The sequence below is a fragment of the Excalfactoria chinensis genome, chromosome 3, assembly GCF_039878825.1.
Source record: "Excalfactoria chinensis isolate bCotChi1 chromosome 3, bCotChi1.hap2, whole genome shotgun sequence".
Lineage (NCBI taxonomy): Eukaryota > Metazoa > Chordata > Aves > Galliformes > Phasianidae > Excalfactoria > Excalfactoria chinensis.
Window position 1 is genome coordinate 88,530,552 of NC_092827.1, and position 246,628 is coordinate 88,777,179.

A 246,628-nucleotide genomic window follows, 5' to 3' on the forward strand; every position below is an offset into this window, starting at 1 on the left:
TGCCACAGAGAAGAAATGACCCAGCCCACCCTGGAATTATTTTAGTAAGTTTTTATTGAGTACACGTATAAAAGCTGTTCAATAATCCACTCATAGAATATGTCACATTCATAATAAAGGGTGCAGGTTATACGTATATAACAGTGCGTGATTGTCATGGTTGGGATAGAGATAGTTTTCTTTGTAGAGGCTCATATGTTGTTGTGTTTTGGATATATGATGGAAATAGTGGTGATAACACATTGATGTTTTGCTGTCGCTGAGCAGTGCTTGCATGGAGCCAAGGACATTTCATTGCCTCTTATTGCCCAACCTGTGAGGGGCAGCACCAGGACAGTTGATCCAGACTGGCCCCAGGGATGTCCCAGTGCTGTGTGGCATCATGCTTGGCAAGAAGAGCTGAGGTAAAGGGGGAAGGAGGGGATGCTCAGAGTGTATTTGTCTTCCCATTAAATCATTATGTGTGATGAGCCCTTCTTTCCTGGCAGTGGCTGAACATCTGCCAGCCAATGGGAAGTAGTGAATGAATTCCTTGTTTGGCTTTGCTTGCACATACAGCTGTTGCTCTACTCAGTGACCTGTCTCCATCTCTCTCAGCCCATGAGTACTCACATTTCTACCTTTCTGATTCTTTCCCCCATCCCATGTGCTGAGGCTGAGCAAGCAGCTGCACAATGTTGAGCTGCAGTTGTTGTTAAACCACAACAATGGATCAGAATTTTATTAAAATGACCCTGAATATCCTCCTGTAGATGCATACCTAAGAAAAGAAAGGTAAGACAGTGATAGAAGAAAGAGCATACCAGACATTTATCACTCAAGAAAACTATTTCAATAGAATCAGAAAAAAAAGAGAAAAGATCTTAATTGGTCAGGGCACAGGATGTACCAAGAACAACCCACAGGACACACAAGTTATCCATATATTCCACCCACAGAATGTGACAGCTTCCTGGCAGCCACTCATGGCTATGGAGGTAGTTTCTTGTTTGGTTTTCAGGCTTGCTTCAGATCCAAAGGGGATACCCGTTCCTCTCAGCTGAGAAAATGACCAACTGAAACAGCAGCAAATGAAGCAGCCCAATGACTGTGGCTTCACCACCAAGCAGAAGGGTTGAAAAAGGGAAAGGAATGAATGAAGTTAAAAGGTTGCATGTTGCAGCTGAGAACGTGAGCCTAGATGAGTAGGAAACAAATGAAATCTATATAGTACCATTTTAAAACATAAAGGTGTAAGGCATCTCCACACAGTACAATGGTCTCTTTTTGAAAAGAATAAAAAAGATATATATAAAAAAAAGGCATCCTCCTGTCACTGAAAACAGAGACCTGGAATATGCAGCACTCTGAAAATCAACTGTAAGTTGTTTGAAGCTGAGCATCCAAAATGTGAGGCATTTGTGATTCATTTAATTCTTCTGAAAATAAATGCCCACTGTCCATACAGTAACTGCACTTTCTTAGCTCTCAGATTGTTTCCAAGATTAGTAGGATTTAAAACAAAACAGTTGTCTCTCTACCTGCTTTTTCAGGGAAGGATGAAGCAGATCTGTTTTGTCCTCCCATAGCACAGCTAAAATAGAATGTACTATAGAATGAGAAAGCCAGCAAGCCATCAACTGTCAGTGTGAAACTGTCGCTATAGTTTGCAGCTCTGTACCACTGACATCCCTTTGCACTTTTTTTTCCTTCAGAATTTGGGAAGCAAGGTTATCTAAAAACCAGTCTATATCTTGATAATCTTCAGGCCAACGCAGATATTGACTCCTTTGTAAAAAAACTCGAATTGGTTTGTGTTTCATCAGTTGATATTGAGAAAGTGACCCAACTACTACCATAATGAGAACCTCTTTCAAATCACTGAAGTACCTGCTCTGGGCAAAATTAAAGGCTTCTACACACCACCCATCTTTGAGAAACTGCCTGGTCACAACACAGATTGTTTTCCTGCTCTTCCAAATAGCATCACGAATGTTGTTGATATGTTCTTCTCCAGGCAAGAAATCTCGTTCCTCAAAGCACAAGGTAAATCTGTTTTTATCAAAATATTGTGAATCCAGGTGCTTCAGCAAAGAGTTCTGGACCCATTTGAAATCATTTTTGCTGTAGCACAAGTATGCATCATACATGTATTCACTTCTATCTGCTGCTGGTGGATGGCTTCCTAACAAAGTTTTGGTGATGGTTTTATAGCAGACAAAACAAATCCCCCGACAGCGAGTAAAAATAATGACTGACATCTGAAACATCAGAAGGGTGACAGTGATGAAAGTGAATACTGAGAACCTGAGTGTCTGCTGGAGTTCATCTTCATCGCAATCATCATATGTCAGAAGTGACAATGGTACACCTGCTAATGCAGGTGGGTATACACAGTACCTGTCAGACTCCGAGCCAGCTAGGGTTACATTGGTTTCATTTAGCCACACTAGTAGGCTTTTTAAAGCACAGTCGCAGACATACTTGTTATGTGTTATATCCAGTATACTCAAAGTCATAAAGACTTCAGGCTCAGGGGAAAAAAGCTGGTTTCCAGACAAGTTTAGGTTTATTAGGCTTTGTGGAAAAACCCCGAGAGAGAGGTGAGACAAAAGGTTGGAAGCTAGGTTAAGTCCTTTTAGAGATGTCAGACCATTAAAAATCTCCTGTGGAAGAGTACTGAGGTAGTTGTTGTTCAGGTGTAGAACCTGAAGTTTAGACAGTGTCCTGAATACATCCAAACACAAACCTCTCTCCCACACAAGCTGTAACATGTTTTCTCCTAGATCCATATAAATCAACTGGCTATTTTCTATAGCGTTAGCATGTTTCACACAGTAAGAGAAACGATTCTGTTTTAAGAGGAGATACTGCACATCCGGAACTTGGAAAAGAATATACAGGTCACCCAGATTTGCGAGCCAATTTCTCTCTAATTCAATATATGTTGCTGCTATTGCCGTGTGAGCTACAGTCATCAGCTTATTGTCACCTAAAAAGGCAGAAGTCAGATGTGGAAAGGAAGGGAGAGTTTTAATGGCATTGTCTTGGAGATCAATTATTTTCAGATTTACTAAGTTACTGAAAGATTTTTGATCAATCATCCCAATATGATTCTGATGTAAGTCAATATGCGTTATACTGTGTAGCCCCTCAAAAGTATAATCGTACAACTCACCTAAAAGGTTACTCGAGAGATTGAGAATTTTTAGGTTTTCCAAGCCAAAAAATGCTTGCTTTTGGATTTGATTTACCTTGTTTCTGAAAAGGTTTAGGAATTCCAGATTACGAAGGCTTTCAAAGATTAAAGAATTGAGAGAGAAAATGAATCCACGGGAAATATCAAGCAAACGAAGATCACTTCTTGCTAGCCCTGTAAATGTGTCATTATCTGGATTTTTTAAGTTATTAAAGCCAAATCCGGAGCCAATTGTATGAGAGCGAAATGACAAATACTTGATTTGAGTCCCCTTAATAGCTGTGCAAAAATACTGGACTTCCTCTGTGCTCCAGCCATTCTCACTAACGTCCAGTAAGTCAAATGTAATATTTCTGAAAGGATTTGGGCACTTGGCCCAGACCTTTTTATCTGTCTTATACAAAGCGTTAGAACTGAGGCTAAAGAATGAAAAGTGTTTTCCTTGGAAGCTGGTAAGATTACTTTCACACAGGTTGGATACATTGTTGAATTTCAGGTCCACAGATTTCAAGATGGTTAGATTGTAAAATAAGGGGTGTGGGTGAAGTTTTGTGATTTGGTTTCCTGAAAGGTTCAATTCTTCCAATGAGCTCAAATCTTGAAAGTAACGCTCTTCCAGGATGGAATCTCCGAGGCTGTTGTGAAACAGACGGAGTATGGTCAAGCGTCGCAAACCCACAAAAGAATCAAGATCCAGCAGAAGAATGTTATTGTACCCCAGGTCCAAGACACGAAGGTTTGGCAGGTTCCTGAAAGCTTCTTTTCCTATGTAAAGAGGAAAGACTTTCTGTGTTCCAATTTCCAACAAGAACAAATTCTCCAGCAGTGGAAACGAAGTTGCAGTCACCCGTCTGATATAGTTGAAAGTTAGAAAAAGCTTTGCAGTGTCCTTTGGCACAAGTGGAACATTTGTGAGGTTGCAGGAATTATACATGGCAACTTGGTCTTCTGAATAGCAGCTCCTAGATGCGCATATATCTCCTGCTAGTGATATTCCAAAGACAATTATTAGCCGTTGGTGTAACATCATGAATCTGCATGAAAGAAAATAAAATATTACGATTAATTCCACTATGGATTGTCTGTGCAATAAGTTGTATAGCAGCTTTTTAACTGTTGTACAACAAATGACTACTGTCATGCTAAAAATGACATGAAGATAAATCCCAGATCATTTTCTCTGAAGCCTATGAGGTATCATCTGATTGTCTGATTGATTGATTGATTGCTCAAAATATGGGTCCTGAAGTGTCACAAGCTCCTAAGACAGGAAAAGTAACCCCACTGCAAAACGTCTTAAGATCAGCACCAAAACTCTACTAGTCAAGCATGATAATCTTGGTCTAGCTATTTAATCTGCATTGTGGAATGGACTACTCTGGTGTATTAGCTTAATTCCTTAATTGGTTATCCAAATAACTTTAAGCAGTACGGATTACCAAAGCATAAGTGCAGTCACTGAGTCATCACAGCAGGACAGGCCAGTACTGCTCTCTTCCTCAGCTCTCTCCTTGTGCTGGCAACAATGCTACTCAGAATTCAGGTTGTTGTAGCTCAGTAGTGCCTAGCAGCCATGACTGGTTAGAAGAAAGACTTGACTGTGACTCTAAGATTAGCCCCACAATGTGAAACTGTTCTTGAAAGAGTAGTAAAAACATTTTAATATGGGCAGCGCTAATACTATCAGTGAAGGAAAATAGGAACATGGTAGCCTGAAACTGCTGCAGGATACAAAAAAAGAAAGCTACATTTGCTGAACTGTAAATTGCTAAGCTATACAAAATGGTACATAGCATAATTTATGTATCTCATTGATTAATCCATTTATTAATTTATTCCTACTCTGGATTTTCCATGCATTATGCCATCTGTCTGCCTGTCTCTCTCTCAGGCAAAAACCTCTCCAAAACAAGGCAAGCCTTTTTTACTGAGCATAATGTAGAGTAGAGCAAATTATTAGCAAAGAGTAGTTGTTTCTGTACTGTAGGTAGAAAAAACAACATCACTGCAGTTAATTAAGATTGCAGCCATCTGTCTCCCCTTTTTAAACAACCTTCATTGAAATGATTTACCGACTGTGTAAGGCTTTTGGTGACCCCCAGCACAGTCTGCTTAAAAACTGCTAAGTGTAAATCCTGGTGGAACCAAACAGCTCTGATGGCCACCAAACAGCTATGAGGTACACCTGTTTCAGAGAGGAAAAAGAATTGGGCTTTAAGCTGGTAATTAAAAAGAGGTAAATCCCATTAATTGTTAGGATTTATGCACACAGTATTCTAAGTAGCAAACTGTATAACACTGTAAGTCTTCCTCATTACAACAAAATGTTGTAGGCTGTTTTAAAAAAGGACACAACTATTCTAATTGCTCAAATGCTACTGCTGGTTTTCAGAATCTGGAGATCCAGAGCTCTGCATGTTCTGTTTTGTTTCATTTTGCTGCATTGATATGAGAAGGAATAAGAGGTAAAGGGAATGGGAGAAGTAGTAAATAATGGGAAAAACACAGCAAATGCTTTTTGGGTCTTGGGAAATTGGCACTCATAGCCTGAGGCAAGTGTTGGGTCAGCTGTGCGAGCACAGGTGAGAGTAATGTAGCTGTGCTCCCGGAAGGGGTGGAGCTCGACTCCACCTCCTCTGGACCTCATTTAAGGGCTGACCACCACTAAAGCAGCATCTCTTGGAGATTGCTGCCTGGTGGAGATTGCCTCAACATTTCCCAGTGAAGGCATCCATATGGGTGAGTTTTTCCTTATAAATTACCTTCTGAATATCTGTTACCATCTTTGTTACCATCTTTGTATCATTCCACCTTACAGAGTCAAAATTTCTAATCAGGGTTTACTTAGCAATATAAATGACTTCTACAATGCAAGATAAATATTCAGTCTAGATCTAAAAGCAGCAAACAAATGCATACGGAGTGTGTGTATTACAGCTTTGGTCTCAGGCTCCCCAGGAAGTATTCATGTGGATCTCTGGAACAAGTTACAGCTGCTTTGAGTAGCCTGGAACTGATCTCTGTGATTGTACTGTGGCACAAAAGAAAAAGGGAAGGGAACTTAAAGTGTACCTGAGAGTGGAAGCTACAGTGGTGCCTGTCCAGCTCAGCTCTGTACAACTTATGACATCCATGTATGCTGTCAAGGAGCAGGGCCTGAACTACAGCTGAAGAGAGGGACTGAGACTGTGACCTTTGTAATATATATGAGCTAGAAAGAAGGTAGCTGTCCCATGGATAGCCACAAAGAAATTGTCATTCCCCTTTCCATGCCCCCAGCAAAAATGCACTGCAGTGTGCATAGGTAAATAATGAGTTAGGTATCCTGTTTTAGCTGATGGCTGAGAACGTTCACTTACTTGCTTTTAAGAAGAGTGATGCAAAAGGGAAACTTCAGTTTCAGAAGTGGGTTTGAGTGGCAGTCATAAACATGCTTACTTTCCTCAACGCTCTCTTCTGCTTCTGCCACATAACCCCTGGGTCAGATATAAACCACCATATCAGTTCACCTGATGTGTACTAGCTGCCACAGGCACCACAAAAGCTCCCAAGGGAAAGAGAAGAAAAATATAAGTTCAAACAACATCAACGTGTATTTCTTGCCTATAAAATTAATGCACAGAGGCCAGCCCTCTTCTTTCCCTTCCATACCCAAAAGAGACAAATTGTTCTTTTTGATTTTTCATCCATAAGGAGCTGGGTTTGTATAAAAAAATTACACCGATTTAACATAAAATTAATCTGCACACTGATTTCACCATCACTCTACAGTTTTGCTTGCGAATGTCTACAAAATACAATACAATGTCTACTTAATCCAAGTCCTGTCTGCACATATCCAGAGCCAGGCTGACTGAACAGAGACTGTTTTATACTCCTTTAACCACAACTACAGAGTTTGCAACAGGTTCTGTGCGTAAGTTTCTAGACAGACTGGAGCCGTACCTCTGCTTTCTGACAAATTCTAAGATTTGATTTGATTCTCTGGTTTCAAATCCAATCATCAGGAGATGTTTCTGGGTAGATAATCATATCATTTCAAATGTTACAGTTCTGATTTTTAGATACAATACATCCTTTCTAACTTCTGTCCCTCTCCTGTTTACATTGGAGCTGTTATACAGTGAACTGAGGGTCGTGCCCAGATAGAACTTCTGAATTCCACTTGAATTATTTGTAGTCTTAAGTAGGATTTTTTTCCTGACACGCAGTGCTTCTCTCTCCATGACATTCAGTGTTACTGACAAAAGTTGCAGGACATCAGCCTCCAAACTTTGGAAAACGAGTCATCCAAGTGGAAGGAGACACTGAAAGAACTGGGAAAGAGTTTACTACAGCTTTCCAGTCTTGCAGAATGAAGGAAATACTGACTGAATGCAACATTATGCCAAAGAAGCATTTATGGACAACATGAAGAAGACAGGCACATCAGGTGCTAATTCTGTACTCAGTACTCAGCTCTGACATTGAAGCTAAACTAGCTTTTTTAATTCAACAAAACAAAATTAAGCAACCGTTATTGTAATTCCAGGAGTTTATCATCTTCCAGAAGAGCCCTCCCAGCTCTTGCATTGTTTGCACAGTAGCCAAGCTACAGTAGGAAAGATATAACACTGTTACTGCTATATACTATTACCTGACATAGATACGTGCTTATAGCCTTGTGGTTAAAGCCGCGTCTTTAGTAGATACAGCCACATCCTGATGCTGTAGAGAACACTGAGACATTTTTACTTCTTGGAGAAAGTGCAGATCAAGGAAAGTAGCCTTATCTAAAATGTTACATGTTTTTCTTCACTCGTGGTGCCACTTATGGACATCTGTCTAAGGGACTGATTATTCGCACTGACTGAAGGGCTACCTGTATTTGATGTTTGGTGAAATTTCTTAGGGAAAAAAACCCAAAGACCTTCAAAAAGCACCCTCTTTCTTTTAATCTAATAGTAAGCCAGATGACAAGGAGTTTGTTTATGACATGTATCTAGGCCATAGCAGAGATCTTAAAGTAAGATCACAGACAGTAAGACCAGCCACATAAAGGGCAGTGAGAATATGCTATTGTGAGAATACTTATATGCTGTTGTCCTATTAGATCAAATCTACTTACTGAAACAAAAATAAGGCTCCATGCTTTTTCCCTGGCTCTAAGCCATCATAATATATGCACTTGGGCTTGTAAAAAGCTGTGCAATGTAAACAAGCTGTCCATGTGGGGCCCCACTGGCCAATTACAGTCTAAATTAAAAAGAAAAAAAATCAGATGATTAATGAATGTGCCCTTCTAACTTCCTCAGCCTCTCCCTTAAGCTGCTAGGATGCTTAATCCAAAAACAACATTTTCCAACTTAAAATCAGAAAGCATGCTATACGGCAGGTGAGTGGTGAGGCAGTTCCTTTCACAGATGGGAGACCTAAAGCAAGAAGGTGTTACGTGACCTTATGGAGTGTAAGTGCCATAAAAAAACAACCACTGGTTTGGGTAATGAGAAGCTAAATATTGGATGTAATTATCTAGTTCCTGTTCATCACTTAGATTCATTTTTATATGCCCTAAGATTGTATGATGAGATGCCGGCATGCATACTTCAAAGACCACAATTCCTCTACTCTTCAGTTATTGCAGCTTTTGTAAAACAATGTGGTCTCCAGAAGGACAGGGAAACAAATCTGATTCTATAGACAAAAAGTAGGATGGTGCTGCTCGGGAGGGAGAGACTCAAAGCAGGGTCAGGCACAGAGAAAGTGCTGTAGCTCCAGACTCCAGCTCCTGACACTGCTTTGAGCATCTCCCTCCCAAGCAGCACCAGCCTGCTTTTCTGTGCAGGGCTGGTGACCCCACTTGGTCCATCTGCCAGCCCCAGGCTGCTCTCTCTGATAAGGAATGATGAAGGCTGAGGGAGACTCAACTAGGCTTGAGAAGGGAACTAGCAAGGTTTCTGATACTCTTCCAAGTCATGAGGAAAGGAACTTCTCAAGGCTTCCTTCAGGACAGCAGAGATTTTTTCCAACTCACTGCTGTGATTGTTTCCCAGTGTGAACAGCTACTCAAAGCCACATAAAACCATCCACACTCTGGTGTTCTTGCTGAATCCGTGTTGGCTTCTTTTTCTTTGAAAATTAATATGTGATCCCTACCTGGTCTAGACTAGAAGACGCTCTGGGGAAGACAAGTAGCTATTGGTTTGGACTGCGTTTTTCACAAAGTGAATTTAGCCCAGGGACAAAAGGGTCTTTTTCTTTTTCTGGTGCTCTCACATTAATTAGAAGCAGCCAGGTTTAGCACTCTCACCTGAGAAAGATCAAAGAGATCATAAGAAGTAACTATCAAGAATGACAGCTAGGTTGGAGGTTGCTTTTTTTTTCCACTTAGGAGAGGCCAGCACTCAGAGATTTGACAGAAAACCCTAAGGAAGGAGTAGAGAAAGGCAATCAGAGTGCAACTGCGAGGGCCACAGGCAGAATTTGGTACAGCCTTGCCTACGAAGCTAATCTTTTAATAAAGCTAAGCAGCACTGTCGTGCCAGTGAACTGGTGGTCAGGCAGAAAGCAGCAGTAAGAGCTGGTAGCTGAAGTCAGTAAATATTACTCAATATCTGGCTGGAATGGAAGTGATGTGGTGGTCCCTCCATCATGCTTGCAACCCGGTCTGAGCAAAGTACTTATTAAGGAATTATTAAAAGTGCACAAGGACAGGTGCTAGTAACAGACAACAAAGAAATGTTTGCCTTTGCAAGCATGTTTTCTGCACAAATATATTTAAAAACTATTGAAACATAATAAGCTGCAACTTAATTGAAGTTAGAAACCCGCTTCACTCTTTCCTTCAGACAATGAAACAGTACTTTCCCAATTTCTTTGCAGTAGGACTAGAAAAAAATTAAGTTAGTTGTAACTTGCCATTGGAGGTGGAAAAGTGTGAGAACTGGATCTGTAAGTATAGTTGAAAGAGGCCTGTGCTTAAAAGCCGTTGTGTACAGGGGATGTAGCTAGTGAAGAAGGCATAAAAGCACTTGGCTTGCCTGAAACAGTCACTGCATGAAGTAGCTGGTGAGCCTCCTGTAAAATGCAGTGCCAAACCCTCCTGTGTCAACAAATACCCACTAAGTGCTGAAACACTGGTTACTTTGGACTCACTGAGCTTCAAGAAGTTGTTGCACAATAACAGGGCTTCAGAAAGAAGCTGAAGATTGGCAAAAAGCTTGTCACTAATTAGGAGGAAGACAATGTCTTATCTGCCCTCCCGCATAAAGTTGAGCTGGATGAACACTCCCACGACCTGGGTGGGTGCTCCTTGCAGTAAGTCATAGAATTACAGGTGTACTGCAATGACAGATCGATGCACTTTGAAACAAAGCAGCACTCGCTACTGCATTTGGGTATTGTCTGAGCTAGAAGTATGCTTACATCCAAACAGTTGTGTTACATAGCCAGATTTAGATGCAGGCTGCTTGGCCTTGGCAGACCAAAGGCATTGCTGGGCATACACAAAACGTTGCATATTTGAACAGTTGAGTGTGACAAAAACAGAGCAGAGAATTCCTCTGATAACCAGGCAGGTGAAGCAGGGCCTCATCGAGTCCTGCCTTGGATGCCTATGTACCTCTTAGGAATTTCATGCCTTAAGTCTGCCAGCACCTCACTGTTTTTTCTGAGGAGAAATATTTCCTCATATGCAACCTGAAGCTCCCCTGGTAGCTTTGTCAGCCCTGGGGGTGGGGGTGAGGTGAGCTGCTGAATAACATACTGCTTTATGAACAGGTGAAGTGCAACTCAGGTGACAAAATCTCCCGCAGGGTGGATACCAACTAACGGCTCAGAGGGGGAAGGCTGAGGTGGAAGGAGCAGCTCGGCACTTGGACAACCACGGACTGCAAAGGACCTCCAGAAGGCCATCTGCCGGGCAGCGGGTCAGACTGCCGGGAAGCAGAAGGTGAAGGACCGCGTGTGCACCCAGCACCAGCCCTTCCTCCTCACATCGCTGCAGAATGAAGCCCACCATCGCACCCAGAGAAGCAGAGCGTAAGGGTAAGCGCTCAGCTCACTGCCCGCAGCACGGGACACGCAGATAGTATTTGACTGCGTCGCCACGGGACGCCCAGCCCTCGTTTTTTCCCCGTCCCTCGCGCTGCTCGGCCCCCCCGCACTCACCTCCCCCGGCCGGCCAGCAGAGCCCCCTGCGGAGACAGCGGGCCGGAAAGGGGCCGCACCTCCCGGGAACGCCCGTCGCCGGCTCCCCTCTCTCCTTCCCCGCACACGCGGCGGGGGGCTGCGTGGGGTTACGCCGGCTGCGGCTGGAAGGCGATCGCGGGGCGGAACGGGTCGCTGCGGGCACGCGGCACCAGTTAGGAGATGCCTCCAGAGGGCGGCCGTCCCGCTGCGTGGGCTGGGCTGTGATGGAACACCTGTAGAAGGCAGGTACCGCAGCAGTTAAATTGGCTTTAAAGTGCTAAACGTGCACTTCTATAAGGGCACGTAGTGACAGGACAAGGGGAAATGGCTTTAAACTGGAAGACGGCAGATTTAAACTAAATATCAGGAATATATTCTTCACTGCGAGGGTGGTGAGGCTGGCACAGGTTGCCCAGAGGCTGTGGATGCCCCTCCCTGGAGGCGTTCAAGGCCAGGCTGGATGGGGCTGTGAGCAGCCTGGTCTATAGGGGTTATATATAGCCTATAGCAGGGGTTGGAACGAGGTGGTCTTAAAGGTCCTTCTAACGCAAACTGCTCTGTGATCCTTGTCACTACTCACCCTGGCCAGGGCTGCACTGCCCTCTCAGTAAAGAATTTCTTCCTAACTTCTAACCTCAACCTCCCCTCTATTAGTTCAAAGCTATTCCCTCTGTCCTCTCACTATCAGGCCATGTAAAAAGACGATTCCTCTTCTGCTTGTATGCTCTCTTTAAGGCTGCAATGAGGTCACCCCAGAGCCCTCTCTTCTCCAGTGAATAAGACTCACTCCTTCAGCCTGTCTTCACAGGAGTACTCCAGCCCTCTGAGCACCTTTGTAGTCTTTTCTGGACCTGTTCCAAAAGCTCCACATCTTTCTTGAGCTGGGGGCCCAAGAAACTGAGGCTGAATGGCAATTCTGTATCTGGACTGATCTATTTACCTGGTACAGTGATTCTTGAAGAAGAATACAGTATCCAGGAATGAAAATGGGTTAATAAAAAATGAGGACAAAGTAATTTTTATTTAAAGATTTTACACTAATTGAATTATTTTGTATTTAAAGACATCTCCTGGAAAAGATGTTTGTAAAATAGCTTTTGCATTGGCTGGTTAACTTCTTAGCACACTGATGCTTGGCCATATCCACAGCTATGAGCTGGGGATTCAGTTCCATTGCACAGGAGTTTCCTAAAATGCTAGATCTACAAGGTATGCTGTGTTAACAAAAGCATCACTAATCTGGACAGCTGGAGGTGCAAAGCAAAGTGAGGGTCATGTCCTGAGAGTCACACATTAAGTGAGTCTGGACTCTGCTGTACAGCTCTAAAACTCTTTCGGAGCCAGCTGCCTAAGACAGCCATTACACATAACTTCCAGCAGTTGTAGCACTCCAATCCTGCTCCTCCAGATCACTCCTTCCAGAGCCTCTTTTCTCATACTAGGATCTGACCTCCACTTCTGTCCCTGACATCCTACCAGACCATGAGGAGATCTCATTGGGAAGTTCTCTATTTCCAGCTGATGCTCTTCTGCTTTATATGGAATTGAAGGTGCCTGTCCTCGTGCTAATCTGGCTTTTGTACTGTGAGTTACTGATATTTTTGTCACTTCTCTATTAGGTACTTATAAGTAGCAGTACATACAAGTATTTTAACGGTATCAATGCAACTCTTTGGTTGCCTGTAATCCGCTTGTGATAAATCAGGAGGGAGATTGCAAGACATTGAGGCACTGAAGGAATAGTTCCAGAGCCACAGAAAACAGTACTTGTATAGCTAGAGATTAATTGTGCTAAGTTTGGAATACTGCATTTAGATGGAACACAGGGTATTAGATAAAGCCAAATAAAACAGCCAAGGAAAAGTGCTACAAAATTCTGTCAGATCACTTGGGTTATTAAAATTGTCTGTTCTGTGCAAATTTGCAGCTTGAGGAAACTTGTGATACTTAAGCCTAGGTAATATAATACTAATTTTCTGCTTGGTCCTGCTTTTCTCTTTTGTAATAGAAGAGATGGAACTGGATATCTGAAGTTCTGAATATATTCAGTAGTGATTTCAGCTGTAATAAACTGGAGAAGACAGTAAGGATGTAGCAAGTCTCATGTTCACCCAGCCTGCCACCCCTTTGCAGGTGGTGACAGTAAAATTCATCAACAGAATTTAGACCGCACAGAAGCTCATCTCAGGGTGATGCAGTGTTCACTGCTGCTTGTTAATCACACCATTACAGGAATGGCTTTTGTGCAAGTTCATGCCAAGTTCTGTTTGGAAGTCCAAACTAGAACTTTTTTAGTTGGGTGCATTGCATTTGATTTCCCTAAACTATGCTTACACGTTATTACTACAAGTGAAATCTTGGTTCTGAATTAAATCCTTTCTTTTCAATTATTAAAACCCTCTGAGTTTAAAATACGTAATTCACAGGGCTCTATCAAAGATGCTGACACATTCAGCTCCTGAAAGAAATGAAACAGCTCCATGGTCTGTTTAGCAGCCTGTTTCTTTCTCATACTCCCCCTGACATACACACATCACATTTTCCACAGCACTGTGCTGACATCTTTAAATGCCTTCTTGCACAGAGGAAGCAATGTAATTCCAAGTGATGCAGAGCGTGTTGTGTTTTGATTACAAAATGAACACCTACGCAACCATCTCAGGTTGTTCTGTTGTTTGCAAGAAACGATGGAAATTCAAACAAAAGCTGTCTACCTGCACTGTACCTGCAAAGAAGAGACGTGCTCCCAGCTCCCCTTTGCATTATGCAGGTCACATACATGTGGTGAGTGAGATATCCAGCAAGCAGCTTCACCTGCAGGTGCCACTGCCTGCAGTTCTACTGAGCTTCAGTCAGGCACTGCTAAACTCTGACTGGGATCCCAGTCACCATATGGGGTTAGGAAAAAAGGAGAAGGAAAGGTATTTTCTCTACTATGCACATCAAAACACCAAAACTTACAAGTAATCACTCACAGAATTTTACCATGTCCTCAATTTTTTGCAGCCTCTTGAACTTAAACACTGATACATTTAAAATTAAGGATATTAGTGATTTCAAGAACACATCTTATATGAAAGTTCAGTTCTAAAAGGCCAATATGAGTGTTAGCAGTTTTTGCAACGGTCATTTGTTTCATGTTTTGGTAAGGACTTCATCAGGTTAATAGGGTGTTTACTGCCACAGTTTATTAGCAGCTATGATGTCTTCTATACTTGTGCTTGTAAGACTTTCAGTGCATACCACTCTGTTTTCAACGCGCTCATAAAATATATTAATAATCTACAATCTTTATAAGCCCCCTTAAAATGCAACGGGGATATAATCTTTACTGAAATAAGATCCAAGCACATGCTCTGCCTTCTATTTAATGGAGTGGATTTAATACTAGAAAAATGTGCTTCCAGCTAAAGCACAGGCCCTTGCGTGTGCTGCTTGTGCAAACGATGTTTGCCAGCTGTAAAGAACTTGAGCTCTGAAATTCTAAGCCACAGAAGGTTATCTATGGCAAATGACTCATGCTTTCTAAATTAAGGCCTATAACTGCGCTCTGGTGATTAATGCATTAAATTACTGATTTCTTGTATGTAAGTGCCTTACCAAATGTATTTCTTATTGTGCCTCTGGGCTCTCCTATAATGTACAATAAGCAGGTGAAATACATGATCATTGCTCCCAGTTTTCCGCTAAAGCAGGTTTCTACCCACAGAAGATCAATACTGTAATGAAGTCATTATTTCTGGAGATATGCATTTTCATGTCTTGCATAGCTAATGAGATTAGGTCTCTTTACCTTGAGTCTCAGATAGAATTAACATGTTAAATATCAAGAATTATTTGGTGTTTGTTTTTTTTTTCCCCCACCTGGATTTCACAACAAACAGACAAATCTGGGATCTTAATAAACGTCCTGCTTTATAAACTAAAAGTCAAGCTGTGGGCTGTTGAGTGGAGAATTCTGTCTTAGAAAGGTTTTATCAAAGCAGTGAACATAAGTATGTCCACAGAATGGATAGAATAAGACAAGATACATCTCTGCATGTTGAAAGCTAATTATTTTTCCTTTGTGCATATAGAAGGATCTAAAATGAGCTTCTACAAGTGACATTGTTCTGCTGCAGGTAGCATCAATCTTGAGCTAGATGTGTGTCAGTGAGCTCTATTCTTACTGAGCTTGAAGGCTTTAGAGAGGCAGCTTCTGCACTCATGTCTTTATAGCCTTGGCTACTACCGAGTTCAATCAGAAATAGGATTATGTTCATATGAGCAAAGGAAAGAAAGATCAGCAAAGTTTAATCAGTTTATGAAAGCACTCTATCTGGTCTTGACGTTAGAATAACTCAACATACTATGCTTTAGCTTAAAAATTCCCATATTACCATTTTAACACTTGCTTTAAAATGGAAGATGATTATCAGACTGAAGTTTCATCTGTTGAAATTAGTGTGGTCAGATCAGATCAGCTTACCGTACTTTGAATTCTGAAAAATAAGGCAAAAAATACACCAAAGGACAGTGTTTTAGGCACAACTCTGTACAATTTAGGTACAGAGGTAGGTTGTAAGCGACAAATGTGCTCCCATACTTAAAGATGCAGGGTCTAGCCTTCAGACTGTCTTAATTCCACACCTGTATGGGGCACAGTCCAGTTTTGCTGGACAAGACAGACAGAGCTGCAACTTCCTTCCCCTCACCGCCATGCAGAGCAGACCTTCATTCAGTCAATGCCAACCAGTCAAGCATTATTCTGTTCCCCCTTTTCCTCCTATTCAGACCTGAGCTGAAAACTGAACTGTAGCATACTGGTCTGCGCTGGCTCCTGTGTTGCTGAATTATCCAGCATTTGTATGTGAATGTGCACATGTGCGTGTCTGCACAAACTCAGGTCTCTACCCATGGAAACACCTCAGGAATCACACAGCAGTATCAGGTATGACAGCTGCTAAAGAGAGAGAGAAACCCAAGAAGTAATTCCTGCAGCGTTAACAAAAAGGAGACATGAAGGTAAAACAAAATCCACCGGTAACACCAAAAGAAATGTCCCGTGAAATTGAAAATTGAGCATGCTGACAATATGCCAAGTTTCTGCGTGCAACTGGGATTCAAAAGTCAGCACCTCCAAGACAGCCTTGCGCCTCCTCTTGCATTCAAGATATCTGTCACTTAACAGCAGCATACTCAATGGGGATGCCTTGTTGCTTCATTCTGACCACTTCTCCAAATGTGAAAATGACAGCTGAATTGCAACATGTCATTTTTTTTGCCATTCAAAAACACAGAGGTCAAGGAAAGCAAAAGAAAAAGCACAGGAAATTACTTTTTGCACATCCAGGGACATTATTCTTTTCAGGATCTCCAAAGTGCTTTATTAGCAAAGCATATCATACCCTAGAGAAAAGGTCCAAAACATTTGTTTTACATGGAACGATGTCTGCAAGCATCAGAATCATCATCTGAAGTTTTGGTACTAGCCCACGTTTCTGCCAAGAATCAAGAGCAAGCCATCTACCCAGATTCAAGAAGAAAGATGGATTCCTGTGTGTTCAAGAATAAAACCTGGCCGCATACACATTTGCACATGACCTTTCAGCATTTCACTTCACCTGGCAAACCTTGAGTGTGGCAAGGCAAGCAATGCTTCTGCAACTGCTTGCCTTTACATCATTTCCCTGGCTGGGTGAGAACCCCAATAGACATGCAGCTTGTAGAACCATAGAATAGAATTACAATCATTAAAGATGGAAAAGACTAAGATCACTAGTCCAACAGTCAGCCCACCCCCACCATGCTCACTGCCCATGTTCCTCAGTGCTACATCTCCACAGCCCTTGAAACCCTCCAGGGACAGTGACTGCCACAGTGTCACCCATTCTGCCCTGCAGAGCAACCTGCCACCACTCAGCCTGTTGTCCTACAGCAGGTGATGTCCTTGTCTTGGGGCCTTTGCAGCCCTGTTTCCCCTCATTCCTCCTCACACACGGCCCATTCTGACCAAGCTGCTTTCATCCTGACAGCAGGTTGTTGTCCAGGAGTTATCTGGAGGAAGAGCTTAGAGCTTAGCTCAGTAGATGTCCCATTGCTTCTGACTTCATGTGCACCTGAGAGTCCCATCTGTCTGATAGGAAGTGTTTTTCACATTTGTACGACCTCTTCTTGGATTTTCCTATCATCTGCTTTGATGTGACAGCAGTTTCTGCTCATTTTGTGCTATCGGCAAAAGCCCAAATATACTGCTCTTATCTACACCTGTTCCCACCGTGGAAAGTGCTGCCTAAGGAAACGAGAGAGACTGCAGAGGCTATGACTCACTGCTTGTGAAGTAACCATCACTTCAGAAATCACAAAATGGCATGCTTGCTGTTCTAAGCAACCACGAAGGTTGCTGTTTTGTTTTTTGTTTTTTTTTCCTTTACTTTTATATTTGAGACGATTATGTGTTTTATACTTGCAGTACTGTTGGATTTCCAGCTGGCTTGCCTGCAGTGTTATCACGCTGTGTGGGTCTGTGCAAGGCCAGGCTGAGTGAGGAGAGGCAGCTGATGGAAAAGTGGAGAGAATGGGGAGCAAGAAGGGCTTGGTTGTTATCTCACTGTTACCTCACACCTCACCCATTGCTTTTAAACCTGATAAAGATGATTGAAACTTACCCGGTTTGGGTTCTCTGCACTGATGGAGCTGTATTATGGGTCAAGGCCCAGTATAGATGTGCAGAAAATTACAGCCTACAATTCTCCATAACCACACTGATGGAGAAGTCTCAAGTAGAGTATTTCCCATTTACCACAGATTTGTGTTCTTTGCATTTCCAACTCTCTTCTTGGACTCACAGTTGTGTTTGGCATCTCTATCTACATCTAAATCTATCCACATTTGGAATTTTAAATCTGTCACTCTGCTTGGCAGCAGCTCCCCCATACATTTTCAGCATATACTCACTGTTCTCCACAGACTTGTTCTTCATTTCTTTCTCCAACTAAAGCCTTAGCTCATCCTCCTTTTAAAGTACAGAACACTCTTCACTCTGCAAAACAGAAAAACACCAAATACCAAGGGTCTTCCAGCTTCTTTCAGTTTCTGTTATCACACACAACTCTCTGAGCAATGCCCTGGGGTGCATGCCTTTCTCATTCAGTAATCAAATCTTTTCTGCTATGTTTAAATATATACTTACATGGCTGAGGCTGCTTCTCTCCAGCAAAAGTACAGGGGCAATGCCCCTCATGCTAGAAACCAACACAAAGCCTGTGAGTATGAAATCCCGTTTTAAAACCAGGTTTGGAAGGCAGAAAATCTTTTCAAGACAACCTGTCCGTGTTAATGGATGGGTGTCATTTCCTCCCTTGTTAGCTATTCTAGAGCAGGCAGATCTTTGATTTACATCTGCTGTCTCCTAGTGACATAAAATATGGTTTGATGACACAGTCTAAATGAAGAAACTGAAGGTCAAAGAACAATTCATCACTTTCTCACTCATGACGTCACACAAAGATATTAGGTATATTTGGGATAATTTGACATCTGAAGATGAAGACAACGCTTTGCTGTACATAAAAGGTGCCTCAGAGGGTAGTGGCTTTGTTTTCATTGAAATCAGCTGGAGCCTCAGCGTCCTGCATGGTGTAATGAAACCGTCCTTTCCCAGTGAGCAGCTGTCAGTGCCTGGAGCTGCTGAAGACCATTGATGACATGTTGAAGACTATTGCATAGCACCACACTGTGAAGGTTTACATGAATGCAGAATAGCCTCAGTTCAGCTAACTGGAGATGCAGCACCAGAGGGGTGGCCTTAGGCTGAGCACTTTGCAATTCTTCCCCCACTTATTCCATAAAATAGAGAACATAATCATAGAATCATAGAACGGCTCTGGTTGGAAGGGACCTTACAGATCATCCAGCCCTAACCCACCCCGATGTGCAGGGCTGTCCCCCACCAGCTTGGGCTGCCCAGGGCCCCATTCAACTTGGCCTTGGGCACTCACAGCTTCTCTGGGCAGCTGTGCCAGGGCCTTACCGCCCTCTGAGTAAAGAATTTCCTTCTAACATCTAATCTAAATCTCTCCTCTATTGGCTTAAAGCCAGTCTGCCTTGCCTTATCACTATCAGACCGCATAAAAAGTCAGTCCCCAGTCTTGCTTGTAAGCTCCCTTCAAGCACTGGAAGGCTGCAATGAGCTCTCCCCAGAGCCTTCTCTTCTGGTTGAACAAGCTCGCTCCTTCAGCTTTTATCACCTAAATCTTTTAGTAGCCATGTCTAGCTCCAATAAGATGTATTTATGACCGGTCAGCACAGCACCATAAGCTCAACTAAAACACTGGGCATTTTACAACTGCCACAACGTCCTGTTAGTGTCTGGCTTCAATACTGTTGGAGCTGTACTGGAGCTACACACACTCTGCAGTGTGAATGCATACATAAGCAAACCTGGTGTGGTGGTTGTACAAAACACCAGGGGCATCTGGCTGTGGCACTGGGCAAACCAACCTGTTTGCTGCAGCACTCCAGCAAAAGCCAATTATACCAAACTTCAGTAACATTTATATCAGTGACAGACTGCAGACATTTATATTCTTCATCAATGAACAGTCTCAGCTAAGCTAAATTGTTCTGCAAAGCTTTATAGTAAGTAATTAACCCTGAATTATCAACAACAGGCAGCTATGGTAATAGTTACAAAAGAGAGAACAACTGGTTGTGCAGTCATTAGCTCTAGAGCACCAAATGAGGCAGGCAAACAGCATGGGCTGTGGTGGAATTAATAGGAGGAATGGCAGCAGCAAGTGCCAGCTCCTGCAGGGAGGGACAGTGGTGGGGGACTGAGGTAGCTGCTGAAAGACTCTTGCTTCGGCAACAGCAGCCTGTACACAGCAGTGGATAGATGGGAGTCAGATGCTGATGGTAATAAGACATTTCAGCATTAAAAATAAATCTAGTCTAATTAGGTATTTAAGAAAAAAAAAAAGAAAAAAAGAAAAAAAGAAAAAAAGACATGAACCTGACAGCTCAGCAACTGGCAGCTGTTTAGTTCTAGCAATGATCCCGAGGATAACAAATCCATACTGGAGCACCAGGAAGCGGGCAGATGAAGTGCCCTGCTGTGCACCCTGCGCTCCCTGAACTGGGCCAGCAGTGTCTGTTTTCTGAAGCTATGGGCTCACCAGTCTTGGAAAAAAGGGTATTTTTAACACTTCTAACACTGAACCCCCCTAAAATATTAGCTAATTCTTTGGGAGCCTTTGGCTGTATGCTTGTGGAGGAGCATTCACCTGCACTTGTGAATACAGGGCCAATGAAAGTGAGCTCACAAGCTCAGTACCTCAGCAGACAGATCAATCATGCACGTAGTGATGCGGGCTTCCCTCAGCATCCCTCTCTAACGACTTCCATGCACCATTTGTCAGCAGAGCGAGGAGCTCTGTGTCCCTTCTTGTCCTCTCTGCTGAGAGTGTAAATGAGGAAGGCGAATATGAGCAACCTCTTTGGAGGGATCGGATGTTGCCTGCTGGGTACTGTGCCGCAATTAAGCAACTTGTTTCACATCCCAGCATGTCTGAGACAGCAGGGTGAAACAGGAGCAATGCTAGCTAGAAATAGAGAAGGACAGTCACAAGAAGTGCAGAGGGGAAACAGAAAGCAAACAGTAAAATGAAAAACACTGACCCAAAACAAAAGAGCATATCATGCATGGGGAGCAGAGCAGTATTTTGCAAGCGGAAGCTTGCAGAAGAGGCTGCTGACCCCTCCAGACAAGGAAGCGTGTCTTTCCTCTCTACTGCTTGACTCTGTTTTGAACCAGTTACATTAACCAAACAGCTCCCTCTGCTCCTCCTGGAGCACATGAGGAACTTGTTCACATACTGCCCTAGACTTTATTAAAATGTAAGCGGCCTTTCTTCCTCCTCCAAATTTCTGGTTGGGATTTGTCTATTGTTTTTCTTTTTTGTGGCTGCACATCCTGATGTGGGACAGTGACAGCAAAGCAGGGCCTCACCCTGCCACAGTGCAACCCCCACCAGAACCACATCGAAGGGATGAGAAATACCCTTGACAAGGGGACAAGCTGCTGGGTTTGGGGAAGATGTTCACTTACTTTCTAGCTCCTTCTGCTCTCAAAAATCACTGCAAGCCCAAGGACAGGAGCTGGAGATGTGCATCTTTCATCCTTGCTGCTCCTCATCTGACAGCCAATATGCTAAGCTGTGCCAACAGCTGCAGCACGGCACAGACTGGAACAAGCAGCTTTTGTGGCATAGGAAGGAAGTTTTGCATAAACATGACAATGGTTTCTGCACTACAGCACCTGAGCCGTTGTTTTCCCTTGAACTCAATAGGTGTCTTCAGATAATTGCCAAGAGAGGATTTACTTCACCTAATGCACAGGGAGTATTAGAGGGGCTGCATTCATTTGGCTGCCTGAGATAGATCCAAAACCCAGAAAATCCCATATTTGGATTTGTCACAGAACAAAGTTCTGAAATCAATGTCACTGTAATGCAATAGGGCTTAATGCACAGGATTTCACTGGAGTTCAGCACAAGCTACATGAAAAGCTTCTTTTGGTGGAACAGAGAATATTTCTGGCTTTGATAAATCATGACTGGTTTGCCCAGCACCATCAGTTTGATATGCAGTCAGCCCCTGTTTATTTGAAATCTGTCACAACAGAGCTTTATGGCAAACTCCCAGACCATTTCCTCCTGCCTGTAACCATTCCTAAGGCTGGAAGGTTTCTCCTAATATCTAACCTCAATTTCTGCTGCAGCTAAGCCTATTATTTTTGTCCTATTTATGTGGATGCTTCCCTTCTACTTTGCAAAGTATGCTTCTTACAGAAAACCAAATTTCTCTGTCCCCTCTGGTCATCTGTTGTTTACACTCAGCACTATGTGATCTCTAACGTGACCTGTGAGTGCAGGCTTCTCCAATAGTTGTTGATTCTCTCTGCTTGGCTCCCCTCCAGCCACTTCACATTTTCCTAGAAGAGGGGAAAAAAACTGCTCAACATTTGACACAGCGCTCTCACTGAGGCCTGACTAGCGCTGAGTGGAGCTGAAGGAACCCTTCATGCATTTTAAAACTTACTGTTCTGCGTAAACATCCTCACATTGACATTTAACATTTTCACAACAGCCAGGTCCTGTTGAGTCATGCTCAGGTTGTGATTCACTCCCTGCCGAGCTGCTGCTAGACCTTGGATACCCACCCTCCCCCCAGTGCTCTGCAGGTCAAGCCCTTGTTTGTAAGCTGATGTTGCAGGCTGGTGCGTTGCTCACTTTTTCCTCCTCCTCATTTTTTTTTAGAAACAGCATGCCAAAGCTAGTTCTTGTTTCTCTTTTCCTGGAGTTCTCAGTATGCACCCCCTCCTCCCTCTGCTGACAGCACACGGGTTCTCTGTCTTCACTAACATGCTGCTTCTCCCCTCACCAACAAAGGTTTACCCAGGTTTGTTCTTTATTCACATACAGACAGCTCAAGTGAAAACAGCTCAAGATCTGCATGAGATGCACTCCTCCCATCTGGCTTTGCATGCACGGGGAACATACTGTCATGATCTCTGCAGCTCTCCAATCCCTAAGGGCCCCCAAAGCATCCACGTTCCAGAAGCTCTGGCTCGGAGCTCAGAGTGACTTGAGTTCTCTGGCCAGGGCTGGGGGCAGCCCTCATCCCTAGGAACCAGCTCACAAGCTGGGGTGTGGGTGCAGATACAGGGGTCAGCAAAGCTCTTCCTGACAATTCCAGCCCAAAGCAAAAGAAAAGCAGAAACAGTCCTCTGTTCTTCCCTGAATATTCAAGCATGCAAAACCTCTAAACGCAAATCATGCAAGTATTTTCCCCATAATACCCTTTGAGGAAGCCCTGTAAGCAAAGACTAAAAACCTCTTTTCCACCTTTGCAAGTTATATTTAGTACATAACTATCAAAGGATTGTCAAGCAATATCAGTACATCAGCATTTTCTGGTGGAGGTGCAATTCTGCACTTTTTAAAATAACAATGGTCTAATAAGCCATAAACTTAAATTTATTGAGCTACTCTGTCTGACCTCCTTAGCTGAATGACTGCAATACAATGCACACAGCAGTGTCAGTCTGTAGAGCCCTAAGTATCATCCAGAAGCTTTTACAACAGAAATTAATGAAGTCCAAAAATTTCATAAGGAATGAGATTTTGCAAACTGTTAAAAGACCTGCTAAGACAGATTGCATGACATTTTGCAAAGCACAATTAGTAAGTTCAATACTTCTCAATGACATTACAAAACAAAAATCACTTAGCTGACCATAGGCTTGCCAGGTACTCCAAAGCTGGTCTTACAGCACTCTTAGGTTGTTTGCTGATGTGACAATGAGGAACTTCAGCTGACAGTGCAAATACTTCTGGAAAGCATGAGACCTAAAAAGAAAGGAGGTGGCAAAGAAAGTACCAGTATCCGATAGATATGGTGGTAATACTGAAAATTTCACCTGAAAAAAAAATTTGCAAATCTTATGAAGCAAGAATAGAAGATAAATGCAATATCATAGAATCATCTATGTTAGAAAAGGCCTTCAAGATCATCAAGTCCATCCACCAATCTGACCACGTCCTTAGATGCCACAGCCACATGCCTCTTAAATACCTCCAATGATGGGGATTCCACCACTGCCTGGGGCAGCCTGACTCAATGCTTGACCATCCTCTCTGCGGAGAAATTTTCCCCAGTATGCAATCTAAGCTCTCCTGATGTTGAGGCCATTTTCTCCCATTCTGTCGCTTTTCACCTGAGAAAAATGTCTGACACCCACCTCACAGCAGTCTCCTTTCAGGCAGCTGTAGAGAGCAATGTCTTCCCACAACCTCCTCTGCTTCAGATGTAATAAACCCAGTTCCCTCACCTGCTCCTCATATGTTTTATTTTCTAGTCCCTTCACCAGCTTCACTGCCCTACACTGCAAACACACAAATAACCCTATATCCTCCTTGTATTGGGGGGCCCAAAGATGAACATAGCATTCAAGATGTGGTCACACTAGGACTGAATACAGGGGGATGATTACCTCCCAGCTCCTGCTGGCCACACCTTTTCTAATAAAGCTTGGGTGTAACCCCATGGGCTTTCATGGCCACCTAGACACACTGTTGGCTTATGTTGAGCCTGCTGCCAACCAGCACCTTTTCTACCAGGCAACTTTCCTCAAGCGTGTGTCAAATGCAGCACCCAGCACGTACCTTTGTTAAATGCCATACATCTGTGTGTGGCCTCTCTATCCAGATTCCTCTTCAGAACCTTCCTGCCCTTAAGCAAACAGTCCCACCAAACTTGGTCTCACTTGTGAACTTCCCCTCATCCAGATCACTAAACCAGATCTAGTACTGAGTCTTGGGGAGTGCCACTGGTGACTACAAGCAGACCGATTTCCATTCACAACGACCCTTTGAGCCCAGCCAGCCAGTCACTTCTTCATCCAGCAATCTGTATACCTGTCCAAGCCACAAGCCACAGTTTCTCCAGGAGAACACTATGGGATGGTGTCAAATGCTTTACTAAAATCCAGGGAGATAACATCCATAGCCTTTCTTTCATCTATGAAGTGGGTTATCTTGTCAGAGAAAGAGATCAGGTTTGTCAGGCAGGACCTGCCTTTCATAACCCCATGCTGGCTGCTTCTGATCACTTGACTGTCCCAATTGCATGGTGTGATGACATTTCGGATCATCTGCTCCATGACATTCCCTAGTACTGAGGTCAGACTGAGCAGAAATACAAGTTCACTAACCTCCAACCAACTGGGGTCCTCCGTAGTTAGCCAGGTCTGCTGGTAAATGGCAGAAAGTGGTTTGGTGAGCATTTCACCAGCTCCTTCGGTACCAATGAATGAATCCCATGCAGCCCCACAGACTTATGAATGTTCAAATAATGTAGTAGGTCAGTTTCCTACTCCACTTCATCCTTACTGCTAAAGACTGAGGCAAAAAAGGCATTAAGTATCTCAGCCTTATCCATACCTATCATGACTGCATTTCTTCTCATACCCAATAAAGGATGGTGTATGGGAAATTGGTAATCACAGCCTGAACATCTGATTAATCAGTGGAGACAAGTGTCTAGTCAGCTGTGGGAGCACAGGTGAGAGTAATCTAGCTGTGCTCCCAGAAAGGGTGGAGCTTGACTCCACCTCCTCTAGACCTCATTTAAAGGCTGACCACCACTAAGGCAGCATCTCTTGGACATTGCTCCCTGGTGGAGATTGCCTCAGCATTTCCCAGCAAAGGTATCTATATTGGTGAGTTTTTCCTTATAAATAACCTAAATCTGGTGGCTTTTTTTTGGGGGGGGGGCTCGGCTCTGTTAGTTTCTTACTGGCATATAGCTTTGCTGACAGGGTGCTTATAAACACTTTCTTGAATGTTAGCTTCAAGTCTATCATACTGCTGTCCCAACTCATCAGTGGGGTCAGTAAATGCTGCCACAGTGCAAAGAAATCATTAAATAATCACAAAAAAAACCACACGAGAGCAACTTGTAGTGACCCTCTACTTAGAACAAGATATCATAGGTTTACTTCAAATATCAAATCAGAACTTGGTCTCATTTTTTCCCTTTGCTTTGGATAAGCCCACGGTGGCAATCTCCACCATTAACATATGGTGAGTTCTTCCTTAAAACACTGCCAGTTTAACATATGTTTCATTTGCGCAATACCATAAATAAAGTGGGAAATTTGCTTGGCTTTCAAGAAGCACATGAAGCAGCCAGGATTTTTTCCTTACAAATAACAAATGGCCTGTGATACCACAAGGCTGAACTATTCCTACAGAGCACAATGCTCTGGTGTAGCATGCAGAAGAGAGGAAAGCCAACAATAACAGGTGTAGATAGGCTGTGGCATTGCTGCACCCATTTCATGTGCTCTGCCTAAATAAAACCACTCTGTCCAATTGGAGCTAGATAATGGATATAAAATGCTATAGTGTGGGGTTTCTCCTGTCATCCCACCTTTCAGGTGGAAGCTGGTGAAAGAAGGAAGGAAGGGAAAAAAAGGCCAACTAGACACAGTCCAATAAGTCAAAAGAACTGAAACTGAACTTTATTTTTTTTAAAGTATTCTACAATAATGGCTCAGAATACTACCGCAGCGCACAGGGACAAGGCAGTGCTCTGGGCTATGACTGTAGATTACTCTAATGCATGTATTTATCAAAGCTTAAGGAAGGTTGAAACGTGGCTGTTCAACATTTCTTAAGCAAATATTTCATTATTTTAATGCTTTCTAGGTCTTATGATAGCAGGGCTTATCAAACGCAATGTAGTCACAGAAGTCTTGCATAAATACAAATATTGATACTTTACCTTGAATATTGTATATTATATAAATTCTGCCTAATCTTTAAAAAAAATCTCCAGGTCATTATGTGATCTGGAGTCTTTCCTTTTCTTTCTCTGTAAGAGTTTTTAAATATATATATATTTATATATATATTTATATATATTTGCTATCATACATCAAAGTACATATGAATCCCATCGTTTCTGTTGTATTTTCTGCAGACAGGGCATGAAACAAAATAACCAAACCATAAATTTTCTGAGTAGCACAGGAAAGTCAAAGAGGATCTTTCCTCTTTTGCGTGTGTGTTTCAGGACTAGGGGTTTTGTTGTTCATAAACTAGAGGTCCACAGATCATTTAAAGCAGTCTTTATAAGCAAATTTACATACTTCGACATGCTTTTGTGAGGCAGTTAGTATCAAAATCCGACAGTATTTCTACAGAACCATATGACTTTCTGCGATGCAGATATACATTTCGTTTCTAAAAAGCCACAGTTCTTTTTCTACATCTGCTCTCATCAAATCCCCAGGATTCATTCATAAAATTGCCGTTCCGAGTGCTGATGCTGTTATCTCCACTGTGGATTAAGATGCACACACAATCTGGTGACATCATCATGTGGAAGATTGGTAAGTACCCTCCCCAGATCCACAGATAGTCTTTTCTATCTCTGAGCGCTCAGGATTCATGTCAACCAACAGTGCAATGTGATGATGACATGTCTCCATGCAGGCTAAGGGTCTTCTTCCATCAGAGGAATCTCTAGAGGAAAAAGAGAAATGGTATTGATTACTGACTGGGACTTCCCTTTAGATATTTTCAGAGTAGTGTTATTAGCAATTCAGAAAAAATAGAAATGCAAAAATCTGAACAATACATAAAGAGTCTCCAATTCTATGCCTTATATGAAAATCACAGAATCAAATAATTGAGTTAGAGGGGATCCTTAAGGGTCATCTGGCCCAACTCCCTTGCAATGAACTGGGACACCTACAGCTTGATCAGGTTGCTCAGAATAACCTACTTAGACAATCCATGTTTCCTAAAACAAGTTAGGCCCACCAAACCTAAGTGCAAACATCCTTTCTACTACATTTAACACAGAATCGGCACTCAGAGTAGGCAGAGCCTTACTGGCATCATCATCATTCCTCCCACCTCCTTCCAGCTGTCCTCTCCCACTTGTGATGCCATTAAAAGTCAGCCCCAACCTTATGGTGCAGGAGACTTCTTCCAACCCAGTCTTCACCCACACTTCTTTAAATGTCTCTAAGGAAAGCTAATAGTTTCTTTATTAAGCTGAGAAGGCTCTGTTAGAACTAACTGAAATTGTATCAATGCATGCACATGATTTAAATGCAGACAATAATACATAATGATCTCCCTTCTAATACAGGGTTCTCTCCTGCATGTTCTTATACTGTGACTCCCATGTACATACAGTATATGTAAAGTCTCTCATGCCTTGGACTGAAAAGTTTGTTATGCATGCAGATACCATGAGCTTGTCAGCAAACTAACTGCTAACTCTGACTGGGTATGAAATACATGGTGAAAGTAAAAGCAGGTCAGCCGGCTTTATTGTTGCCCTGTCTGTACAAGCAAATGTCTAAGGACTCATGTATGGCACCCATGTGTGACTCACCATCTGTAATATCAATCCGTGGGCTTGTGGACACAGCCTCCTCAACAGTGCTCCGGGATGCATCAGTTCGATCTGAGCCGGCAAGCGCTGCTGCTTGGCATGCTGGGGGTGAGTACAAGCTTTGGAGCAGTTCAGAGGAGCCTGATTGACTCTCACAGCTCTCAAATTCACTTGGCAGCATGTCTGTAATCCTGGGGCCAGGATAAGCAGGAGGACTTTGATCTTCTGTCTGCAAAATATGCCCCTGGTCCACTGTGGCTGAATATCCAGGTGCCAGAGCATTCAGGCTGCTGCTTACAGCTTCATCGTAGGAAGGCAGCATGACAGGAACACCGTCCACTACCACGAAGTCGGGGTCACCCACAGAGCCCTCCTGGTTGCCTCTAAGTCAAACACAGGAAAATAATCACAAAGAGCCAGGGGGTTCATAGAATCGTTTGAGTTGGAAGGGACCCTTAAACACCATCTAGTCAAACTCCCTGCAGCAAACAGGAACATCTGCAGATAGATCAGGTGCCCAGAGCCCCATCCAACCTGATCTTGGATGTCTCCAGGGATGTTGCACCCACCACCTCTGCAAGACTGCAAAGTTCATTTTCCTGCATTGGCCTGGGGACATATTCAGTAAAATACAGCTTTTTACCTCTCTCCTCTGTATGTGGTAGAATAAAGACAAAAGAAAGAGAAGGAGTCACTCAGTCAAAGCCCCATAGCAAACTGAGCACAGTCTGAAATCTCAGAATACATCACCAGCTCTGCCTAGATGTTAGCACACCTGTCTTTGTTTTTCCACCTACCTGACTCTTTATGAGTGCTGTGACAAATGCTCTCTGACAAATGCTGATAGTATTTTATGCAAGTAAAGGAAGATGCAGGAGATGTTTATGAGGGGAAAGCAAACTTTAAGTTTGTTCACAGGAAAAAAGACCCACAAAAAAACCCACCCATTTTTCATAAAATTTACGTTGCTAAATCTACAGAACCTAAAGATTTAAGTCCCTCAGCACCCAAAATTGAGTATTTAAAACTATTTTTGTTGGTGGTGGTTGGACGGTCAACTATTTTTACACACAGAATCAGGAATTCTCAGTAGTTAGCAGAGCTGTAATTGCACCCAAAATGAATCTGGCCAACTTTGCCTTCTAGCTGAGCTTCAGAAAGTTCTACCATTCTAGGGGTGCCAGTCACTGCAGGTAGACCGGAGTGTGGAAATGGAATCAAAGGCCTCAATCTTAATAAAACAATAAAATAGAATAGTAATAAAATAACATAATAAAATAATTTAAGAAAACAGTGCAAACCTCGGAAGGAAATGTGTCTTAAATTTGGTCTGGAACATTCTGGCTAAAATGACCAGTAGAAGTACTAATAATACGCTGGTAGCAGTAAATGCCACTATTTTCCATGTAGTCAGTAGAGTCTCCTGTGTATTTGGCCAGGTTTGTTCTGCAACAAAAAGACAACAATAACCACAGTTGCTAATTTATATTAATTCAACAGTACTCAGAAAGGCCAGTTAGGATGAGAGATTTCTTATATGTGTGTTTTATATGTATATACATGAATCAAATTTACACCCATTAATCTAATTCCAGACACCAAAACAGCCTTAACAGCAAGCTGTCACTGACGCCAGACTTTGCTTTTTCCCCTTGATGTTATTATTATGCATGCAATCATAAATTTAGCTTATCTATGTGTTAAAATATCAATATTCAAAAATACATTTGAAAAGCTAAATATTGAAATGGTTTAGAACCACTCAGGAAATAAAATACGCTTCATTTAATGGCATCTTAAATCAACGACTGTCACTTAAGCATGTAATAATGAGTTTCACCAGACATTACCAACCTCCTGATTTGCTCAGAAAGAGGTGGGCTACTGGAGGACAGAGGCTGCTCCCTTACCTGTTTTGACACAGTAGACTTGGTAGGAGGGGAACCACTCTCCATACTGGCAGGTAATGTATTTGTAGTCATTGGTGAGGGTGTAGCCGGGGTCACAGTAGAACTCTACCACTGTCCCATGGTTGTAGCGCTCGCAAGGCCGTGGGTGGCAGATGTAGTCTCCATGGCTGACCATTGGAGGTAGAGGGCAAACTTGGGCAAAACAGAGAGAAAAGGAGAAAGAAGTTAACCACAGCAACTGACCAGTTTGCCTCAGAATCCCCTCCAGGCTCCCTGCCCTGCGGGTGGGTACATCTGTGTGGCACCAGTGGATGAATGCACACAGCTCCTACTTTTGGCTTACACTTACACCAGAAAGCTCTGCTGTCTGTTTGCTTAAAGACATGAAAGATGGCATTGGTGAAGCCCTCCAGCTTCTGGGTGAGGGGAGGAAGGGAGAAAAGAACATGCATGACTGTAGAATGGTTACATGGGGATGAAGGGGGACAGTCAGAATAAAGACAGTCTCTTTCCTTATGAAGCATCTCAAATTCAGCTGTAAGATCTTATTTTGTTTTTTTTCAGTTTTTTTATTTTTATTTCCATTAGCACAGTTGGCTGATTGCATGCGCTAATTAAATTCTGAAATATTCAGTTTTATGAAGAAATTTGCTATCAGCAGTGCTGGAAGAGATGCTTGGCACAGGACGCTGCTTAAGCAATTACAGTTGTGCCACTGTAATTTTGTCTCACTGGGCTAAGACCACACCAGTGCTATTTGTGTTTTGTTATCTCTGAGCAGCCCCAGTGATTCCAGCGGGATTGCTGCTGGGGTGAGGCACTGAACAGAACAGAGGCTGAGACTGTGTTAATTAAGTACAGTGGTGCACATGAGGTTATGTAAATAAGACCGAATTACAACATAAACACGTGAACTTTTATTGTAGATCCCGACAAAAGAAGAAATGCCCCCTCACATTGCTGGGAAATTAATAATTCAACAGAGCTGAACGAGCAGTCCTTAGGTTGCAGCAGCTATAAAGCAGACTGCAGGCAGTGCTTTTATAAGAGAGGAAACTTATTTACTGAACAAGTATTTGTTGATTATTATTTTCTTAAGTATTGCTCCTAACACAAAGGAAGATAGGTGTAATGATGTCTAAAATGGCCACACGCTGATCGGAGAGGGCTTAATTCAGCTAACTGGATTGTTTTATTTCCCTTCAGAGGCAGTAAGGAGTGGGATCAGGGCCCCATCTACGGGCTGCCCACCCCTCCGTCTTGTGCATCCCCCCCACAGCCCAGCCCTACTGCATTGATTTAAAGAATGAAAATTCCATCTCTCTGAAGAAGAATCTTCCCAGAAATTACAATGCAGCTGCTTCTCTCCACGAGCCTTGTTACATGAATAATGTATTTCATAAAAAAATACACAAGATATTAAATGAATCTTCAAGAGATGCTGATTACAATGTGCAGCAGTGTCTGTTCCCCATCCCTTGGAGACACGGTTTTGTTTGCATTTTCACTGGCAAGGCTCAGTAATAACTCAAAATCAGAGCAAGTAATTCACATAAAAATTCATATTCTCCATACTCTGCATACTTTCCAAAGTCTCTAGGTCCATGAGAAATAGGAAGGGTTTACTGAGAGGTCAACTCAAGATTGAAAACAATTTTCTTAAGAATAGGGCAAAGGTGTAAGTCTGAAATAGCAGTAAAAGCACCTTTGTCCATATCAATGATCATTCCTCTATTACAAAGAAAACAATCATTGGAAGCAACAGTTTTGGCCTACCGTGAGGAAACCTCATATATTTTTATTATACACATTTATAGCATGAGAACAAAGACAGTAACTTAAACTTCTTTGCAAATGAGTTTTGGTAAACTGTGACGGGCGGCAGGAGACGTGTGGATGCACACATCCCTCCAAGCTACAGGGAAAGTAGAGCATGTCTTATCACAGGGGGCAACTGCTCTGATAAACAAATTCCTGCTCTCCAGCCATGCACCTGCTGCCTTTTGCGACACACCAAACCCCAAACTTTCTAATGTCATTAAGGGCCAAAGCAGCCTTCAGAATTAAAATGAATGAATAAATAAATAAATAAACGATGGCCTCAGTGCTGGTCTCCCAGCTCAGGAATGACATATTTTCCAATCAGATTAAAAAACATGCATTGTGGGTACAGCCCATATGCGGAGCTGTCAGTTTGTTTACAAATGGAGATGTGCTTTAGAAAATCTGAGGATAAGAGCATTGCTCTTAGCGTAGGATATGTTCCCTGTGCTAAAACCGGGTGCCACCCCTCCCACTGACACCCTCTCCATTTCAAGGGAAACGATCATGTACTGATGCTGCCCAAAAACGTCTGTAAACATTTCTGTAAAGTGCTGTACTATGTTCGTTGTGAGTTGGAGTAAGGCTTTAAATGGCTGTACATCCCAACAGCTCTTGCATTAAACACTTACAACAGTGGGTTCAATGGAATGGGTTTCAAAATATCATAGCATAGAAGTTTGGAAAGACAACTAAGATCATCTAGTCCAACTAATGAAGGATTAAAGCTCAGTGGAAGCAAGGCTTTCTTCTAACAGCTGGGATGTCAGAATCTGGGTTTTGGAGTCACAGGAGTTCTCCCTCATCACCTCCTATGAATGTTATGTTCATCAACTTTAAGGAACCCTCCAACAGTTGCATGGGCAAACTGGCCCCCACATGCATTTGCGATCAGGTTGATTAATAATCAGTGTGAACTAAAACTCAGGTGGCAAACTTCAGCTCACTGAAGTTTTCTAGGAAAGTTAAAATTCTTGGAACCTCAGTGATCATTCCGTGGCTTATTTGGTAATTACAGGCCATGGACTTCAGGCAAATGCATCAAATACATTTTCTGGGCACTGGATCCAGGATTTCTGGATGAGTCTTTATATAGCAGTTGGCCACAGGCTGTAAGGGGACTCACAGAGACTCTACAGCAGTATTCTCAGTCAAAACGTGAAATCATTAAATAAAAAGAATGAACAGATGTGTTCATATCACAAATAAATCCCCTCTGGTAAGCTCAACACTGCTGATACTCAGGGAAGCTATAGGGAGGAATTCCTGACTGGATCTGACAGCCAACCTCTCCTGTTCTGAGGAGCAGTTGGACCTAAGGGCTCTCCAGCTATGGGCTTTCTGCTCTGACCAGTTTTACTGAAAGATTAGTACTCTGATGAAGAACTTAAAATATGGCCTTGCATTCCAAGCAGAGTCACATATTGCCTTGGAGAAGGGGCTCTCCTTCAGGCTTATAGGAGATAGTTATTAACAAAAGACAAGTGCTGATGTCCTGGAAGCAGAGGGAATATCTGTGGTGTCCTCTGCAAGGGACAGCCCAGTACAAGGCAAGGGTGACTCTGCTCCCCAACCAATCCCAGTGGGCACTTGTTCATCAGAACAATGAATGGAGTCCTCCTCATTTTTTCTACTCGCTATGGTCAAGGAGCTTTTTAAGCTCTGCTCAGAGGATGCTGCAGTAAATCTGCACTGCTGACACTAGGACTGCTGGAGAGAGAAAGCGTTTGGCATTAGCACAGTCTCAATTAACACTGTTGGCACAGAATAAAGGTGTCACATCACTTTTTCAAAGCCAGTGGTAGAGAGATGACAATGAAGCTGCAGATACATAAAGTGCTCAAAATCTATTTTTAGTCAGTTGGTTCACTGGCACTCTGGTTAGTAGTTTAGTTTTTGCTCAGAGTAAGCATGATGTAAATTATTCAAGTTTTGCCTAGTTTTTGTACAGGAGCCAAACAACAAATGCAACGACGTCTTGAAATACTGGCCACTGAAGTGCTATGAAGAAGCCTGTTTTCCAGCTTTGATATTTTTTGTAGTAGGGATTTTTCTCCTCCAGCCTTTCATGCATCATACTGGTTCCTCTGTTAGCTAGGTTAACAGAAAAACCCAGTGTAAGGCCAGCTGTTTTCTGCTTCACAGAGGAATGGACAGTGCTGGTGACACTTGCACCATATCAAAAATAAAGCTTCTGAATGCACCACGATTCCTTTCTTATTATGTAAAGACTTAAAAAAGATTAAGATGAAACTTCATGAAAGGAAGACACTCGGGAGCCCTCACTCATCACTGCTACCCTCCTGCCTTGCTTTCTTCAGCTCTGTGCCTGGCTGCCTTGTACACAGTTGAAGTAGATGTATCCCACCCACTGCAGTGCACAGAGCATCCTCAGCTCCTCACACTTGTTAAGCAAGAACAGGATACTCAGTAACTGTTCACTCAGAACACAAATTCTTACTTCCCTGGAAAGCACACTGGGTGACCTATATATATTTCTCCCAGGCTATCTGCCTTCCAGCCCTCTCATCCCCCCATGCAGCCACAAGGCCAGCTGACAGTCCTATGGTTGGCCACCAGATGGGAGAATGTGAGAGAGCAGTTGGAAGATGCAATTGCTTTTCACTGAATTGCATTTTCATGTCAGAACTGCTAAAATCCATAATTCAGTTCCAGCATATTGAATATGTATAATCAGTTCCATCTCAATCACTGTTTACAGCAGAAGAAAGCCACCGTGTGCATCCCAGAGACCCAGTTTCCCCTCTAAGCCTAGTAAGGGTCCTTTTCTCTATAATATCTTTGAATAAGCACATCCTTGTGTGTGTCCAGTTTGATTTATTTTTATTTTTTCTATACAGTAACATAGCAAATGAAAGCTGTTTGTTTCATACTCAACCAAGAAGCCTTTCTCATAACTTTCTCACTTAGTTTCAACCCCCTGCCATATGTAGGGCTGCCAACCAGCAGATCAGGCTGCCCAGAGCCACCTCCAGCCTGGCCTTGAATGCCTCCAGGGATGGGGCATCCACAACCTCCTTGGGCAACCTGTTTCAGTGCTGAAGTTGCCAGCAAATCTATTTATTTATTCTACAGCAAGAATTATTCAAAATACCTTGTTCTCTAGTCTCCGAGTAGTTAACCTTCACAGTGCTACCCACATTATTTTCCACTGAAAAGTCAGTTAAGCAACTCCTCCTTGACCATTCAGAAAGTCAATGGCAGTTGTACACTGGATCTTGTGACTCCAAGCTGCTTGCTCTCACCCTTAAACAACAACTTGGTATTCACTAAAACGGCAAGGGAAATCTTTCAATGTGAGCACAGTGAGAAGCACTTTTCACCTTCCACAAAGCGTGAAATGAATTGAATAATCAAGTTTTTAATGAAAACTTACTTCTCTGGTCTAGCTCTGACCAATACCATCTTGCTGAAAATCACTATCATTGATACCAGCTGGTTGAGCCTAAGTTAGACCTTATAAAACTGGTTTCAAGATAGTTTTAATGGTAGTTTAACTGATTCCCAAAAGCAAACAGTAGGTGATTTACAACCACATATTGTACACAGAGCTTCCTTGCCTTTTGGAGTTAAATATTATGGAGTCCATTTTGCAGTTCCAGTCAGCCAAACTCCTACAACAAGTATCAGACCAACTCCACAGTCACCCTCAACAATCCTTCCATCCACAGCACACAGCCAGTGAAACACTGATCTTGCTGCCAAAACATTCAGTTTCAAACGCATTTCACAACATATGAGCAGAAACATACTTAGAGGAAGCTTTCGTCTATAAATTATATGTTTAAAAGTGCAGTTTTTATTTAAACTACAAAAATTGATTATGAGTTTGCGCCAATGGAGAGTTTAGGGTTCTTTTAGCAAGATGCCCACAATTATCTTCAAGGAAATATTTATACTAATTACTCACAGAGGACTGTTTGCACCATCACAGTCTCATTTACAGCAGATCAATTTTGCTTTCTTCATCACTCAGTTCTAGTTTTGCTTCTCCCCATTCTCAAGACAGCTGACTTTATGACCACTAATGGTCTTTTTAAGACACTGAGATGCAGAAACTGAATACTTGTCCTCATTTCTGAATGTGGAGCCAACTGCTAGCAAGAATTTTTCTATAGAATTGATGCCTTTATGGCATCTGATTGCCTGAGTTCCAGCTGCTGTCAGGTACTGTGCTCCAGTGACCTGCTGTTAACAGCTGCTCCCAAAAAGAAACAGAGATAAATACTGAAGATGGATTCCTGTTAAAGAAATCATCAAACAGAAAAACTTCTCTTGGGTAGGAGAAAGATCACTCCAGGAAGACTTTTCTTCCCAGTTAAGTGACAATTTCTATGAGCAATGGATATAATAAACTACACCCATTATTTATTGACTTGTGATTGGGATGCTTATGGGTTGATTGCATTCGTTTAGATTAGCTGGGGACTGCAAAGACATAGCAGGGTTGTTATGTTATTATAACCCTCTTTAATTGCTATCCCTCTTTGTTGTTAAGAAATAATCCCTTGAGACTGCTTGGTGTTTCCTATACCTGTCAGTAGGACCTGATGGAGGAAAGGAATGCTAAATCCAGCTGCACCTGTAGGATAAGATAGCTCTACTCCAGGGCCTAGCTGAAGGCTGAGGAAATCAAAACGTACCTTCCAGGAAAAGGAAAAACACAAAGACCCATCCCCTTACTGTGATACTATGGGGGAAGAAAATAGTAGTGATAGGGGAAACTGGAGTTGATAATACCTCAAAGCCTGCCTACAAAACTAGGAAGAAGTGAAAAGAGTACCAGTTTCTGTTATTTATGTGTAGTTACCAAGTGCATACCCATGCTGTTTGGTGAAATTATCTCTATCTAAATGTCAGTTCTTATCTCTGAAAGTGAACAAACCCACACAGCAGGTAGACCTTCCACTGTATAGAATCTGTATCTACACTTCTCATCAATTGTGGAAAATGTCCTGTGACTGCACTGGGTAGCCAAATTTAATGAACCTGTCCATAATGCACAGAGAAATTTGATTCCAAGCTAGACAATGTAGTGTTCTTTTCCCTTCTGAGGAGTCCTGCCAGATTTAAGTTAAAGATTAATACTATAAAACAGCCTGTGGGGAGAAATTTTGTCTGCTTTCCCCCACCTAATCCTCAGCATATTTAAAGCACTGTGGATAAAATACTACATGCATCTGCCAGCTAACATGGAACCACAGGACAAAAATTATGGCTCTATAAAAGAGTTTGGATGTCTGGCTGATTCAGAAAATGCTAAGGAGTTTCTGAAAGGTACACAGGTGACAGAGCAGGTGTAAAACAATGATTTACTTTGACAATCCCATGCATCAGGCAGAAACAGAAGACATAAAAGAAACAGATAACAGGTTGTTCTGTTTCTTTCTTGAAAAACTATGAACAGTGCAGAATGTATCTACTTCAATCACAGCACAGATCAAAGAAGATTTCTGCAATGCAAAAGAAGTGCAGTCACTTCGAAATTAATCATATTTACCATCTTCAAACAATGTATTCAGCTTGGAGACAGTTCCCTAAATTCTCTGTCTCTTCATCCCACCCCCAGTGAGAGCTGTAAAATGTCCACCTCTGTCTATCATCCTGTCCTGTAATGTGCTCTGGTTTTCTTTCTACTTTACTCTAAAATATACCTGCTGCAATTGAATGATCTGAGGATTATTAAGCAGTACATCCGCAGAACAATATGATTTGTCTGCTGAGTATTTTGTGTCAATGTGCTCTCTCTGAATTCAATTCTTCACACCTCTCCAGCTGTGGATAAAGGTCTACAGTTGAAAGGCAGAATCCTTTAAGAGCACAAAAATTCAGACATTCCAAGTCATCTTTGAGCAGCTCAGTAACATGTTCAGCCTCCACATTCGTACAGAGCGGCCAGACACATGCACTGCTTCTACAGCTTTGGGTGATGAACAGGTAACTACTATCTATGGTTCAGAAACCCTTAGTATTATTGAAGTACCTTTTTCCTTTATTTAAGAAAACTTTCCTTGTAACTTTATCATATCTGCTTCCTGTAACTCAAACATCCCAAGTGTGGAAGACTACCAGCCTTTTTTTGTCCTTTAGTTAGTGGATGAAAGTAGTCACCAACAAAAAGGTGCTCCCCAAGTAAAGGAGCTTACGGATGTTGTCTGCTGCTGCTACTTGAGCACTTACTGTTGATTGTCAACTCTGAGAAGTATTTCTCTAGGCACTGAGTACATTCTGAAACTCCACTGCAGTCACTGCAGCTAAAAACAAGGATATTACGTGCCTTATGTTAATATTAACTCAGTTAACTTGGATAACCTGTTTTGCAATATTTACCTTATTCTCCTTCCTGGCTGCATGCTCAACAGTTGTAAGCGTACAACAGGATCAGAGTATATATGAATTTTATTTCTTAGTACTGCAGAGTCTAATAGAATAGTTCAGTTGGAAGGGACCTTCAATGACCATCAAGTTCACCTGCCTAATATTGTCAGGGCTAATCAAAATTTAAAGCACATTACCAAGGGCAATGCCCAAATGCCTCTTGAACATTAACAGGCAAGGGGCATCAACTACTGCAAGAGGAAGCCTCTTGAGTATACCCCAGGGCAATCTTCTCCATAACTTTTCCAAGCACTGAGGTTAGACAGACAAGTCTGTAGTTGCCTGGGCCTCCTCTTAAGCCCTTTTTGTAGACATGTACAGTGCCAGCAAGCAACCAGTCAGCAGGAACCTCTCCAACCTCCCACCAATTTGGTAGGTAGTCAAAAGCTGTCCAGCTATAATGTCTGCCTATCCAGCACTCCAGGATGAATTCCATCAGGCCACACGGACTTAGGAAAGTTGAATTGATACCATAGTATTTCACAACTTGCTCATATTGCTGCCCTCTGCTCCCCCTACAGGATTTTTATGTCTGAGATCTGCTGCATCAACATTATGAACCCTGAGAGCACACATCAGTTTGTCATGTTGGAATTTATCTAAAGCCTTCTCAAAGTCAACGAAGAAACACAGAGATAAATCCTTTTGTGCTAATGTATAATATCTCAGGCTTAGGGTTGCTTACTTTATTCTGACTCTTGAATGTAAACTGATTACAGACAGACTTTTCATTTTTTCCCTCCCCAGTGTATTGCTGTATGTTCCATCGAGAACTGGAAACATTTTAAGGATAAAGCATATCAAATGTACAGCTCAGTCTTGATTATGGTATTTGGCATCAGTAATTGTTACGTAAGAATGAAGATTTTGAAGCTTTCTTTCAAAGTATCCTGTGTGTAATTGGTTAGGGACTTTAAGCTACTGTTTTGAAGTATTAAGTGGCTATGGAATTTCACCTGCAATAACACTTTCCTCCACTGCTCTCTCATGATTTTTTTCTGCCTAGATTCAATGTCACAAACATCAGATCCTCTCTGTTAGGGTTCTGTCTCACTGTATTATCCTCAGTCTTCATGAGAAGTATCATTCAAAAACTATCCTGTATTGTTGCCTGTTTTCCCAGAACATTTATTATATATCTGTAGCACGCTTCATCAGTTACAATTCTTATATGACCAACTCCCTCTTGTTCTCCAGCAATTTCCTAATGCTCTATGTAGATTGTTGTGGGCTTTTTTTTTGCTTCACTTCTGACTTCGCTGGGCAGTTTTCTAAATTCCTTCCATCTCCCATCTCACTCAGTTTCCATTAATTTCTGTAACCAGCAGTTGCATGGTGTTATGACTCTTCACCCCCACTCATAACAAAGTGGTTTTATGTACCAGTTTTTGAAATTCCTCCAGTTTTCCTCTCTTCTATTCATTTGATCCTCCCTTTGAAGTCTGTTACTCAGGTTTGTTACATTTTCAGTCAAACCTACCTACAAGAACTTCTAATACTTTGTTTTACATACTAAAGCTTAACCTCAGCTCAAGAATCTGTCAGTTCTAGCTGCAGAATTAGCTTCAGAACTGTTTTGATATCTCAGTGTATCTGATTTCTGGTTTTTATGCTCAGTTGGGCTGATGCCAGGCATTCCAGACAATGGAATCACATTGGCTGTTTGCTATCTCAATCAACTTGGTTTCCCTCATAGTCTTAAATATAAAGCCAGGATTACTCGATTACACTATGCATACACTGCTTTATATTCCGACACCAGAATTACAAGCAAATTCCCCCTGCTTTCCTTTCCTTGCCTGATTCCCCCCTCATACTCTGCAAGAGCTTTCTTTTACATCTTGTTGGAAGTCTTCCAAAGGGAATAAGATTAAAATGTAGAGTCCAGATGGCAAGGTGTGTAATCATATGCAGATCATGTTCTCCCAGTACTAATGGCTAGACTTCTTTTTTTTTTTTTTTTTTTTTTAATTTCTCCATATCCTTTGTAATATCCTTATTCACCTCACAAACATTTTATATTTCTATTTAGCAGTTGGCCATCCACTTCTTTTCCCAGAGTTTCCTTACATTTTCAAGTGTTTGCTCTCCTCCAGCATTTTGGGAAACCATCTCATTTTACAGGATATTTTTGTACCACATATGGTAAAATCTTCAATTTATGCTTTCTTTTCCCCCATCTTTTGCATAATTGATTTTACAGAAGGCAATTGCTAACTCGCATTAATTTCTGCAGATGGATAATTAACCCCAAACTGGTAATTTAAAAAATAAATCATATTAATAACGAAATTAACAATTTTCTTTGATTTTCATATATCTATGGTACTGTCTATGAAGTTTCAGTTCAAAAGAAGTTTAACAAACTTCTGCACAGTTATGGAGTTTCACTACAGAAGAAAAAAGGGCATAAAGAAAGTTAAAGGTGCAAATCAAGGAATAAAAGAAGAAAATTCAGTGTTAAGATGCTTCAACTTACCCTTTAAATGACTGTAACAATTTCAAACACTGCCAAAATAACACAATTTCCTCTAGCACCATTCTCTCATATAGCTGAACCATTTTAACTGAAGCCTCTCAAATGATTCAGCTCCAGGCAGACACTCGAAAATCAATGTGAATGTTTTAAATTTGGCAAAGTTACAAGCATTTAAGAAGAGGATCTCATAACAGTAAATACTTGGCAATCTGTGCTAGCGGCATCCTCATTTGCCTGAGCTGTAACAACTTCCCCAATCAGAACTAGCAGCTGCTTATGAGAAGCCACTGCACACCACTGCAGTACTAACTGCACATCAGTACCACATAAAACAATCCTCACACAGAAAATTTCTTTTTTTCCTAACAGGAAAATGTCCTGAGCATAAAAAAGCCTCTCACAAGAGCTTGTGAAAGCTCTGCTCCTGCCACATTGCAAACAAGACAGGGCTGAGCATCAGGAAGCATGAAAGAAAGAGATGGATTACACAAGCTGATTGTTCCTTCCCACATTCAGTTACTGTGACTCTATACCTGAAGTGCATAAATGCTATCAGATCACAGTGTACACCCAAAGCTCCAAACCTGCACATGTATCTGCTTTAGTGATATGGCTACTCCATACAATGCTGAAAGTGAGCCAAGTGATGCCTGGCAGAACTACATAGTTAAGTGATTCTGCAGACCCTTTGACCAGAATCAGTCTGGCCTAAAAAAGAGGTAAAATCTCACAGGATTGACAGGTAGCATTTGTGAGATTGCACATGGATTTATAACATTCTTTCTGTAAAGGTTTCCAGAATATACAATGAAATGAAGAAAAAATTCTGCTACCAAAATGGTGTACTATAGCTTCATTACAACCATTTGCTTTTAATCACTGCCATATTGAATTACTGAATGTGAAATATTATTGGGATAAATTTGGAATTGGAATTAATTTGTTATTTGCAGATTTCCTTAGTGACAAATACTTATAGGTGACATTATACATAACGCATAAAAGGAATACTGAGGAATGAGCTTGACCTTGGTATGTAAGTTGAGGAATAAAAAATATGCAGGGAGGCAGTTTAGTTCACTAGAGTGGTAGACTGCAGTGAGAGTTCTGTGGTATGGCACCCCTCTCACAAATCACTTCAGCAAACACTTCCCAGTGAGAGCATCTAACATTGATTTAGTCTGTTCTTGTTGGAGTTGATGTTGAAATTTACGGCATACCAACTGACCTGTTCCTACAGCAGGGCTCCCAGGTGGAGCTGTCCGTGGTGATGGAAAGGACACTGGCATGGCTTCCTCTGTTTCATACACTGGGGTATCTATATTTTAATGCTCTTATCTTCCTAACAGAATAATTGTCATTATTGTTATCAGTTCTGTTTCTTTTTTTAGGACTAACGGCGCCCTCTTAATTTTTATTTTTAGTTATTTATTTTCTGTGAAGCAACAACAAGCAAACCTCCCAAAAGGTATCACCTAGATCTAGTCTGCAATTAATTTTTTATGGTGTGCTAAATCAAAATAAAAACAAAACAAGCAAACAAACACCAAAAATGACAAAACTCTACAAAAGACTCACGTCATCCCAAAACTGCAAAGGCATTTCAAGTTCTGGAAAATGATCATTTCATTACTTTGGTGAATTACGTCACTTTGTTGATGCTGTTGGCAAATTTTTGCACTCCCAGGATGTTTAGTGCTTAGCTCTCTGACACAAGCATCATTCATACATTCCTACAACTGCTTTAAATGAAATTCTAAATATAGATATCCACACTGAAACAGCAAAAATGTACTCCTTTTAGAGTATGTATTTCAATTCTGATAACTTCCTGGGATGCTTTTTATTTAGGATGCAATACGAAGATGGCAGAAAGTGGTCCGCAAGGTTTTGATCACATATCAATTATTCCATTCAGTGTCTTTGCTTTAAACGTATGGGATGCAAAAAGAAATAACCTAAAATATCCTCCATTCCAGCACTGCAGCTGCAGCCACAGACTATTCTTTTTGGCTGGGTAATATCCATCATGTTCTGACCACAGTTTTTAGGTTACTAATCAACAAAGCCATTCACTTTGGTTGCAGATCCTTCCCTAAATATAACTACTATGAGAAACAACCAGTTCTGAAGCGTGCAGCAACACATAGCACTGAATAATGCTGGCAGCTGACACAGACCTATCTAAGAGTCTGCATGGAGCACTTTTTGTTTAACATGGAAATGTGTCCATACCTATAGAAACAATGACCATTTGTATGTGAATGTGAACTCCAAAATTTCTTTCATATTTTCGTCAGAAAAACTGCAAAGATTTACATTTTCAAGGCAAAGCAATCATGCCTGTTAAGAACTTTCCCTCTTGCACTAAGGACAACAGAGAGAAGCCATAAACTGGAGAACCCCAGCAGCTGACTGCAATGAACTGGAGCTGGCTGCATGCAACATAAACTGGGTACATTCAGCATGGCCTTCAGGAACATTGCACAGAGTAGAACTGCAGATATAGCCTGGGTTAAAATCATATTGAACATGCTGATTTTTGCAAAATTAAAAGCAAGATAAACAAACAATAAGACATTTACCTTCCACATCAAGGCACCTAGGTGGACTATCTGACCAGATAAGGTTATACATGCACTCAAGGAACTCTGCCCCTTCTAGTTTATATCCAGGAAAGCATTGATAATACACCACTGTTCCTACTGAGAAGGAGGACTCGAACTCAGATATGTTAATGTAACTATGAGGAAGAACCAATGGCCTCAGGCAACCTGCAAATTAAGAAGAAGGAGGTATCTTTTATTAGAAGGTGCTTATCTTAGTCATTTTAACACACCCAAATAAGAATTCCTAGATTGAAGAGTGTAATATTTTTCACCTTCTCTACCATGAATGGCTGGACTGCATGTTCTCCCTCAGATACACGTGCCACGTTATTCTTTTTGAAACTCTTCTATTGTTTAACCCCCATGCTTTGTTAGTATGGGATTCAGTCTCTCCAAGGAAGGTTTACTGAAAATCGCAGTATTTTGTTGCACAAATATTGACTGCTTTAGCAGATGGCAATCCCTTTCTGAGGTAGAATATTCAATAAATAAAGACTGTCATTCATATAAACCATGAGTTTTATTTCTCCTCTTAAAACAGTTGGGTATACCTTAAATACTCAAACTGCTCTTGTGCACACAACTTCAAAAGATATGCAGACAGAATTAATGATTTCATGGTTCTAAACCAAGAAAGCCTAAGGGGATGTCATTTCCTTGGAGCAATCACATGATAAACACTGAGAGAGGGCTCAGATCAGACTATCAAAGGTTTAAAATACCTGTTATCAACAGAAACGTTAAATGTAGTCAGTATCTCTATTCTACCTCTAGAATTACTCTCAAGGGATTTGTGACATGGGTGGTACTCAGCTGTGACAGTTAAGTGGTCACCAGCTGTGTTTGGTGCAGCTAAGAAGAGGAAACAGCAGTGAAACGAATAGATGGAATGACTTTCTGACAGGTTATTCACATATATTCAAGGCTTGCTTAGAGGTGGTATTTAGAGAAGATATTGTACTAGAGAAAAAAATACAGAAAAAATAAAGGCCTCGTGGCATTAGAAATGACCCACTGGATAATAATTGTGTTGGTTTTTAAATTTGCAATGATATTAAGGAAAGATGATTACTGATCAGGGAATGATAAATATTGCAAGGTTAGGAGACAAGCAGGAGTTTCACTATGGCAACCCAGAAATGGGTCTCTTGCCACTACAAGGAATTTATGAAGGATATTCACAAAGGTTCACATAATGTTAAGCCTGACGGAGAAACCAGAACCAGACTGAGAACATCTCTTATAAGGTGGTAGTAGCTGGGCATCCACAGCAGTGCTATCTATAAAGGAAAAGTCTCCACAGTACTTGAAGTAATTATTTCCTTCCAATGGCCACTTGAGGAAGAGGGATGAAAACAAGTGCAAGCAAAGCTTGAAAGCTTTTTCCAGCATAATTTACTACCAAAGCAATGACTTCAACAGCTGTTTTACTAGTGGGTTATCTCCCTGCACAAATAAACCATAGGCATCTTATCTCCTATGTACTGCTTGTACCCCAATCACACCTGCCCCTCACGTTAACTGCTCCTGCAAACCAGGCAGCCTACAGAGCAGGATAACATGAGCAGCCTCCAATGGGACAGAAAGGAGGAGTGCTGCCTGCCCAAGCAAGACCAAGCTTGCACTATACTGGGGAAGATTTCACTTTTCTGACTCAGCACTTTAATGCCCACAAAGATCTTCGCAGTGCAGGATCAAGATTTAGTGGAATCTGTAAAAATTCTAAGGGTTTGTGAAAATCCCCAGTCTCCAAACACATCCAGCTGCCTGGAAACTTCCTTTTGACATTTTTTGCCAAGTAATTCACATCATTCCAGATCAGTAATTATCATGACTATTGCATGTCAAAAATAGTCTGAGGCTTGATTTTTCTCTGTTCTACAATCCTTTCCCATTGCTCTGTCAGAAAAAAGAAAGACATCTCAGCATCACGAGTCTCCTGCCTGTGATAACCAAACAGCCACATAAATGTAATCATCAGGCTCCCCACTGCAAGTACTTGAGGGCCTTTGACAGTATTAGTGCCTAATAAGGCCAAATAAATAATAATTCTGGAGTTAAATCTGTAACAGGATTATAGAAATTAGCAAAATATAGAAGATACTGGAATCTGAGCTATCTATTCTGTAACTGTCTGGCAGTTCCCGCACTTTGCCCTCATGCAATTAACTACATAACTTTACTGCCTCTAAAAGTAAAGGCCATGCTAATTAAACACTGAGTATTGAGTAGCAGCAATTGATTGCTATTCATTGTATAAATACAGCAACTGAAGAAACAACCCAGGGGCTACTTCTACTTTCCCATTTAATGCTGGCTGTCACAAAATTTCCACATGGATCTTCAGTAAACACAGCATCTTCAAATCCACCTTGTAAGAGTTCACCTCACCCACCTGCACGTTCTAACGTCCTGTTTTTTTAATCTCTCTCTTAGGGATGGTAAATCGGCATGGGTTAAGCCACTCTTCTCAGCACAGACAGATAAAATCTTTTCATAGTCCTCAGCAGGCCAAGCTTAAATTGTTTAAAAAACAGCAGTGCTAGCATGCATATCAGAAAGGTGAAATACTAACAGACTGAGAGTTAGCTCTCATTAAATATAGCTGGCTTACCCCCAATCACTTCTCACAGTTGAAGCAAAGCTGGGTTCCCAAACTACTAATACTACAAGTTCTACAACCAATGGTTTGACTGGCCAAAATACAATCCTGAGTTTTCAGTCAATACCAATCAGTTTAATGGACTGTGAACCCAACTATTGATTCTGCTGAAAACTCAGAGATGAATAGGTTCCAGGATCTTCTCTCCTCTACCTGTGCCCACTGCACATGGCAAACAAAGGTAAATTACAGTGAGAAGCTTACATCTCTCCATAAATTGGCGCAAAAACATCACCTGCCCATCAAATCTTTTGCTGATATTCTGGTTTAACCTTGACTTCTTCTAAAAATGTGATGCATCTCTGTAAGATCATAAACTATCAAATAAAAAATAATTAGTAATTCAAGTATGGATGTGCTCAGAAACCAGCATCCTCTTTCCTGCAGCAAGCAGTGGGGTGGAGAAACCCAAGTATCTTAGAAGAAGAGCTACTCAAATACTTTACAGTGGGACTGAAGAGACCACTGTCACCCTTACAACTCCAGGAAGAAATACTGGCAAGCTATGACAAGGTACATGAACTATAAAACAGGATGTTCTGGTGTACTAAACCTTGACAAATGGGCAGATTATCCCAAGTTCCATCGTCTTGACAAATTGAAACCATGTTGTCTAAGTCAGGGTAACGGATCTGGAATCCTTCATGACAGCTGATTATTAACTTATCTCCAGTTCTGTAAGTCTTGTTATGAATCTCTGCATCTTCAACATGTGGAACAAGGCAATCTGTGACTTCATAAAGAAAAAAATTGACTTAATTAAAAATAACACTGCTAGCTATTCAATAATCAAGCTCTTAAGCAAAAATTATCAGTTAATATAAGCGCTCTGCTTAAATCATTTGGATAAAATGCATTTCAGCAAATATATACTTTCCCTAGTCAACCAACAGTTACAGAGTGTATAGTGTGGTACTAGAACCTGATGTGTTAAAGTAATGGATCATTCCCCAAGACGTTTTTAAACAAACACAATTAAGATAGTTTAGGAAGTCTCCTTTTAATTCTCTCCTTCCATTCATCAAGTGCAAATTACACCACACACTGAGACTACACGACAGTCCACGCGACGGCAGACTCTTTGACAGCACCAAGGACAAGATGAAAGAGGAGATAAAAATACAGATATGAACAAGGAACAAGGGGAAACTGCAGTGTTAGTAGAGAGACAGAATGAAAATCAGGTTACAGCTACAAGGGCTTACCCAGCTCCATTCCACAGAGTTCATTTTGAGAATGTATTCACGTTAATCTCATTGATTCTGTTTTAAATCAGGCCATTTTATGTGCCTGAATTCATATGCCTTTAGAGGCTGTGAGATTTTAAGCAACTAAGCACCATCTCAGGTGCTTGTAAAGACTCTCAAGAAGTGGACTGGCTACAAACCTCCAGTGATATACAGGCATGGGTTCTCTTAACTGTCTGAGATGCATGTATCAGGTGCTACAATCAATTCATGGTATACTCTGGTGCCAAAAACACCAAAATATAAAATAATACCCCGGTGACTCAAAGATGAAAGATGCTGTGGACAATAGAAGGAAAGGGGGAGGCAAAGTTAAAAACATTTCACTAATGCTGAACGATTAAGAGAGATGCCAAGAGGATATGAAGGAATAGCCCAGGTTATTCAAAGTTCATCCTCCACATGAATGCAAAGGGAGACTAAACAGAAGAGAGGAAAATATCACATACTGGGAAAATATAATCAAAATTATCTGGTTTTCTGCCAGCAGTCAATCCACGACACAGATGGGGATATAAATTTCCAGGCATCAAAACCCACAAAGTGGCAAGCAAATAAAAATATTGCAAGCCTGTTTTATACTGTTTTTTCAAATATTTCTACCACAAGAGGTAATCACCTTCATTTAGGAATGTGGTATTTACTAACAAGAAGTTTCAGAAGTCCTTTGAGACTTGCATAAAAATGAAAGTTTCTGCCATTTTCAGCAGCAATTCTTGCTGAAGAGGTGGAGGAAACTCCAAGTTTGTCCTTAGCAGGTTACAGCAAGAGTGTACAGAGTAAAGCAAAAACATGCTTCCTTGTTAAGAAACACAACTTTAAGCAAGATAAACTGCAGTTTAGCATAGCACATGCAAACTACTAAGAGCAAACACATTTCATGATGTCTTCATAGAATCACAGAATCATTCATGTCAGGAAGGCCACCTAGTCCAATGACCAGCCCATCCCCACTATGCCCACTAACCATGTCTCTCAGTGCCACATCTCCCCATTTCATAAACACCTCCAGGTAAAATTTCATTTACTTATGCAAAGTAGGTCATTATTACTCTGAGACTCAACCATCACATTTCACTAATATGAAGTGGATGAGTGCTGTTTCCCCATTTAAAATATATTACCCAGTGTACCTTTACTTTAAAGAAATGATTTTTAAATTACATGGTACATAGCTATACTTCAGTACTGAGCCTGGACATATTAGTCCAGAATTTCCCCATTTGTCTGGTTGCTTTATAAGGTACTCATTTAGAAATGTCTAAGTCTGGGACAATCACAGAATCATAGGGGTTGGAAGGGAAGAGATCACTGAGTCCACCCCCTCTGCCAAAGCAGGTTCTCTACACCAGATCGCACAGGTAGGCGTCCAGGCGGGTCTTGAATATCTCCAGAGAAGGAGACTCCACCACCTCTCTGGGCAGTCTGTTCCAGTGCTCCGTCACCCTCACTGTAAAGAAGTTCTTACGCACATTCGTGTGAAACTTCCTATGATCCAGTTTCTGTCCATTTCCCCTTGTCCTGTCTCTACACACTGCTGAAAAGAGCCTGGCCTCACCACTTTGCTCCCCACACCTCAGGTATTTATAGACCTGGATCAAATCCCCTCTCAGTCTTCTTTTCTCAAGGCTAAACAGACCCAGTTCACTTAGCCTTTCTTCACAGGGGAGATGCTCCAGGCCCTTCACCATCTTTGTGGCCCTCCGCTGGACACTTTCCAAGAGATCACTGTCTTTTTTGTACTGGGGAGCCCAGAACTGAACACAGCACACAGAAATCTACAAGATGCACTAGACTAAGAATGCAGGCATCCCCCTTCCAAGACTGAACATTCTTCACTCTTATAGGCAAGTTAATCAGTGGAGCAGACAGCAGAGGCTGCCCCATAAGAAACACCTGATGCAAACCTCATCTGCTGTCATGCAGAGGCTGCCCCTGGCACTTCCATGGCTGGGATAGGATGGATGACAATACTGCTCTGCAACCCTGCAGGAGGAGGGCTGAGATAGATAACAGAAGATAATGTCAATGAGCAGCTCACTCTCTTGGCACAACAGCTTTCTATTGCTACACAAATAAAAAAGACTTATATATGTGCTGCAGTAACATATGAGATTTCACTTCCAAAGCGGGGGAAATTGATTCTGTAACAATGATCTATAATAGTGACTTCATTCTCATTATTCCAAATAACAGCTATAGATCGAACCACTTTAATCAGATAGATGCTGGTGGAGAACACTGCAAAGTTGCTCACTGTACCATTATATGCTCACTAGATCCTGGCTGGCTTGGATAACAGCCCCATTACAAGCCCCAGCTAAGGAGGGGACTTTTATATGACAACAGTCACACACTTTTTCCTGATGCCTGGTGAGCAAATGGTTTCCTGCTGGCTGAGTTTGTATTGGTTAGCACTAGCCAGGAATAAACTGCAGACACCCTCTCTCCACAAACAACTGGATTAGCTAGCACAAACTCTGCTAGGAAAAGCTGAGAAGTAGTGACTGAATTTTAAGATGTCCCATCCTAGAAAATAAACTGCTTAATTTCAAATACTTTCCTACAAATCCATGGAAGCCACTAAACCATTTAATGGTGTACAAAGCCTTTAACCAGCATCAAACAGTAATGGCTATGACTTACATTTTTCTCTGCCATTTTTAAACAATCTGCTTATATGGAATGTGTGAATATTAAAATGGGTCATCCCAGTGCATGCCCTAGTTAGGAACACATTCCCTTTCTTCCAGAGGTACAAAGGCAGTGGTCCTTGTGCAAGTGGGGGAAGCTGGTAGGCTCCACAGTAACATCATCCTGGCCTACTCTTGATGAAGATACACATTAGGAGTCCTTGGCTTCAGCAAACCGTACCCTCACAAGTCAAAGGAGGATATCTTCTAGAGTGTAAGATTTGTTAAACTCAATAGTCCAAGCGCTTTAGTTTGTATGCAAACAATACAGTGGAACATTGAATCATAGAATGATAGAATTGTTTGGGCTGGAAAAGACCTTTAAGCTCCTCCTGTTCCAATCCCTTGCCATGGGCAAGGCTGCTACCTACCAGCTCAGGCTGCCCAGGGCCCCATTTAGCCTGGCCTCAAGCATCACTCAGAGTTGTTCCTTCCAGCCCACAAGGAAGCAGGGCCACCCTCTCTCCTTACAGCAGCACCTACAGCTTTAAGGCAACTCAACATGAGGGCTACGGAAACAGTCACAAAGAACACACCATGTGAGGGAACAACTCATCTGCATACTATCCTCTTAAAAACAAAGATCTAAGATCCAAATTCTCTTTCAGTAGTATTGAATCTATACTAATGTGCTAGTAGAATCATTCTGAAGACGGAAAACATGAGATTTCAGTGCATATCAAAGGCCTTCTCCTTGCTGCCTTTGCTTGTGTTCCAACAATGCCTAGTAGCTTTTCCCAAGACTAGCAACCATCATACCAAACACAGGCTACATGCATGATGGGGTGTGTGTGACCAGGCTTAAGAATTAAACTGTGTGCGAGAGTATTAAAAGATGGAGATTAAAAACAAAAAAGTCTCTGGTCATCTCACAGATCCAGGGACAAAGTCTAAGAGAAATGAGCGCTAAACATCATACAAGGAAATTGTGACCAAACTGCTCAGGCCCATTACATTTACTGCCTGTTTATCATCCCTGCCACTGGGAGAACGAGGCACTGAGCACTTCTCAAAGACATCTGCCTGCAGGAGCACTGGGAGAGCAGGGCTGAGAACCAGCTTAGTTGTTATCCCCACACAGACTGTAAATTTAGATTCAATCTCATAGGAAAGAAGCAGCATTTGTTACAAGTAGGGCAACAGTCTCAGCAGCCACATTATCACAGTGGGAGAAGATTAGATTAAAGTGTGAACAACACGACATATTGCTCTTAAACAGTAAATACAAAATTCCTACCTTAGAGCTTTGGCATTTATGTGCATAACTGTATTAGAATTGATGGAAGTTACACTCAAAACAGGCCATAGATCAACATGAGAGCATAACTCTAAACAAGCTGATTCTTGACAGTGCATTTACTGGCGCCTAGTCATGCAACTTTATTCTTGCACTGACACTTAAAAATCACCTGCCACTTCACAAAAAATGACAGAGTTATAAAACCCAATTAACTGGGTGAAGAGTGTTCTTAAGATTGCTTACATTCTGAAACAAGTTCCCTTTCTTCTTTTTGTAAATACCATTCACTTCTGATTCGAGGTTATTCTAGCAAGCATAAAGACAATAGCACTTCATAGCATATAGGTATAAAATCATATGCAACTGCTCTTAGCTGAATCCAAACTCTTGAAATTAGCTTAAAAATCAACTGCAAGTTACTGAATGTTTTTACTGTTTGAGCTCAGATGGCAGTGTCTGACCTTTACAAGTACTGTATGGCAACATAGGCATGGAGAGTATACCCCAGTAGCCGTGGCAATCAGCCTCTGCCTTAACCAGGTGATTGTCATATAAAGCTTGTTTCACCCTGTGATAGGTTAACAAATGTTAAAACATTAACTTCCTACTTCAGCAACAGTCCTTACAAATTTCAAACTTCTCACACGCTGTTATAGAATTTCTGCAATGAAGACTTCTACCTATGTCATAGATAAATCATAGGTAAATCACAGAATGGCCTAGGTTGGAAGGACCCTAAATCCCCCAGAAGCCCCATCCTCAGCTGTGGGCAGGGCTGCCCCCCGCTCAGGCTGCCCAGGGTCCCATCCAACCTGGCCTGGAGCACCTCCAGGAATGGGGCACCACAGCTTCTCTGGGCAGCCTGCTCCCACAAACACTGTTTAAACCCCTCCTTGACTGCTCTGCTCCTGTGCTCCCTACCTCCCCATCGTGCTCCTTTCTCATGATTCTAGTCCTGGTACACTCAAGAACCACATTGAAAAGCACTTTAATAAGTGGGTCGGTCCCATGATTGCCAATGAACCTTTGTTAAGCATTTCTTCTGTTTCTTCTGAATCAATGGTTATATTATGTATTATGCATTGGAAAGAAGAATTTTTTCTTTTTTTTTTTTTTCTTTTTTTTTTTTTTTTTGAGCTAAATCCTAGAATTGTTTTAACAATACCTGAGGGAAGCACCATTAATCAGGAAAGTACTTATGCTTGCCTCACTAAATCCTATATCAGGGTCCTACTCTTCAGTCTAAACAATCAAAAGTATTTTTCTGTATGCTTAATTTTCAGAATAGAACTTTAAGAGGACTAATCACATAATTACAGCTACGCTCAAGTTTAAGTGCTTTGCTTGATCAGAGCAGTGGCTTGCAACCGTTTTAAATTGTTCTGTGCTGAAAAGTAATGATTATCTCCTAAGCGCCTGTTGTCACATCATCCATCACGTTCTTATCTTCCAATTTCTTTTTTTTTTTTTAATAAAAGAACACTTGGAGGAAATTTTTATCACAGTGATATTACCGGCAGCTCTGCCATTGAAGACATTGTGATCTGAAACTTTTTTCACAGATTTCCATAGACTTGGACTGTTGGGGCTGGGAAGAGGTGCCATTATAGCACTTCATATTCAATAATACAGGTCAATGCTTATTTTAATAATGTGGATGATACAGGTGCTATTTCAATATTACTATTATGGTAACTCCATCACTATTTTTTTGTGGTCTGTACAAAGATCATACCATGTGACACAGTGCTGAACACCAGTATCTAAACACATCAGTGCCTTGATACTCCTCTCCTTTCAACAGCCTGATTGTATCGGTAGCTAAATGGTTTGAGGATATAATTCTCAACAGGGATGCATATTATTAGTGAGGCTGATAACTCAAGTGCATGTTTTGGTCACATACTGCACTTATTATGACAGCTCCAACTAATTCCATGACTTGTGCCAGGGTTCCATCCTATCTACATATGTATTTGAGGACTAGGTATCAAAGCTCCTCAGCAAGCACCACCTGATAAAATGACCATCACTCCCTTTCCTCCTATCAAGTTGACTTTTCTCAGCTACGACCTACAAATTTCTTCGAACTTGCATATAATTTCCATACTGAAAATCAAGTAAAATCTGTTCAGTTCTGTGGGTAGGGCAATTTAACCACAAGATGTGTTTACACTGCACAGTCAGCTCCCTCTTGATATCAGTAGTCATAGTTGTCATTTGGACTTCCTCCTATAATTTACAACTAAACTCTAGGGGTATAGAGTCTGTACTCCAATCTGTTTGTCTATATGTTAAACCTCATCTAAAAGTAGAACCAAGTCTTCACTTGGTGTCACAATCTCTGCATTGATGATCTATCCTAGAAGAGTTTGGATGGGCCATATTTCTGCTAAATTTTTCAGAAGTTCCCAGTATAATTCCTGCTAAGACAAGCACACTGTAGCTCCACAAAGCTACTGAAGAGCTGTTCTGCCTTAAAGATAGGCTGACCTGCATGTCCCATTTCTGTTTCCATCTGCAGCCACTCCAGTTAGGATCTGTGATGTTCAGTCACTCTCAAGTTCATTTTCCTATAATCACCCTCAAAACAGACAGCACATTCCTATACAATTTATGAGCTGGTGTTACTAGCCTGACTGCCTTTACATTCTAAATGCTAATTGTAATCTCACTGCATACCAAGAGAGAGCTCAAGACTATGTCCTTCATGGCTCTGTTTCCTGTGGTATATTTTACCGAGACCTCTCCTTGGCCAATTGGACAACTACCTGAGAGACCGTGGATGACTTGCCAATTATTTGTGGCTACTCTCCCAGATACTTACTGCATCACACTGACATAGACCACAGTACAAGACTGTACCATTCACGTATATCCCTGAGACTGGTTCTCCTAGGCCTTGCTGTCATGGTCCATGCCTTCACGTGCCCCTGTCCTGCAGTGGGGTTCTTGTACTTACCAATCTATCACCATAAAGCACCCACAGTTTTTATTCATGCTGAGTGGTTCTGGATTCCAGATAAGAAGTGACTACATTTGAATAAAGGCCATCCATTTATCTTAGATTTAATGACAGAAGGCCTCCTGAAATAGTATTTATCTTCTGCCACTTTGGAACAGGAGGCAATTGCTGATGTCTTCAGTGGAGAAGACACAACACTAAAATATGCACACCTGATTTAACTAAAACTTTTCATGTCTGTCAATTTTAATAGCTCTGTTGACCAAAACAATTCAACATAAAGAACAATTTATAGCTTTAATATACATAGCAAAATAACTACCTCAGACTGCTTGTAGGTATTTTTGGCCAAAATTTATATTTATGATATTCATATTAATCCTGCTTCTAAAAATTCCTGGAAGAAGAGAGTAATTTAATGCCCTAATTAGTTAAAGCCAAAAGCAAATTCAAAAACGCACTACAATAAAAATAAGTTGTTTTATGCATAATAGTCTGACTTATCTCAAAGTAAACTTCTACAGTGACTTCAAATTTTTGCATTTCATGCATATTTGATTTTCTTACTTGAACGATGCACATGTCATAAAATACAATTGTTTAATAGTCCTGATTAGCAGGAACTCTGGCAATGGAAGTTAATTATATTTTCCTAGTAAGATATTACAGAAAGAAGTATTAAATAGGCAGTTTTAACAAATAGCTATAAACAGTCTACTGATAACAGAGATTGTTTTCTTCTTTCTCTCTGCATCAATTTGTAACTGAGTAAGATATTACTTCTTTTTTCTTCAGAATCATTTATGTCCCTTTCAACACATAGGCACACACACAGAACCTCTCACAGTACAAACTTAACAGAGGAATGGTGATCATGGATGGGAAACTCCGGTATGTATCAACTAAGATCCAATAGAATGGACTCCAGCTTGTTGTAGTTTGTGCTGAGACACAAGGACAAGGTACACATACAAATGAGAAGCACTAACACTGGTGAACTGCTTTAAGAAAATTGACTTACCTTCTTGTAGGCACACAGGTTTATCACTTGGTTTCCAGCTAAGGGAGCCATTAAAGTGTCTCACACAAAGTTTTTTTGAAGTACCATTAAGCCTGTATCCTTCTTGGCAATGAAACCGGACTACCACGCTTTCAAAGAAAACACCTGCACTGGGTGTCTTGTATCCATGTTCAGGAGCTCCAGGATCCGCACAAGCATGGAGGTCATCAAACCCTATGCCAGACAAAGATACAATCAAATTGTGTTCATTCAGTCCTCATGCAGCTATAATCACACCTTGTCTAGGCTTCCCCATTGGTTAATCTCCATACATGCCTTACATTTTCCATTAATGTTCATTATCAATCATATATGGGTACTGGGTGCTCCAGACTAGGGAGAGGACCAGCCTCCAACCACAGAACAAATACATGGCAGACAGAAGTATTTCTGTCTGGTTAACTACATATAGTTAACTATGGAAGAAGCAAGAGCAGGAACATTCCTCAACAGCTGACCTATACAAAAATTAAGCACTGACTCAATCTACCTGTGGGGATAGCACAGTAATGTATCTGTAATTACTCCTGGGGACTATTGGGTTCTAGAGGCCTTGCACAGTTACTGGAAAGAATAATAATATGCCAGAAGCAGAGTGGAAGAGGGAATAAAGAAAAGGGCACGAAGTCTAACTACATCACACTTTTAAAAAGAAGATAAGCTGCCAGGTACAGCGAGATTCTGAGTTGTGCAGGACATCCACCAAAGGAATAAAAGACACTCTAATGCTGGAGATGTGTGTTTTCCCTATGAATCTGGCTTGGTGGCCCTAGTAAACTCTTAAAACACTTTTATGAGAGTGTTGTATTACAGCATTCATGGCAGAAGGGATTTTGTGGAGCCATTTATATCCATAAAACTAACTGTAAAATAACAAACAAAAAGCCAACAGATGCAATCATTAAATGTGCCTGTTTATCACTTAATCAAACCTATTTGAACATCATTTGCATAAAGTGAGGGTTTTTTTGGTTTTTTTTTGTTGGTTTTTTTTTTTTACTGCAAACTAGCAATGGTTTAGCACAGTACTGAACAAGTACTGCATACAGAAAGAGCAAAAGAATTTTGCAGGAGAAACAGCAGGGGGGCAATTAATGCTGGTGGGAGAGGTGCTTGGAAAACTCATAAATCATCACATTCTGTCTGTAAAGTTCTGATTTTAAAATAATAGCACTGGAAAGCCTCAGCTTCCTTTGTCATAAGCACAAAGGGTCTCTGTCGTACAGTCAGGGAGAATTAAGGTGTTACAGTAGAAGACTTTTCAAAACAGATCTGTTTCCCAAACCACTGAAAGGCTCAAAAGAGCCACCAGAAGGTCTGGCACTTTCCTGATTCCATCCCATGGGTCAAGGTCACTGTACTGAACTTTCCCAGCAGGCTACCATTTCCAGAAGGCAAACTGAAAGCAGGATGACCAGAGCCCAGCATAAATGCCACATCCACATAGCCACCCACGACCTCCAGCCTCTGCAGTGCTCACATACCAATGGCACTTCAATTAAGGAGATGCCATGGCATTCCCGCTCTTTGCGCTGCTGAGCCAACACAAGAGGAGCAGAGAACCATGGAATAGCTTGGGTTGGAGAGGATCCTAAAACCCACCCAGCCCCAGCCCCTAGCTGTGGGCAGGGCTGCCCTGGGCCCCATCCAACTTGGCCTGGAGTGTCTCCGGGAATGGGGCACCACAGGTTCTCTAGGCAGTGCCAGGGCCTCATCACCCTTTTATTAAGGAATTTCTTCAGCATCTGTTCTTATCCAGTTCTACTCATCCAACCAGCAAAGAGATCAGTCAGCACAATAGCCAAGTGGAAAAGATTTCTGAACTTCACATCTATTCATCTACCACATGGCTCAAAATCTCCAGTGCAAATCATCTAAGCTTCTATAATTTGGTAACATGATGAGCAAGGAGAAACACAGTCATTATGTTCATGGGATTACATACTGTAGACAGTGCTTAATAACAGAGGAGGGCTGTCCATTTTTACTGGAAATTAAAGAGAAGCCTCTTATTCTTTATACACCAAACTTACAGCATTCAATAAAGTTAGCAATGATCTTGATTAATTTTCAATTAAGTGAAATGATAATATGACATTGTTGCACTCAGAAAGATTAGCACAGTGAAAAGGCAATACAGAAGTAGAATGGCAAAAGAGCAAACAGGAAAGGAATTCTCACCTGTCTCCAAGGATCCAGGCTTGTGGGGAAGGAAGATATCTCCAACCAGAGATCCTTCTCCAGTGGCAGTCAGCCCTTAAATGGGGTCTCAGAGAGGTGCAGCCAGGCTCCACCCCTTCTGGTCACACAGTTGAATTGCCTTCACCTGTGCTCCCAGGGCTGACCCACCCCTTTCCATAGGTGATCAATCAATGGTTCAGGCCATGACTCAACAGTTCCCATACAGACATATAGTTCAATTTTGTTACTTTGGACACCTTCAAGATTGTAGTTTGGCAAAGAATATTATAACCTGCCTTGAAATACACACATTTTCTTACAAACTGCATCAAAGTACACAAACTACTGACTGTTAAGCCTCAGAAAAAAGGGAAGGGGGAGGGACAGGAGGGAAGGGAAGAGAGAATGGCGCTGGGGTCACATACAACTTACAGGGTATAAAAACGAGTCAAGCCCATTCCTTCGTTTTCATTATGTCAAATATGCAAAGTTAGAGATAGTGGGATTGTCAGCACAAAACTCAACACAGAAAGCAAGAACATTTTTCTCCCCAGTCCAGCTCAATTCAGTGACCCTACTGTCAGGTTTCTGGTGGCCTTTAACAAGCAAAGATTTTCATTCATTTTGCAGTAAGTTGAACTTGAGCAGTCTGTGAGCAGAAAATGCAACACCCAAAGGGAACTCTTGGAGAGGAACTGAAATATGGAAAGAAAAAGTAATTTCTGTACCCCTAGTTTCTACAAACCCAGCAGTGAGCTCATTCAGCCAATGAATGAGATATGACACATGGAGTCAGCACAGGATCACTGCTTTCATGCAGTATTTCCACTGCTTGTTCCTGGAGAGAGGAAGAAACTTCAAGAAATAGCCTCATACGCTGACTGTACGTGCAATATGGCACGCTAAGTATTTTGACAGCTTATTTAGCTGAGAGTTAAGTCTCAGTCTTTTCCACTTTAGGTTTGAAGCTTCTGGTACAATGTTCAAGAACAGCAATGCTAGAACATTCCTGAGAGCTGTGGTGTTCCAGTTGACCTTAATGACATCAGAACTGGACCCTTTACATGACAATAATTTCTATATAGTATAACCTTAATAAGATCAATCCTACGCTGTCAAAAATGAGTGAACACATATCTTATAAAATACAGCTTGATACAGTAAGTATTTTTGTCTTGTCATCTTTGGTTTCTTTCTGTTATCAAAGCTACGTTTCTACAAGCAGCTACTCAAAATTGTGATACAGTATTTTTTTTAACGGAAGGAGCAATATCATGTCATGGACTGGACATCTTTTGCTTTGGTCATTTTAGAACCTGAATAAATCAGACAAAAAGTGTTTTCAGCCAGAGACGTACGATAAATCTTGTGAAAGAACCATAAAAATCTCATAAATGGGAAAGCCATGGTTACAGAAGAAAAGTGTTATCTAGCAGGAAAGAGTATATCAAATAAGTTTTAAAATAAGTTAGAATGACAATGAATTCTATTTCTTTACAAACCCTTCAATGAGTCACTGGGGATGAAAAGAATGAAATTTTGCTTTGTCTCCTATACTGTTTTCATGGTTAGAAAAAGTGAAAAAAGGGATTATCAGTGTCTGCTAGTAAAAACTACGCAGAACACCTATCAATTAAAACAATCAATTTTCATAGTATCTTCAACAGCAAAAATTTAGTAAGGCCAGCAGCCATCTTCATAATCAGCACTGTGTTGCCAGCACAAGTTTTATGGGATGATATTGTATGGCATTAAATCCCTTAGTTAGACTAATCTAACTAGAAGAGTTTCTGTATCATGGCACCTTTAAGAAATTCTGCTTAAAATACAGCAAGCAATAACACTTTCTGATGAGGCTCAGGATGCAAATTCATCATTACCAGTACATGCAGCTGGTACAGAATGTACTTCGGATGTGGTATTTATTGTATTTTTACTGCTGGACCATCACGAGGCCATCAGAAAGTAACAATTATTTTAACCTGGATAGAGTGGAGGTATTTTATATGGGTTTTTAATTTACCATGAGTACTTGGTGTTGTTGGTCAGATAAAAATTACAGCAAATGAATCAGAAGACTGAAAAATAAGCAGTGCTTTCCTTGGGGTGTAAAATAGTTACAGTCCATCCAAATGGAAAGTATTACTGGAATCCTGCACTGTATGTTCTCTCACATACAACCGTTCATCTTGTCTCTGGATGAAATGCCTGAAATATCAGAAGGCTGTTATCTGAAAAATGCCAGAAGTTCCCAAATCCTGTTCAGTTCTGAATTGAAGTAACAGCTCCTCACACTACTGGATAGGCTGCTCAATCTGCAAATTCATACAGTGCGCTCTCAACATCAGCTTGGAGTCTCAATAAAATATTCCGATCAGAGGTTCAACATGAGGATCTCCATTAACAGACTATTCCTTTGGAAAACAGACTTTAATGAAGTCTGTAAACTGGCAAATTGCTCACTGACAAATATAGCCATTCCCATTCCCGGTGCCAGGGTAATACAGACACACTTCACCACATTTGTATGTCTGTGAGCAGTTTGCTCTGTCTGAAGTGAGCTGCAAAGACAGCCACACTCCACTGCTAGAAGAGTGCTCCCAGCAGAAGTCAAGTGGACAGAAAGGCAAGGGGTAAATTATGCATCTGCAGTCACATGTAGCCACAGCTGAATTTCAGATATGCCTGAAATAAAGCAGGTGAAAGAATCCTTCCATTTATCTGAATTTCCCAGAATCTTTTTCTCACTTTCCACCTTTGTCTTCCTCATTTCCCTCTCCCCTCATCGCCACATCTTACTGCATCCTGTAAATTCATGCTGCTGCTGAGGTGATTTCCAATCGAGATTTGATGCATTCCTGTGCCTCCAAAGCTGCTGTACGGCAATTCACTGACAAACTGCTGATGCTGTTACCTCAGAAACAGCCGCACTTGCACTTGAGAGACATCACTCTCATTTCAGTCTGTTACATACGCACAGTGAAGGAAGAGTGATATAAAATGTGTAATAATATTAAAGATACGGCCTGCTTTCTGTATTTGTCTTCAGCTGTGACGGTATGACGGAGACAGGCTTCTCATGCACCAACACCTGGACCTGGGCTCCCTCCATCACCAAATTCTATTTCAGAGGCAGCAGGGGGATTCTGAGGCTTTGCAGACTGTGTCAGGACCAGGCTGCCTACATGCACATTTTGTAAGGAGCCTGCAAACACGGCAGAAGCGGGTTATCTTAGGCCAGCTCACAGTAAAAAGCCTTATTAGGACTAAGGCAGAAAGGCCACAAGTGCAAAAGCACTGAGGGCTTCCTCGTCTCATACAAAGGAAAAGTCATTTTCATCCCTTTAACAGTTTCTGCCTGTTTCTGTGAGAGCCACACAGGCACAGCGTTTTGTGCCTTTGGCTGTTTATGCTTCCTTGTGGATGGTGACGTTAATTGAGCTATCCACATACCACTGTAACAAGGAAAGGAAGGACGTGCTCAGAGTAGCATCTAGCCTTGCAAGTGAAATGAAATTATAAACCTGTAATTTCATTAGTGAAATGCCTGCTAAAATCTAAACTCTCTTTAATCCCTTAAGGGTCACTAATGCTTAAGCTTCCCTCAGGCTTCAGCTGCCTCAGAGAACCTGCCCTGTTTAAGATGTGAATCACAGCCTCACTGACTGTCCTTGCAGAAAGCTCCCAACCTCAGCATAGTTAGATATCCCTTCTCACTTGGCTGAGCCTTATCCAGGGCAGCACAACAAGCTGCTGGAAGAGAGGAAGATGTTCAAATTACCGAGGAGAAACAGAACAGCAAATAAGAGTTCTGGGGGTGGGTACTGGGCATAAGCCACAAGTTTTACCTATACAATCAAGAAAATCATTAGGCTCCATTCTTCCTCGAATAAAGCAGGAGTGTGACCAGAAAAATAAGCAAGTCACTGTGTAATACACTTCACGGGCACCAAAACATCTGTGTGCAACAACAACAGAGAATGTGCAAGCTGTGCAAACAGCAACAAGTTCCAAGAGAGGCAACCCACCACCAAAAAGGCTGCCTCACGCACAGTGACCCACTATTCTTATTATTCCACTTAATGTCATCTCCTCCTCCAACCCTGTGTTCTTCAACCAGTTTCAAACTGATTTGCCACCTAACCCTTGCACCCTCTAAGATCAGAGGAGGTCCCGGTGCTCCCACATGTACCTCACCCAAGGAGCTTTGCACATCATGCTGGTGTCTGTGCCTCCACTTGGTAATGCTTGCTTTGTTTCAAGACGACACAGTGGATCTTTCCTCCTAATGAGGATGGCAGCCCACAGCCACCCTTGCACAGTCCTATTACAGAAACAGCTGAGAAGGACCAGCAGCTCAGAGATGCTCCCAAGAGCCATGGTCAACCTCAAAATCCCTTCTCAGGCATGACATGTCCTTGGGCACTCCTGTGCTAAATCAAAATGACATATCCCTGGAAAGCCTCACAACTGCTGCTCCCCAGACAGAAGGCATGGGAAATCGAAGGCAAGGAGACAGAGCCAGGACAAACCAGGGTTTGAAAGGTTTTCCAACAGTCACACAAGAGCTGCTTCTGGTCAGGACACCCACCGTAGGAAAGGGGAAGGATTTGCATCCAAATATGTCAGGCTCAAGCCATTGCATCAATGACAGCAGATGACATAACAGCATCTTTATTTCAGGGGCCATGCCTCCAATTAGGCACTCCAATTACACTTCAGAACTCAGCACACCACAGCTGGTGCCTACCAGTATAGGACAGCAGGGAACAAGCTTACTTTTCTATTGATGGAGATGATGACAATTTATAGTTTTGTATGTGAAACCTGGTACAGGATCTGTTCCTTTGTTACTTGCACATGAAGCTAATACACATGGGGAAAAAAAAAACAAAACAACAACACTTAAAATTGCTGGAAAAGGAAGATGTAGAATAAAATTAGCAGAGCACTTTAGTAAACCTGAAAGAAACACTAAAAATGTGTTAGTTTCTTCTTGAAAATGAGTTTCTTCTTATTAATACCTTAAACAGCATAGGCCTGCCCCTTTAATCATATCTACTCCTTAAAATTAATACAGCTATGTTATCTTTGTAAATAAGAATTTCATTTATAATGCAGGAAGCACATGTTGATTCCAGCCCTTTGTAGTCTCACAACTCTGGCTGCATAATTTATGAATCTATACGAAATGTCACATGCAACTCCATGATCTTCTAAACCTAGCATCACTTAAATAAAACAGAATAAAGCAGAAATTAAATCAGCCCATGGGTCTACTGACAGAGCCGAGCTCTTCCCACCATAGTTTATTTTGGTTACAGAGAGTTATCACTGCTCTCCTGGTGTGTGTCAGGGTGAATAAAAGCCAGCTTATCACAGAAGGAATACCACAGCATCCTATACTTTTATACCAGCATTTAGCTCTGGAAGAATTTAGAATGGTGGCACGTGCATGCTCAAGCCCAACCTGAGGCTTGTGCCGCTCAAGCATTAAGCAGAAATAAGTGAAAATCTGAAACCAGGGCCTGCTTAACTTTCTGCAGATATAAAGTAAATTATCTTCTTCTTTTCCATTCATACAGTTACTTCAGTTTAATGATTGCTTCTATTCAAGCTGCAGTCTCTAGCAGGACTTCAAAAAGGATGAAACTGGATTTTTCTTTTCTATGCTATGAAAAAGAACCAGGTGAAAATGAGCGACTCCTGCCAGTTCAGTTCCTTTGTGTTTTTTTCTTTTCTTTTTACTGATAATACTTCAGGTTTCTAACTGGATTTTAAATACAGAATTTGCTTACATAAACTTATTTTTGTGCATGTTTACCACATAGATTAATCTTAACTCCTTCAAAGTGGTTCTTCTTCCAAATGCTATTTCCACACTTTTTATCCGAATTCTGAACATCTCTGAATCGTGGCTTCAGACAAATACACTTTGAAGTGGATGATGAGTTTTCTAAACAACCTGATTAAAAATCAATCAATCAAAAAAAATCTTTTACCATAATAAAACCAAGGATGCGGTAAATGCACTTTAAGTCCTACCTCTCCTTCAACAAACAAGCAGATCCCTAACACATCCTCCCATTCAGCTTAAGGAACTATAATAAAGGTAACACTTGCCAACACACGTTTGTTTCCTAGTGACCCAGAAGAACCACCATAAGGAATTAAATAAGTAAAAATTAAACATATGACACATGAACATATTGCTCAGTCCAAGATTTCCTTTTTACTGATTTAAATGTATAGGCGAGCTCATTATTTTGATTTAAATCAACCAACCCCACTTGTATTTTGTTCCTCACACATAACGCTTTATATATTATGAGTCTAACGATTTCATTAGAGTTGCAATATTGTCAATGTGGGAATCCAGCCTTAGGTCACTGAACAGGATTAATAACAGCACAGAAAGCTACTAATAAAAAGTGCCAAATAAAATAAAGCTATGCTCCCATAATTTTAAGAATGTTATTGGCCAGAGGTATTTATCAGTATCTAGGCTTTGTTGTTTATCAGTTCCCTATGTTTCATACTCTGGGAAAAATTAATTACCTTTACCAAGAGTTGGTTTAAACATTTTTAGTCTAGACGTGCATCGCCTTAGGAAATACAGCAAAACAAACAAACAAACAAACCCAGCAACATAACAAATGAATCATGAGTTACTACAGTAATATTTCTCCTAGGCCAACAGCATTTAACATTATTCATCATTGCAAATCTGAAGTAATGAAATGTCACCTACAACATCCAGTAGAGAACCATGAATCTGGGGGCTGATATTTACTCCCTAATCAGTTACAGAATTCCCTACATAGTGTCATATGTTTACTGCACGCAGTAGGTAATTCAACATTTTTTTGCACTTCAGCTGTGTAATAGAAATTGATTTTATACTTTCCCCCTAAGAATAGACAGAATTGCATATAGAGACAATCAGGATTAATATGTGAATATTATAATTATTGTCACTTTTTAATAAAGTGCACAGTAGAGAAAACTGGGAGACATGGGATTTTAAAAGCTGGTACATACTCAATGCACGAGAGCAGGCAGACAATAACTCCAGCTTTTGCACTTGATTCCTTATCATAAGTACTCTGATGCTTCTGTGTACTCTGACAGCTCTTACGCCTTACAGTGTTTTATTCTGCATGCACCTATCCATGAAACTGTGACCTTTCCTCTTAGATGTGAACTGCATCACAGTCATCCATTCCTTATTTGCATTTTCCTCTTCTTTTGAATGTGCCCTGTTTGAGAAATATCTGGAAGACTACAACACTGCAGAGCTCATCTGCTTGGCTTCTGACAAGGGCTGAACAATGAACCACTAAACAGGCAAGAAGTGGATGCATTGCTTGCTAGCTAATTATTTGGTAAGCCGTGGTTTTGCTGGCCCACTACATATCTTACAAGCGAGGACTGCCATGTTCCCTTCCAACTTTGTTCCAGATCACACAATAAAACACTTCTACTCAAATAGGCTTTCTACTCAGATAATATCCATGGGGAAAAAATACACTGACAGATTTTGGCCACAGTATGGACTCGAGGAGAACTTCTGATTTGTATGCTGGAAAGTGACTTTATGCGCCTATGTTTTGCTAGTACTGCCAGCATTAGGCACTGGTTTTAGTCTGTTGTTTGCCTTCACAAGAATAATAGCAAGATTGCTTGTTATTTTGACAGAACAAGACAAAACCACCAAATTGTATAGAAACAAAGAAGCACAGGTAATGAAGCATTGTCATCATAGTGAAACAGCTGTTACTTATAATTATTCATTTTAAATGCCCTGTCCTGTGAGTTATTCTGTCCATAGTGCAAAGACTGGAAAAAAATCAGAGGCAGGCAGATGATGCAGAAGCATATTTATTCCTTCCCTTCTCACTCAGAATCATATTCACTTCAATTCCTCAGTAAAGCGGAAAAACAACTCTAAAATTTGTTCCAGATACTGTTTAAACAGCTGGTTGGTAATGGGACTATAGCAGCAGGTATGAAAATCCCCCTATGTGCATGATCATACGGCAAATGCACATACGGGTACTCCTCCCTCATCCCAGTTGAGTGTTTCCACTCCTTTGCTGGTACCAGTGGGCTGAACTGGCTGGAAACGAGCCCTGCAAGATAAGTTGACTTTTCTCATTCTGCTGGCCATCTGAGCACTGTCAGCACGTTGACAATGGCAAAAGTGAAAACATGCAGTAAGGACCAAAGAACAGGTAGTACTTTTCTGGGACATTCTCTGCTTAGATCATTCCAGGACAATCAACAAAACTGTACCTTCATGACGTGAGTTTGCATATTGATATAATAAAGGTTATAGTTAATAGAATCATAGAATTATTAAGGTTAAAAAAGACCACTAGGATTACCATGTTGAACCACTCACCAATCCTCACCGTACTCACTAACTACACCCCTCTGCCACATCTCCATAGTTCTTGAACACTTCCAGGGATGGAGACTCCACCACGTCCATAGGCAGCCTGTGTCACTGCATTACCAGTCCTTCTGCGAATAAATGTTTCCTAACATCCTACCTGAACTTCTGCTGGTGCAGCTTAAGGCTGTTCCCTCTCATCCTGTCGCTGATACCTAGGAGAAGAGGCCAACCCCAACCTCACCACAACCTCCTTTCAGGTAGTTATAAAGAGAGATAAGGTCTGCCCTGAGACCCCTCTTCTTCAGACTGAATCAGCCCATTTCCCTCAGCTGCTCACCATAATACCTGTACTCTAGACTCTTCACACCTTTGCTGCCTTTCTTTGTAAACACAGTTATTAGTAATAAATACATAACTGCAATTAGTAATAATTATTCAACTTTATTAATTATTATTATTCTGAACAGTTCCCTAGATCCCTCTTTTCCACGTACAATTTTCCAGGCCTTCTCCACAGGGGGCCTTCTAAATTGTTTCAATGACAAACGTCAAAGGCACATTCTCAATATTTGTGGCAAGGTTTTTAAGATGAAAATCTTACAAATCTTCAGTGTGTAAAGAACCCTCTGGTCCAATATTTCCCCTTTCAACACAATCTGCTTCCTCTCTTGCCATTTTCTTATCAGTTGTGCAGTTCTCCTATTAATCCAAATCTTCACATAGAGTTTCCCTGGTGGCAGTTTACTAAAGTCAAAACAGACACTATCTGCTGCATTTTCCCCGCCTGAGAAACCAGCTGTCGCCTCAGGAGATTAACAGATTAATCTGACACAACCTTTCTTTAGCACATCTATGCTTTATTTCATTCTTAATGTACCTGCAAGACTTTTAATTTCTTTAATTTCTAAAACATGGTGAATTGTTCAGCTGGAGAGAACCAAGTTCTCTTTTCACAATCTCCCAGATTACAGAGATTTCCAATTTTGTTTTCTTCTGTGGGTAATACAGATACTATCTTAGGGCACTGCTGGAAGTCCCCCACTTTCAGCTATGCATATGACAACAAACTCATGCAGAACAGGAGGAAGCTGAGGACAGAAGAGAAACTGGAGGAGGAACAGCAGGAGTGACTCGGTAAAGGCACAGTGATAAGATGCAGTGACATACAAAAATATGCTTGCCTGGAAACCAGCTGGCAGCTGTTTGCATGGTGATACCACTAAGAGAGAAGAGAGAAGGAGATGCAACAAGAAGGAACAGTCTTAGAAGGGCTCCCAATAGGCTAAACAGGGAGCTGGAGAGGAACAGGAAGGTAAAGAACCCTCGGCCACAGACAGCGGAGCAAAGAGGAAGAGCAGCACACTGAGACAAGGTCTTCAATGCCAAGAAGAAACTGATGGAGTCAGAACAATTTTGGAGTCTGTTAATGCACCAGGAGAGCCTCTCAAGAGTTAACAGCCCATTCTTTCAGAACAGAAAAACCTGATGTTTCCTTCTGTTGTTCTGTCTTGTTTTGTTTATTTGTTTGTTTTTCTGCTGACACCTCCAAAAACTACAGTGTACTCTGCATTGACAACAGTGAAGTTGAGGCTGTCAGATGAAATCTAATGCCCTTTATATAATATACACAATCTGCTGGCAGGCACTTGAAAGATTGGGACTTACAGCATTCCTGTGAACGCATATTAGGTAATGCTGAGATATCTGTTGCTCAAAATATTTACATAAAAGCCATATACTGGTTAAATTTAAAGAATACAGGCATATGCTCTTCAGCAAGTAATCACATCCCTCCCAATCATGAAAACAGATACTCATCATTTTCAAGGACTACAGGAAGAGGAAGCTGTTACTTAATATTTTATGGTGCTATAAATTGACTAGCTGGGAGCTAGGAAAGATCTGGAACTAGCAAAGAGATTGTTCTTTCTTCTTATTCAAGGTATAAGAGTTTTAACCACACATACAATGAATTTAGTTAGAAATTATATTCCTTATTAGATATTAATTTGAGGATTTCTGAAGTTACTCTTTCCCCTGACGATTAAATGGCTCTTTGCAGAGCAACAGCTGCAGCAAACCTAGTCAAAATAACAAGCATGCAGTACACAGATCCATCCATACATGCTCTGCTAGAAACAGGCAGCATACTCAGATTCATAAGCATGCCAGTCCCCTAGGATGTCATAATTGTGTTTGTTCTTTTAATAACTTTAGGCTCCAGTGATCAGAATAAAAACTCTAAGATGAAGTTAATGCTTCATCCTTAGTTCACCCCACTACCCTGAATTATGTAGTAAGTGGCCTTAAATGCAGGAGTCCGGCTCCCTCCTTAAACCACTGACTTCAGCTACACACATGATGGGTTGCTTGATTGTATTCAGGAATTTTCTTTTCAAAGCTTACATTGTTCTTACAAAGTATTTGGCTCAGTCATTTCCTTTTATAATGCCACAGATTTTCAAGTCTGCCTTCCAGTGTCAGATGAATTGCAGTCTTTACTAATACAAGCAACATACCAAGATTCTGGACTTGCATAAACAGTTATTTGGACATTTATGTTCTTCCTACTTATTACATGTACATATCTCTAACCTTTTTCCGCAGCCCAAAATACAGAGTTAGTTAAGCAGCTTATTAAGTAGGCATGGTCTTTCAGTATCTATTTTGGCAACAGCACGTCAATACTGATCTTGTGATAATAAATCATTTCTTACTCCTCTTATCAGCCTTCAAATCACTGTATAACCAAGACAGGCATGTATATTACCGATTTACATGAGGGGCACTCAGTAAAACAGAGTCAGGTCAAAAACAGAACAGGCTAATAGTGTGGTGGTGAATAGAAAGCCTAGTTTCCATTCAGCCAGTACCCTGTCCGACACGGTGACCATATTAAGGCTAAATGAGCAGAACTTGCCTACAAGTACTGTTACCTTCATTTTCTGGTCACCTTTGTAAATATATATATATATATATATATATATATATATATATATATATTTCTATCTGACGCTATTGTGAGCCTTATTTGAGAGTAGATGTGAACTGCTTTAGGAAGTTAATATTAATTTTAATATAATTTGTTCAGGTCTTATTGGGTTAGGCAAGCCTTGCTCGATTCTGTACAATATCCATGGATATTTTTTGCCTTCAATAATTCAGAACAGAATAATTCATTTTAAAACTCTCAACTTATCTGTTGACGAAGCACACTGATGCAGTCCCAATACCAGTTTCTTGACCATTCCCTGCTGCCTTCCAAAATTCTCCCTTAAAATCTCCATTCTTTCTTGCCATTCTACTTACTTAGTAGGACTCAACCACCACAAACTGGCATTCAGTGTATGGTATCATAATTGACTTTCCGGAGCTGCTAACACCTCCACCCTTAAGACAAACCTTACCAGGACCCTGAAGGCATTGGTAGACCTTAAAGGTGCTGACTGGCCTCACCTGGGACACCTGCCTATACCCTCTGCCCATGAACCAGGAGATCCAAATGTCTCAGCCCTGGACACCCAGACCATCCTTGGGCTACACTATTAGGTGTGCCTGTCTCTGGCCTCATCTTCCTGGGCCCTATGTCATAACCCCATCTCCTACAGCCTTGACTGGGTGCCTTGGGTTGCATCTGGGTGGTTGATAAGCACCAGCACCCAGCTCTGCCCCCTGGACCCAGGGGGACTCTTTGGGACTGTATTGGTAAATAAATGGTTATGGTGGGGTCACCCGCAGCTCCTGGCTCATCTTCAGTGGAAAGCCACACTCCCTCTGCTTCCTACCACTAGCCAAGACACACGTGTCCTCAGTTCCCTTCACTGCTTTCCCTTCCTTTTTCTGTGCAAAGCCCAAGTTCCTCATCCTGTCCTCCCTATTCCCAGTTCTTTCTGTGCCCTTTCTTCTGCATTCTCCCCAGGATATGCTTTAAGCTGCTTTGTTTTTCCTTAGGCTTGAATTTATCTTTTTACTCCACCTCCCCACACGTCACACTGTCTTTTAAAACCCCTCTCAAAGCCCCACTTACATCATTTATTCTTTCCGGGTGCCAGACCCAGCTGCTTTCCCTTTCAGGGTTTTTATCTATGAGGCCTTTGAGTTTAGGTTGTAAAATCCAAAGACAAGAAAACATCTTTCCACACTTGGTGGTCTCTTACATCATCTGCCCTATCTGTGGCCTGAAAATTTTCAGCTTTTAATTAATTTTCTGCATTTTGTCACAGACACTTTCTGGAATTTCTTCACTTGCTATTAATTTTCCATGAATACACTGCTGTACCTACAAACAGAGAGGCTGCCATTGATCTGATCTGCCTTACTGTCAAGATTAGAAATACCTGTTCCTGGTATGAAAAGTACCACCTCTGGTGCTGATTTCTGACTCAAGCCATTTCACAGCCCACATGCTGCTCACCAAAGGCACATCAATCACTACACGTCAGGCAGAACTGACCTCCACAACCACCTACAGTAGTTAGCAGCTCCCACACTGAGATGGTGCTGCATGGTGTGAATTGTACACCTTGACCTAATGCTCTTTGCCACACACACGGCATGCCTGCCCTCCATGCATTTAGACCTACTGTTCTCTTAAAACACAGCATCTCATGTGCTGTCAGCATCATGTGGAAACTTGCTGCTGGACAAAATTATATGGAGGTGTTACATCACACTGTCTGCTTAAGACTAAGATTAAAAGAAAAATTAAAGGATAGCCCAGATATTCCTCAACTACAAGGACATGGACAACTGCAATCTACTATCCTTTGTTAAAATGGCCGGGGGAGCAACCTGAATGCTTTGCTGTGTTAGGATTAGGCCTGACTGTGAGCACAACCTGTGTGCTGCTCAGAAAGGAGCTGTGGGTATATCCTGCACACCATGTGCACATATTCACACACACAAATATGTACTCTAGGCTTTAGCTTTAATGTACATACACCAAGATGGGATGAATGCATCATATATTTGGAGCTCATTTAAACAGTAATCAGGCAAACTCAGTCTAACAGGCAAAAATCCCATCTCGTTACAGTTACTTTTAAAACATGGCACGCTCAAATGAGGAAGGAAATTGTTTTAGTGGGATTTATAACAGTAATGAAGAGTTACATCCTTTTTGTAATGACATTGTGTGATACATTTTCTCTTCTGGGAGTCAGCTTCTGAAGTATTTTAATCTGTCTCACCATTCAGCAAAACTGTGAAATCCTCATGAGTATCAGGCCTGTACATAACTCAGGTAATAGCCTTCGATTACCTCTCCATTTTGGTTTTATATACATAGTAGATACAAGACTTGTTGAAACTCATACCAAGCAGCGGACCATCAAAAGAGATTTTTCCCTAATTCACAACTGTGTTGTTTGGGGACAGATGAGGGTGGAGGGGGAAATCATAGAATTACCAAGGTTGGAAAAGACTTCAAAGATCATCTAGTCCAACCATCCACCTACCGCCAATATTGTCCACTAACAATGTCCCTCAGTGCCATATCCCCACGGTTCAAATATCTCTGGGGACAGTGACTCCATAACCTCCCTGGGCAGCTTGTGCTACTGCATCACCTCTCTTTCTGAGAAGAGATTTCTCCTAATATCCAACCTGAACACCCACCCGGTGCCACCTGAGGGCCATTACCTCTCACCCTATCATAGAGCAACAGACTGCGAGGACCCAAAGGAATATAGCATTTTAACTAAAACCTTCTGAGAATCTATTCATAGCCTACAAAAAATAGATGGACAACACAAGTATAAACAGCATTTTTTAAGCACTGCTTAAAAACAGCCCCTGCTTTGGCACACAGCAGAGGTGCCAGGCCTGCCTCTCACACCACCATATTTTACATATGATCTGAAAGCTCAGGGAAAAAACATACAACAGATGAAGCAAATGGGAAGTGAGAGATGCATTTCTGAAAGCAACATCATTATGTAAAGAAAAAAAATCTGCACATGACACTATTTTTATTTTTTAAAGAAAAGTCAAAGCTTACAGACGTTTTCCACACCAGGTGAGATAACAGCTCTTATTCTTTAAATAGTCAAAAAGAGGGGCTATGTTTTCAAACAGTAGATCTCATGCTCTGCTCCTACGTGAAAGTACTACTCTGTAGCAGTGGTAAATGAAATATTTAAAGTAAGGCTCATATTCTGCTGAACATCCTTCAGCTATCCCTGCGAGAAATTACCTTTTTCCTATTCCATATAAAGCTGCATTGCTGCTCTTGCACGACAGATGTGTTCTTGTTTTTGCTTCTTTAGTTTTGGAATGCTAGTCTTATTTAAGTTAACGTAACCACCAGAGGGAGCCTCTGATAACTTTATAAATAATAAAAAGCTATTGAAAGTGACAGAGAAATTAATGAAAATAATTATAGCTGAGAAATGGAGTACCAAGAAGCAGCAGTCTTGAGGCAAGACCAAATTCTATTTCAGTGAAAGGTTTTGTAAAAAAGCTGGAATTTATGGTATAACTTGCTCACTTGAAAATGGAAAGCATGCAAAGGAAGGACAAGAATAAGACTGTAATAAGAGCACCTTTGATTAACAGTTGCCTCATCTAAAAATGCAGTAAACCTTCCATCTCAGCGAGTAGCTACAAGCAATTTAGATTACTCACGTGAGCCAGCCTTTTAACACTGGATATTAATACAGAAATACACTGAGGTAGTAAAATGCTATCAAATTTTCAATATCTAGATACAAAGCTTTCAGCAGATATTGCAAAAGAAAACATACAGCCCGTTTCCTATGCACGGAGCCTCTGTGTATACAGGTTTTATATGCATCATGGCTTCCTTGCCAAACAGATGGATGAAAGCAGAGTTCTTCAAAGAACAGAGTAGAGCTTTCTCAGACCTCTCAACATCTTGCACAATCTCCCTCAAGCTCCCTAGACAGCTGACCTTCAAAATGTCATTAAAAATATGAAATATTAAAAGTACACTACTAGGAAGCAGCATCTGTGTTTTATACCCTAGTCCTTCCACAGCTCTTCAGAAGAAATCTGCCTTAAAGCATATATTGCTCAGAGGATGAAAGAGGATATAGTATGTTTGTGTCTGGTAACTTCCACAGTACATTTATTGAAATATTCATCACTTGGTCTAGTCTCTGAACTACTTCTGAATTGCTTATGCCGTTTTTGAGAAGACGCTTGCCATATAAAGACTTTGCATGTCATTATTCTTAACTACCATCCTTCTAACCAAGAAATCTTGCCAGAGGGGCTTTACTTCACAATCACAATAACTTTGCTTTTAGATTACTTAGGGTGAAACTGGGATGTTTTCCCTTCTCTTCCTACTAAAGGAGGAAAATGCTGTTAAGCAAATACCAGGCTGTTTTGCTAGATGACATGTGGTACTTACCATACTTTCTCAAGATGCTTCTCTTATATGCTAGGGGACTTCAGTTCTTTCCCATATGCAAAGTAAATACCCTACTGGAACCCATATTGGTAACAATGATTATTTGTGTTATTGCTTTTCTTCCCCATATCTGAAATAACTCTGCATAGTAGAGTTAAAGAGGGTTAAATTAGGTGATTGCTCTGAGAAAGAATGCAAGTATCCATAATGGGCTTAGACATAAGCAGGCTGGAAGAATGGCCTGATGAGCAATGCTGACTTCAGCTTTTTTCTGACCTGAGGGAGTGTACAATCCAATGTCCTTTCAACTTCTTCCAGCATGTCATTTACTTTAAGAAAGCAAACTGATGCTTTCTTTCATGCAGCTCTGTTCTGACCAACACTCCCCTGGGCAAAAAGGCAAGTATTATGTATCTGCAAACCCCGACACACTGAACACTGGCATTTGATCCGATCTTGTCAGACAAACTGCCAATAAAGCACATCTCTAGTACTCAGGCCTCACACCTGGGCAAGTTATGGTCCTGCTTCAAAAACCCGTAATACAGGAACACATCAAATTACTTACTGTGAAAAGTAAATTAATTGGGCACAATTCTATAAATCTTGTTCTAACATTTCCAGAAATCCTAAGCTATAAAGGCAGAAAGAAACCAAGCATAGAAAATTTCAGCCTAACAGTTGTCATGTTACAGGGCACTGAAAACAAGGACTCCTAATGAAGCAACTTTAGCTACAGGTGTCACCACCAACTCCACCTTCCCTAACACATCTCAGTCCCTCTCATCTACACAGCTGCTCATCACACCTAAGATAATCACTGTTATATAATCAGCCCCAGCACACAGCACTTGATATCAAAGTTGATGTCATGGTGATTTTGAAAAACAACGTTTCTATTAACATACTACCTCCAGCTCTCCCACCTGGATGACTGCAGACTGTCTCCCAGGATGTCCCAGTTCCTCCCTGCAGAGGTTTTTCACGTATCTTAATAATAATTCATAACATTTCTATGGCACCTTTTACTTTGACTCCCACTGACATATTCAGCTGTGACTTTTAGAGCAGCACTAATATTGCTGAAGCTATGATTGCCTTCAGTATGCACTAAGGCAATATTTGCAGGGAAAAGAAATATATTTTGCTGGAGTAATTAAGATCATTATTAAAAACGGACCACCTCACAGGCATGCAAGACCTTCTTCATGAACCCTGCTTTATTGTCCTTACTACAATTTTGCACTGGAAAGTACTTATTTAATGGCATGCTGGCCAAATATTTGATTGTGAATATGACCTAACAAAGTTTCTGGAGTTTAAAGTTTGGAAAGATTTTATATTTAGAACCAGAAGCAAAATGTAATCGAAGTAGAAGCGTATTTCCAAAAGCCCTTCTTCTCTCCCTCTCAGCACTACTATCTTCACTGATCTCTTTTCTCTTTTGATATATATAAAAATAAGTGCGGAACTATTTAAATTTTATGCAGAAAATTAAAAGGTGAATAAATACATGTCAGAACAAAGAAGACACTGTAGATCAATCTAATGCAGCAGCAATAAAGAAGAAAATGAGATAAAGTCACTTTACAGACCTTTTCCTAGCATTTATTTTTCCTACTGTCAGCAGTCACGTGCCTGACATACATTGGCCTACTCCCAGTCACATACAGGAAAGGCCAAAATACAGTGAATAAACAACAGTGAATACGGTCTAAAAAGCATAAAACACATTTTCCATTTGACATGGATAAAATAAGCTAAAAACTGAAATATCAATATGCTCAGCAGAGGAAGACATACAGATTTCTTCCATGGTCCCAGCAGCAGCTCCCCATCTCCACACACCTAACTTCTACTGCCAAGCATAGTTCAGCTTCTCATCCCTAACTGGCATCTCTGCTGGCTCTGTGAAAGGTCACGAGGATGGAAAGCGTGATGCAGGAGCCTGAGCAAATGAAAAATCCATTTCACATTTGCGAGGTCCTTTAATACCTATTTAGATGGCAGAAATCTTTTGTCACTGTTGAACTAAGGTCACTGAATCAAGAGCTTAAAATATAACCATATTTTTATCTCTCTGTCCAGATTCAAGGTCTCAAGGCCATCATGGTTTTTATGTAAGCAACCATGACATGCCTCCAACAGAGCTGTCATTTTATTCCTACACAACCAAAACATGGTTGCTGCGTGTTCAGGACCAGATATAAGCAGAAATGTCTCAAAAATGTATATAAACCTATGAAATCAGTTATTTTGCATCGCAATTCTTAAAACCATCCACTTTATTTCCCTGTTGCCTGCATTTGAGAGACAGTCGATCCAATCTGTGCAACAGAGATGTACATCCAGGACTGTCTGTCAAACAGCTAACTGTAATAGCCAGCATATTCCAATAAAAGCCAGTTCATATGACCTTCTGCATCTTTGTTTTACCAAGGCCAGAAACACTCCTGCTAAGCCATCTGTTTCTGTTATAAAAGCAGCAACACAAGGACACTGAAGAACGTGAGCTGTGCCTTAACAGTTTGGTCCTACTTGAGCCAAGGCAGCATACGGTCATGTTGTGTTTCATAAAGAAAATAATGCAACAAACCACTCCTAATTTCAGCTGAGGATAGTAGCCAGACTGTGTTAAAACACCTCTGCCAGTCATAGTAGCAATAACACTGATGATAAGAGAAATAACAGACCACAGTATCAGGCCATACTTATGTCTCTATAGCTTTTTATTTTCTAACAGTCACTCCATTACTTACATTGCACTATGGGGCTTTAACTCTGTACTGAAAGTGTTGCTAAATTGTTCCATCTTGATCAAGCACTATACATTTGTTCTGGAATAAAGTTATAACACATGTGAAAAGGGAGAGGAAAGGTAGATTACATGCTGACAAAAATAAATATTTCCTAGGAGCTATTTTCAGGCTGGGATCATTCAGGCTCTTGAATACGAGCAAAAAAAATCCACATGAGGACTATACATACAAATCCTGCTGTATAAACCTGAAAAACTCAAATAGAAGGCCTTTGATTTTCAGCTGCTTCTTTATGTTAGGAACACACTGCAGCCTCACACCCAGCTTGCCTTGAGTCCACATCCTTTGGATGTGAGCTGCACATCACAGTCAGTCACCAGGAGCCAGCAGTGTAACCCTTGGGGCCAAGAAGATCATTGGAATCCTGGGGTGTATTATAATGCGACGGACACAAATCAGAACTTAGGAAGTCCCATACAAATATAAGGAAAACTTCTTTACTGTGAGGGTGACAGCACTGGAACAGGCTGCTCAGAGAGGCCAAGTCTCCTCTGGAAATATTAAAAACCCACCTGGACAACTACCTGTGCAACCTGCTGTGGGGAACTGCTGTAGCAAGGGATTGGACTCAGTGATCTCCAGAGGACTCTTCCAATCCCTACAGTTCTGTGATTCTGTGACCCCACAACTAAATAAATCCCATATAATGGAGCAAGCCTCACACACATCTTTTGTCCTTGACTTGGCTGATAGACAAGTCAGATAAGGAAGCCTTTTCTGTTGATTTGTGCTATACAACAGGATAGCAGGACCATTCATATTGGAAGGGACTTTCTGATCATCTTGCCCATTGCTCCAGCTCAAGCAGAGTAAACTACAGCAGATTGCCAAAGACTATATTCAATCATGTTTTGAATATCTCCACAAATGGACATCTACATCATCACCGAGCAACATGATTCAGTACTGACAACCCTCACACTTGAAAGAAACACACAGTGTAGTGGGATGTGAGTGGGTCTCTCAACCACTGCGTCCCAGTGATCCTAGGTGCACAGAGACATCTCAGTGATGCCTGCTGAGAAGTGTTCATCCTTCATACTCACTCAGGAACTGTTACTTGCTGTGGTGGAGTGGGTAGAAGATCCACACTTAAATAAACACAATTTCTTGATTTAAGAAGTCACTGCATTCAGCAAACACTAGAGCATATGCTGGCACGAAGAACTGAATAATAAGCAGGTAGAATACAATATTTCACTCCAGTCCAGAAGCATATCACACAGAAACCCCACAAGCTTAAATCTGTAGCAATATTATTTAACCAACTACTAAATAACTGCAATTTGGCTGTTAAACTTGAAAGTTGGAGCACAATACATTAATGGCCTAACAAAAGGTAAAGCCAACCATACTTGTCTATTTGGAAACCTTTTTGCCTTAGTTCACTCATCTTGTAGCACATGTGGCATTATCTATCTATAATATCATATCTATATGAACAACCTGTATAACATACAGTCACTGTAGAACATTTACTGACAAACCACCACACTTAATAGTTCCCTGGCTGTAGCTGGCTCATTATGCAAGCTGAACTTTATATTTAAATACAGTGTGTGCACACAGCATGTATCTTGGTATTTGCTTTGGTCTTTTTTTTAAACATGTTGTTAAGGGAAAAGTGTTCCGCCATACAAACTGAAGGTACTAAACACAGTAAGCTACTGTCAGTCTTAAAACACAAACTAATTTTTTATAACTGCTATGTTGCATAAATAGATACTTGGAGTCTGTTTAGAAGTCGATTATTTATGTAGCGCTTTATAATACACTCTTCAGCAACAGTACTATTTTCATGCAAATTTGTACTGAATGTATTATTAAAATACACGCCTTTTGTCTAATATTCTTATTCACATGTGAATGGTTCAGTAGCGCTACTCTGATCAACATCAGTTTTGTAAATAAAATGGGCCCCATTCAGCTGTGTTACAAATACAGAGCTGTCAGAATATTTCGTAATTAATATTTCCTGTATTTCCAGAACACTGAGCAGATGATAACTTGGTAAAGATATTTCAGTACAGTGGCCAGAAGTCACTTCCCACTAATGGTGCCACAAGGTGCTTTGGTGCAGTATCTGGTTTCCTAAGATAGCGTGAAACCACAGATTTCATCTACATTTACTACAAACTTGGGCAGATCACTGGTGAAAATAAAGCCCTTTGGTTAAACCTGTTGTGCAGTTATACAGTCAATAGGCAAAGAGGTTAAACTGATGTTTCATATGAAGGATTATTGTGATAGAAAGATAATCTACAATAAATGGGAAATGCTCACCAATGTTGAAGGTTCACAGTAAACTTCACACAGGAGTGACTTCCAGAGAAAGAGATCCTGTCTTAGCAGCAGTCAGTCCTTAAACGAGATCTGGGAGAGGTGCAGCCAGGCTCCACCCCTTCTGGTAGCACAGCTGAATTGCCTTCACCTGTGCTCCTGCAGCTGACTCACTGCTTGCCTCAGGTGGTCAATCAGAGGTTCAGGCTGTGATCAACAGTTCCCCATACACCTATGGTCTCCAGCACTTCTTTTTATGTTAATAATATTTGGTAGGTTTTTGGACTAGATGATCATAGAAGTCTTTTCCAACCTAAATGAGTCAATGACCACAGAATGTCACCTTATTTGTTAGGGCTCAGCCTTAGGCAAACCTTTTACATTGAATGGGAAAATTAATACTTATGGGAGGAACTCTGGGACCTAAATCAAACTCAAGTAATCAATTTCCAAATAAACTGCAGACATGGTGCAGTTTTCAGAGAGACCAAGAGTCTCTTATGCTAAGTTTTACAAATTACAGTATGAGGTACAGCAGAAAAAAAATTCTCATGTTAGGCATTAGTCTACTACAATTCCTAAAACTGGCATTGAGGCAAAGAAACCTGAATAATGTACTAGACTAGATATTATATTTTAAAATATTTTCAATGTCAACATTGTATAGCTGGAAGTATACAGCCAAAAGAAAAAAAAATAATAATAAAAAATTGAATTCTTCTGCTCACTTAATTCTGATGTTTTGCTTCTGATGCAGCCAAAAGTATAATGGTCTTTACATTCAGAAAGTACATCAGAGAGGCCACAGCAGCAGCCCTGTGTGACAACTGGCTGTCAATGTAAAACTGTCAGGGACAGGAGAGCAGTGCAGTCTCTTGGCCCATTCGGTCCTTGTTTTCCCTTCAAAACTGACAATAATTATTGTGTCTTGGGACTATGAGGTAGATAGCTATCCCAGTAAAAGAAAGCATTCAGAGGAAAGCAGCTGTAGATTTGGTGTTAACAAGTGGTGACCTGCTGAAGGGATCGATGAACATATACAAATCCCAGTGGCACTCAGCCTGCTTTTTAACACACACCAATTTGATATTCATTTCTGATTTTATTACAAGTGAACTTTTCAAACTCCTGCTCCTATTTCTGGCAGCATAACTTTGCATTCTGTATTATACATGTATAAAGAGCAAGATAATCATGTATATTTTCTGCTCAGGCAATTGAGTAAGCAGTGGGTGTTCACATATGTGTAAATGCATATGCTTGAGCGCTCATCCATACTAACATTTTGGTTTGACAGTGGCTAGCTCTATGGGCAAGCCATCAGAAGACAGGTTGAGGCACAGTAAGGAAACCTGTCCCATCTGCAAAATGGAAGTGATCATGAGCTGTCAACAGAGACTGAGCTCACAAAGAACTTGAATCTCACAATGCAGTAGTGCATAAAAGGCCATGCCGTTAGAGAAAATCCTATAAATATAGCCATTTGTCATCACAGTATTGCATCCTTTATTCAAGTGTCTAACATAGAAACAAGCAAGCAAAAAAAATGCAGCTGTCCAAAATCTTTACCATCTGATCTGTAACTCAATGACCACTATTAAAACCCAGGAATCCTTTTGCAACCAGCCTTATGCACCAGTAATGCTATCTGCTTTTTCCTGCCAGCTCAGGTTTTTGTGTCCGAGTGGAGTATTGCAGCTGACACCATTTCTTTTCTCTGAAGAGCAGGGAAAGCAGAAATCTTCTGAGTTTTGCTTCTCTGACTGTGCAGAGGATCTGAGAAAGCTGGGAGTACAGGTGGGCAATGCAGTGTGCACAAACATGCCTCTGACCCCATCAAGTCACCCAATAGAAGATGTAGAAGGGACACTTGAGCTGTTAGATTCCCTAAGGTATCAGATAACAGATACATCTTTCTACCACAGGAATTTTTATTTTCATGTATTTAGCCTAAAATGAGAACATCTGTGGAGCTTTTGGCACTGACAGCAGGCCCTGCCCACTGGATCACAGTTGATGACCCTCCAGACAAGGGCTTGGATTACGGTGTGACTCTAGAACTGTACTATTCAGCAACTAGAAAATGCTGCAGTTTGCATGGGGAGGGTACAAATGAGCTCTGTTCCATCATGGCACTTTATTTCCTGAGCTTGGATAGCTCCTGACAAGAAAAAGGATTTGCATCCCAGCAGCATTCAACACCCACAGACCCTGACATATTTAGCAAGAGGTACAGTGATTCAGCACACAGAAGAAGGATTAAAAATAGTGTCGTTGTGGCTAAATTGCCTCCACTGTGTCTCTAAACACTGACAACCTCAAAGCAGCCACTTACGAAACCTGAAAACTATCTGCAATTGCAATTGCATGTCCACAACCAAAGGTCATGAGACATCCTCCAGACATGAATGCAACAAGCGAAAAGCCAACAATAATCAGACAAAAGAGCCTGATGGTAGTTACTGATCAAAATCATGCTTCCTATTCTATGCACTGCAGCTTTAAAGAGGAATGAGTTAAAAAAAAAAAAGCAAGAAGATTGAAGCGCAGCGTAAGCTTAGTGGCATCACTGTGCCCCAGGATACCACAGAATGGATACAGATATACAAAGACTGATTCTGACTTCACTATCTGCAATCAATGTATTTGCTTCGGGATAAAACATCCATAATCAATACTGAAGGAATGCCAGACAGTGCCACTCATACTTGAGTGACTGATCAAGAAATAATTCATCCCCATGCAAAGCTTACCCTTGTGCATCTGCCAAGGTCAGTGCCACTCTTGGTTATCAGCCGCTCTAAGGGCTGGCTGACTTAAAACTGCCTAGAGCAAGCTTTAAACTTACATACCCCACTTCTTTGACAAAATGTCTGTGTCTTGCTTTATCTAAGTTTGCAGTCCCCTGATAATGCAAGGCACGTTCTTCCCCTGTATTCCATATTCTCCACCCTTTATCTGAGCCCTCTTTGGCTCAGACACATCTCCCATATGTAGCACAATGAGGCTTGATTATGGAGAACATATGAGTATCACTGAATTGACATTCATCATCATACATCCTTCTTAAGAAATAATTCAAATTAGGTCTAAAAACTGTTAAGGTGGGGTTTTCTTATTATTTATTACTTTTACTCTTTTTCCCCAAGAAGAGGTTTCTGTATGTGCCATTTCCCACTGCAATTTAAAAGAAAAGTAAATCTTTTCTTCACGTTCATGTACGTACATGCAGTAATCTCCTTATCAAATACGTTGCATAGCCACTATGAGCTACTATCTAAGACCTAAAACACATGTAATCTGAATGAAGCCTTTTGCTTTGGTCATCCTGTTAGCAAGTATCCAAAAGCCAGCAGCACCTCACCAGTCTGCCCTGTCTCTCAGAGCAGCTCAGGATTTGAGTTCTCCTCCACATGCAATAAAATCAGTCACCTTTTCTACTTTGACTATTCCCAGCAACAGTTCAAGTCCCAAAGTGTCTAAGCAAGGACCCCTGCCACACAGGAACTCAAATAATGAGGCTGCTATGAAAGGAAACCAAAGAGATGCGTAGCATCTTGCTCAAGTCCGACTGAGAACAGAAACACAAAAGTTAAACCTCTCACTAAGACCAGCTTGTTCAACAAAACCTTAACAAAAGACACAACTTTTCCTGGTAAGGAAAGATGAACCTTTGATCTGCTACCTCCCCTTCAGAGCTAAAAATAATAGTGAGTCATGCCAGCAGCAGTGTTGCTGTTTAGCTTTACAAATTTGGGTCATTAGGCTTATACGTACAGACTGATTCTAATCCTGCCACACATTAAATGACAGTAAGAACATCACCACCAGAAAGGGGACTCCTTGGTTTCAAAACTCAACGCATAGTTCAAAATTAAACAAAATCGACAGTCAAATTCAATATGGGAGTCAAGACTGAAATTACTACTACCACTGGGAAGTGTCTTGTAACTTCCCAGAGAATCTCCAAAAAAAGGCACCCATCCAACCATTCATTTTATTTTGAAAATGGGTCAGGGGAGGAAATAACTGGACTGACAAGACTCCATGGGAAAAGGACAAGAATGAGTGGTCTTCAGATGTTGAAAGGAGAGGCTGTATAGCCTACAAAAGTAGTAGAGAAGGTACTATGGAATTGCTGAAACCTGCTTCTTCAACTGAGTATAATGAAGAAGCCAAGGGCAGGAGTGCCTAAAGGAAGAATTCTTGGCCCCAGAGCTGGGAAACAGCTGGACAAATGGGAAGTGCTGGACTTTAAGGCATCCCTTCTACCAGTACATACAAAGAGCTGGTTGAAGTAGGAGTCAGCATCCTCCACACAGCTTAAGGCCATTTCACAGTTAGGTCTCCTCACAGAGTATGGATTGGGCAAGACAGAGAACAGATGGGCAGATTTCACCCACCTGCCCAGCAACAGGAAATTTTACCAGATAGTAGCATGGACACAGACTCAGTGTGGTACCAAGACAGACGGCCTCCCAAGGAGCACATCAGAGAGCAAAGCACTGGAACCTCCCAGCTGGGCTGGTAGAACTGCCCATCTACATCAGACAGATGCCTCTGAGCCACATCTGGACTCTTATTTTAGAACAATGTCATAAGGCCAAATCTCTTCATCTCATACGACCTCCGGTCATCCCTACCTCTTCAACTGTCACGGTCAAGTGAAAGAGACAAAGTCAAAGAACCAAAGATCCCTTGTAGGTACTGGCAGTGATGCTGGCTGGTCAGAGCCCAAAGGACTGCTTCTAAGGGAAAAAGGAAATTCGCAGAAGAAATGGAAACTTGATAAAAAGGAAAACTCCCAAAGCATCATCCTATTTCCACAGAAGTTCACATCAGGCGAAAAACAGCAAATGATATTTCCAAGGCAGCGAATAGCAGCATTGTGTTAATACCCTCAATAAGCTGCCATTCATGTTGGCTCCTGAAACTCTGCTGCAGCTGCTTGCGCTGCTTCAGTTCCGTAGGTTTGATGATAACAGAATCACCTGACTGCAGAGAAAAAAAAAATCAGCATTCAGAGATTTTCTTCTAACTGTGTCTGTGTATACAGCATCAAAGGACTTTTTTTCTCTATTAAAACTACCAAAGAATTAAACAGATTCAACTATGTCAAAAATTGACCTTAAGCATCAAGTGTCAAGGTGAATACAGAGTTGCAACATTGTTCCCTTGGGAGAAATAATTATCAGACTTCAGATTAGACAAATAACAACCTTCTTCGAAAGTCTGCATTTTCAAAACGGTTTTAAACAGGTCAGGAAGGCCAATGGAATGAAATCATATACCTGAGATACTAATGCAGTGCAGTGAAATCTTTTTAGCTGACATAATCTTGAGCTCCTTTAAATGAGCGCTTCCTTGTATTTTCATAATCGTATAATGCTGACATTGTAAAAAAACAAACAAACAAACAAACAATCAACATTGTACATACCATTTTTCACTCTGTTTTATCAAGTGAGATTCCCTCCAAGTGATAAACTTGCCCTGGCAGACACCCTAGCTTTCTGAACTGAACAGACCAACTTGCTCTAAGGACAAGGTTTTGAAGAGGCTGAAGGTTGAAGAGATCTTCTTGGTTGGGAAAAACAAGATCCCCCTTCTGCTGGTCTCTAAGACAAACACGCTGGATGAGGGCATCTGCAGCAGATAAACAACAGGCGACAAGCAGGGAATGTCTCTGCTGTACCCGAAACATGGACTCTGCCATTTGAGCAACAATTCTTTAAAAAGGGAAGAGGCTGAGGCCTGAAAAGACCCCACTCTTTGGAATGTGAACCATAGAGGGTGAGGAAGAGTTTTAAAGTGTGGGTATTACACTGGGACGGGTATCTGAATAATGCCAGAAGGCCACACTACAGTGGAGTGCTCTCATTTTTACCACTACTCATAACGACACCATTTTATCTTAATTCTTTCAAGATCGCTTCTAAGCTAGTAATTGCAATCAAGCTATTTTACAAGTCCAATTTACAGGAGACCAAATTATTTATTATTTATTTTCAGTTCTAAGTGGATCATTTGTGTTTTCTCTGAGTAAAATGATGCGTAGAAAACATCTCTAAAAATGTCAACTGTTTGTCTAAGTAGAGCAATACAGAAAAATGACTCTGCCTCACAAGCACCCGTGATTTTCAGAATACAAATCATTACTACACAAACACAGTAATAGCACGTAGGCTTATACATGGTATTAGAAACAGATGAAAGACATACTCCTCGCTGTGAAGTTCTTACAGCTAAAAGATCCAATTTCCTCAAGCAAGAAGTCTTCTCAGTTTCAATCCCCACACCATCGCAGTCCTTCCTTATTAATTCAGCTCCGCACATTGTTTTAAATGGCTCAGATTTATCTTTCAGCCTAAGAAAGACATGATTTCCCACACATTGCCTAATATTCTCAATCCACCGCTGCTTGTGCCTCTCAGATTGCTGAAGGACACAGTCTTCCTGGATAGCCACCACCAGTGCTCCTTTTACTGATTGTAGGAACTCAGGCATAGAAGCAGATCAGCTCTAAGTAGCTGATCCTTAAATCTCCCATTAAAACTGTTTATTTGCAAATACAGATGGAAGTCTTAAACAACTGACTTGCTTTTGTGAGGATCTCAAGTACCACGGGCCATTCAGTACATACAAATTCACTCAAGTCTACAGAAATAAAATACAAATTCACTCTGGTGCAATTTAGTGTGGGATTAACCAGACTGTTTGCACTGTGATCAAGTACAAACGATTGGTCTAATGTCCCCAAAGATAACAGACTACGTAAATAGGCACTTTTTATTAGGAGGTCCCCAGATTCATTCCTCATTCTTTCCAATCATAGCTTTGGAAAATCCTTGTAACTCCTTCCAAACTAGCAAGGCTGCTGGTTTGATGGCAGCTGATAAGATACCTGATCTAGTGCTAAAGACAAACTTTGCCATCATCTTAACTAAACCAGAAAAAATGTAAGTTAAACCATGAAGAACCATGCCAACTCCTTCTGCACCAGCAGCAATATATTAACGTAGGGTACAAACTAAGTCTTAGCTCTTGGACTGTTAACTAATTGCTAGTTTTTCAGAGACATTTTGCTGGGCAGGGGCAGTCGGGGTTCTTCCAGTCCTAATCGAGGGAAGCAGCAGCACTCAGGACAGGCAGAGCCACAGCACTGGTACACCAGCAGAGGATATCAGAAAAAAAAGAAGTATCAGAAAAACCCTCTCAGTGGTTGAGAAAGTAAAGTGCTCAAATAGATAACCAGGGAAACTGTAGTTTCCAACAAAAAAATCTTGAGTTACTTCACTGACATACATCCAAGAGTCCTGGCCATGGGCTGAAGGATGAGTCTCAAGTGCTTCTGAGGTCTCTTCCAGTCCCATTTCTATAACTCTGCTCTCAAACTTATTGCCCTACCTACCTCCAGAAACACAGAAATAACGACAGAAGAGAGAACAGTGCACCTAGATTACAGGCTTGTACTTCTGTGCATCATCTCCTCTCTCCCAGAATGTACAAGGACTTTTCTCTTGAAACTGTGTAGTGCTCTTCAGCCTTCTGACAAATCAACTATGCATGCTGGCATTCTGCACTACCAAAAAAGATCTGAAGGCTTTGTTCTTTCAACCACTTCGTTTCAGTTTGTTCTCCAGGACTCAGGACTGAGAGTCCAGCAAAACAGCAATTCTCTTGATTCATGGTTGTATTGTGTTCTGCGTTTTCTCTTTGGTGGTGCACAAAGGTGTATTTTTAGGGCACTATCTCACAATCCCCTTGATAACCCAACTTCTAAGTAATCTAATCCGTAGCAACCTAACCTATTTTTTTTTTCTTCAGTCCATTGTAAGCCTTGTCTCCTCTTTTCAGTTTCCAAGTGAACCCAACCTTTTTAAAGATTTTGTACATTTTTACTGAGCACAGAATTGAGCTTTACTTAGAAGTTCTGTTGCACCCCTGTCCTGGGCACGCTTCTCATCTCCACATTTCATACAACTTCACCACCTGCAGTCAGAGATTTCCCGCTGCAATCAGCAAGGAATCAGTCACTGTATCTATTTAATCCTTCTATGTACTCTACATTATAACTTATGTTTCATGAGCAAACAGAGCTTTGTGGTCATGCAGTGCTCTTCCCCTGCCTAACAGCAGAAGTATGGTAGAACAGTTTTAAAGGCACATGTAATGCTTTTCTAATGTTCTTCCGTGTAAACTATCATCGTGAACCACATGATCCAGCAAGGCAGAAACATTTCCTTTAATGTGTGCTTCTCACTATGAGAAACTGCATGATACAGTTTTTCAGTGCTTGACCCTAACTTACAATTTTTCATTATTTTTTGTTATTATTATTCAGGAGGAGATGCCTTCAGGGTCTGGAAAAATGCCTTATGCTATATCAAACATAAAGGAATCAGGCAAATAAGCTACACTGGAAAAGCTGCCTCTGTGATTTGCTTAAGTAGCAGTTTACAAGAATAGGAAATCTGCTGCTCATTTCAGTTAGAGGAGAGTCACAATCAAGAATTCCTACTATAAAGGCTGTGCCATACAAATGGGAATTAAGTATTTCCCCAAGTTATATTTATAAAAGAAAGTGCTAGACTAAGACCCAGAGGATCTCTTCTCAGTCTACAGAAGGATTTGTTTCTTATGTGAAACGCGTCTTTAAGTTGCTGAGTCTTTCCAATGAGCAGAAGATCAACCCAGTATGGGCACCACACAGTTCGGAAATCGATATGAGCAGCTAAAAGGCCATGGGAGTCAAGAGTGACCTATCAGGAGCATGAATGCATGTTCTGTGCCAGCAGGTGCACAATATGTGCAGATGGCATCAAACTCTTCCGCTGGCCTCAATATGCAAGGAAAAAAACACTCGAGTTTGGGCAAATCCCACATGCAACCCAGACGCTGGGAGTGTAAGACAGTCAAAAGTTGCAAATGTGCATACTGACAATTGCTACGATGCACGGCTCCGCTATGAAAACTACTAGATGTACTGCTTGAAATTTGCTTCATTATGCTCTACTTGTGCCAAGTCAAAGAAAGAGGCTGAGAAGAAGATGTAAAGCCATGCGAGGAGATGCCTGTTTTACAGTTAAATTGCTGAATTTGGTATGATGCATATACCTTCAGTCCCCTTAATACATAAGCAAAGCTAATTTTTACACTTGCTGAATCCAATTGTACACACTACACCACTTAATCCCGCAAGCTCATTTTCTGACCAATTTAAGTTAACCACTCGATGCAGCTCAGTTTTTCTTTCATATTAGCACTCACATACAGCAAATATGAACTTCGGCGATGATTGATTGTCCTTTTCTTGCTTAAAACCTCATAGAAAAGCACAGCACAAGTGTAATGCTTTCTAATTTAAAAAATAACATGTGTTTCCTTGATAAAGGATTAATTTGAACCAGAAGTAGGTACTTGGAAAAAACACTGGAGCATATGACCCATGCTAAGAAAAAATAAATAAATCCAAATAACAACAACGAAGAAAGATAACTTCTTCCTAATCTTCATATATTTACAACACTATTCAATTAATAACCAATACTAAAAAAAAGTAAATAATAATAATAAAGTAAAATGAGTTAAAGAACCATTCACTGCGGTAAACTTCAGCTTATAGTTTGTCAAAATTCATATTTCTCACTCCTGTCACATTTTCTTTGAAGTAAATCACTTATCTACTTTATAGATGAGAAAAATCAAACAAAGAATAAATAAGTCCTTTTTCTAAAGCTATAATCATCCATAACACAGAGATCATAATACAGACTCTTGTGATTTTGGAAGCAAGAAAGCCAATGGAGAAACTAACCTCAGACTCCATATCCCATGGTAAATCAGGGCCATACCTCCATACTGCAGGGTGCTAACACCCATATCTTGCAAGGCTGCAGGTGGGAGGATGTGCCACTACAACAGATGATGAGCTCTCATCCTTGGATGCTGCTGGCCTTGCCACATGGAACTGAAGTGTCAACTTCAGCCTCAGAGAAGGGAAGGGAAGCTGCATGGGGCAGATATAGGATCAGAACTGATATACGTCCAGGACGTGTGAAATCTGTTCCTTGCAGAATATCCAGATCCTCCTCCAATGAGCTAGAAGGTTAAGAAAACACTGCAACCTACCTGATGATTTTGCAAAATGTGAGGATAATTCTAGGCTAAAATGACTGTTTTGCTTGACAAATGATGCAGACGCTGAAAGGGAGTGAGTAAAATGCATTCACTACAGACTTAGAGTTTATCAGGAAGCATTCTGGCGTTTCATAGAACCGTTTTTATAAATAATGCCAAAAGTTTATATAAAGCAGTTACAGGGAAACTTTGATTGCTTTCTCTTGCTGAAAGCAAGGTAGGCAGGTAGACAAAAGGTAAGTTCTAGTGCAAGTCTTCATCACTACCACACAGAAAATTCATCTTATTTCAAGTATACCACTCTTAGAAAGCCAATTGATCTGGTTTTGGTAGCCACTACTTCCAAAGGCAAGCATAACCACGACTCCAACGCAACACATGAAAACAACAAAGCTACAAAAATTCACCTTTAGACTGGGAAAAAAAACACTACTGTGCATTTTATCATCGGTATTCAACGCAATGTTTAAAGACTACACAACACACTGACTTTGTTTGCCACCCTGCACAGTGCTGTGTGTTTCCCATCTTAAAAGCACCCAGTGATGTGAAGGGATGCTGCCTGCAGAGCACATGCCCAGAGGAACTCAACAGTTGGATTACAACACCCAAAAAGCAGCGGATCAGACATCCCCAACCCAAAGCTGTGGGCAGGGTTGCCCCTGCCCAGAAGGGCACTATCATGCCTTGAGACAAGGCCTGGTGACAGCCCAAGGCCTGCTCCATACCTACAGAGATTCAGGTCCTTGGGTGATGCAGCCCCGATCCTCCTCATGGACCCTGCAGGGGATCAGTGCTGCAGGACAACACCGACCCAAGAAAATAAAGCCTACCATTACTAGCCCTCCCAACCTGCTCCCGCTTTCTTCTTTTCTTTAATACAGAATTACGTCAAAAAGTAGGATAAACAAAGATGATGAGATGAAAGCCGCAAGCTGGAGTATGAGAGATTTACTTTATCCTCAGTGTCAGCAAACTTAAATACATCTGGGAGGAATCAGGCGTATTGACATCTGAAAGGTTTGTTCATCTAAGTTCACTTCTATAGCAAATTTTCTGCTAGATCCTCTTGGAGAAAGTCAGAATGTAATAAACAGAGTTATTCTCCGTAGGGTTATTGACAAGAAAAAAAAAAGAGTCATAAGTAGTATTGATTTGGGGTGAAATGGTAGAACGTGACAATCAATAGGGCTTAGTCAGACAGAAAATAGACAGAGTCACGCAAGTCATGACAGGGTTGTTACAGGAGCCAGTTCTATCAGATAAAGAAGGGAGGAAGCTATAACTGGGATCCAAATGTAAGCAGCGGATGGATTTACAGAAAAAAGCTAAACCATTCATTTTCATTATTAATATGCAAGATGCTTTTTATTTTAACGTATTGTCAATGCTTTTTTTCTAAAGCTTTTGAAACAAATTCTTCCCACCTCCATAGTATTTTTATTAAATGTCATCAGAGCTCTTTTCAAATTCCCTGTGAGAAGTATGATTATCCTTATTTAACAGATAATGAGAAGATATAAAGAGAGCGGGGCCACATTTTCCAAAGCAGTCGGTAGCGCCGTGTGCCTTCTATCTGCATTCACAAACCCACAGAACATGAGTCCTGAAGAAACAATAGATGCAAAGGTCCAAGGAAGCCACAGCTTTGGTTGGTGACAGAGAGTGCTTGGAAGTTGTCAAACTCTGGGTCGCGGACTGAGGAACCAGAGCTGAGCCTTCACAGGAAGCCACGCAAGCAAAGCGAGCTCGCTCACAGGTATAAATAGGCCATAAAATAGGAGGAATCCTAAAGTGCAGTTCTCTGATCTAATTACAAAAGTCATTATTTTACCTCTTGGATGATTCAGGGTAAAAAAACCATCAACAACTGTATATTCTATCACATAAAAGATCTGTGTGCTTACAGGTATTTCTATAGTGCGTAACTTCCCATTACAACCCCACAGAAAATAACAGCAGCAATAACTTAGAAGGAGCAATGAATCTTTCCTACTGGTTATTTTAGCCATGCACAAGCGGTCAGTGTATAACCTTTCCCTAGACTCTGGGCAAGATTTTAGTCTTGAAAGATCCTAAAATGCCTTTCAAACGTAATTTGATACAGAATCAGCCACATCACCAAGGTGAACAGCAGCAGTGTTAATAGCAACCAGCATCACGGAAGAATTTACAGCAGGCTGTGATGAAAACTACTACATCCAAGGGAGACATAAACTGCATCTTGAGGAACCTCTTGCACTGCTCAGCCAACTAAATGCTGACAAGCAAACTGCAGTATGCACACGGCTCTGGGGAGAAGGGGGTCCTTGGGCCACACTCTGTTTTATGAATGGAGCCATAAAAAGGAAGTCGGGGAACGACTGCAATTGCATGGAACGCACAAGAATGGCAATCCCTACACTGGAAGGCAAGCTGGCCAGGAAACCACGGGAAACACAGGAGCACAAAATGCTACTGATTTCTAAAGAGGGGTTCTCAGAGACTGCAACAGTTTAAAAGCTTGTTTAGCTGGAATCACATTTGCAGTCATGGGATTTCTATTGGAAAATAGCATTACAGTCCTGAGAGAGAATTACGACTGAATAGAATCAGAAGGAGGATGGACAGGGCGACCTCCCCAGGTCCTCACCGGCCGTATTTCAGCAGTTCTATGGTCAGTGGCAGAAAATGCTTCAGGATCAGAGCTGCTGGCTCTTAGGCATTCCAAATATTTTGGCACGACTCTCTGGCATAAGAAGCCCGTGCAATTATTGTATCAAACACTGCCTGCCATTAGCGATGTGATTCAATCACGAGCCGCCTTATTCCCCCTGTACAAAAATATATCACCATGCCGAAATGGGAAGCTGCTCTCGTTATCACAGCTAAGTTCATTCTGCAGCAAAGCAGTTTACTTTAAGACTTTTCCCGCAATCCACGTCTAATTACGGAATCAGTTTCAAGCAATTCTGTAATTAAATGTACCTGCTCGAAATATCTCAGAGGCTCAGTACTTTAAAAAGACAGCGTACAAACGTAATTAAAACGAAAAAGGCCAACTGCGACTCGGTCCTTCCTCCAGGAGGAGAGCGCTGAAGGACGTTACAAGCGTTCCTTTTTGGACCCAAACCACCTTCTCCCACCCTGCATTTCTGTTCGGGGACTGCCACCGAGAGTGATCCGAGGGGATGTCCGAGGGGCACCGGGCTGGGGGAAGCCTATTTAAAATAATGGTGCTAAATAAAACCAGAATCGCTCCGTACTCACGCGGTGCTCCGCTCCCCGGCAGGGACCCGGCTGAGGCTGCCTCCTCCCGGGGGGCGCACGCGGGGTGACCCGGAGGGGGGATTCCCCGCTTCGCTCCCCTCGGGGCCGCACAGGGAGGAAGTTTCCCAGCTCCTCGCTCCCCCCTCCTCCCGCCCCCCCCCCACCCCGGAGGCTCCGCGGGGCAGTGGGTGGTTCAGCCCGGTCGCCGGACGGAGCGGGGGCCGCCGCCGCTCACTCACCGCCCGCCGCCGGCCCCGGGCCGAGACTCAGCGCCAGCCGCAGCCAGAGCGCGGCGGCCAGCGCCCGCCGCCTCGCCGCCGGGAGGGCACCGCCGCCGCTCGCCTGCTTGCCATGACACATCTTCTGCCCGCCGCGGGCATCCGGGGCGCCGCCGCCGCCTGCAACGAGAGAGCCGCGCCGCTCCGCCGCCTCGCCGCTGCCCGGGGCTGCGCGCCGGCTCCGCGGGGCGCCCCCGCCGCCGCCTCCGCTCCCCGCGGCGCCGTCAGCGGCCCCGCGCCGCCCCCCGGGGCCCCTCCGCCGTTGCGGCTGGGCGGCACGCAGGCGGGCGGCCCCGCGGACGCGCGCAGGCACACGCGCGCGCGGCTCTGCCCTACCTGCGCGGGGGGCGGCGGGCAGCCGCAGCGCGCACCTGCCCGGCCCCGGGGAGTCCGGCGCTGCGGGACCGGGAGGCGCCGCCGCTCGCACGCATGGCTGCCGCGGGGCTCCGACCCCGAGGGGGTCGCGGAGCGGGCGGCCGTTAGGAAGCGGCAGCCGGGAGGATCGAGTCGGTCTGAAATTCGCCGCCACGCAGCAGTGAGTCAAACGCTGTCTCATGTCTACGGCGGCGGTGGCTGTTTCCTGCTGCCACCTACAGCGTGCCGAGCTCGGGGCATTTCCCCGCTCCGCGCCGGCGGTAACCAAGGTGTCTTCTGGGCAGGGAAGGACCGACGGACCCGTGAGGGATCCCGAAGGAATTCTACCCCGATGGGATGGGAATCAGCTTAAAGGTCGCAACGAGAGGAAAGACGCTAGAGACAAAACATCCCGAAGCAAGGCCATATCCAAAGACTTGCGGGCTCCAACCAACAGCCCTATTGTGGAAATAGCATACCTTGGTGCTTTGGGGTGAATATCCCGTGCTGTTAGAAGTACGCATAGGGCTTGAGTCCCATTCGAGTTTCAGCTACCTGATGCTGGCTCCTCCAAGCTCAAAGCAATTCAAGGGGGATTTTAGCTCAAGTCAGTGCATCATGCATTGGCTAAAGAGCAGTGTAAGAAGAGTAGTTCTTTATACTCTCGTCTGGAGAGAATGGGCATCTCGTAGGGAATACAGGTCTTCCATTAAGGAAAGGAAAGTATGTTGCTGATTTTCAGCCTAGTGACTATTTTATCGCTTTGCTGCTCCTTTTCAACAAGAAAATGTGGAAGTTGTAGAGCTTTTTCACCCAAGCTTGACCAGGTGACGTTCACCTCCTCAGCCAGCCCAGCAAGGTTACTGACAGGTCACCTAAGCCGAGTAAATAGGACACAGGTGCAGTTATTTGATGGAGATGCTTCCGAGGCAATAAGCTGTTGGCTGCTACAGGTGGCAGGACTGAGCAATGAAACCACGATTTCTGTTCTCTGTAATAGGAGACCCTTCTCTTTGCATCACTGGTTTGATAGCTCTGAGTTTTGAAGTCAAAACAGCAAAAGGTAACATCCCTAGCAAGGTAGCACCACTCCTGTTTCATGCAGGTTAAAATGCAAAGATTTCAGCGCAGATGGGGGCGCTATACCCTGGTACAGACTGCATGAGGAAGAAGAAATGGGTGAAATAATGTCCGTACTGATAGCTCCCACTTAACCCCTAATTCTGCAGTCGGCTCCTTCACCTGGGTGTGTAGTTCTGCTGGATCAAAACATGCAGCCAAACAGATCCAACCCCAAAAGTGATCTCTCTCTCCAGGCCAAGTAACAGAAGCCCTGCACGGAACTAAACACCAAGCCCACTCTTAGAGCATTTCGCCTAGAGTCTGCTCACAGGCCATTATATCGTGACAGATATTTGTCCTTATGGTATGATATAATATTTGTCAGGCCTGAGCTTGCTCAGGACCAGGGGACACACACAGGGCTGTGTGTGACTGGCACCAGCAGAGCACTCTGTGTGCCAGCCAGCTCAGGCTTTCCACAGTGCAAACTGTGTGCAAACTAGGTCAGCCTTTGCTCAGAATAATGTGGTCCTACCCGTGTTTGTTGGATAACTTCACAGAGCTCTCATCCAGAAACTGGGAAATTCTGCAGTCTGAAGGATTCCAAACCTCTCTCTCCTACCTTTTGTCAGAGCGTAGATGCTTTAAGCACTGCAACTGTGAGTTGTATATGAGAACTTCAGACGGTTCTAGGATGCACAGTCTCATTTTTCTTTATTAAATTATTATCACAGCATTAGCTCCAGCTGCCTAACATTTCCAAGTTTGGTATGGGAGATACCATAGGCCAGAGAGCATTTCCTGGCAGTAGCTTGCATACAGTTTCTCAGTTTTAGAAAGGAAAGAACATTAATGATATGGACATCAACCCTCCTGTGCCAGCTAGTCCCACTGGCTTTTACCTGCTCATAAACAAAGTCAGAAGGAACTGTCCCAGTGATGTGGCTGTTGGGTAGGTTCTTTGGCTAGATTCTGGTAAGGATGAAGGGATACGGTGGTAACTGGAGCTAAGGAGACTGGGACAAGCTATTTGTAGTAGTGCAAGATAGTAAATAAGACAGCAAGGCAGGTTACTTGCAGTTGACTGAGTATAGGGGTGCTCAGTCCATGAGGAAACATGCAGTTTACTTCAGAAGCCCGCAATGAATTAATCTAAAATCAAAAATGGCAGTGACTGGCGCTGAGCTTTGGCTGGCAGGATATCACCCCAAGCTGTGAGCCCATATTGTTGCCATACGTCCTCCAGGCCTCCTGGCCACAACCCAACTTCCTTTTTTGTGGGCCACAGGAAAGAGCAATTGCTTCCCAGCCCCCTTGCCACTTGAATCACATTGCTGAACTAAATTCTGCAGGTGAAAGCAAGGAGAAATGTGCAGTGGTGCACTAGAAAGAATTCTGAAAGCCTTACAAGGCACAAAGCTATTAAGAAGTAAGATTTAATAAGGATCATGTCATGCAGTTATGGCAGATAATAACCTGGGATACGTGATATTTCTTGTATTCTTATCAGGCTCAAGTTTTCAAACATTTTCAAACAAATATGTGAATCATTGCTGACTTTACCGGCTCAGTTTAAGCCTCCTCTGTAAATCAGATAAAAGTTTCATGCAATTTCTTCATACATGGAGTACGCTGTATTTCTCTTTTAACTTAGAAAAACTGATGAGCCTCGATTTCAGTAAAATAAGGTGTGTGTGGGTGAGATACGTATCATTAACCCGTGCGAACATACCAGATTGTCATCAAGGAAAGCTTTCCTCTTCTTTGGAGCTAATGTTGATGTTAATACCTTTACATTAGTATTTGTGAACAAATGAGTCCCTGAGTATTTTCCATTCTATCTCCAAGTGTGCTTTGGTCCCTACCAGAGCACGCTTGGAGACTCTCCTCTTCAGACTGTATCTGTGTTTGTTTCAACAGGAGGCTCCCCCACACCACTCTAGGCAGATTTGCACCAGAGTTCTTGATTTCATCACTTCATTTCACCCCTGTCTAGAAAGGCCATCTTTCTCACCTGTGTCTTCCTGAATAAGATGATTGCTGTCCCTGCAGTAATTGCAGGGATTGCAGGAAAGCAATTATTCTAAACAGAATGCTTTAAGGCGATTGCTTTGAAGAGAAGCTTGCCTCATAAGTGTGCTTTCAAGAACAGATGTGCTATGAGTAGGATAATTATTTTGATAAACTCTGAGGCACTAACAATGACGATGGCTCGAGAAGAGCAGCCCTAAAATAGCTGAGGCCTGATCCTGCCAATGCTCAGGGCTGGCACCGAGGCTTTCCCTTTCTTTAAACACAGTCACTGTTGTTCGGATGTGATGGCACCTGGATGTAAAAGGCAATACAATAGGAGAAATCTTTCTCCTTCTCTAAGCCATTATCACTTACAACCATAAAACCACATCTGGGACCAATTCACCAGCATTAATAATGAGAAAACCAATGTAGTTTTACCAATTAGTACTGATTACATTTTATTAGAAAAATTGGTAGCGTAGGGAAGGTGGAGTTTTCCCTACATTTTCGTTTTCTACTGATATTTTTCACATAACAATGAAAAACCCTAATCTAAAGAGCACTTTAATGAGAGCTACAGTTTAATTAGCATAGAATGATACTTATTTATATTGCCATCGACGTAGCTTAGAGGAGATTGCAGAGAATGGTACCTGGCTAGCTGGAGAACCAAACTGCACAAGATTTACTGGAAGGTTTGCTCATGAGCACATGAACATTGGTCCTATTCTGCCAAATTGTGCTTACCACCACTGCTGTGACTGCGCTTGGCCCTTACTTTCCATTAGGCAGCAACTTCCGTCAGATGAACGTGAAGAGAAGCAGTTCCAGGATCAGAAACAATTTAAATCTATTATGAGTACTTCTCATCCCATGGGACAAGAGGAGAGCAAGCACAAAATGCAGCACCTGATTTGCAGCACCATTCTGAACACAAATGGTACTCATCACCCTTAATTAAAAACCGGTGCCTTCTCTTGCACAACCCAATAAGCCAAGCTTTCCACCCAGTTGCAAAAGACAACCATTCATCTGTGTGACCCAATGGGTTACAGGTGAGTGCATCTCCTGTCTGCACTGTGCTTACCTTCAAGCATTTGATTAACCACTAAGATAGTAGAAGATTACTGCAATGGTGGCGAGACACTGGAACAGATTGCCCAGCAGTGCTGTGGATGCTCCTCCCTGGAAGCATTCAAGGCCAGGCTGGATGGGGCTGTGAGCATCCTGATCCAGGGAGAGATGTCCCTGCTTACAGCAGGGGTGTTGGAACTACATGATCTTAAAGGTCCCTTCAACCCAAATCATTCTGTGATTCTGTGCTACTGTTTTCCTCCTGTAAAGAGCAGCTTCACGTATTCTTTCAGGACACAGGAAAAGAGAAAAGATGGATTGGAGAGGATTCCCCATGAGAGGAGAAGAGGAAAGAAACAAAGCAGATACATTCACACCTGTTCCTTGAGAGGCTCTGTCAAAACCAGGGCTGCTGTTTAAGAGCCATTCCAGTGCAAATAACTTTGCTATCCTGAAAGCAGGATAACAGAAAATGTAAAACGTCAAAGTTATCTAGCATGTTATAATTGTTTCCTAAATGGTTGAGATTTTTGGATTCCATCCTAACCAAATGCCATGTGAAACCTTAACTACACATGTGGGCAAATATGAATCTGTTAAGAACTGATTTATTTACTTCTCATACAATGCATGCCTGTTCGTTTCTATGTTTCTTGATAGAGATATAGGGGTTTGTATTAACTTGATCTCATAGGAAAGCCACAGAAGACCTACAAAATAATAGGTACATCATTGTTAAGCTAGAATTACGGTAACTTCCTTCAGTATCAGTTTTGATGATCATTGTGGTCCTTTTCAACCCAGGCCATTCTATTATTCTGTGATTTGATGAATATGATAAAAGCCAAGGCATGAAGTAAACTTCTAGAGAAAAATCCACGATGGAAATTAAGTCCAGTGTGTATTGTTGCATCCAGAAGAAAGAGTCCAAAAAGAATAACATACTGGGTAGTTCTTGATATTAGGAAACTTTAAAGAAGCAGGATTTTGGATCTGTTAAGGATTTTGGAGCCATTGTCATCTCTAATTTCCTTCTGTATTTTTCTTTTTTCTGTATTTATTTTTTTTTTCCATGTAGCCACAGAAAATAGCTTAACGCAGCTATAGCCATATTGCCACTCAGCTGTGCTGACTGTATCAGTCTTTCTTTTGGCTCTCGCTACAGAAAACAGTTCAGGTTCATCCAGGTTTTCCCTGCATGTGATCCATTCTCCTTTTCATTGGATCTTTGTTTTGTAATTCACTGCCTGGCAGCTCTGATCAGGTGAGTTGATAACAAATCTAAAGCTAACTAGAAAAGTCACGATCGCCATCCTTGTGCTCTGTGGCCACCCTGAAATTGGTAGCAATAAGAGGACTATCTTGAACTGACTGTATTATGGCTTTCAGGTATTTGAATCCCCATAGAATTCATCCAGTTCTTTACACTTGCTAATGGAAAGTGAATCCATCCAGGTCTAGTCTTCATCAACAGGTTAATTGACGAAATATTAATTATTCCTTTTTATTAAGTTTAGTGCCATCTTAAGGCATTGCTCCTCTTTGTAATTAGGCATTAATGTTAATTTACGTGAGATGATTGCTTTCCTCAGAGTGCAGAGCACAAACTGAAATACAAACTTTTTTCTCCAGGGTAGCAACATTAACGTATTTTTTAGTGCACAAAGCATCAGATATAGCATGCATGGCTGGGACTATGGATAGTGGTGATGATGGCAATGGCTTGAGATTATAGGCTCTCAGAATGTAATGTTAACTTTATCTTCATTTAATCAGACCTTCTAAATGTCACTGACCACCTCTCATTTAGCCCAGTATGTTCTGTATGCTGAAGAGTACTGGTGTTTGGCTAAACCTATGCTTCAATAAGCACACCCGATTATCTTGTGGCAGCTTGCTGAAATGAGTTAATTACTTTCCATGTGGAAATAAGATCCTCAGCTATCCAGTTCAAATTTCAGCTTCCATATACTGATTCCTTCTGACCTTTTTTCTTCTGATGTAAGAATCCTTTCTTAACTGTGATCCGGACCCGCTCAAGCTACTAGAGACTAGTGCCAGTAAAGAAAAAACAGGAACAAATGGACAGTCCTCTCTTGGAAGGTGAATCCTCTTCTTTGGAACAACAAATCTCAAGGCTTGCTTTTGCTGTTGAGAAGCCTGACCCTTTCCCAAAAGGATTACTCCATGTTAGGTGACAGCAGCCACCAGCTCCAGTGCTGTCTTTTTAGGGAGTTACTACTCCCTACATGCTCCTAGTAAAATCCCTAGCTGCCTTATGCTCAGCCATCAGGAATTCATTATTGTCTTTTTTCCCCCCTCTCCATTTTCCACACTTCACAAATTCTCATATACAATTGGCTGTTCTGTCATGCTTTTGAGTTGATGACCTATCAGTTCTTATTCCTAATTGCTGCTGTCATATTTTCACAGATTCTAGAAGGCCTCTCAGGTAACTCTATCATCTTTCTTGGAATTGGAATCATGGAATCACAGCTTTTTGGCTGTTTATTGACCTCATCTTGAAAGAGCTCACAGTTCTCAGCCACATTTGCTCTTTATGATGTTTGTTATTCACACTATCAGTCTCACTGGATTTTCTTCAACTTTAGGAAACGAGTACTTTTCTTTTTGCCCATTTTGAATATCAGCAAGCAGCAAATACCATTCCTTGGCTGACTGCTGCCCTCTGGTCCAATTAACTTTATTTGTCATAGCAGGGTTCATCATCAAGTTGGTGTGGGATGGATGTTCTAAGTTAGAAAGTCCACATTATCACTTCTAGAAAAAGTGCCTTTGAAGATCCACAGAGGTTGTTGCAGTTTTTCACATACACAAAGCTTATGCAGAAGAGAGGAGCTGTATATGAGAAATTTTGTTGCAAATGACTTGATTCAAGGAGTTCTTGTTTGATCTGTCACAGTTGAGTCAGAGAGAATTTGAGACCATTTGGGTGGCAGGATGGATTTCAGCTGATGATTTATTTATGAATCTGAGAACAAAGATTATTTATGACTGCAAATGTGGGATAAACTGTAAAATTTCATCTATACCTGAAAATGAATCACAAACATTGAGTCAATATTGCAATCACAAACTTCCCTCCGAGTATACTATTTAGTAAACATATTATTATCTCATTACATGTGGTCTTTGCCCCTAAAAGCTTGCAGTCTCATTCAGGCAGGAAAGATTTTTTAGCAGAGGAAAACATAATGAAATGATTGGTTTTGAAATAAACAGACATCAGTTCAGATTAGAGAGAATGCACTTTAATTAAGGCATCATCCAGAAAACTTCATTTACAAGGGACGCAATCTGCTCCAGGGAATGCAAAAGCTGCTATGTTAAGGACTTTACCGGAACCAGAAACTAGTCCTCTTAGCTTCACGTGGAAATGATTTATCTATGCCAAGGTCATAGGTCCGCCAAAAAAAGACATAAGATCATGACTTCAAAAGATATACACTACATTTAATCCTCCTTACAATGGGCTGAATGTACTTCCCCGCAGTTTGGTTTTGCTCAGAGCTGAAGCCATTAGCATGCACGCTCCTTCAGCAGAGTTACATGGCTGAGAGTAATTCTACCACAGCTCAGTGCAATTTAGTACTTCTCACAATGCCTGAATACAGGGAGCCCATGAATGCAAATAGGAAGAATAATTTCATTAAATTACTTTTACAACTGCATAATTTCAGTAATTAAAACTTTTACTTATACCGATCCAGAAGCTAGCAGAATATTTTACTAATGCACTGGCACTTATTAGATTTGTAAGGTTCACTAGTAAATTCGTGGGCGATGCAAGCTGCTGTTAAAAACCTGCAAGGAGGAAAATCATTGAAGAGCATTTTGATTAGTATATATATATTTATGTGAATTACCTCCTCAAATTCAGCTTGGTGGGAACAGCTGGGCTTTTTGCACATACCTGATTCTGTGGCTATTTTGCTGTAATTCTGTTGTTTCTGAGACACAGGTGTTTCTAGGCAACACTTCCTGAATTCCCTGAGGAAAAATATCAGCATAGGAAAAGCAAAACTGAAAGCTGCCTGAGCCAGGAGAAGCAGAGCTGTGCTGAGGTAAGGCAACAGACCAGATTCTCAGTTATTCAAGGCCCAAGAAATATTCTTATCTATTTCTTTGGGATTTGGGTCAAGCTTCTAGGATATGATCTGCCAGTAAGAAACCCAAACTAAGTGGAGCCCAAGAGAAATGTAAGGGAGTGCTGAAAATAAGTTACTCAGCAAATAATGATGATCACAGTCATTGCAACCATGTCTAGAACATGGAAAACAAATGCAACAGAGCATGTACATCACACAGAAATCCTGATCATATGTATAGTATCTTACTCAAGAAAGAAATCCTGTGTATCCAACAAAAGCATGTCTCTGGGAGCAGGTCTCTGTACAGATGTAATCACAGTGTCAAGGCCTAGATTAGATTGAAGAAAGAAGAGATAAGTCATCTCAAAGTTCATGATTCATTAGAAATGCAGTTAGAAACTATGGTAGATTCAGAAAAGTACATGATGTTTTTTTCTTCACCTCTCCTCTGTTTCTCTGCCAGAAATCTCTTATATCTCAGATTCTTACAAGGTTGTTAAATTACTAGTCAAAAGAACAAACCTTTTAAAAGATTAAGAGGTTTTACATTCGCGATTATATACAATGGTGATTTAATGCTAACTGACTGCCATGCTGACTAGAACAATTTTAGTCATAACAATTTATGGGCTGCTCCGAGTATGTCCCAAAAAACAATGGTGATGAATTTATGAGTTGTTCTGCAAGCAGTGGGCCCGATGTTGTGTCCATGTCCCTCAAGCTCCCCTGCCATCCCAGGCACCTCTTTTGGCAGTCCTCGCTTGCTGGGGCAAAGCTAGAAACATCCTAGCCATTGCCACCTGTGCTCCACAATACAAATGATGTGATTCTCCTCAGCTGCTTCTCCATGGGAGCATTAATTCACAGCCTTTGCTCCCTGTCCAGACTCAGATTTCCACGTGAACGTAGAAAATTACTATCTTTGTCAACTTCATTTCTTCTTTACATTGTGTTTTAAATTAGTCAGTATACCTAAAAGTTAGCAGGGAGGTGTAATTAAATAATGGAAGAGGAAAACAATGTTTTAGCCATTCTATGTGTAAAAACAGCATGCATGGAAGAAAAAATAATGGGTTAATTATCCTGGTATAGAAAGGTTTTCCTTTTCTTCAGAAGTTTGTTTATTCTGGAGTATTCTGACTCTCTTGAGGCCCCCATAGTGCAAGAAAGACACGGGCTGGTTAGAGCAAGTCCAGAGGAGGGCCACAAGACAGGCTGAGACAGCTGGGTTTGTTCAGCCTAGAGAAAAGGCTCCAAGGAGACCTTATGGAGTTCTAGAGTGGTGCTCCATTACTGAAAGGGAGCCTACAGGAAAGATGGGGAGGGACTCTTCATCAGAGAGCACAGTCACGGGACACAAGGTGTCTGCTTTAAACTGAAAGAAGATTGCCCAGAGAAGCCGTGGATGCTCCATCCCTGGTTCAAGACCAGACTGGATGGAGCTTTGTGCAGTCTGGTCTAGTGAGAGGAGCTCTTGCTCAAGGCAGAGGATTTTGGACTACATGATTTTTATGGTTTCTTCCAACCCAAATCATTCTAGGATTCCACATTTCCATGGTTCTCACTGTTATCCAAGTAAGGGCAGGTTTGCCATGACAGCTTTACTTGTCTGCTGGAGACTTAGATCACAGGTCCTTTGAAATTCATGAGGATTTGTCTTTCCTCTCAGTAGTAAAAGGACTGTTACTGAAACCTTTAGGCTTTTCCATTCATACTCACAAAAGTCCTGTTGATCATTATACCTGTTATACCTGATCACAGATACTGGTATTTCAAACAGCAAAGTCCTAGCTGAAGTTATCAATAACAGTTTTACTTTATCTGTACTGTGCTGTAACTACCAGGTAAAACTGTAAAGAAGACAACAAACAAAAAAGGAGTCAGTGAAGCTCTGGTTTGTTTTCTTGCACTGGAATCACTCTCTAGAGTTACATGGCTGAAGTAAGTGGATTTACACTTGAGAAGATTAGAGAAGATTTAGTTCTATGACTGTTACCCAGATCTGCCTCTTATCACTGTCATGCTTGTACCACACTGTTTGAAACTGTTGAGGAATGTAACATCTAACAGTAACTCTGGGAAAGTTGATCTGTGAGATAATAAAAGTCAATTTTCCATAGCATAATCCTCATTTTATTTTCATCTATGCTGAAATACTTTATTTGAACAGACTAAAACTGAAGTTGTAAATTGTAGAGAAAAATCTTGCTGTGAAAGAAAATAATTATAAAGAACAGTGATGGCTTAGTGATAGTTTTCCATTGAAGTGACTTTATCTCAGGCAAGAGCAGCTCCTGATTTTCTCTTTAGAGAAAAGATCAGAAGGAAGTAACTTTGTATTTCACAGAACGACTTGATTTGGAGGGGACCTTCAAGACCAACCAGATCCAGCTCCCTACCATGGGCAAGGGTGCCAACCACTAAATCAAGCGCTAGATCAGGCTGCCCAGAATACTCATAAAATAGAAATCATAACTCATACCCAGTTTCAAAAATATGCCATTATGCACATAGCATTCACTAACTTCTACAAATAACTTCTGAAAGCACTTCCCCACATTCTCACATTCTAATGTGAATCCCAACACAGACAGCAAAAAGATGACTTTATATACATCTGAGTGGTCTTATTCTAGTTAAGCTTGAAAATAGTTAGATATTTTCTAGACATCACAGATAGAAGAACCAAAATTTAAAGACATGCAGGTTCACTCACAGTGTTGGAAAATGTTACCTTTCTCACTATTCATATTTTCTATTTTGTCTGCAGTAACTAATGAAGATCATATTCTCCCTGGCCATGAGATCCAGGGTTCTGCCCTGTAACTGATCTGCAGTTTTCCTAGACTTGGAGCTAAGTCTCCAGGTCATTGAGAAATACCAGTTCCCACTGCTATGAGGATACTCAGTGTGTATGTGAATATTTTTCTGTGTTGCAGCAGAGGATTTTAATAGCTCAGTAGTCAGACCATTTATTTCCTTTCAAAAACTGTATGACTGAATTTTATGGCACAGAACAAGACTTTTATGTTTGAATAGAGTAAACAGGCAGTTCCACACTGGTATGGTTAAATGAATTTGTTTTTACAACAGGAGTGTTCTTTTTGTTGCAACCATTTAAATACAAAGACAATTGGATGAGCCAGGAATTATTAATTCCTTTTTGTTGTGCAAAAGGCTGCTGTATCAATTCATAATGCATTTTACTTTGCATTCATATAATGAGTTTTCTTTAGTCGAATCCCTAAACAGCAGGAGAACTCAGTTCAGCTGAACTGGCCACACTGAGTCATAACAATTCAGAAGTTGTGGGGGTGGAAATCTAATTATACCCTGGTCCTCACTATAGATCAGTTTCTCCGGGCAAAGGTTGGTGGGTAAGACTAAATGACTGTGGAAACCTTCTCCATTCAGATCCTTCTAACTAGTTACCGGTCTAGAGCTCAAGTAGTGATCCTGACTGCCTCCAGCTGTTTTATCAAATAGGCTAGATGTAATTGGTACAGGTATCCATTATGTCAAGGCACTGTACAAGTCACACCTACTTTATCTGAGAAATTTGCATCCATGATGGAGTGTGTACTACAGGCCACCAAGTTAGTGAGAATGCATCTTCAAGGACCACGTAGTTAATGTGCAAGGCAAATTACAACGATGGAGCCAAATACTCCAAAGTGTTCACTGGTTCTTTGTAATGTTCAACAGGTAGGATCAGGCACAACGGCAGAAGTCCTCTCTCTTCAACACTGATCACCAGCCCTAACACTCAAACCAGCGCTTACAGTAAGACTGATGTAGTGCCTATGGCTTCCTTGTGGTTTGCATGTATCTATCAACAAAACTCTAAGAAAAAGAATCACTAACCTTGTAAAAGCTGTAGTCAACACGTCCAGAAGATGTGTGGTAAGATGCAGCTTTGAATCAGCTCCAGGAAAATATTGAAGTAAAGCAACATCTAAACTATTTATTATGTTGGCCTGCTCAAGAGGATTTGCAGCTGTTTCTAAAGGTGGGAGTGTTAGGTCACCTCACTCATCCAGATAGCATGGCTCTGTATGTAGACATACTCTGGCCATATCAAACATGAAGAAAATGCTGATTCCCTCCAAACAAGGATCCTGAGGCAAAAAATAAATAAATAAATAAAATTATCTGTCACTGAAATCCCAGGGGGTTCACTGAGAGTCTGATTGAAGAGTTAGACTAGAAAAGCTCTTTAGTTGGACATGTAGGAAGCTTGTAGTGACAAGAGAGAATGGCAAAATGATCTAAACATCTTCAAGAGAAAAGCTGAAGGTGTTGCTTGCTAGCAGTAGTTCAAAGTACTCTTATGCTCATAGCCAAGATTCACAGGCATATGGAAACAGTAATGTTAGCAAGTTCATCATTAAAATCTAACAGCGAAACTCAGTGAAGAATAACTACTTCCATGAGTGGACCTTTAGATCACACAGAATAGAAAGATGTAAGCAAGAAAGGAAAAACATACAATTAAAAATTTCCTCCCAATTAATTATCACCTCACATTTCTATCTGTTTAACCTTAATTAGTTGATTAGCTTCCCATGCGTGTCCTGGGACAAGTAAATCTCAAGGACAGATTTAGAGACTCTGATCAATCCGGACTTGAAAACTGTCCAAGCATTATGGCATGATCTGCAAGAAGGTGCTAGGCTATCTAAGAGAAATGTAGATAAACAGCATTTCAAATCTGAGATAGACAGCTGTAGACGCATTAGCAAATGTGCCCTATATCTATTGCCAACACTCCAGCCAGTGCCTGCAGTTTCCTGGGACATTTGTGGTATCTGGCACAGTTCATAGACTGATACGCTTAGCTCTTAAAGGTCAGTGACTATTAATTAAAATTTCACTACACCCATCTCTTGAAGTACGTCTCCTTAGCTTGCCATCTGGAAGGTTAATAGTGGACAGATTTGCAGGCCATGCTGCAACACTCAGATCCAGAGACAAATTTCAGACTCCGGATTGCAGCAGCTGTTCAGATCTAAGTTTTGGAATGCTTTGCAAAGGGACCCTTTCTACAAGTTTGAGTTTGGTGTCAGGGATTGATCAGAAACTGATTCCAGACCTGGTGACTCTAATGTTGAGGGCTTTTATGCTAAATAAAATATGCATAAATAACTAAGTGTAACACAAAAAGGTAAGAAGGGATTCTCCAAAACAAACTGGGCAGAGAGAGAAACCATGCCATGAATGGATGCCATCGTTCCTTGACAAAGAAAAGACTTAAGAATAATATTTCCTTGTACCTTCCCTTACATAATGCTGAACATGAATCTTACAGTTGAACTAATAACACAGGAACATCACAGCCTTTCTTTTAGGATCAGGGAGAGCAAGTCTACACAAGCTTTTCAGACAGTCAACTTCTTTAGCTTCTCTGTGACTCTTGAATGTTTTGGGGAATTAAACACATTCACAACTGACTGGATATATGTAGCTCCTGGGGTGGTATTCATAAGCATGTTTAACCCAACCTCACTGACTGGCTTTGGCTCTCTCTTTCCTGAAGAACAGCCCACTTCATTATATCTTTTAGCACTAAATAGCTGATGTTTAGCTGGTGCCTGACATTTACAAAAGTATTGGAAAGAACAGTTCCTGTGTTTTAACGTTGTTCTATGACTTTTATTCCTTCTTACAACCTCAATTACTTCAACCATTCCTTTCATTAGAACCATTGCCTCAGAGGTGCAGAAAAGCACAGTAATGTATAACCCAGTGGTTCTGTTCATGCTTGCAAAATTATGTCACATTCTGTACCCTATGTAGTGCTGTAGTCTTTTACCACACACAGATCATCAGGCACTGAAGGTCAAAGACGCTCAATCAAGCTGAGCTGTCCCACATGCATGGAGTCTTGTTTCCTGGTAACATTTTGCAGCCTGTATAATAGAAAAACATCGTCCAGAATAGTAGGCAGAGTTCCCCAGAGAGCAAAAATTTGCAGCTACAGAAAAGCCTGTTATTTGGTGCAGTGCTCCAGCACTGCTCAGCACTTTGCTCTGGTTCTGTTTTGGAAGACATCTCGTGAAGGAGGATGTCTCACATTATCAGTGATGGACAGCAGCTGCTGTGCAGAGACAAGAGGTCTTTAGGTGATCAGCTGCACTGGGAATAATTTGAAAAGATGAGAGTTAATTAGCTCAGAGTAAACCAAGAAGGGATCTGATTAGCTGGAGTACTAAAAGCCAATTACTTCCAGAACACAGCTAAACGGCTTTACAAAGCTAAGGAAAGACAGCATCTGATAGCATTTCCAACACATGAGCTCCAAGCACCAATACAAGGACCTCTTCTGGCTCTCCCTCAGAACATATCATTCTGGTTGAGGGCAAGTTTAGAAGAATTCAACATATTTTCAAGAAATAATTTCTGCAAGGGTTTGTAAGACACCTATCTATGCACAAGCAGCTTTCATGTGGAGAAAAACTCACCACCATGAGAGCCATGTTAGAAGCAAAAAGAGGATATAAATCCTCCCTTCATCAGATGACTTGCTCTCAGGCCATCCAGCCACCCAGGGATCAGCATTAGTTCAACCTTCCACCAGCTGCCCCCTGTTCTCTGACAAGAAGAAACTGTCCCAAAGCTTTCCTTTCCTGTGGTTCGCATGTTAGGGTATCTAAGAGACCTACTTGTGGTCTTAACCCACATCTGAAATATTGAGAAGTGTATTCCTGGACATTTAAGCATACTCCATGACTTACATAAAAATTACATGAAAATAAAAGGATAATTTAAGCAGGCAAAGCCAAGAATATGAGCAAGAAATGGACCATCTGTGGGCTGGTGTGTGGCTGCATCTGTAGCTGCTACCACTCAATTCCAGCTGGAACTGTCTGCTTCTTTCTTATAAGAACACTTTCAATGTAAATTGACAGGAATCCTCGAGATTGGAGCCTCAGAATGTATTCCCTTATGCAACGCTAATTGTTCACAACAGGACAGATATCGTAGGAGAGGATGTTTGACTAATTGTATATCAAATTACACCCAAGCCAAAGAACACTCACAGAAGAGGCAGCATGTAATTCCAGGTGGGGTGAAATGGGATCATATGAACCCATCAGCTCAGCTGCTTAGGTTCTCCTTAAATTCTCGCTGCAAATATTCAGTAGAATTTGCAAGGCCAGAAGCCAGCGCTCTGCATGGATGTGAACTGCATCCATAGCGTGTATGGGATTGGGTTTTGTATAATTCATGAGGATAAGCCACACAGGGTCATAGCAAAGGCTTGTTTAGCTCAGCATCCTGTCTCTGAGTCTGAGTAATAAAAGATTTGTAGGAAAAGAGCATAAGGAACAGAATAAGCATAGCACGCTCCTTCCCTGCTGTCTCCTCACTCTACTGAGAGTCACTAATTTAGGGATTTCTGGAGGCTGCTCCTGCTTGCCGGAGCTTAATAGCTCATGAGAGACCTTTCTCCCCTGATTCTGTCTAATTGCTTCTTCAGCCCATTTTTACTTATGATAACCAAAACATCCCGTGGCAAGGAGGTACAAAATTCAATTACATATTGTGTGCAGATGTTCTTCCATTCAATTATTTCCATTAATAATTTCATGTCTTTTCTGCTAATTCCCATGTTATAAGAAAAAGCAAATCATCTTCCCTTACTCACCTCTGCAATTTTTACTTCCTCTTCTAGATTGCTGTATATTATCTGGAGAAGAATAAACCTTGAATTGACTCAGCCTGCATATTAAGGGATAAGAGATCACATCTGTCTGTTAACTTCCAACCACAACTTTTAGTAGGTCTGTTCAGAATTCTAGGTACAAGAAATGGTCTCTGCGTAGCATTCAGGTTTTGAATACAAATTACAGCATGAATATGCCTCCAGCATTATTATCCATTGGGCCACTGGGATTTAGAATCTCTTTGTATCTTATCTGGTTGCCATGGCCGTTCTCACAGCCTGTTATTCCTATGCTTTGCACCAGATCCGTAAATATAAGGCAGTGCTTTGGGTTTCCTTCAAAGCTATATTATATTTCAATGAAAATCTCCCCATGTTCAGATGCAGAGCTTCAGCAGGCCCCCTGCTGTGAAGACAGAAAACCTTAAACCAAACAGAAAGAGAGAATAAAACCCTGCCCCCCTTTCTCCTTGTCTTCACATTTAGCATTTTGCAAAACTCTACTGTGAAGGTCTTTTCCCTTTGCAACTGTTTCACCCATCACTGGATACTCTGTATTAATTAATGTCTCTCATACCTTTCATTTAATCCCATATACCCATCTTCAAATAACCTACTAGAAGAATTGTTTTGATCTCTTGCCGTAAGCAACAGTCATACCTTCTTTCTCAAGGCCATATTCACACAGTAGAAACTTCTGTGCTTATTATTTTCAAAGCCCACCTTTGCACCAGTGTCCAGTATTGCCCAGGCTCCCAAGGCTGCAGGGGCCTTCCCTTTGTACTCCTTTTAAAGCAGGACTTTTACTTGGGCTGCAGTCTCCCCCTAGTCCCTTAAATGAGGTCTGGGAAGGAGTGTTCCAGCCCTTCCATTCACTCAGGAGCATTGCATGCACCTGGTGCTCCACTGGGTTGGCCTTGTATTACCACCAGGTGCTCCATCACTGGTTCAAGCCATGACTTAGTATTTCTGCTACAGCCTTTAGGGGTCCTTTTCAATTCAAATGATTCTATGATTATAAGTGAGGAGTCAACCAGAGCTGGTCTTATTAGGATGCTATATAATTAACTTAAAATTTGTTATTTAGCGATGTTGTAATAATCAGTGTTATGTTATTTCTCCAGATGATAGGTTTATTAGTTTCAGGCTGCCCGAGGGTAGGTGGTAGAAAGAACCATGGTTAAATAGTGAGCACACACGTTTTGTAATGCAATAATACCCTCACTCTGTTTTCTCCCTGTGGTGTCCATTGGTTATACCTCTGCAGTCTTATCTGACTCCTGATATATATTGAAAAACTATCAACAATCAAAGGTCAGTACAATTACTTATTACTGAACTATATTAATCAGAATTTAACTTCAGCTGCCATGACACCAGATGAAATCTAAACACTATCTTCAAATACTTCCTGATCTCGTCTCCCAGTCTCCCACGGTTCATTAAATTTACCCAATCAAAATGTACCTAGTGCTGCTCAGGTCAGGTACACATGCTAGATGTTTATCAAGTAAGCAAAATAAATAAAATGGGACTAAGAAGTGAATATATTAACAGTATGAAACATTGGCCTTGGGGCACTGCAAAGGTATAGGATTCAAGCTAGCAATAAAAAAGACTCTGTTTATGCTTCAAAATGTAAACGTTTTTCATTGTGACAGTCGGCTGCTTATAAAACACAGCACTATAATCTTAAAACAGCATAATAACGCTCCTTGATACCATGCCTCTGAATTTCTAGCAGCTTATCTGTCTTCATGTTCCATGCTTACCCTGCCCACAGGACCACAGGTCCTTCTGGAGAGGAGTCTGGCTGATGGCTCTCCAGCTCAGGCTCATTGCCATGGGGTGCAAATCTGGAAGACTCAGCTGGAGATGCCTGTCACCCACACTTCAGGCAAGGAAGTGCCATGCACAGTCCCTGCTTGTTATCAGTGTTTTACTGGCACCTCCTGAAGGGTCCCTGCAAGAAAGCTCCAGAGGGCAGCCATGGGTAGAAATCACTGGCAGCATGACTATATTGAACCCAAAGTCAAGGGCACCTCTTTTTCTTAGGTGAAAATAAAAGGTACAACCATCTGGAAAGCCAGGGGGAATTCCTTATTCTAAATGACGTTTTAGGTTTCTTTAGTCTCCCTATCATTTTGCATGTGTTCTTTTTTTTCTAAGGAGAAAAATATACATATCCCTACTATATTCAAATTTGACTATCATAAGATTTATGCTATTATATGAAAAAGTCCATACCTATTTGGTATGTTTTGATGGAGTTCTTCTTAAAAACAAATTCACAGAATTATCTACAAGTGCTTAGAAATTAGTTCTGATTTAGAGTTCAGCATCAGTGAAATTAATACCGTGTAGCTTTTGCAACCTGCCCATGTCTATTTAGAGAGAGAAAGCATTGCATTCAGGATAGGAAGGGACATAATACATTCCATATGTACGAAAGAAATAGAGATAGTTAGAATATGAACAATCAAACAGAGAACACTTCGGCAAGGATAAATCAGACTGAGTCAGTCACTCTGGGTTAAGGGAGTTAACCCACATATGAGTTGTGATCCTTGTAGTTCAACTGATGTCCAAAGCTGAAAGGCATCATTCCTATTTTTAGAATTAGCCATGGGCACTGGCATATGTGAGTAAATTCAGCAAGGATATTTTAAGGATTAAAGCATCCTAGTCTGAACGGGCAAGAATGAATGTTTTATTAGCCGGTCTGACCTTTAGTATCAGACTTGTGACTTCAGTGATAACTCACATTTTATCACCTTTTATTCCTCTCACTCCTATAAAACGCTGAAAAGTGTGATCCAGATTTTATTCCCCTCCTACATCACTGGGGGAATCGTTTATTGAGTTCACAAACAATTTATACTTTGCAAATTTACTTAAAGCAAAGATGTCACTCAGGGTCCGGGTTGCAAAAAATGTCAGTGCCTATTTTATTTGGTGTAACCTCAGTTTCATCCCTGCCAAAGACTTGGGGGCACTGCTGGAAGGCAAGCTGAACATGAGCCAGTAGTGCCGCCCTCATAGCCCTCTTGAAACTCAGATGATTCTATGATTCTATAATCAATTCATCTTGATGATTTGGGTCATGTTACACCAGCATGTCAACACATTAACTGAACCTAGAGCAGAAATGCAGACCGAACAGTAGTTCAGATCTCAATTAAGGAAATGGGAGAGACAAGCCATAGAAGAAAGGACAGTAGTTGGAAATAGATGATCTTTAGTTTCCAGCCTAAGCCATTCTATGATTCTACAAGTCCGGGAAGTGAAGACTCCAGGAGAGATGAAATGATTTTTTTCTCAAAATCATGCAAGTCTATTGCAACACAGAGAGCTGAACTTCCCAATCGCTGTCCTAACATCAGCCATCCTTTGCTTTTGCAGGCTGCTTTACTCTATTCACACTCCTAGAAATTACAATGCTTGGAAAGCCACTGGCAGTGCAAGCTGAAGTGCACTGCAGAAAGCAAGTGCCCTGAGGCTTGGGCAGACCTTGCTGCTGCTCTATAGTAATGCTAATCAAGCAACGCTGAAAGGCAATTTTTGGATTTCATTGTTTGTGCTGTGCTCATGGATGCGGCACCTGGTACACGTCATATCCAATTTGAAAGCAGATCCGTCTCGCAGATCTGGGTCTCTCAAATGGGCAACAGAACAAAACTCAGGCTGAAGCTATGTGCTGCTGTGTTAAAACAGCCAGATGAAAAGGAAGCTGTAGGGCCTCTGTAATTATCCTCACTAAGAAACGTGCTTACAGATAAAAGTATTTGTCCCTTTGGACACCTAGATTCTTCCCTTTTGAGACTGGTCTCTATCAGGACATCTATTTAAAATTCTAAAGGGTTTTTATTCCATCCCCAAAGTAATTTTCTAGAGCTGCTAGGAAAGAGGACATACAAAGGAGATATTTTTTTCGGGTGATCTGGGAACCACGGTCCCCATTATCATCAGATCTGAAGGTTAGAGCTGTGGGTTGTCCCAGTGCAGTGCTTTGCGGGAGGGCTAGGGACAGAGCCTGAGATCCAGAGAGGTTTTTCACTATTGCTAAAGATGGAGATTATGCAAAATATTTTTACTGCATATCTTAGAGTCTTCAAGCTGGCACTTAGTAATTTATTTTTATTTCATAGGAAAAGGCAACTTACCCTTTACAAGTTATCCTCTGCTTTAGGGTTATTTTTACTGGTCAAGCATTTTTTCAGCCAATTCAGTAACTGGCCAAGACTGGTTCACAGTATCTGATCACTTGTCATGCCTTGCCCAGCAGCAGGATCCAGCAATAATAAATTCTACTGTTTAGTTGATATTCTGTAGAATATATTAACTTTGATCAGGTTTAAATTTGTTTCTTCGGTATTATATTGAACATTGCTTCTCCTCAGGTGAAGCAAAGGTTTTTAGGAGAGCTCCTAGTAAACCTGTTGGCTCAACAGTCAGGTGTTACAAAATGTGAAAATAAAGGAGGAAAAAATGATAAAATAGAATAGAAGATGATAGAACACTATTATGAAAAGCTGGGGTGTTTTCAGTAAACGTGAGAATGGAGCAAAAAGGAACCAGACTTCAGCTTCTTCTCAGAGGTGGAAATGTTAAAGCACATTGGTGCTGTTGAAAAACCTGGAATTCACTATAAAATGCATTACCCTCTGTCACATGCATATCTGGATGAAACAAAGCACGCTACTGCCCAGCCAAAATATTTGGCAGCACTGGGACATGCATTCCTACAGAAACAAAAGCAGATTCCTCGCTCCAGGATTTTGGATTGATGTCTTTTTACTGCTTGATTGTAATTACTTTTCTGTGCCTGTCTACACTGCTGTGTACGTCTGCCACAACGGCTGGAGAGTTGCAGAGGTGTCTGGGAGTGTAGGGCTGCTCATTTCTGTCAGCATCATGTGGAAATGACTACTTTGGGTGCTGACTGTGCACGATGTTTCAGTAGTATGCCATCTGTTGATTAGGACTTACTTATGTCTCCAAATTAGGTAGCACTCAAGAACGCATAGTCTACCTCCTGGGTGTTGTAGGACCAATAAAACTGTGAATGTGCATTGTGAACTGCTTCCTCTGGCTGTTCTTTGTATGAGCTCTTCACAAAACCCTTACATCAAGCAGTAAGTGTCTCTGCAGTCATCCCATCGATTTCAATGGCACTGCTCAAGTAGTATCTCAGTGTGAATAAGGGTATCCATCTGGTCCTTGGAGATGTAGCTGCATCAGCTGAAGGATCTGTCGAGCATTCCCCAAGCAGTCTGTGCTCACAGACATAAAGGCTGGTACAAAATTAGGCTGGGGAGTACGCTGATAAAGCAACAGCCGGAACAATCCAAGCAATAGATAAAGACCCTGTTACAATCCAAGACCGGTTCCCCAGGTGTAATTAGGAAGTGCACTGTTATGCAATTAAGAAAATTAATTAGAAGTAAATGTTCGGGGAGTGCAGGTTGAAAACGCTGCAGCAAAGTCTTGTCTAGGTTTTGTGATACTTTAAAGGTCTGATCGTGTTTTAATTGGTTGTACATGACTCCAAATGAACTGTATTCCTAGACTTCTCTATTGACCACTCCAATGGCATGTAACATAATTTACTACACTTATTAGAATATTCCAACCCACCAAAACCAATATCAAAACACATAGTTTGCTTTTTGCTCAATGCAGCAAATGTTCTGATCAGGTTCATTCTAGTTCTAAGTGAACATCCTCAGACAGGCTTCCATTCTGATTTAGTTGTCTCCATCCATCCATGTAACGATCCTGAGTTCAGGGATGGAAATATTTCCTCTCCAAGCATCCCTAAGCCAATTACCATTATACTGCCATCTATTTTTAAATGAAATAAAGGCATCTGGGCAACGCTACCTTACACATCCTTTCTAAAATTACAGAAATCCCAAAGCTGAAGTGTTCATTTGGATTAAGACAAAACTGAAATGGAAAAATAATACTCCTGACATCTGTAAAAATTGTGGCTCTTCAATGTATAGGAATTTGGAGAAGCAATGTCCTAATTTGACAACTGCTTGACTTTTCAAGACATGTCCAGTGTGTGGCACTTAGAAAAGTATCTTGTCTTTAGACACATTCCCCCCACCCCCACCCTTTGACAACAGAGCATCAACATTATGAAGTGCCATTACATTCCAAAATGGTATAGCCCTTATTTTGGGGTTCAGACCTCAGGCTACCCAGCTCTATGGAGAGGCTTTACCTCCAGTGGGGCTCCCTCTCACTTTGGCTTTCTGTTTTTCTGCTATTGAGTATTTGCATTTATTTAGTGCAGTGGTGTAGCTTCCAGACGAGGAGTGGAAAGGGGCATCTCCTCTAAGACCACCACTGGGCAAGGTAGTAGAGCCTGTCCTGGGGAAAGGAGATGCTGATTTGAATCATCTGCAGAAAAGAAAGGTTTGAAACAAAGCTTCTTGCATCCATCCTAGTCAAGTTCTTAAACCACTACATGACCAGGGGTGAGAAGAGATTGTGAGGTGGAGAAACAAGTTCCCCATGGACACATTTCGGGTGGAAGCATTCTATCACTTCATTTCAAAAGGAACAGTATCCTCCTGATGTGCTGCAGACATACTGTGATGTGTATCTGGGACTGAACATCTCAAAGGACTTCTTTCTAAGAAAACACCTTGTACTTGGAACCTGGTTGTCCTCAGTTCTGAGCTAGATGCCCAAAACTGTCAAAACTAAAATATTTCTGCACACGTAAAGGAATGCAGCACCTCCAGTCTGAGGCATCCCCACAGGCAGGTGGCAAAAGGACACAGGCAAGTCTGAGCTCTGAGGTCCTCAGTCAGGTTCTAAACTCAGGTGGTGGCAGTCCGAGTGAGTACAGCAGGTACATGCTCTGCCCTGGAAGTCACTAGTGAAAAGGAGAACAGAACATCAGACTACTCAGTCTGAAGGCTGAATCTGTCTGCTTATTGGCAGAACACAAGGAAATCCTTGGTATGACCCACACCATTATTGAAGTCCCAGTTTCCCCCTTTACTGGTGTTACCATATGAGGCGGGATATGATCTGCAAAATGTATTGTCTCTCTTCATTAAGTTTGTTTATTGTTTGTGAACCTGTCAGTCTGGGCACTAAAATTCAGGCAGATAATTCCTCCTTCAAGCTCCCATGCACCAGACCAGCATGTCTGAAATTCAAACATTATCAGTCCCTGTAAAAGCACTGTATAAGAAAAATTCCAACCCAAAAGCAAGACGACTTACAATTAAATTAACTTGCAGAAGGCTGACACTCTCTGCTGAAATCAACTACATGCTCGTTATTATTAAGTTCACAACTGCTGCTTCAGAGAGTGCTTTCTCTCAGGACTTTCACTGAAGATGTTTTACAAATTAGAGACCAGATTGCTCCTTTGTCATTTCCTCATGTTACTTTAACCTCCTTTCTTCTGTTTCATTAATTCTTTCCTGATTCGTTCTGAAACCAAGCATATTTTCCTGGATTTTTTTGCATTTACATTTCCCATTTCCCAGCCAAGGCTTCCCCAGAAGCAGCCACACAACACAATGTCCTTCTACATGAGACAGGAGTTTCCCACCAGGGGCCAGAGAAGGAGAAGACCCAACAGTATCTGAGCTGGTTCACTTAGCCTTGCTCCACCACTGAAGGAGAAGAGCTTTCTGTTAAATCAACCCTGCATTTCTTCATCCCGACTCACTAAATATTAATGGACAAGGATGGGGAGCTTCTAAAATACAACTTACTATAAACTGCATCAGACACAAAGCCTCTTAAAATACTGAGGATTCCTATCTGCTTTGGCACATGCACTGGCAAATTACGCAGCAGTCCAAAGTTATGATTACAGCCCATGAAAACATACACGGCTTAGCAAATACATGCAAGCTAGTTAGCTTAGTGAGTGTGCCAGGTGCCTTGCTGGTACCAAGTCTTAAGTGAAAGGTTTTCTTTCCTGGTCAAGCCTACACTGATGGCATTAAAAATGGATCATCATGGAATCAGTAAGGCTGAGAAGACTTCTAAGATCATCAGCCTATTCCCACCACACCCAATAAACCATGCCTCTCAGTACAACATCTCTGTGGTTCTTGAACACTTCATGAGCAGCCTGTGCCAGTTTTTCCTAATATCCAACCTGAACCTACCCTAGCCCAATTTAAGGCCATTCCCTGTCACTATTATCCAGGATAAGAGGCCAATTCCCACCTCACTACAGTCTCCTTTCAGGCAGTTATAGAGAACAATTAACATTTCCCCTGAGCCTTCTCTTCTCCAGGCTGAACAATTCCAATTCCCTCAGCTGCTCCCCCTTCACACTTGTGCTCCAGACTCTTCATAGCCCTACTCTTGACATGCTAAAATCATGCAAAGACAGTAAGAAACAGAAGTGAAAATCTTTGGAAGTCCTAAATCCTGTGCTGTCCATAGCTAGGCTGTGTCAAAAGGATTTCCTTTGATAATGAAGAAGGCAGTGATGATTTTGTAGTTAAAGCAACATCACAGTGCCATGTTCTATATTCTTCTTCTTCCAGCTGGCCAAGAAGTAGCCTGACATCTCCAAGAGGGGTTACAGGCAACGAGAGAATGGGCTCCTGGCAATAAATCAGCTGCTTTGCTTTTATGTCTAAGTGGAGACCCTCAGTGGAGCTGAAGCTGCTTATTTTCTCTGCAGAGCCTGTTGTGCCGCTGCCAAGGGAGGGCCATCCCTGGGGGAAGTTCAGTGATGTCCCCATGGAGCTACAGGACTGAGTAAAGAAACACAGAAGACAGGTGTGAATTTAGGTGAATTAGGTATGAATTAGGCAGCACAAGTGAAACTCTAGAAAAGATTGCCATGTCCCACTCCACAACCCAACTGATAGCCCAGGTTGTCTGGAGCTCCTCCCTCCCCCTCCTTGTTTTAATGAAAAGAGAGGAATGCTGGAACATTTTACCACATCAGCCAAACTAGAACATATAGTGGAGATACAAATGTGACCGTCTCTGTAATTAGGAGAATAAGAGAGAGGATATAAAAAGCGGTGTGGAAAAGTCAGGACAACTGAAATGCTGTAAGATGGAATAAGAAGTTCCTCACTGTTGCTTTGGCAGGAAGATCAAGACCAAGACAGCCCATTTAAACTAGTCTAGGCAACATAGGTTGCTTGAGGGATCATGGTGAGAAGTAGAGCAGCTAGTTTGGATTTCAAGAAAGCATTGTTGCTTTTTTTTTTCCTCCTTTGTATGAATAGGAACTGAATTAGAAGAAATACATGAATCATCCCTTGAGCGATGGAGTTTTCACACAGTTAGTGCTGAGTGAATAGATTAAAACAGTATTGTCTGCAGAGTTTTCCAAATAAGAGAAGAGCACTTGATTTTCTGAGTCAGCCCAGTGTATGATGAAGAAAATGCATGTCTTCTTCCCTGAAAGAAGTAAGAACCAAAGAAGAAACACTATTCTCCAGTTCCTGGCATCATTCTGCTCCTGTACTGCTGAAAGCTGACTCATTCTGCTTCTTCCTGGATGTTTTCCCATCACTTGCTCAGGTGCTTCTTTCGTCCACCTCCAGGGACTGTTCCTACAGATTATTTTCTGTGCCACCATCTTACACTGGTATGCCCAATCCCTCCCAGAATCCACACCAGCCAGCCCTCCTGCCCACAGCCAGTGATTTGTGCTGATGGGATCCTGCATTTCAGGTGAGAGCTACAACAAGGCTTTCCAAGACAGAGGAAGGAGTTAATGAGCGGCCAATTCTAACAACTGGAGTAATTTGCTCTATTAAAGGAAGGGAGGATTTTATGCTGTACGTGCCAGTTATACAGAGAGAGACAGACACCATGGCAACAAGCTTGTCAGGCAGCAGCAGGGCACTACTTTAAGATTAACTATCACTGGGGACATCATTAGTGGCGGAGAAACTTCAAAAGCTTTGGAATGCGGGTTCCTTTTGCACCCACAATCTCACTTGCTTTTATGAACTTCATTTGAATTTTCAGCCCATAAGCTTAAGCTGGGATAACAACAACAGCAGGCTGGGATTTTGGATGCATCCTCAATAAGATGGAAAGGAAAAACATGCTCGCAGTATCTCAGCACTTCCAGGCCTGCCAGGTTGTCTGAGCTGTATGGAAATGAAGAACCACACAGCGTTGAGTCAGGTTCAGTGGGATTGTCTGAAGTGAAGGAATGAAAAGGAGCTTGAAGAGGAGCACACCTTCTGTGCCTACTCATGAGCCATGAATCTGATCATTAGCCTGCAGTGGTGTGAAAGTAGAGATCCTTCTGCAAATCTCCCATTCTGAGAGGATGAGCAGGAGGCAGAAAGCTGCATAGATGAGGTTGATTCTTTCTATACTTCTAGCTCAAAGGCAGAATCCCAAATCACAGTGATTGCCTTGCACCTCATGCAGATATTTATGCTGGTGCAAAGCTGGTGTCAGAATCAGATGTAGTAGGAGTTATACTTGTGGGAAGTTCTCCTGTAAACAAGCACGAGACGATTAAAATCAGTCGAATGTGAATCACGTTTTAAAGGAACAATGCAGAGAACTCAAGTTTTCAACTCACTAGGCTGCAGTGCAGCTGAAAACATTCCTACAGCAAAGTGGAGACAGACAGGAAAGCTTTGAGGAGCCATTGCAGTGTCCGTGGGAGTCTCCATTCCCCCACTTCATTTGTAAAGTGCTGATCATGCCATTTAGCAAGGTTTTCGTAGTGACAGGGAATTCATCAGAAATTCATGAGCCTTTGTGACTTGCCTGCATTGTAATTCCCCATGACAGACCCACTCAAATCTAGCAGGAGCCAGTGGTGCTTCACAGCTCTGATAGGGAAGCATGGCCAAGCAGCAAGGTACACAAGAGTGCAGGGAGTCTGGATGCCCCAGCTCTGACAGCCCACCAAACCCTACTGCTGTCACGAGAGCTGCTGTGGGCATTTCAGCCAGCAGCATTACGGCTCCATCAAGACTAACTTATAGAGCTGATGAGCACAGGCGTTTGTTCATCTTACAGCATGAGGGAAATAATGGTACTGCAATCATCTTCCTGCAAATGCATTGGGTGAAAAACAGACGTGTGTTTGAGCCAAAAAAAAGGCTTATTTTTGAGCAGTTGGTGTCCAGGATTCAAGTCCTGTCCTCAAAGAACAAATGAAAGAGGATGTGGCTCTTCTGGAGCTGCCTGCTTCCCAAAGATAAAGGAAGATGGAATGCAGCACTCTGTCCATGCAGCACAGGGTGAGAGTCAATGAGATAACTGAGAATTATTGTGGTGAGGGCACCTTGTTTGATGTAAGGGGAGAAGAACTGGGAGCATGCTGTGGATTTCTGTGTATGTATGAGTTTTCCCAGTTCCGTTGAGAGAGGCCTCTCTGAGATCGTAATTGGAATGAACTCATGAATAGTGCATGTGAGCAGAAAGCAAATCCAAAGCTGCAAGCTGTTAGTTCACTCTGCTGCATGGCGAGTAAGGAGACGTGTTGCATACTCAAGATATAGGGCAGGGAAAGACATGTTCATCTTACCAAACAGGCAGAGCATACGCTAGAAAATTCCCAAGGTTTTTAAGACCCCAGTTTCCCCAGGTAGCTCAGCCTTTCAGGCAGCTGGAGGTACCTACCTATTCATTGCTGGTTGGGAGGTAAATGTCTGCTGCAAGAAAGTGGTGGTGACCCATGGCAGCTCTGTGCATGTCATTGTCAGTGATATATAGACAGAGACAGCAGGGGAAAACTTACAGTTCTCCACTGGCCTATTTCACTTTGTGTTCTGAACTGAAAGGAACTTATTTCTCTTTAGCGAATACCACTTATTAGGAAGGTAGAGTGATATACCGCAAAAAGACATGTGGTTGCAGCCAGTACCAACAAGGGATGCTAGAAGATGTCAAAGTGAGGCTCAGGGGCTGTCAAGAGGCATGTATTCCTGCTAGAAGAAGGAGGAACAAGTCAGTGTGAAGAGAGACCTCTCTCAAACACAGCTCTGGAGAGAGATGGAGGCAGAGCCTCGGTCCCATGTCTGCCCTGGGGACACAGTCCTGCATGCCTGGAGCTCCCAGAGAGAGGTGTCAAACAGATGTCATTCTGTCAGATCATTACTGGAACTTACAGAAATATTTTCTATTTGCTATAAAGACTGCTATGTTAACTTGTCTGCATTACTGTGCTATTACTTGCTCATCGTAATACCCCAAAATTAAACACAGAGGGATTTTTTTAAGGGATAAATGTTTTAGAAGATGTAATGAATTGGTTATCCAGTGACTGTGGGCTTCTTCTGTGAATCATGAGCCACATCAGCACATTCCTCATGCACCCAAGCTCCGCAACACCCTACATACACCTTTATATTCTTCCCCTTGTGCTTGCCTTTATGAGCTTCTGTGCTCGCATCACTCATCTCCTATAACTCCATATCCAAACTCTGGGCATCAAAATACACCTATGGACAAGAATTGACAGGAGACAACTTTACCTGAAGTAACTGCTCTAGCTTGCCCATGGCCTTCCGCCCCTGCTCCTCTTCCTGTAAGACAGATATCAAGAAAAATCTTCCTCTCAGAAAGAGCAGTACATTGGCATAGGCTGCCCAGGGAGTCGGTGGGATCACCATCCCTAATGATGTGTAAAAACCATGGAGATGTTTCACTTAGGGACATGGATTAGTGGGCATGGGTGCAATGGATCTACAGCTGATGTAGATGACATTGGAAATCTTTTCCATTCTTAATGATTCTATGGAGACAAGAGTTGTGGAGGCATGTCATATTTGCCTAGTTTCCTGCTCAGGCCTGAGGCTGTGTTCATGCCCCATTTTCCTGGCTTTCAGCGGCTCATCTTCTGCTTCCACACTCTTAACCCCAGGTTCTGCAGGCAGTGGGCAGTCAAAGTGGACAGTTGGCTGGGAACAGAGGTAGCCAAAGCAGAAACACAAATGTCGGCATGTCTATGAGTGTAGGCTTCTCTCTGTGGGCTCCTGTACTGGTTTATGAACTCTGCTGAATTTTGATGCACAGTTACAAGTCAGACCTCCCCCAGCCCATCTGTGCTAAGTCAGAATTTGTGACAGTTCAGTATGACACACAGAAATACTCTTTGGGACGGAGATGTAATGGAAGGAAGGTCTAGCCTTGTTTGTTTTATTTCTTTGGGGTCTTGTTCAAGAATATATTTACCTTTTAACTGACAGGAAATCATTTGTTGTGGACTAAAATAACTTGCCAGTAATAAAAACAAGTTTCTTTCTCTGCTTTCTGTAGCAGGGAGAAGTTGAAGGAGTGATTCTGCATTCGGAGATCTCTGCTGAATTCATCGATCTCAACTCAAACCAGTGTGCAGCACAGCCACTGCGGGAGAAGCAGAACAAGCAGTCAGACCATCTGTGAGGCTCACGGTGTGCCACCAAGGCACTACACAACATCTCCAGAAGAGTAGGCTTGGAAAGGCCACGACTGCGTTGTAATCTGCTCCATGTGAAGCATCCATCTGCTGTCAAACTTTGGGGAAATTCTTTGCCTGGATTGGCTTCAGACGTTGCAAACAGGGCCTCTTTTGAGGCATGACCTATTCTCCAGGGTAAGCTGCATGGTCTTTGAAAAATAGTAGATTTAGCAATGCATGCTTTCAGCTAGATTTAACTATCTGTGACTGAAGGTCACAGGGGTTCCTAGCCATCTTCCTCCCTTTGAGCCAATCTTCAGCAGTAAGGACTAATTGGATGGACCTCCTGGGGCCCCTTCCAGCTCTGTTTCCTGAGATATATTTGTACCCTGCAAGGGGGAAGGCTCAAGCTGATTGCTTTTATTACAGTTTCAACTGGAGAAATTTGCATTAGAAACAATAGGAAAAAAAAAAGAAGAGACCTGGCATCTAGAAAGGTCTCTTCTAATTCTGGCATATTGTTCACTTCATTCTCTGCCAGAAAAGAACATTTTCCTGCTGTGTGTTTTCCGATGAAATGACCACTGCCCTCCATAAGTAGGCAGTGAAACTCACTGCGTAAGCATCTTCTCAAGAAACTTTAGCTATTTTGAATATATCTTTACTTTTTACTCATCTTGGATAAATATTCATTCTAATGATTTGGACATGCCTTCTGTGCTGACAGTCTTTGCTGCAAAAACATTCCTTTGAACGTTTACTATTTGTAGGAGCCATTCTGAAGAAATATATTAGTGCAGTCCATTGCTGTAGCTTAACCACATAGTACGTTAATCTGACCAGCCTCACCTCTGCTAAAGAGAGCTGAACAACTCCACTCTTCTCTTTATCTAGGAGATGAAACACTTCTGAAAAGTAGAAAAGGTTAAAAGAAATAATTATATGTAGAACAGAGAGATTGGCAAGTCAGACAAAATGTAGAGGACTGGCCTTTTGCCATGATCTACTGCAAATCTAGACTGGCTCTGTGAGAGCATACTACAGCTGTTCTTTCCTCTTACAAGTGATCTGTATGTCACTTCATGGGGCAGAATAGTTACATCTATAGCAGCAAACTGAGAGTTGGCAGCAGGACAGCTACAGCATCTAACGCAATAGTATCTGATCTGATATGGCAACAAAGCTGTAAATCAGGCCTGAGTAGGGACTCTAAGGGATAAATGAAACCATTTAGATGGTACAGGTTGGTGGCCAGAGCACTGAACATAGAGTGTAGATAACTGTAAAGTAGAGGAGTACCCCCACACTCCATGGTCGTTCAGACAGAAGGCATTTGCTATTCCTCTTCTGATTTCTCAAACAGACACATTTTTAATGACACTCTCCCATTTCCAAGCGAGCTGCTACACTGACAGTTAAAAGACACCGAATATTTAATGACACCCCAACTTTTTCAGGAATTCACCTTGATTCATAAACAATGACACTTACTGAACAGGGTCTCTAAGCGGATCATGCAGGCCACAAATCCATCAAAGTCAATGGTCATCTTGCTGCAGGCGTAGCGGGCGGCAATGCTCTGCTGCACCTGGTTGTTGAGCACAAAACCTGAAGGCATAGGAAGAACGCAAATCATTGACACAGCTGTTACTAAGCCAAGTTCTCCCACAGCATTTTGTCAGACTGCATATTTCGCATTGTTTCACAACATAAGCAATCCTATATTCCCCAGATAAATCCCTAATTAGCGAGTCTCAGTGCTGTAGCTGAATAGCAGCGATTGCAGTAGAGCCAATTTCTCACATAACATACTGGGCTGTATTCAGGCCCATATCAGTGCTATTTCTGCCTCTGAATCATTCACATAGACTCCATCAAGAAGAAGAGAGATCAAAAAAAACCACAGTGCTCCTGTAGATAGGCCCGAGCTGGCAAGCACTGCTTCAAAAGTGAATAGCACACAGCAGAAAGGATCTGGCTGGGGAATGTCTGGATCAGTTTTGCTCTTTCTCCACTGTAGAGATCAGTGGTAGAAGGAAATGCAGGAAAAAGAAGGTCTGGACATAACTCTGAAGGGGAACAATTAGATTAGGAAATAATGAGGACAGAAATACAGCAAGTAATAATCGGATGGATAAGAAATAACCACAACATGGACAAAAATGTCAGTAGTTTTGAATGCAGAGCAGATGAGTTTTGATGTGTATAACAGCATAAAGGACTACCGGGGCAGGAGAACAGCACTTACAATGCTCTGATTTAGGAGACAGGAGGGAAGCAAAGCCATGAAAATTCCCTACTGCACTCCTGGTGCTTTTGAGTGGAGAACTGCACCAGTCCAATGGCAACCCCAAGGCTCACCTGCCTCGCTGAGAGCATTTCGCATCTCATGGGAGTCAATGGTACCCGAGTAGTCTCTGTCCACCTTCCTATAGATTACCTGCAGCAGAGGAAAGAAGGAATGTGAGAACTCTTAAGTTATGTGCACACAACCTACAACCTCAGGTTTCTGATGGCTGGGATACACTGCCCCTGCCAGCTGAAGCTCTTGAAACATTAATGAGCAAGGGAAGTGTTTCGAGTAGCTACTGGTAAGTAGGGTAGACTGGGATACATATTCCCGTGGGCTGGCAGCTTGCCTGCTTCCATGTTATGTGGTCACAGACAGGCCATTGAGGAAAATATCCTATCACTTGGCAAACACTGCAACAGATAAAGTCCATTTTTCTTAATATTTCAGATAAGATGACAGATGCTTCCTATTGCCAGAGGGTTTATTATCCAGAATTAGAAATCACCCAGACCAACAGCACAGACTGGAATCGGCTCTCAGGGCTGCTCTGCCAACAGCAGCCCCAGCATGGAGGAGAGCTCTCCTTATGGTCCTCTGGGACAGATGCTCTGAGATAACCAGCATCAATCAGAGTAGCAGCAGGTACCAATTTGACCTTCCTTTAGACTGCTTGATTCTGGGTGAACTTCCTGGGATATTGTATCTTCTGTCAGAAAGAAAATAATTCAGCATGTGTATAGAACTTAAAAATACAAGGACAGGTTTTTGATAGGTCCTGAAAATATTTCTTTTGCGTGCCGTTGCTCATAGTAAAGTATCATACCTCAGTGGTGAGGAGACAAGCTCAAGTGAGCTTTAATACAGCATGCAGCAGAGACAGCTGCCTTTGCCAACAAGAAGACAGCTGATCTGGTTTCCCAGGTTTTGCAAATTATGGAGAATGGTGGGGCTAAAATGAAAGAGAATTTGCTAATGCCCTTGTAAATCAGAGATATTTCTTTGGCCTCAGAACAAACTCCAACTATATGAGAAGGAAACCTTCCATGTGTATCTTAACCCCTCCCATATTTCTGGATCTTTAGAGCTGTGAGAGAAGGAGAGACGGTCAGAAATATTACATTACCAAATACATCTGAATCTTCATCCAAAGCGTCTTGAATTCTGTAAGTCCCAAGGAGCCGGTCCCATTAGTCTTGGAATGTTAAGTAATGATTCAAAAATCGGGATTCCTCTATCCTCACCAAAACTGGAGAGTAACCAGTGATTAAAAATAGCTCGCCCAACACACTATAATCTTGATGCAATAGAAGTTCTCATTCATAACACATCTCCATCTCACACAGACATGCCCACAGCTTTATATTTGCTTAGATAAATGTATGCCAAGAATTTCCAGGATACCTGCATTCTTGAGTAATGGTATATGGGATTGCCAAATACACAAGCACAATCTTGTGCTGTTAAGAACAGGTTGAAGTCTTTTGGGAAACAAATGATTGGCCTTGTGGTGGACAAGTGTTAGAAACCAGAGGAAGGAACTGCAAGTGAACAGTAGCAGTAGGCTACAGAGCACTCATCTGTGCCCTTCAGGGTCCTGAACATCCCTTCCTATGGGAAACTACGGATAAATAAGGAGCTGGTCCCTATGATGCTGAACTTACTGAGCTGCTCTTATGGCTTTAGGAGGTTGCAGAGTGTAGGGCAAAGGCATGAGTTCTCCTAAGAGCCAGTGCACCACATTTAATCCCTTCTGACCTCAGCGTAACCATGTCATGAGACCAGCACTAGTGCAACCCTGTCAACATGGCTTTTGTCCCTACTACTTGGCCCTTGGCCATCAAGGTAGTGCTGGCCAGAAGAGCTGACTACTTTCCCTTGGCTGTGCAAAGCTCATCAGCTCCCACACGTCCTACAGGTTATACAGAATTGGGAAGGCCCTCCAGTTTGTCTCTGCTGCTTTGGGCTCTGTGTTCTAGGAGCAGTACCCAATTTAGAGATAGAAGCTGAGCTGTGCTTAAAATCTGCCTCCTGCCAAGCATGCTGTACATGCTTCTGAGACTGCACTGGTGGTGTGTCCAGGCAGAACATTCTGCTTCTCTTTCTGCTGTTTTTAGGGAAAGGTTTAAGCAAGGAGAGGTACAGAGCAGGTGAGAGAAGCAGCTGACTATGAGATGATTCAGGTTTCTGCCACTCTAAGCTGATAGAGCAGCTTGGCTGAAGTTTATGTGCCAGGACAACAGAAACGTAACCTTAGTCTTATGTGACCAAGAAGTTCTGCAAAGGAGTTCCAGAAACTTTAAAGGTGATGACATCCAAAGGATACATCTAAAAGGCTGATCATCTCCCTGCAAGTGTTAATGTTGAATCCATCACTTCTTATATCCTTTCCTGTTCAAAAGAGAAGAAAAAGTCAAAGTCAGAAATATTTCTTAGACAAAATTCTTTTCTGTAGACCATGCTGGAGTTGCCTTAAAATCTTGCTAGCAAAGTGAATGTTCTGCAGTTTCTTCCACCATTTCCTTCCAGCTGATTAACATGACTTTTTAAAAAGGGAATGCACTGGATTTTGGGACTGGTGAGCCTCTATCTGTCTACAGAAGATACACAGCAAAATAAAAATATTTTCCTACAGTGAAAGCAGATGAAAAGCTCCTGTGCTATGGAGCATGGTGTCTCTGCAGGACAGTGGCAAGCAACTCTTGGAAGTGGAGCACCAGGTGATGTTTTGCCGGGAGAAATTCAGCTGGGACAAAACTTCATCTTTCTGTCACCCTTAGCTGACAGAGCTGGGTTTTGTCAGCACAGATCCTACTTGTGTGCTAAGAGATTGATGTGCAGGTGTCAGTTTGAACCAAAGGCAAACTTTATGACTCATCATTTCAGCCCTTACCTCTGAGCTGCATTCAGTGTGAATCAAATAATGGTACTTACTCTTTGCCAAAACCCTATTTAGAATAGTTTGAAGTTCAGTTGCAGTCACTTCACAGTCCTGGACAGAAAACATGTTTAAAATGTTAAGATGAAAAGCATTTGAAGCAGACTATATTCATTCACTGTCACCCTACTCTAGGGCAAAATCTTTGATTTTTTTCTAACTCTTCATTTACCTGCTGATATCACATGAAGGAGATCCTCAGAAACAATGAATATTTCCTAGCATTTCAATTGGGAAGCAAGTGGTTTGTTGGGTGCCATGGGGACATGGCCCAGTAAATGTTAACTTCTTATCAGATTTGACTGAGTGGGATCATTGCTCTTGTTCCTTTCTCAGCTAAAAAGATTCAGGAGAGCATTTGAGATATTTCAGGCTTATGGATACTGCAGTCAAACAAGACTAAAATTGCCATCTCAAAACTCACAAATGCTTTTCTAACTAACAAGATGTTTCCCCCCCCCCCCCCCAGCTGCCACTGGCCACCTGTTCATTAAGAGCACATCTGAAGAGGCAGCCACAGGCTGGCACAGCAGGTTTTGTAGATACAATAACAGAGAGAAAGTTCAGCCATCGGCTTTCTGTTTCCTGGGGCTTCTAAACAAAAAGGAAGCAATTGAACAAATAGCCAATTGTTAGATTTATATGCTAACTCCACAGGCAATTTATTTCACCATGGAATAATATCTTCATAGTCCTCACTCCCATCACCCATATTTTCAAGTCATTCCATACCTAGTATTGCTGAGTGAACAAATCACATTTTGCACCAATAAGAGGAAAAATGTAGTAGAACTGTTCTATTGTAAAATAAATTGAATTGAAGCTGTGAGTTAATAAAAGGGGAGAACTGCCTGTTTTTTGAAGACCAGGCAGAAAGAGGAATTGGCAGGCCAAATATTTGCATAACCATAACAGCTAAAGGTCCCATTTTTTCTCCTTTCATTTTAATCCACTTACCTCTCCAGAGAGCTTTTGAAAGAGAGTCTTGAACTCATCATCTATATCTTTGTTATCAATGTGAGGCTAGAGGAAAGAGATGACCGAGTTTGTGGTTTACAACACGGTTCTTAAAAGGGAGATGTGGATATCATAAAGGAGCTTTACGATGGATGCGTTACAGAAAGGGAAAAGGAGAGCTTGCTCTACATGAATATCAAGAGAGAAGCATTCCATAAATCCTTAGATCTCTCAGTGCCCTCCCCATCTTCTGCCTGTCCTGGATGAAAGATCAGTTTCAGGTGTTCCAACCAAGCCTGGATGTATGCAGTTTTTGTGCCACATGAGTCCAGGTACATGAAAATGGATGTGAAGCTAAGCCATAGAGGCAAGTAAAGAATCTCTGTAACCAAACTCCATTCAGCACAAAGTACATAGTAGGTGTTTTCCTACCATGATCTCAGCTCAGGAGAGAAACAAAAATCCCACATCTGTTTTTCCCCACTATGTGGAAGCAATGTCTATTACAAAAAAAGTCTGTCTAGTTGGGGTGTTTACCTCATATGGTTTTGCAGCCACCATGTCACCAATCATCCTAAGAAAAACAAACAAATAAATTAAATAACCAGAAATTATGACTTATTCAAATCATTAGCAAAAATTTTTAATTGCAAAGTATGTACTAAATGTACAGAACAAGCCTCTAGGTTCCCTGTTTCCTATGTTCGTCATCCCTCCTCTGTCTGTCCAACTTTGTCAATATTTTCCTTGGGAAATCCAGCCTTGTTGTTCTTATCTTGTATCCAGACTCCTGTTTTTTCATTCAGTGGCTGCTGTTGATACAATCACTTTTAAAACCATCATTCTACTTTCAGAACCTTCCTCTGCAGTCTTCAATTGTGGAAACTACTGCTACATCTCACACACCTGAGGGATTTAGATACTACTTCAGTGTTTGCCAGAGGCCACTCGAAGGGCTGTGTCTTTTTAACATGGATGTGCACGTCACATATGGTAGACTGTAGAAGAAAACAGGCCCTAGAAATCAGCCTATTTTGCTGATAAATTGCTGGTAGATACTTTACCTGTATGGGTCTCACCAGCAGAAGAGAAAGATTTCATAGAAGATACTCACTGAGATTTAACCTTTTTCTCAGAAAAAACTCGAAGGCAGAACTCTCCATTTTTGTAAGGCTCAAATGTGGATGGCACAATGAGATACTCTCCTTTGGGCAATTTAATGCGGCTGGAGACTTCACGCAGATTGATGTAAGTCTCAGATCGGGCTACTGGTTGGTTCCTTGTGAAGAAAGCACGGTTCAGATGAATGTCTTTGTTATCTTCCAGCTGCGGGAAACATGTTTTTGTTAGAAAACTTTTGACAGTTTACTGGCAAGCCAGCAATTCTATTTAAATTTCAATGCTTAAAACCCATCTCAAGTTTTTCTTAGCATAAAATAATAACTGTGTGAGTGATGGTGTAAGAGGTAACCACCAGGGTTCTGTCATGTGAGACAGGAAGGCAGGTAATTAGAAAGCGAAAGTACCCTTTTCGATAAATGTTTTTCACATGCCTCTTTACAGTGATATAGAATACAATTTACAGTGGTATAGAATAACTAAAAGGAACATAATGCGCACTCAAATCTGGTCAAACTATTAGCTACTCGAGTTGTCCATGTAATGAGTAATTTTTGGTTTCATAGGCTGCTCTTGGACTAATTTAAATTTCAGAATGTCTTTCAGCAATTGATAATATGAGATAGACCTCCTAATTACACAGGAGTTACAGTTTCTGATTTCTTTAGACACGAAGAAGAGAACAGCAAACAGAACAAAGTGGCAATAGACAGAAGGGTAAGACTTATGGGGCCAAATTAGATGATTTAACCAATTTCTGTCAGTAATACTAAAGCCGTTCCTTTGGAATATGGCAAAAATTGTACTTAATTTTTCCATAATATCAGTATTTTATTAAATGTGAAATGCTGTATAGCTCACAAAACATAATACTGATATAACAAGAAACAGCAGTGTATGAATAATATCTCTTCTTTAAATCTCCTCTTTGTGACTTTTGCTTCACAGAGATATGTTTCAAAATGTATGATTCAGTGATCCACAATAACTGCTAAATAGTTGTCACGGGGTTTGTAACATCAGATGCAGATAAGATTTCTGTCTAAGATCGGAACGTAAAATGATGTTATCAAAATCCTGAATTACTGAAAGTAATTCAGTATTTTTGTCATAAACTGTAGAATAAAATGCTTTTTCCCCCCTGCTTTGTTCAAAAGATAAGATTGGATTTGCTATTTATTCAACAACGTTGTCCTTTCTCCCCATCTATCTTAAGCTAGGATTAGACTGCAAAGATTAAGAAGTCAGATCCCATATCTTTTTCAACATATAAAGCTCATTTTCCCTTTGCATCTGCAAGGCTGTTAAAAGAACACAGTTAATTGCTACACGACCACACATTCATTAACTGAGGAGGAAGAAAAGGGCTGAAAAGCCTAGGAAAAATTGGCAGTGCAGAGTGCTGGACCTCAGTAACGAGTATAGGCTATTCCTACTGCCAGACACCCCTGGGGTCTCTTTCTTTAAGAATGAAATTCTCTTTAACTTGTTATTGACATCTAGGAGGATTTGGGAAGGCTGAGCTGAGTTGTTGTGGTTTTTTTTCATTACCAGAAGCCCCAGCTCAGAACTATAAAAGGAATGGATCCACAGAGTCTGGCATTTCTTCTAAAAAATATTAGCTACATTTTCTAAGTTTTAGAGTGCAGAGACTCTGCCTCCAGCTGTACTAAGCAGACAAATTCTGACCTCTGTTGTACAAAATAAGTGGGAATCAAATTTCAAGAGGTATAAATGAGATCAGGATGAGGATTCAAACATCTGTAATAAAGCTTCATGCCCCAGTCCCTTGGAATTGGTTGTTTAGAACATGAGATTGTTGTCCAGTGATAAAGAATAGCTGTCATTAACAAGCAGCAAATCCTCCTGGTAGCTAGAATGGCACAAGAAGTGCCCATCTGGAAGGAAGAAGTCTTCAGCAGCAATTACATACCTCCTGTGGAATCTGAAAGCAAAAGAAAGAGCTGATGTCAAAGGGTTGCTACGTAGGCATTTTTATCATTAGATTAAAAGAGATAAAACCTTCTTTGGGCACTTAGTTTTCATTTCCACTTACTACCACACATTGTAGTATCAGTTACCATGAAGACCTAGCTTGTGCTAGAGCAGTACCAAAAGACAAAAGGGACCTTCATCCAGAGGAATCAACACAATACAACTGCTTTTCTCCAGATATGGTGCTGCGAATGATATTATCAGTTGGAAATATTCCAGTAAGCTTTGAAATGTTCAGCCAGGAAAGTCAACAGGTTGGCCCTACTTTGCTAAGATGAAAATGAACAGACCTAAAATCTACCAGCCTGCTGTTACAGGAATGCTGATGAAAGTGCAAGGCTGCTGTCACCAGCAAGAAGCCTGAGGATGACTAGTCCGTTGTAAGGCACGTAAAATAAGTAGCGAATTACAGTGTTTGGCCTTTTCTATATTAACTAAATATGTGTACATTTGTACCTCTGAATATAAGGTAGCTTTTTCAAGATCAAATAGCAGTCTCAGGGGTACGGTTTCCAGCAAAAGCAAAAGAGACTGTGCTCACAAGGCCCAGAAAAGCTGTTTAAAGTACCACCCATACAATACTTCTGAACTGCCCAAGATGGCCCTTTGGGTCTTGTTTGTTTTATCCAACATACTAGGGGGTCAGAAGCTCAGTGATAAGCTACACAACATAAAAAAAGCTTTGCAAGGCAGGTAGGGCTTGGCACACACATTTTTACCTCGTATAATACAGACAACGGCTATGTCCTTGGCCACAGCATCAACTGCAGTGATATAAATCTACAGCAGTTCATGACCTGAGAACTTGGATCATAGCTGTGTGCCTACATGAGATGATTTAGCATCCATTTCTTTTAAAAGAAAAAGCCTCATCTTGTTAAGAGTCACCAAGCCTACTCTATGAAAAAGATCACAGAGGAGGCAGATGGCATGAAATATATATAAAGCAAAAATGCATTGCTATCTTCTACAGGGCTGTTCTCAGAGATAGGAGCAGACAAACACCCTTCATGTGCAAATCCTAGAATGCCAGTAGGCTAGGATACTTGACAATCAACAGCAACTCAGAAAAGTACAAGGTGAGAACCAATAATATATACAAACACTTCGGCCCTAGAGAATATCCTTCCTAGTTTTGAATCATCCCTTACCAAATATATTAACAAACATCAGTGACTCCCAATCTATGATGGCTAATAATCTTCATCCAGAGAAATCTATAGGACACTAAATTTCTTTTCACCCAAATACGATCTTGGGAAGTATAATACTGGTTGGAAATTCTTGTATTTGCTTCTCTGCCTTTACACCACAAAAGTTAGAGACAGCACTACAGACTTTTTCCCTATGTTATATCTATGGAGACAGAAGCAATCCTGGGAGGAAAAAAAAAAAGACCAAAAAAACCCCAAAGCTGAATCAGAACAATAACATTGTAGACAATGGATCAAAACAATTTTCAAATAAAAGGGCAAAAAATAAAGAAAATGATACTGAGAACTGATGATAAGCTGTAATCAGAACCACTTATCTGGAACTGCCTGGCACCCTGACACTGTCCCCATTCAGATTTTGAAAGAGAAGGCTCCCATTGAGCCTGTTGCTAAATTAATTGCCTCCAGTTTTACACCCTTTCCCTGTTAAAATAAGACAAATACTGAGCAATTTTTTTCCTGAATCTTCCCATATTATGTTGGTCAGAAAGAGAAGAGAGAAGGTTTTCAGCCATCTTGCAAAATCTAATTCTTACTGAAATATAGTGTTGAATGTCAAGATGAACACATGACTAATTTTTGCCAGGGTAACAGTAAATAAAACCTTCAGTGAGGAATAAACTGTACCTGATAGAGTGAATAACCAATACTAAGCAGACCTTCTCCCATTCTCTTCTGTCTCCTGCGGTTCTTCTGCATCAAGCCCACCAATATAGTACAGCATGGCTCATTCAAACTCCCTTCATGATCATCATCTGGCTCATCCAGCTGGATTTTAAACTGGGGATTGATCCAGTATGTTGCTAAAAATCCCCAAGGCAAAACAAAAAGGAGGAGATTTTGTTGTCATTGAAGCCAGAATAGTTGTCACTACAATTACAGAGAAAATCTCTTTGGATGGACAGTTGCCTGGAGTTTATCCAAACCTTTCCAGTACATTCCATGGTTTTTATGTGTTTCGTGGCTATGCTGTATATCAGTTGGAGCCATAGCAAATCAAAACACTGTGGTATTTCCTAGGGTGTAAGGACAAAGAGGGAGGAGCTGATACCATTCATTCCCATCAGTCATTTATCTTCAGGAAATGTCCTTGGCTAAGGATAGTTTTGTTTCAAGAAGACCAAATATCAGGCATTCTCTCCAGAGGTCTAACCTGAAAATGAATGTAAGGCAGCGCTACTATTGATCTATGACACTTTCCTGGCTTACCCAGCCCTTTGGAGAATTACTCCAGTAAGTAGCAAAAGCCATGTAAGTAGGGAAAGCACACAAAGGGAAAAAACATAAAAAGAATATGGCCATGAATTAACTGCTCAGTGGGCTGATAATCCCTGACAAGGAAATGAGTGTAAATTAGGTCTTGGTTTAGACTGCCAAACTTTGGTTTACTCTCTAAACCACACAAAGAGTTCTGTACCTCCAAACCCTTCCCAATTACGGCCACCCCCAGTTCACAGGCAGTTATTTTTGTGGTTCTGTAGTTTATTTCACCAAATGGCCACTTGGCTGGATCTCCACCTGGGTAGTTCTGGCAGCCTCCAGCTGTTGAACCCCGTATCCACTGTCCATTGAATATAGTCAGGTCCCATTTGTTGACCTGGTTGCTTGTCAGTGTGTCAGGAGTCAGGTTGCAGATCTCCAAGCGGGTGAACTGTCTTTGAAAGTCAGAGAATGCCATCCTGGAGCACAGAAAAACCATGGTTAGTTCATCAGTCAAAGCAACTGCATGTGGATGCCTCTCCCACCATGGAAGCAAATGTTGGTACTAAAGAGATGCCCAAAGCTCCATTTAATCAAACTCTGAGTCTTAGGACTGGCTTTGGGGAAGCAAAATTTCCTGCTCCCTGAATGAATGCTATTTCATGAAGACAACTGCTCTCAAAAGCTGTTACATATTACAGTGGTAACATTCTCTGTCATCTTCAGTCATGTTCAGCCCCTCATGGGCTGTGCTTTCTAAGTAAACTCAGTAAAAATACTGTACCAAAACTTGCAGAAAAATGCTATTAAGTGGGAGCAAAAATTGATCCTTATTAAAGAGTCACTGCAGAAAAATCATCTCAGTTTGGTATACTGATTTGAAACTTTTGTATATGTTTATTTTTACCATTTTTAGTAGGTGTCTGTGAGTAACAGACCTCAATCACTTCATGCTGCAAGCAGAGGTCTGTTCTCAGCCCTCATCACTTTATGTCCCACACAGCTGATTGTCCTGAAAGATGGCAGGCATTTTTCTTTCTGCACTAGGACAGTGATATGGCTTCAGCACTGATCCACAAAATCACCTAGCTTACACCGTATTTCCATCAGGTTTGGGTAAACAGATTCTTCCCCTGTTGACAATCTGAACCTTTTCATTAGTGAGTAGCATTCAGGCAAAAAAACAAGACTCAAAATATAAAGTATATGAGGTTCATTCCTGCCACATCGTTAATTTTATTACCATCTGGTCTCTATATTTTGAGTAAGCACTGAGTTATCCAAGCTCTAATAAAAGGTAATATTTAAATGGGAAGGGAGATAAACAAGAGGCTAACCACCTACACGAGATAACTCAGTGCTAGCAGTTTCTCTCCATCCAACTGAAAGGACTGCTTAAAAACCACATTTGCAAGTACAGTATCCAAATGATTGCACTAATTAATGATGCTCACCAAAATTCTCCATCATCTACTTGCTTATCCAGAGCCTGTTTTTGTTTGGGATCAATATAATTCCATTCAGGAGCACTGCAGACAAAGCACAAAAGCAACCTGCTCAGTTGTATTTCATTCCGCAATGAGGTCAGAGAGTGAGCTTCTGTCTTCAGTCACAGCTGGCAAACATCTATGTATTTCTACAACAGTTAGACCTTCTGCCCCTTCCAGTGGAGCTACACACTGCAACACAGCACATAGAGCTGGAATCAGACTGCAACCAAAACTGCAACAAATAAGCCTTGAACTGAGGAGGCAGAAAATGCAAATATTGCAGGCTGGCTGGATTGAGTAACATGCAGCCCAAAAAGCAAGGGAAGAATTTTACAGTTTTAAGAACTATAGAGATGCCTGATATTCTCCCTAGGGAAATGACATAAGCTCAGCTGCTGGGGTTATCAAAAATAAGAAAGCCATTAGGTGGAATTAGAACAAAATCCTGCAAAAAGCAGCATTGCTTCATTCCCACTCCAATGTCACTGTGCAGAAAGCCAGATTCTGACTTTGTCTGCTCCCATGTGGCTGTGCAGTTCAGTACCTGTCTCAATAGGATTGTCCCATAGTAAAACAGGTGCAGCGAGACCAGGATATGGTGTGTGGGGACAGAGACACATTATCTTAGGGCTGAGCAAAGCAGCTCTGATAAAGATAGAAATAATTACAACATTTAATCATATCTTCTATATCAGCACCAGTACTGTGGTCAAGCAAGGAATCTGAGATCTCAAAAAAGTGATTACAAAAGATACATCGAGGCCCAAATAAAAGTAAAACACACACCATTATGAAAATAAAAATAAGTGATTTGTTGTTTCTCCATCCCTATGAGAATCCACGCCCTGACAGCTTCCAACAGCTATTCAAGCTTCTGGTCCTCAGTTGAGTCATCATCTTTTTTTATTAGAATTCTCCAGTGTGAATCACATACTGGTCAGATATAGAACTCCAAAACCTCAAAGCTGACTTAGGGGCACAGCAGTGTAGCCTTGCTGTGTTTTCCAGCAATGGAATTGGTTTGCCTGTCCTGCTAAGGTCTTGGTAGCACCAGTGGGATCTTCTGAGAAAAGTCATCTTGAGAAATGGCATGAATTACATTGGACTACCCATGGTTAAAACATGGCCTGTCCTCTCTTATTAGAAAGCTCCGCCTGAGGCAGGGAAGAATGTCCACTGGGCAGAACAGATCAATATCTAGCCTTGTTAATGAATTAATAGTGCTTACCATCTTTCCTAAATGTGCTTTGTGATTTGATTAAACTGCATAATCTCAATTTAATTTTCAAAGGATACCAAAATACATAGAAGAGGGAAAGGCAGGAGCATACAGACACCTACTTATCACTCCACGCTCCAGTCCATTCTACTTCACCCCAGGGATTTCTAAGTCTCACAAGTTTCTCTGGCCGTCCTCGGTAATAGACCTAAAAGATCAACAACAAACAGAACTTCAGCACTCCCATTACTCCAGTCATCATGGAGCAATTACTTTTCAGTTGAGGATAAAACACAATTTGTACTTGAGTGATGCAGTCCATTACAATTTCCAATAGTTAAAAGACACCTAGACGTCTTTCACTCTTATTTTTACATTATCCTGTGCCACCAAGTGAGCCATTAGCTGCAACACTCACCATTTCATATAATGAAAGCAACCTGCAAGGAAAAACATCAGCAATAGAACAGTTGATGAGAGAATCTGGGGAATGGGAGATTTCCCTTTAGTCAGGGAAGAGGTGGTCCGTGAGTGCTTAGGAAACATTAATGTCCATAAATCCATGGGACCTGATGGGGTGCACCCGCGGGTGCTGAGAGAGCTGGCGGAGGTTATTGCTAAGCCGCTCTCTGTAATTTTTCAAAGGTCTTGGAGAACTGGGGAGGTGCCTGAAGACTGGAGGATGGCCAATGTCACCCCAGTCTTCAAAAAGGGCAAGAAGGATGACCCGGGTAATTATAGGCCAGTCAGCCTCACCTCTGTCCCAGGGAAGGTGATGGAACAGCTTGTGCTGGATGCCATCTCCAGACAACTGGGAGAAAAGGAGGTTATCAGGAGTACTCAGCATGGGTTCACCAAGGGGAGGTCGTGCTCGACCAACCTGGTGGCCTTTTATGAAGATGTCACTAGCTGGGTGGACGGGGGGAGAGCGGTAGATGTAGTCTACCTTGATTTCAGTAAGGCTTTTGATACGGTCCCCCATGACATCCTTATAACAAAGCTGAGGAAGTATGGGATAGATGAGTGGACGGTGAAGTGGATCGAGAATTGGCTGACTGGCAGAGTGCAGAGGGTTGTCATTGGCGGTGCGGTGTCTGGCTGGAGGCCTGTGACTAGTGGTGTCCCCCAGGGGTCTGTGCTGGGTCCAGTCTTGTTCAACATCTTCATCAACGACCTTGATGAGGGGATAGTGGCCACCCTCAGCAAGTTTGCTGATGACACGAAGCTGGGAGGATTGGCTGACACGCCTGAAGGCTGTGCAGCCATTCAGAGAGACCTGGACAGACTGGAGAGCTGGGCAGTAAGAAACCGGATGAGGTTTAACATAAGCAAGTGTAGAGTCTTGCATCTCGGTAGAAATAATTGCATACACCAGTACAGGTTGGGGGAAGACCTGCTGGAGAGGAGCTCTGCTGAGAGGGACCTGGGCGTCCTGGTGGACGACAGGTTGGCCATGAGCCAGCAGTGTGCCCTTGTAGCCAAAAAGGCCAATGGCATTCTGGGGTGCATTAAAAAGAGCGTAGCCAGCAGGTCAAGGGAGGTGATCCTCCCCCTCTACTCTGCCCTGGTGAGGCCTCATCTGGAATACTGTGTCCAGTTCTGGGCTCCCCAGTACAAAAAAGACAGGGATCTCTTGGAAAGAGTCCAGCGGAGGGCCACAAAGATGGTGAAGGGCCTGGACCATCTCCCCTACGAGGAGAGACTTAGGGAACTGGGTCTGTTTAGCCTTGAGAAAAGAAGGCTGAGAGGGGACTTGATCCAGGTTTATAAATACCTGAGGTGTGGGAGCTATAGTGGCGAGGCTGGTCTCTTTTCAGTAGTGCGTGGGGACAGGACTAGGGGCAATGGGCTGAAACTCCAGCATAGGAAGTTCCGCACGAATGTGCGCAAGAACTTCTTTACAGTGAGGGTGACGGAGCACTGGAACAGGCTGCCCAGGGAGGTGGTGGAGTCTCCTTCTCTGGAGATATTCAAGACTCGCCTGGACGCCTACCTGTGCGACGTGGTGTAGGGAGCCTGCTTTGGCAGGGGGGTTGGACTCGATGATCTCTAGAGGTCCCTTCCAACCCCTATAATTCTGTGATTCTGTGATTCTGTGAACAGCAGAATGTCCTCATCCTCAAAAGGCAATGCACAACACAGCAAGGTTGTAAAGAGATTATTTATCAGAGACATCTCTGTAATGACTCCAGTTCCAGAGAAGTAGGAATATCTAGGGCAGGTTAGGCAGGTGAGACTGATGGAGCTGTTTACTAAAGAGGCTTTGAGTCCTTTTCCATTTGAGCTGATCAGCAAAGCACACACTCCCATCCCATGTGGCACAAGAATGTGCAGCATTTTAATTTGGTCAGTCACAGAAAGACATCAGAAATCTGAAGCGTTGCAGGTTGTTCTGTATAATGGCAGCTAGAAACACTTCAGTCAAGCTGGATGAACTGTGGAGAAGCTGGCTTACCTCTTCTGTCCCAGTCACAGAATATGCATGTCCCTTCACCAGCTTCAGACTTGTGATTGCTTCTGTTTCAGATGCACGAGTTATCTGAGACAAGAAAAGTATACTGACTTAGGGCTATGTATTGTGTATAGACACAGCTTTCATGAGCAGATTAATACAGGAGAAGACACCTAAGGTGATAATGCACAATGAATATCAACGTTCCCAATGCAAAGTATATAAAATAGAGGTAGGAATCATGGCAAGAGTTCACCTCCAGAGCTTCCTGCCTTGAATACACAGTCCTAGCACAGCAGAGACTCAAGGATGTACCATGAAACTTAAATCTAGAGCCAGTTCCCAGCTCAGGTGACAGACCCAGTCACCTGCAGAGATGTGTTCACATCAACTCAGCTCCAAACTGCCTTGCTTGAACTAGGATTTGAAATGAGATTATAAAACAGGATATGAAAGGTATGGAGTTTCCACAACATATACAGACTGAACAGTAACATAAGAGATTTAGTATGATAGGTGCCAATGATATTTTTAATTGAAAAACAAAGCCAAAATCAGAGTACAGTGTACAACAAAGTACCTCAAAATGGTTTGTGTCTAGCCAGTTCAGCATCTGGAGCTGATGATACACCATTTGAATGAAGAAAGACACTGAGTGAGAATGGGGATCAGGAAGACCTGTCCCAAGGTCACAGCTCTAAGCATTTTAAGAGACAGTCTTGTAAAAAGAGATCTGGTTATTTAGAGCCTTGTCCAACATTTTTGTAACTGAAATCAATAAAAGACTCATACTGATTGTAGTTTGCTTTTAATCCAGACCTTCACACCTATACCTACATGAATCCAAGTATGATGTGGACAAAACCCTGGAGGAGCAAGGAAAGTAAAGCAGTGGCAGCCTCTTACATCAATGGAACAGCCGAGCAGTGATCCAGCCCTCAGGGCCTTCTGGATGATTTGGTACAGGTTTGCTGGAGCTCTCCGCAGGTTGTAGGATTCAGAGATGCCTCCAGTAAAATCCTCAAACCCCTCTATAGTGGACCCTCCAGCCAGAGCTTCATAAGAACCATTCAGCCTGCAGGAGAGATAACAGAGCTGTGTGAGGCCATCTCCACTTGCAAGGACAGAATCACAGAAGCCTTAGAGTTTGAAAGTACCCTTAAAGGTCATCTAGTCCAACTCCCTTGAAACAAACAGGGACATCTACAGCAGATCGGTTTGCTCAGAGCCCTGATCAGCCTGACCTTGAGTGTCTCCAGGAACAGGGCACCAACTACCTCTCAGGGCATCCTGTGCCACTACTTTCATTGTGAAAGACCTTTTCCTTATAGCCAACCTATTTTTACGCTCTTTAAGTTCAAAACCATTTTGCCTTATCACCACAAACTCTTGAATCTGTCCAGATCTTTCCTGTAGCAGCCCTTCAAATACTGAAAGGAAAATATGTGTGCTTCAGAAATAAGGGCTTATAATGTAATACCTATTGGTACATCTGATCAACATTGTGACCTGGGGCCCCTTGAAACAGAAGCTTGGCGATATCCTGTCTGAACCTAGAGGAAACTGTAAAAAAGGAATAGCGGAACAGATAATGCTTTTAAGTGTTGTCTCTAATCCCATCCACTTCCGCACACCCAGGATCACTGTCTCCCATCCAGCCACATACTTGGCGTAGGCCTTCTCCAACAGTGCACTCCAGAACTCATTGCCTTCCTCTGAATGCACAAAGAGCAGCTCTCCATTCTTGGTGGGCAGCCGGTCGTCTACCACCACATCCACCCACTCTCCGTACTGCCAGAACTGATGAGAAGAAGAGAGGAAGAGGTAGTCAGGGCTGGTGTGCGCATTGTTACTCTATGCTACTATCTTCCTCTGCTGTGTCATTGAAGCAAGTTCTTCCTAGACCTGTGAAATGCTGAGTAGGCTCCTTAACACTGTGTCAAAGAGTTGATAGGTAACATCAACAGCAGCTTCTTGTGCATAGCATGTGTTCTGTTCTCCATGCATGGCTTACATGATGGAGGGACCAGAAAGCTAGCAAACAGACAGAAAGCTTGAAAGTCTACTTCTCTTGTCTACTATCCACTGAAAAAAAGTCATGCCACCCTAAAAATGTTGCAGGGAAAAATCACCCAAAAGAGGAAGAACTTGAGACTGCTGGTCCCTTCTAAAAGTACTGGCAAGTGTATGAAACACTGTTAATAGTCATTTTTGCCTGAGCACATAAAGCATTTTCTCCAGAATTTGTCACAGTCATGGAGGGAAAGGAAAGAGAATAATTTAGATGACATCCTCTCTGCTGAGTTGAGCAGGAGAATGATCGGAAAAATGCAGATCATGGCCTGCACAGGCAGCTGGTCTATGAGAAAGAGCCTGTGTTAGCCTGGGAAAACAGGAAAACTGCCTCTAGCTGCTGCACATAGGAGAAACTTTTGTGAGAAACTGCTGTAAACTCTGTTCTGCTTTTCTCCCCTCCATCAATGTTATTTACATGGTGTAATTATTAATACTCAGCTTGTGGTGGGGTGGAGGTAGGGGAAGGAGAAGGGAATACTATGGCTTTCCTCTTTTATTCTCAATACCCTGACCAGACAGTTACCTGGAAATGAAAGATCCCGGCATAGTCCTCCTGGAAACTCTGAGCCTTAGGAACAACACGGTGCAGAATATCTGGATTCAAAGTCAGAGATGCAATGGCAGCCAGGAGCCAGCAGTCACCTGCAAACACACATGATCCACAGTGGAAAAGTTTATTAATGAATAGCGTCTTGTTGAGCTGTTCCCTACACCAGTATATCATGCTCCCACGTAGATCAAAGCACCAGCATTAAGTGCTCTGTAAGGTCCTGCCAGATTGATTCAGTGTTGGTTCAGCAATTCATTCATTTTGTGTTGTGCTGTTTCTCTTTTGCTCAGTTTCCACTCACCCAGACCACACAGGTATTGCAGGGCCTCTGACGGTGATCACAGTGGTAACTTTAGTGGTCTAAATTGAGCTTTGCTGTTTTGATTTTTTAATGAGTCTCTGAAAGCAGGCTATTTTAGCTGAGATTTTTAGTACCTTCAGGAGTCCAAGAGCAGAGCCAAGACAAAGGAAATTTCACTTTGTGGGTTGCAAAGCCTGGCTGAGCAGCACAGAGTCAATGACCTGTGCTACCTCAACTAGCCCCAAGCCAATGTACCTGGGAGAAGCAGATGCGCACATGTGTGTGTGTTAGCCCTTCCACTGGGCTTGAACCAGCTCTTAGGATTATTACTTCAACTCTACTTGTGAGTCAGATGGAAACAGAAGTGCAGTGGGAACTCTGGAAGCAAGTGAGCCCCCCCTTTGGCTCACTGCTTATCCTGGAAAGGAGGGGCATGTGCCCTTACTGGAGGCTGGCTGTCTTACAGCTGTAGCTTGCTTGTTGTGTTGGGTAGGTGAAAGCCTTCACTTGCTACTGGGAAACTCAGAGATCTATGGATTTCTTAGTGTATTTGCTTATCAAAGAGCAGGAAGCCCTTTTGTGGCTTCAGTGTTAATTTCTGAGGCCTGCTCAAAGCCTCGGAAAATAAAATTGCTCTGAGGGTGATAAATCTGCCCTGGTTCCCCACTGATTATCTCTGCCAAGACACAGTTTCTTTGCATAGATGCATATTATGCTGCAGAATTAACTGGCATAATAACTCTTACTTTATTGAAAGTAAACTGATAGAGAAACCAAAGAAAGTTTAATCTGTATAATGAATTAATATCTTAAAGTGATAGTTAACTATTTATATTGACTTGGGCTTTTTGTTTTAGTACCACAATTACTCTAAATCCTAAGACAATATTCTAGAACTTACCCAGTGCTGGATGGTTTCTGTTGCCTATGTACCCCACCAGGAGGTACTCAGGTGCCTCCTATGAGCTGAACCAGAAGCAGCTGCTCCCAGTCAGACAGAGACTTGAGAAACACCTATGAAGAAGTTCCCTCCTCCTGCAATAACCTGTAGTCACCTGAGCTGGCTAATTCAATAGAGGTGCAAAACCCTCATCCAACCAATGTGTGTGGTACAGGCATTTCCAATGGGAAATGTAGCATGTAACGACTCCATACTCTTCCCTGGCACTGCCCTGTGCCATCCTGGTTGCCACTCAGGTAATAACATTTAAGCTGGAAGGGGGTAGAAGATGGTTGAGCTACTTGCTTATCCCAACCACCTGCATTTCCTATCAGAAGAGGTTAAAAAAAACCTGTGCTACTCCTCCTATACAAGCAAAGTTTGAAGAGGAACTGTGAGAAAGGATAAATGCCACTTTGAGGGGGAAAAAAAAAGGTAGAAAAAAGAGGAAGGCTAAATCAGAATAAAAGGGTCATGAGATGTTTAAAGTGGAATTTGTAAAATGTGGCTGCTGTGCATATAGAAAAGTCCAATAGCATCAGCCCCTAAAATGACCACGACCAAAAAACTTATGACATTCCTTTTCAACCCACTTATTTTGCTTTCAGTAGGAGAGGACTCAATTCACTGGCTTGGAAGGTTCCTCCTAGCCTTAGGTATGCACATATGAAACAAATAGAACTGGGAGAGTGCAGGTTGAGGGAGGGGTTGAAAGGATCGAAACAGTTCCTCTCCCAAGAAAACATAGATGTAGGGGGAAAAGTGAGACTAAAAATATTCCAACCTGCTATGTACCCCTTTGTCTGAGGCTTTTATTGGCATACAGCTGTGTGCTTGATGCTGTTTTAATTTCTACATTTCCCTGTCAATGTCGAAATAGCACTCTAAGTCTGAGCAGTGGGTCATCAAAGAAGGAAGATGAAAAGCCTTATAAGGTTAGGCCAGCAGATCTAATTTTTACCACTTCCTTGAGCTTCTTTTGCTGAACAGAAGGCTGCTACCAGGTAGAGTAGAGCAGGATTCCTAGTGTCCCCTGTTGTGTCCCTCTGCCCCATGTGAGACCAGAGGAGCTCTGTAGCAAAGAGTTAGTGCTTTCCCAAAATGTAACTGGTTTCTTCTTTCTGGTTACAATTTTTTACAGCTGGTGGAAAGGGAACTGCCGTAGGCTTTGCTGAGGAGGGTGTATGTTTGATGCATAATTAGAAGAGTCAGTGAAATGAGAGGGGTTTCCTTAAATGTGTTATTTACTTCCCTGACTCAGAACTGAACGCTTTCAGAATCTCACTCCTGTGAGATGCCAAATGCAGCATGAAATCCTTCATGGCTTTCTTACAGTATGAATTAACTTCCTAGCATCTGAGAGGTTGAAAGACATTGGCCTGCCACAAACACACCATGCAATCTGTCTTCCTGGGAAGCATTAGGGGCAAGCTGGCTTGGGAAGAATTCTAAGTGGGAAACATGGCTTTAAGAATTGCTTTACCAGCCCTGAGCAATTCAGAGTCCTATCTCTAAGCCTTACTTGGGGTCCTAATACCTTTTGCTAAGACTGTGGCAGAACAGCTATTAACTGCGTCCCCTGAAGGGAGTCAGCTGGGAATTAGCTGCTGTGCAGTAACTTGGTAAAACAGGAAGGTTTGCAAGGGATGCTCAGATACAAATGGTTTGGAACCATTTTATACACAGACAATGCGTTACCTTCAGGTTCCAGTGACGCTGGCTTTAACACAAATTAAAGAGGATAGAAGAAGCTGTCCATATTAAAGAGCAACCAAGATGAAACCTAAATTGCACAAACCGCTTCTTCTCATACACCTCAATGGGATTTGTGCTTATTAGTAAGTTTTCTCAGCCCTTCTCAATGACAAATTCCTAGGTTTTTGTTGTCTGGTGTTTTCGTTGTTCTTGTTATAAGTACAAGTTTCCATTAAGTGTTCCTTTTTTTCCCCCAGAGTTCAGCATTGTTTTGCTGACAGCAGCTTGAATAGTTCAGTTTGCAGCTATGCCTGCAGTGTAGCATGGCAGTACAGCGTCCCCAGAAAGGCAGCTGATATAGGACCACAAAGACCTGTCCCGATAATAGCTACAGGTTATAAGTCATTTCTCAAATTGTGAGCAAAGCATTTCATTCCTTTCCTAAAAAGTGAATTCTGGAAGGGAGAAGAAATGAGGCCAACAGGTCACTGAATTAAATATGTAATCAGGATGTGTTTCCTATACAATTATAGTCAGAAAAATGACAGTATCAGAAAGCATTTTTGCTCACAACATTCACTTGAAGTTGTACCCTTTTAGCTTCTAGAAATAAATTAAGAGGAAACTCCTCAGCGTTAGCTGTATGAGGCTAAATCACCTGTGGGCACATTCACTGCTTCCTGCTCAGTCTCGTATTTCATGAACAAAAGTTTCAAACAAGTGCCAGTTACATTGTTTACTGCTGCTACTGCTGAACATGCCCGATTCCCGGATCCAAAGCTATCCGTAATGCTTGTGAAGTCCAGTTCTACTTAATTTGAAACGAGCAATTATGACCTTGAGCCTGTGGTGTAGAGGTTGAATGTGAAAACCAGCTGTGCGTGTCTAAACATTTACATTTATATACACACAAACACATGCGTATCCTGCTCTGAAACACCACTTTGACTATTAGGGTACTTGAACTAGAACCTCTCCTTGCATTGCCTCTCTTCTCAGCACTGCAAACGTGCTTTGTGTTTTACAGACAACCAAGTCACTGCAGTGGACATTGAATCTTTGCTGGCTTGGGAGCTGTGCAACTCCTCCGTGCTGATGTTTACCCAAGCACACTGCAAGCACAGGAGCCATAAAATTAATGAGGAATCTGATTAGTTTCAGTTGCTGCAGAGCAGCACTTGGTTTCTGTTTAGTTACTAACAAAGCATACGCAATCAGAGCATTTGCACTCTTCATTTGAGTTACTGATAGAGTAAGTTAAGCCAAGAGTCTGGGTGCCTCAAAGATGGACCAGACAGCACAGGAGCATTTCTGGACTGACTGTATTCTGGCTTGTTGCTGATTCATCAATTCCAGATTTCAGGTTGGTCTCCAGTCTACCTGTAACCTCCTCAATCTGCTTGTGAGATAAGACACAGACAAGACACCCATGGGGCATCCTCAGCTGGAGTGCCTTGGTGGCAGCCATATTGGCTCCGCAGAACCTGTGCGGGCAGCCCAGACCTATTGAGCTGGTTCTAAGACTTCAGAACAAGAACTGCTCCATGAATGTAACTGGTCCAGATCTGAAAAACTATATTTAATGAAGAGGCTTTTGAATAAGCTTTATGTTAATTTAAATTTATGCCACTTCCTTCTCAAGACCTTCTGCAAACAGATCTACGGTTAACTTATCCACATAGCTGCAAGGAAACTTCATAAGTCACCTCTAACAATGAAGTCTATGAGTGCATTTCAAGTTATTACTAGGCTATCAAAAAGCTATGGTTCAAAGTACGTTTAAAATATTTCAGGTCTTTCAAGTTCCCATCAAACTTCCCAAGCTGATATTCATCTAGCCTATGCTGTTGTCAAAGAAATAAGTTTAATGGAGTGAGACTGACTCTGGGTTTTCTTGTTCCTTTTGTTCACATAAACCCAGACCTACAGTGTTATTTTTTAAAAGAAAAGGAACATGTCACAGAAAATTATTAAAAATAGGCTCTATTTCCCTAAAGGACTTGTTAACAGGTCACATACGAGGCTTATGTAAATATGTGATCAGGGCCTGTTTCAATAGAAGGATTTCACATGACAGCTTTAATAACAAGCACTTTGATAGTCGAGGTATTGGATCAAATTAAAAAAAAAATAAAGAAGCATAATGTGCCTCTGAGATGTAAAGCAAACACCTGGCACTGCATTCAGACTGAGTTAAGTCCCATGCCTCTATTCTGAAGTTTATTTTTGTAAAGGGTCAGCAGGCAGAAGTGATTGTAAACTGCCTTTCAGAACCAAAGGGGGGTTATATTTGTCCCCTCATTGCTTTTTCTGCCTTCGTGAGAATATTATCTCTTAAAAATGGTTTTTAGAGTCAAAAGGAAGACCATAGCAAAAGCAGAATCAGGCTTGGGAGGTATATTTCAGGACACACACTTGGGGTCCAGCAGCCAGCTCCCTCCTCAGGGGCACAGGAGCCACTCTGGCCCAGACCCACCACCACCATTATTTGGTGGGTTTGGTACTGCCTTGTGAAATGAAAGTCCATTTAGCACAGAGGACTGGGAATCCACAGAGCCATTCAGGAGATAATGGATAAAAGGGTCTGAGGATATTTGCATCCAGTTTCCGGGCTTAGCACAAATACTCATAGACTCATTAAGGTTGGAAAAGACCTCCAAGATTATATAGTCTAACTGCTGACCAATCAATCACCACCATGCCCATCAAAGAATGTCCCTAAACAGCATGTCTACACATTCATCGAGCACCTCCAGGAACGATGACTCCACCACCTCCCTGGGCAGCCTGAGAGCAGGCAGTGTTCTTTAGTCCTTTAGCTTGTAAGCTGTCAAGGTTTTACTTCAGGTGGATGGTTGTCGTGGAGATTTTTTCTGCTATTATAGGAACTTTCTAAATTAGAAGTGACATGAAATGTCACTTTTATTACTTATCTGAACAATTCCTCTAAAATACGGTAAGTGATTCCCTGTACTCTGCTCTGACATCCACCAAATAAATATCCTGAAGCACGTGTATGATTGGGCATCTTATTTCCAGCAGCTGGAATATAGACCAGGGAATTTCTTAGCGATCACTTTAATAGTGCTATGTTTACAGGACCAGCACTGGTATTATTTATTACCAGCAACTTGCAGAAATTGTTTGAATCTCATCTGCAAAGTGGATGGGATGGAAGAGCAGTGAGGTCAGGAGTGCTGCAGTAAGCAGCACAGAAGAGAGACAAGCTGATTTTTCCATGTCTCATCTATCAAATTCTCATTACAAGAGTTTCAGCCTTTTTGCCTCTAGATGCAGTCAGGAGAGGCTGCTGCTGCTGCCTTCTGCAGCTGGATCTTATCAGCTGCGTGGACAGGGAAGAGGCCAATGCATCAGCTACCAGAGAGGGGATAAAAGCTATTTGCATAGCAGCTTTGCTTAAATGATGGCAAGCACTAGAGAAAAATAGGTAGAAAGGATGGTTTTACTATGATGAGGCCAGGAGAGGATGACTGCTGTCTGCGACATCCCATCAGCATCAGGCCCCAATTCACAGAGCTGGGCACCACTGCCTTTTTCAGTGGCATTTTTGCACACTGCGTGCAGTCGGTTCTTCTTGCAGCCCTACACTGAATGCCATACAAACAGAATGAATATTCAGCAAGAAGGGTTTGGAGAAAGTTGCCTGTGGTGGATTTCTCATTAAAAGTGTTGTGAAGTGCTGGCACAGTCTGCCCAGAATAGTTGTAGATGTCCTATCCACAACTGGTTCAAGGCCAGGTTGGACAAGGCCCTGGGCAGCCTGGTCTAGTGCCTGATTTAGGGGCTGTCAACCCTGCCTGCAGTGTGGGCTTAGAACTAGATGATCTCTGAAGTCCTTTCCCACACAAGCTGTTCTATGATTGCATGAATGGAGCACATCAGGTTTGTAGTATTTTTTCATGTGTTCCTTACTCATCTTGGCACAAAATGGCAAATCACAATCCCAGTCCCTATACCAAACCAGTTCCTACTCTGTTCCTTGGTATATGGCAAAAGATGATGGTGACAGTTCCTTCAGATGGGACACAGGTACTATAGAGAAATAATAGGTAATAAAAAAGGAAAATTAACTCACCTCTTCCAACAACTTAAGAAGAGCGCAGCCTCTATCCAGAAAGATACTGCTCCTTTGGCTTCTAACCCTTAAATGAGGGTGAGGAGGGGTGGATCCAGGTTCTACCCCTTCTGGTCACACAGGTGCAATGCTTGCACCTAAGTTTCCTGTGTTAGGAATGCTTTCTCACCTGGTGCTCAATCACTGGCTCAGGCTGTGTGACCTGGCAATTGCTCTGCACCTGGGGACCAGGTATTTTCTTTGTGTAACACTGGGTCTTGCTCAGCCTCCTGAGTAAAAGCCCTCTATGATCAGGCTAGAGGATAAAACTTGCTCAGTGTCCCTTGACTCTTAGGAGAGACTCTTACTGGGATGAGGAATTTTTACATTAAGCTTCTTGTCTTGGAACAAAAATAGATAAATAAATAGATCATAAAACAAAATGCAGAAGTGTTGTACTTACCCAGCTCTCCTTGGCAAACATCTGTCCGAGTAGCTCCTCCGACTATGAACTGAGGATTGTCACATAACTCCTGAAAAAACATATTTTCAAAGTGTACATCACCCTTTTTTTTTTTTTTTTTTTTTTTGTTAATTTTTCCAATGGGAAAGTTCAAAAAATACTAAACATACGTAGATATATTAAGGAGAAGCTTCCCCTTTCTCCCAAGCATTCCCCAAGGGACAGCAATAGGCAGCTTCTAGGGAGCCCAAATTCATGCCTGCTTTCCCAGTAGCTGCCAGCTCTGAGCATGCCTGTGTTGCTGGGCCACGGAGGCAGGGGCAGTCCAGGACTTCTTTATGTGTGCGTGAAGAAGACTCAGACTGTCAATCCCTTTTTACAGTAGGTGTTATTTCAGCAAGACACCTCTTGCTTCTGTGGTTTTCCGGCTGCAGGCTGCCTCACAGCTATCCTGGTGGATAGGAGGCAGCAGCAGGTTACCTACCACATAGAAAAGTTTGTGCTGTGGAATCTTATTGTTGTTGTTTTGGTGGGTTTTTTTCCTCTCCAAACTGGTGATCTGTCACAGCACCTGCTGGCTGTCAGCTGTATGTGACATATTACATGACATACTACACATTTAGACACCTGATCCTTCTGAGCCACTGCCAAGCACCACATACACCTTTCTCGCAACTGCATTTCTAGTTCTTCCTCTTCTTGGAGCATGTAGTAAGTTGATGGTGATTTCTGTTTTCCAGAGACGTGTAAAACCAAGGGGACTTCCACAGTACTTGCTGCAGAAGTGCCCATTAAGTTGCTGTTTGACCACTGGGCTTGCAAGGGTGGAAACTTGGAGCTACTGAATCAGTAAAATTATTTTTCTGTCTTTTTTGGGTAGATAGGGAAGCAAAAAAATAGGCCATAAAATTATCCCTCTTGTTGCCTTCCCCACATCAGAGGAAGGCAAGTTATTGGTGTGTTTTCATCTTCTTTTCCTCCTTTTTTTCCTTCCTCTTTAGAATCATTAAGTTTGGGAAAGACCTCTATGAAGTCCAACCATTGATCGATCACCACCTGGATGTTTCAGGGAGAGGTAAAATAATGGAGGAGGAGTAAAACACTTACAGAAATCAACGACTGAAAAATGAAAGGTTAGAAATAATCTTTGAAGCTGTGATTGATTCATATATTTTGGTTTTAAGACTTTCAGTGCCTTTTTTTTTTCTTTCCTGATGAAAATGATTATTTTCAATGAAAGGCCATTTGCAGGATGCGTATATCTGAGAAATGAATATTCCAGCCAGCTGCTTCTCAGCTGTTGCAAGTAGAGGGAAGCGAAGCAGAGGGTTTATGGAAGTGTTAGTTTAGTTCCCTGAGGTACCCAGTGGAAGGACCATGGACAAACAATGGTTGGTGCCATGGGGTACCCTGTGCTGCTTGGATGCACATGGGGAGTGTGTGCCCTTCTTGGACTGTACCCTGAACATGAACCTCTGAGGAGCTGGGATGGAAAGGGAGGAATCCAATTCCCAGTAGTCAGTTATAGGCTTCTCTGCTTTAAGAAGAGCTTAGGTAAGGCAGGATAGACTCAAAAGTGGACCAAACATAAAGGAATAGCATGCATTCAGCATCACCTTTTTAGCATGGATGTGCTCAGGTGAATGCTAACCACCCAGACCCAGCCAAGCATGCCATGACACAGCATTCCTACCGTTGGCCTCTTCCAGACTACTCCCTGGGTTTTGAAGGAGTAGGGTCCCAGGTCCTGGTATCCCAGTGCAGACGGGCAGGCAGGGAACTCCTCGTCCTTGAACAGAGTCCCAGCCTGAAGGCACTTCTGCCGCAGTGTCTCATAGTCCTGGCCCAAGTAGCTGAGGGCCTTCCTGCAGGATCCCAGCCCCTCAGCAGCCGCTCGCTCTCGGCACAGTCTGGTTGCCAGCCCAGCCATACTGCCTCTGTCTGTGGGTCTGGAAGAGGTGTATGGAGCAGGTAACCAGGGTGGGGCATGATGGGAGGAGGCTCAACAAGTGCAAATATGTACCTGGGACAGCAGGAGGCCAGCCTGTGAGCGTGGGCACTGGCTTGTGCCACTGCCGTCTTATTTGCTCAAAAGCTTGTGAACTCCTTGCTCATTTCTAAAGCACAGTTTTAATGGGGGGTGAGGGAAAGAGGTGGCTTTACAGGCACACCTGTTTGCATGTGGAAACGCATTCTGTGCTGGGTGTCAGACTCAGGGGCCTGCTCCAAGTGACCAGCTGAAGATGCTTCAGACCTTTCCTTCCTTCCAAAATCCATCTTTACACTGCTGGAGGGCAGAGCATCCACAAAACCTAGAGCTGATACCACCTACATGGTAAGGGAGTGCCAAAGCCAGGGAAAAGTTGAGCAGTATCAGCACTAGGAACTGGCTTCTGGACTTGGGGATCTCCCTGGGAAAAATAGAATAAAAATAAAAATAAAAATATATTTAAAAAAAATAAAAAGAAGTTGTCTTTGGTACTCTGAAAATAGTGCATGCATATGAATAAATTCATCAGCAACAAAAAGTGTGAAGCTGATAGAACTAGAGATAGTTGTTTGGCCAAACAGCCTGCAGAAGGCAAGGATCCCATCCAGTTCATGCCCTTGGCCAGAAGTGGACAACCGTATGGCACCATGCATTGCCAAATGGAGGCAAGCTGGTGCCTTTCCCAGCAATAAAAATTGGGGACATATCCACTGCACTTCCAGACTTTTGGTGCTTCCTTGATATAAAATGTTTACAACAAAAAATGAAGAAGCCTCAGGTGCAGAAGAAATTTTGGACATTAAAAAGTTGTGGTTTCTGTTCTTACTGTTCATCTTGTGCTGACAGGTGTGTGCACACCTCCCCGGTGCAGTGGCTGCAGAAGTTTGTAGGCTGGAGAAGAGAAGCAGGAGCAACTTTCTGCATTGCAGAGCCCAGCTGCTTTCCAGCTCGATCATCAGGTTTCCCAAGGAAGGGCCACTGCTTGCTTACCCAGAGCTGGGCAAACAGTTGCTTTGTTTGCAAGAGGACATGGCTGATGACTACCCCTTGGTACATTTAGACAGGAGGTGTGGGGAAGGGAAGAGAGAATTTCTAAGCAAAGAAGCCAGTTGAGATAAAGAACCCAAACAGAGGCTAGCCGGATTACTTGTCTGCAAATATTTGAAAAGCAAGAATGTAAAAGAGGAAATGAAATTACCCGGTCAGTCCCAGGTGGGTGCTGGTAGGGAAAGCTGAGCTGTGGGAATTAATATACTCTGTCTATACAAAAATGAAATTAAACACTGTTGTAATTGAGTAAAGAAGAGTGGTCAGAATTTCATCTCTGTTATATTTCAGTACTTCTGCTTGTGTTTGTGTATTGAATCAGAATGAAGGTTTGAATAATAAGGGGCTGAAGGGAGGGGTTTTTGCTTTCCAGAATGTCTTTTCCTTAAAAATAGACCAATTCAGATGTACCCTCTTTCTCTGATCGTAGGGCAAAAAACTTGTTTCATCCCCTCTGCAACATTCTTATGCAACATTCTTATCCCCTGCTCCTTTGGCCCCCAGCTTCTCTTTTGCAGTGACTGCCATAAGCTTTGGCAATGTTGTTCCTGAAGAGCAAGGTGCTTTGGCATTTGGGAGTTCCCAATTTGATCCAGAATCCTTTGTTTCCCATGCATGGTTTTGGACGTACCTTTGATATGCTGTGTGCTCTATATCTCCAGTTGCCACTGGACATGAGCGGGCACAGAAGGGGTGAAACCTCGCACATCCCCAGCATGCTGAAGTATGAAGTGGAGGAAATATGGTAACATTTTATCTCTGTAAATTGCAGTAAAATGTGCTATAGGATTTTTTCCTGTCCTTTGCCTTACATTTGGGAAGAGGCTGAGGACATTTTCTCTGATGGAGGCCTGGACCAGGTAACCACCCAGTGTGCCCGCCACAAATCACTGCTCCCACTGATCTGTAGGAGAGCACTTTAAATCCATTTCCAAGCTTGATTAGCCTCAGCATGACCTGTTTTGTGTAGAAAGTGATGCTCAAGCACCACCTAGAGGATATAAAGAAGAGGCTGTGCAGTTCACTACAATGACTATGATGCTATGGGGGGAAAAAAGGGTTAGGTTTTTCATAGCCTTCAAAATTGCTACTAGAGTGGTGTTATCCCCTAAGGGAAATACAAATAAGGAAAAAAAAAAAAGAAAGAAAGATAAAACTGAATCTGATTTCTGTTGCTTCTGAGACTTACGTATTTTTCTTCATCTCCTCATGATTTCTTCTGCCTTTCTTGATGATGGAAAGAGGGTGAGATAAATGGAGAATAGAACCAACCAGGAAAAGGTATCGTCTTGGTTGAAAAGAAGAATCTTCCTATTATATTATGGTTCCATGTCTGTGGGAATCCTTAGAAGAAAACTGCCAGTAATCTAATGGCTCTGGCCATTTTTGCTGTGCTGCATGAGAAGGAAATGAAATAGCCCTCCTGCACTGCAGCACTCTGCTAATGAGAATTAAAGCTGCTTATCTGTATTGTAGACCCTAAGCTGTGAAAAGGGATTAGCTTGACTTAAAGAGAGCTCGCATTTTTCTGTTCTGGATGTACAGGCTTCTAGGCAGCCTTTTATTCTGAAAATTGAGGGGCTATTACTAGGCAGACCAGTGTGAGCTATGACATGCCTTCAGTGTTTGTCCATAACATTATTCTTTAGAAGTCATTGCTCCAGATATGAAGCCCCACAGTACAGTGGGGCTGGCCCAGGGGATGAGGAGCTGGGAAGAGCATTTCACAAGATGGCTGAGACATTGCCAATACCCCTCAGTGCCTTGGCTGGGCTTCGTGCTGGTGAGGAAACCTCCAGCCCCAAAGGGAAAAGCAAATCCCTTTGTTGTGAAACACCACCACTGCTGCCAGCCTTCTCCTTTAGGAAGCCATCCCCATCTGGGGGTGCTCTTGGGGAGGAGAGCAGCATGGCCCCCAGCTCCACTCCCTGGACCTTTGGGCAGACTTTATCTTCCATTTCCACAATATCTGTGTGTTGTGTAGGGCAGAAAGAGTATCAGGAAGGCAAATGAGAAGAGAATCATAGAATCATTTGGGTTGGGAGGGACCCCAAAGGTCATCTGATCCAACTGTGCTGCAATGAATAGCAACAGATATATCTCAACCAGGTGCTCAGAGCCCCATCCAGCCTGACCTAGAGTGTTTCCAGGGACAGGGCACCCACCATCTCTCTGGGCAACTTGTGTTAATGCCTCACCACTCTCATTTGTTATAAACTTCTTCCTTATATCCAATCTAAATCTCCCATCTTTTAGTTTGAAACCATTTCCCCTTGTCCTATCACAACAAACCCTGCTAATGAGTCTGTCTCCTTCTATCTTATAGCCCCCCCTTAGAAGGGAGACAGATGCTGTGAGGTGTGTGGAGGAGCACTGAGCTGCTTGCAATTACTCAGTGAGGATGGGAACATAGGGAAAGAAAAGCAAGCACATCCTATCTGGGACATCCCTTTGGTGCTCTTAGCCCCTGTCTAGCTGCAGAAACTCCAAGAGACCTCTGTTAGTTGTCTGCACGGAGAGACCATGTAACCTCCTTGTGCACACTTGATGTTCTTGATGATTGTGCAGGCAAAGACTACGGGCATGCTGCCAGCAGCCCCTAGAGCAGTCAGTAGCAGTCCCCTATGGGACACAGGTAGGTGGCTAAAGAAAACAGAGCTATTGTATGGCAAATCTAACTTAAGCTTCTGCACCCACATGAAGCTAGTTAGAGGAGAGCATAAAACAGCCCTCTTTTCTAGGCTAGTGAAAACCACTGCTTTCAACTGACATTAGTTTCCTTCTACTGTGGCTCTTGAAAATGAGGTTAGTCTGATCTGTGGCGGCTGTACAGCACTGATCCACTGCGTGGAGCCAAACCAGTGCCTTTGGAGCAGCTCTGTGGTTACGTGGCTCCCTGCAGCTTACATTACAGGGCTAAGGCGGTGTTTATAAAAGATTTCTCCCAATGATCAGCTGAAAATGTTTTTATTGCCTCAGCTAAGTGACCCCCCCGACCCACGAGGAAGAAGTGATACACAGCAAAGCTATATCCCCATCAAGGAGGCCTGTCTCGTCAGTGACAACCCCACGCGGGATTTCTGGTTGGGATCGGCCTCGACGTTCCCCTCCCACGACCCGCGGGGTGCGGCACGCCCGGGGCGGCCCCGTGACAGGAGAGGCGTGGCGGCGTGCGGCGGGGCGATGGCGGGGATGGCGGCGGCGCTGGCGAAGGAGCGAGCGGCGGCGGCGGGCGCGGGGCGGCACGAGCAGGCCGTGCCCTACCTGGGGCAGGACTTCGGGGCGCTGCGGCGGGAGTGCCTGCAGGCCGGCCGCCTCTTCCAAGACCCCTCCTTCCCCGCCTGCCCCGCCGCTCTCGGTTACCGGGAGCTGGGGCCCAACTCGTACAAAACGAAGGGCGTCGTCTGGTGCAGACCTACGGTAGGTGCCCGGCTCGGGGTGATGCGCGGTGCCCGCCGGCTCCATCCCCGCCGTTGTCTCTCTCTTCGCTCCCTCCTTCTCCTCCCGTAACGCCGGGCTCGTTCTGTTCGCAGGAGCTGTGTTCCTCCCCGCGGTTCATCTCCGGCGGAGCCACGCGCACCGACATCTGCCAAGGAGCCCTGGGTAAGCGGGGCCCCCGGCGGGCGCAGCTTTCCGCTTCCAGCGCCGCGCCGTGCGGGTTCGCACTGGGCTGTGCCCTCCCTCGCCCATCGGATCGCCCCGTGCCAGACTGGAGCAGGAAGGATGCGGGCAGGTTTTCCATTTCCCGACTGCTGCCTGCCTTTGTGCGCTCCTCAGCCTGAATCACGGCTGCCGTTAGCAGCACGGCAGTGCACAAAAGATGTGCATGTTTTGGAGCCGGTCCAGAGGAGGGACGTGAGGATGCTCAGAGAACTGGAGCTCCGTTGCCATAGCTGACCAGTCAGATGTTCTCCCGAGGTTATGTGGTACCGCCAAAGAGCATGAACTGAGTCACAGCTTGTATTCCTTTCCCTCCCGAAACAATATTTGAATAGGAGGCTGTTAGCGTTCAGGTTTGCTTTCAGCATGACTAACTGCTGCTGTGACTAGCCTCGCTATCTTCTTACCAATCTGCGTGATGGGGTTGTCTTCTCTGTCGTTTATTGATGAACTAATTCAATGCTATGGGTTTTTCCTCTGTAGCTGTTGAGTTACTAAGACCCTGCTTTGAATCTATGTTCTTTCTCACAGATGTTTTATGTAAATGCTTTTTTCTTTGCCTTTGCCTCCTCTGACACTCAGCTTCGCACTGAGATTTACCTATGCTTCCATTTACTTGCACTTCACTTGCTGACACTGATGTCACATCATGTTTTGGGAGGTTCCAAAGAACACTGTAGTAGGATACATCAGGTGCTCTTGGAAATCTGCATTTTGTATCACTATATTGCTGTTTGTCCATAGAAAACTTCAGTGGCCTATTTGTCATCCGAAAAGCTTGATCAGAAAGCAACAGGCCTGTGCCCACGCAGAGTTTTACAGCTGGTGCTCACCCATTTGGAGTATCTTAGAGTAGGTATCCAAAGCACACGCACCTGTCACTGCTGGGACACACTTCTTGGCACGGATCGCTAGCACAGAAAAGCTCACTGGGTTCTCAGGACAACAGAGCTCTTCCCTTTCGGCTTTGGGTTAGTCATTATTCTGCTTTACAATTGTTATTTAGAAGCTTTGTAGGACAAGTATTCAGAATCAATTTTGCAGTATCAGGTCTGCAGTTAATTATGGGGTTTGGTCCAGAACTGCAGCAAATGGGATGTGGTGACTCATCACAGCAGAAGAACCAGAGCAAATACAGAGGAAGTTTATTCACCCTTAACCACATTCTTTGGAGGGATGTCACCATGGTATCACAACAGTGAGGTGTACGGGGCGCAGTATCTTTTATACGCTGTTTAATCACAGATGTATGCTCCTTGAATACAGATCTGTGGAAAAGTGATAAAGTGAGTAGGATGAATGTAGAAAATGAGATGCATGGTTTTCCCACACTGAAAACCACTCTATTATGAGTGAGTTGGCACAGCCTCGTGTCTCCAACCAGAAAATTTCTGGGGGGGGTCCCACATTATTAATATAAATACATTCAGCCACTGACATAGTTATTAATCTAGAGTTATGCCTGCTTTAAAATACTGATGCTTTTGAGATTGACTGAATGGACATTTTTAGTTTGACCCCACACTCCTACGTGGGCTGCCCTCCTGTTGTATGCTAAGCTTTGCCTTGCTTAGCTGTCCAGAATGGCCTATTTTAAACCAAGCGTTTTGTGGCTGTTTATGCTTGCCTTGTTGTAACTCTTTTGTTGTTGTTTTGTTGTTTATAGTTGGAGATTAGGTAAATAAATATGAATGCATAGAAATCAGAAGTAAAGCAGCAAGAGCAGCACACAGGAAGCAAGATGCAAAAAAACCAACAAAACAAGAACAACTACAACAAAAAAAAACCAACCTACTTCTTGTTAATATAAATAAACTCACAGCCTGATAATATCCTCTTTTCTGATAACTTTGTTCTGTCTATTACACTGTGTATTTACACTGATTAGCCCAGCCTGGCTGTCAGCCCTTTCAAATATTCCCTACACAGAACCTCTAGCTAAGCAGCCATACAGTAGGACCCCTTTTATCACTAAGGTTATTTGGTAAGGACCTTCCTCAGGCTTGCTCAGTGCAAGGCTAAAACTCCAAGTATGCTCACAGGCTGTTTGTGAACAGGGTTTATGCTGCCCAGGAGCTGTGTAGTTTCACCCAGCTGTGTCTTACAGCCAATACAGCTGTGCTGAGCAGGCTCAGTTGCTGTTTTTCTGAGTTTGTTTTATTCTGGATGAGAGAGCATGCAGCTGCTTGGCCAAAGGAAGGCATCCCAGCAGGTGGGTGAACATCCTCCCAGCTAACCTTAATCCAGCTGCTGTCAGCCTGAGATGCCAGACTTGCTTTGTGCACATCTGCAAAGCCTTGCAGGGATGGGGGATGTGTGTCAGCACTGCTCAGATGGGCAGGTTGTGGGCAGCCCAGCAGGGATGGAATGGGGAAGGGTGGGTGCTATGTGGGGCAGCGAGCTTCCTGCACACCCCTGCCACCATGACCAGCACTGCAGTTTCTGAGAGAGAATCTCTGTTTTACTGTGTTGGTGTAGTTGGCATTCTGGTTATAAAGTTTGGAAATGGAAGCTCAGATATGGCCAAACCAATTGTACAGTCCTACAGATAGACTTTAATCCAGTCTTTTGACTCTGTGACCGATGATAGGTTATTTGGCCTAAGTGCTGAGGCCTGATATCCCACTAGCCTGTGATTTTTGCAAGTCTCATGCCTGATCCTAGTGTTAAGGGTGCTTTGAGATTGTCTGTTTGTTAGAAATTAAACATGACCCTAGTGGTCTTTTCCAACCTGAATGATTCTATGATTCTCCTAAGGAGGAGTTCGGAAATGCCATTTCTTCCTATGGGTTGCAGGAGTCAGGGGGTCGCTGGGTCCTTACAGTAACCACCTGGTTAATGAGCTTAACTGGAACGTGACCACTCTGTTAAAACAACATTTGTCTCTGTAAATAAATGCAATAGTTGCAGTCTCCTGCTTGGAGAGGGATGGTGTGGAAAAGTACTGTCCGAACAGCCTGGACCCAGCCTGGCACAGTGTATGTTGGCTCCATCTCAGGAAGAGTGAAGAGGTCTGAGAAACAGTGCCTGCCTTCAGGCCTTTTCTGCCTTTCTGGTGACCAGCTCCAGACTGGATGTTGCACAGGACAAAGAGGCCTCTAACAAGCCTCCAGAGGTGTACAAGGTCAAAGGAACTCCTGTTTGGCAGGAGACTGCAAGGGAACTTTAACAGGAACTCAGCCCTAGGTTAGACGTCTGGGTGGCAAGTCAATAAGCATTGGTGAAATGTAGAAGAGGGAAAAGAAAGCTGCCTATTCTTGAGAAAACATGAGCCTTTTGAGGAGAAATTGCACCCCAGGGAACCTATACGCTCTTTGACTTTTCCCCGTGCTGTTTTCTAACCTTTGCTAAATACTCAATTGAATATTAATTTCTTCTTCAGATAGTCCCATCATGGGTGATAATTACTGCTTTTACTTTTTTTCAATTCTTCTTTTGTTTTTTAATGTTGGGGAAATACCACGTCTGCTTGGAAATGGCATATGTTTGTGTACATACATTTGATGTGTCCTGGAGGTAAAGTGATGAGTGGGATCTTCTCATCACAGCTGAGGTGATCCATTTCTGAGCTGTAATCTATCACCTCAGCAGGCATAACCTCATGCTGGTTATAATGCACAGTCCTTATTCAGTACAAAAGTTAAAGAATAACTTTGAGGAATGAGTGCTGCCTTTTTCTTACAGGGGACTGCTGGCTCTTGGCAGCTATTGCCTCCCTCACTCTGAATGAAGAAATTCTGGCCCGTGTTGTTCCCAGAGACCAGAGCTTCCAGGATGAATATGCAGGAATCTTCCACTTCCAGGTATGTGTAAATCTGGCTCTTGCCTTCTCCCGAGTGCTGTTTGCCAGGAATCTGTGTGGTTGGCCATGTCTGTGTGCGAGATGTCTCTTGGAACATCTTGGGGGACACCAAAAGAACAGGCTGAAATCCAAAGAGAGTGATGGCGATGGAGGGAAGAAAGCCAATGACCAAAGAGCCAGGAGCAGGGGCTCTCTTTGCTGGTGGACAAGGGCCAATGATGAGGTATTTGTGTTCTCTCCCAGTTCTGGCAGTATGGAGAGTGGGTGGATGTCGTGGTGGATGACCGGCTGCCCACCAAGAACGGGGAGCTGCTCTTCGTGCACTCGGCAGAGGGCAGTGAGTTCTGGAGTGCACTGCTGGAGAAGGCCTACGCCAAGTGAGTACAGGCCTGGGTGGCCACCTGGGGCAAGAGAGACTGCTTGTTCTCTCTTTTTGCCTGTTTCCCCATAGCACCCCACACAGTGCAGATACTACACATTCGAAATGTCAGTCTCATTATCACAGTGGCTGCCTTAGTGAAACTGTGCTGACAGGTGCTACTGACAGCAGCCAAAAGTACTGTTTTTGCTGCTAGCCAAGGAAAACATCCCCTGGCAAGCCTGTTCTTCAAGTGTCATCTCCTGTTACTAGGGTCTGCGAGCTCCATTTCATGTGCTCAGAGCACCTGTGAGGGTTTACAGCTGCAGTGCTGTGGTATGCGAAGCATGCCAGTCCACCTGCCCAGATCTGTCTTCGGGGTGAAGATGCTCAAAGGTGAATTTCCAGTTTGGGAGGGAGTCAGAGAGGAATTCCGCCATATAACATTACCATTTTTAAACTGACTTAAGAAATGGAGCTATTTTAGAGCAGATGAAAATCAATCCCATGATTGTTCAAGGGAGTGAAAGACTATGGAGAACAAGTATGGTGTTGGTTCTTGGGGGTTGTTTTTTTTTGTTTGTTTGAATAACATCCAAGTTTTTGGATTTTTTTTTTTTGCCATTGATATGACTGAACTTGCAAATGATCACATTCTGCCTTACTCTAAAGAGGTGTAAGAAGGAAAGCTGAAGGAAGGAGATTGCCTTTGTAGCTGCTGTTGAAAGGAGAAGTGCTGTGACAGTTTGCACAACGGAGTGCCAGTCTCCAGGAGAAGAGGAGAGTAGGGAACCTGATGGTTGTGTGGGTGTGTGCTTTCATGCAGGCTGAATGGATCATACGAGGCTCTCTCCGGTGGCACCACCACTGAAGGCTTTGAGGACTTCACTGGTGGGATTGCAGAATGGTATGAGCTGCAGAAGGCACCACCCAACCTCTTCAAAATCATTCAGAAAGCCCTGCAGAAAGGCTCTCTCCTTGGCTGCTCCATCGATGTGAGTTGGTGCTTACTGCTGGATGCTTGGCTCTTGCTCTGCATGTGGGCACATGGGAAGTGGACCTGTGTTCAGAGGATGCTTCGCTCTGCCTCTTGAAGATCAGAAGGCAGTTCCTTCTGCCTGGAGCATTTGACCCAGGAGTGTGACACAGCAATAGAGAACAGGCTAAAACATAGATCTAATTCGCTCATGTGTTAAAGTTCATTGCCTCAGTTGTTTTTCTTCCTTGAGACCCAGGAGTTGGACTTGATGATCCTTGTGAGTCCCTTCCAACTCAGGATATTCTCTGAAAATTTCTGCTGTTTCATAGGCTCATGGTGAAGAATCATATGGGTAACTTGTTAGAGATCCCAATGTACATCTTTGTTCTTCAGAAAGTCTGCAGCTTGGCAGCAGATTGTCACAGGCTGAGTGGCTTTGGGCAGAGAGCTGCTGCTAATGGCTCCTCCATTGTGTGCTCAGCTGTAGCAGTCTCCATCCTGTTTGTTGTACAGGCTGTACCAAAAGGTTCAAAAAAAAACCCAACCAAACAACCCAGAAGCAAAAACAACTGGGATACACTGTCCGATCAGGGAGGCTGCTATTGGTCATTTTAAAGGCTTTATCAAACAACACGTTGCCAAAATCTATATCTGTGCTATAAAAAACAATGAGGAGCTTATTGTCTCTGACTACAGTTCAGCATTGCTTTTAGCCTCACTGAAATGAATCTGAGTATCATTGCCACAATAACCAACATACTCCCAAAGGAGGCAGTTGTGTCTAAACAGAAGGTAAATTGTTGGCAAGAACTGCAAACGTAATTTAAACTCGAGTGTTTCCTCCCATTTTTTTGTTTTAAATCCCAGTCACGAGAGCGGGAAGTTTCACAGCAGGAAGAACACTTTGTTAATGTTAATGTGCGACTCCACAGCACTTTCTAGGCTTGTTCTAGTCTAGTCTAGATAAGAATCTAACATCTGGATTTTTGCTCCAGAATGATGCAAACCTCATGTTTGAGGTGGGGGAAAAAACCATATATTCCTTTGTTGATGAGTGCTTTATACATTATAAAGTAGTTATTAGTGAGTTTGGTCTTTGAAAAATACTGTAAACTCTTTTCTTCTTGTCTGTCAGAGATAAAGTGGAACAGAAGTTAAGCAATATAATGCCCTGTAGTAACAACAGGGCATGAAATGGCAGCAGGAATTCTGTCTGCTTGATCCCATACCCTTCCTCTTTTTCTTTATTTTTCTTTCTCTAAGTTTTGAGTATGCTTGTTTGAAGATCACATACCTTCTGAAAAGGAGGAAGGAGAGTGACAAACATGTTTATTGGAGGTTGAAGAAGCTCTAAATCAGGATGTCAAGCAGCCACTTTCTTGCGAGAAGTGATTTTCTTTGCAGTGTTCATAGGTCAGACTACTCAAGTGTTGTAATAGCTACTTTGCTCTTACAGATCACCAGTGCAGCTGAGACGGAGGCAGTCACATCACAGAAGCTGGTGAAGGGACACGCGTACTCCGTCACTGGGGCAGAGGAGGTAGGTGCTGTGCCCCAACACAGGGACAAATGCAGCCAGCCCCATACATGGTCCTCCCTGAGCTGTGGCAGCAACAGATTGGTCTTCATAGCCAAAAATTCTTCAGTCTCTGCAGAGCCAGCTTTTTGAGTCACTTCTGTCTGAAGAAATGGCAAGTTAGTCTTTCTGTTTTGGGTAAACACAAACTTAACTTCTTGGGAAAACTCTCTGCAGAGGACATGCTGTCCTCTGGTAGATAACAACTTAAGTGCATGGTAAGACGTGTGAGACACGCCAGGCAAAAAAATATATATTATTACTTATTAAATAACAGCAATCAGCACCTTCCAGCAGAGCACCATGTGTGAAAGCCAGGTGCCCAGCCAAGAGCAGGTGATCAACAAAGGTAAGGTGAGCAATACCAAAAGGAAGCAGACTGGTCATGGTGTCCTTCATATATGTAAAGGACATTTATTGACTCCAGCAGTGAGTCCCCAGCCACAGGCACGTTGCAGAGAGGTGAGCAGCGTTCTCAGGCAGGTTGGGGTGCATGCACTTGGTCCTCCTGTCATAGAAGAAGAATCAGGAGGGAATTTGACTTTAATTCATAAAAAGACATAGGCAAGCTTCTCCTTCGGAGACGTTTGCAGGCTTTGTATGAAGAGTTCATTGCGGAACCCCATCTTTGAACTTTGGTGCTCTGCTCTGCCTGCTCTCCTCTGTTTCCTTGGCTATGGGCTCTAGTAATGCCCCAGATCTGCGTGTTCCTCATAAACAATGGCTGTTCCCACTGGATCTCATAGAGCTTTGTTTGTGTCAGGTTCTATGTGCACAGCAATGGGCAGATTAAAAAAAAAAAAAGGAAGAGAACACAGAGCTGAGTCCTTGGGTGACTTTCCACACTCTTCTGATCCCTCCAGGTGAACTTTCGTGGAAGCATCCAGAAGCTCATCAGAATCCGAAATCCCTGGGGAGAAGTGGAGTGGACGGGGAGATGGAACGACAAGTGAGTCATCAGCTTGCATGTTGCCTATGGGTATTGACTGCAGGGAAATGGTTGCATTCCTATTGTCCTCTGTGGTCTCACTACTTCCAGCTTCACTTCAGGTTGTGTCTGCATGTGATGTTCACTCTGAGCTGGTTAAAAGAGGCATCCCACCACTGTGTCTCCCATGCTTGTAGTGCCCTCTGTACAAACACCTGCTTTTGGGCTAGATGAAGTGATTTGGTTTGTGATTTTGTAGTTGCTGCTTTTTTTAACAGCCCAGATTCAGTGGTGAGCTTCTGAAAACCTACTTTATATAAGGGCCTTAAAAATGCATTTCTGTTGTTAGCAGTGGAAGCTGGAGCTTATGTGCTGCTGTGGCTGAACAGTGTTTACTCTGGGTCTTCCTGCTCTGTTTCAGTCGAGGCATCAGTACTTTGTGCAAGTAAAACTTCTGCCTTGCATTTTAAGAGGCCAGGTACCTAATGTCCGAATGTCCCCAGATTTCAATTCTGCTGTTGTTTGAGAGCCCTAGAGCTGCTTCCAGATGGGTGTCATGGAGTATTGCAATTGTGTAGAGCTGTGAGAAAAACTGAGTCATGCCAGACCAGCTACATCAAGATTTAACTTTTTAAAATGCAGTTAACGTGGTTTTGTCTTTCAGCTGCCCAAACTGGAATGGTGTTGACCCAGAGGTGCGGGAGCGGCTGACGAGGAGACATGAGGATGGGGAGTTTTGGTAAGCGAATGAGCCTCTTTCCCACACAAAGTACCCTCTCCCACCACACTCTCCAAGATGAGTGAGCAAGTTCACTCCAAATCCCGGTGCTAAATTGCTGCAGTAGAGAGAGTAAACAGACAAGGTGGCTGTCTGGAAACTGTGCATCATAAAGAGATGGCATTGCCTCCCCCAGGATGGCCTTCAATGACTTCCTGAGGCACTACTCCCGCCTGGAGATCTGCAATCTGACTCCAGACACTCTGGCAAGTGACAGGTACAAGAAGTGGAGCCTGCTGAAGCTGGATGGGAACTGGCGACGAGGAGCTACTGCAGGGGGCTGCAGGAATTACCCAAGTAAGTGTGTGCTCATCCGCTTGTTGCTCTGGATATTCTGCAGTGTAAAGGACTGGGTTGAAGCCACAGCCTCAGTGGCACAGTGGTAAGGAACCTTTCTGAGTCTGGTGTTACGTTGACTTCAGTGTTGGTGTTACATTGACTTCACTGTTGGCTTTGGTCAGCCCGGCATGCCTTGCCCTTGATGTTTACTGGTCTGGGGTGGCTTATGACTTTCTGGAAGCATCAGGGACTGATATCCAGGAAGTGTAAGTGCATGGAAGACACGGCTCCATAATGAGGGTCTACTTACGGTTGTGAGGCTGGGAGGGAAGCATTGGTCACAGCTTAATTTGGAAGTCAGGGCTGTGTCTGTCCTAGCTGGCATGTGTTTATCAAAGGAGGCTCTGAGCAGTTTTTATAAATCCCCTTCGCAGACACTTTCTGGATGAATCCACAGTATTTAATCAAGCTGGAGGAAGAAGATGAGGATCCTGACGATCCTGAGGGGGGCTGCACATTTCTCATTGGACTCATTCAGAAGCATCGGAGGAAGCAGAGGAAGATGGGAGAGGACATGCATACCATTGGCTTTGCAATTTATGAGGCAAGTAAGATAAATGGAAGGAAAAGGAAAGGTCTCTCACTCTACTAACCCAGCAAAGTACTCAGTTCCTTCTGTGCCCTACCTCAATTGGGCTTCCAACCCTAACACATCAGAACTGAATCAGATACCAGTAGTATGAGTGAAAATTCCATTTAGGTGTTAAGAAAATTGTCCTCTATCAAAGCAGTGGTCAAGCACATAGACAGCCATCCAGAGAGATTACAGAAGCCATGTTCAGCTGTAAAACCCTGTCTGCTGACTAAAGGTTCGGGATGTGTCTGTGGCAGCTCCTTAATCAGTCACTTTGTTTAGAACCACAAGTGTTGTTTGACTTTTGGTCTAACTGCAGGCAACGTGTGCAACTGCTTGTTTTCTCAGTACCCCAGATTTGGAAAAGGTTTGTCAAAGAATCTGGTGCCTGTAGGCAAATAAGGTTTAACACCAAAGTAAAACCATAGAATCACAGAAGATCCTGTGTTGGAAGGGACACACAAGGGTCATCAAGCCCAGCTCCTGGTTCCGCATAGTACCACCCAAAATCCAAACCCTGTCTGAGAGTGGCATCCAAATGCCCCTTGAACTCCAGCAGCTCAGAGCTGTGCCTACTGCCCTGGGCAGCCTGTGCCATGCCCACTGCCCTCTGGGGCAGAACCTTTCCCTAACCCCCACCTGACCATCACCTGGTGCAGCTCTACACTGCAGAAAGCAGTGGGGACTCAGGTCAGGACTGTGACTGCAGCCAGAGAGCAGCACTGCAGCACACAACTAACTGTGCTTTTCTCCCTGCAGGTGCCCCCAGAGGTACGTAGCATGCGGTGGCGTTGAAGGGTTCAAGGTGCAGCTCTGAGGCTGAGCTCTGTGGGCAGAAACAGTTGAGAGGCTCCTCCTTCCCTGAAGGACCATATGGGCTATGCAGAATCTGAAGTTAGTGGCTGTTTATTCGGAGGTGGGCTTGAGCCTGTGTTGCATTTTTAAAATGTCCTGGGTTCAGGTGAGAGCTCACGGTACAGCAGAAACTCATAAGGGACAAACCCATTGGGACAAATGAGGTGGAGCAAAGTGCCAGGGTGACCTCAGCCATGGTTTGCTGCACCTGACAGAGTGCACTCAGATTCGTGAGGCACAGAAAGGGCAGGCAGCATATGTGGCTGCTATGTAAAACATGGTTTCGCCGGGAAGGAAATAGAGTTACCAGTTCATTTAATTTCTTACCTATCTTCTGGCTGCTTTAGCAACATTCTGTTACTCCTCAGCTCTTACCCTCGTGGTCTAAAATCTATTCTGTGTACCACAAGAGTCAAGCTACAGTCTGTTGACTTTCCCATCACAGCTGCAGCAGGTCTGACAGGTTTCACATTCTTCAAAGTCTGGGCAGAGGGGAAGGGGAGGTTTCTGAGCAGTGCGTGTTCCCAGTGTTTGCTTCTGCATCTGAAATAGCTTGTCTTTAAATCCCTGCCCAGAAGAGTTTGTTCTGGATGATGTCGCCACTCAAATACACTTCAGTAATGTGCGGTGTTAATTTTATTCTCAGAGCCCTGCAGAACTGGATTCTCTGCTGCAGGGCAGCCTGGGGGAGCAGAGCTACAGTGCTCTGGGGGGCAGTAGTCCTGGGGTCAGGCATCCATCAGCTGCAATACACCTGGCCTTCAAGTAAAATCGGGGATGAAAGAATTTCGTAGAATCATAGAATGGTTTGGGTTGGAAGGGACCTAAAAGACCATCCTGTTCCAATCTCCAGCCATTGGCACTTCTCACCAGCTCAGACTGCCCAGGGCCGCATCCAGCCTGGCCTTGAGTACATTGAGGGATGGGGCACCACAGCTTCTCTGGGCACTGCCCGGGCCTTACCACCCTCATTGTGAAAGATTTCCCCCTAACATGTAACCTCTTTCAGTTTCTTCCTTGTCCTGTCACTATCAGATCTTGTTGGTCTCCAAAAGGTTGTCAGATTTCTTCACAGTCTGCTAAACATAAGCATTAGCTGAATGCTGTAGTGAGATGGTCTGTGACACAGGAGTACTGCGGTGTGAGACACTCACTCCTTTTCTCTTTTCCCTTTCGTTCTGGTGGAACATACGTTTTTCTCTTCACACCTCGCTAACTGCCATCTCTATTGTGTCTGCAACTTAAAAGAGAACAAATCCATGCAAATGATGGGTTTTCTCTGTTTTCTTGCTTTCCATAAGTTTTCTGGCCAGACGAATATTCATCTGAGCAAAAATTTTTTCCTGACTAACAAAGCGAGAGAAAAATCCAACACCTTCATCAACCTCCGGGAAGTGCTGAACCGGTTCAAGCTCCCCGCAGGAGAATACATCGTCGTGCCCTCTACTTTTGAACCCAACTTGAATGGAGACTTCTGCCTCCGAGTCTTCTCAGAAAAGAACGCAAACTCAACGTATGTAGCTTTGTGCCACTGAGGACTGACTGGGAATGGGAGGGTTTGTTACAATTGCTATTTTGTTTTTAATATCAACTTCCTTATCTTTCTAGGGTTATAGATGATGAAATAGAGGCCAATTTTGAAGAGGTATGTTATAATATTTTAAATCGAGATAACTTTGTCATAAATAAATGGGGCTGGACTGTCTTTCTTCCAGCGCAGCCCAAGCAGATGACATTTTGCTGCAGGCATTACCAAAAACTTATCCCACTTTGGAAATGGATTTTTGGATATGCATAATTGAACGTCCAGAAAAGTGAGCAGAAACATCATAAGCAATAATGAAAACACATGTTGCCTCTTTTCTGAGGTGGGGACTCTGGGCACTCCAGGTACCCAGGATCTGGTGCTGCCTGCAGAGATAACTGAAGCCATAGGAGATTCCCTTTGCTGTCCAGGAATCTGGGAGCACAAAGCTTTAGCCATAGATCCCCTAAATCTAAAAATGATCAAAATCAAAGCAAACACAATCTGTACCTACAACTTTGCCATTTAAATCGTGTTTTACTGGGACAAGGAAGCACATTAAGTCCTTCTCAAGGTGAAAAGTTCCTCCTTCCCATATTCTGTATTCTCTCTCTCTTCTAGACTGAGATCAGTGAAGATGACATTGAACCCAGCTTCAAAAAGCTTTTTGGGCAGCTGGCAGGAAACGTGAGTATTTCATGGTTAAGTCTTACAGGGGTGGCAGGGGTCAGTGTGCAAGAGGGACTGCTCCCAGTCACTGGTGCCAGTGGATCCAGACTTGCCAAATGGGTTTCATGGTGAGGGCACACCCACATCAGACAGAAACACTGAGGGATGCTGATCTTGACCATCAATCCCAAAGGATGAGGAGGCTGCTTATGAGACGGTGCCTGTGTCTCCCACTGAAGAACTTATTTTCCTCTTTTCTGCAGGATGCAGAGATCTCTGCCTTCGAGCTGCGCAACATCCTGAACAAAATCTTAGCTAAACGTAAGTACCTGCCCCCAGCAGCTTCAGGACACAGACAGGCTCCCAGAGCGGCCGTGAGAGATTCTCTCTTCACATGGCCTACAAACCAGACTGACTGTTTGCTTGAGGAAATATCACAGCAAACTTTCACCCTTAAGTCTCTGTCAGGAAAAGGAGGGCTGTATATTAGCATCCATTTGCCTCCTTCAGTGCCATGTCCATCTCTTGTACAAAACCAGAACTATCTCTAAGGACTAACTTGCCTTAGAAGGGGTACCAATGCAACTGCTAGATCCCAAAGGCTGAGGATGCTGTTAGTAATTCTCAGAGCAGCAGGCAGGCATTCCCTAGTGCCTGCTGTGCTGGTTTGGCCCAGACCATGGCAGCCATATGATAGAACTCCTTGTTGTATGGGCAGACTTGAAGGAGATGCCAGATTGCCACTGAGTAACCAACTTGCCACAGACAAGGCAAAGTGCTAAGCACAAATTATGGAGAAACAAAAAATATACTGAAAAGGTCATCTTGCCAGTTGCAAAGGAAGTCCCCAAAGAGACATGCAGTTAAGGGTGGAGGTGTGTACACTGGTTGCAGAGCTCCCAGGCAATGGAGGAAAGTCCTGTGGTACAGCGTGCAGCCATAATCCCATCTCTTGCTCTTTCTTTACAGGCCAAGATATTAAATCTGACGGCTTTAGCATCGAGACGTGCAAAATAATGGTTGATCTGCTAGATGTATCCTTTAGGGCTGTTCCAAGATGCTATTTTTCTGCCTGAAGTAGGCGAGCTGCTGCCTTTGTGATGCCTCCTGAGGCAGATCAGCTGTTTTTGCGCTGGTCCCCCCACATAAAAGCTGCAGTCCTTGGTTTGGTCGCTGACCATGGCACACACATTTTCTCAGGCAGAGGGGAACTCCATTTCCAGACAGGGCCATCTGCTTTAAAAGTCTTGTTTATTATGGTTTAGCTGATGCCAAAGTAAGGTTTGCTGGCAACAGGCGGCTCTCAGCAGGGTGTGGACAGCCTTGGCTGGTAGTTAAGATGCACACAGCTGGCTGTACTTACACACTTTGTTATCTGGCTCATGTATTGTAAAGCCTTAAGGACTTAATAAACAAGAAATGAAGCAAGCAAATAATGGGAGCCAGAGACTATACTGAGTTTTAGGAGTGTTTACATCCAAGAATAGGCACAAAAGTGTAGGATGAAGGACTTGGGTCTAAGAATAGTTACATCCAGCTTCTCTGCTCAGTGAGATTTGAACTGTGTACTCAGAAACAAATGGAAAATTACCAAACAAAATGATTATCTGCTAAAATTTAGTGTTAGCAGACCATATTACTTAGTGGTTTTGGGGAGGGAAGCAATGAATGACCAGGTTCTTTTGTTAGCTGTTTGTGCAAGAATTCTCTAAATAGCAGGCTTGGTTGTGTCTTTTCCTGTTTATAACCTAAACTTACAAACTCCTGTAACTGCAGGCAATGAACCTATGGAGAGCAAAATGGCATCACATCTGCTGCTTTATACATGTATTGAAAAGGCAGAGGAGGAGCAAGAAAAGCTTGTGAACTGATCACAGTTTAAACGAATCAGTCACTTTATTGATTTAGAAAGACAAGAAGCCCTGGAGAACAGTTTGTGTATCCAAAAGGATGGGTTTGTTTAAGCAAAGGAAACAAACATAAACATAACCTCTAGAGAGGACTTATATCCTTTTCTTAATACTCATCAAAAAATGCAATTAAGTCACAATACTCCTGTTAATTAGCCCAGCACAGAGAGGGAAAACCCTTTTTCTGACTTCCAAAGAAATTACCTTGACTCCAACAAGAATGATGGGAGTGGAAAGCTGGGGCTGAAGGAGTTCCACACACTCTGGACAAAGATTCAGAAATATCAGGTAAGACACAACTCTTTTGGGGAGAACATATAATAAAACATGGATTGTTTTTCCTCATACAATATACAGCTATTAGAGATTTTAACTGTAAACTTTGACATGCAGCTCCTTTGTGCGTGATCACTGCAAATTGTGTTTTATTTAAGTGAAACTGGTAAATGTCTTCCACTCTGAGGGAGGCAAAGCCTCTTCCCTGCTGGTGATCCTCTTAGTTTCAGAGAATGAGAACAGACTGGAAAGGGAAACCCAAGAACAGCAGCTGAACATATGCACTAGGCCCAGTTACTTAATGCCTACATCAGCTCTAATTGAAGCTGGTCAACTGCCTGGCAAACTCAGAACACAACCAAAACCCCTCAGAGTTCTACAGAACACAAAGTAGCAGGAAAACAATCTAGTTGGCTCAAAGTGTTTTGCTTGGAAGCCCTATGCTGTCCGCTTGAGGCCACCAGGAGTTGGGTGGCAGCCACACATCCCAGTGCTGTGACACCATTGGGAAGGTGCATGAGATGCCTCCTGCAACCTGCGTATGTCCTCAGTCCCACAGTTTTAGCCCTCAGCATCCTCAGCTGCTCTTCACCCTTCTGACTGAAGCCAAAAGGCACTCTGAACTGTTGACAAGTTTTGACTTTGGGTTTTGTGTCCTGTAGAAAATTTACAGGGAAATTGACGTTGATCGATCTGGAACTATGAATTCATATGAGATGAGGAGAGCACTGGAAGCTGCAGGTATTTGTCCTTTAAGTATTATAGCACTTCCAAGCTGAGGTGGCAGATACTCACTGCATTCCAGTACGTGATTTCTAAGCTCTTTTTTTCATCCCCCAATCCTTGGCATTACATTATAGGGTTCAAGTTGAACTGCCAGTTACATCAAATCATTGTGGCTCGGTTTGCTGATGAAGACCTCATCATTGACTTTGATAACTTTGTCCGGTGCTTGATTCGGCTGGAAACCTTGTTCAGTGAGTACAGGTTTAAAAACCAAACTCTGTTGCTTTGCCTTCTCACTATGAGGCTACTGGATGCTGAAAGCTGTTTTAAATTAACATTTGTCAGTATTACAGACAGAATTACTACAACTGTACAGTCTCTTTTTCTGCCTATTTGGCAAGTAGTTGTTGTACCTGTAAGCCAGCGTACATTTCCATCTCTAGTGGGATGGTTTCACAGTGGCACTTTTTAACCCGGGTTGAAGTCTGTTGTCATAAACTCGTCTCTGAGCTGAAGCATGGGGAAGAGAAAATCTTTCCAGTTGGTCCCTATATTCATTTTTCTCTATCATCTCTCACTCCATAGAAATGTTTAGAAAACTGGATACCGAGAAAACTGGAACAATAGAATTGAACCTCATTAACGTAAGTTCATTCAGCTCTAAAAGTTCTTTTCTTATTTGGGAGGTGGAGGGAGTTCACAGCAAAGAGCATCCCACTCTATTCTGACTAGTTATGGCTCGTTATCTGTTCTCATATATGTTATATTTATATTGCTCGTGTAATTGTCTTGAGAAACATCCTTTTCTAAGCTGTACTTTCTACAGCCAGTCCCAAATAAGATGCAATATTTTAACCAGAAGTCGCTTATTTACCAGAAGTAATTCTGGCTGAAACTTGTGTAGGTCTCTTCCCTGCCTCTTCTGTCAATAACAGAGTCAAATGTAGGCTTATAAGTACTCACAGGATGGACTACACATGCTTTCTTCATTACGTGTGTCCTGTAGAGAACCAGGAGAAAACTAACCTGCTACTAAAGTTCAGGTAACAACTTATATCTGGATCAAAATGAAGAATGCGTGTATCATTCTGAAGTTCCTCTACAATAAGTGAGAAATATAAACCATTCCGGTCGTATCTTAAGGTGTCTTCTATTTACACTCCTCATGGTGGAAATAGAAATGTGCATACTTTCTCTGGGTATTTTCCATTAAACTTCAGGCCATCTTTCTCTCTCATAGTGGCTCCTCTTCACTGTCATTTGAACTACTGCCAGCAGTCCAAGTTGCTTCAAAACAATGAAGATCAGGTGAAGATAAACAGCATACAAAGCAAAAAATACATATATGCTAAATTACACGTGCCTTAACTTACAAATGGGAACTTTGCACACGCTTACAAGGAGGAAAGCGCTAATTCCACGGTGGAAGAATCTGCAACCTTGTTTAATAGGTTTAACAGTCTTTATATAATCCTATGTACCTTCTGTACAGCTTTATTACTGTATAAATCCTCAGTGCAACTTTTGAATATATTTCTTTACTAATATCTTCCTATATAGTGTGGGAAGAAAGATTATTATGTTTAAGGGCTTCTGTAATATGTGGGACCTTGTGACGCTGCTATCTGAAAGGGGTATTGCAGCACCTCAGAACACAGGTGTTCAGTAAGATCTGGTGCCCCGCCTGCTTTCCGTTAAGCTTCAGTATTATTCATTCAGGTTAAATAATTTTTGAAGGACTCGAGTAGCAAGTAACACGTTTAAACAATCTGAAGACAAGTCTCTGCATCTTGACCATTGATATCCCTGGAGTGGGAAAAGGCTGTCAGCAACTCAGCTCTCACCAGATAAAGCACATGCTCCCAGCTCTTGAGTTCCTGCATCTTTTTTAATCTTCCTTTGAAATACAAGTATTTAAATAAAAAGATAACAGAGAAAATAAGGCTTTCAGGATCCTTATTGTTTCTGAAACTGAGCAATATTCCTTTGGGAGAGAGTCTTGCAGAATATATGCAGAGCTTCAGTTGTCCAGAACAGAACCAGTTGCCTTTTAATATGGAAAAAAACAACAAACCACATTCTGGAGCTGATTAGGCATTAACAGACGTTGAATGTATCTCCCTTAATGCAGTATTGGATAGCCTGACACTTTAAAAGATTAACGCTTGAAAAACTATGCTTTCAAGAAAGATGATCACTTCTGTATATACCCCATACCCTATTAAAACAGTGAGGCTGTGAATGCGAGCAGAGTTCTCACCACAGCTGACACAGCTTCATCCACTTGAGAATCTGTTTCCTTTTTACAGTTTCTTTTACTTGAGAACAAAGCAAGGACTTACCCAGAAAGAAAGCACAAGCCTGAAGGTGAGGTAGAGGTACATCACAAATGCCTTACCTTTCAGGAAACACTTGGTACTTCCTACTAAATAGCATTTATTACCAAATGATTATTCCTGAACTGAAAAGCTATAAACAACATTTCCGCTGGAAATTTGTATTTAGGAAATATTTTGTTCAAGGATTTTTTTCTTAAACGTGTCCCTTACAAGGGTTGTATGCAACTATCAGTTAAGGCTTAAATACAGAAAGGCAATCTTTAATTGATTGGTGGGGATGTGTGTGTGTGAATAGAGAAAGTAGCTGAATGTGACCACAACGTAGAACAGCAGTGTGTCTTATTGTCAAGCATCTTCAGATGGCCTAATAGAAGCTTTACAGGAAAGCACCCAGAGGTAAAGCTTAAGAGAGACAAAAGTTTAATGGTGTCACAGTCAAATAAAAACAAGTAAGTTATCAAGGACTACAGAAAGTTTCTACATTTAGTTTTAAAAGTAAAAAAAGGCAATAAATACATGAGACTCTTTGCAAAAAGAGGAATCTAAAACTACACTGTCTGTAATAGCACATAATATTTTGAATACATAGAATTGCTAAGATGCTACAGCATTTTAGAAGTTATTGCTTACTGGATTGGTCACGTTTTCCACTGCTCAGCTGCACTTCAATTTCCACTTCTTCAGCAAATGTTCTGCTTCCAACGATAAGCATTTGGGTGCTGCACACGTACTTTTCTAATTTCTCCCATCTGGAAAAAGCCTCAGGATAGATTTGGACAAAGCTGGTTGTCTGCCTCACCATGATTCCTTCAATGGTAAACTGAAAAGGTTCTTGCACTCAGCACAGAAAAGTGTTAAGTCTTTTCTGCCATATTTGGAGACAACAGAGTTGGTACCTCAACACTAGGCTTGCTTAGGCCACAGGCAGAATAATTCCGTTTGCTTGCAAGCATTATTTCAGCTTGTAGAATGCCCTCGTCCATTTGCTAATGTATCAATCCTTCATTTGTTTTCAAAGCACATTCTTCATCGTTTCAAATTACATTGTCATTGAAATAAGTCTCATGATACTGGAACCAACACAGAATGAATTTTTTCTTTGTAAGTCATCCACGATTAGCAAGTACTTCAAGAATCTGGCATCTCTTCTATTTCATGCCAAGCTTCTTTGTCTAGGCTTAATCCTCGGGTACAGCTGAGGGTAAAACAGAAATGGGATTTTAGATTTTAGCGCTTAGAAAGGTTACTTTCTTTTTTTTTAATCTCTCTTTGGTAATACAATTCCAATATAATCCTAAGTAGGAAAAGCACACTTACAGAAAACACTCAAAGCACTAACAAAAGTTAATTCAGCATCCTTGTGCAAGCTTAAAAAACTATTAACCTTGTCAGTACAAAAGGAAGGCATCGAAAAGCACAGACCAGCTCTGCCCAGGTAGGTGGGCAAGGAGAACTGTGTGGTTTGTAAGTCAAGAGACTTTTGTGCTCAGTGTATTATTGGATTTGTTTGTCTGTTTTACAAAGGGAAATAGAGAGGTACTGAAGCGTTTTGTTTTCAGTCTCTTGATGCACATCAGCCTTTACAGATCTACAGCTTTGGGCCATCCGGAAACACCTGGCTGCATAAGGACCTCAGAAATGTAAAAGCTACATGTTAGCTAGAAGATATTGAGTAGCCACTTAAATTCACCCAATTGCCTGGCTGCTAATCAGTATCTGCCACCCCACAGCCCTCCAGCTACATGCCATTCGCCTGTTCTGGGTACACAAATGGAGTGCAGAAGTTGCTCCAGACTCAGCTACAGCATAATGATGGATGGAATGCAGTACACAGAAGAGCTGAGTGTTTGGGGAGCTCTTAAACCTCACTTGAAAAGGGCTTTGGAACAACTCCTGCTCTGCAAAGCATGACTACTGCTGTACAGAAATAGAAGGATGCACTTTGTTCAGTTAGGAAGGATGCATCCTCCATGCTCTAAGATATAACACATCTACATTACATACTGCTGTTTTTCAAGTAAAGTTCTTGAAGATACTCTTTTCCCCATTCAGAGGAAGACTCCAGCTTTCTTCTTGCTCTTAATTAAGCAAAAAGCTCAATAAGCAAATAATTGATTAATGGAAGACCAGCAAATTCACTCAAAAGATTTGCCTCAGCCTGGTAACTGATTTTACCCCAGTAGAAATGAAGTCAGTCTTCAAAAGATTTGATTTGGTATTAAGCAGTCAGTGTTTTGACAGTATCACCCTATTCGCATTCCATTTTAGAGCTCTTGCACAGCTTAGCAAGCTACTGAGTCACTAAGGAGGGCAGGGTGCTGAGGCAGATTAATTCATCCTAGCTTTTCTTCAGCGCACCCAACTGGAAAAGGATGAAGAAGCTGTGACACAAGTACAACTTACTATAGTGAACTACCAAACACTTTTATCTAGGCTTAACAGCTTAGCCTGGATTTCAGCTGCAATATTAAAGAGTCCAGGAGATGTTTCTTTGAGAGTAACAAAAAGAATACTCAGGCGGTGATACTAAAACAACTGAACAGGGTAGTTATTCCAAGGTTTTGCTGGGACTGTGCTGTATGAAGAAGGGAGGAGCGATCCCCAGTCTGAGTTGTGCTGCCTTGTATTTGTCATACTTTTCATTACAGAAGCACAGGTGTTCCTCTCTCTATTCATGCATACTTGTGCTCCAGGCTATGTGCAAGTTCATGAAGAAGCTGCACATGCCCAGTTACCCCCGTGGCAGGAAAAAAAAGACTTTATCATGCAGGGCTGAGGCTACTCTCAGTTTAAAAATGTTTATATTTGGAGAGGGAAAAAACTGAACAGAAGTTCTCCCTTATGCAGCACTTTATGTTACCTTGTGGGTAGGTGTGACCTGAAAGTGATATAGAAATGAAAACTAACTTTGCATTAGATAAAGAAGCTTTTCAAAGTCTAGCAGCTCAGGAATACACACTATCTGCATGAGGAAGGAAGATCAGTCTCTTTCAAGCATCATACGTTAATCAGCTAAAATTCACAGCAGTTCATCTTTAGCATCAGCTGAAGCTCTCATCTCCTGCAACTGGAATGCTGGGTATGTAGATAAAAGCCTAACAGAACTATTAATAAGTGTGCATCTGCTGCAGTTTTCTAGCAAGCAGGCCATGAGAACTATGGTGAAATAACTGAAAATATCTATTATTTGTACACAATTGTTTTTGTTTAAAAAAAAAAGGTAGCAAAGAAAGGAATGACTCAGACTCATTCTTAATCCAAGTGTCTGTTCTGCAGGTCTATTGTGCCTACTCATGTATCACTTCTGAAGAGGGAAAGCCCTGTTCACATACTTAACAAAACCTTACAGGCACATCGTGTTCAGATAGAAGTTATTTTTCTTTCCTTTCAGATAACGAGATAAGGTTAATATTACAACCTGATATGTATAGCAGGGCAGTGATGCATGTCCTGCGTACCCATTAATATCATCTAATGGGTATCTAAATAAAGAGCGTGACTTCACCCTTCTATGGAATAAATGGACAACTTCAGCTCCTGCCTTTACACTTTTTAAACCACACGTAACTTAGACGTGTGTGAAGATCCCACATGGTGTTTTGTTGTTAGTTTTAAATGGACTCCAAAAAATAATGAGGACTCACCCCAAGCAGATTGCGGGGAACGTAGCCTTCCTTGTCATTCAGCCGTGCCCACCACCACTCAATCTCATCTTCATCCTCCCGGCGCAGGATTGTCATGCAGTCTCCTTCTTTCATTGAGAGCTCATCATCATTCTGAGCCTCATAATCCCACAGTCCATAAATCACTCCTTTGTTCATTATTCCCATTTTCTCCTGGACTCCTGCAATATGAAAAATACACAGCAGCTCAACATAAAAGATATCAAAAGGCAGCTGGAAAGACTGCTGTGCTCTTATTGTACAGCAGTCCCAAGAAAAAATTCCTTAATGCCTATCAAACACACTTAGCTCCTTGCTGTCACCAGCCTATCGAAAGGCAGACAGGGAACAGGCGGTATTACCAAGTTAGCCTTTGCACACAGCAAACATTTCTTCCTTACATCATGTTCAGAGAATGTGAGGTAACAGGAGGGGAGCACAAGTAGAGCACTAGTTGATAAGAGGGTAAGAACATCTGCCTGCTTTTATTTAAGTCTTCAGCCACTCCAATATCTGTTGGAGGAACAGCACAGCAGGGCATAAACAATGTGGGAAGTTCCTGGAATACATGGAAGATAACTTGTTTCTCCAGGCAACAGGGGAGCCCTCAAGGAGAGGTGCTGTACCAGACCTTGTTTTCACCAACAAGGTGGGGACTGTTAGGGAATGTGGAGCTCAAGGGCAGCTTTGGGCCTCCTCAGAGGCCTCATTGGTAGAGTTCCACGGGATAAACTCCTGGATGGAAGAGGGGCCTGAGAAAACTGGTTGATATTTAAGAATCACCTCCTGCAAGCTCATGAGTAACACATCCCAAAAGAGGAAGCCAAGTAAAAACATCAGGAAGTCTACATGGATAACAAGGACAAACTCACTGGAAGGGAGCCTGTGGAGAGTGGAAGCCTGGGGCAATACAGAGAAATTGTCCAAGCAGATAGAGATCAGGTGAGGAAAGCTAAATCACAGACAGAACCAAATCTGGCTAGAGATTCCTTGATATAGATATCAAGGGCAACCAGAAAAGTTTCCATAAATACATCAGGAATAAAAGGATGACTAGAGAAAATGTGGACCCTCTCTGGAAGGAAGCTGGAGACCCAGTTACCTGGTATGGTTGTCATCACCTACCGTATAGGAACTGGGAACACTGTGTGTAGCCTTCTTCCATTTCCTCACACTTGTCTGCAGCTGTCTGCATATCACTGTAGGTCGTAGCAAATACAGCTGCACCAGACTCCACCAGGAACTTGCACACCTGCACATTATTGCAAGATGCTGCGCAGTGCAATGGGGTCCTGAAAGCCAAGAAGATGAGAAAATTGTTCATAACAGTGCTTACAGGCTCCTTGTAGTAAATCGCCTTCATGTGTGACCGCCAGCAATCAGAACTATATATCACTAAAGACTTCCTACCCGAAGCACTTAACCCAGGGTGGCAAGAACAATTGCTTTTCACAGTTCAGGGGTTACCTCCAAGAGCTGCCCGAGCCCTGAAGGTGCATATGAATTTCTACAGTTACATCATGCTTTTCTAATCCATCACTCCAAAACCCTCCTGAAATCACAGTCTATTACAAAATGACCATGACTTCAAAACATGATCTGGTGACAAGTACAGGTAACTGGAGCAACTGATGAGGCCAAGGGACAACAAGCACCTCTTTTTCAGTCTTGGGCATTAGACACTTCTGTTACAGGTAAAATTAATGGTAAATCATTACCATAGACTTCTATCAATAAGCTATCTAGCATCCTTTAAGAAGTATTTGCAACTCACTAAGCATTAGTTGCCTATAGTGTAGGCTATAGGTTTTCCCCTTGGTCTCATTTTTACACCGAGTACTGGAAAGAGAACTGAGGAATGTTTGTGGGGCTACACGCTGCTCAGAGCATAGTCAGCTGTGGGCCTGCAGACAGCACCCATTAGGCACCACGTAAAGAACGCCTTACCATCCATCACTGTCTGCAGCGTTCACGTTCACACCAAACTGCACCAGGAACTTGACAATTTCTGTGTGCCCAGCACACACAGCGTTGTGCAGTGCAGTAATCCCTTCATCATTGGGCATGCTTGGATCTTCAACCTACCCAGTTAGAAAAAGGAACCACTCAGATTCTCTCTATACAATAAATGCCTGTGCACGTACAAAAGTGAGCAATACTCTTCTGAAATAGGATTTTGAGCCATAATTCTACAGAGGATATCAGCAACAGGAAGAAAACTTCAGCAGTAACCCATCTCACCAGAAGATTCACATTTAAGTTTTTAGCCTCCATTTAACAGCAAGAACCTAAACTGGTTCAGAGAAACAGTAAACAGATAACAATAAACAGTAAAAGGTTTTATTATAAATTTCAAAGCCTTCCCTATTTGACCATAAGAACAATTTATATGAATAGGAGGCAAAAATCCTATGTAAGAAAATAGGTGATAAATCCTCTCCTGCACATTTACAGTCTTGGTGCTAAATACCCAACGTGGATTTAGCACAGACAAACCAGCCTCCAAGCAGCCATTTCCTGCTAGGACTGCTTTTAATCCTCTCAAGGGCAGATCTCCGTTTTGCACTATCTTAGATTCTCAACCCCATTCAGAAAAGCAGTGACATCCCAATTTGAACTGGGATTGCTATTCATTCTATTAGAAGGCAGCATTTGAGTTGGACTAGATGACTTCAGGAGTTCTTTCCACCTCCAACAAGTCTATGATTTGTACCTCATAAATGATCCTCTGCACGAGGTCAAACTCCCCCTCCAACGATGAATCCAGAAGCAGTGCAAGGGGGTTGAACTTCACTCTCATTCCATGAGCAATTCTGTCAGAGCCAGCCTTACGCAAGTTTGTCCTCTTCCCCTGTGAGAAGGTAACACAGTTACGGGACATTTTTACTGGAAGGACAAGAATACAAAATCATGCACTTGAGAACAACAACAGAAATAAACAATTAAGGCAGCGCTCAATGTGAAATAGGCTTTTTTTCTACCAGTACCCCAATACGTAATGAACATAGCAGGTTATGACAGATCTCTGCCTTTATCTCCAGGTAAGGTTCCTATATTCAACTCAAACGACATCTTGATCAAACTCCTCCAAGTCCCAAAACTTTCAGATCCCTAAAAATCAGGGGGGGAAAAACAAGCAAACCTGTTTTCAGATTATGTTTGCATTAACTCTCAGGGCTGTTACACAAAACTAGGAACATCCTGAATGACTTTATGAAGTAGCACAGAGTCTCTTTGGGTTTTACTTTTTTTAAGCTGAGACGTTAAGTTAAACAGAGGTTAACAGGAACATTAAGGAACATTTTCCAGTTAAGGAAAATGATACTGGAAAGACTGTAGAACCAAACGTAGAACAGCTTTAGAGGCTCCCAGTGATACTGGAAAGCAAGTATTTCTATAGCTTAATTTGTACTCTTTCCTGTAGAGAATATGCATACATTAGATCAGCGCTCTCCCCAGCTGGCTGTGCAGCAGCAATAAACACTATTCATAAGGCTATGCAAATTTCCAACCGATGTCCAAGCAAAGATGAATAGAAATGACTCATGTTTTGCAAGAGCAAACACGTGAAGATGAAAGTTTTAAGAAGAGATTCCCAGAAAATACTCATGTGTATATCAAAAGCACGGGCTTTTTAAAGCAGGACCTAGTCAGCACAAACCAGAACTTAAATACGAAGCTGAGAAGTTGGGCTGGTTCCTTCTCATCATAGCAGAATTATTACAAAGCCAACCAGACAGAGTTTGTATGATTTAGGAAATCTACTGCTCAAGTTTCCTTGCTACAGGGAGGAAGGAGTGCAGTCTCAAAGGCATGAAAACTTGCAATGCCTATTCCAAGGCTAAAAAGGCATGCTAAAGCTTTTAACTCCTCAGCACTGAAGTGACAGAGGAAAATAATGCTTTCATGTACACAGTTATTAACATTCTATTCATTATAAATTGGAAAGAAACTTTTTAAGGAAAAGTATTAAAAATTCCTGTTCTACAAGAGTGAGATAACATCACACTGCACACACACAAACATATTTCCCAAACAAATGAGACTGTAAAATGCTGCCTAACCTTAGTCCAAAGGGGCTCCATTTAACTTGAGATCTAACTGATGGCAAATTAAAGTTCCTAAATAAATTAATTAATCGGACAACATTTCAGTAGAGGAAATGCAAGCAGCTGCCTCCAAATGAGTTACTAAAGCAGAAACTAAAGGAGTCCATTTCCCCTTACTTTTCAAGCAATGCACTTACAAATAAACAAATGCAATCCAGGATTAGGGGAATTAGTTTCCATCCCATATGAGCAATAGTGGAAATGCTCTGAAATACATATTGCCCCAAAACCAGTTTAATTTCTATATGAAGGAAGCATAGTTTGGATGTAAATAACAGACTTCTATAAGGAATGTTTTAGAAAGCTCAGAAGAGTTCTATTTGTGTAATTAAATTCCATTTAAACTTCATAAAGTCACTCATTTCAGAGATTACAGAGGCTTTTCATTACTCTCATTCAATTTGGAGATAAACTAATATCCATAGAGAGACTTTTAGCCTGTTTGCACAACAGTTCTCCTACATCCACTTAATGTCTACAATAGGAAAAACAGAATTTACGGCAGAGCTTTAGGGTGACTCACAGAGCGCTCAAGTTATAGGCTAGCCAATACTTACAGGAGGCAAGGAGAACTGCCCTGTGACTTCAGGAGGCCGCATGTTGAATGAGTCCTCTCCCAAGCTCTCTGGCTCCCCTGATGGATACGGAGGTGGTGGATATGGAGGATACTCCTCCATGTATACTTCCAGTGGTAGTGGAGCCTCATGGCTTGGTTCTTCCATTTTTGGCTGCATGGATTCATCACTATCTGATACCCCTTCAGGTACCGGGTCTAAAACAGTGGAGGGAAGAACAGCTTCGCTCTGATCTGCTGGTATGTTTTCTGCTTCCTCAGCAATGGTTGGTTCAGGCATAGAAGAAACAGTCTCTTTCTCTGATTCTGCACTTGCATAAGGGTTTGGGATTTCCACTGGGCTTTCAGGACTGACAGCTGATGCTGTCTGTTTGGAGGGATGTGATGGAGCTGAGATAGTCTCCATAGCAGCCAGAGTCGTCCTCTGATACAGAAGCTTTTGAATATTGGGGCCATTAGGTCCTTCTGGCTCAGTAATGGAGCTACGTTTCTTCAATGGTCTGGGCGCGTTGGACAGCTTCTTCCGTAGCGCTTCCAAATCAGCATCACTCTGGTTGCGGTACGGATTAGACAGAAAAGGCAGCAACTTGGTTGGACTGAGGGGACGGGGGATTCTCTCTGTTTCATGATTCTCATGAGCAGAGGCTGTTGTTTCCATTTCAGGCTCTGGACTGCCTGGCTTGCCTTGCAAGTTTGAGTAGACGTTCTCTGTCTGTGGCAGCTGATTCTGTACACCTGCTCCTGCCATCACAGGTTTGCCATACACTAGAGAGCAGTTAGAGAATGGTAGAGAGAAAACAACTGTCAAAACCTGATCAATAAGCCTATCAAGAACATGCAACTCGATTCATGTGCCCAAGGCAGAGAAGCACAAAAGTAGAATCAACCAAACAGAACTCAACCAGGCTTACCGTTATCATTTAATTAACTTAAAGATGAAAGACAGATACTTTGCACTCTTGGAAAATATTTATTTACACCACGCAAGACCCACCTGAGACTCTTGCAGCTGCACTAACTTGCTGAACTGGCCCCCAAAAACTGCTCTGTGTCCACTACCCACAGATTAAGTGGAAAATAGCTCTCTCCGAGGCTTACAAAAAAAGAAGAAAGGTAAAGAGCTACAGAGGCTTACCACTGGGGAAGTGTGGTGCTCTGGTCTGTGCCCTTGTCAAAGCACTCTGCACTGCTTGCTGGAAGTTCTTCCCGGGAGTCTGCTGTTGTGTGTACATACTATAAATTGAACTTGCAGCCACAGTTTGAGGCTTTCGAAACGGAGGCAGCGAGGTCTCTTTGGATGGCTGAGGGGTAAAAGGTCTTACAGCAGCTGCTGGAGGACTCTCCTGTTTGGAGGAGGGAAGAATCTGGTCCTGGCTAGAGGAAGGACCTACAGGGGGTACAGAAATCCGCTGTATCTGCTGAGAATGGGAGGGCTGCTGTGCCACTGGTTTTTGTTTACTCCCCATAGATGCAATAGCCAAAGGCAGCTTCTGTAGGTTTCCATCCAGCTTCGGGTCAGAAAGTTGCTGGTGATTGACTTGACCAAAATAAGGCAAGTTTATCTGTTTTGGTTTAGTGGGGACAGGAGGTGGTACCTTTGTTACGTTTTTATTGGCTGTCTGAAAGGAAAAAACAAAAAAATAAAAAAAAAAAATTAAAAAAAAGCACATTTTAAGAAATCTGCTGGGAAGAACAAAAGATCCCCAAAAATCAACATAGCATCGAGCACTTGTACTCTCTGCAAAACTGTATACAACCTTATTAGAAACAAAGAGACTTCTCCAAACACTATACCATCTTAGTTATAGAAAGGAGACCCTGTTCTCCTTAATTCCTCCTGTAGCAGCCATATTCAAAATTTCAAGTAATGACTGGGCACAGTAATTACTCTAAAAGTAGCAGAGAACTTATTAGAAAGAAGTTATTTCCAATGGAGCGTCTGACATCCTCAGTTCCTTCATGTTACTCCATACCTACACAATCAGATCGTTTCCTTACGCCAAGATTTAGATGGGAAGTCTTGCTGCAACCAACCACCTGAAGGATGTTGATGAAACGAACAATGGAATACATATGTAAATAATTTTAAAAGCCTCTCCTTTTAATGCTACTGAAAATGCCTTTGTACACACATACAGTCTTCAGAAAAAATACCCACGTGCACACTAACACAAGTAACACTGCTATCTTATGTCATAAATGAAAACGTAGGAGAAATTTTTCTCCTTAGGAGAAGTTTTTCTTCCAAATAAGACTTTTCAAAGAGCTTCCTGATAGCAGTTTTCATAAAGCTGTGTAGTAATCTCCATTTGATGGAATGCACGAAACCTTGGCAAAGTTTAGACCTGCACAGCAGTTTGAGTCCCCTGCATACCTGAGCTTCTCTCAAAAGATCTTCGCTGCTCTGGTTCTTCCTTAGTGTACCCAGCCCAGCAGACTGATCCACAGAATCAAACATCGAGAACGGACGTACTTTCTTCTCTTTGTCCCGTAAATAAGCGTCTCCTTCAGCTGTTGTTAAAGAGAAAGATTTACCTTTCTTAAATGGCAACACAACTGCAGGAATAAGAATCCTGTTCTATGCAAAATTCAAGACCATGCATACAAGGATGTATCCATTCCGTATCCAACTCTCTTCTGTACTAAGGTCTCAAGGGCATGCCAGCTGCAGTCTTGCTAATCAAACAGAAGCATTTCTGAGGTGTTGATATCTATTGCATGACCAGAAATAAGGTTTTTTTTTATTTTTTATTATTATAATCCGTGCAGCCTGTATGGCAATATTCTTTGACTTCTTGTGCTCTCAATTATACCACTAAGTGAGGCACGTTTAGGGAAAACAGATATCATTAACTGGAGTCTCCATATTTTAGGATTAGCCAAACACATGAGAACCTACCTTGACCTTCACCAGCCACGGTTCCCTTTCCTGAAGTCAAAGCAGATCCTTGACTTAAATGGTTGTCTGTATTTAAGCTACTCCACTCAGCAGATGGGGAAGGTTTTGAACTGGGGACCACAGAACCTAGGAGAAAACAAATGAAATAGCTTAAGCTATATTTTGTTTTATTATTTATTGCAGAATGGAGTTTGGGTTGGTTTGTTTGTTTGTTTTAAGAGACAGTGTACAAGCATCATACACAGACTAACTAGACTAACTGCTGTGGAATATCATCTCTTTGCATTCCAGTTCATAGAATTATTTAAGTTACATATCTTGTTTTCTAGTCCCTTCACCAGCTGCATTTCTTCTTTGAACACATTCCAGTAACTCAACATCTTGCAATGAGGGGCCCAGAAGTGAGCACAGTACTCAAGGCACAGTCTCACCAGAGCCAAGTATAAGGAGAAAAATCACTTCCCTTGTCCTGTCCCACCTGGGCACGCTGCTGGCTCACGTTCAGCTGATTGCTGACCAGCACCCCAGTAGGGGTGGAAAAGATCATGCAAGGAAAAAACACAATACATTAAAGCAGAAATAAATCCTGGTAGTGATGCCTGTAACAGCAGAAATTCATTTGTGCCTTCAGTGCACATACAGGCATTGCATTAAAGCTGATCTTTCCATTCTCTGGAGTAGATACCCAGATTGTTTCAAAAATAACTATGACGATGCTTACTTACAACTTGCAACCAAATTCTCTCCCAAGTTCTATAACATCAACTATTACTGTAAGTGTAAGAAAGCAGGCAAACCTCCACCAATGCTCAGTGCAGCAGAGGTCAGGTTCCACATCAGGAGTAGGACAGCTGTGGTTAGTCCACACTCCTGTGTCACCAACACTTCAGCAGGCTCATTTCTATTTCTGTGTTAGAATCAATTGTCACCTTTGTAATATTTCTTGTAGAATTTGTTAATCTTTTACTTACGTCATTTCAAAAATGCATTATCAGAAAACTTGACTTTGTTACTTATTCAGTCTAATCAACAGGTTATCTGTATGCATGCTAAAACTGCCTCTGGAACTTGAGCGTTTTATATATTTAGGAGATCATCAGGAGAACAAGAAAAACACATAAGATGAATCCCCCCATGTTCTATGCTGTATAACATCTCAGATTATTTGCTAAGAGGATTACTTCATATTTAACGCATTTAATCCTACAGCCTCAGTGCTTGTAAGATACATTCACTGGGTCAGGATAACTCCAAGAAGACTTCCAGATCAAATAATACTTCATTTAAAAAGCAAAAAGAATAAAAGTCAGGGCTGGTAAATTAGTATAAAACAGTTCTAGAGAATAAATACTGATTGCAAGCCATTACCTGCAGGAACTTTAGCTTGTGAACTGCTCCCAGCTCGCATGTTTGGCAAAGTTTGTGTTTTCAGTGGACCATCAGATGCCTGCAAAGCTTGGGTCCCATCTGAAAATGCCGGCTTCACCAACAGTTCAGGTCTGGAAGCAATACGTGGCATAGTAGAGGACTGGATATAAGGACCTACTGCTGCTACTCGGCTTGGAGCAGAACCTACTGCTTGTGGTAAATTCCCATCGGAAGAAACCTTTAAAAAAAACAAGGAAAAATGTAATGAATTGTATGCTGCACAAAGAGTCTGAACTAGAAGCCAAAGTACAAAACAAATGAAAAATTATATTCAAGGACTGAAACAGAAGCTTTCTTAGAAGCCTCAACTGATATAAATGATGCAGTAACGGCAACAAAATCTGAAAAAGACCTTCCATGACAGCATAAGATGTCCTCCTGTTCATAAACAGTAAGTAGGTTAACATCAACGTACCATGAGAAGTACTTTAATAATACAAGACTTCCACCATGAATGGATAAAAACTACACATCCAGCATCCGAACAGCCCTCCCCAAGCAAGTTTTTACTTCAGTCCATATGTGCTACAAATAAAAGCTTTATTTTGTTGTGATTGAAGCATCCACCACTTACTGGTACATTCTCTTTCTGTTGCAGAGCTGCCTTTTTCTTCCACAGGCGCTCCCGCAGCTCATTAACACGCTTGTCCATGACTGCCACCTCCGAGTTGCGCTTGTTCAAACACTCCCTCTGTTGCTGCAGTTTGGCATTCTGCTCCTGGTTCAGTTTGTTCCTCAGCTGAATAAATTCACAAGGGGAGGGGAGGCAGGAAGGGGGGTTGAGGGGGAAAGAAAGCAACAACAACATCAAAACAAATTAACTTTCGGGATGGGGATAGGGGACAGGAAACAGCTACAAAGAGAGAAACTTTTTGAAAAGTCAAGTCTTGCTCGACTCCCAAGACTATATGCTGAAACAGACGATATTCTCCTGAGATTGTATTCTGAAAAAAAGTGCTGGGTCATGTGCAAACTGCCCTCAAGGACAAGGCACAGGCTGAGTGTTCTGCCTCTTCTCTGCCTTGAACTCAACACAGCCAGCCCTGTGCTCACAGCTCTTGGAAGCTGTAGAGCTCTGCCTGGAGCAAGGGCACAGGGTTTCCTCCCAATTAGGCAAGAATCCACCCAGCCAATTTTCCCTCCCTCCACACTACCTGCAGCTCCTTGTACAGGCGATCAAGCTCAGCTACAGCCGACTGGTTGTCGTGGTAGCCATCAATCCGGCCATTCTTCAGCATCTCCAGCTGCCTGGTAAGTTCCTCTACCTTTGAGACCGCCAGCACCAGCTCACGCTGCTTCTGCTGGAACAGGCTGTTCATCTGTTCAATTTCCTCCACTGAAGAGGGCGAGAGAGCACAATAGCTGCCCTGAGAAACAGCCCAGCGTGGGCTGCTTCCAAGGCAGCATGATGAGGGCACAGAGCAGCCGGCTGCTGCAAGCCTGTGGTCCCTGGAAAAACAGCTCTTTCTTGAGGGAGCTGAACAAGCAAACTCTGCAGCAGAGCAGAGGAAAGTCTGTCTGCTCAGAGCACACAGGCAGAGCTGCTAAATTCACATAATGTTAGAAATCCACAGCGGGATGCTCACTCAAACAAGGCAAATGTATGATGCTCAAAACTCCTGAGTTTACATCAGAGAAATGACAGATGACAATGACAAAACACTCTGTTTCACTAAACAAAGCCTTTTTAGGGTTTACTACACGTGGTCATCAACAGCTGTTCTCATTATTCAGAACTGTAGTATTTTAGAACAAAATCTAAAGAACAGGGAATTGTTCAGCAAGTGCCAAGACCAGACCTGCTGGGGGTGGTACAGGGAAGCAGATACACATGCTCTGTAGTCTCAGCTCTCACTCCTTTGTGTTACTTTGCTGTTTTTCCTCTTTCTTTAAACTGAGTTCTGTTATATAAAATAAATATTGAACAGAAAATGTATTTTTCCCCATAGAAAATCTTTTGTTTTCATCCATAAGGCATTATGCTTTTTTCCCTAAAAAAATAAAAAAAACAACACAGCAAATCTAATAAAGCAAAATGTTGTTTCTGTGTGCATCCAATGAAAACAAGTTCTACATGACATGGATATAGAGGAAAGAAAAGATGGGGGAGAATGTGTATTGACATGAAGTCTGAAACAAAACATTTAATACTACAGTTCAGCGAGTTGATGCAAACGCCCAATTAGTGCCATAGAAAGCCAGACATTAGCCTGATTTTTCTGATAGAAAGTATACAGCCACTTTGGCCATTAGGTTACCTACTCCATAAGAGGAAATGTAGGTAACAAGCCAAGCAGCTCACAGTTTTGCTGGGGGGCAAGAGGAAAGTCACAACCTAAACATGTGGGGTATGAACATAAAGGATAGAAAAACTTACTGTGGTACACAGAAGTATTCAAAGTAAGGAAACAATCTACACTGAAATTGAAGAACAGAAATGCGAAGCTTAAAACTGAATGGAAATAAGCTTACGTGACATTTTGAAATACAAGATGAAAATACTTTTATTTTTTCCCCTGGGTCATTCAGGAATTCATTTGGTAAATAAGAGATGTGAGAATGAAGATTAACTTCTCTTGGAATACTGCAAGTACCTCTTCTGAATCACTGAAATCCCCACAGATTTCAAAGTTCCAAGAACTATGGTCTACAAAAAAAAACCCACAGGCTACCTTCTGCAAGCAACAACTCACCTAACTTCCCATTGCTGAGTCTTTTTTGCTCCACGTGGCCTTTCAACGCTCTTACTTTCTTAAGTTTGGCTTCCTGATTCTCAGCAATTTCCTTTAATCGCTTCAGTTTTTCCTGTTCAGCAGCTTGCTGCTGCTGTCGCTGATCTTGCTGCTTCAGGAATTTCAGGCGCTGTTCCTGTAGGCAAGACAAGGAATTTATTTATTTAAAGAATGAACTAACGGTGAAATACCGACAGGAACAGTCTTAAAACTAATATACAATTGCCACTGTATCTCTGGTCATCAGTTACGTCAGCTGAGCATTCTGACTCCTCAGAGCATCAAGGAAAGCTTTTGAGACCAAGGCAAGCACCTCCCAGTGCCCTGTACATGTGAGCCCCAGTACAGGCACCACTACAATGTAGTGCAAGAATCTACTGAAACAAAGGCAATATCCACATCTAACACTCTTCAGTACATTTCACTTACAGGAAATTGCTCAAAAGCATTCTAAGAAAAAATTAAAAAAATAAAATAAATCAGCATTCATGTTCCATGCTGTTTGCTATTTTCTGTTAGTGACTACTTGTTCTTCAGTTGCTATAAATAAGGATTATTTCCTCTCTACCTTCTATATTCTGTTTGTACTTTGCAATCTCAACATATGACACCTTTTAATATTTTCCAGCGTGATTTCTTGTCAATTAGACATTCCTTCTATATAAGGTATTTCATAAATTATAGATCATGTTTGTCACTCTGTACTTCTCTTTCCATTAGAACTTCCTCAAGAATGGCAATCACAGAACGGCAAAGCTTTGAAATCTTACCCATCCTAGGCAATGATCAACATCACAACTCAGAATAATTCAAGACACAGGAAAACTGTTATATTGACCTGGCTCCTTTCAGGCAATGGATAGTTTCACTGGAGAGAATGATTTCACTTCTCCAAGTCCATAAGAGTAGGGCGGTACAACAACAGTTTCTATACACAGATATCTAAAGTTTAGAGCTAAAATAAACCACTAGATCATCCACAGACTTCCTCTAAGTCAGTGGCCATTACATATGGCTTTCAGTGCTGGAGTCGATATGTTATTTCAGTGGTAGGAAAGCTGCTAAGACTTTCCCAAGCGTCCAAAGACTAACTGCCATGACTACTAGTGGCTACTAACATCAGAATGCAACATTTTCTCCAAAGGAAAATATACATTAAAATTAAAAAAGAAAAAAATCCGCAGTCATATTTAGAAACATGGACTCCTGTGCATTTGGACTATAAAAAGAAAGAGGAAAAAAGTAAGCTTGTTTTCCAGAGAAAAACCAGACAAAACCTGCAATACATACACTAGTTTAGAAACAAATCCATAAAGGGAAACGTAAAAAAAAAACACACACAAAAAAACCCAACCACAGGTATTACAAGCCATGACTAAAAAGAAAATGTCCTCTTCCCTTCCAAATCTATTTTTAATACTGCGCTTGATTTCAGAAGGCAGGAAAAGAGGCAACAGACAGTCTCTCTTCAGAACAAAGACAGCTTTCTAAACACCTTTTTAGGGAATCCATCTTAGATAATAAATCGTACATCAGGATACCCGCAAGGCTTCTCTGCCACCAACCACAGCAAGACATCTAACTGATGAGTGGGATGCAGACAAACTCTTAACTTTATAAGTCTTGTATGACTCCCCTCACAGTAAATACATGAATCTTTCCTATCTGGGGCTCTCTATAGATAGTCACCACACAGTGTCAATGCTATTTATAAGACCAGCATCTATTACCATTACTTGTTAGTGAGTCAGTCAAGTGAGGGAAGGCTCCTGATAGAGTAGTAAGACAGGCGCCTGAGAGCAGCCTTTCTCCCCAGCAAAGCACACTCTACAGGGCCTGGAAAGTAATCCACTCAGATAGTCAAACCCTCCTCGGATTGGATTCACGCACAAAGATTCTCTGCCAACAGCAGTGCTGTCAGTGGTATTTCCAAGAGCTGTGTGTAACAGCAATGCTGAAGTCAAACAAAAAAAAAATCCATGCTGCCATTCTGCAGATGTATCCAGAATATTTGTTTCCCTAAACAACTCATGAGCACCCAGTGCGCCATCATTAGCTTTTCTGTACCAGTGAGCAAACATTTTATAAATCACTGTCCTAGTTACTTTATCACATGAAGGCAATCTTTTTCAGACATCTGCCCCAGGAAGCCAGGCACACTGAACAGTATCAGTAGAAAGCAAGATATCATTACAGGACAGCATTATGTCTAGAGACAAAAGCATTGTTCACTGATCAAACCGGTGAATGGCTGGTCACCACATGGAGCATAAAGAGGGCTGGCACAGATGCCAGGATAAATGACAACAGTAGCACTATATGTTCTATCCTTATAGCAAGCTACAGGGTCACTGCTATCACCGGTATTATTTTAGTGTTTTACTACTAGAAACGCATATAGGCTGACTTACACATTTAAGAAGTGGCAGCTGAAGAAAAGGAGTTCTCTGTTTACAAGAGATGAAGGATGAAATAAATAAAAGAAGAAAAACACACAAATTCTTAACACTTCTTCCACCTCGTATAACTCCTACCATCTATGTTTGCAACCATAAACAATCTTCTTCCAAGCTCACCTTGTTAGCCAGCATTTGCTGTTGAGCCTCAATTTGTTGCTGCTGGCGTGATGCCATTTCCTGAAGTTCAGCCAGTGTCATATCCATCCTTGGAGCACTGACCTGCCAATGAAAATCCAAAGCATTAGCATACTAGAATTTCTAATATGGGTAGTGCGTTATTCAATAGAGCTACTGCAGAAAACTGGGATTAAAATCTTCAAAATTGATGAAAACAGACTATTCAATAAAATAATTGGAAAGAAATAACATTTTTCTGTGTTAAAGGAAATAACTACTTGGTAACCTGTACAGATGCCTACCCCAACCCAGCAACATGTGCAACTAACATTTCTTGAGAAATTAATATTTCTAGCATAAATCACAGTGGCATTTTAAAGTGACGTTTCAGAGCCCTTAATTATTAAGCTCAGCATGGTTCAGCTTGGACTGACTGAGCCCAGAATGCCCAGCACGTGTCAAAGGAGATCAGTGGTTGTGGGTATATCATCGCTACTCAAAGTATTTCAACAAAAATTGAAGAAAATAAAGTTCAAAGAAAGAAGAAAACCAAAGGTAGCACTATTTAGTTACCTGTTTGCACCTTTCCTGAATCTAGATTTAATCCTATATTTATATTTACATCTTCTGAAGCAAGAAGACATGGCAGGCAATGGATTAAGTTCTGAGACATTAACCGGTCTCAACTTGAAAACTGGAACTAAAAGCAGGCTACTACTCTGACATCAAACTGAGTGTGGAAAGGATTGATCAGTGAGCTGAAGAAAAGGGAGAGAAAGTTTAGGATGGGAGTAGAGGATTTTTCTCTCTGTCTGTGATCCTTGGTTCAAACACATATATGGCAAATAACAGATCTTGTTGAAAACTTAGGAACTAAAACTAAGAGTGATAATTGTTAGAGGCTTCGTGTCTATTTTAGAGCAGTCATGAGAAATTTCTCCAAAAATCATCTCTTAGCTTCCAGGGTGGGGTTTGCACAAGCTTCTCAGAAGAAGGGAAGCCTCTGTTTCTGCAGCACTGGCCAATACACCAAGAACTTACTCCATTCTCCATTCTTCGATCACCGGGCACTTTCACACCATTTCTTTTCAAGACTGGATCTTGAGACCTTGGTCCAGTCCCTAGAAATACAGGATAACACAGACAGTAAGATATAAAGGAATTTTTCTTACCTCTTCAGACATAACATCCAATACTAAAGAAGAAACATAATTTTTGTTGATAACCTGAACGAACTCTACCTTTTCCAAAGCACTGCCCAGATGAAACATGATAATATCACATAATAAAATGCGTCAACAGACAGCAATATGGTTACTAAATGCAAAGGAAAAGATCACAATCTCTGCCATTTAGGAGACTAATCACACATCCCTAGATATTTAACTCTGGCTAATATTTAGCACAGAATGCTCTTAGATGTTGTGGTCATGCTGAGCTCTAGAAAAGCTGCTAACATTTCCATGCAGATTTAATATTTTCACACCAGATACCACACCAGGAAGACAAAGTCTTCACTAAAAGAGAAAAAGGAGAGAGAGAGTGGCAAGTGCAGTTTTCTGTTATTAGCATTCCCTCCATATAAGAAAGCAGAGATCAGACCAGAAGGATTTGCAACACCATACTGGTTACCAATGGTAATATATAACATATGCATGTTGTTTCCTTAAACTTAAGGAATTAAAGAAAACCTCATTTTAGCAGCTCAAACCAACACCCACCTGATTCCCGGCAGGGAGAGCGTTCATGTCTAAGAAAGAAACGAACTTCACCTCTCTGCATCCCAAAGCGCTGCAAAATATCCAGCATCCGTTCATTATCAGCTATAGGACGTTCTGGAAAGTAAAAAGCCAGTTTACAGTCACATCACTATGTAGCTCAGAGATGTAACAAAACTACTTAACCAGCATCTTTCAAATGCTGTTACCATTAAGGTACAGCATGCAGATGTAACCCTCGCCCTCATCCAATGCCTTTTTACATTTTCCTTAAGCTCTGCACCACCCCTTGCTTCTGAATGTGAGCCAACACCTCAGAAAAGCTAACAGAGCCCTTCAGAAGTCAAACAGAAGGAAAAGCTGAGCCCAAGGAAACACAAACAGTCCGTTTAGAGCTTTTAGCTGGAGCACCTTAATTTTGCGTGTGCAAATCACTGTACCAACTTGCCATCATAAAAACAGAACTGCTGGATCTGTTCACCACTGCTGAGGTACCTCAGGATAACCCACCGACCTATCATCCCAGCCCTCAAAGCCTCTTTACCCCAATTCCTACAAGGATCCCTTCAGCTTACAAGACAGTGAACAGCAATTCCAGTCAGAACCTGCTACTTGTTTTCAGACAGTCCAGATGAAGTTTCTTAAGAATAAAAATGCACATGTTCAATTGAATCACTTTTCCTGCACCTGTTCCCATGTTCAGGATTCAGTCTTGTCTCTAATTTTTAACACTTACTCTTTGCCTTTTGATATTACAAGAACCCACTGGAAGCCTAAGCCTGCTGCCTTATTTAGTTGTTTTTCCTTATTACTGTTCTTCCAAATTCTACACACTTCATAGGCAGGCATTCACAGGCTGGATATAATCAGAATTGCTTATTGTCTGCAATCTTTACTGTAAAGCAGTTCATTTTGTTAATCTAGACACATTAAAGTACATTTTTATGCTTCAGTTCAAAGTGATTGCAGCTGTGCAGTTAATACATTGTAAGCAGTCGATTCTATGTGGTTAGGACGCGACCACAGTATCTTATGACAACATCTGAGGCTCACAATCAGGTTAGATCCATTTGCATGCGGTGCCAGATGAACAAGAAGCATTGTACCCATCCAGAGGAAGGAGGCAAGCAGACAAAGACTGAAATTAAAAACCATCAGTTTGGTTTGTCCCAACAATGGTTTTGTTGGGTATTTCCTTTCATTGTTTAGACAAGGAAGGAAAAGAAAGAAGTCAGTAGTTCATTCACATTTAATGGAAAGTCTTTCAAAGCAACTGTTTTAATATGAAACAATCATTTTGGGGACAAAACTGATAAGCGTTAAGAAAAAATGTTTTCAGATTGAAAAGAAAAGGAGCTACTAAAAATGTTCTCAGCATGTGAAAAGCCTTTTTCCAGTACAAAAGGGTTTCTTTAAAACGTGAGTAATGCAGCTGTGCTCAAGCAATCTAGGAAGGAAAATTTCTGGAGTCACTGTCAAAAGAGATTAACTTTAGAGAATAAGCAAGTAGGTCACTGTTACAGAAAAAGCAGCCTCTTAGCAGTTACTTGTCTAGACAGCTAAAAAAGCTCTTCATCTGTTAAACCTTTATTCCAAAAAAAAAACAACAAACCAAAATAGTATGACTGACAAATTTCCATCTTACAGAATATAACAGTCTTATGAGGCAGCTTCATAGCAGCAAGGCAGTACTTCAACTGAAACTATCATCAAGGGAGATGCACTCTACCCAAGGATTCAGTACCACTCAGTGACTTCAAAGGAAGGTCAAAGGGATCTCCAAACATCAAACGGAACTACATTTGAAAAGCTCAAGAAGTAAAAACAAACTACCAGCCCTCAGTTTTTATTCATTCCACATTAGGAGATGGGGGAAAAAAAAATTGGGGTGGGGAAGAAATTAAAAGACAACCTTTACAAATACACTCACATTTTTGGCTGCTTTCTGTGCTCAAAGTAGCCATCTAACAGAATTTTGACAATAACAGAAAGATCAAGGAAGCTTACCCTGATACTCATCAAATTTCAAGCAAAACTGAGAGGACAGGGAGAGCAGTAAGCTTGCCCCCATTCAGGGAGCAGAGTGCCTCAAGCTCACTTGCGGCAACATTTCAAAGTATGTTTAATATGGTCTGACAACAGAGGCTTAAATTCCTGAGCAAGCGTCAGGAAGGGAAAGAGAGACAAGCTATCTCAGAAGAATCTTAGTAACTGAAGTCCAAGCACTCATTTTCAACATCCATCTTCTGTTTCTACCTCAGAAGGATGGCTGGTATGTGCCATGTTTATTTTAAAATCAAGTTTTACTTGCTTGGTGTAATAGAAACCATGGGGCATCTCGGAAAACAAGACAGTGAAATTTACCTTCTTTTGTTTTAGATGTTAGCAAAGTTAAGAGCATCCCAAACCCCTTGAAAAATTCAAACTAGACATGAAAACAATATTTTGTAAAGGGTTGCTACTGGATGGTATATAGATGCTTAAAAGAAGGATATACTTTTATTAGAACAATGTGCATTTACTTCTCCCAGTACTCCAGTCACTTAATAGCATATGATTTAAGACAACTGCATATTTTGTTTAAAAGTACAATTTGAAACTGTAGGGATTTGTGTGCACACACACCAGTGCTTGTATATATTAGTATATAATTAGTAAACATGACATGGTCCATGAAGGGAACAAGAACATTTTAGTTTCTCAGATGATTACCAATATTTTTACCTTATCAATAAATAATAGGGTTTTTGGTCTTCTGACAATAACTGCCACTAACCATGAGAATAAGCTCTGCAAATACTAATCTCAGAAGAAAATGGAAACAGGAGATAAGAGCTGCTTCCCCTTTATGCCATCAAAAGTTAGCCATATTTTAGTTTTCGATCTGTTTGTTGACATGTTCTCCTGTCCCAACACAATACCGGAAGGTTACAGAGATTTGAACTTGTCCTCTGTCCCACTTCATTCCTCTCACCCACCATATACCTTTATTTAGAAGCATCTAGTATCAGATGGCTCCTGCTACTTCTGGTAACATTCTGTGCCTCCCAGACTCAATGAATGACAAAAGCAATATCCAAACAAGGAAGTTTTCTTTGGTCACTGCAATTGAATGTAGCTAAGGGATTTAGAAGACTGTTCCTTAGAACTACTGATACTTACCACTTCAAAAACCCCACATAAACCACCTGGAGTAGAAGGAATAAAGAGCAACTTCCCTACAACCTTCCAAGACTCATTTGAGTTGGAGAAGAGCTACAGGATTCATAAGAAAACTTGCATGCTTGACTTTCTTTTCTTCTCCTCCCACGCTTTTAATCATTTGCTGCATGTATGCACCTTTCTATGGATGCATTTTTATACAGCAATTCTGAATATGAGAATAACAAAAACATAAGGCAGAAATTCCCTGGTGGAGGACTGCATCCGTCATGTCTTTTTGCTGTTTAACCTACCTGAGCCACACCACACCTCAGCCAGGTGGCACTCACTCTCACCAGGCTCCTTGCACAGCTCCACCACATCTCTGCATGTTGTCTCAGGGGTGACCGGCACCTCGGTGAAGTGCTGTTCATTGTTACTGAGGTACACTGTCAGAAACATCTGGAAAAGACAAAGACAACAGGGCACACTTACTTTAGATCACAAAAGCAGACTGTACACAGGGGGCACAAATCTCATTCATCACATTATTTTCAACATAATAGCACCATTCATCATTAACTACTGTGTATATTGACTTTCAAAACAAACACAGATTCCTTTTAAAGGTATACCTTAGCCAGCGAGACGCTACAGAAGTAATCCTCTGATTTATATTTCTGGAGGATTGTTTTTCAAATCTGGACATACAGATCCTTCCTTCTCTCCTAAGGTGATGTGCCACAACTCCTTACACCTTACCATACTTACACACTGCGCTCAGCTGACACAGCAGAACAGCCACCTAGAATTCACAGATATTCTCTATCATGGAAAAACAAGGGAAGAAACACACGTTTCTGAAATTTACTGCAAAAGAAGCAGAACATTTGCACTCCCATCATACTTAACACTGTGGTTTCCCACACCATACAAGCTGACTTGCCATTGTGCAACTAGGATGCATGGATGAATGTAAGGTTCCAACCCCCACAGAACACCATCAGGAGAAAAGAAAAGCTATTTTGCTCTGCTTTTTTGTCACAGCTATAGATGGATCTTTTATTATTACTCTGCATGAAAACACCACACAGCTGTGTTGTATCTCTAAAGCTATCTATGTTGGAACAGGCTGCCCAGAGGAGATTTGGATGGCCCACCCCTGGAGGCATTCAAGCCTAGGTTGGATGGGGCCCTGGGCAGCCCAAGCTGGTGTGGGTCAGCCCTGCCCACAGAGCAGTCTGGGACTAGATGATCTTTAAGGTCCCCTCCAACCTAAGCCATTCTGTGATGCCATGTTGTGCATAGGCCAGAGCCACGCTGCAGACCTGTAGGTAGGATGAGCTTACCGCACATGCCTATTACATGGAAAAGGCTGACACAACTGCTGTGCCGTAAACAGCACAGCATGCTGAAGTACTGACCTAAATTAGGAGACAAAGCTTTCCAAACAACACCTCCATATGCTGCTTAAGTCTTTCATCATTGCACACTTAGGTTTTACATGAAGCATTTCTTGAGGCTGACAGTGAGGGATGTCATAAGCAACCAGGTAAAAATACTATTTAATCACAAAAACTGGGGCAGAAAAGTGTAAATAAAAAACAGTCTCTCAAATAGCTTTAAACCAAGGTTATACAGGAACACAAGACACAAACTCTTCACATTTAATGCTGCATAATCTTGTATTCATAGAACTAAATTGCACAGGTGGTATTTCAGCAGTAACATTTGTTAGTTTTAAAAGATGAGATCATAGATAGGAATTAAGAGCAAGTGACACAAAAACATGGTATTGCACACAAAGCAGACCTAATTTGACCCTAGCAGGGCTGTTCACTCTTCAGCGTGCCTGTTTATCTCCAGTCGTTAATCCTCCGGATTTACAGACACAGACAGCTACACAGGAAGGATCACGAGTTGTGGTCTCTATCCACAATGCTCAAGATAATTACTAACACATTAGGCTGAGAGCACTCGAGCCAGTTGTGCAGGGGTCATTTCTGAGGGTTACTGGTATGTGCATTAAGTCTGTCCCCTGTGTTCTAGGAACTGGGAATGGAGGGGAAACATCACTACCTGCAAATTACCTAAAAACATGTCCATGCAACTGAGGTGACCTTCACAGTTACCTCCTTCCTCTTTCCCAAAGCTCCAAAGACAATTTCAAGACCACTTGCAAGTCCTCCAAGCACCGGCACACACTGCCCAGAGAAGCTGTGAAGTCTCCTCCTTGGAGATCTCCAGAAGCTGCCCAGATGTGGGCCTGGGCAGCCTGCACTGAGTGTGCCTGCTTGAGCAAGGGTTGGACCTGATAGACCCAAAGGTCCCCACCAGTCTCAACCATCCTGTGCTAAATGATGTCCTAAAATAAAGGGAAGAAATAATCTCAGATCTTATACTCTCTGTTACAGACAGCGCTCAGACAGAGAGTGAAATACCTGACAATTCCATATAGCCTGGGATTACATCTTTTGAATTTTGAAGGATTGAATTTTAGGAATGCTCAGCATATACAGCTGAGAGCTTTTAGCTAGAGACATTACTCTGGCTAAAATTCTAAACTAAGAATCCCCCCAACACACTCTCCCTTCAAGACATACTCACTGTTTGTAAGCGCTGAAAAGCTTTACAACGTAGAAACATCCCAGTAGTGCAGCATACTTGCAGGTACCGGGGGTGTGTTGCAAAAGGAACAAAGCAGTTCCTTTTAAAGTCGCATCAGAGATTTCAGCTGACTCTGCTGCAGCTTAGAAAATAAAATTTTGCAGTTACAGAGCCACCAAATATGAGGCAGTTCGATCGGGTGCACCAAGGGCACAGCAATGACCAAGGGCATACAAACTAAAGCAGGGGATTGTTTTTTGCAAGGAATGGCTGTGATGAATGACTTACAAAGTACTGAGCATAAAGGAGGTCTTTAAAAAGCCTGTCAGGCAAATCTAAGAAAAATCCAAAGTGGTATGAACTCAAACTTGCATCCTCCCAACATGAAATATGTCATTTTGTTCCAACCTGTATTATCTGTGCATCACTCCAAATACAGCCACTAAGCCTGGACTGTAACACACCCAGGAAGAGGAAGAGAAAAGCAACCAAAATAAAGGAGGACATAAGAAGGCATCAATTAAAGCAAGTCACACCCCACCTCACTCCTCCTCTCTCCTGTATGTCAGTTTCAAATAGCCTTACAGCTGCCTGCACATCTGACCCACATGCTGCTAAACTCATCAAGAGGATCATCTCATATAATTGCGCCAGCATCACAGACAGCCTAATTTATTTGCAGGTGTTGAGGTCTGTTTTCAACTCGAACCAAACTACCTAAGGATAGCTCTACAGAAACACTGGACTGCATTCTGGCTCCTACTTGGTCATATTAAAAACAACAACAACAACAAAAAAAAAAACAACTTTCAAAACTATTTGGAATACAAGTCAGAACGTCAGAACAAACACATTAGAATTTACAGCCACCTAAAAAGACACCATTTCATATCAGCATCCACCTTTAGCCAGAAGAGCTCAACTATTGATTAAAATGGGGGAGAAACAGAAATATTACTTTTCCCTTCAGCTTTGACGGTGCTTCTGTAAAGGAGCAGAGATCTCATACTATAAAACTGATATCATTACATCTCATGCTGTTAAATTGTACACTTCCTAATTAGTACAATAATAATAATCAATTATACTAATAAGTTTTAGCCTCAGAAGTAAATCACAGGATGCATTCAGTGGAAAACTGGATTATTCTGCATGGCATAGTTTAAAACGCTGTGAGTTCCTGAAGCTACCTATGGTTTAAGATCGAGAGGACAAGCACAATTTTTCTTTCATCCCCCCCCCAACAGTTTCTAGTCAAAGATCTAATTCACATCACTAAACTTGAACAACAGACAACAAACTTGCAAGGAAAGTAGCTTATGAAATATTACATCCAAGTAGGGAGTTTCTTAGGAATACTAACTTACCCCTATTTTTCACTATTACCTCAGCTCCTAACCTTATGCAGTCCTTTCCTGCAGACCACACAACACACAATATGAACCACAGCATCTATTCATGAACTACTTTTCATCTTCAAAGCATCCGACAAGCAGGAAGTCCTGACAAAAGCAAGCAGTTTCCGACTTTACAGACTGGGAGACTGAAGCAAAGCAGGCAGTGTCAGAAACAACACTACTCACCCACCAAACAAGCACACAGCCTCCTGAAATCACGATTCATTGCCTTACATTAGAATTAATAATATAATCCTAATATAATCCTGTGCCACATTCTATATTCTGTGTGCTTTAAAGTGAACGCTACTGTTCTTGGATCACACAGTGCTCATGTTGTTGGCTGTTTGGTTTGCTTCAAAAAGCACAGCTAAATAATGGTTTTGGCTTGCATAACAAATTTTCTTAGGTGCCATTTTAAAGGAAGTGTTTAAAGTCACCGTTAAGGTTAACAAAGCAATGCTTTGCACTCATATTCCCTCTCTTGTTACTTGAGCTACACCTACTGAATTAGGCCGCAAATGGTTCAAGATAGGCAATGTATTTTCCTGCCACACAGACAGCACACACACCTGATCTGCTGTATAAACAAGCCTCCAAGAAGGAGCTCACTGCGTGCCCTTCAATGACTGCTCCCCAGCACACAGTTACACAGCAGCAGAAGGGTTCTGTTCCAAAAAAGCCATTGTTTCAAATGAGAAATAGCCTTTTTTCGGAACAGTGCGTAGGACAGAGAAGAATTACAACAACACAGTTTAGATCCCAAACTAAAGCATATTTTTAGTAGATCATCTACTCGTTATAAAAATTGCGCGGTGCTAAAATTAACTCTCAAATTTTAAGTACAGATGAAAGAAATGAGAAATAACCGATTCCACCCACAGACTCGATATCTAAAGTTTTACCAATGAGCGATTTTTCTCTGGATAAGTACAAAAAGGCCTCAAACAAAGAGTTCTGAAAGGAAGCAGCTTACCTAGTGGGAACACTGACGCTGCAGCTTCCTAGGCAGGCACGAAGAAATCAGACACTAAAATAGATATTTTTGCTGACTTGATGCAACTCCTTAAACAACAGAAGACAGCCTGCGTGATGGCAGATTTTCATCTCCTAATAAACAGCATTCGAAACCGGTACACGGTTACAATAAAAATGATATTAAGACCTGTAAAGTATACCTCAATAAAGTCAATTAGCGAGCCTGTCACATGAAGTCCCTCAGAACCTTAAAACAGTCCTTCCGTAGGCAACACACTCACTTATTGTACCTGCAGATTAAGGTAAGCAAAAGATTAAGGGAAGCAAAAGATTATATAATAGACTTACTGGGAGACAGGCGTACAGGATGATTACTAACCCTGATTCTTCCTCATCATCAGCTGTTCAATAAAGCTGCGTTCAACAGAAACACAGAGTGAAGTTTAATATTTACCTATAGCCACACCCAAATACACGGAGTTGGGTTCCTTCTGTCTCATCTGCAGAGCACACTACTCCGTTTATATTGTACTGGCTCTCGGCCATAAGTGTGAGAAAGGAAGTTATGATGCAAGGTAGGTGGAGTACCGTAGGAAGCACTGTAGAATTGTTCGAATTATTCCCAGTCTACATAAAGAACGGCCCTTTTTCCTTTCAATTGTATCACATGAGTAAACAGAACTCAGCCTCTACTCTCAAAGGCACAGCAGTTTCTGCTTGTATAGATCATTTTTAAATACACAATAAACTTATCTTTGGTAAAGATGTCAGTTTTCCCAGCATTTAAAACATCTGTAAGCGCTTTTAGCCAGGAAAATGAGAACGGGAAACAGCAAAGAGGAAGCTTCTCCCCTCCCCCCCATTTTATTAAATCCTCAACAGAATGAAAGCCATCTGCTTTTGGAATACAATAAATAGTACACTGGATAACAGCTACAGCACAAACCTCAGCCTCTGCCATATTTCAGCTTCCTACAGACACACATCTGAATCATCATTATGGGAATTTTGAAGACTTGAAAGGAAAACAGAGTTCTGGCCAAGCACTGCCACCATCTGCAGTTAATGGATGGTTTGTGATCCACCTACTTCACAGACAGCAGCGCCAAAGACAATACTCAGTATTCTGGATTAGGCCTATTGGATGAGGAAGGTGCAATTTCAACCTTCCTGCCAAACTTCACAGACTATCATCATCACCATCCCAGCTCAGCTGTACTGTTTTTGAAGCATCCATCAGACATAACTCATGACTGGTAAACAGAAGGTTCCCAATCCACATCCTCCTTCCTCTGCAGGGTATTATACACAAGGTCATTAAGAAAACATCTGTCTCAGCTAAGACTTCCACTCTGCATACAAGATACGTTTTTCTGACTCTTTTTCCCCTGTCATCCTTAGACATGAGAAAAGAGCAGAAGGCCCCACACAGGCCAGACAGCCTAAAGGTTCTGGGCAAACAATTCTGATTGTGAATTTCAGATGAACACCAAAACTGAAAACTCAGGAGGTCAAGACACCACATATCACTGAAGGCAAAGAGCATCCCAGCTTAAAGGGAACTTGTAAAGCCATTTGACAGAGCAGGTATTTATCCCAACACCAGCATTCCGTAGAAGGAAATGTTCTAACAAACAAACTGGCCCATATGTTTTAAGAGAGAAGAAAAACTGGTTTCAATAAACTTACACAGGAAACCACAGCCTTTCACTGAACACCCTCATTAACCAACACATACTGTATAGCTGATTCTGTTCAGACCTGAATCCGCACTTGGATTTACACCAATTTAGTCAAACAACTCTAGGAATTCAGTGTAAATAAATCCTGACAATGTTCTTCACATTGTACCACACAGCAGCATGTTCACAGGCCTCTTCCCATTACAGTCTAAGCTTTCAAGTTCTTCTCCTTCCCACATTCCCCTCAAGTACTCTTCCCCTTTCCCTACTCAAAGCTTTCTCCCTACACCCCCACAGCGCCTTAGAGCCACCAGTCCCACACTGTTAGATACTTCACAAAATCCCTGTGTAAGCTGATTGAAGAGCCAGCCCCACACAGTGATTCCATGGCCAGTGATTCCATGGCCAGTGCTGGTGTCCTGCTTGAAGCTGCTTCTCCTTCTGGAGTCAACAACAGGAGGATCAGGTCTTTGGAGATTTGCCCCCTTCTGTCAGGCTCTCTCTGAACTATTCAACACTGTTATGAACACTTGGGACACATAAAGAATATAATTTCCAGGCACACACTACCACCTAATTGCTACAAAAGCTCATACATTCTGCCTGATCCCTGTCAGCCCCACTGGCTTTATAGTCTAGCCCATTCTTCAGTGTCACGACACGTGCTACACCTCACAGAAGAGCCTAAAGACAACATCCAAGCATAACAAGCGGGGTTATGAACTCAGACTTAAGCCTGAATCATCTCAATTTTCTGTACTTGCGTCAAACCCCAGAGGCAGTCTTTGTACTAAATAAATAAATAAAAAGAAACTAAGCTGCTCTTGTTGCTCTAGGTATGCCCATGCTGGGAATAAGAATCCCTCTTCTCTGAGACTCCTGGACAGCTAGAGACCCATGAGAAGCCATACCAAGTGCTACCTGTTGGGACACTTGAGAGCTGCCCCTCTCAAAATAGACCTTTAAAGAGCAAGTACATTCTTATGATGAAAAAAAAAAGCAGGACCAGTAGTTCTGCTGGTAGCCAAAGCAGCAAGCTTTGTACAAACACAGAGATAAACAAAGTTACACCTGCACCACGGATGAAAGCATATTTAACAACCTACACCACAGCAGCCCGGGCTGTCACAGCAACCTGGCAGCTCTACCACCCACACCACACCGCCTGCAGGCTAAGGCACCAACGTGTTCTCGCACTTATAAATACCAATTTTTGATTCTTTTAGCCAACACGTAATCATCTTGCTGATGAAAAGACACTCAACGTTCACACCCAGGAGCACTGTGCCTCAGCCCACCAGGGCATGCAGGTCAAACTTGATGTTTGTCACACAACACGTGCCCGACCCACACACCAAGCTCAGTTATTACCTCCTGCTTACCAGCAGCTCCGGGAGCACCCACAAGGGAGGCACAGTATCAAAGTAGAAAGGAGGAATACTTATTTATGAGATAGTATCTCAAGCAGTTTAAAAACAAAAGAAGAGAGAAAGATAGAAACTGAGCAAGAGAACTGAAGTTCTGTGATTTCCTGTTAAAGCAAATTATGTAGCAGGTTGAGAAAAAGGCACGGAATACCAGTTTACTCCAACTTCATAGAGATGAGTGCCAAACACTTCTGAAAACACCACTCCTTCCATCACTTCAGTCATTCCTCAAAGAGAACAACTGCCAACGCCTGAGTCCTCCATCAATGAAAGATCTCTGACAAACCACGCCATGACTTGCAGAGGTGGGTCAGCAGCCACACTGTTTCTGGCAACTGAAACAATGACACACGTTTAAGCACCTGGTAAACATCTCCTTTATGCTGCTACTCCAGTACAGGCTGTTCAGCATCTACCTCCAGGACAAACAAAAAGGGAAACAAAGAAACTTCAGGCCCCACAGCACAGTAGTCTGCATGTTTTACTGCTTTCAGAGTGAACTCTGGCTCCCTACATACATACCTCCAGGAAGCAAAAGCTTCCTGCTGCATTAATTTCTCGCTCTCATCAGAAAAAAATACATCTGCATTAGTCCAATTTCATCCTTGCAGTGAGTGAGGATACCTAAAGATGGTGGAGAAATCCTCCCAAGACAACGTGGAACTCAAGGAAAGCACATCATCTGACTGCTACAGCTCAGCCCACCTAAATGGTGAATCTCCAGAGACAAGTCATGTCCTTCCCCACCAGCACAGATGACATACACAAGTGGCAAATCACCTCCATTGCACAAACTTTCTTGTTCTTTTTTTGCCTGTAGAGTAGGTGGTTATTCCTCCAATCAGTCATCACCCAGCTCCTTGCTAAATTCATTGGGAAGCTATAAGGGCACGTGGCTTTGGGTGGAGGCGAGAATCAAAGGAACAAAGGCATCCATTTGAGCAGCATCCTACTATTAAATTAATTAGGTGTAACATCACACCATATCCTTACAGTAGGGCAGCCCTTTCCAATTTACCACCAGTTCTGGGTGTGAATGTATTTCTGTTATGATGGAAGTGCACTCCGAAGTTCACGTGTGCAACTCAGATGATTGCCAGTGCACTGAAAACAATCTGCCCATGGTAATGGAGGCTGACAACACAGCCACCAGCAGCGTCAAAGACAACCACCAGGAAATGTCCATGCTTGGTGATCAGATCTGTTTGACAACAACTGAAGTTAATGTTTAAAGCCAAAAAGAACTTTTGTCCTGCCACTTCTGGGCTGCAAACACACAGGAAGTCATTAGGAACTGCACAGATAGTGAATAACATTGCACTACAGTGGCATACATTCAACTGGCACAGAAGACGCACTGAACTCTTGCACCACAACAGATGGATTGCTCTTACTCTGCAAGCAAAAAGAGAATGATTGGGGCTATTCCAGTATGGGAAACAATGGCTGGTCAGATGGTCTAGTCAATCACATTATAAAAGGATATGTGCAACTTCCCCACTACAGTAGAACCAGGAGGAGAAATCCAGCCCTGCCAATTCAACACCAAGTATCCTGTTTGATCTAACCATTGCTCCTGTAAGAGCTTGACATGCTTTAACTTTCATCAGCAACACTCAGTTCCTGTAGCAGGAGCTGCAGAAGGCTGGCAGACTGTGCAGCTGATCACTGTCTGACAGGTCTTATTTGAGTACCACCTGCTCCCAGGGGCACTTCCTAGGCAGTACCAAGCTCTATACAGACACCAGCTGAGAAGCCAAGGGAGGGAGTTCATCAGAGCAAAGCAGCTGGCCTGCTGAGTGGCTCTGCATGCTGCCATAACCAAAGTCACGACAGAGATCCCCACAGATGGCTGCATGTAAAACGGTAGTCACCAAGGTGATGTCACAGCTACAGGTACTGATATAAGCAGAGGAAAGAGAAGCTTCATTAAAATCAACGTTTGTATTAGGCAACAGGTTTCTTTTGCCTCAAGAATTCCATGAAATGCTCCCCTCAGCCCATTTCTATTTGGTCAGTCACTCAGCTTCCCTGGAGGTAGAATACATTTTCTCTTTCCCAACGTCACTATTGGCTGCATGCAAGAGAAGCACCCTAAGTAATGCTGGTTTTGTGTAATACTAGGAAACCACACAGTAGAAAGGCTTCGTGGGCAGGACGTATGTATGATAGCACAGGAACAATGTTGCAGAGGCAGTAGGCATGCAGTGTTGTTTCCATGGCTTTCCAAACCTTACATGTAGTAAGATCTTTCCTCAGAAAGCTGCAAGACACACCATAGAGCCACATGTGAGAGAGGGAAGGGAGGCAGGCCAGGCAGATAGTGCTCACAAGTCAGACAAAACTAGAGTCCAAAGGAGAGCTATGAAGATGGAGAAGGGTCTGTAGGGCAGGGTGTGTGAGGAGTGACTAAGGTCCCTGGGTTTGCTCAGCCCAGAGCAGAAGTTGAGTCAGTGCTGCTTTGCCATTTTTGGTATCTCACAAGAGAACTTCATGGCATTCTCCAAGAGGTCTGGAGTGTTTCACCTGGTCCCTGTACAACCTGCCTTTCACCACTCAGGAACAGCTCTTTCCCTGTCCGGGGCCTTCTTTTGCAAGCAGAAATCAGCCACGTTCCCTGCTAAGTCAGACAAGCTCTCCTGCAACACTTAATTATGCCGAGAGGCAAACTGTGGGAATCCCAACCCTGTAAGGATTTTCCCAGCCTCGGGATGCTCCAAGTCTCTGACTTCCCCAGAGAAGGCAGGGCAGGAGCTATGGATCACTGCACTGCGTGACCCAGATACCAGTCTGGGTAAGGCTCTGCATTCGGGGGAGTACACTCACGTGGGATGAGAGCAGAGTGAAGAGAGAGGTCTGGACACAGACAAGTCACCACTTCCAAGCAGCACGGAAATTATCACTAATTTATAACTATACACAGATATGCTAAGAGCAGCCAAAGAACAGCCCCAGCTACAGGTATTAAGATCCTTTTTTGGATGTATGGCTTATTGGCCCAACCAGTTTGCTCACCTTCAGCTTTTGCAAGAGGGATGCTCTGCATCAGTTGCTGTGTGTGGCCTCCCAGCTCCCGATTCACCCTGCAGCACACTCAGTGCAGTATAAGACTCAGATGGGATAACAACAACAGAATTAAGAAAACCTCTCTGAGAAAGATTTAAGAACACACAATTTCCCTCTTTTATAGAGCAGAAGGAAACTCAAGGTAAGAAAAATACACAACTCCTGAGAATCTGCCTTAGCTTTCAATTTCAAGGAACAGTGGGATTCAGCACCTCATTACAATTGAGGGAAACCGGTAATCTAAGCCAAGATCTAAATTGCTCCTTAAGCAGTTAAACCTCACAAAATATAAGTCTAAAAAGACAAGGGTAGCTCCTTAGCTTGAGAAAAAGCACCAAAAGAAAAGTAAAACTCCTTACACCCAAGATAGATCTTAATCAATGAACAGCAAATATCCGCTTCATACACACGCAAAAGATGTGTGAACAGCCTTCTATTTTAGGGTCTCTTCTCAACGAACCACCCTCAGGCTCCCTGACTCTACAGAACCACACACACAGGTTATGAAGGTGCTGGGGAGACACAGTTACCCTACATTAGCTCATTTAGCTCTTAGACTGGGCATGACATGGCTGTAGTGCAGCTGGAATACCACACCACAGCATACCAGTGGGTTTGACCCTACGGGAATCCCAGATCCCAGGTTGAATTCACTGAATGACCTTTAACAAGCTGCTTAACCTCCCTGCAGCTCCGGTTCCCTTCAATAAATGCTCTGATCTGGCATTTTAGAGACCAGATTTTGATATTAAACAACTCAAAATAGTTACATCAGAAACTCTTAGGTGAGCAGTCTGAGATCATCCATGTTTTTACTTTAGTCTGGGGACTATAAACAGAGAACAATGCAGAAATATGGATAACTGCAGCATGCTTGAGACTGACGTTCATATGCTTTATTTTGCAAAAGGATGATAAATAAAAATAATCTAAGAGTAGGATTTACATTAAGGTGAAGAAGTCCAGAGGAGCTCCCCTCATCTCCCTTTTGCTTTTAAACAGATGCCCACGCAAGCTGGAGTGCCATACACAGCCATGCAAAAGCTCAGGAGGAGGAAGACATGGGAAGCATCACTACAGTAAAGAAGGAACTACTACCAAAATAATGTTACCATCTCACCATTGAAATTCTTGGCCACAGCACTGAAACACAAAGGGCTCATCGTTTATACATAACAGAGATTGGATTAAACACACACGTAATGGTGTGTGAACTGTGGCGAAACTGGTGAGGATGCAGGCGTGACCAATTCTAAGCACTCAAAGCAGAGTATTAATGATTAACAAAAAGCAAATAGATAAAAAGCAAGTGGGAAACCACTTTTTGCATGTCCGGCATTGTGATGGTATCACGATTATTGTTCTTTCCCCAGTTCACTTAACATGCATTCTCCATATCCCCAAACTACAGCAGAGTTCCCTAACAGTGCTTTAAACAGCCTCTCAGGCATTTCTGGGGAATGTGAAACTTCTGAGACAGTTGAGCAACGGTGACTAAGGTAATTAGGTACACTTCTCGTGATATCCAGGATTTCTGGTGAACTTTATACACAGTATCATCTGACTCTTTAAGAATCGGAGATCAAAAAAAGACAGTTGTCTGACTCAGAAGTGACTAAGCCAGGAGAAAGCAGGCCTGGAGATAATAAAACTGAGAGCAAGGAGAGGTTTCTCAGCTCATTCCCTTGTGAGCAGGACCAGTGTTCTTAGCTCCCAGAGCACTCAAGAAGAAAGAAGCCTCCCCTTGCCCACCATCCCATGGCTGGGTGGGAGCAGAAGGAGAGTCCCAGGCACAGCTAGCAGGGGTAGAGGCTGGCAACCAGGCATTTGGAGGGCAGTTCTTGGTCAACAACCCAAAGGAACGTGAGGCACATTGCCACTTCCATTCAGCTAGTTTGTTCCTCGGAAGGTACCTTCACATCTGCCTCTTTCAAAGTCTATCTGACTCACAAGGAAATTGACCTCACAAAGCAGACCTGATCTTCAATAAGGCAGAAATCTCATCTGGTGACACCAGAATCTAAAAAACCTAAATCCTGTGAGTTTTCCCCCATCCCAAGCCACAACAGCACACGCTGGCCCTTGAAGCAGTAAAAGCAGGAGTCCCACAAGGCACTCACACTCTGCTCTGCTGAGCAGATCAGAAGCAGCATAATGAACCACCTCCCCCAGTCCCACTGCTGGTAAGGGTTTGTAATGATGCCCTTCCTCCCATTTCCGATAAAAGCCTCACACAGAAACAGAGGTAGCCAACACCACTTGGCACACACATTTTAGACAGAAGGCCACCTCAGAAAACAACAGCTCTTTATGCTACTCATGGAAAAGATCATGCTGTAACAACATGAAAGAAAACAAATCTGCACGGCAGAGAACTCGAGATAATGTTTTCCTATCAGGAATAACAATGAAGGTCACAAGGCATAAGAGAAGTGCAAAGCGAGAGAAGCACAGAGGTCAGAAAGCTGCCCCATACAGCCTTTTGCAGCATTCCAGACAACATACTTTGCAGAAGGTGAAGAATGCCACACTAAATCATTTAAACACGATCGCAATGCTGGGACTTCTAAAACATTAACTAGGAGATCCTTTAGAATAACACACAACCACTAATAAATGCTTCATTTAAATGAGGAGGTAAGATATGTTCAGAAACACCCAGTCCTATCTGTGCACTAAATCCATACAGGCAGATGAGAAAAGCAGTGCTCTAAGGCTGATAAACCTGCTCAGAGCTTCAGTAATTAACAGGCTACAAGAAACAGGACACCGTAACAAGCCACTAAAACTCCACATCTGCTCTGCAAAGCTTTGCCCTGCTGCAAACTCTATAGAGCTCTAATTGCACCCCACAGACCCCACTGCAAACCCCTTTGCATCCATTGCACCCTTATAAAGCAGTGAAACCCCCACAGCTCCCATAAGAACTACTGTAAATCCCACTGCATCCATTGCAGCATTATAACCCCAATCGCAAACTCCATTTCCCCACAGCCCCCACTGCACAATTGCAATGGATTACAGACCCCTTACAAACGCCATAGCACCATCACACCCCACAGCACCCATTACCTTACTCAGAAAATAACACATGGCTATTTGAGAAACTTCAGTTTCAGAAATTCTCCTTATTTGCAATGACGGATGGCAAAAGTAATGTAGGAATGTAAGCACTCTTTGTGTTCCCAGTTTCTCCCTAACAGTGTATCTGCTTGACTGCACCATCCTGATATCAAGGCAGCTGCCAATAAGCACCAAGAGAAACTGTAAAATGGAGCCTTGCCCAGATCTTTGTGGGGGGGAAGGGAGGTGATCTAAAAACTTCACTGGACACTCCAAGGTAACTCCATCTGTACTACCTCCCACCTAATATATCCAGTATGCATAATGACGCACATTATTTCTCAATACATGCTCATCTTTAGGGTAATAGTGTAAAATTAGGGAGAGAGATCAATTATGCTTCTGAAAAATAGGCTATTTTTGAAGGTGCTTCCAGCTCCTGTTCACCGCTTAACAGAACCAGTCACACTCCCACAAGCCTATGGCAGATGAAAGGTGAGAACTCCTCACAGCTCATCAGCGTTAACCCTGTTATTACCTCCATCAGCACAGCTACAAGCAACTTGTCTCTTATTACATTCTTATGCACACTTCTAATCACATTGTCTTGACATATGGTTAGAGCAGCAGTTTAGTGCCTAGCTGCTATTACCAGCACAAAAACATTCCAGTTTCAGGGAAGTCTCCATAGAGTGTGAGCTGTTGTGCTGTTTCAGCAGTTTCCAAGCTTTCCAGTGGCAAAAGGTCCAAAGGTGAATTCCTGCTGGGCTCCTTGTGTTCCCTTATCTGGGGCCACCAGCCCCACAAGTCCCATCTCAAAACCTCGGTTTGAGTGGGTCTGTGTTTTCATTTTAAAGGTGGTAAGTAGTAATATTTGTAACGTTTGTATTTTTAGTTCTTTTTACCAACATTCAGTTCTCACTGATCTTCCATTTCTTGCAGTAAGCGTGATGTGAAAAGGCAGCACCCACCCCCTTGTTTATGAGTTAGAAAACAGATTCATTACTAAGATCAGTCATCAAACAGAGGAAAGCCTAAGCCAGCAAGCAGAGTGCTCCCTGCATGGCCCACGAGACATGGCTGCTCCCTCCTCCATTTGAGCTCAGTGACATGGAACAGACCAGCAACAGCATCCCTGGGAGATTTTACTGCCAATTAAGATTTACTGCTCATTAAGATTAGAAAAGACCACTAAGATCATCATGCCCAACCCATCCCTGCTAACCCATGTCCCTTGGTGCCACATCTCCATGGTTCTTGAACACCACCAGGGACGGTGACTCCACAACCTCCCTGGGCAGCCTGTGCCACTGCATCTTTCCTAATATCCAACCTGAACCTCCTCTAGTGCAACTTAAGGCCATTACCTCTTAGCCAAGTGCTATTACCTGGGAGCAAGAGACACCTACCTCAACACAACTCCTTTCAGGCAGTTACAGAGAGCAGTAAGGTCTCCCCTGAGCCTTCTCCATACTGAATGAGCCCAAACAACAGGGTGTTACTTGGCTCAGTCATGTAATGGATTGATATCTCTATTTACCACTTCTTTCTGTTTTCACGTGTAGACAGTACCACAATTGCACAACACGTTGGCTGTTCCATCTGTAGTTAAGCTTGCATGTTGCCCATTCCTCCATCATTAGTTACAGCAATAAATTCAACCAACCCTCGCTAATGTTGGGTGCGATTAAATTATTGCTCATTACTTCCTCCTAATTTCAGGGGAAGAGCCTCACGCTGATAGAAAACAAGACAGTCACAGCACACTCCAGCACAGATCCTTGGTCTCAGTACCCATCACAGCTCCTTCCCTGCTGCCTGGAAGCAGGGAAGGAAGAGCTCAGCTGGAAACACCCCTTAAGAATCACAGAATCAATAAGGTCGGAAAAGACCACTAAGATCATCATGGCCAACCATTGACCCATCCTCACCACACCCAGTAATCACATCCTTCAGTGCCACATCTCTACAGTCCCTGATCATCTTCAGGGACGGTGATTCCACCACCTCCCTGGGCAGTCTGTGCCAATGCATCACTACTCTTTCTGAGCAGAAATTTTTCCTAGTAACCAGCCTGAACCTTTCCTGGCACGACTTGTGGCCATTCTCCTTTGTCTTAGTGCTCCGCAGGGGTTCCCCATGCCCACAATGGTTGAGGGCAGGCTGTGCGCAGGGGGACCATGTGGAAGCTCCCTCATTAAGCAGGCGCTAAACTTGCTGAGCCTCTTTAAACAACAGCAAACGAGGCATTTCATTTGGCTTCCCCGTTGCTGAAATCACACACTCAGAGGCAAGCACTGTTGCACTTGTTTTTTTTAAACAAAAAACAAAGTATTGCACATCATCCCCCTCACGCCTTCTGTAGCGATGGAAAAGAAGCCGAGCTGAGCTCTAGCCCAACCTCAGCCCATAGGAACGGCGTCATTAAAGACCCGCTTCGTGCCCCCGGCAGGACGCAGCGCTCCCTGCTCCCCACAGGGAGGAGAAGCGGAGCCCCCGGCCCGGCCGGGAGCCGCACACGACGCGGACACCATCTTATCCCACAGCTCCGAACAAAACCACCCCCCGCGCACACGCGGCGCGTTTCGAGCCAACTTAAGAGAACTTTAAGGCCGTAAATCGTCAAAAAGACACGTAAAGCGGGGAGCAGAGAGGGCGGCTCGCAGGGCGGCCCCAACAGGGCGGGGGGACGTTCGGTGGCGGTGTGGGGCCCGATCCCCCCCGGCGCTGGCTGAGTTCCAGAGAGCCCGTCTGACGGGTTGGGCCCGAAGTGAGCGAGGGAAAGCTGGGAAAGGGAAGAAAAGAAAGGAAAAGAAAAGGGGGGAAAAAAAGAAAGAAGAAAGAAGAGAAGAGGAAAAGGGAAAAACAAGAAAAAGCAGAAGGAGCGAAGGGGGATGGGAAGCCCCCACCCGCAGCCCCGTGGCCAGGAGAGGGCAGGGGAAGGCAGGCTCGCCCCCCACCCCCTCCGCGGCTCCATTTTCTCTCCCTCCCGCTGCCCCGCTCCAACTTTCCGCCCCCGGCGCTCACCGGCATCATCTTGGAGCCGAACCGCATGGGGACGGTCAGTAACGGCCCCGCCGCCCGCAGCGGCAGAGTGCCAAGCCGGGACCTGTTGCGGAAGCTCCCGACTCAGCCCAGCCTCCTCCGCTTTGTCCCCGCCGGGCGCCGCTCTCCCGCCGACTCCGCTCCGAAAGCGGCCCCGGGCTGGTGGGGAGGAGCCGCCCCGCCCCGCCCCGCTCCGCCCGCCTCCTCCCGCCCCCAACCCCGGGAGGGGCCGGCGCAGCTCCCGCGGGTCTGGAGCGCTGTGCGGGGCTTCGGAGGGGCCGGGCCGGGCTTTGCGCTGCGCCGGCTCGGGGGGAGCGGCCCCATCTGCTTCCCGGTGATGAAACAGGATGGAAGGGGATTAGGAGCTCCCGGCCGAAGGGAGAACGGAACCCCGGAGCTAATTTGGACGAACGCCTCTTTTGCTAAAGGGGTGAAATAAAACTTAAGTGGCGTGAATGAAAAGCTAGATAACTTCCTTGTGAGATCATCAAGTCGGCGCTGACGCTACGGCAGGTGGGGGGAAATAAAAGAAGGAGAAGGATGATTTTTAAAGAGCTAGGCAGAGCTCCTAAAGCCGTTTTTGCCGCTGCCGGCGGCCCAGCAAAACAAAAGGCACGTTTCTCTGCCCGCCGGTATGACGTCACCGGCCCCGACGCGCAATGTGCGCCGGGTGCCTCCCGTGACGTCACAGCCCCTCCCAGGGTGACGTCACGGCTGCAAGTCCCATAGCGGACCCCGCTCGGCCCCGCGCTGTACCCTCCGCTGTCACTGTGTGCCCCGGGAGTGATTCCGGCTCCTGTCCCCGTGCGGCCATCCAGGAGCGAGCAAGCACAACCCCTCAGTCCCGAGGGAGAACGGGGTTTGCCACAAACACGGCACAGGGCGTGGTGCGGTGGTGTTAATGAAGGACGAAGTGCCCTATAAGGGAGCTTTAAGTCCATCATGGGCTGTTAAGGTGTTAATGACCACGCCCATCAATACGGAAATGAGATGGAGATACAGCAGCAGCTCTCACTTCCCAAACCCAGAACCTTCTGTCCGCACGATATGCTTGACCCAGTCAAGATGAGATGGAGTGACCGAACTGAACTGTAAGGAGAGTTCTGCAGCCAGCTGTGTACGTGTGACCGCCCCATGGCTGTGTGAGGGAAGCCCAAGCACCTGAGTCACGGAATCATTAAGGTTGGAAACATGTCAGGGTCAGCTTCCTGGTGCCCGCAGCTGTAGATACAGCAGTGAGGGCCTTCTGCTGCTCCCTGCTGAGTTTTTTGAAGCAAACAGCTGGTTCAGGATAAAATAAGGGCTGAGATCTCTTAATGCATTTCCCCAATACTGACTGGTACAAACCATTTATAGGCTTATAAAAGAAACATGGAAACTGTTAGAGAAAGATTAAGTAGACAACAGCTTTCTGACATGTGCAGTAATGACGTTTTGCTAGCACACGCTCTTTGCAGGTCAATCCACAGAAGTCTCTGTTGGCACAGGTTCTTGGTGTTCCATTTCCCACACAAAGCTGCCACCCCATCCCTGCTAAGGAAATGAAGCTTCAGGGGGTGCCCGCGTTTTCCCCATGTCAGTGCCAGGCTCTGTGCTCCCCGTGCCAGCTGGCAGCAGGTTCGGAGCAGCCTCCCTCCACCTGTTCTGTGGGTGAAGCAGGGCCACTGCTGCCTGCACCTGTGCATCCATTAGCACCATTTCTTACCTCCCCGTGATGGCAGGATTTTCCCGTGCCGGTTTCTTAATCATAGGAGAGTGTTCTTATGATGAACAGCATTCGTTAAAGCTCTGGTTCCCCCCAGTGGGAAGAAGCATAAGAGTTTCTGCTCACAGGTTCAGTCTCTGGGGTTCCAACAGTTGGTGATAATAACGTAACCCACAGAAGAACTGGCAGAGGCAATGGTTCCTACTCCTGCACATGCAGAGATATCACAGAAAAGGAAAGATGAGATCACAGGAATGGGAGCCAACAGCACAAGCAGCTGAAGCTCTTACCTCTCCTGTGCTTCTTGGGGGGCTGTGGGGGGTCAAGGCCATGTGCAGTGCCTGAAAATCTGTCACAGCAAGGGGCCAGCTGAAGTTAATATTCATGGAACTGCTTGAAAAGCATCTGAGGGAAGGAGGGGGGAAAAAAAAGACAAAAATGTACCAGAATGATTCTTCTTCTCTCCCTGCAAGAGAAATTTACTTGATCTAAACTGCAGAAACTTGCAAAAGCAGAAAGATATTACAGGTCACTATTGCAAGAACCCCTTTAATTCTTCATCAGAAAAGCTGTGATCCTGGTTCTTAGACTGTTTCTAAAGCGGTCCTGTGAGAAAGTCTGTCACGAATCAACACAGTAACATCAATGCAAGAGCCTTAGGTTTGCTACCCACTGCTGCCTACTGTTGAAATAGCACCGTATCAATTTTATGATCTTTTATTACTGAAGTTTAAAGCTTGAGAGTACAGAATGGAAAGCTTCTAAGGTAAGAAATGTGGGAAGAAGAATGCAATAAATCAAGAGAATTGTTCACTTAAACTTAGTGGGTTGGGGCTTCAGATCTCTAACATTAACCCTAAACCAAACCCTAATCCTAACCCTAAACATAGCCCTAATGCTATCACTAACCTTAACCCTAATGCTAGCTAGAACCAGAACTCCTATCCTCTAAAACCTGACACTAGCAAGGTCAATCCTAACACTAACCTCCAGCCCTAACACCTAACCTTAATGACCCTAATCCCAACTCTAAACCTAACCCACTCACTCTACTTCTAACACTAAACCCTAACCCTAAAACTAGCATTAACTCATAACTCTAAGTGGACACTGACTAAGCATCACTCACAGTGAACAAAAGTCTTCCATTCTTTCCATATCAGCCAGGAATTATTTAACTGTGTTCAACTAACGGCTCCTCAAGTTATTTGCTAGAAGAAAATTCTAATTTCCACTCTAAATTATTTTCCATGTAATATAAATTCAGATTTTTTTCCAGAGGTAACTCAACAGAAGGGTAACCAGCCATCTAAAGCAAGTCTGGAATGTGCCTCAGAGACAGGAGAAAGAAGCTTCTTCTTCTGTTAGTCTCCAGCATCTCTGAAACAAGGGTAGGCTGGCAGAAACCAGTGTTTTGCATGCATCGTGCACAGTAGCTATTCTCAATAATTAAATCACATTCATCAGACTCACTCTGGATCTCTGTCAGTTTATCTCAGCACAAATCCTGACTGAAGACCCTCTGCAGCAGAATGCCTGCTTAAGGCAATTAGTGCAGTGCAAGAAAGTTGTGTCTGCCTCAAGCTGCCCCATAAGGGAGTTGGTCAATAATGAGGAGCGGGAAAGGAATTAAACAGTATGCTAATTAAGCACATACATATTCAGCTTTTGCAAACAGGAATTTTATGATTAAAATCCCAGTCCTTGCCAGCAGCCTTGGGACACTGCTTGGCCATACAGTGGAGTTGGAGCTACATTCCAGCAGGAGGTTAAAAGCATGTGGAGAGTGAAATGAATGCTTCCATTTTATTGCTCCCTTGTCCCTGTTTCTCAGCTGCCAAGAAGCCAGCCTTCGCTCATGCTAGCAGTTCCTCTGGAGTCAAGAGAGAATGAAATCAGGAGGGTTTCAGAAAACACAAAATGATTTCAAGATCAGGCCCAACACCTTCTTTTTCGTAAGGGAACTACAGGACTGAGAAGGCTGCATCATTGTTGCCTCTCCTGGTCACTGTACACATTTTCTTTGCACGTTCTCACACAGAGCTGTGCATCAGCAATTCTAACCCTGCCTTAGATAACACCAGACAGAGCTGTATGGTCTACAGAGGACAACTGACACTTTAGAAGCTCTCATTTTCTTCCACATCAGCACTACTGGTGTCATGCCAGCGATCTTTCACTGAGCTGAAATGATGAGACACTGAGGGACACTACTGATGTCTCCACCAAATTCTCTTATCTAATCGTAGTTTAAGTATATGGTAATATGCAAAAAAATCAAGCAAGTTCCTTGGAACTTACACCAAGGAGACTAGCAGAAAAACAGAGTATCTTCTAATGGTAGAAACTGAATCTCTGCCCTAGGGATTCTGAAGAAGAAAATATAGTACAGAATAGCAATACTCATGTAATTGAAACTTCCTTACTGTTAATATAGGTTTTTCCACTGAGCTTACGCCTGAGTACAGCTGTGTGAGGACATGTGGCCAAGGCAATGTGCTAGCCAATACACAATTCCACAGCTTACCTAATAAACGTATTACTTGTCCACAAACCCTCGGTCGCTTGTGGATCTGAAAACACTTACTTAAACCTTTTATTTTTGTTTAATTTAAAACCAAAAATCCTATTTAATGAGAACCTGACTGTGCAACATGCCCAGCCTACCAAAACTACTCAACATTAGTTTGATCCCTGCACTTTTAGCTGAGAAAATCTGCAGAGTGTGTTTTCTTTCATCCTCACTGTTCTGTCTCTGAGCTTCAGTTAAAGGTTGCTATCAGATACCTTACATAGGATACTCCATATAAATTAAAAGGTAGATGGAGGTTGTAGAGGTGATTTCTCACTTGTGTGGATGTGGACTTGCACCGAGCTTTTGCAATAGCTTTAAGCCTTAGACTTTGCTCTTCTTCAGTATCCAGCAGCCTGTATGAAAATACAGCTACTCAAATACAACTGTCTGCTTTCAAATTTAGCACCTTTATTTAGCACCTATATATAAAATTCATAAAGTGAGCAAACCGCTACCACCCCAGAAAAGAAAACCTGCCTTGTGGGAAGGCATTTTCTATTTTTCTCTTGATTATACTAATTTAATAAAACAAATCTGTTCTCCTCCCACCCAGCTTCTGCTCTTATCCTGAATTTCTCAGCACGTTATTCCTCTTTGCTGCTATATTCCCCATTAACCTCACAGTTCTTGGCCTAGTTACACACCTTCCTTCAGCTTCAGATGCTGGATTTCTTTCTTTTGCTCCTGTCTTTCCAGATGTCCGCTTCTCAGTTCCTACACTTGTCAGTTCCTATGTAAGCGTAGTCACACTATACTTCCTAATGCAATAAACATATAGAAAATGCAGCTTATATATTATTGGGCAAAAAGGTGTGTCTTAAAACATAAAGCAGTACCTTAAAATCTCAAACTGTTCAAATTACATGACAAAACAGAAAGCATTCTTGAAACTATTCTAAATTATATATATTAAGAGGGGGAAAAAGCCACTTGCTTTCACAATATGAGTGGACTACCAGCACAGACTTCCCATGCCAAGTCACAAGTTTATAAAGAGTTCTCCCAAGTGTGTTTTAAACCACTCAGAGTGCAGCTGAAAGGAGATCAGCTCCTAAAACCATACCCATAAAAAACCCCTTGTTCTCTAAGATAGCCAGATCATTTTACAGCAGCATTGATGAAATGGGATGGGGAGGAGGGGAAATACACACTGTGTTCTGTTCCTAAAAAGGAAATATTAATTTCAGTGCACATTTTTGGAGTGCCATTGGGATGACACACGTAAAGACTCACCCTTACATTTTCCATCTCTTTACCATAGAGGTTCCAGATGGGTTTCCAAGGGAGAAGCTGTACATTAAAAAGGCCATGATAAACCTTCAAAGATAAGAAGTTTAGCTGAAAAAAAATTGTACCAGGGTGCTCCAGGCAGCTACTGCTTTAGTCCTATAGTAATTAAAGCTGTACTACCTTGGCACAGGTACTATAATGAGCAGTCCCATTCTCCCCAAACATTTTATGTCTTTTTCCCATAGGCTTTTGTTGCTGACATTTCTCACATTCACAGTTATTTCCTTCAGTAAGGCAGTTATAAGCAGCACCATTCCCTAAGATTATATGCACACTCAACACTACTAGCTTTCAACAACTGTGCCCGCTCCTATCAGAGAAAAATAGCTGTGAAGCTACAGTGCAAGTGCCAGTGACCACACTCAGAAGCATCTGGAATGTTCTAGAAACAGTTTTTTTGGTCCCATTGCTCTACACTCCCACACCAGATACAGCCCCCGTGACCAAGAAACATCACTAATGTATAGGCAAATAAAAGGGCAGAATTTGATTTATTGTGCATTTTGTCTCCTCAGTTATGCCTGGCTGTGCTGGGGGAATCACTGCAGCTTTGTGGCACAGCAACTAGGTCTCTTTGCAGCCATTACATCTCTGGAGGTCAGGCTCATGCAGTTCCCAGTGTGACCACTTTACTCTTTCTTCTCTTTAACAGAGTGAACAGAAACCCCTGTAGCTTTACAGTGACCTGCATGAAACTAACACAGTGCATCATTAGTGCTCATCAACTGTTGTGGTCAGCAGGTTGTGGGAGGTGATCTTCCCCCTCTAACTGCCCTGGTGAGGCCACCATTGGAGTGCTGCATCCGGTTTTGGGATCACTGGTTCAAAAAACACAGGGACCTCCTGGAGAGAGTCTATTGGAGGGCCATAGAAATTATGAGGTCCTAGAGCATCTTTTGGATGAGGAAAGGTGAGAGACCTGGGGCTGTTCAGCCTGGAGGAGACTGAGAGAGGACTTATCAGTGCTTATAAATGTCTAATGGGCAGAAGTCATGTGGATGAGGCCACGCTCCTTTCAGTAGTGTGCAGTGAAAGAACAAAGGGCAGTGGGCACAAACCGGATCATGGGAACTTCCATGTGTTGCAAGCCAAAATGGCTTGCCGTTTGTTGTATCAATGTCAGACTCTCCAAATTAAGACTCAGAAAGGAGTCAAGGTGTTAACTGTGCAGGTGTGCCTTTATTTATTAAAAAATGGGAGAGCAAGAGAGGAAAAGTAGAGAGAGAAAAGGAAAGAAAAGCAAGTCACCGCTGTGAATACCATGATGCTCAAGTTCAGGGAGGGTAGATTTAGGTTAGATACAAGGAACAAATCTTTTATGGTGAGCGTGGTGAGGTACTGGAACAGGTTCCCTAGGGACACGGTTGATGGCCCTTCCATGGAGACTTTCAAGGTGAGGCTGGATAAGGCCCTGGGCAACCTGATCTAGCTGTGGTGTCCCTGGTTCATTGCAGGGGAGTTGAACTAGATGGTTGTCAGAGGTCCCTTTCAACACTAGGGATTCTATGTTTCCATGGTTCTGTGATTCTGTGTTCTGAAGATCTGTCCTTCTGTGGTGGTTGAGGACGTATCTCCCACTAGAGATGCTCAAGACTTGTCTGGATGCCTAGCTGTGCAACCTGCAGTGGGGAGATGCTGTAGCAGGGATTTGGCCCAGATGACTTCCAGAGGTCCCTTCCAACCTCTACAGTTCTGTAAATGAATACAGCACCGTGGGCCAAACTGACGGTTTATTAAGATCATTTGCAATGATCTTAAGTGGTTACTTCAAGTAGTTGGTGTAAAGAACACACCAGATCCAGAACGCACTGTGGAATTTCTCTGTTTCCAAACAGCTGCCAACCAACTGTCCTTCAAAAACCCACTTCTGCTTTTATCCTGCTCTATGCTCCATGACAGGGTCACTTCTGCCCTTCTCCAACAGCCACCACTCGCAGCGGGGCCTCCCGCCGGCAGCGAACCCGCTCCCCCTGACCCCATGGGGACCTGGGGGACCCACGGCAGACCCCGCCCTCCTCGATCCAGAGCGGAAGTGCCGTCAGAGGAAGGCCGGCCGCCCGCCCGCCCTCAGCGGAGGAAGGACGGGCTGTAAGATGGCGGCGGCGGAGGAGCGGCTCCTGTCGGAGGGGGAAGGCGGCGCCCCGGGCTCGGCGCGGCTCTCCCCGCCCCCGCTCTCGCAGTCTCCCGAGGCCCCGGCGCCTTTGGAGCAGCCGCCTCAGAGCAACACGCTGATGGGGCTGCCCATCGTGGCCATCGAGAGCATCCTCAGCTTCCTGTCCTACGACGAGACGAGCCAGCTCCGCCTGGTAGGGGCTGGGGAGGGGAGGGAAAGCGGGCGAGGGGCCGTGCCGCGGCCAGCCCGGGGCCGCTGGAGCGGGAACAGCGCCGGGGAGGAGGTGGGAGGGCGGTTGGGCCGGGCCGGGGCTTCTCCCTTCTGCCCTCCCCACGCCTCCCGTACGGGCGTGCAGGTGTGCGCCGTGCCCGCGTTCCTAGCGGAGCCCTGCCGCCTCTTAACGCCTTTGATCCCGCTCGTGCTCTGTGTAGCAGCGCGGGGCTGCCGGAGACCTAAGAGCCCGAGTACAGGAGGCGGCGAGACCGCTGCTCCGAGGACACTACCCCGTATCTAGAAAGAAATGCGGGGCGAGAAAGGAAGACTAAAGCCTTCTCTGCCCAAGAGGCTGCCCGCTGCTCCCAGCCGTGCTAACGGATCTAATAAAAGATACGAGCTCCACCTGCAAACTTAATTGTGCCCCAAAAAGCTCGGAGGTCAGCAAAGAGATCAGAATTTATCAGTCTTCAACTGCCTGTCTCAGGAGCCTCGTGTAAACTGTGCCATTATATGACAGGCTGCGATCTTGCTCAATTTTGTATGAGATCACGTATGGAATAATAGTGAGGGAATTAATACACAGCTTATGTAACCCTCAGTCAACTTGCCCGTGCCGTTTCTAGTTTAAGAGCTCATTAGCTTAAACCAGATAGTATTACACGTGTATTTCTGCAGAGAATTGGACTGCTTTTGTCCCAGATCAGCAACCTGATTCTAAACTGGAAGCTCTTTAAGCAGAAGCTCTGCTTTTATTCACACTGCACAAAACACACCGTACAATCTAACTCAGGAGGCAGTGAGGCCCTGGCACTGCCTAGAGAAGCTGTGGTGCCCCATCCCTGGAGGCACTGCAGGCCAGGTTGGATGAGGCCCTGGGCAGCCTGAACTGGGGTGGGGGCAGCCCTGCCCACAGCTGGGGGTTGGAACTGTGGGAGGGCTTCAAAGTCCCATCCAACCCAAACTGGTCTCTGATACGATACTTAATATTTCTAGCATGCTGTCAGTCCTGTAATACCCTCGGAGTTTTGCCTCTTCTGTGAGAGTGGAGAATGTATGTGTGGGGGAAAAAAATATAGTATGACCTTTTTGGATTGCAGCCTCTAGAGTTCGGATAAAGGGAAGTACATGTACTGTGTTTGGGTGTGCTTGGTGTCTCTATTGCCATGTTCCATTCCCGTTGCATTCTATAAGTGGTAGCTGTGGGAACTGTCACTAGGCAGTAGGAGGGTTTTTTTCTTCCTCCAAGGCTGTTAGTTTTGTAAACAGTGCTTTGTCAGCAGTGAAATTCAGAATAGGTGAGGTGGTGTAAGGACTAAAAGAACTGCTTAACTCTCCGTGTTTCTTAAGAAGTGAAACACCTCTCTTATGTAACACGGGCCCATTTTTTCCAGAAGACTATTGCTTTGAGCCATCTCAAGAACAGCAAAAACAAAAGTGGATAATATCAGTAGAGATGCACATATGAGGAATAATAACTAGATGTAAATCGAGGGAAACTACTCATAGAATCATGAAGGCAGGAAAAGAGGCTTAAGATCTTCTCATCAATATTCAGCATGAACCTCCCGTGGTGCTCCACACCCTTCACTGGTTCTGTTGGCCCAAGGTTCCCATTGCCCTTGGATGGTGCCAGTGGGACTGCATGCCATGGGCACTGGGGAAATTGATGCTTCCCTGTTTTTTGAGTAACTGACAGCCCAAACCCTTAATTTTCATTGCATTCCTTATGGTACCCATAAGCACACAAGGTGAGAAAGAACACGGAAAGCACACTTGTCTTGTTTAACCAGCACTGATGTCAAGAATCACTGCCCTTCTGCTCTGATCTAGTCAAAACCACATATACTCGAATAGCTGGATCCCCTCAATTGCTATGCAAAACTAAAGGTGTTATTTTGGGAATTCACTGGAGACTGAAACAGAGGTGAGGAGACTGGACGGAACTCCAGACAATATTGATGGAGAATGATGGTATCCTTCCAAAATAACATGGTTTAGACATAAGTTCATAATGGAAATTCATCACTGTCAGGTTTGTAAGGGCAGATAACTTCAGAATTACACTTTTGTGCATTGCACAAGCACACAGCAAACTTCTCTGAGAACTTACTTGAGCTGCTTCTCTTAATGTGTTTCATAATGAGTAACATTCTGCTAAGGATACGTTGCGGGACCAAATTAATTGAACGGCAGTGATTAAATTCCTTAGGTCTTGTGCTCATTAAAAGTGTGCTCTTAAACAGCCTCATTATCCCATGGAATGCCACATTCTAAGGATTAAAGCACCTTGGGGAAGGCAGGACATCAATTGGCCTAAACAAAGCAGTACACACACTGACAAAAAGCATGGATTCTCTAAACTGATAGCTTTGAATGCTGGGGGAGGGGGAGGGAACAATCTTTTTCTCCCTCCCTAAGAAGCCTTAAATTGTGAATAGGGAAATGGCAAAGCAGGAATGAAAACCTGGAGCTGTTTTCCAGGAACAAGTCATTTCACTTAATTATGCCTTATGTGTGTGATGCTGTATTCACTTAATTGGAGCCTGCACTTTCCTGAATAAAATGGAGTAAAATTGAGCCAATACTGCTTTCTGAAATCACTTGGAATTTTACTGCTAGATGTATATGTTTAACATCTATTAAACGTGGTAACATCTGCATCTGGAAGAAACAAGTCTTCATTTTGGGATGCAATGATGTGACGTTTAAAATGGTGAGTGGTGCTCCTAGTGAAGGGTGGTTAGTTTGGAGCGTGGATGTTACATAACAGTTTACAAAAGCGGTGTCACAAAGTTTGGTCAGTTGTCCTAAAACAGTAGGACGGGCTTGTGCTGTTCTAAGGTCTCTTTCCAGATGCAGTCAGCCAAGAAGATGGGAGCTGAACACTTCTGAACTGGGGTAACAATGACATTCTTAGTCTGAGCTTGGAAATGCATTTCCATTCAGGCTGTTACCACAGTAAACACGACTGCAAACAAACAGTCCCATGATGAAAAGCAATCAGTTAATAAATGCCTTCCACGAACACTCTGAAGATAAGATTACCTTGGATTCAGTCACACATCAGAAGTGTCTGCAGTAACTTTGCACCAGTGTTCTGCAGAGCGCAAATAAGGACAGCTCAGCTTTAATCTTCCCACAGTTTCAATAAATCTGTATTTACAGGCATTTCTATTTTAAGGCTTGCTGAAGTCATCAGCATTTTGTCACTTATTCTTCAACCTGGAAAGGCATTATGAAATACAGTGTCCATGGAGCCTCTATTGATCTTAAAAAAGAACACACAATGAATCTAAACACTTGGAATATATTTTTACCTCCAGTTTTGATACTGGTCATCTGTTAGTGAAGTTGGGAAGAATTAACGTGCTTGAAGGAAGGGAAGCTGGCAGCCCACTAGCAGATTGAGTTGATTTGTTTACAGTGAAGTGGAAAATTCTCTCTTCTGTTGGATCTGTTACTGTATAGGTGTCACCATGCTAAGCAGCAGCCACCTTTTGCATTTCATGTGGTCTCGGAACAACTTTCTAACACTGAAATTTGAACACAGACTTCTAGTTGGGCTGGCATTTGAGTGAACTTGGGCTGATGTAGCTTTATGATTAGAGTAAGGTAATAGCCACAAAACTTGGCAGGTATGAGCAAGTTTGAACTTCTGGCTTTCTTACAGTCTACTGAGATAGGAAGTATCAGGAACTGTCATGGACCAATATGAGCACTGAAAATGGTGATAATGCTACTTTATGCGTGACTGCTGATAATGCAGTCTGTAAGAGACATATTGTTCTTGTAACTTGGGGTGCCATGTTTTTAAATGGTATCATCAGGAACCAGCTGAGAACTAAGAGGTGACTGCTTAAATACGCTGCAGACAAACACTTTTGGTTTCTAATGGTATCAGTTTAGTGTTTGGGTTCTAGACTGCTTGTTGTCACAAACACGGACAACGTCCAGAAACCGGGGCAAATGAGTAAGATTAGACAATCTTTATGTTTAAAAATCCAGAGCAGTTCTTATTATTTGTTACAGCCTTTAGGATATGGGAGGTATTTTTGCCACCAGATGTCAGTATAAACATGATGAAAATTTCTCTTTGTGCTTCTCCACTGGTTTTCCCTAACAATGTATCCGGGATTTTGGAGTTCTTTCCTTGTTTGCTTTTCTCCTGCTGAATAAGTGTATAGTTAACATAGCCCTTGTGGAAGTGTGACTTTCTGTTTCAGGGGTTTGGTAGCATTAGAGCAGGTATTAATGGCATTACTCCCTACCACTGTGAAAGAAAACAGCTGTTGGTATCCAGTGCAACCAGCAAGTGAATCTGTTAAACAGAGAATACTTTTATATGAAAAGGAATCTTGCTTCTTGTGCACTGTAGTGCATAATTCTTTAATTTGAATTGCCTGTTTTCCTAAAGAACTCTAAGCATTGAAGGAAAAACATCATTTCTTGTTTCTGAGGCATCTTTTTGAGACAAAAAAATACTGACTTTCAAGAGTCAGAGAAGACCAAGGTTGGAAAAGACCTCCAAGACCATCTGCCAGAGTGACTGGATGACAACAGGGTTTTTCAACTTCTGTTATCGTTAGAGGGAAACTATGTCTGCTTATGTATGAGTGCAGTTCAGCCTACTGTCTCTTGTTAAGCAGAATCAGGGGACTTGCTTGTGAAGTGTGTGGAATGTAGCACTCCTTCATCATCAGTGTTAGAGATGGCAATGCCTTAAGCTGCTCTGCAGTTTCTGTGTCTTGAAATTCAAGAAAAACTGCTAAGGGAATCTTGTGCTACTCAGCAAGCATGTGTAAGATAATAGTAAAAGTGGCTTGTGACGTTATTTGATACTTAAGAGATTTGTTTTGTTTTACTTAAATACAGGTTTGTAAACGAATGGACTTGGTTTGTCAACGAATGTTAAATCAGGGATTTCTAAAAGTGGAAAGATACCACAACTTGTGTCAAAAGCAAGTTAAAGCTCAGCTTCCAAGGTATGTACCAGCTAAAATTGTAGTTCATCTTCAGTGTGCTAGATTCTTTTCAGCGTTATATGGAAAGGGAGATTCTTGCTGGCTAATTTGGTTTACATATCTTGAAAATTTGAATATCTTTTGTTTTTCCCCCAAAAAGCATTATAACCTAAGATCTAATTACAAAAGAATGGTGTGGATGAATGTATTTTGTATTATACTGTACTAGGAGCTGGAATATTGGAAATTGCCATTGGTGTTCTGAACAGATAAAGAAGAGTCCTGTGTTGTTCAGCCATTCTGGCAAATCCAGAAGGGGCTCTTAGGAGTGAATAAATGCCATTGCTCTTCTAGACAAACTGATGATTTGTCTATGGCTCTGCTTGGTTCCTCAGTGCCAAGGATTAAATTAGGAAAGGGTGGAGGCTTGACATGTGAGCTCTCATTACTAGGAGCTTAAGGTTCTCTCAAAAGCAATGTCTTTTCTCCTCTCTCCAGTGTATAAGTACAGTTGCTGCTGCCGTATCCTATCAGATTTCCAAGTCAGAGTGAAGAAACTAAATGCTACTTACTGCTGAGATCATTTGCCAGAAGGTTGTACCTCAGCTCGAACTTTGTAGCAAGCAGTAATGCTATAATAAATCTGTGTGTTGCATTGAAATACTAAATGCAGGAATATGGGAGGATAAAAATAACCACCCTGACTCATTGTCTGCTACTAGCCAGGACTGAAAGCCTGTTTTTAGAGTCCCAAATGAGTTTATGGGTAACAAAAGATGTAATTATTTAGAAAAAAAAATTGCCTTCAGAAAGTGTGCTATGCTATTATGAGCTGATATCTAATCTCTGCCATTTTTTGTCCATAAACAGAACAAATGTAGTGTTATGCTTTCAAACCTCTAAATTGTTTTAAGGATTATATTAACTTAAGAGATAGTTGCAGTTTTATTTTGTGGGCTCGGTGTTAAATTACTGTATGTAAATCACTTAATGGTCTGTCTCCTAGACGAGAGTCCGAAAGAAGAAACCATTCGTTAGCTCGTCATGCAGACATCCTTGCTGCTGTAGAAACAAGACTCTCTTTGTTAAATATGACTTTCATGAAGTACGTGGATTCCAATCTCTGTTGCTTCATACCTGGAAAGGTAAAATGTAGGCTATTTATGTGAATGTGTATGTTTTAAGAAAACATGACTGTGTAACTTCAAGAGCATTTGTTCCAGCTGCCCCAGATTATGTAATGTATACGCATACTGATTGAGATACTTAGAACAAGCAAGTTAATGCTCCTCTGTAACAGGCAGCGTGAAATGAATGAACCAGAATATATCTAAATACTATTTAAAATTTAATATCTACTTTCCCTCAGGATTTTTCCAACACAGGATGTGTAGGGTTTAACTCTGAATTGTAACTGTACAAAATAGCTGGAGTCCAGGTCATCAGAAGATACAGCAGAAGACTTCAAGTTCTTTTCATACGGGTTTGAATGCTTCAAGTTAACTGAAGTGAGATGTATATAGTATGTGGAAACACCTTTCAATGTTGCTACGGATGAGGTATTTCTGTATATTAGGTGGAGTAAGCTTTATGTTGTAGGCAAACTTTGTTCAATGTTATTGCTACTAAACAGTTCTGGTATTTCAGACTGCTACCCCAGCATAAGGTATAAATTAAGCAAGAGAGATGTATGTCAGCGATGGAACTGTTTCATAATCTCTGAAAACAGAGGTATAGAGGGGAATGGACAAAATCACCATCTGAGAAAGCGACTCAGATATAGTTTAGAATCAAAACAAGATCTGTGACCATTAGCCTAACATTCTGCTGTTCATGGGCAGAAAAGTGGGTTCTCTAGGATGAATGCAGAAGTTAGCTGTTGGATTGAGATGAAGCATGGCAGGCATTTCTGCATTCAGTTGAGCAGGTTGGCTGTCAGCATGAAATAGTTTATATCTTGAAGAAGTAACTTGATTTCCATATACTTTTATTGCCTTGATACTAAATTAATCTAAATTACTATAGTTTAATATACTTAGGTTTATTAAATTTATATTGTTTTTATATTTATATCTAATTTAAAATACAATGTAATATAACAAAGTCAAATGCATGTAATGCAGTGATACTCATGTGCTGAATAGAATACCTAAAAGAAATGTTGCCTTACTTTTCCTGAGGGATAGGTGAAAAGGCGATGCTGAAGCTAGGCCTGGGGTGTGTAGGAGTTGTGCAAACAAGTTTGGCAGCCATTTTCCTTCTGGGCAATGGGTCATAAAGATGTTATTTGTATTCATGTGTAACAGCTAGAAGAGATTTTATTTACCTGCTTACTTGGTATACGAGCTTGATAACCACTGCTGCTCTCTCACAGCGGTCATCAGTTCACCAGAAAGTCAGGCTTAGGTCAGGCCTATTCAAGGCTCAGCCTGTGGTTTCTCCCCACCTGCCCTGTTTCAACAGAACTTTTTTGTCTGAATGAAGCTGCTGAAGAACCTTCAGGAAATGAATGTGTTAAAATATGTGAATCCTGGTTTGAGGTTCAGCGTATTGTGTTAAGGGTTCTTAACACTGCAGAGTGAAGTGCCACTGCAAGACTTTATGTTGAGGATAGCAAAAGAATGCATTGTGGATGTTGTTGCTGACGGGACATAATGAGGATAAAATTAGAGAAAGAAGCCTTTGGGAGCTTGCTGTGAGCTGGGATGCTTTGGTGACATCTAGCTTTTGCAGCTTTTCAGCTAAGCTTCCTTTATGAAAACACAAGGCGCAGCCCTGTTGATTCTAAGCTCTTAAGGCCCATATCCTTCAGGAGAGTCTTGAGCCATTCTTAATCATGTGCAAAATACCTGGCTTGGTAGTTTCTGTGGTAAGAAACCTATATTGGCCTGCTCAGACTTTAATCCATAGATGAGTGAGGCACCTTTCATCTCTGTAGTCCTGCTAAACAAAAGGCTGCTTTTCAAGCCTGTTAAGAGGGTGCTTATGCTCTCTGCCAGTCCTGGATTGGTATTTCATAAATTAATACATTTTGGGTGTAATCCAAATTTGTAATATTTTGAGTGGGAGCAAGTGAATTCATCTAAATATTTACAGCTCTTCAGACTGACATAACAGTAATTCTTGTTATTCCATTCCTATGTTGCGTGTGTCTCATGACTGGCTGTTGGAATGACGGCTTAGCTATATGGCTTCCATCTTGGTTCTCCAAAAAGAAACGATGGTGCTTTACTGAGCGCATAAAATGCCAGTGTGGATGCAGCAAAACAATCTCACACAGATGTTATTTCATGAGTTTCAATAGAACTGTGATCCATCAAGTGAACGGTTTGTCTGGTATATCGCAAACAGTACTCCATTTCCAAATGCCAATAAAGAACTAACACACAGAGTGATGTGCAAGAGCAATAGTTGTGTAGTGAAAGCCTCTGATGTGCCAATGCTTTTAGAATGATCTGAAATAATCTTGTTTTTATCAGGAAAATCCTAATTCTTCTTAAATGTTTTAGGTAATAGATGAAATTTACCGTGTGCTAAGGTATGTAAACTCTACAAGAGCTCCTCAGAGAGCTCATGAAGTTCTTCAAGAACTAAGGGACATTTCTTCCATGGCTATGGAATATTTTGATGAGAAGATTGTTCCAATTCTGAAAAGGAAGCTTCCTGGGTCAGATGTATCAGGACGTCTGATAGGAGCTGCCCCAGGTATTAATTCCGATGTATAGTTAAGTGGGTTTTTTTTTGTTGAATTTTATTCTTTTATTTTTTAAAAAGTCAGAGCGCTGTCTTTTTAAAGCTCCCTCCTTTCAATAAGTGAGCTTTATCACATAAGAATTAATGATACTTGTTTCTTAAGAATGCCAACCGTGAAATTCATTTGCTTTGTAATTTAAGGAGGCTTTGTATTGGCAAAAGAACGGTCACTTGAATGTATGTTATAATTATGCATAGTGTGTATCCATTAAACAAACGCTTTTGTGCCACCAATGAATGAGACTTTATCGTTGCACTTGGTTGAAATTTGGCACATGAGATGACAACTCAAGACGCCTTTTATATTTATAAGAATCAGCAGATGAATTGGCCTAAGCTGCTGTAGTACGTAGAGAGCTAGAACACACAAGTATGTGCTTTCTTCACATTCCCAGAGCACTAAGGTATGTGTTAACAATCAAAAACTTGAGGTTAACATTGAAAAGGCAGCTAAAATAATAGTCTGTAAATAAACATACTGGTGCTTTGCATGGCCTCTCAGGCCTTCCGTAATTTATTTGAGCCAAAGTGTTAAGGCAGTTGCCTCATAGAGTGGCCAGAAGCATAGGGTTAGTAGAACTATAGTGTTTGCCCTGTACTGAACACTGCTGGAGAATTAGGGATTGCAAAATATGCTCCCTGAAAGGATAGCTAAAAAAAAAGTATTACAGCTTAACTAAAAATGATAGGCTGAACTGTAGGAGCTGCTTGTGGTTTGTTGCGTGTCCTGTCCATCCCTTTAGCTGTAAGCCTGTATTCCACCTCTTAATTCTATCTGGATATTATTATATATTATTATATATTATACCTCAGTTCTGCTCAGTCTCTAAGCTGAGGAAGCATTGCCCAAAACCATAGTTGATGTCAATCTGCTCATCAAAGCCAAGGCTTAGTGTGATGTGAGTGATCCTTTGTTGAGGGAATAGTATATCCAATGGCAACCCTTTAAGTGCTAAATAACTGGATCTTAAAGAAAAAAAGAAGATGAATGTTCAAGGCTGTTCCAGATTGTTCTGTCTTTATAGTGCTTAAAAGTTGCATTTTACTTGCACTGCATTGTAAATGGTAGAAAAAGTGATGGATACCTTTTTGTGTTAGAAAAAGTGAAAGAAATTATACAGTAGCTGTTAGTCTCCTTGATTTGCAGGAATTTTAATAAAAACAACATTCCCAAGCTCAAACTCCAGTATGATTTTAGGACTTAGGAAGAATGAGTATACATCATCATGGAAAGTAAATTCCCTTCTTCTAAAAAGTAAGTTAAACTGAAATATCTTGTTAAGCCCTGAATGAAAAACAGTTAGAATTGTAGCTGTCTATAACTGTGACAGCAGAATAAGAGTGCCCTACTGAAATACATTTAGTATAGCTATTGTGTAATGCATCTAATTTATAGCTGCAGGTTTTTGACTTCACATGTGTCACTAACTCTAGCTGATCACATGTTGTCTCTGTAATAGTTGATCTGGCTGAATGAGGGGGGGCTCATACACGGAAAATGAAAAACGAGCAGTTTTCCATGCTACTGGAAATCCAAGCATTTCAAATTGAACAGCTGAGCCCTGAAACACCACGTGCTCTTGTTAGATACTTAAAAGAACAGCGAGTCTGTTTCCATGTTCACATGACCTGCAGCCAGTACTCAGATTCGTGTTTGGGGTGCAGGACTAGGCAAAGTAGAAGAACTGGGACATGATTTGTGCTTTTGTCGAAAAGACGAGGAGTACTAACCAGCGTTTTCTCTGAAGTTCCAGGGCCTTCTGCAGCACTAACAACAATGCAGCTGTTCTCCAAGCAGAATCCTTCAAGACAGGAAGTCACCAAACTCCAGCAGCAAGTGAAAGCAAACGGTGCAGGTGTGACAGTGCTAAAGAGGGAAATCTCAGAGCTTCGCACCAAAGTGCAAGAGCAACAGAAACAACTCCAAGATCAAGATCAGAAACTGCTAGAGCAAACCCAAATCATAGGTGAACAGAATGCCCGATTGGCTGAGCTCGAACGCAAGCTGCGAGAGGTGATGGAGAGCGCAGTAGGAAGTTCTTCAGGTTCTGGTTCAAATGAACAATCTCCTAGAAAACGGAGGAAGGCGGTTGAATCCACAGACTGTCCTAGGAAATCTAAACGCCTTCGAAACAGAAAATAACTTGGGGAGTCACCGACGCCTTCAGGAGGATACACTGCTTTAGTAGCCCAAGCAGGTCTGCTCGTTCGGATACTGTGATTAGCGTCATGGTGTCACGTAGACTGCTGGCTCTTCAATACACCACTTAGACTTGAACATGAATTTTCTTTCATTGAGACTTTTCCCCTGCTTTCTGGATGGGTGGGCCTAATGCACAGGATCTTTAAGATTTGCAATAGATACATACTAACCAGACCTGCTCTGTTACCATTTTGAAAGTTTAACCTTTTTTTTTGTTTTGTTTTGTTTGTTTTTTTTGTTTTCCCTCCGTGCAGATGTGTTGAAAGTAAACTTATTTGTGTTTCTGCGTATGTTCACATGAAATCCGAAATAAATTCAGTCTTAACTGACTAAAAAGCTGAGCTTAAAAACAGATGTCCTGTTCACTTGAAGAAAAGACACGCTTTTAAAATCATGTTTTAGAGAACCTGACTTTTTTTTTTTGTTACAAGTGACCTTGTCTGGAATGTCTGAAAAGCGGTGAATAATTTTTTGGGATCTCTGTAACAAGTAAAACTGACTTCTTAAGCTACGCTATTGCCTATATATTTTTGTAAACTTACAAGGAAAGGCTTTCTGTCCAGTCTTCACATGCCCTAGTTCTAGGTCTTGGGAGCCATATTCTACATTTGCATGGATAGATGCACGTAGAGCTTAGCCTGCTAAAAGCACTCATCTGAAGTTGTCCTTCACTCTGAGTACAGACCTGTAGAGCGATGCCTTCGTTCCTCAGCCATAACTCCACACCTGCTTTCAGCACAACTGCTTTCTTACAGCAAAGTGGTCTTGCAGAGCTAGCGGCAAGAGCTTGGGAGCCAGGCTACCTGCAGGCTACTACAATACCTGCAGGTATTGTTGGCCAAAGCTGGAGAGCTGAGAAGCTGCCTATGCGTCACTTGATACATAGGCAAATATAAGAATCAGACAAACTGTCCCTATGGTAACCAAACTCAGGGGGACACCATTTGAATGAAAGGCTGTATCACAGAAAAATGTAAGCTATTTTGTGTCTATGTGTTGGGGTGGAGATTTCTCTGTAAAGCTGAGGCCAATATTCCAATCTTCTTTGTCTTGACAGGTAAATCACTTCAGACGAAGTTTTAATTTCTTTTGCACTTCTGTTTTGAGCTTGTAACTGGAAAAGCATGTCCCGCACTGTTCAATCTCCCTGCTGGCTTTAGCAACCTCAGAGTTGTATACAGTGGTTTTCTTTTCTCATCTGTATATTTTTGGAACCTTATACAAATACCATTGTCCTTGGTTTTGTTTTAATGTACTAAACTACGTAGCTTTATTGTTTGACTTATGGTTTCCTTTTTGTTTTTTTTCTTTTTTAATTATTATTTTTGGGGGGGCTTTTGGCTTAGGTGGCCCCCAGTTCAACTTGGCATGGCACTGAAAATGCAAATGCTGCTTTGTAGCTGTTCAGAACCCTGACGCTCTTACCAGAGTTTCAGATGTGGCTTTCTTTACTGACTTTGTAGCACTGACAGCTTCACATGGGGGTTGTACGTGAATCACCAACAGAGTCAGAAATCACCTGGTCAAATGTTCTGAAACTGGAGGAGAAGAGATATTTTTCCTGAAACAAGGATTTTCCTTCCGATACATTTGGGCTCGTATCAGGAGTGACACTGCAAATGCCTCATTTTTGGTAGGTGATTTTCAAATAAACCTGTTTGACGGTTTGAGGCTTTTCAGAAGGCATGTTTCTTAAGAAGAGCACCGAGCCAGTGGTACAAGGTTCTCTGGGGAAGACATTAAACTGGGAAAGGCCAGTTTGCCATTACTGGTCTTCCACCTCTCCTATTTTTTACTCCTGAAGGTCAGTGTTTTGAATCATTCTAAATGCCAGTGTGCTGGCTGTAATCCTTGTACCATTCCATACAAATTCATATGGTGGTCTTTCAGGTAGCCGAAGTCACAAACGATCCAATTACCCGATACTTGTGTTTAAACACTTCTGAACAAGCATGAACTTGTGAATTGCATTTATTGAAAAGGCTCATTAGTACATCTCTTAATATCTTTCACCTTAGTTTCTTTGTTTGCTTCTACAAGATGCAAAAGGACACTCCTCACATCACACAAGGACATTCCAGTTGATCAGCAGTGCCATTTTTTAATATGCTGGTGAACCTGTAGCCATGTGTAAACTGAGATTCAAAGAACAACAGTGTATTGTTACGTGAAACATCCTCCATGAGCGGTGCCAAGTCGGAACCTCCAGCTCAAGGAAGTATCACGTGCTGCAGGCCTGCAGGTGCATCCTGACCCTCGGCACGCCGCCAAGCACACTGCAATTGAACCAAGCCCACTCAGCTGCATGGGTAGAGGGGAGCAGTACAAGCAAGCTCTGAGAAACGCCACCAAGGATACAAGAAAAGCACACAGCCTATTTTCTTCCCACTTCCTGGGGAGGGAGAGTTCGGCACTGGATGGTCCCAAAAGGACTGGAATCCACATCAGTGGCACAGAATGTAGAAAACAGAGTGATTTAGTAGCTTAGAGAAAATAGCTGGACATTAACTTCTGTCCCTTATTAAATAAAAAAGGATGCATTTTGCAATACACAAGTTGATACCTAGGCTGAAGTAAAACAAAATTAATTTTCACTTTATAGATTTCCGTGCAAGTTTACAAGGCTTACTGTGTCAACATGGTAAAGTACAGCAATCGTTGCAATCCACGACCGTATAATCTGTGCAAGGGAGAACCTCAAACCAGTCAGACTAAGGTGTCGTTTATGATGTAACATGCATTTTATTTGCAGGCAGCTATCAGACTGTAGATTTACGACTTGTAGTAAGGGCTGGGACTGAGCAGCTCAGGGTGGAAGAAAAGTGATGGCACTGGTCTTCCATGGTTTGTTTCTGAAAATTGCTTAACACGGAGGCTGGGCTTTCCTTCTTGTTGCGCTTATTTTATAAAACCAGCAGCTTCCTTTTTATTTCATGGTTGCTTGGTGGGTTATTTTTTTTCTAAGTTCCTATGTGTAATGTATGTGGTCTCAGAAGACTCTAGAAGCTGTCTGTATGGTGAGGAAAGGGCTGTAAGCAGTCACATCCTGCTCCCCAAATGGAACAACACGCCATTTCCATGTGAGTGTGGAAATACAGAACACGAGCATCTTCCGAACAAGGCCTGATGAAAGTAATTGGTGAAAGCCCTGAAGGAAGACTGCCTGCTTAACAAAATAGATTGCTCAGATTCAAGAACTAGTTAATTCTTTCATTGCTAACACCCCTTTCATAACACATTAATCACAGAAGTGACTGATGTTTATGGGGATGTCTTTAAATAGTTTCTTCACATAAAAGTTAAGTCTGTTTTGAAACAGAAATCCAGTTGCTCTTGTTGAGACCTTCTAACAGTTAACTATGGGAAGTGCTAAGATTGCCCAGGGAATTCTCAGCACCATCAGCCTCTTGTAAATAGGGCAGCACAGCATGTAGTTAAATCAGTCTTCAGATAGGACTAGCCAATCTCTTGGTATTTCTCATGGTTTTAAGAATGTAACTGGAAAACTGCAGCATCAGACCATTCTTATGTTAATCAGTAATTTCACGTTGGAGTTCACTAGCTGTGAACTATTCTAAAGCAATTCAGTTCCATGCCTGTGGCACTTTGCACTGTATCTGGAGCAGCCTGCATGTCCTCTGCTGTGGTGGAGCTGTGCTCACTGCATCACACCTTCCTGGTTGGGCAGGGATGTGCTGCCTGCTGTGGTTTATGTGTAACCAAACAGTGCAGGATTTTTGTCCTACCCTTGTGCCATCTAATGACACACTACGTGCTGCATTTCTTGGTCTCCTAAAAGAGAAACTGTCACGTAGGAAACTTGTTAGCTTGCTGAAAACCTAATAAATCTGGATTTGTTCTATGGACTGCTTAAACCAGAGAGACTCTGTGATTAAACAGAAAAATAATAATAATAATAATAACAACACTTTCCTATTGAATATCTTTCTCATCTGCTTAAGCTTTGTTTGGCTGACACGGACTGTTTACCTTATGAATCTTTATGGAATCCTGTATTAATTTTCCCACTGAAACTTGTGGCTTCACAAACCTTCAGTGCAAGTACTCTGCCTCTGTGTACTGAGCTCTAGTACTCCTTGAGTGCTCACAGCAACCAACAGCAACCTTTCTTATCAGCAGACCCATTCATTCTTTGGCAGGATCATTCCAATGGATGAGAAGGCCTTTAGTGCCACGATGGATTGCGGTGCTAATATTTGAACTGCAAACCTAAGGGGCAATCTTCAGAAACCTTATGTACAAGGCTTAGAGTGCAGGTGAACAGCACACTTGGGATCTTGGCAGGTCTGCAGCCTGCCTCAGCACTGAGAGCACAGAGCACTGCCTGGTTTACTGTTAAGCAGGCAATGAGCAAAGAATAAGACCGAACATCCCCTGCAAGGACAAAATGCCTCAGTGAAATTCAGACATCTGTTTTACTAACCATGTTGCACCAAGCCTGACAAAGTACGGAATTCAGATTGCGTGACCAAGCAGAGAAAAGCTGTGAATTCACTTCTTTGTGCTACCTTTTTTCACTGCACATTTTAACACAGAGATTAAAAATGCATGTAACTGAAGACATTTGCTGCTCTATTTTACAGAGCTCGTGCTTTGCCCATTACTTTACACTGCTTTCAAATGGAGTTTGTATTTCCCCTGTGTTTGGCACAGTAGCAGCTCAGACTTTCAGCACCTTGTGTGTACTAACCTTGATTCGTTATTATTAATACACCTCAAGTGAGTCATTATGAGCCCTGAGATATTCATGTGACATTGACAGATAAGGTCTTGTTTTCTTTGTGATAATGTTTCCTGTTGTTTTCATGGCTGCTATGGATTTTGATTATTTTGATTTCAGTGGGTTTGCGGACAACAGAAATTCCAAGCTTAAACTTAAAAGCCATCCTGGTAAGCAAACTGTTCACAGCACTGTACGAAACAGAGATGCAGGAGCAGATTAAATTGAGTTTGGTTCGTAGAGAAGAGTTTGCCAAAACTGTTCCTAAAATAACAGAAAACATGTAGAGACCCTGGTTCAGGCATTTCGAATCACGGTTTGGTATCCTTAGGCACCTTTAGAATCACGTATTTTGGCCAGACAATGGTAAGTCCTTATAGCCACACATCCCTTACCTTTGGAGCAGAATATGTTTTGTTTACAGAACTGCTAGATTTTCTTATTATTTCTTTAATTCTCATTGTATTATTTGATCATCTTATTTACTTCAATATTTTAATGATCCAAAAATATGTCGTCACTTTGTTTATATCCTGAGTACAGCAACCAACAGCTGCTGTAACACACTGTTATTTCCACTCTCACTGCCTGAGAAAATGAGTCACAGGGGAGGGCACTGTCTGCTCCCGTACCTCTGACACACTGTCCAAACAGCCTAAAGGGGTGCAGAATCACCCAGTCACAGAACTATAGGGGTTGGAATGGACCTCTGGAGATCATCATGTCCAACCCCCTGCTACAGCCATTCCCTGCAGTAGGTCGCACAGGGAAGCAGATCTTGAATTTCATCTCCAAGAAGGAGACTCCACAACCCCTCTGGGAGCCTGTTCCAGTGCTCCCTCACACTCAGAGTGTCTGTATGGAACCTCCTATGTTCCATCTTGTACCTTTTGTCCAACCTCGCTGTCTGAAGGGAAGGTCAGGCAGGACAGGACCGTCCCATAGTGCGTAGTGCACAGCTGTTACCTCCGGCCTGCAGCACAGCCTGCCCCGTGCCCACAGGGCAGGCCGGAGAGCTGGCTGTGGTGGCAGCCGGGCCTGTGGGCCGCGGCAAACTCACTTCCCCACAGGACGGATGGTGCTTTCTGCCTTCTGAATTATGGGATGGGGTCAAAGGGACCTTTGGTTTCTGTGACCAGAAAGGCTCCCAGAGGTAAAGTGAGAATTACAAGCCAAGGACTGTCCTTAACTCCTTATTAATTATGATTACAGCATTATTACAAACTAATAATGCAGACAACGCTATTACCAGTTCGAAACACCAGCTCCTTCCCGGCGTCTTGCTCCATGCTCCGGCCCCGTGGCGTTATAGAGCCCTCCCGACAGCGGGGCCGAGCTCAGACGAGGCCCAAGGAGGACTACCGGGCTCCTGCCCCGCCGAGTAGCGAAAGGGCGGCTCTCTCCTCACGGCTCGACCGCGACTCCGTTACCCTGCGGGCAGCGGCCCGCCCCGCCCCGCGCGGCTGAGGCGCCGGCAGCCAGGCGGCCCCTGAGGGCAGAGCGAGGAGCGCGGGAGGCGGGGCCTGACGGCCTGACAGCTGGAGACAGCCAATCAGAATGGAGAACGATGCTGGGGGGGGCGGGGACTCCCTCAGCCTTATAGGAGAGCCGTGCCGGTGGGTGCCTGCAGTCAGGCGGTTGAAGTGTGGGGCTGCGGGGTTGTCGCCATGGGTAACACCGTCGCCAGGGAGGACTTCGAGTGGGTGTACACGGACCAGCCCCACGCCGACCGCCGCAAGGAGATCCTGGGTGAGGGGAGGAGGAGGAGGCGCTCCTTGGGACGGGCTGCGTGGCGAGGGGGCTCCCCGCAAAATGGCTGCCGGCCTCGCCGTCAAGGAGCCTTGGAGGCGGTGGAGAGCTCGGGCTGAGCCGCTGGGAGCGGGGGGTGGTGGGTGCGGAGATGGGGCTTTGGGATGAGGATGGGGGGGTGGCGGCTGCAGCCTTGAGCGGGGCGGGGGGGGCGGGGGCGGAAGGAGCGGGAAGGAAGGAGGGAGGGAGGGAGGGAGAGAGCAGATAGCGACGGTGTCGGATAGTGACCGGAAAGCTCATAGGAGGGCTCTGCGTTGTGTGTGGGTTGTCGGCTCCACGCCATTTCCTTCCCAGATAGACTGAGGTAACATTAGTACTTGCCACGTTACTGGCAAGCTGCTGAGCAATGGAAAAAAAATACAGAAATGGCTGAATTTTGGAAGACTTCCTATAGGTGTTATTAATAATGCGTTTTCGTTCCCTTGGTTGGTGAGTCCCAGCTGAGTGGAGAGTGAGGGATGTATGTTTATTAGGCTTTACTAGGCTAGTTTTCTGTGAGGAGAGGCTCGTGGTGGTGCCCTGATGGTTGGATGCAGTGATCTGGGAGGTCTGTTCTGCCCTCAGTGGTTCTGTGATATCTGTATTTGGTGTAACTCTTTCCCCTGTAGCCAAACACCCAGAGATCAAAGCGCTGATGAAGCCGGACTACAACCTGATCTGGGTGGTGCTGCTGATGGTGGCGGCGCAGCTGACTGCCTTCTATCTGGTTAGAGACCTGGACTGGAAGTGGGTGGTCTTCTGGGCGTACGTGTTTGGGAGCTGCATCAGCCACTCCATGACTCTGGCCATTCACGAGATCTCTCACAACAGTGCCTTTGGCAATGGCAGAGCGATGTGGAATCGATGGTTTGGAATATTTGCCAACCTTCCCCTTGGTCTGCCCTATTCAATATCCTTCAAGAGATACCACATGGATCACCATCGATATCTGGGAGGTGACGGGATTGATGTGGACATTCCCACCAACTTTGAAGGCTGGTTTTTCTGCACTCGCTTTAGGAAGTTCATCTGGATTGTTCTTCAGCCATTTTTCTATGCCATTAGACCCCTCTGCATTAATCCCAAACCAATTACTCGACTTGAAATCATCAACTTGTTGGCTCAACTTTCCTTTGATATTGTGATCTATTATCTGTGGGGAGCCAAATCCATTTTTTACATGCTCGCTGGCTCAGTACTTGGGCTTGGGTTGCACCCGATTTCAGGACACTTCATAGCTGAACATTACATGTTTTTAAAGGGACACGAGACTTACTCCTATTATGGGCCGCTGAATTTGCTGACTTTTAATGTTGGCTATCACAATGAGCACCACGACTTCCCCAATATTCCTGGCAAGAGCCTTCCGCTGGTAAGTTTACTTTTGAGGCAGTTCTTTTTCTTGAGCTGAGCTTCTTCTGATGTGGAAATTAGGCAGAACACTGGCTGTTAGAAGAATGGAAGCTAGAAAAACCCCAAAAGTTAAAAAACAGAATATAGGAATCTATTAAGCTCAAGAGTTGAATGAGGGGAGAAAAGCTGAACAGATTCCCACATGCTGTCCCCTTAAAGGAGGGGAAAGGCCTGTCCTCATGCTGTCTTGGCCTTGTGTTTTTCCTATCTCCTAGGCTTCTGTGATTACAGCAGGCCTCTGGTGTTCTTTTTCAGTTTGGAAGTATGCAGAAATCTAGTAAAAAGTTGGAGGCACCTCCAAAACTTTGTCAGCTCTGTTCCTGGTACCTTAAGTAAAATAATAATGTGTACTTATCCTTCGGTCTCCTTTACCAATGACATTCTCTTTTAAGGTAAAGATAAGGCTGGAGATACTGCTGATGTGTGTTGTAGTTCTACGAATGTTCAATAGCTTTCTGTTCTGGAGCAGTTTCAGTTTTGTCTAGTGAGAACCTTTGAACCCCTTGATAAGTGTCAGCTGTACACTGACAGTTAAGGCTTCAAAGCTGAGACTTAGACCTGTGGCATTTGCACAAGTTGCAGATTCAGACTTTCAGATTGGTTCGCTCCCCCTTCCAGCTCAAGATGCCGGGGCTTGCAGACTTGCTGTTCATACCTACGTTTGTGCTGCTGAACCAGATTTCAGTTAATGCACAGATAGTTAAGTTCCAAATAGGGAAATTGTTTTTGCTGCTACAGAACTACAGAATTTAATAAGAAAAATGAGGTTTGTTTTTAAAGGAAGTATAGTTAATTTTGTTGGACTGGCATTTGCTATTTAGTGAGCTGAAGATAGCTGAAGCAATGGGGTACTGCTGAGCTGCAACTGCTTAGATGACCTATTTCATAGGTGTGATGATAAACCAGAAACATCCCCAGCTCTGAGCCAAACGTGTAAACAATTTGGTTCTGTTTGTTGCTTGTAGAGGTTAACAGTAATCCTCTACACTGTGTGGAATTCAGTGAAAGCTCAGTGTTGTTGTGTTCAAGCTCTTAAGGCTTCAGATGGTTAACCAGAAGTAAATGTTAAGGATATCTGACTGAAACCCCAGCATTTCTAGACCTCTAGCTTAGAAAAGTGGCCTGGTCAACCTCTACATTTAAGAGTAAAATCTTTAGAAGCTGCTTATATATATTCATTCTTAGAAACAAAATGTTCCTCAGAAATACAGTGTTTAGAGTGACGTTTGAAACTCCATGTTAAAATGGCTGTTAACTCTTTCAATTTTGCAACATCCATTTTCCAGTGAGACTTGTACATACATGAGCCAGCTCTGAACTGAATCACTTCAGCCAGCAAACCAACAGCTTCTGTGCTTTCTTGGGGTTGGTTCTGTTGGCAGCACAGCAAACAGGCCTCAGGGGTAGGCTCAGCTTGTTCTGGTTCTCCTCTCCATGTTTGAGCTTTCCAAAGGACTGAGTGGTTTCAAGAAATTGCCACATTTATAACACTAATAGCTGTTCTTCTGGAGTCTAACTTCTAAACTGGTGCTTGTGGAAACAACAATGTAAATAGTAAATGAACCTTGTATCTCTCCTCAGGTGAAGAAAATAGCAGCTGAATACTATGACAACCTGCCACAGTATAACTCTTGGATAAAAGTGCTTTATGACTTCGTGATGGATGATACAATCAGCCCTTACTCACGCATGAAAAGGCAATTGAAGGGTGAAGTGAAGCAAGATTAAACTTCTGGCAACCAAAAAAAAACTGCTTGCTTTAAAGTGACTGATACAAGGTCTCTTGCTAAAGATGTTAACTAGCGTCCTGAGTTCAGATCCACAGCAGTGCATTCTTAAGGTTATTTTGTAGGAGGCTACTACCAGCTATATAACATTCCTAGCAGTACTCGGATTCACCGGTTAAATGTGTTTGTTTGCCTAAGGATCAGTGTTATACGTATAATGCTAAATCACTTTGTTATAGGATTTACTTTGGCAGGTGTTAAATCTGTATGAAACGTTTGGCTCTTGTATTTTAAAAGTTCTCAATGTAGTACACTGCCCCTACCATGCAGTTTAGATGATGGTGGTATTAAGATGCTGTACTTATCTGTTAACTCCAAGCTAACGTATTTGGTCAACTTAAATCTTCTGTTGAACTTATTTCCTGATTCATGGGTGGAAGAACTAAATATCTGTTCTTGGTTGAAGCAGGTAGTGATATTTGAAGCATTACTCAAAAGTAAGCTACCTGCTGTACAGAAAGTACTCTAAAGGGGCAATCTGTCACTTAGAATGAAATAGCCATGTTCTAGATGGCTTCTGTGGTGGCCTTGTTAAAAGGTGGGGATTTTGATGGTATCACTGTTGGAGTGTCCCCACCTACTCCTTGAGTGACTCGTGCTCGTATGTAGCTTGAGCAGCCAGTGCCTGAAGTTGTACATGCTGTGAGGGAACTTGGCATAATCAAGGTTTCTCATACTGCAAAAATCTTGCTATGGTTTGGAATTCTTCTCATCAGCAAAGGAAAATGAGAAGGTAGAACCTGGTTGGTTCTGCTGTTACCATGGATTTAAATGCTGGCTCTAATATTTACACTTGCTTGGAAAATTGGCTGGAATGAACACCGAAATCAGCTGAACCAGATACCGTTCTGGCAAACAATGCTAGCTACAGCAACTGGCAACTTGACCTTTTCAGCGTGTTAGTCTTTTATGTGTGCGGAAAGCTGTTGCTAAATGTTCTTCCTATTTTTTTTAAACCTACCCTACATAAACACTGGTCTTACTTATATAATAAAATGTGGTGAGAGCACAGGTGATGCTATTGAGTTACTTGAAGCATTTAAAGTGGGAACACAGAATGGATTTACTGAGCACTGAAGAGCCTATATATACCTCAACACAGTGTATTTCTTTTGTACCATTTAATGCGTTTGTGATGGTCTTAAGCTGTGGAAGATTGATATTTGGGAGCGGATTGTATCCAATGGTGATTCTATGACGTGTTCTTATTTAAAAGATGGAATCTGATAAGGCAGAAGGCTCAGGCTGCTGTCCATGCTGGTCTGCTACAATTTCATTTTTAGATGCCTCTAATGCCTGCATATTTTTAGATGGAATACCTGAGAAATATACATCCTTATACCTTAACCCTCACTTGATTGCAGTTGTGTTTCTGAGAGATCTTTGCTTTTCTTTTTTTTTATGGAAGCCTGAGCCCTTATCTGTGGTTAAGTAATAGAAGTCATATGAAGGTGTGCCAACCAGCCATTTACAACGTGACTTCATTGTGATGCCAATGATGTAATAGTTAGCCAGCATATTGCTCAGGGTACAGTGTAATGTCCAACTATACCTTATTCAGTATTTTTACATGTAATTAAAAAGCAAAGATTAAAGTATTATTGGGTGAGTTTCTAACTGATCCCCTAACACTGAAGTTCTAGATCAAGGTAGTATTCAAATGGTTGCTGTGAGAGGAGCTGTCCTACTGGGTGCTGTTGTGGAATGAACCGTACAGAACTGCTGCCCTTTCCTACTACTCTGAAGAAAATGTAGTTTGGAAGATCTGAATAGAGTTAAATTGCAAAACAGTTTATTTTTAAGCCCCTTTTGTGTGCTCAAGTGAAGAACTGAATGGTGGTATGAAGTATCTTCAGTGTTGATGGCTCACCACAGCAAAATGAAGGATGGGAAGTCTCCCCTCTATAAGGTTTTATAGCTAAAAACCTGTGGGTAAATTGACTACCTTGGGTTTTTAATCTAGGAAACCTGAGGTCAGAGGTGAACTTCTATTGGTAGGCTTAGTAGGCTGCTTGGAACTCTAAACATTTTAAGTGCAAGATAGTGGGGAGTTCTGAGGGAGTTACTTAAGCTTGCATAATCTTTCTGAAACATCTGGCATGATACGAGGAACTCTGACTGGCTCACATTAGCCTAGTACAAGACTTAATGTTTGGATCTGAACTCATTAGATTTTTGCCAGCATGGTTAACTAACCTTCTAAGGTGTCTAACCTGCATTGTATAAGAGTGATCTGCATCTAACTTCATTAGCAGGTGCTGTGCTAGAAGCAGATCATCTCAGAGCTGACCTGTATTGCAGCATTGCTCTATTCTTAAAAAGGAAGTTAAGAACCTTTCTGAACTACTGTGAGAGGAAATGAAGATCATCTGAGAGTACTGCATTCGTATTGGATATGCTCTTAATAACTTATATTTCTTCAGTCCAAAGGTGCAACACAAGAAATATTAACTTCTTATTCACATGAGCAGCGTAGTTATTGTTAAGGAATTAAACAGCCTTCATTAATTCTATTAAAATATATCTGGCAGAAACAGCTTGGTGTACTTCTTGAAAGACATAACCTGAAAGCTGGAGGCAGCATCAACTAGCCAGCAAAGATGAAACTCAACCTGAAGAGCAGCAAGGACCTTGGCAGTTCTAATTCTATTCAGATGGAATTAATGAACTGTTTGAGTTTATTCTGTCCTGTGTAACTACAGCATTTTACTAGGCTGTCACTTAAACTATTCCTTTATATGAAAGCCTGGAGTTTAACTGTCAAACACAGCTGACCAAGGGTCAACTGTTAAATCGCATCCAAGTATTGTAGCTGCAGTGAAATAGTGCAGAGCTCTGAATGCCCCTCAGGGTTTTATGAGTCCTGCAGGTTTCAGAGTAAATTGCTTTTCATGGTTCTCCACACTTCCTTTCCCTGCCCCTATTTCAAGTTGCTTAAGTGGAGTAAGTAATGCATCCTGGAGTCTGATTGAAGGCAGTTTTCCCACAGGACAGGCATGGATATATTCCTCTTTCGAAATGCCTTTTGCCTTTGGCATTCTAGTTTCGTTGTGGAACCTGTCTGTTCCAGGACAGTAGCCAAATTATCCCAGACTGGATGGCTGCACCCTTCTGTCTGCATAACTCCATACTTCCAGATCCATGCAGGACTTTTTACATAGAACCACATGTCAGTTCAAAAGTAGTTATGGTTTCTGGTTCTGTATCTCTACTAAAACTTTTCTGTAAAGGCTTTAAGCATAGCTTGTAAGTACGTAATACGTGCTTTAGATTAAACTATAAATGCAAGAAATGATCTTTTCTAGGTTAACAGGCACTGTTACATAATGAGCTCAGCAGTGTCTCCACCCCCTTGTCCTTTGTTCTCATACCAGATGAAGTGCAATGCTGCAGTGGAACTTTAATCTGCTCTCCAATGTATAACCAAGTTCCACAACCAGTAAAGTGGCCTTATGCTATTTACTTGTTTGGTCACTGGCACTTCTCCTTTGCTTAAAGTGCCAGTGCTATGGGTGAATTTGCAGGCAGCCGGACCCATTGGTTTCAGATTGTGTCCTTGCCTGCATGTGTTGTTCAAGACACAGCTTTAGAAAAGAGCATTCTTTTGTAACTTGAGTTTCAAGGCTTAGGGCAAAACAACTTCTGTTGTACTTTGCACAAAGCAGGGTATTTCTACCATATCAATATGTCTTTAACATAGGAATCTGCAACTGTACATGTGTGATTCTGTTGAATTCTATATGTCAATCAAGGCTGCAATGATAGACAAAGCTTTTCAAGGACAAAAATGTTCAACATTTTCCAATTGATCCTACACCAGCAAGTTTTGTGTTGAGACTTCTCCGAACTATCTCTGCTCACTATAAATACTTAAGCTTCCACCTAATAAGCCCTGGTAGAGAGTCATTGTGATTTAGATATGTGGCTAGCCTCAGGAAAGGGGAGGGAAGGATGGCATGATAAACTTTTTCTTGATCTTGTCCCAACAGAAATAAGATGACTAGAGGGAAAACTTCCTCTAGGTACATCTGCTATTAAGCAAGCAGCTGCATATGCAGAACAAAGTAGTGGTCTCTGTGCTGTAAGAACAGGTTTGTTCTTGAAGCCAGGCCTATTTCTTACGTATGGGCACAAGCGATCTTGCATTTTTCTCTTATCAGCAATGTTTCAGTGATGAATGCTGTGGCTTAAGCAGAACTTCTCACAAGAAGCAGCAGTGTAGGTATGCCACTTTCTTGTGTGAGCAGTCAAATAGAGAACAGCTGAATGCTTTCCTGATCCTTGACAAGCAGGCAGCCCAGACATGGTAAGGAACTTCAGATTTTTGGTAACTTCAAATCTTCCTGCACTGAGTTTACTTTGCAATGTCACACTTTAAGAGGAATGATCATCTGGAGCATTGCACATATTTCAGCAAGACAAGCATTGTTTCCTATCCTGCTTTCTTGTTTTGTGTACACACATAGGAATGGTATCATGGTAAGAGAAAAGGAGGAAAAAAATTCTTACTGTATATGCCAAGGCTTGAGTATCAGCCTCCTTCATAAGCCTGTTAACTATAGCTGTACTTAAGTCTGATAGCAGGGTTTGCTTTTATGGCTATATGGAGGAAAACATCCATGTGGTTATTCTCAATTGTGAAAGAGTGGCTTCCTTGCCACACCTTTTTCCAGGAAAGGACGCCAGCTGTTTCAGAATTGTATCACCGAAGTTCCATCACAAACTTTTCTTCTAAATGTCATACGTAGTTTGTTTCTAGTTTGAAACCGATGTGTGTTACCAGTGAGTTAAAAATAATAACGCTGGCTAGAATTATCATTCCTTAAAGCAGAACTGCTTGCAGTTTCTAAATTGCTGTTTGATTCAGCACATGCTCTTGAAACACAGGTTTCATTGTGAGCTTTCTGTGAAGTTTG

General features: G+C 42.5%; 7 protein-coding genes and 1 long non-coding RNA gene across 12 annotated transcripts; 3 read left to right on the forward strand and 5 right to left on the reverse strand.

Annotated features, from left to right (window-relative positions):
- Positions 1-259: 259 nt before the first annotated feature.
- On the reverse strand, positions 260-18,325 carry TLR5 (toll like receptor 5). Of its 2 annotated transcripts, none has more exons than XM_072332688.1 (2): positions 11,327-11,443; positions 260-4,212 (listed from the first exon to the last, which is right to left on the reverse strand). In XM_072332688.1, exon 2 carries the CDS (start codon positions 4,206-4,208, stop codon positions 1,623-1,625), a length of 2,586 nt encoding a protein of 861 aa, XP_072188789.1. In that variant the 5' UTR covers positions 4,209-4,212; positions 11,327-11,443; the 3' UTR covers positions 260-1,622. The 2 variants fall into 2 exon arrangements, with proteins under 2 accessions (XP_072188789.1, XP_072188790.1); XM_072332689.1 differs by lacking the exon at positions 11,327-11,443 and adding an exon at positions 18,284-18,325 and having other exon boundaries at positions 1,439-4,212.
- Positions 18,326-26,383: 8,058 nt separating this feature from the next.
- SUSD4 (sushi domain containing 4) lies at positions 26,384-92,293 on the reverse strand. Its single transcript, XM_072332327.1, has 8 exons — positions 92,067-92,293; positions 55,347-55,559; positions 46,734-46,913; positions 43,495-43,683; positions 30,211-30,402; positions 29,602-29,746; positions 28,301-28,683; positions 26,384-27,417 (listed from the first exon to the last, which is right to left on the reverse strand). Exons 1-8 carry the CDS (start codon positions 92,185-92,187, stop codon positions 27,389-27,391), a joined length of 1,452 nt encoding a protein of 483 aa, XP_072188428.1. The 5' UTR covers positions 92,188-92,293; the 3' UTR covers positions 26,384-27,388.
- Positions 92,294-99,831: 7,538 nt separating this feature from the next.
- LOC140250501 (uncharacterized) lies at positions 99,832-109,187 on the reverse strand. 3 transcript variants are annotated; one of them, XR_011903186.1, is made up of 6 exons: positions 109,050-109,187; positions 108,372-108,445; positions 104,588-104,841; positions 100,970-101,051; positions 100,546-100,622; positions 99,832-100,436 (listed from the first exon to the last, which is right to left on the reverse strand). It is a non-coding gene; the product is annotated as an uncharacterized lncRNA (long non-coding RNA). The 3 variants fall into 3 exon arrangements; XR_011903185.1 differs by having other exon boundaries at positions 109,113-109,178; XR_011903184.1 differs by lacking the exon at positions 108,372-108,445 and having other exon boundaries at positions 109,050-109,184.
- A 12,404-nt stretch (positions 109,188-121,591) lies between these two features.
- On the reverse strand, positions 121,592-150,662 carry CAPN8 (calpain 8). The gene is made up of 21 exons (XM_072332217.1): positions 150,426-150,662; positions 148,733-148,802; positions 141,232-141,350; positions 140,299-140,432; positions 139,539-139,707; positions 138,636-138,719; positions 136,303-136,388; positions 134,926-135,000; positions 133,790-133,950; positions 132,899-133,074; positions 130,996-131,007; positions 129,058-129,269; positions 128,481-128,517; positions 127,944-128,009; positions 126,983-127,040; positions 126,375-126,439; positions 125,175-125,243; positions 124,120-124,198; positions 123,250-123,366; positions 122,608-122,666; positions 121,592-121,724 (listed from the first exon to the last, which is right to left on the reverse strand). The coding sequence occupies exons 1-21, from the start codon at positions 150,660-150,662 to the stop codon at positions 121,701-121,703; spliced, it is 2,109 nt and encodes a 702-aa protein (XP_072188318.1). The 3' UTR covers positions 121,592-121,700.
- Positions 148,760-213,332, reverse strand: TP53BP2 (tumor protein p53 binding protein 2). 2 transcript variants are annotated; one of them, XR_011903075.1, is made up of 19 exons: positions 213,150-213,332; positions 196,217-196,364; positions 192,765-192,878; positions 192,085-192,164; positions 191,044-191,145; positions 188,429-188,603; positions 186,890-187,071; positions 186,310-186,474; positions 185,676-185,913; positions 184,308-184,433; positions 183,783-183,919; positions 182,544-183,027; positions 181,392-182,173; positions 179,439-179,576; positions 178,673-178,806; positions 177,851-178,017; positions 176,708-176,907; positions 173,694-174,258; positions 148,760-148,802 (listed from the first exon to the last, which is right to left on the reverse strand). XR_011903075.1 is itself a non-coding variant. In XM_072331882.1 (18 exons), exons 1-18 carry the CDS (start codon positions 213,174-213,176, stop codon positions 174,217-174,219), a joined length of 3,441 nt encoding a protein of 1,146 aa, XP_072187983.1. In that variant the 5' UTR covers positions 213,177-213,332; the 3' UTR covers positions 173,455-174,216. The 2 variants fall into 2 exon arrangements, 1 of the variants encoding a protein (XP_072187983.1); XM_072331882.1 differs by lacking the exon at positions 148,760-148,802 and having other exon boundaries at positions 173,455-174,258.
- Positions 154,771-172,688, forward strand: LOC140249767 (calpain-2 catalytic subunit). The gene is made up of 21 exons (XM_072331883.1): positions 154,771-155,189; positions 155,303-155,372; positions 159,114-159,232; positions 159,475-159,608; positions 160,416-160,584; positions 162,025-162,108; positions 163,008-163,093; positions 163,737-163,811; positions 163,987-164,147; positions 164,564-164,733; positions 165,523-165,534; positions 166,920-167,131; positions 167,227-167,263; positions 167,765-167,830; positions 168,076-168,133; positions 168,782-168,846; positions 169,942-170,010; positions 170,661-170,739; positions 170,859-170,975; positions 171,310-171,368; positions 171,965-172,688. Exons 1-21 carry the CDS (start codon positions 154,953-154,955, stop codon positions 171,986-171,988), a joined length of 2,103 nt encoding a protein of 700 aa, XP_072187984.1. The 5' UTR covers positions 154,771-154,952; the 3' UTR covers positions 171,989-172,688.
- Positions 213,333-220,802: 7,470 nt separating the features above from the next.
- FBXO28 (F-box protein 28) lies at positions 220,803-233,257 on the forward strand. Its single transcript, XM_072333473.1, has 5 exons — positions 220,803-221,043; positions 225,939-226,048; positions 227,034-227,172; positions 229,537-229,732; positions 231,529-233,257. The coding sequence occupies exons 1-5, from the start codon at positions 220,831-220,833 to the stop codon at positions 231,921-231,923; spliced, it is 1,053 nt and encodes a 350-aa protein (XP_072189574.1). The 5' UTR covers positions 220,803-220,830; the 3' UTR covers positions 231,924-233,257.
- A 5,039-nt stretch (positions 233,258-238,296) lies between these two features.
- DEGS1 (delta 4-desaturase, sphingolipid 1) lies at positions 238,297-242,723 on the forward strand. The gene is made up of 3 exons (XM_072331833.1): positions 238,297-238,473; positions 239,142-239,884; positions 241,507-242,723. Exons 1-3 carry the CDS (start codon positions 238,392-238,394, stop codon positions 241,651-241,653), a joined length of 972 nt encoding a protein of 323 aa, XP_072187934.1. The 5' UTR covers positions 238,297-238,391; the 3' UTR covers positions 241,654-242,723.
- Positions 242,724-246,628: the final 3,905 nt, after the last annotated feature.

Coding starts and splice junctions, on each gene's coding strand:
- TP53BP2 (XM_072331882.1), bottom strand. CDS start 213,176: ATGCGGTTCGGCTCCAAGATGATGCCG. Junction 188,604..191,043: donor AGCAAATGCTGGCTAACAAG/GTGAGCTTGGAA, acceptor TCTTGCCTACAG/GAACAGCGCCTGAAATTCCT. Junction 179,577..181,391: donor GGCAGTTCTCCTTGCCTCCT/GTAAGTATTGGC, acceptor ACCTTCTCACAG/GGGAAGAGGACAAACTTGCG.
- SUSD4 (XM_072332327.1), bottom strand. CDS start 92,187: ATGTGTCATGGCAAGCAGGCGAGCGGCGGCGGTGCCCTCCCGGCGGCG. Junction 46,914..55,346: donor ACCTGTGTGCCTACAAGAAG/GTAAGTCAATTT, acceptor TTCTTTATGAAG/TCACAGATTGCCTTGTTCCA. Junction 27,418..28,300: donor ACGGATTGATATTACAGATG/GTGAGTCACACA, acceptor TTTTTCCTCTAG/AGATTCCTCTGATGGAAGAA.
- CAPN8 (XM_072332217.1), bottom strand. CDS start 150,662: ATGGCTGGGCTGGCAACCAGACTGTGCCGAGAGCGAGCGGCTGCTGAG. Junction 136,389..138,635: donor CTGTGACTGGGACAGAAGAG/GTAAGCCAGCTT, acceptor TTGATCTTTTAG/GTCTATTACCGAGGACGGCC. Junction 135,001..136,302: donor ACTGGAGCGTGGAGTGATAA/GTAGGTGTCTGT, acceptor CTTTGTCTGCAG/TGCTCCTGAATGGAATTATA.
- LOC140249767 (XM_072331883.1), top strand. CDS start 154,953: ATGGCGGGGATGGCGGCGGCGCTGGCGAAGGAGCGAGCGGCGGCGGCG. Junction 168,847..169,941: donor TAATGGTTGATCTGCTAGAT/GTATCCTTTAGG, acceptor GACTCCAACAAG/AATGATGGGAGTGGAAAGCT. Junction 171,369..171,964: donor TAGAATTGAACCTCATTAAC/GTAAGTTCATTC, acceptor TCTCTCTCATAG/TGGCTCCTCTTCACTGTCAT.
- TLR5 (XM_072332688.1), bottom strand. CDS start 4,208: ATGATGTTACACCAACGGCTAATAATTGTCTTTGGAATATCACTAGCA.
- DEGS1 (XM_072331833.1), top strand. CDS start 238,392: ATGGGTAACACCGTCGCCAGGGAGGACTTCGAGTGGGTGTACACGGAC. Junction 238,474..239,141: donor CCGCCGCAAGGAGATCCTGG/GTGAGGGGAGGA, acceptor TTTCCCCTGTAG/CCAAACACCCAGAGATCAAA. Junction 239,885..241,506: donor CTGGCAAGAGCCTTCCGCTG/GTAAGTTTACTT, acceptor ATCTCTCCTCAG/GTGAAGAAAATAGCAGCTGA.
- FBXO28 (XM_072333473.1), top strand. CDS start 220,831: ATGGCGGCGGCGGAGGAGCGGCTCCTGTCGGAGGGGGAAGGCGGCGCC. Junction 226,049..227,033: donor GTTAAAGCTCAGCTTCCAAG/GTATGTACCAGC, acceptor TCTGTCTCCTAG/ACGAGAGTCCGAAAGAAGAA. Junction 227,173..229,536: donor GTTGCTTCATACCTGGAAAG/GTAAAATGTAGG, acceptor TAAATGTTTTAG/GTAATAGATGAAATTTACCG.